Source organism: Prionailurus viverrinus, chromosome B2, assembly GCF_022837055.1.
Source record: "Prionailurus viverrinus isolate Anna chromosome B2, UM_Priviv_1.0, whole genome shotgun sequence".
NCBI lineage: Eukaryota > Metazoa > Chordata > Mammalia > Carnivora > Felidae > Prionailurus > Prionailurus viverrinus.
In genome coordinates, this window is record NC_062565.1 from 47,983,635 (window position 1) to 48,271,992 (window position 288,358).

Sequence of the window (288,358 nt, forward strand, 5' to 3'; positions counted from 1 at the left end):
AGGACTATTAAAGTTTAAAGAACTATTGGCCCCAACACTAAATGGTCCCAAACGAGTTGTTTTAAGTTCTTGGATCTGTCTTTATTTTATCTTTTGTTCTGAGCCATGATATTAGCCTCCCATGCATTCTTATTTGTTCATTTGCACATTTAAACCATATACTCCTCTCTTGAGGTGCCTGGGTGGCTCATTGGTTAAGTGTCCAACTCTTGGTTTCGGCTAAGGTCATGATCTCATGGTTTGTGGGTTCAAGCCCCACATTGGGCTCTATGCTGGCAGCACAGAGCCTGCTTGGGATTCTCTCTCTCTCTCTCTCTCTCTCTCTCTCTCCCCCCCCCCATCTCTGTCCCTCTCCCCACTTGCACTGTCTCTCTTAAAAAAAGAAAAAAAAACTAAACTAAACTAAACTATAAAAACCAAAAACAATATACTCCTTTCATCCAATCACACACTGGCTGTGGTAAAGACACTACTGCAAAAGATTACTTTTATTTATTTGTTTGTTGTTTGTTTAAATTCAATTTAGTTGACATAAGGTGCAGTATTGGTTTCAGGAGTAGAACCCAGTAATTTATCACATACATATAACACCCAGTGCTCACCCCAACAAATGTCCTCCTTAATGCCCATCACCCATTTAGCCCATACCCCACCCACTTCCCCTCCAGCAACCCTAAGTTTGTTCTTTGCATTTAAGAGTCTCTTATGGTTTGCCTCCCTCTCTGTTTTTATCTTATTTTTCCTTCCCTTCCCCTATGGTCATCTGTTTTGTTTCTTAAATTCCACATATGAGCAAAACCAAGATTACTTCTTTGGACTATGAAATCATAGTAAAACTTTGATCCTAGGTAAATGAAAAGGTAAGGATAGAGATCCTAGAAAATCTACACCCATCTCAAAATTTTCTTCCTAGCAGCAGAAAATTGGCCTATTATGATTGATTTAGTGTTGAAGAATTGTTTTATTATGGCATAGTACAGTTGGTATTTGAGTTGAACATAGTTGTATTTTACTGTGAGAGTCACCTAATTCTTCCCTGTATCAATTTCTTTTTCTTTTTTTTTTTAATGTTTATTTATTTTTGAGACAGAGAGAGACAGAGCATGAAAGGGGGAGGGTCAGAGAGAGGGAGACACAGAATCTGAAACAGGCTCCAGGCTCTGAGCTGGCAGCACAGAGCCCGACGCGGGACTCAAACTCATGGACCGTGAGATCATGACCTGAGCCGAAGTCGGCCGCTTAACCAACTGAGCCACCCAGGCACCCCACAATTTCTTTTTCTTTCTAATCCTCTAATGTGTATTTCCCCCTTACATATAATGCTATTCAGAGGATTCCAATCACACAGTGTGAATATGATACATGGTATAGGTATAAGGGTATCCATTCTGACTTGTCCATTCCTTTTTTAAGGTAACAAATCATGTTACCACTTACTCATATAGAGAATGATAGCACCAATATGCCTCTATAATGACCTGGAGGTGAAATATTAATATATCTAAGAAATGAAATATTATTTATCTTCTTTGAAATATGTATGTTAATAAAATATTTAATCTACACAAAAAGATTCATGGAAAAAACATGATGTATCAGTCAGGTTTCAGTCAGGAGAGCAGATTAACTACAACTTCATGAATTAAATAATTGGTAATAGGAGTTAGACCTTACATAATTATGGGAGAAGCTGGGACCTGAGGTCTAGAATGGGGTTTTCAGAAGGAGTAACTGTGAAGTCACAGTTCATGGAGAAGTCCTCTGGTTTTCTCCGTGTATCAACTTCCTCTGAAGTAGCAATTGGTGGTAGGCTGGGGTCCCCAGTTGGGAAGAAGAACCCAAAGTCAGACAGAAAAGATGGGTGTAGAATGAATGAGGGCAATAGCAAACTGAAACCCACAGGGCTCCTCCACATGTGTCTATCATCACATCTGAACATACAAAGAATTTCAGAGAGTAAAGGACACTATTTCAATTTAGAAGGTATGTTCCTCTTTTGTCCGACCCTAACTCAGGACCATACAGGAAAGGGGATTCTGAAAACAATTCCCAGATTAACCAAGTGGACACAGCACTAACCAACACTCATGACCCATCTAGAGGGATGATAGATGGTCTCGTTGCATGAGAGAATGTTCTATCAGTTCCATAAGCCAAGATGATAATATACAAATACTCTGGTGTTAGAGCAAACAAATCTCAATACTTCATTTCATAGAGAGTTTGGATTTTCACTAGACCACCAAACACAACAACAAACAAACAAAAACAAAAGCTAGCATGGAAATACCCTTCTTCAATGTCTCAGAGACTTAAATTGTCTATGATTTGCAAGACTAGAACAATCCCAAATCACTCTTTTATTTTTGGAGAACTCTTGTTCAAAATATTGTGTAAATTGACAGACAGTCTCAGCTTCTAATTTCTGTAATTAATATGACATAAGCTCCCAGAAATGGAGACAACGGAGGCCTCCCTTTATCCTCTTCTTCTACTTGATGGAAGACCTAGTCATGCCCAAAGCTATCCATCATGAAATATACCAATCACCATATATCAAGTGTCTCCTTTAAGCAGTTTGCTTTTCTAATAAAAAAAACACTTGAATTCCTTTGAATATGTTATTATACTGCTTATGATAAAGATGAGGTGATTGGGATTTACTTTTCCAAAGGTAGCCTTTATAAACAATAATGAAAACACTTGAGACATCTGCAGATCAGGAGACTGGACTCTACCGAGACAATGTGAGGAAAAGAGAATTGTGCATGTAATGATTTATTATTGATTCTGGTTCCTGTTGAGTTCACACTTGTAATTAAATCCAATGTTAGATGACTCAGAAAAATTATATTCATAACAGGGAATCTTGGTGAGGTTGAACCTGAGATTCAGATGTGTATTATTAGGCAATCCCTCTCTTCCACCTCTACTTCCCATCCTTCAAAAGAGTTCCTATCTATGCTCTTGCTTCTAAATCTCTTTACCTGGCATTTTTGAGACACCACATTCTTAATCCACATGATATATATGATCCCTTGGGAAAGAATTATACGACTTACTGTATTTGTCATTGAGACAGATGCCGACATGCCTAACACAGTGAGTGGGGAGTGAGGGAACTGGAGACTTAGAAGTCAAATATTAAGGAGATACAACACCTATTTCTAAATGAGTAAGGAATCTTCTTGGCAATAGTTGGATGATGCAGTAAAAAAGCCTAAATGTCAGAAAGAGCCACATTCCAGGCACACAGTAAAGTTATATTGGACAACCTGTTGATCTAACATCACCCTTCCTGGCCTCTATGCATCCAAGAAAGGAGAGGTCTGTTGCGGGGGGGGGGGGGGGGGGAGGGGAGTGTCAAAACTTTAATAAAGGTCTAAGCAACGGTGTTATAGAAAATCCTATAAAAGATCTTAGCAAAGAAAAAGAAAGACTTGTAAATACTAACCAGAGGAGAACTGAATGAGAGCAAGGAGATCCAGACAATGGAAAGAGCGCCAGAGTGCTTAAAGTTCAAGCACAGGTGAGCATCATTCATAGGAAATATGAATAAAGCTTTAGCATCCCCATAGCTATAAGACATGATCAGTAGAGGTATAAACCTGTGTCAATGGGCCTACAAACATCAGCTTTCAAAGGAGACAAGCAAGTGATATGGGTACCCAGGATCAGCAGAGAACCTGGTAGTAACAGGATTGAGCAGGAGTAAAAGCAGCAGGATGTATCAGGGAAACGTTAAAATTAACAGACAAGGAAATGGACAGAACAAAGTCTCACTCACTGGCTATAATTACATATGACACACCGAACCCATCTCTGGCCACGAATATTTAGAGAAATGACAAAGGAATGGAAAGGACTGTGTTGCCTCTTGGCAAAGGAAGGTATCATTAATCCAGAAAACTTTGAGACAAACTGCAAAATGGTCTTATCCTTGGTATCAGACAGATAAATAGGAAGAAGTGATCATTTAGCAACCCATTTTAATATGACTGCAAGAAAGTCTCATAAGGTGATGAGGCCCCAAATGTAATAGTTACATTTGTGAGGGTACATAGGTATCTAGATTTATGACTTGAGTCCTGAAAAACTACACATTTAGTTTAGTTGCTAAGCCTTTAGTAACTCTAGACCTTTAGCAAATTGATTTTGGAACAATAACTGAGACACAGGAAAAAACTTTTGTAGCCGACAAATACATGCTCAACATAACATCACCAATTGTTGGGGAAGGCGAATCAAAACCATAATGAGCTACCACCTCACACCTCCTCGAATGGTTGGTATCAAAAGGCCAAGAGAGAACAAATGCTGGTGAGAATATGAAGAAAAGGGAATCCTTATGGACTGATAGTGGGAATGTACATTGGTGCAGTCACTACAGAAAACAATTTGGAGGTTGCTCACAAAATTAAAAAGAGTACTACCATATGACCTAGCAACCCTACTTGTGAGTATATTTCTGAATAATATGAAATCACTATCCTGAAGAGATATCTGCACTCTCATGCTCGTTGAAGTATTATTCACAATAGCTAAGACATGGGAACAACCTAAGTGTCCACTGACAGATAAATGGGTAAAGAAAATGGGACGCGTGCACACACACACACACACACACACACACACACACACACACACTAGAATACTATTCTTCCATAAACAGAAAGAAATATGGTCCTACAGGGTATTATGCTAAGTGAGTTAAGTCAGACAGAGAAAGGCAAATATTGCATGATCTTATTTACCTGTAGAATTTTTAAAAGCTAAGCTCATAGAAAAACGGAAGGTAAAACAGTTTTTGCCAGGGACTGAGAAGTGGGGGAAATGAGATGTTGGTCAAAGGGTAAAAACTCAGTTATAAGGTGAGTAAGTTTCAGTGATCTGAAGTACAGCATAGTTAATAATACTACATTGTACTTATACTTTTCAAAATTAGTGAGGTATACTTACACTAAAAAGATTCATTATTTATCTTAAATTCAGATTCAACTGGGTATCCTGTATTTTACCTGACAACTCCAGCCATGTAAAGATTTTAAATCTAGAAGATGTAGTAAAAAAGACGATGGATTTTGGAATCAAATAGAGCTGTGTGTGAATCCCAACTCAACCACAAACTAAATGTATAATCCCTTCAAGTTACCTGAATGACCTCTGACTTTCCATTTCTGCAAATGGTGATAACATCTCAGAGCACTGTTGTACAGAATAATTACATAAAGATAATGATAATAACTAAAAAATAGTAATAGTACTGTTTTAACATTCTCAGCACAACTACAACAAAATGTCAATTATGTGAGGGAAGGATGTGTTAACTAACTTTATTGTGGTAAACATTTTATAATATATACCTGTATCAAATCATCACGTTGTACACTTTAAATTTATGCAATGTTACATGTCAATTATATCTCAATAAAGTTAGACAAAAAAACAGCCTTTTCCCCATCAACAGATCTGTATTCAGAAAAGGGATAATTGATTGTAGACTTAAGCAGTGAACTCAAATGATACTGAAATTGATGTCTTCTTATGGTTTCTTCAAGACCCACTGGGTTTAAGTACTTAATCCACGTTGAGTTTATTTGTGTGTGTGGTGTAGGAAAGTGGTCCAGTTTCATTCTTTTGTATGTAGCTGTCCAGTTTTACCAGCACTATTTGTTAAAAAGACTGTCTTTCTGGGGCGCCTGGGTGGCGCAGTCGGTTGAGCGTCCGACTTCAGCCAGGTCACGATCTCACGGTCCGTGGGTTCGGGCCCCGCGTCGGGCTCTGGGCTGATGGCTCAGAGCCTGGAGCCTGTTTCGGATTCTGTGTCTCCCTCTCTCTCTGCCCCTCCCCTGTTCATGCTCTGTCTCTCTCTGTCCCAAAAATAAATAAAAAATGTTGAAAAAAAATTAAAAAAAAAAAAAGACTGTCTTTCTCCCATCGCATATTCTTCCTTCCTTTGTCAAAGATTAATTGGCCACATAACCGTGGGTTTGTTTCTGGACTCTATCCAGCTCCATTGATCTCTGAGTCTATTTTTGTGCCAGTACCATACTGTTTTAATCACTACAGCTTTATAGTATAACTTGAAATCTAGAATTGTAATACCTCCAGCTTAGAAAGTGGTATTTAATTCTATGCCAAACACAGAATTTTCAAAGCATCCTCAAAAAAATAGAGGTAAACTATGTCAGATGTAACAAAATATTTAGTATGAAAGTATCTCTTCTTCCCTAGTCAAGCATGCTGCTGGGCTCTCTAGGAGCCTGTATGCTTGGCCAGTAGTTCACATATGGATTTCTATACTGGGAAGACTGATGGCAACCACTGATGTGGCCCTAAAAATGGAGAAATAATTCATAGGATGATGTGTCAGTCCCATAAGAGACCTTGCATTAAGGAATGCCAAAGAGATGCTGGAAAGTCATATATATATATATATATATATATATATATATATATATATATATATCCAGCTAATGGAAGGCCTGTGTGACTATTTTATAAGTCATCCATAAGCCCTGGGGAGACAAAGCCTCCTTACATATGGAAGATTTATGAGAATATTTAAACAGAAATTTTAAAAAGTGGATTAATTCAGAACCACAAGAGGTTAAATTTCCCAAGACTTACCAGAGAAAATAAATAAAAACCAAGCCCCAGAAAGCTTTAGAGAAAAGTGTCACAGCTAAAAGGATGTCAGGCTAGGCTCAACCCTTAATTAATGACTCCCATTTATTTTTAGACAGAAAAAAAAGCAAGGATGGTTGATAGTGTACTAGTGAGAGAACCAAATGTAACAGGAGCCACTTTTGGGGTGCCTGGGTGGCTCAGTCGGTTAAGTGTCCGACTTCATCTCAGGTCATGATCTCACAGTTTGTGAGTTCGAGCACCCTGTCGGGCTCTGTGCTGACAGCTCAGAGCCTGGAGCCTGCTTCGGATTCTGTGTCTCCTTCTCTCTCTGCCCCTCCCCAACTTGTGCTCTGTCTCTCTATGTCTCTCAAAAAATAAACAAATGTAAAAAAAAAATAAAAAAAAAGAGGATCCACTTTTGAGAACGAGAAGGAAGACAAAACAGTTGTGAAAGTTTGGTACAACCAATGTCTTTAAAGGTAAGCAACTTTGGAAGCTGAACTGGTGACACAAAAGTAAAGTTATGTAAGTCACACTAAATCTAGGCTGTTCATACTGTTTCTGGCATACTTGATTAATACTATTTGACTTATGAAAATCAAGTCCTCAACTCTGGAAAAGTAATAGCAGTCGAACTAAAGGACTCTCCCATCGCATATTCTCCTTCCATATGACTGCTCAGAATGGTATAGAACTTTGAAAGGGACTATAAAGTTTCCACATGAGGTGAGTAGAAGAGAGCATATTGTCTGGGCTGGAGCTAACACTTAGAGATGCTGACATATGGAACAGATGACACCCCCACCCACAGAATCATATGTGTGTGTATGTATATGTAAGTTCACACATAAATGAGCCAAGCACACTTAAATGTTACAGAAAGCTCATAGAAAAGTTGAAACACACAAAGACACTTAAATGTTAGAGAAAGTTCAAAGATCTCCTAAGTGTCCCAGAATACTTGCATATATTATTTAGGTATCCAAAAATTCTCTGATTTACATATGAACCAAGAAGTCCATTTTCAGAAATTACTGCATTCATTCATTCCATACTTTAGTAAATTCCCTTCTATGAATCATCCTTCACCCTAATACATAGGTTGAAGCACTAACCCCCAATATAACTATATTTGGAAAGAGGGCTTTTAGGAAGTAATTAAAATTGAATGAGATGAAAAGAGTAGGCTCCTAATCTTGACAGTATTGGTGGTCTTATAAGAACAGAAGGAGAAAAAAATCTCTCTCTTTCTCTTTCTCTCTCTCTCTCTCTCACTCTCACTGTGTGTGTGTGTGTGTGTGTGTGTGTGTGTGTGTGAATCCATGTCTGTCCCTTCCCTTCCCTTCCCCTCTCTTCTCTTCTCTTCTCTTCTCTTCTCTTCTCTTCTCTTCTCTTCTCCTCTCCCTCTCTCTACCCTCCCTCAATGTACATGCACTGAGAAAAGGCCACGTGCACATACAGCAAGAGGCAGCTGTCTGCAAGTCAGGAGAAGAGACCTCACCAAAAGTCAACTGTGCTGACACTTTGATCTTGGACTTCCAGCCTTCAGAAGTGTGTAACAATCAATTTATGTTGTTTAAGCCACCTAGTCTATGGCATTTTGTTTGGCAGCCTAAACAGACTAAAACAATCACTGTGTTTAACAAGCTTATATTCCAGAAATAAAAAGGCAAGAAATACTTCAGCAAATCACGAAATACATGCATAATATGTCATATGACCATAAGCTCTGCAAAGAAAAATGAAGCAGAGAAAAAGGATGAAAAATAACAAGGAATGGTATTTTTATAAAATATCCACAAATGCCATTTTTAATAAGGTGAGAACTAAGTGGAGAGTGAAAGAAATTAAGTGGAAAAAAGCATGGAACAAGTCATGTCAACATCTGCGGAAGAACACTCCAGAAGGAAACCACAAGTGCAAAGAGTCTGAAGAGGAAGTATGATGCAGTTTTAAGGATGGTAAGGTGATTATTGTGGCTTAGTATGACAAAAGGAATAGAAGGAGATCTATTCAATAAAGCGGCTGAGGTCAACATCATTGAGGGCCTGGCAACTCATAGGTAGTACTTTGAATTTTATTTGGATGAGATTTGAAATTTTTGGAGGAATCATGTGATATGACAAAATTTAAATCACTCTGTAGCTGCTGCATGGAACACTGAAAGTAGAGAGGCAAGGAGGCAGGCAGAGAGAGCAGTTAGAAAGCTATTTTATTTTTCCAGGTAAAAAAAAGTTGCTGGCTTCAATCAGTTTGATGGCATTCAATGGAGGTCCTAAGAAGCACTTGGATTCTGAGAATATTTCAAAGGAACATTCAAGAGGATGTGCTGAACGATTAAGTATGAAGATGTTAACTGAGGCTCAGAAATAAATACATTTATCTGGTTAACTGAGATAGGGGAGGAGTTCATGGAATAAAATGAGGTCAGAGTGTTTCCAGGGAACCATTTAATGTGAGAAAGGAGGCTATTATAGTGGACCATTTTCTGAAATAATTTCTGGCATTTGAACTTAATCATTCTGCCTATACAGTGAGAAGCTTTGTTTCACCACTTAGCTCCATTACCTACAGAAGTAATAGGGGAGAATTGGATATTGGGACAAATGAAAAAAAAGAAGATTGAGATAGAAGTACCAGAGAGAGCAGATACCCCAGGATCCAAGAATTACTTGGCAACACCTCTATGTGAGTATCAGAGTGGAATGTCGGCAATACTAATAATTCCAAAAAGTTAGAAGGTATTTAAGAAAAGTATATGGGATATGGGCTGTAGATAATATTAAAATTGGGAGTCAAGATGAGGCAGTGAGTGACATAAACAGAACATGAGACAGGGACAATATACTATCTAACAGTATCTAATAGCACGAATACCCCAGGAGTGATGGTAAACAGAAGAGAAGAGGTGAAGTGGGGTTGGTGAGATACAACATAGCCTAAGTAGAAGTACTACTGAGCTTAAAGTAGTGAAAATTTGTATCAAGTCAGAGAGTGCTCACATTCCTACCCCCATTCTTGAGGACACATGGGGCAAACAAGTAGATGGTGAGAGCTAAGTAACTGACAATTGGATAATGAGTATCTCAAAACCATCATCAGAGAGCACACTGGAAAGAATTTAACATAAAACCCATATATTGATGAAACTAAAATGTTTTGATAAAAATCTGTGCATGACTTCAAGGTTTTGAAATATTTGGGAAGCGGTTCTAGAAGATATTAATCTTCCTTCTCATCAAGCTGATGGACGATCATAGCTTCTTGTGAACATTTGAATCTCATTTTGAGAGAAGAAGAAGAAGATAGCCATTAAGCAGATGGCTGGATAAACAGAAAAGATAGATAAATACTTAGTAGACTGTCAGGTCAACATATTGATAATGATATGCTTGACAGTAATATATATAGATATCTCTATATAAATAATATAAAGGTTTAACCTAATAGGTATAAACGTTCATTGTTAAGAACAGTATGTGTACATAAGTGTGTTCATGTGGATGCATGCTTTGCTGCTTTCTGAGTTGTGTTATTCAATTTATGAAAACACACTACAGAAGACCCCACACTACCAAAAACCCTGGTGGCTCAAGTAATCTTGAGAAAGAAGAATAAAGTGAAGGCATCACACATCCTGATTTCAAACTATATTATAATGCCTTAGCAATCAAAACAGTAAGATGTTGGTATAAAAACAGACATAGAGATCAATGGAATGAAATAGAACCCAGAAATAAACCCACACATATATGGCCAATTTATAAGACAAAGGACCCAAGAATATATTATGGGGAAAAGATAGTCTCTTCAATAATGGTATTGGAAAAACTACAGCAACATGCAAAAGAATGAACCTGAACCCCTATTTTATACTATTTACAGCAATCAACTCAAAATGGATTAAAGACTTGAACATAGACCTAAAACCATAAACTTCCTTGAAGAAAATATAAGGGATAATATCTTTGACATCAGTGTAGGCGATGATTTTTTAGATTTGACACCAACGCAAAGGCAACAAAAGCAGAAGTAAATAACTAGGACAACATCAAACTAAAAAACTTCTACATAGTAAAGTGAAACATCAACAAAATGAAAACTCAGTCTACTAAATGGAATAAAATATTTGTAAATCATATATTTGATAGAGTTAATATCCAATATATATAAAGAACTCATAAAGCTCAATAGCAAAAAACAAACAAATCAATATGATTAAATGCTCAGAGAAATGAAATAGATATTTTTCTGAAAAAGACATATAAATGGCCAATAGGTACATGAAAAGATGATTGAGGGAGGAGCCAAGATGGTGGAACAGCACGGAAGTGTTTTTTTGTGTCTCACTTCCATGAAATACAGCCAGACCAACACTAAACCATCCTGAACACCTAGAAAACTGATCTGAGGATTAACACAACAATTTGCAAAACCTGAACCACAGAATTCAGCAAGTACGCAGTGTGAAGAGGTGAACTAGGGGAGAGAGAAGAAGTGGAAAAAAGGGAGTCGCTTTTGCATGTGGAGTGAGGACGGAGACACAGGGCAGGGGGGGAAGAATATAGGAAAAGCACCCCCAGCCTCCATAAGGCAGCTGGAGAGAAAGTGGAAAAGTGGAAACAGCCACAGGGACTGAACTAAAAACGGAGAAAGGAGAAAGGAGAAAGGAGAGGGTTTAAATCCCATTAAGACTATAAACAGGGGGAATGCAGACTCTGAAACTCCACAGCTTGGTACCTGGTGGTGCTCTGGTGGGAAGGGCGAATCCCCAGGAGCAGAGTGGAGTCCAGGGTTTTTCAGGCCACACGGGGAGAGCTGGTTCCCTTGCTGGGAGGATACCTGGTAGAGAATTGTGGGTCCCCCAAAGGCAAGGCCCCAGTGGACCCAGGAGAGCAACCACATTCACTGGTGCTGGAACAAGGTTGTTAAGGGTGAAGCCTGGTGCCAGCTGTGTGTTATGATTTTCCATAATCCCTGAAACGCTGCTGTTACACTATCTCGCAAACTTTTTCTAGGGAGGGCTGGCACCCCGGCTGCAGTCTTTGGGCATTGGCAGCAGCACAGTCCTGCAAATATTCCTGGGTGTGGCCGCCACCCAGCCATTGTTTGGTGAGACCCTCCTGTAGAGGGGCAGAACAGGTCAAAGCCGCAGTCCCTCAGAAGTAAGGGGTCAGGAAAAACAGCCACATATGAGACAAAACTCAGGAGGGAGGTTCTGCCTGGGGCTTGGTCATGGAGTGTGTAAAGGTGGGGAGTGGACAGAAGCCAAAGACAAAGAACTGGTGTGCATTTGCTGACCGGGGAAACAGAGTTCCAATACTAGAGACTGGGTAGCTGGGTGACGCCTCTGGCACATGCACAAATGCACCTACAAGAACCACAACAATCCACCCCAGTGAGCTAAGCATCAACATCTACTGGAGAATAGAACCATTACACTAAGCCCCACCCAACTGGGCCAAACTTGCTCTTCAGGAACACAAGTCTCTCCGCCTGCTTAGTTTATGGACTATAAAGAGCTTTATAGTTTGATTTCTTGGGGAAAATGAAGTAATTTCAGTCATATTTCAGTCTCTTTGCTGGTCCACAGATTCAATTTTCTTTTTTTTCTTTTTACTTCTTTTCTTTGTCTTGAATACAGAAAGAAAAAATTCATTTTTATTTTCAATTTTTATTAAACATATTTTTTCTTTAATTTTTTTCTACTATGTTTTTTACTGTTGTGTAAATTATTTCAAATTCTATTTTACTTCCATCATTTCATTTTAGTCTATTTCAGTGTATTCATTTTTCAAATTTTCAAACAATTTCCTTTTCTCTTCTTTCCATTTTTCTCTAATCTATCAAGCCACTTTCAACACCCAGACCAAAACGCACCTAGGATCTAGCATCATTTATTCGATTGTGTGTGTGTGTGTGTGTGTGTGTGTGTGTTTAATTTTTTAATTTTAATATTTATTTAATTTAAACTTTTTTAATTTTAATATTTTACCTCATTAGTTTCTATTCTCTATTTAAAAATGATGAAACAAAGGAATTCACCCCAAAAGAAAGACCAGGGAGAAATGACAGCTGAGGACTTAACCAACACAGATACAAGCAAGATGTAAGAACCAGAATTGAGAATCACTATAATAATAACACTAGCTGGAGTTGAAAATAGATTAGACTCTCTTTCTGTGGAGATAAAAGATGTAAAGCTAGTTAGGATGAAATAAAAAATGCTATAACTGACCAGCAATCTGAAATGGAGGCCAGGGCGGCAAGGATGGATGAGGCAGAACAGAGAATCAATAATATAGAGGACAGACTTATGGAGAATAATGAAGCAGAAAAAAAGAGGTAGATTAAGGTAAACGAGAACGATTTAAGAATTAGAGAAATCACTGACTCATTAAAAAGGAACAACATCAGAATCATAGGGGTCCCAGAGGAGAAAGAGGGAGAAATAGGGGTAGAAGGGTTATATGAGCAAATCATACCAGAAAACTTTCCTAACATGGGAAAAGACACAGACATCAAAATTCAGGAAGCACAGAGGACTCACATTAGATTCAACAAAAACCAACCATCAACAAGGCACATCACAGTAAAATTCACAAAATACTCATGCAAGGAGAGAATCATGAGAGCAGCAAGAGAAAAAAAGTCCTTAACCTACAAGGGAAGACACATCAGGTTTGCAGCAGACCTATCCACAGAAACTTGGCAGGCCAAAAAGTAGTAGCAGGATTTATTCAATGTGCTGAATCAGAAAAATATGCAGCCAAGAATTCTTTATCCAGCAAGGCTGTCATTCAAAATAGAAGAAGAAATAAAAAGCTTCCCAGACAAACAAAAATTAAAGGACTTTGTGACCACTAAACCAGCCTTGCAAGTTTAGCCTTGCAAGGCTAAACTTTCAAGTTTCAGCCTTGAAAATTTAAGGGGGACTCTCTGAAAATAAAGAAAGAAAGAAAGAAAGAAAGAAAGAAAGAAAGAAAGAAAGAAAGAAAGAAAGAAAGAAATACCCAATGCAACAAAGACTAGAAAGAACCAAAGAACACCACCAAAAATTTCAACTCTATAAGCAACTTAATGGCAATAAATTCATATCTTTCAGTACTCACTCTAAACTTCAATGGACTAAATGCTCCAATCAAAAGACATAGGGTAACAGAATGGATAAGAAAACAAGATCCATCTATATGCTGTTTACAAGAGACCCACTTTAGACCTAAAGACACCTTCAGATTGAAAGTAAGGGGATGGAGAACCATCTATTACGCTACTGGTCAACAAAAGAAAGCCAGAGTAGCCATACTTATATCAGACAATCTAGACTTTAAATAAAGACTGTATGAAGAGATGAAGAAGGGCATTATATCATAATTAAGGGGTCTATCCACCAATAGATCTAAAATTGTGCACATTTATGTGCCAAATGTGGAAGTACCCAAGTATATAAATCAACTGATCACAAACATAAAGAAACTCATTGATACTAATACCATAATAGTAGGAGACTTCAACACCCCACTCACAGCAATGGACAGATCATCTACTCAAAATATCAATAATGAAACAATGGCTTTGAATGACACATTGGAACAGTTGGACTTAACAGATATATTCAGAACATTTCATCCTAAAGCAGCAGAGTATACATTCTCCAGTGCACATGGAACATTCTCCAGAATACAGCACATACTGGGACACCAATCATCCCTCAACAAGTACAAAAAGATTGATATAATACCATGCATAACTCAGAACACAATGCTATGAAACTTGAAATCCATCATAAGAAAAAATTTGGAAAGGTAACAAATACTTGGAGACTAAAGACCATCCTACTAAAGAATGAATAGGCTAACCAAGAAGTTAAACAGAAAATTAAAAAGTATATGGAAGCCACTGAAAATGATAATACCACAACCCCAAACCTCTGGAATACAGGAAAGGTGGTCATAAGAGGAAAGTATATAGCAATCCAGGCCTTTCAAAAGAAGGGAGAAAAATCTCAGATACACAATGTAACCTTACACCTTAGAGAACTGGAAAAAGAACAGAATAAAACCCAAAACCAGCAGAAGACAGGAAATAATAAAGATTAGAGCAAAAATTAATGCTATCAAAACCAAAAAAACCAAAAAACAAGCAAAACAAAAAAACAAAAAAAAGTAGGACAGATCAATGAAATCAGAAGCTGGTTCTTTGAAAGAATTAACAAAATTGATAAACCACTAGCCAGTTTGATCAAAAAGAAAAAGGAAAGGACCCAAATAAATAAAATCAAGAATGAAAGAGGAGGGATCACAACCACCACAGCAAAAATAAAAACAATAATAAGAGAATATTACATGCAATTATATGCCAATAAAATGGGCAATCTGGAAGAAATAGACAAATTCCTAGAAACATATACACTACCAAAACTGAAGCAGGAAGAAATAGAACATTTGAACAGACCCATAACCAGTAAGGAAATCAAATTAGTAATCAAAAATCTCCCCACCTTAAAAAAAAAAAAACAAAAAAAAAAAAAAAAAAAAAACAAGAGTCCAGTGCCAGATGACTTTCCAGGGGAATTCTACCAAACATTGAAGAAAGAGTTAACTTCTATTGTCTTGAAGGTGTTCCAAAAAGTAGAAATGGAAGGAAAACTTCCACACTCTTTCTATGAAGCCAGCATTAACTTGATTCCAAAACCAGAGACCTCACTAGAAAGGAGAACAATATACCAATTTCCCTGATGAAAACGGATGCAAAAATCCTCAACATGATATTAGCCAACCGGATCCAACAATGCATTAAAAAATTATTCACCACAACCAAGCAGGATTTATACCTGGGATGCAGGGCTGGTTCAATATCCGCAAAACAATTAACGTGATTCATCACACCAATAAAAGAAAGGACAAGAACCATATGATCCTCTCAATAGATGCAGAGGAAGCATTTGACAAAATACAGCATCACTTCTTAATAAAAACCCTTAGGAAAGTAGGGATAGAAGGATCATACCTCAAGATTGTAAAAGCCATATATGAAAGACCCAACTCTAATATCATCTCAATGGGGAAACTGAGAGCTTTCCCCCTAAGGTCAGGAACAAGACAGGGATTTCCACTCTTGCCACTGTTATTCAACATAGTATTGGAAGTCTTAGCCTCTGCACAAAGAAATAAAACGTATCCAAAATCAGCCAGGGGAGGTAAAACTTTCACTTTTCACAGATGACATGATACTCTATACGGAAAACCCAAAAGATTCCACCGAAAAACTGCTAGAACTGATATGTGAATTCACCAAGTTGAAGGACATAAAATCAATGCACAGAAATCGGTTGCATTCCTATACAGCAACAATGAAGCAACAGAAAGAGAAATCAAGAAATCAATCCCATTTACAATTGCACCAAAAACCATATAATACCTAGGAATAAATCTAACCAAAGAGGTGAAAAATCTATACACTGAAAACTATAGAAAGTTTATGAAAGAAATCCAAGAAGAGACAAAAAAATGGAAAAAGATTTCATGCTCCTGGATAGGAAGAACAAATATTTTTAAAATATCAATACTATCCAAAGCAATCTACATATTCAATGCAATCCCTATCAAAGTAACACCAGCATTCTTCACAGAGCTAGAACAAACAATCCTAAAATTTGTATGGAACCACAAGAGACCTCGAGGAGCCAAAGCAATCTTGAAAAAGAAAACCTAAACAGGAGGCATCACAATCCCAGACTTCAAGCTATACTACAAAGCTGTAATCATCAAGATAGTATGGTACTGGCACAAAAACAGGCACTCAGATCAACGGAACACAGTAGAGAACCCAGAAATGGACCCACAAATGTATGACCAACTAATCTTTGACAAAGCAGGAAAGAATATCCAATGGAATAAAGACAGTCTCTTTAGCAAGTGGTGCTGGAAAACTGGACAGCAACATGAAGAAGAATGAACCTGGACCACTTTCTTACACAAAAATAAACTCAAAATGGATGAAAGACCTAAATGTAAGACAGGAAGCATCAAAATCCTTGAGAAGAAAGCAGGAAAAAACCTCTTTGATCTTGGCCGCAGCAACTTCTTACTCAACATGTGTCTGGTGGCAAGGGAAACAAAAGCAAAAATGAACTACTGGGACCTCATCAAAATAAAAAGCTTCTGCACAGTGAAGGAAACAATAAGCAAAACTAAAAGGCAATCAACAGAATAGGAGAAGATATTTGCAAATGACATATCAGATACAGGGTTAATATCCAAAATCTATAAAGAACTTCTCAAACTCATCACCCAAAAAATAAACAATCCAGTGAAGAAATGGGCAAAAGACAAGAATAGACACTTCTCCAAAGTAGACATCCAGATGGCCAACCAACACATGAAAAAATGCTCAGCATCACTCATCATTAGGGAAATACAAATCAAAACCACAATGAGATACCACCTCACACCTGTCAGAATGGCTAACATTAACAACTCAGGCAATAACAGATGTTGGTGAGGATGCGGAGAAAGAAGATCTCTTTTGCATTGCTGGTGGGAATGCAAACTGGTGCAGCCACTCTGGAAAACAGTATGGAGGTTCCACAAAAAATTAAAAATAGAACTACCCTATGACCCAGCAATTGCACTACTAGGTTTTTATCCAAGGGACACAGGTATGCTGTTCGAAGGGACACATGCACCCCAATGTTTACAGCAGCACTATCAACAATAGCTAGAGTATGGAAAGAGCCCAAATATACATTGATGGATGGATGGATAAAGAAAATGTGGTATATATATATACAATGGAGTATTACTCAGCAATCAAAAAGAATGAAATCTTGACATTTGCACCTATGTAGATGGAACTGGAGGGTATTATGCTAAACTAAATTAGTCAGTCAGAGAAAGACAAATATCATATGACTTAACTCACATGAGGACTTTAAGACATAGAACAGATGAATGTAAGGGAAGGGAAGCAAAAATAATATAAAAACAGGGAGCAGGACACAACATAAGAGACTCTTAAATATGGAAAACAAACAGAGGGTTACTGGAGGGATTGTAAGAGGCGGATGGGCTAAATGGGTAAGGGGCATTAAGGAATCCACTCATGAAACCACTGTTGCACTATTTGCTAACTAATATGGATGTAAATTTAAAAAATGAAATTAAACGGGGCGCCTGGGTGGCGCAGTCGGTTGGGTGTCCGACTTCAGCCAGGTCGCGATCTCGCGGTCCGTGAGTTCGAGCCCCGCGTCGGGCTCTGGGCTAATGGCTCGGAGCCTGGAGCCTGTTTCCGATTCTGGGTCTCCCTCTCTCTCTGCCCCTCCCCCGTTCATGCTCTGTCTCTCTCTGTCCCAAAAATAAATAAACGTTGAAAAAAAAAAATTTTTTTAAAAAAAATAAAAAAAAAATGAAATTAAAAAAATTAAAATAATAATAAATAAATAAATAGAAAAGATGCTCAACATCACTAGTCATCAGAGAAATGCAAATAAAATCCACAATGAAATATTACCTCACATCTCTTGAAATTGCTATTATCAAAAGAGAAGAGATAACAAGTGTTATGAAGGATTGAAGAAAAGGCCATCCTTGTACACTGCTGATGGCAATGTAAACCGATGAAGCAGCTATGGGAAGCACTATGGAAGTTCCTCAAAAAAGTTAAAAATAGAACTACTATGTGATCCAGCAATTCCACCTCTGGGAATATACCCAAAGGAAACAAAATCACTACCTTGGAAATAATATACACCACCCCCCATGTCCACTGCATCATTATTTATAATAGCCAAGACATTATGAAATAACCTAAGTGTCCAAGAACAGATGAACAGATAAGGAAAGTGTTGTGTGTGTGTGTGCATGTGTGTGCGCACGTGGGCACCTGGCTGGCTCAGTAGAAAAGCCTGTGACTCCTGATCTGAGGGTTGTGAGTTTAAGCCCCACATTGAGTGTAGAGCTTACTTTTAAAAAATTATTTGTATGTATTTATATCTGAAGGAAAAAAAGCCATAAAAAAGAAGGAAGTCTGCCATTTGCAATAACATGGATGGACTTTGAAGGTATTATGCTAAGTAAAATGTGAGAGAGAAAGATAAATATTGTATTATATCACTTATCTGAACAAAAAGAACTAATAGCCATTGAAATTAGTTGGTGCGTACCAAATGTGGGGGTTGGAGTGGGTGAAATACGTGTAAGTGGTCAAAAGGTACACACTTCCAGTTACAAGATTAATAAATACTGGGGTGTAATGTACAGCATGGTGTCTACCATTAATAATACTCTATTGTGTATCTGAAAGTTGTTAAAAGAGTATATCTTAAAAGTTTGCATCACAAAAATAAAGCATTGTGACAGTCTGAGATAACAGAGGTTGAATAACCTTATGGTAATCATTTCATACTTTTTGTCATATTTGATGTATATTTGCTAATTATATCTCAATAAAAATGGAAAAATTTTAAATATACTATATTTGTCCTTGTTATTTGAGGTCTCAATCTTAAAGACCTATTCTTGTATCTGAATTGCCAGATCCTGTGTTTGACAGTATAAGAAAGGACTTTTCTCACTAAGTTATTAAAATAAGGTGGGGAGGACCATGTCTGCTTTCATTGGCACATTTGTAAATCTTTTTCCCTGCCACCATCCATAGAGAACACCAGGTATAAAACATAAGTCCTGAGTAAATTAACTATTCTCATTTTTGTTACACCTAGTGTTACTAGCTTTTATTTAGAAATTCTTTCACTTTGGGGGCACCTGGGTGGCTCAGTCGGTTAAGAGGTCAGCTTCGGCTCAGTCCATGAGTTCACGGTTTGTGAGTGGGTTTGAGTCCCACGTCGGGTTCTGTGCTGACAGCTCAGAGCCTGGAGCCTGCTTCAGATTATATGTCTCCCTCTCTTTCTGCCTCCCCCCCACTTGCACTCTGTCTCTATCTCTCTGAAAAATAAATAATAATAAAATATCTTTAAAAAAAGAAAGAAATTCTTTCACTATAGAATTCTTAGAAGTGAAAGAACTCCTAAAAATATTCTTTCTTAAAAATGTGGGAAAGAATGGAATTTGGAGAAAAGAAATAAGAGTGAAAATGAACTTGCAAACATATTTTTTTTCTCAAAAAGGCCATAAAAAGTGGAATCCATGGTAGGTCATTAAAACAATTAGTGTTAGGCTTCAGGGGTGGGGGGTCTGCCAGGGCTCTGACTGCAGGAGAGTAAGAAGTAGACATTCCAGCCTGCTCTCATTAAGGATTGTGACCTCATTAGCCCACATTCACTCAACAGGACCTTGAAAACCCTACCCCAAAGAATGAGATACTGTCTTCAAGTTCTGGCTTATGAAGGACAATATACCTTTACAGAATCTTGAGTTTTAACACAGTTCCTGTTGATGGAGAAGAATTAAAGCAGAAGATATTCTGTTCCTGAGATCTTAAGAAACAGAAGTGAAGATTTAGAAATACTGAATTATAATACATCCCAGTGCTGACGTCATGTTGCAAAGCAGAAGGCAAGAGAGGAGGATGTTCACTAAAAAGAAAAAAGGCAATAAATCATGTTTGCATTTGCCAAGACTTTATTTTCAGTAGTTTCTTGTTGAGTTCTATGTGCTTTTTTTTTTTTTTTTGAAAAAGAAAGAACACATGCAAGAGGCGGAGGGGCAGGGGGACAGAAGGAGGAGGGGGAAATCTTAAGCCGGCTTCAAGCCCTGCAAGAGCCCAATGCAGAGTTGGATGGTGAGATGTTGACCTCAGCCAAAATCAAGAGCCTGATGCTGAACCAACTGAGCCACCCAGTTATACACACTTTTACATGACAGTAGGCAGCAAGCATTCAAAAACTTACAGTAATTTTCATACATTGCGAAGCTATATTACAAGTTCATTTGGGGTTTATTTCATGAGGTATTTAGCATTTTGAATTTCTGTAACATTAACTCATCTAAGGACTTAGTGAACTGAAGAATTTAGCACTAAAGAAATAGTAGTTTTTATTTTCTACATAATGCTAGATTTTCAGTTGGCAAATGAAAGTTTTTTCCCCATGATATCAAATGTTGTTTTCTTTTTAATTTTCACATTTTTTCTTCAAAATTATGGACCAAATAAACTCAATCTTAACATTAGCTAGGTTGGCTTCAATTAATTAAATAACTGAAGATTCTGAGAGCAATTTTAAACTCTTGTAGAAAAATATAGTTGCTGCATTTCTCTAGTTGCTCTTACTTCGTTTTTTGGCCATTTAAGTAAATATCATGGATAATTCAGAAAATAATATGTTGTCTTGAATTGTTGAAGTTATTGTGTTTAATACTTAATTTTATGTGTCAACTTGACAGGGCTAAGGGATGCCCAGATAGCTGGTAAGATTTTATTTCTGGGTATGTTTATCAGGGTGTCTCAGGAAGAGATTAGCATTTGTATCAATGTGAGTGAGCATCATATAATCTACTTAAGACCTGACTAGAAAAAAAGGCAGAGGAAGGCCAAATTCACTCTCTGTTTGAGCTGAGGGAAACATATTCTCCTGTCCTTGGACATGGCACTTCTGGTTCTCAGGGTCTTGAATTCAGACCAAGAATTACACTATTGTTCTCCTTCTCTCATTCACCGACCCCCCAAATTCTCAGTCCTTGAATTATATCACTAGCTTTCCTGATTTTCCAACTTGCAGAGGGCAGACTGTGGGACTTCCTGGCTTCCCTAAGCATGTGATCAAATTCCTATAATAAATCTCCTCATACATTATCTATCTATCTATCATCTATCTATCTATCTATCTATCTATCTATATCTTATTAATCTTGCTTCTCTGCCTAATATATTGTGCATTGGAGAATTAAAATAGGATCAGAGCTGAATGGAAGCTTGCACACATTCAGGAGGTCCATTCCCCTGTCTTTAAAGATGTGAACATCCACATTCTCCACTATAGAGTGGAAGGGAAGGATAAGCTAATAAAATAAACATACTTGGATCACATCAATGATCCATTGATCAATGATCAATGTCCAATTAAGAATATAACTGCCATAATGCAATCATAATAATGACTCTGGCTCTTCTGATACTGAGCAAAGAGGAGGGAAGATGAGAGAGGGATGTTTAATAACATAACAGGAATTTTCAAGATGCAATATCAAGAGAAATATTTTCAAGCCAAATGCCAAACAGGATGTGACTTTTCCTTTAAAATGTCTCTTTTATCAAAGCTGATATTTTGAATGTTACTTGTGAAGAAGAATATAGACCTAATAATAAGAATATGGAAACAAGTCTGGATGCTCAAATTAAAGACACACAAATATCTACAATGTTAAATACCAAATATGATTATTTAGTAAAACATGCAACTAGAATTCAACAGAACACATACTTAAAAAATTAAAAAGTTGGGTGTGCCTGGGTGGCCCAGTCAGTTGAGTGTGACTCTGATTTCAGCTCAGATCATGAACCCAGGGTCGTGGGATTGAATCCGATGTTGGGCTCTATGCTGAGTGTGGAGCCTGCTTAAGATTTTCTCTCTCTCTCTCTCTCTCTCTCTCTCTCTCTCTTTCTGTATCTCTCTCCCTCCCTCTCTCCCTTCCTCCCTCCCTCCCTCAAATAAATTTTTTCAAAAGCTAAATAATCAATTGACTTTTCAGTAAGTTCCTGTGCAAAGATTGATAACCACAAATACTACAAAATCATTAAGTGACGACCCAATACAAAACCATGTGGGTGAAATTACATAAGAAGATGGGCAGAACCTACGATAAGAATCCAGAACGAAGGAAAGCATATTCTTAGCCACTGTGACCAATGGTTATCACCAGCTTCTCACTGAGGAACTGAGAGTTAAGGCATGAAAGAACAGTGGATAAGAACTGGACCCCCACCTCCACCGCCATAGTGCTCAGGTTGCCTTCATCATCCTTTCTTAGAAGGAGGTGCTGGCACTGGCCTGTCATGGAAAGACTGCACAGTCTGGATATAGGCCTTGATGGCATGATTGCAATCCCTGTTGTACACCAAGATATCTTCATTTCCCTGAGACTGGGCAGGTTTTTCCTCAAAACTTGCTGACTCCATGTCAAGATATATGACATGTATGTTTTGCAGACATGTGGAATAGTTAAAAATTGTCAGGTTACCATTTTAAAATAGTATTCTCAAGCAGCTTAACACATTAAGGAGTCCTTGCTCAAGATCACATAAGATCCCTCTGAATATAATTTTGTTATCTAAACTCACCATTTATATCTCCATAGCAGTTGCTATAACTCAATTGCTAATGCAAAGAATAATCTGATGAACAGACAAATACAATAATATCCATCCATAAATATGACTTTGAAAACCAAGGAACCATTTTGGAAGTTGGGGCCTGGTGAACTGGTAATAATTACATTGTTCAAAGCACAACAATCTACACACATTCTAATTTTACTTTTTTATGTTTCCCTTCTTTTATGCTTTACAAATGTGCAGGATTTCAAGACTCAGATAAACTGCATCTGAATTTAACATGGCCCCCATTGTGCTTGACCTCTAACACAACTGTTTATATAGAACACATCATAAAAGCTATCAGATTTATGATCCTTCTTGTGATCAATCCAGAGGATTTGATACTTCTTCCTCTTTTCAGAGCTCTTGTCCCATTCATTGAGGGAAAACAAATTACACTTACTTTGAAACTTTTATTTTAAGCTCTCCTTTTGCTTCTTAGGTCCTAGAGAAAAGCTGAAGTTAATGCAAAATTAATATTAGCCTCCAGGATCTGCCAGTAAAGGTGAGTCCTGATATGGTTGCTAATGGCAAGCTGTTACATACTCTTCTGCAGCTTGCAGGAATCAACAGAAGCTTAATACCTGTCAGGTTGGAGTAAGTCAGGAAGAACACACCTACTCTACACAGAACTGTCCTCTGCCTTTTGTGATGATTCATGATCAATACGATACTGTGTCCACACTCAAGCTGCAGAGACCTAACCTTTGTTGGAATGCTCAGAGAATGATTGAAAATGAGAATGTCAAGAATTCCCTGTCTACTCTGACCTGATTTAGCTCTTGGTATCAGTGCTTACCTCTCTGTCTGCAGGCCACCCCTGTGGAAAAACATGTCGGGAGCAAGAGATAACAGGACAGCTGGTCAACCCAGGTTTTTCTTTCTCTTTTGCCTGACTTCTAACACAAGAAACAAATGAAGGAGCAAAAGGAAGAAAGGGAGAACTTTCTTATCTTGGGAAACATTAAGTGGCTCTTCTTGCCTAAAATAATGAAGTGGTTTCCTCCGACGACCTGACCCCACCTGTCTCTCTAGTAACTTCTTCATACCTCACCTTCACCATCCCATCAGTGTGACTCCCATTGCCCACTGAATGTGCTCTGCTCTCCCCTACTCCAAGCCTTGTCTACTAAAAGTGTTTACCTTTTACCTTGTATTGGTCCCTCTCTCTTTCTCTTTCTGTTCCCATCCTGCAATTCCCTCAGTCTTTCTACTGTCTTTTTTCTCTAGGTTTTTCTTTCTCTTTTGCTCGACTTCTAACACAAAACATCACTTATCCTCTGTTCATTAGTTATTCTGTAGAGTCCCCTGGTCTCTGGGGCAGCACGAGGAGGAAAAAAGGGATCCCTTTGATGTAATCTTACAGTGTAGTATATAATACCCAATCAAAATGTTCATACTGTAATCACATTTATTTTGTTATTTTTAGGTAGGTGTCATGCCCAGCATGGAGCCCAATGCTGGACTTGAACTCAAGACCCTAAGATCAAGGCCTGATCTGAGATCAAGAGTCAGACACTTAACCAACTGAGCCACTTAGGTACCTTTTAAAATGTTCATACTGTAAAAAGATAGCCCCTCTCCAGGCTCCCTTTAGTATGATATTATTTTTTTAAGTGCCTATTACTCTCTCATAGTAAGTACATTATAAAATGCCCCCTATCTTTGGTAATTACCAGACACAAATGAGGGTAGAAAATAAAAAAAAATCACAATTTGTCTTATGCAGAGGTTCTGGTTCAAACTTTATAATCAGTCATTATTTAAGTACTTCATTCATCTATATAAACTTCCTATTATTGTGGCTACTAAGGTTTTTACTAGCTATGTTATATAATACTACTACCATCCTATCAGTCTATTTCAAAATTTTTTTTAAATAGCTTGTCAAAACAGAACCCCACTAAATATACCCCTTCGATATTTTTGAAATAAAAGTGGAATGCCTGGGTGGCTCAGTCGGTTGAGTGTCCAACTTTGGCTCAGTTCATGAGCAAACAGTTCATGAGTCCAAACCCTGCATCAGGCTCACTACTGTCAGTGCAGAGTCTGCTTCAGATCCTCTGTCCCTCTCTCTCTCCACCTCTCCCCCACTTGTGCTCCCTCTCTCAAAAATAAATAAAACATTAAAAACCATAAAATGTTAAAAAAAAGAAATAAAAGTCATAATGATGGCTAACATTTTTGTTACTCTCCATTGACCAATGTTATACAGGAGGGATGGTTTGATTCTGGTATTGTGTCCATTGTTAGTTATTCTTACCAATTGTCTGATTCAATTGATAAATTATTCGTGTTATTCTGTTTCTGAACAAATGAGCTGTCAAATATCTTCTTGGTGACTCTAATAAGGTATATATCTATATACACTAAAACCTTAGATTGCGAGTAACTTGTTTTGTGAGTGTTCCACAAGATAAGCAAACATTTCCAATAAGTTTTATTTTGATAAACAAGTGATGTCTTGCAATATGAGTAGTACATGACACTGAACATCACAAGATCACAACTGAGCCAATGGTTCTTGAAATTTGCTTTGATATACAAGTGCTTAGGATTACAAGCATATTTCTGGGAGAAATTATGCTTACAAATCAAGGTTTTACTGTATATGAGTATATGCATAGATATGTATATATCTGTCAAAATTGTGCTATATGAAGGTCTGGAGAGAGTAAAATATCTAGTGTCTCTAGTGTGCAAGATGATTTCAAAACTCTCTATGCAGACTAATCATTGGGAATCCAAAGAAAATGAGAAGACAATATCACCAGGTTGAAGATGTACATATATTTTCTATCATGCTTTTGTACCACTTGTAAAAAAACAAAAGGATCTTCTTCAATGAGACAACGAATTCATTTACACAAAAGACAAATAAAAAGACTGGAAAGAAGGAAAAAGGCAAGTTGATGAGTGAAAGAAAGGAAGGGAAAAAACAGAGCTAGAAGGGAATGAAGGAAAAGAGCAAGAGGGAAGGAAGCAAGGAAGGGAGAGAAGAAACAAATGAAGGAGCAAAAGGAAGAAAGGGAGAACTTTCTTATCTTGGGAAACATTAAGTGGCTCTTCTTGCCTAAAATAATGAAGTGGTTTCCTCCGTCGACCCGAACCCACCTGTCTCTCTAGCCGCCTCTTCATACCTCATCTTCACCATCCCATCATGTGACTCCCATTGCCCACTGAATGTGCTCTGCTCTCCCCTACTCCAAGCCTTGTACATGCTAGTTTTTAGAATTGCTTTTCCCTCAACTACCACAGATTATCTTTGCCTATTTGTCCCAGGCATTGATGCTAAGTTTCATTTTCATAGTTACACTAAATAATTTTTAATAGATATGTTTTGGTGGAAATAGCAGCATCTTCACACATTACCAAGACCATGACCAAGAGTCTACCATATTATCTATCTAAAGACAAAATTAAAAAAGAGAGGAAGCATACCATCTTCTTTAACAATTTGAAAAGAGCAACAAAAAGTGCATATGGACATTAACTCAGTATAAATTTTATAATACTATCTTGATTAAATAAACAAGGTTCAGGTTTGACTGCTTATCTTTCTGCAGGGGAAATAAAAATATTAAAAGACTATGAATTAAGTGTCAATAATACCTAAAGAGATAATAATCAATTCGATATGTTGTCCTCAGAAACAAAGATAAGAGATTAATTCTGTACTCAAGTATTAGTGGAAAGCTCTGAAGACAGACAGCAGAAGGAGAGCACAACATGTAATAGAAGGTGTCAGTCTAATGGGCAGAAGAAGTAAATGCCTACAAGGTCTCAGGAAGGTAAAATTTGGGAGAGCTGACCCAGTGGGGATGAGGTGGGGTGGGAATCACCATCGAGCAGGGGTAACCACTCTCATAGCTCTGATGCTCAGAGATGCTTTCCCCTCTACAGACAGATTTTGTCAGTGTTTATTCATATAATTTTTGGACAGGCTAGCACTTAGAAATCGAAGACAAATGCTATATAAGGAAAATAACTCAGTGAGCTCTTATAACCTGATGTCATTTAACATTCAGTTAAGCTAAAAATCCTCTTCTAGTCTGATTCCTTAGCTTCCAAACAATCTTTTGTGATTCAGATTTCAATGTAGGTCTAAGTGCAAGACAGAAAATATGCTGGCCATGCCAGCACAAGCAGACACACTTGCATTACAGTTATATGTTGTTGATATTTTGAACATATGTCTCAATCTAGTGATCTTAATTATGGGAATGCATATCCAAAATATATACCCACTTGCTGCAAAGCTGGCTTTAGACTGTGGCGAGTTCACAAAGTCTCTTAGGAGAGAGCCAAGGGAATTTTCCTGGTGACATCACTCTATTTAAATTATGGTGACATCACTTTTATAATTTCTATTCTTAATTCATAAAGAAATTACAGAAAACATTAATGCACATCTTAGATGGGTTACTGAACAGGACTGCCATACTATCAACTAATTGAGAGAAGTTAGGTCATGATATGTTTGGTTGCATTAGAAGAAACAAAATGCCTGGAGCCAGGAAGTTCTGATAAAATAGGAGAGTGAGAAGGAATGTGTATGCGGACACTTATTGTAGCATGAAAAAACTAGCTGTCCTGGATGAGAAGTACCAAACACAAAATTAAAATATTGAAAACAAAGTGGTACAGTTATGAATAAAAGCTCAGCTAATTCAAAATAGTGCCTAGAGGTAACCATTATCCTAAGTAATAAATACAAGTTACTTTCATGTATTTTCCATTCTTGCTTCCTCTTCTTTTATTTCCTCCCCCTTTACCACATGGCTTTATCCTCAAAAAGTACATATTTGCTCTTTGTTGTTAATACTTCACTTTTTACGGCACATGTGAGAGTTGCCCCACTATATTACAAAATAAAATATCTCTTTGGGATTCCAGCAACACCTCAACTCAATCATATATGTCTAAAATAGAACAAATTCTCATATGTGGCCACCCATCTCTATGAGTAAACTTTTAGCTGTCCTTCATGCTTTTTGTCAGTGGATTCTTTTCTTTTTTTTTTTTTAATTTTTTAACGTTTATTTTTGAGAGAGCAGGAGACAGAGTGCGAGCAGGGGAGGGGGAGAGAACAAGGGAGGGAGACACAGAATCTGAAGCAGGCTTCAGGCTCTGAGCTGTCAGCACAGAGACTGACACAGGGCTCAAACTCACAAACCATCAGATCATGACCTGAGCTGAAGCTGGGCGCTAAATGGATTGAGCCACCCAGGAGCCCCTCAGTGGATTATTTTCTAAGCAGTAGTCCAAGGTAGAAAAGAGAGGTTCATCCTATTCTCTCTCCTCTCCCTCAAGTTGCCAGTTTCTCAAAATTTGTTAATGCTCCTTCCTAATTATCTCTTGCATACCCCTCTCTTTTGCACTTCCTACCTTGCAGCAAGCTTTCATCATGCCTGGTCTGGAATATTTAAATTAGATGTCAATTGTATCCACCATCTCAAGGAAATTCTTATTTTACTGAAATATAGTTGACACACATTTGTTTCAGGTGTACAACATAGTAATTTGACAACTCTACACTTGATGCTACACTCACAAGTGTAGCTACCATCTGTCACCATACAATGCTACCAAAATACCATTGACAAAAAAATATATATATGTATGTGTATATATATATATATATATATATATATATATATATATATATATCATTGCCTACATTCACTATGTGTACTTTCATCCTTATGTCTTATTCATTTCATAACTGAAAACCAGTACCTGCTCCCCTCTGGCACCTCTCAGTTTGTTATCTCTATCTATAGGTCCATTTCTGCTTTTGTTTGTCTTTTAGATTCCATATATAAGTGAAATCATATGGTATTTGTCTTTCTATCTGAATTATTTCACTAACCATAATACCCTCTTGATTCATCCATGTTATCACAAATAGCAAGATCTCATTATTTTTTAGTGGCTGGGTTATATTCCATTGCATATGCAATGGGCACTTAGGTTATTTCCATAGCTTGGCTAGTGTAAGTAATGCTGAAATAAACATAAGGGTACATGTATCTTTTAGAATTAGTGTTTTTATTCTCTTTGGGTAAATACTCAGTAATGGAATTACTGGATCATATCCTATTTCTATTTTCACTCTTTTGAGGAAACTCCATACTGTTTTCCATAGTGGCTGCGTTAGTTTACATTCCCACCAACAGTACAAAAAGGTTCCCCTTTCTCCACATTCTTCCCAACACTTGTTATTTCTGATAATTTCTACTCCAGCTTTTCTGACATGTATAAGTTGATGATATCCTATTGTGGTTTTGATTTGTATTTCCCTGATGATTAGTGACGTTGAACATCTTTTCATGTGTCTGTTGCCATGTGTATGTCTTCTTTGGAAAAATGTCTATTCGGGTCCTGTGCCCATTTTTTAATCCAGTGTGTGTGTGTGTGTGTGTGTGTGTGTGTGTGTGTGTTGAACTGTATAAGTTCTTCATATTTTTTGGATATTAACCTCTTATCAGATATATCATTTACAAATATCTTCTCTGATTCAGTAGGCTGCTTTTTCACTTTGTTGGTGGTTTCTTTTGTTGTGCAAAAGCTTTTTACTTTAGTATAGTTCCAATGTTTAGTTTTGCTTTTATTTCCTTTACTAATGGAGACTTATCTAGAAAAATGTTGCTGAAGTGATGTCAAAGAGATACTGCCTAGTTTTCTTCTAGGAATTTTATGGTTTTATGGTCATATTTAGGTGTTTAATCCATTTGGAGATTATTTTTGTGTATGGTGTAAGAAAGTAGTCTAGTTTCATTCTTTTCCATGGGTTTATTTCTAGGCATTCTATTCTGTTTCATTGATCTATGTGTCTATTTCTGTACCAGTACTATAAAGTTTTGATTACTACATCTTTGTAGTATATCTTGAAATCTGGGATTGTGGTACCTCCAGCTTTGTTCTTTCTGAAGATTACTTTTGGCTATTCAGGGTCTTTTGTTGTTGCATACAAATTTTATGATCATTTGTTCCAGTTCTGCAGAAAATATTATTGGTATTTTGATAGAGATTGCACTGAACCTGTAGATTGTCTTATGGACATTTTAACAGTTGGAATTCTTCCAATCTATGAGTATTGTCTGTCTTTCCATTTGTTTGTGTCATCTCCAATTTCTTTCATCAATGTTTTATAGTTTTCAGAGTACAGGTATTTCATTTCCATGGTTGTTTATTCCTAGGTATTTAATCTTTTTGGTGCAATTGTAAATAGAATTGTTTTCTTAATTTTTCTTTCTGCTACTTCATTATTAGTGTATAGGCATGAAACAGATTTCTATGCATTAATTTTGTATCTTGCAACTTGCTGAATTCATTTCTTTAACAGTTTTTTCAGTGAAGTCTTCAAGGTTTTCTATATATACTATTATGATATCCGCAGACTGAGAATTACCTTCTTCCTTACCAAGTTGGGTGTCTTTTATTTCTTTTTCTTGTCTGATTGCTGTGGTGAGGACTTTCAGTACTATGTTGAATAAAAGTGGTGAGAGTGGACATCCTTGTCTTATCCCTGATGTTTAAAAAAAAGCTCTCTTTCACTATTGAGTATGTTAGCTGTGGGTTTATCATATATGGCCTTTATTATGTTGAGGTATATTCCCTCTAAACTCACTTTGTTGAAAGTTCGTTTTATCATGAATGGATATTAAATTTTCCAAAATGCTCTTTATGCATCTATGGAGATTATCTTATGATTTTTACACTTCATCTTGTTAATATGGTGTATTCAAAGTGTTTGGTTTTGAAATACTGAACCATCCTTGTATCCCAGGAATAAATTCCACTTGATCATGGTGAATGGACTTTTTATTTTTTGTTTATTTACTTTACTTTTTTGTGAATAGTCCTTTTAATGCATTCTTGATTGCAGTTTGATAATATTTTGTTGAGGCTATTTGCATCTGTGTTCATCAGAGATACTGGCCTATAGTTTTCTTTTTTTTAGTGACTTTGTCTGGTTTTGTTATCAAGTTAATGTTGGTCTTGCAGAATGTATTTGGAAGCTTTCCTTTCTCTTCTATTATTTGGAATAGTTTGAGGTGAATAGATATTAACTGTTCGTTAAATGTTTGGTAGAACTCACCTGTGAATCCATCTGGTCCTGAACTTTTGTTTGTTGGGAGTTTTTTGATTACTGATTCAATTTCATTACAAAATTTTGGTCTATTCAAATTTTCTAATTATTCTTGTTTCAGTTTAAGGATAGTGTATGTTTCTGAGAATTTATCCATTTCTTCTAAGTTGTTCAATTTGTTGGCCTATAATTTTTCATGGTAGTCTCTTATAATTCTATTTCTGTAGCACCAGTTGTTACTTCTCCCTTTGATTTCTGATTTTATTCATTTGGGTGCTCCCTTATTTTTTCCTGATGAGTTTGGCTGAAGATTTATCAATTTTGTTTATCTTTTCAAAGAACTAGGTCTTAGTTTCGTTCAATAAAATTCATTTTAATGAAAGAGGCAAAGATACTCAAGATTCAAAGAATGAATGATGAATAATTGATCCATGGTTTTATTTATTAATTCATTTAACAAACGCATCTGAGTGCCTACTTTGAATAGACATGATGCTGAGCAATAGGGATTTATCAGTGACCAAGGGACAATTTCTCTGCCCACAGGGAGTGGAAATCCTACATAAGATAGGTACATGATAAATAAATAAAATAATTAGAGGCTAATATTTATAAAATAAATAGAGGCTGATGTAATAATTGAAAGTGGGGATGAGGCAAAAGGTAAAGGCAAGAGTAGTCTTCACAAACAATTTTGGGAAGTAATTTTAATTGAGCATTCTCCTCTTCACTGTAAGTATCTCTGGACCCCTCAGTTCTTAATACATCATTTTCCCATCACATTTTGAGGGACACTAAAAAATTCATGCTTTCTTCTGTATATCCAATCACATGTACATCCTGGCACCACAACACCAATGACATAAATACCTTTCCTCCATCAGAGTCTACATGCTGTGTGCCTTAGTTTAGTTTTGTCTTTCTGGGTTTTTTGTTTGTTTGTTTGTTTTGTTTTTGCTGGAAAATAAACCTAGATTAATTTAGCACTAAGAGAATTTCATGCAAGCATCCCAAGGACTGAAACTTAACTTCATAGTTTTCAATGTCATGGTCAAAGGAGCCTTTAGGTACATGTGAGAATAAAATCTAATTGCTTCAAGGTACAGTGTTCACATCTATTCTCAAATAATTATCTACTGGAAACCTTTAATTCAATTTCACAGAATTGCATGTGTGGGCACTAGTTTTTCTGCTTAATAAGCAATATCTTAAATGTTAAAGTCAATATCTCAAATGTAAAAGTCATGTAAATATGTATTATTTTTAAAAAGCAAAGTAAGTTTTAATCATCCGTTGTCTACAGAGAAAGGAAAAAAAAATAAGAAGTTATCAACTAAAAAGGTCACTAGTCTGTTGTAACTTTTTAACTATCATCTACTGTGCAAGTTCAGTGTAGACTTGAATTAAAGTGAAGGGTTTTGGGGATTCAATAGCTTTAAAGATCAAAACATTTTTCCAAAATATAATATACAGGAGGTAAAAAAAAAATACTCTCAGTACTTTCACTATAACCTCTCCTTAATGTTAAAGGAAAAGGTAATATTTGACCAAGGAAGTTCAAGGGGCAAACTCATGTTAGAATGACTAGCTGATAGAAGTTAACATCATTCCCTTTAATGCCTAAGTGGCTCTTTAACTCTCAGAAATTTAAGTGCTATATTTAGAAAAAGAAAGGAAAGAACTTTAAAAGGTGTTAACTTCATCTTGTGCCATAAAAGAGGAGATGTTTAATTAAGGCACTGGTAGTTCTTGGGTGGTTTTCAGTTTAGTTTTATACTTTTGAGATGAAAGGGTACATGCGAAATTATGTACAAAGCACCTTTTAGAAACTTTGGAAAGGTCAAGGAGAAAATAGCTGGATTTCAAAAGCTGAACTTTTCAAGGTTTTTCTCTGATTTTTCTAAAACAAGATAGCCTCCTCCTCCTCTTAATAGTTCTTCAAGGCCCTTTTGGTAGCCAAAATCTTTGTTCTTTTTTTTTTAAGCAGCTTTGTAACAGAAGAACTAAAAATTAATTATGGCTATGGAACTTTTACACAGAAGAGTTTAAAAAGCACAGACGTAAAGAAGGGAAAAAGATGAGGGCCCATTTATCTTATATTGACAGGACTAGCTTCAAACGATGACCTTGAATCATAATCATCCTAATGAGCTCAAAATATTTCACTTTAACAAGTGAAACTATAATCAAATCAGTTTCTGAAAGCTCTACTAATGAGCATTTCCTTTGATGAAAACATGGTTCACTGTCTTAGTCTGCAGGAGGTGCACTACAGTAAGGGGCCAGCTCCTGACAACTCATTAGCTGACCTGGGGAGAGAGTAATTTGAATGCTTTTGATAAAAATTTCAAGGCTTTTTTTTAACTTAAATTACAATTTATGCACTTTTATAAATAGTATAATTTTTCTAAGTTGGGGGAAACTAGCAGGAAGACTTCAAAGCTGTGGAACAAAGTTTGTTTACTGCATTTGGTCTGTTTGTAGCCCCAGAACCAGAAAGGGGAAATATGTTTCATTAGCGACTGTTAACTTGCGTCCGATCTTTCTATTGTACTTTTACAGGCCGTGTTGGTATGGGTTGGCATGATATGAAGTGAATTTTCCAAAACTACATTTTATAAGATTTAGGATTAAAAATTGGAAGTCACTTTCATTTACTATGAGCCCTAAGAATGTCTTCTGGAACAACTTTGTCCATCAAAACAAATGATTCACTTTACCCAAAAGCAGCAAAATAAGCTGAAATGAAAACAGAATTGGGAAATGTGGTTTACCTTTATTTTTTTACTACTTGTCAAGGATTCCCCCCTCCATTAAAATTATTCATCATTTTAACTACTCCTCTGCTCTATTCGGCATCAATAAATGATCTCTCTCCCTTTCTCTCTCTCTGCAGAGCAGACTTGCTGTCAAAGCAGAATATAAAACAGGAGAATAGTTCAGCTATTTTAAGTATCACTGGAAGACAGATCTTAGTTGCTTCAGAGGGCCAATTCCTGTCTCCTCCCTCCCCCCAAGCTTCCCTTTGCTATTGAGGGGTGTTTTACTTTCTTTCTATTTGTCATATTTTCTTCCTGTGTTCTGCTAGGCAAACCACTGAGATGGTTTGTGTCATAGGCACATGAGACACTGTTCTCAACTGTCAAGTGTCTAATTCTCTGTCTCTTTTTTTTCTTTCACTTCCTATCCCTCTTGACTTGGGTTGAAAAACAAATATTTTCAATATTTTGGAAGACAAGTTATTGAACAAAGTAGTACATCAAAAGAAAGAAGGGACTTTTATTTTACTTCTCAAAATTATCCCTTGCTTTTGCTAAATAGTTTTTATAAGATGTACAGCCATAAAAAAGCAAAAGTATTCATTTTGATCTGTGTGTGTGTGTGTGTGTGTGTGTGTGTGTGTGTGAAATATACACAGTCGATTTCAAGTCTCATTCACAGTACTTCTATAAAGTCACTGTAAACACTGAGTTACCAAATACTGGGTCATTGCTTCTAGGAAAAATACAGGGTTATGTTCCTGTGAGTCTCTGGGCACAACATTTTCATCAACTGATGTTATATGTGTGTTTCTGCTTAATGACACCTTATTAACATGTATTATTGATTCTTTAACATTGAACACATGGCCATATTAAAGAAAAATTATTCTGATATTTATTAAAATGGTAAGGAAGACTTCATTCAAGATTATTGCAATAGGGCAATAGGGGTATTATAATTGAAGCAAGATAAGGGTCAACTCTGAATACAACATGGACAAGTGGAGATTTATAGCCAACAAGGACAGAGAGAGGGTCAGTGAATAAAGAATTACTCAGAGGAGATATCAATGGTAGGGAGATACTTACTAAACTGAACAATATGATTATTACTAAAGGGAGACCAAGGACATATACCATAAAAGGTAGGAGATAAGGAACTTAGATATCAAAAATGATCAGATATCATGGTGGAGGGATTCTCTCCAACCTGACTTAACAGGATTCTTTGCTAAGGAATAAAGATTCCTTATTAAGGAATAAGGAACAGGATTCTTTGCTAAGGGTAGGCAAAAGAAAGGGCAAGGGTCAAAGCCAACGCCTACTCAGAGACAGGGCTCAAAGGAGCTTGACTAAAGTTTAGTCAAAAAATGAGTCTTTGTCAGCCAATAGCTCTGTAACTTATGCCTTAAAAAAGCTTATCTAACTCACATATTTCCTCAGTAAGACACATCACAGCCTTCTTGTACTTAAAAACATTAGAAAACTCTTCAGCACTAGACTTGGGCACCATTTTAACAGCAAAATCAATAACAAAAAGCACAAAAGTGTGAAAAATATGTCATTAAATAGACCTTGAAAGAATACTTGTTTGCAGTATGAGAGGTGGACCAAGAAGACAGAGTGTCACCCTGTTCTACCTCAGCTGGGAGTGAGTGCTTTGGAAAACCAAATATTTCACTGCTCTGCCCAAAATACATACCAATGACCATTAAAGCACATGAGTATGGATTTGGAGGTAACAAATAAATTTTAGCTAATCAAATAATTCACAAAGACAGAATCTACAAGTAATGACTGACTATATGCACATGCATACATGCATATATACATATACACACACACACACACACACATATATATATATACATACACACACACACACACACACACACACACACATATATAGAGAGAGAGAGAGAGACAAAGACAGAGACAGAGAGAGAGAAAAATGGAGAGATCTAAAGAATGTTAGAATGTTAGTTCATTTTTAAAAAGATTTTATTTATTTATTTTGAGAGAGAGAGAGAGTATAAGCAGGGGAGGGGCAGAGAGAGAGGGAGGCAGAGAGAATCCTAAGCAGACTCTGCATTGTCAGTGCAGAGCCCAACACGGGGATAGATCCCACGAACTTTGGGATCATGAACTGAGCTTAAATCAAGAGTCAGTTGCTTAACTGACTGAGCCACCCAGGCACTCCTGTTAGTCTGTTTAATTAAATAGTATCAAAGTTTGAAAAAACAGTAAGGTTTGGATTCTGTATAACCTTTTTATTGGGGAAAGGAGGGGAGTACCACTTCTGGAAATGCTAGAAAATTCAACCCAACATAAATTAAATAGGTAATTAAGTTGCAATTATAAATTGATGATAGACTATGTTCACCTCACAATTCCATAATTGATTTAAGATTATACTAATTTAACAAAAATCTAACTTTTGAAATCGAACTAATCTTGTTGTCTTTGCTAATAAGTTCCTGTGGTTTTAGTCAATATTACAGATTCAGTAAAGTAAAAATTAGCATATGCCTCAAAGTTGACACTGGATGTTTAAAGATTCTAAAGAATGTAGACTCTTAATTGTGATGATCTGAGAGCCTGAAATTAGATACTGCTCCAGAACTTAGGAGGGCATCTCCACCCACCTGCTTTCTGGGTCATCTCTGAACAAGACTATCTCATTCTTTCTTCAGTCTCAGGATTTAGCCTCCTTTGCTTAGTCTCTCCCTATTAGTATGAAGCTGGGGATGGGTTCCTCTCTTAGCCTGTTCTTCTGATGAGAGGTAGTAGAAGTAGCCCCTCTTTTGGAAAATAAGATACCCAGGTCACACAGAAGTTAACTCTTTCTAACAGACCCACCATGGCACATCTAGAGCAGTAGGGCCAGCTACCCAGATGCCCACACCCTAGACATGTCCCTTTTTCCTATGTAAACAAGATCTTCCCATAAGGCTCTAGACTATATAGGAGCTGCTCCCAACTGGTCCAATAAAACTTATACCCTAAGTTTCTGATTTCACAATACCAGTGAAGTTCTGCCATCCCATGCATTTTCCAAGTTCCTCAATTCTCAGATTCCTCCATGGAAGCATCTTAGACAGCTTTTCTCCTCTGCTAGCTTTGCTCTGAATAACTTCATGAAACGTGAGGAAAACTACAGAATTCCACACCTCCTTTCCTGACAGGATGTGCTCTGGTATTAGCAACTTACATTTTCCCTCCCAAGGGAAAGATGGCCTAAACTCACTCACTAGAGGTAAGTGGAAATAATTCATGTCTCCAAGGAAGAGGAAGATGGAACAGAATTCCTGTTGGAGCCTGTGGTCACTTCCTTTGCATCTTTGTCCAGATTTGTCTATCGCTTAACTCAGAGCAGAAAATTCACCTATGTGGGTGTGGAGCAAGAGGGGTACAGGGAGGCTGAGTACACAGTCTCCTTTTTGCTAAAAGCCCTGAGGAAATCTTGGGTCTGAAGATTATAAACTATGGTACCTTTTTTGGAATACGTGGTGATTCTGTTAGTATTTTGTGGAAATTAAACAGAAAGAATTTATGCTTATCTTAGACATTTTAATGATATTTTTATCATTTTTTAATTTATAAAAGGAGACCCTCCTGTTAATAATATAATGATTTTTTAAAGAAACATATCAATAAATAGCTCATATACTTACTACTCTTACTATAAATAAATATGCCTTCTCCTCTATGATAAAAAGTTCATGTGTCATGAGTAGATATTTAAATTGTTACACTAAATTCAATTTTATAGCCATTTTAAAGTTTATCATAAAAGTCACTCTGTAGGAAAAATAATGCACTTTAGAAAAAATCATTTTTATGGCAAGCTTTCTAAGAGTATGCAAACAGTTGTTTCATTGAAATATGTTTTATTTAGATATCTTTCAGCATAAATTACTCATTTATCACTATTCACTTATCTTTCAGGTCTGTATTTCACACAGTCTTCAATAATCCCAATGGCATCACATATATTCCTTCTCTTCATTTTATTGTATGCTTCATTACTGAGTGTCCAAATTAATTTGGGGCATTTCTTGGTTGTATAAATCATGCGACAACATACAGAGATGTTACTTATATCACTTTCCCTACTAAGTGGCATACTGTTTTCACACAAAGTAGCATCAGTCCAAGAATCTCACTTATTCCACAACCATAAGTCAATTTCACAAAGTAATTTGCCAATCAGATGCCAAGGTTCTAGATCTTTAGCGTGAAGAGACTCAATTCCGAGATACAAAAACCACTTAAATTCCTAATTTATTGTTTCTGCATTATTGTTTTGGTTTTTAGTTTTTAAATTGAATAACATGATTCCTATATCACAGGCTTTTTTTTATTTTTAAATGAAATATCATGATAATGATTCCAGGTTAAAGTTACATCTGCTCCTATTACAAAATCTTCAGAAAATACAGCAACTACAAAGAAACTATAATAGGCACTGTTATTAACACTCTTAGTAATCATTATAAGTGATAACTTACCACTATTGCCAGCAATTATGCACTCAGTATTCTCAAGCATCTGTCTTCAAATGGTTACAGTGTTTCTGTTAAATAAACTGTTATTATTAATGCTGGTCCAATAATATGCACATTTTAGATCTTGATAATTTTGCCAACTGCCTTTCCAAAGTGGTGGTATCGATTTATAGTTCCGCTAAAATTGTTCAAAGCTGTAGATTCTGTATTTCCTTGTCAGCATTGGGTGTCATCAGGTATTTTAATAATTGCTGAGCTAATTAACTGAAGAATGTTGGGTTTTTTGCTCTTTTAATTTTCACTCAATTATTGTAAGTGAAGGCAGAAAATAGTTTTCACTATCTGAAAATTTAAGCAAGATAGCTTTGGGAATGGGACCCAAAATAGTGTCCATTAAAAGTTTTTTTGAGAAAATGAGTATTTGATTATGTATTAATTTTAGTTTCCATATAAATACTTTAAGAGAAAAGATGTTTGGTTTTATTCTTCAGATTCCTTCACGGAAAGAGGTTGAACATCTGCTGTCCAAACTCCCAGTTTCGAATCCAAGGATCCAGTCTAGACGTTTGTCAGCCTTGTCTATGTATATCTACAGTTTGATAAGTTTACAGGCATTGCCTTTTGTTCTAAACTTATATAAACAGAGAAATTAAATTGTCACTGTCCTCTGTATTTTTACATTCCACGTACCTTTTAATGATATGTACATTATTTTCATACTAATAATCCAATTACTAAAATATAAGCTGACAGTAAGATAGCCCAGTAGTGAAAATTCAACACCAGTGAAATCTTGCTTATAAAATGTGTTACAAAGGAATATTATTCCTTGAGATGCTTGATTTCTTTCTGTATTACAGCATTAGTATGGAGAACGGAGAACAAAGTGCTCCCATTGGCACTGTCCTAGTCCTTCGCAGTTTAATGCAATCCTTTCAGTTTATACATCATTCTTTGGCCACAATCCACCAGAAACTTCAGGTACATACGTTAGCGATCACACATAAATTAGGCAGCACACAAAGGCTCACATTTACGGCGTGCCTTGATGTTCTAACACCCAACAGGTATTAACCCAGAGGCACATGACAAAGGAAGTCAAAATAAATAAAAATTCATACATTTAAGCCAACACACACACACACACACACACACACACACGCGCGCACGCACGCACAAACACATACACACACACTCATGCACACATATCAATGTAAAATGACTGGCATAAACTTTAAATTGAAAAAATATCAACTCACACACTTTTTGTGTATATGGTTAAAGCTATGATTTTAAAATAAATCTCAAGTTGACTTTTAATGAATGAAGGGATGATCATTGTTTTTAATTCTTAAAAATTACAGAATTTTATCTTGTAAAGTTTTCCTTAATATCTAGAATAATTTTAAAGATTTTCATTGAGTTTCCCTTCATCAAATACATTTTAAAATTGGATCACTATTTTTATCAGTTCAGTTTTTTCAGATATCTTGATACCCAGGAAAGAGTAGGTATTACTGAGAAACCAAGGGAGACTATGGCTTCCTTAATCAGTTGGTTTCCTTCATGGAATATTTTTAGCTTTTCTTCCATTTTGCTGGTAATCAAAACCAAAATATAATAGAGAATGGAGACCACTCATATGACAACTAACATATAAATTAAAAGTCAAATATTAGGACAGAAAAACTATGTGCATTATGTATAAAAAAGTGAAAGAATTCTTAATATTTAAATAAATTGTATTCAATGTTTTTGAAAATAAGACAATCCATTAGGAAAACAGGCAAAGGACATGAATGGGAATTCACAAAAGAACAAACACAAAAAAAAGCAAAGGTGAATAATAAACACACTAAATGATGCTTAACTTCACTATTAATGGAAATCAAAACAAAATGCCCTGTTTCATCCATCAGATTGGAAACTATAAAAATAATGATAGGGGTGCCTGGGTGGCTCAGTCGGTTTAGCATCTGACTTGAGCTCAGGTCATGATCTTAGAGTTAGTGAGTTCAAGTCTCACATCAGGCACCCTGCTGACAGCTTGGAGCCTGGAGCCTGCTTCGGATTCTGTGTCTCCCTCTTTCTCTGCCCCTCTCCCACTTTCATTCTCTTTGTCTCTCAAACATAAAAAAAAAAATAAAATAAAATAAATAATGATAAAACTCTGGTCATATTTTCTCTTATTGATCACGTGGAGATACATGGAATTGCTTATACACTGCTGGTGGAAGTCTAACTTTACAATCTTTGTTAAGATTAATTTCATAAAATATCTCAAAAGCTTATGGGGTGCCTGGGTGGTGCAGTCGGTTAAGCGTCCGACTTCAGCCAGGTCACGATCTCGCGGTCCGGGAGTTCAAGCCCCGCGTCGGGCTCTGGGCTGATGGCTCAGAGCCTGGATCCTGTTTCCGATTCTGTGTCTCCCTCTCTCTCTGCCCCTCCCCCATTCATGCTCTGTCTCTCTCTGTCCCAAAAATAAATAAACGTTGAAAAAAAATTAAAAAAAAAAAGCGTAAATCATTCATACCTCATTGCTCTAGCAATTAAATTGGCAATTCTAGCAATTAGGACTAAAAAAATAAATACTATTTGCAAAAGGCTAGGTACTATACTCAAGCTCATAATCACTATGATGAAAAAGAAAAACACCTAAATATTTATCAATATGATTTTGAGTAATAAAGAAACCCTAAGCAATATAAAAGAGTAAACCATGTCTCATTTCACTGATAGGAAAAGATATATTCAAAACATAAGCTTCAGAAAACTATATACAATAAGATCCCTTTAGTGTAAAAAAAAAACAAACTTGTACACGTATATATTTCTATTCCTTTTTGTCTGTCTGTGTGATCTTGTATGTGCACAGACATTTTTTTAAGGAATATGTAGAAGAAAGTGTTAACAATAGTTATATCAGCCATGTGGTAATTAATAGGACAAGGATCCTGAGGGGGAAGAGAATTTTTAATTTTTATTTAATACCCTCCAAATTGTTTTTCAGTTTTTTTATTGAGCATATCACATTTACAATAAAAATTCCTATTTTCTTATTTTATTTCATTTACTTTTAGAGAGAGAGTGTGTGAGTGTGGGAGAGGGGCAGAGGGAGGAAAAGAGAGAGAGAGAGAGGAGAGAGAGAGAGAGAGAGAGAGAGAGAGAGAGAGAGAGAGAGAATCTCAAGCAGGCTCCATGCTCAGTGCAGAGCCCCACGCAGGGTCAATCCCACAACCCTCAGATCATGACCTGAGTTGAAGTCAAGAGTTGGGCACTCAACCAATTGAGCTATCCAGGTGCCCCCCAAAACTCCTATTAAAAAAAACAATTTTTATGCAGTGATCACCTATTGTTCCCCACTCCACATCATTTTCAAGGTGTCTTATTCTATCTTTTCTCTGCCACAGCTGTAAGAAGATACCTAATTCCTTAACTTCTAACCTATTGGATCTACTTCTCTATAGAACTGTATTGTATTAACATCTCTCTTCAAGAAAGGAAAGCATTTAAAATTTGAACTTTCACTAGGCCTTATCATTTTCTTCCTCAAGTTAGATGAGCCCAATTTCTTAAACACTGTGGTTTCCAATCTCTTCAACATTCTAGTCAGCCTCTAGGTATAATCCACCTTTTCAGCAACTCTTAACACGCAGCCTACAGAACTGAATATAATATTCAAGACACGGTCTGAGCAGTTCAGATTATAGTGAAACTATTACCACCCTTGAACTTGACTCTCTACCTCTATTAATGCAGCTTAAGAATGCATTAACTTTTTAAAACATCTGTTAACACCATATTGGCTCATATTGAGCAGGTAGTCAAATAAAACCACAGGAATTTCTGCCATAAATTTCTCTATCCTGTAAATGTGCAATAAACAAGAGTTTACAATAACCCAATAAATTTTCATTTTATTCGTTTCAGCCTATAGTTCTTACCTGGTAATGATGTTTCTTGGGCACACAACTATCATATAAACTAACAGACACCCTTTCTAGCTTTGCGTTCCCTGCAAGAGTGCTAAGCCTTTCTTCTTCCATTGTTCTAACCATTGATCAGATTGCTGAACAAGAGATAGGCAAGTAGGGAATCCCAGTTCCAGAGATCTCCACAGAGTTTGGCATGAGCCCATTACCAGTTACTCTTTGGATAATTGCTCAATTACTTATGAATTAGTGGATTGCTCCCATTTTTTTCCTTCAGAATATTAAGAGAATCATCATGGAATGTGTTGCACAGATATAGATAAGATTTTTGTGACATTTTTCAGCAACCATTCTACGATTTGCATACATGATACACTGTTAGGCACCAAGGAATAGAAATTTGTTTCAATTCAATTTCACAAAGCACAATTTCAATGAGAACTGTATTATCTTTTCAATTATATTTAAATAAATAAATTTTAAGTGTATGTTTTTCACATGTAAACTTTATGAGAAACAATCATTTTTGTGATTGACAGTGGCATATAGTAGTTCAAAGAGCAGATCCTAGAATCAAAGCTACTCAGGTTCAAAACCTCAGTTCTACTACTCAGTATTTTGTAACGTTGGGCAAACTATCCAAATATGCTGTGCCTTTATTGCCTTATCCATAAAATGGTGATAACGGTATCTCTGTCAAAGGAATTAAGTGAATTAACAGATACAAAGAATTAGGAAAAAACCCTGGCACATAGTAAGCTGTAAGTGTAACTACTACTATTATTATTATTATGACATCTTCAAAGGAGAAAGATGGGATTGTATTAACTGTAAAGCAACAATTCTGACACGTTGCTATTTTTCTTAAATTATTTAGCTCTATGCCTTACACAGAAAGCATGTATTACTGATTCCTAAGACTTCTTATACTTCCAAAGTCCCTATTTCAATGAAGCAGTATATAGATGTCTACCATTATTATTATCCTTGAAGTTGAAATGATTGCTGGACTACTCTCATAAATTCTCATAAGAAATTTATAAGGTCACTGTCTGATTGGTACAAGAATCTGTCTAGGGCTCTGAATATTCAAGGTCAAGTGGAAACCTAAACACATCCACCGACGTATTTTCCACAGCTCCCTCTATGCTGGTCCCCATACCAGTGCTAACACTACAATTTAGGACCGGAAAAGAAGGCACGGGTCGCACCCTTCTAGCAAAGCTAATGGCCTCTCTTCATTGTACAATTTTTCTAGGAGAATATGTCTGGATACTATCCTCTAACACACCTTATTACTTGGCACAACTTCCATTGGCTCTGGTCTTTACTTTCATCCATCCCACTCCAGACACTTGGGAATTCTTTATTTTTTTAGTTTATTTATTTATTTAGATCGCGAGCAAGTGGGAGAATGGCATACACAGGGAGAGAGAGAATTCTAAGCTGTCTCCGCACTGGTGCTCAGTCGCACAAACCATGAAATCTTAACCTGAGCCAAAGTCAAGAGTCAGACACTTAACCAACTGAACCATCCAGCCACCCCTACACTTGGCAATTCTATTATTTGTCTCATTTCCTAGTTTATCTTATCTGAGACATAAGACTTTCTTTTTGTCCCTTTCTTAAATTCCTGACAATCTCTTCATGTCACATCAAACCCAATACCAGTTAACTTAATTCTGAACACTCCACTCCTTGGGATGGCTAGCTGAATTTAGGCAGAGTGGAAAAATGAACCTAATAACAATGTGTCAGGAAAAAGGCTCTTTCTTACCCTTAGGCAATAAGGAAAAGAAGTCAAAAGTAAGAATAGATGTTACTCTGACAGTGTTACCTATTACTACATTTATTCATCAAATAATCATTGAGCAGTAAACACCATGACAGATGGTAGAAGTGCAAACCTAACTATAATTTAATGCCAACTCACAAGGAAATTAAATATAGTAAATGAGGTGCCAGCAATCAATGATATTACAGTGTGATAGGTGCCATAAAAATGGAGAGGGCAAGTCCATAATTGCAAAACTAATGTGTCCTGGTTTTAGGTTCTGTCAAAATACCTTTATTTATAGAAGCAAATGTCTTGATTCTGCAGTGGACAGACAAATCAGTTCAAAGGAACCAAATCTATTCTCTAATCTAAAGCTGTGGCCCCCAAAGTATGTTCCCCAGGCCAAGGGCTTCTGCATCATCTGGGAGTTTATTAAAAATGCAAAATCCCAGGCCCACCCCAGAATTACTGAATCAGAATCTGAAAGTTAATTATATAACCTAGTGGTTGGTGAACACATCGTGATTTAAGAAGCACTGTTCTTTTTTTTTTTTCTTTTTAAGTTTATGTATTTATTTTGAGGGAGGGTGGCAGAGAGAGAGGGGGAGAGAGAGAATCCCAAGCAGGCTCCAAGTTGTCAGTGCGAAGCCTGATGCAGGGCTCAAACCCACAAACTGTGAGATCATGACCTTAGCTGAAATCAAGAGTTGGACATTTAAATGACTGAACCACCAGGTGCCCCGAGAGGCACTGTTCTAAAGCAAATCTTGGCTCACAGAAGCAGTGGCTAAGGTCTGACCCCTATCCATGCATGCTATAGGAGAGTGAGTGGGTAGCTCTTTGGGGATAGGGAAGATGCTAGTTCATCTAATGCCGAACATGCAGTACCTACTAAATAAGTGTTTGCTGTTTGAATATATGAATGGATAACTAAAGGAATGAATACAAGCATTAATGAGTGATATTCTTAATACCTTTGTGAGAACAAAAGAAGAGAAGAAAAAGAAAGTAAAGTAATAACAAAAGGAAAGTAACCAAGCATGTTAAGTCAGACATTTTAAGTAACATTTTGACTATTGCCAATTAAATTAAGGGCAAAAAACATTCAAGCAGAAGGTATTCCAGGGATAAGTCCATTTGAATCTGAATTTTAGTTTAATTATACTTTTTAGCACAGGAAAAGTGAAATTTTCACTAACATATTTGGGCTCTATCATCTTTATATTTAACTAATTTAAAAATATAAATTTTAGCTAGAATAAGACCGGGTTATTGTTAATTTCCTGGTTACATTAATCAGAAGGTAAATCAGGCTTTAAGGTAATAAATGATAATAAATACTCAATTTGTGTTAATATTGCATATCAACAAATACACACATATTAGAAAACCATAAAATCGTAAAGAGCCCCATTGAATTGATACACGCTAATGGAAGTGGCAATTCATGCTAGGATGAAGCAAAGAATAAATTTTAAAGTGTTTATTTTATACACTAAAAAATAGAATGAGAAGAAGTATGAGGCTTTTGATAATAAAGAGAAATGATACCAGAAAACATAGGGGAAAAATTAGAATTAATTGTGTGATCCTAATGAAAAGATATATAACCTTTTAGAGGCACAGTGGCCATTGAAACTCTGATTTTATATATACACACATTAGTATGAACATGGCAACTGAATCTTTAGACAAAGGTTATTCCATGTCCCTAGAACACAAAATTTAAACTTTCCCTGAAAGATAATTGCTTAATTACCTGTACCAAAAATTAGTTAAACTATGTCCCTAGTTTTAGAGCAACATGAAAATGGCCAAGAGACTTAATATCATCAACCTCAAAAATATCTCAAAATAAACATGTAAAATAGCCTATATATTAACAGCAGATATAAATGTATTTCTAGTTTGTCAGCTGTCTAATATATTTCAAGTAATCCCCAACAGCACCTGTACTCTTGAACCTTTGGTATAACCTAAGAGGAATGTCATCTATCTTCAGAAACCATTGGACTGAAAGATATAGAGGGACTAGATTTGTTCTATATGTCTTTAGTCAACAGGCAATGTACAAGAAGCAAGATTTTACCCAGAAATCATCATGATACACTGAAGTGCATTCATCCACTGACTTTGGACAAAATAAACACTAAGTTTTCTTCATGTTCTTGGATTATTTATCACATTTAGAACATCACACTGAAAATTTTGCACACCAATTCCAGGTTAAAAAAAAAACAAACAAACATAGTTTGCCTCCACTTTGTGTGCCACATCAAAGCACAGTTTTTATTTATTAAAATTGCATTATTTCTCTAACCTTGGTCTCCATAATTTCTTTTGATTACAGTGCTTGACAGCATGATAAACTATGGGCCACTACCTCATTGTGCTCTCCTTCTCTCCCCTTGTTCCTGTTGTGAATTAAGGTGGGTACTTCATAGTAAATACAAATGGATCATTCCATATCTAACAGATGCTTTAGGAAAGCTCATGGAAGGCATGTATCCTTTTTTGGTGGGTTGGGAGGAGATTGGGAGGTGGGTCAGATTCTGAAATACTCTCGAGAAGAAGGGAAAAAAAAAACTTTTAGTCATTAGATTTAAAAAAACTAAGCAAAGAACTTCTATAAAAAGACTTTCAAAATGCTTAATTTTTGGCTTTATGAAATTCTGCAATTTCTGGATCAGTTGCATATCTTTATACATGACGGAAACTAAACATGTTCCCTGTTGTTGCTGCTGCTGCTCCTCCTCCTCCTCCTCCTCCTTCTCCTTCTCCTTCTCCCCTCCTCCTTCTTTTTGAAAGATGATTGATAAAAAAATCAAAGAAAGGAAGAAGAGGAAAAACAGAGGTCTCTTTCTCTATCTCATTCTGTCTCTTTAAAACAAAAACAAAACAAAAAAACTATTACCAGGTAATAAATGTCACTGTTCATCATGAAGTTGGTGAGGCAGTGGAAGAGGGAGATTTGTAAATTATGTAGAGCCTAATTTGGCCTATTGAGAGTCTCCATTCACATAAAACTCATGTCAAGATTACAATAGGGGTGCCTGGGTGGCTAGGTCGGTTAAGCGTCTGACTTCGGATCAGGTCATGATCCCCCGGCCTGTGGGTTTGAGCCCCGTGTCAGCCTCTGTGCTGATAGCTCAGAGCCTGGAGCCTGCTTCCAATTCTGTGTCTCCCTCTCTCTCTGCTCCTCCCCCTCTCATGCTCTGTCTCTCTCTCTGTCAAAAATAAATGAACATTTAAAAAAAATTTTTTAAAGGATTCCAATAGATAATATATTTAGCATGTGAGTAGTATTGACAGGAAACTTCCAATGTACCATAATTACCGGTATTAAAAGTTTTGTAGGTACCTGTATACCATATGTATACTCGCTTTAGTGCAACACTTCATACTTTCTCACTCTAATAGTGATTATTCAAAATCTTGAATCACAAAGGATGGTTACCTAGTTGCCCTTTCAACAAGAGAAATCAGACAGTGAAGCATTCTGACTTATAGACAACGATGCTTCATTTGAATGCTCATAAGCACAAGTAGGTCAGGAACCAATTATCTAAGGTATTTTTGTGAGTGTGACAGCCAAGTCAAGCTGGAACTTGAGGAACCCTTATGCAACCATTGTTGATTTCATATGTCAGTACCAAAAAAAGCCATTTTGAGAAAAATTCCATTTCAATTTTAATGTGCCTTCAGGACGAAGACAATCCACCATTAGACTTGCAAAAACTTTGAAAATTATAAACATAAGTACATAGGATAATTTTTAGATATTGTTTTCAATTCCCAGCCCCCTTTCCCTAGCATTAAATAACACTATTCTACATTCCTAATTTTTAAGTGTCCTTTAATGGTTGTTAACAAGAGCCAAAAAGTAGGTAAACAAAAGACAGAAAGTAGAAGAAAAGAAAAAGGTTAGTGAAGCTAAAGCAATGTAGTCAAATGACAGACACTGGACTCTAGGACAAATGAAGGAAATGGGTATTGTGATGAGGTTCTCAGTACCAAAAGTATTCACACTGATCTGAAAAAGCAAATTATCTTATTTGTTGTAATGTTTATTACATTTATTAAGAAACACGTATATCTTCATAAGTTTCATGATGGCATGGTATAATGGAAAAAATTCATGGACACTATCCTTATGAAGAGAGTCAGATGAGTTTGGCTACTCACTGTATTGACTTAAGAAAATTATTTCACCTTTCTGGGCTTCATTTTATTCATTTGCACAATGAACTAGTAAAACTTAATTCATATGATTCCGCTGAAAACCAAATCAAGCAGTATACATAAATCTTCTAACAGTATTGGCCTCATTGTAGATTCTTGACAAATATCAGTAGCCTCTTAGTCCCTTTACTTCTCCTTATATTTATTAATCCTTTCTTGTCTGCTGAGATTGCTCAGACTTTGTGAAAAAAAAATTATTTTTGTCTGCATCAGGCTTCCAAGCTTGGCAGAACTAAGGATTCCTCACTGTGGTGTTATCCGTCTGCTTAAGGAATCTCTCAGAATATAGATAAATAAACTGCTTATGCTTTGCATCAATCAAGCTGCCAATAGGGAAGAATGAAGTTGGGGGAAAATTCATTGTGAGGAGTATCCCTTAGGGAGACACGAATCCACATCCTAGCTGTTGCAGTTGGTCAAGTAAAAAGCCAGAGTTGATCTGTAACCTAATAGATATAGGAAATCAAGTCAAATACCTTTTTGAAAATATCCTATTCTCGAACATCCCTGCTCTCAACAGCTACGTGTTTATGCAAGAACAAAACTTATGTAAATATTAATCCCAGTTCCATGTTTCCCTTACTGATGGTTGAAGAGTTTAAAAGGGAGAAAAGTGCAATTCCAACATTTTTTTCTAATTAAAATACATTTTAAATATCCACCAACAGTCACATAGCTCCACTGACACTAGTCATTAGTTGGACAATCTTCTTAATGTTGTTGGTTGTTGATTTTCAGTTCAATGACTGTACCATACAGGGGTCTTTGATCACACAGAAACATACATGTGTCCACTGACCCTAATCCATAATGTGCACCTTCCTAGAAGTCACTCGTGAACTGAAGAGGAAAATATAAAAATTTTAATATAAACAGAAAGTAACTCACCTTTGAGTAAGTCCAAAAGAATATGCCTCATTTTGGATTCTTTTATTTTTGCAAGATTTAAATTATGCATTTATTAACTAGTATATATAGAATATGCAAGAGATAATGCAAGTTTAATTTTTCCAAAGCCTAGGACAAAATAATTATAAACTTTACTATCTCTCTAATAGGACTTTCGAAAAAACAGATGACATGTAATTTTTTTAGCAGTAGACTTAAACTAAAAATCATTCTTGACTCAGTTCTCAAATTTTTGAAGAGTAGACTGTAATTTCTGTAGAGACACTTACCTTATTCATAACAATCTTGACGTGACATAATCAATGGGTTCTAGAAACTATCCAAATGTGTAAAATTTAGGCAGCTGACTTTATATCAAGCTGCTCTGTTTTAGAGATATAACATTTATAATCCAGCTTACTCAGCCATCATCCACTATAAACAGAAATAAAACTAACATCTTTCCTATAAGATCTTTGGTTACAAATAATGAGGCTTTGGGGCTTTGACAAACACAGTTCCTTTACTATATTTTTAAAAAATCAGGGTCTGTGATTAGGTGTTCTCCTATTCAAAAATACTACATTTGCAAACTGCAGTATACTACTGAGAAAATGACACAATTTAATAATAAAAAAAAAAGATAGAGGTGCCAGACTATCTCACTATTATCATCATATTTGGTTTTATGTAATATTTTGTGCAATCATTAAAAACAAGATAACAGTAATATTTTAGCCATCTCAATACCTAGAAGATTTCTATTCCTTTGGCTAGGAACGTTTTCCTTGGATGATTGGCTGACAATATCCAAAGGATAATTTTAGGTCCTGAAGAATTAAACACAGGTCTATTTTTATGAGGTGGGACGGATTGGAAACCGTTCTTTCTGCTTGTTTCAGTGAAATTGGAAATGAAAAGAATGTGTGTCATATGAGGGACAAGTGTCATGAAGCCCATCTGAATTATATTTCATGCCCCTCTTTATAGCCTAATGTTCAACTATATCCATTTTCCTGGCAGTATTGCAACCATCAAAAACATGTTATTGACACTTATATCTCATATATAAATCAAATCAGGCAGACAAAGCAAAGAAGGTGGTTTCAGAGAGATTGGATGATGGAGTCGAATAATGTATTTGTTTTTCACCTCTAGGATATCACTTTAATACTATCCTGAAACAATGGCACAAAATCATTCCAATTAAATGATCTTAAAATAAGACATAAAGCAAATTCAGGTGATCTCATTCTGTCTTGTGTGTCAAGAGTTGACAGCACAAAATTGAGCAGAAATAGTTTAAATTTAGCAGTCTTCACATATGTGTACAAGGACTGAGAGCAGAAATTGGATTTGCTTCAGTGGAGTCAATTAAGAAAGACTCAACAAGGAAGGGTTGAAGTGCATTGACAGGGCGCTGGGAATTCTGTGAATATTGACTGGCACTGGCTTGGGTACAAATTAAGGAAGGCATTCTGGTTTGTGACACTAATTTTCTTCAACTGAAAAATTACACTAATAGATAAATGATTATATAAATAATAATAATGATAATGATAAAAGACAAATGTAACGAAGAGACACATTCACTACTGATCAGCTACCAAACGGCCATGTCAGTTTTGCTCTTATATTTAAGGACTCTTGCCATATAGTTTATTTCTGACAATTCTTCTGTTGGGACTCCAGTCATCACACCTCATTCCATTTCATGGTTTTTCTCACATAATATTTACTCAGCTCTGAAGAACTGAGAGGTATCTGAGAATAAAGCAGTTTTTTTCTTTATCATATCTATGGCAAATTATTGAGACTACTCTGGCTTACTCAATGTGTCATTCACTTCCCTTGCCTTTCTTATCAGCTCTGAGGTTTGAAATGTTAGATAGGAGTCATTTGTGAAGTGTTTACCATGAAATGAAAGGCAGTGAGAAGTTGTAGTGGGAGAATATGCTAATCAAAACAAATCAACACCCAAGTCTGCTGTTTGGTGCTTAGTTCATTAAAAACTGATAGATTAGGAAAGACTTCCCAAAAAGAAAAATGTCAAACAAATTTTCATTTTAAGGAATTATGGGAGTTTAGAGTAACTTCGTATTCTACAGTCTTTGGTGGGAGACAAATAATAAAACTAAAAGTGAAGCAAATTGTATACTCTTTCCCTGTGCCCTATTTTTATTGCCCCCCCCCATAAAGAACATATTTAAAACAACACATTGGTAAGAATCTTGTCTTGCAGTAATTGGTATCTCATCTCTGAAGCAAAATAACATTTTTGAGATTTTCTTTTGCCTTTCTTTCTTTGTTTTATACAACTGGAATCCATGCCTTAAATTTATAAAGAAGGTCAATATTCCTGTCACTTGTGTATCAAATAAAAAAAAAAAGCAAGTACAGGTTAATGAAAAATACTAACAGGAAGCTACAAAGCTTGGGAACTAGGTGGACACAGTGTATTTAAGAATCTATTAAGTGTTGCACTTTATTGTTGTAAATACCCAATCTAACAGATTTCCAGTACCCAGGGGGGAAAAATATTTATTTATCCTGAAGAAATATTTTTAAATGTTTAAATTTTAGGCTCTGTTTATACAATTCAGAAAACCATGATCTGTATTCAGGACTTTGTCCTAAATTTGTACTCTTTATACCCAACACTTTACTTCAATAATCAGAAGCAAACTCTCCTCGAAACAAAGCTAAATTCCTTAAGGTTGTAAAACCTCATGTCTCCCATTGGATGACTCAGGGGTGTGATTTTGTAACTGAACAAACTGGAAGTGGGAACTAGAAACACAGGAAAGAAAGCTTTTTTTCTCCATTGGTGGAGAACTTCATGGTCTCTAGCCCATATTCCTCTCTGCCAACTTCAACATTCTCTCCTTCTGCTTCCAAACATCAGACCAGAACAATGGCTGCTCCGGCTGTACACTTCAAGCGGCCAATCCAACTGACAAGAGCAGGGTGGCAATATCAAATGACTCTAGCTATTAGGCCCTGACAAAGTAAGTAGAGTAGAGAGAGAGAGAGAACATGGCTTCAAATCAGCCCAGCTGCTTTTTACCTTAAGGTAATTTCAGACTCTGTGTTGCCAGAACTTCATTTTTCAAGAAAAGCAAGAACACTATTCTTTTGTATGTGTGTCAAATTACCCAGTCATAAAATGCTGGCAATTTTTAAATAACACAGTTCAGACTAAACTACACAAGTCCGAGCACCAACAGATACTAGCTGAAAATTGGAAATGTAGCTAAGGAAAACACTAGACAAAAGCATTAGTTGTGGGAGACTACAGCTGTTCCCAGAGGCAGGGCATCAAAGTAGGGTAAGTGGGGAAGAAATACTTGGGACTTCCTGTCTTCCATAGTCTCATCTGCTAGAACTTTCCATCAGCTAAATCTAAGAGGACTACTGAGCAAGGGAACCTAGGTGATATAAAATGGCCTCCTGTGGCCAGGAGTAGAGCAGAGAAAGATAAACAAAGAACCTGGAAGATCAAACAAAAAATATTCTGCACATTTTAGTAGACTCTTTATCATGACTTTCAGGACAGCACATCTTTTTATGGATAGATGGATAGATGACAAAATGGACTAATGGTGGCATGAGCTGATTAAGAACTTGGACACTGAATGCAGTATTTCCAGATTCATATTGCAGTTACTCTACTTTAATATGTCTTGGATAGGCTCCTCAATGTGTAAAAAGGGAATAATGAGAGCATCTACATAATAGGATTGTTTTAAATTTTAAATTACAAAATGTGTGTAAATTTCTTGGACCTATGATTGACAGATCATAGTATTTGTTAATTATTAGTAATTATAGTCATTTGCTCTACTTCACTTTACCAAATTATTCTGATGGGCTGGCTTATTGGCCCAGCATAGAGTCACATTTAAAATAGAATCAAAGGTACTGACCAGATGAACCTGCTAGGTATGAGTCCCAAAAGAGGTAAACATAAGAGATACTTTTCTCGTAATAACCATCTGCATTGTTGCCAGCAAAGTTGTGACACATTGGGTAGGTAATGTATTTGGTCATCTTCTCGTAATTCAAGCTCTACATTTTTAGAACTTTAAGAGTTTAAGAATAATTAGGTAAACCACTAGTTTGTGTGTCTAGCTAAATAGAAATATACTTGAATGGACTGGAAAGTTTTCCATACATAAACATCATCAATTTGAATCCCATAAACTTTTGCATACTTTGTTTTTGCCCCACCACTATGAGAGAAGACAGAATTCTTAAAACAAAACTAAGGAGAGTGGCTGGGTAGCCCAGTTGGTTACGCTTCTGACTCTTGCTTTCAGCTCAGATCATTATCTCACCATTGTGAGATCTTGCCCCACGTCAGGCTCTGCTCTGAGCATGGAGCCTGCTTGAGATTTTCTCTCTCTCTATCTTTCTGCCCCCTTCCCATGTGCATGCATACACTCATAAATAAATAAATAAATAAATAAATAAATAAATAAATAAATAAATAAAGCCAAGGAAAAGAAAAAGAAAAAGAATAAAATCAGCTCATTATTTCTCAAAGAACATCTTTGGCATATGGATACCAAGAAATTATTTCTTCTTCCTCAAGCTTATGTTCACAAGATTAATATCCTCATATTTCAGACACTCAACACTAGAAGATTTATTAGAACCTGAGCTAAGACTAAACTAGTTATTGATGGTATGGTCACTTGAACCAAGGAGACCAATGGGGCCAGGAACAAGATATTGTCCTAAAGGTCAAGATCCCTGTGACTTCAACTGATTAAGATAAAATAAGGTATTATGAGTCAAGAGCTTTGTCTTTATTGACACAAGAAGCTAAAGAGGAAGGACAGAAAATGGTGCTCAGCTTATTATAGCATCTCAAATACTGAACCATCTGCAGACTATTGATGGGTATTTAGGGCACAGTACAAAAAAACTAAAAACTTTCCATTCAGTAGTGTTCTCCAAGGCATGAATGTGCAAATATAATGGCACAAAAATAAACTGAAGACAAAAGAGAAACAGTAGCAGGACTAACAAGAGACAGGGGTAAGAATCCTATAATTGTTTTTTTAGTGATTAAAAAATTAATACATGATTTACTCATAGTGTTGACTGGATCTTCTCAATTCCATTTTGTATTAAATCTATTGGTAAATAATTCTACTCAAGTATACTACAGTGTGGAAAGCACAAAGCAGACCTACTGACTATTCTCTCCTACAAATCTCAGATCTCCAGTTCCACAGAAGTGAATCATATAGCTTGATTTTGAAAATGGATGTTTTTATAAATAGCTATTGCCAGATAAAATAAGTCTTATATTTTTATTTCTATCAGAGTAGCTAATTTAGTGTTTCTTAATGCTGACTGGACATCAGAATTGCCTGGATAGCAAAATGACACCAGAGTTTTACTCCCAACCAATTAAAGAAAAATCTCTGGTGACAAAATTCAGGAATTGGTATTTTTAAAAATGTCCTCATATGACTACAATGTACAGCCTAGGTGAATATACTTCTAGACTTCTGAGTCACACACAATTCTTTGAGACATCTAGTTCTGGCCTCACAGTATGTTTAAGACACAATACAAGAGAACAGCCTTCAATGTAGTTTTGCTTCTAGATTTATAACTAAGGGCAGATGATTTTTTATAGTGATTTAGAGAGCAAATTTTAATGGAAGATATGTACTTTAAAAATAAGAGAACTCTACTATATATGAATTGATTTTTGAACCATAGAACTTAAAAGCTAGAAGTGAAAAAGTATATCTAGTTAGAAACAATAGAACATCATGAATAGAAGCCATTTCAAAATTCCTTGCTTCACTGCTTCCCTACCCTACCATTACATATTTAAAAAAATGAGAACACTGAGGCCCAGTAAAGGAAGGTAAGGAGACTAAACTCACGAAATTCGTTACAAAAGAGATAGAGTCCAAGTCTCTTGACACTAAAGCCAGTGTTCTTACTCCTACTTTACATCTTATATCACAAATTTCAAAATAAACATGATGGTTTCATATTTTGATAGGAAGGTGATGATACTGGGTTTTTTCTATTGTCATTTTGATTACATTGGGAACGGTGTTTCCCAGAATCTCTTTCCCTATGTGGGTCTAGATTAAAGTTGGCCAAAAGGGAGGTTGTATGAGGCTATGTAGGCTTGAGTGAAGCAGCTGATATTAGTCTAAAGATTTAGGGGTCAGATGCAATGACAAACTGATGCATAAGTACTAGAATATTCTGCCTTACCTTGCTCTCCTCACTTCATATCCAGCTTTCTTCTTAACTTCTGGCCTTGTTGACCAATAGCAATCATATGCATATCACCGGACACTTAGTTGTGAACTCACAGAGGCAGTAGGTACAAGGAGCCACCAACTCTTTGTTGAATTTTCCGTGGGTTCCCCTTCCTAGTCTCACTCTGGCAGCAAGCTGACTTGTCGACCTATCCCAGTGCTCCAGGAGTGCTGGTTAACATTTTTTAAATCTTTTAACTTTTGTTTGTGGACCCTTGCATCTCTAGTGCCTTCCACAAAAGTGTAGTATCCTATAATAAGTCTCTTATTCTATTATTCTCCTATTGGTTCCGCTTTCATGAGTGAATCCTGACTGGGTCGAGGGGAAGGGGGTAATAAAATAGGACTTTCAACTTCTACAGTGTGGTTATAAACCCAAGGTGATGGTGATAATATTCATTCTCAAAATGCTCAAAATTTACAAAGTGACTCTTTATAGTTTCTAATTAATTCCTGTTTTATAAAGGAAAAAAGGCATGTTCAATTCAGAAATAAAGCAGCCTCAATTCAGAGGAATGAAGGCAACTCTCCTGAATCACTACTGCCTATGGCTGCCACCCCAGGCTCCTCCGACTCCCCTACAGACAGTCCTCCGGTGAACACTGACACTGTTGGCAAATTCTGCTAATTATACAAGTCACTTTTGAAATATTCATTTGGATTACTTTACAGACATGGATATTAATGGCTTGTTAGCTTTGAAAAAAAAAAGAAAAGAGGTTCTTTGATCTTAGAGAGTTGGGTCCTGTGCTCTGGTAAAGAAAAGTGGACTGGAGAGAAGGGAATCTGAACATTTCCTAGTCATCGAAGTAATGATGGTAAAGGGGGTTTTCTTTGATATTGGTGGTTATACTTAAAGGTACAGAGCAAGTAGTCACAATCATGCTTTCAGGAGCCATTCAAAAAACCGCATGAAGCTACAAATGTCTAAATCTGATCAACTCAATATAGTTTCTTTCTCAATACCTAGATTGAGAAATGCAGAACAGTTACAACACAAACAATTTTGGAAGTCCTTGGGCACTGTACAGAAAGCATTGAGTAGAAACTGGAACTATTCATATGTTATCAGATCAGGGGTATTTAGTAGTGAATAAGTACAGAATGGGAGTCTATAGTTAATTAGAAAAACACTAATAACACTATAGTTCTTCAATATCAATATGCAAAGTTACCATCACCTTGCCGTGTTTGCTAAGAGTGAAGTTTCCTGGGCTTTACTGTCTGGATGTTCTGATTCAGTAGATATATGATTAGACCTGTATTAGTTACCATGCTACATTAGAATCTACTCCCAAACTTAGCAGTATAAAACAGCAAATATTCATTATCTCACAGTTTCTGAGGTCAGAAATCTAGAGGTGACTTGGCAGGGTGGCTCAGGCATAGGGTCTTTCATAAGGCTACAGTGACATTGTCAGCTGGGACTTTATCACTGAAGAATTGCATGGACCCAGAGGAGCTCTTTCCAAGATATCCTACTCATGTGGCTGTCGTCAGGTAGCCTCAGTCCTCATTAGTTATTCCCAGAAGGCTTTAGTTCCTTATCACATGTGGTTTTACAGGGCTTTTCTACATGGCAGCTGGCTTTTGCCAAAGTGAGATATCCAAGAGAGAGAGGCTAAGTGACAAAGATGGGACCCATAGTGCCTTTTATATCCAATTCTCAGAAGTGACCTATCATCACTTCTACTGTATCCTATTAAATATGACCAGTTCATATGAATACTAGGAAATAAGGATCACTGGGGGCCATCTTTGAAGCTGCCTTCCACAGGCACTATAGTATACAGTAGTAAGCATCTAAGAAGATTCATTTGCATGTGGTTTGTAGAGCACCGTTTAATAAAAGGATGTTCTATAAAGCATGGTAGTTTTTAAAAAGTGCACAATTAACTCATCATCAATCAATTCATTAATTCAATAAATATACATTATTTTCCTCAGAAAATTTATCCTAGAGAATGTTTATAACTGGGATAAGAAGTCTTTAAAATTTGGCTGAACCCATCCCTAAAATTTGGTTAAAGGCATGAATGGAATGGAAGAAAGACACTGAGGTTGATATAAACTCCCACCTGGTAATGCTGAAGCATCCTTATTAAGGCAAGCAATGATTTGGTAAGTGACTGAAATACTAAAGACTTTCAAGAAAGTATTTCTGAGTACTGTGGATGACAGGGTTGCCAGTCACCTGAAAGTACAGTCCCTGATACAAAAGGGCTTCTAGAAAAGTAATGGGGGTTTTGCAGGAGTTATGATTGCCAACACAAGCATAGTTCCCCAACCTATTCCAATTAACAAAACCTGTATCAGTGAGGAGAAAGAAGCTTCCAAACTTGGCAAGAAAGAGAGACCCAGAACAATTGGAAAAATACCCACTAGGTCTCTGGAAACTGGTAGAGTTGGAAGCTTACCATACGAGATAAAAGTTGGCTTGCCAGATAAAGGACTCCTACGAGGTTTTAAGGGATAGAATTTAAGTTCAAGATTTTGGTACTTCACTTGGTTCAGGTCTGTGTGCTCATATTTGGTGATGCCTCAAATCCTTCACATTAAACACTGATAACAGGGATTAGAAACTCTAGTCTAACAGAAAGATACAAGGAAGGAGTCTTCAGCTTTTGCCCAAAGCTGTTTTCTCAGAAGCTTACCACTTGTCAATGTAAACAGGCCAATCAGAAAGACATTCCAGCAATAAATTTGGACTGACAAAACCCTCTCAACTACATGCTCATCAGCATCAAATTCGTGGCAACAAGCAACAAATGGTTAATGGCTGTATACTGTTTATTGTAATTTTCGGGCTTCCTACATATCCAGATCAGCAAACATCAAGGATGCTCATGATCTTTTCCAATACCCTCAAACACAGAGCCTGAAAGAGGTCCCAATTAAGCACTCATATGTGGAATTTAAGAAACAAAACAAATAAGCAAAGGGAAAAAATAAGAGAGGGAGAGAGAGACACACACACATAAATCAAGAAACAGACTCTTAATTGTAGAGAACAAACTAATGGTTACCAGAGGGAAGGGTGGGAGGTGAGGGATGAGTTAAATAGGTGATGGGGATTAGGGAGGACACTTGTGATGAGCACACAGTGTTGTATGGGAGTGTTGAATTACTATATTGTACACCTGAAAATAATACAACACTGCATTATTATAAGGAATTAAAATAAAAACTGTTTAAAAAGCATTCACTTAGACATTTAGAACTTCCAGGACGTGGGACACAGGTCCTTCATAACTTAATAAAAAAAATTCATGGCAGTCTCCCAAAGACCATATCTACAGTGGTTTTAGATAAACCTGCATGTCACGTCAGGGTAGTTGTTGAGGACTTGGGCAAAGCACAATATGCAGACACCAAGGTTAAGGGATTAGCAAATAAAAAATCTGAACACTAATTGTAGGTTACCAAAGCCTCTTCCTCAGGAAACCAGTAATTGAATTAAAGATTGACTTAAGCCAAAGCTAATGAATATGGTATTGATAGATAATGGGGGAAAAAGTGTCTTTGCTCTATTAGTACCAAGGCTTCATTCTGGGAATCCTAGCTGCTGTCAATGTCCATTTAGGGAAGGAAAGAAGCCAAGAACTGTATGAATCTGAAGCAGAGTAATAACATAAAATGTCAGTTCATTTGAAATATATAATGGATGACTAACCATCAGAGGCTCACAAATATTTACCCAGATTAGGTACTGCTCAAACTATAAGCATACATTGGGCAAATTTAAAATAATCTTCATAAGGAGGGACCAGGAAATGGTCAACAAACACGCATCATTCTTCAGAGATCTGTATGTGTATGTTGAAACGACTCTAAATCTTGACTACACAGTTGCGTGTAGATAAAACCAGGCTCTTTATACTAACATGCAGTGTCATAACTGCAGCTGGCTGAATGAAGATAATAGTTAACACATCACATTGTAAAATTATACTCACGGCAGTGCTTCCCTTGCTGTTGCCTTCCCTGCCAGCCAAGATCTCCCATGTGATATTCTAAGGTAGGTGCTTTGGCTCACATTCTTAGCCACCTGATTTTTCATACTGATTTCTGAACATTTTGGAAATTATGGTGACAAATGAACATTGAAAGTTTTCTAGGTTGCCGCCCACCCCTAGACTTCAGGCAGTATTCTTTTTTCCCCTATTGATCTTTGAAACCAGAAACTCAAAAATGTAACAATTTAAAATTGAAAGAAAGCTTGATGTTATAAAGTACAACCATGCTTCTAAGCCTTGAATCCCATTCTTCTCCTCTAATTATCCATTTGCTATATTATTAGCCATCATTTGGAGAGCCCAGTTTCCCAAAAAAGATAATGTCATCTTTAGAAAGTTCTTATACTGAGGCAAAATCATTTTCCTGAAACTTTTTAGCACTGTTTTTTATCTCTGAAATCATACATAATATGAACTTTCACATGTTTTATGGTAGCAATCACATTTTCATTGCATCTTTGTTTTCCTGAGCTAGACATTTGCAATTTCTTCAAGATATAGATATATATAGATAGATATAGATATAGATATAGATATAGATATAGATATAGATATAGATATAGATATATATTAAGTCTTGTCTGGATCTGTTCAATCTACCTCTCCTGTGTTGCATGTTTCTGTCATATTCTTAATGTTCAACACTTAGACCCAAAGATATATTTTCCAGGTGTGAGTTGCCACTCTTAATTGGAGAGAAATTTTACTTCCTTAATTGAATTAAGTGCCTTCTCAATTTAGTCTGAGTATGCAATCTTTGCTGACACCATGTCAATTGCATACACAAAATAACTGTCTTATAAAACCCCTAAGCCTGTCTTTAAAATGAGTTCCTCCTTTTGCTTATGTGTTTTAATTTTTAGATGCACATGTACATATAAGTGTTATCAGTAAACTTTCTATTGTTATATAGCCATTACTCAGATCTTTCAAAAAAATTTTTATTCACAATCTGTCTTCTATTCCGCCAACTATTCTTCCTAGTTTTGTGTACTCATAAATGTAATTGACATCTCTTCTCTATCTGGACATTACTGAAATGTGGACTAGGAATCTAATGGACTTTCAGCTTGACCTTTAATCTTTTATAAAACAAAAATGTTTATTTATTTATTTATTTTGAGATGGGGAGGGGCAGAGAGAGATGGAGAGAGAGAATCCCAAGCAGGCTCCATGCTGTCAGTGAAGAGCCCAGCACAGGGCTTTATCTCACAAACCGTGGGATCGTGCCCTGAGCAGAAATCAAAATTGGAGGCTTACATACAGAGAAAGACAGATACCATATATTTTCACTCTTATGTGGATCCTGAGAAACTTAACAGAAACCCATGGGGGAGGGGAAGGAAAAAAAAAGAGGTTAGAGTGGGAGAGAGCCAAAGCATAAGAGACTCTTAAAAACTGAGAACAAGCTGAGGGTTGATGGGGGGTGGGTGATGGGTATTGAGGAGGGCACCTTTTGGGATGAGCACTGGGTGTTGTATGGAAACCAATTTGACAATAAATTTCATATAGTGAAAAAATAAATAAATAAATAAATAAATAAATAAACAAACAAACAAAAAACAAAAAACAAAATTGGAGGCTTAACAGACTGAGCCATCCAGGTGCCCCAACCTTTAACCTTAATACATTTCTCTAATGATCTAGAGGTACTAGTATTTTGTTCATTTAATCCTCTGAACTTTCTTTGAGATACACATTATTATATCAGTTTTACAGAATAAAAAACAGTTAGAACAGTGATATATCTGTCCAAGGCAAGAACGTGATGAAGCCAGCTCCTACCTAGTTATAAAAGCCAATTGTCCACATTTCTCCTCAACTCTACATTAAGTGACATCATGTTGCTAGCTTGAAATTGGCCATGTTAGGATTATGTAATCAAGGAAAGCATACATTTCAAACTTTTTATTTCCCCTAAAGAGTCACTAGTTAGATATTTATCACACCACTGGTCAAAACACACATTCAGTAAGAAGCAGAATCAGGTCTTGAACTAATGTCTTACTTCTTATCCTACTTTCCAAGGTCTTTATAATATATGACACTATATTTTTATAATAAGATCTTAATAGTGAGTAACAGATGGGGACAATGAATTATATGAGAAGCTGGCTTTGCTCAGGTGCTATTAAAAGAGAAAACTTTTAGAGATACGGAGATATTGAGAGTTATTGGATAAAAACCTCCCCTATTTTATATTTTGCTCTTTTTTTTCTATTAACACATTGCCATACTGACAGTCATTTTTCATTCATTATCAAGTATTAATCTTGAAATACTTTTCTGTTTATTTCTTTGGGCCAGACCTTTTACCCAGGCACTTGTGTCCATTGAATTTCAATTTATCTCGTAGATTCAATCCCAAATCCCTTTAGTTCTCTGTTTCTCTTCGGTTATTTCAGAATGAAATTACATTTGTCATACTCCAAAAAGTAGCAAAGATTTGCCCAGTGGAAAACAAAGTAGAAAGTTCTTAGAATCAATTGGCATGGCATGAAAAGCATTGATGCTGACTCTTTTGGACAAGGTGTTCTCCACGGTATGTCTTATAGAAGTGAAAATGTGGCGGGAGACACTACAAAGAGGTGTTTTACATGCTGGGAAGAAATTCTGACAAGCACAACTTTTTTAAGGTAATCATAGCTCTAATTTTCCAACTTGACAACAGAGCATCTACGTTTTGTAAAGCCTGGGGAGAATGGGACCAAAAAATAAAATACTTTCTTCTTGTTGTCTTAAAAAAAATGTCTTCCAGAGGAAAACAAAAAGTAGTTCTCACCTTTGAATGCCTATTTTCTCCTCCTCCTCCTCCTCCTGATCCTCTCTCCCGTGCTACAGAGCTATTCTCCATTTGACAGCTATCAGCCATATGACAACACTGTTTTTCATAGCAATGTGCAGACTTTGTTTCCACTGGAGAGGCCCAGTAGGCACAATTTTGGACCTGTTATTAAAGGCAAACTAATGTTCCCCAAAGATTTTCAAAACACTTCATGCCAGAATGTGGTATTTTAAAGCATTCCCATTTCCCATAATTGAATGCATGCGGCACAGCAAGAGGAAGAACATTTAGCAAATACAAGAATTAATACAATTTAGTCTAGAGGGTCTCATAGGATATGTATGGATTTCATGCATAATTTTATAAAAGGTAAGGCTGTACCAATGATTCAGAACTCAGCTTAAAGACCACTGACCCAAGAAAGAAAATAAAACAGGGAAGGTATTTGAAAGGGAACAAAGCATCCTATTAATATTCATCTTGTATTTAAATTGACTACAATTTTCATCACTGGGAATATGTGCCCTGTTATAATTTCTTGGGATGCCTGATCAAGTCATTAGTAGAACTCTGTCATATTTCTGCATAAAATAGAAATAACCCTGCCTTCAAAATAAGTTCTCAAATACTGAATGCGCATTAAAAATATACTACTAATAGTGCATGAGGTCTTCAAATGATTATGATTATGTCATAAAAATATCAGAATATAGAGACCCTATTAGATTATCATGTTAATCATATAGAAAGTCACTCCCTCTAATCATTTAAATTTAGATTTAATTTGTTACACAGCAACATTTGAAAGAGTTTTTAAAACAGCAAGTCAGTAAACATCCAATCTTGGTATCAGTAATGTTAACATACAGATTCAGAGGATGCACCTGTTTAAAATAGGATTTAGATTAAAAGGAGCTTTCATTATAATGGTCCTTTTTAATCCACTCCCCAAATCAAAACTGCTAGTTTCTGTTCATGTGTCCTCAAAAATAGCCATCAGTACTAGTCTTTATAGTAAAGTTGTATTAATGTTTCTTTGCATGCCAACCACGTGTCACACAGCTAAGAATAAAGAAAACAATCATAGTATTTTAAAGTTGACAAGAATTTGGTACAATATTTTATAGCAAAATAGTGTTCCATATGTTTTTTATCTCATTAATCTTTTCATATGAACATACAACCCACTGGTTATGAAAGCTTCTTTAGGATTGAGGCTGAGGAGGCTATGACTCAAATTTTCCAACTTAGAACTCCGTTAAAAAGAAATAATATGGAAGCACCTGGGTGGCTCGGTCAGTTGAGCATCCAACTCGATTTAGGCTCAGGTCATGATCCCAGGATTGTGGGATCAAGCCCCACATCAGGCTCTGTGCTGAATATTGAGCCTGCTTGAGATTCTCTCTCTCTCTCTCTCTCTCTCTCTCTCTCTCTCTAATTAAAAGAGAGAGAGAGATAATAGGAACTACATGTTTTTAGGAATGTATATATGAGTAGAGACATAGGTAAAAAGATCCTGTTGCTAACCATTCCTTTTCACCTCCTTACACCAACTAGCTTTATTTCCTTTTGATGGCAAAAGGAACAGGAAAATCTGTTTACATCATCAGGGTGCTAAAGTCACTCCCAGTGCAATTGAACTGCCCTCTGTGAGCAGTACTTAAAAGTGGAAAAAACAAAGAAACTTGAATCTGTTTGCAATGTTTTTTTTTAAACAAAATCAGACAAAATAAAAACACCAACCAGCCACCTGTAGGCAGGAAAAATAAGAGCTCTATAGAATCTCACAAGCTGTCAAATACACAAGTTTAAATTCACCTATTTATAAAAAGCAAAACTCCCTTATTTTTATTCTAGCTGTACTACCCCCCAGTATCATCCCATCTTCCTAGTTCTACAGAGATGCCTACTTCAAGGAACAAATTCTGCTTGGCAAATGGCTTCCTTACACAGCAGAATTTATGACATGTTGAGTGGTTTGGAGTTCTGGACCACCCTTATTGCCTGAGCTGCTTTATAGTTACCTTTATTACACATGTTTGAAAACCTTCTTTTGCTTCAAAAGTGATACAAATCATCCACATATTGTTTTTCTATCTTACCTGATAGACCACTTGACATTAAAATGCCCAAGTGGGTATTCAGGCTTTGAAAATATATTGTTTGTTATTTATAGGGGGTTTTTTGTTTGTTTTTTCTTTATTTTATTGGTTAATTCCATGATCTTTTCATTGACTAATCTTCTTTTGATGTAAGTTTATTTCTTAAGATAGTTGTCCGTTCATTTGAATGTGGTCATAGTAATGTATTTTTGAATGTGGTCATAGTAATATATTTTTGGCATCAAATGTACTACTCATCTTTTGACTACCTAAATATAGAGAGAGGCAGAAGAGAAAGAACTGGAAAGAAGAAAATCGAGAACCATTCTCATGGGAATCCCAAGCCACTTAATTATTTTTATCTAGGGATATTCACTAGCTACACATATTTCAGATGCAGATGATAGTAGAGGCTTCTAGTCTCTGAATGAGCAAGATTTTCTTCTACTTTCATATAGAAAGAGTGTAACACACTAAGACAGTTGAAAAAACAAGAGTATTTAGGATCCCTAACTTTTAATTCTAGTCAACAAATTTAATTTTTGTTGCAATTTTTTTTCACTTATTTATCTTTCTCTAATACTGAATTTTGAGTGTAAAGTATTAAGTTAATATAGGCTGGGAAATTCCTGAAACTAAGTATGGTGCATTTACAGTTCTCAGATTAACTGGATGTGAGTTAATACTAATTAAGATATGCAATACTCGACACTGGGGTCTCTGCCTTCATGCAAAATTCCATAGCCATCATAGACAAAATAGTGTAGTTTAAGTGTGTAAATTAGTACATATATTTCTACTAATACTAATTCTGTCATTTACCAAATATGTGATCTCACACAAGCTATTAACTTTTTCTCAGTCCCAATTTCCTCATTTGTTGTTCAAATGATGACATGAGATAATGCATATACATATATAACCAGGGTGCCTGGCACACAGTAAGTCCCCAGTTGTTGGGGTAGCCATGAAAATGTACACCCAGATTTTCTCTCACAGGATGTGTCATTGACGGACAGCCCCAGCTGCTCCTTCCAGATCCACTAAGTATGCACCAGTGTGACACTTCCAGACAGCTGCTCCAATGACTGAACACTGCAATGATGCTAATGAAGCCCATTCTCACAAAACATGGAGTTCCTTTAATGGTTGAATTTGGCTTGAGTACTCTCCAACAGCCTAGCTAAAAATCTGGAACTGTCCTGCAATTTGAGATGCCCCCCACCTAAACCTTCTTCCTGTCACATCTCCTTCAGAGATGTGACCTACACTGTGATCTGAAGACCCTCCTTTCCTTCACCACTCCCTCATCTTTATTTTTCACCGCTATTTCTTTCAGTAAATATCTTGCACCCTTTCATCCTATCTTGACAGAAGGTTACCCAAAAACCTAACTTAGCACCAGTAGCTATTGTATTCTTCTCCATGTTTACCACCTTTGATTCTATGTGCTTTCATTTCATAAAAAAAATGTAATCTTTTCTAAACCAAAAAATCCAACTTCTTTCTTCTTCCCTATACAGATGAACATCAGAAAATATTGGTTTTTGTGTCAGTTGTTCCATTAACTTGTTTGATCTTGAAAGAACCATTTATTTGCTAGGACTTTCTGTCTCCTCAGCTACAGAAGGGGATCATCTGATTTCTAATATCTTTGCAGATTTAAAATTCAGTTTTTCTATGATCTGTTATGGACTACTTGCTGAAATGATACAAAGAGTCAAGTGCTGTTCCTAGGTCCCAGAAGCTCACCATCTACCAGCGAGATGTGTCAGATACACATAAATAACTAGACCACTTTTTTCTTGTGTATCTTTAAATATGAGTAAATAGTCCCCTGGAGACATGGCTGGCTCTGTGTTTATTCCACTGCCCTTTGGGGAAGCAATGAGAAGGTTTCCAGAAAATAACAAATGTATGACTTCTCTAAGGAACAAATATATGAACATTTGCATCATCATAGTAATTCATTGGTTGTTTGGTTGTAAAATGACAAGAAGGGCTGTCTGGGAGTGGATGAAAAACAAGAGATAAGTTTATTGTAATATTTTAGAGAAAAGAACTCTAGAGGAACACAGAAGAACTCTGCACGTGCAGTCCTTTTCCTAAGGGATGAACTCTGCTGCAGAAGTTAATGATTCTCAGCTCCTGTTTGCATAAATACAAGCATCTCAGGACAATCTGTCTCATGGGAAATTTTATAAACATTTCTTTCATCTGATTTTAAATTTTTGTATTTAAAATCAATCATTCTTTACTTCTATTTTATAAAATATCATTATTATAAAAGTAAAATAGACTAAGATGAAATTTGGAAAACAAATATATAAAGCAGAAAATAGAGATCACTATATCTTACCATTTGGTAATCGCTAAACAGTCTAGTGTATTTTACTCCCAATGTTTTATTCTATGCTCACATAATCTAAAATAGACACTACTCAGTATAGTTTTGAATATTTTTTCACTTTAAATTGATACCTGTACACATTCCCTTAATCACAATGTCGTCAAAATATGCCCATAGTTGCATGTTATCATTTGTGTGTGTAGTATATGTGCCAATTCCCCTATTTTTGAATAGCTAAATTGTTCCCCCTTTGGGCCTTTACCAATGATACTGTGTCTTGGATGAAAATTTGCTTTCCTCCAAGTACAGGCACACTCAACAATCCATTCGTCAGAAACCAACCACTGTGGCCCTTTCCGGAAACACCTGTTTGCAGCAGTACTGGGAACCAGACAAAAGAGCAACCACTCTATAGACTGAACAGCAGTCAGTGAGGTGTCTGGAAGAAGCTCATTCATTTGATTGATTGATTGATTGATTGATTGATTGATGAAGGTATAATAAAGGCATGCAAAGAGGTCAGAGTCTCCTTGTAAAGGCAGAAACCAAAATATAAAGAGAAAGTAAACTGAATCTAGGAACAGCAGTCATGAGGTAGTGAGAGAATAAAGATTCAGACAAGAGTCAGAAGCATCAATAAACAGCAACTTAACTGAGGTGACAATTTCTTAAAGGACAGTGCAATAGGCACATGCTACTAAGGATGGGGCAAGATGAAACTCCTGGGGATATTTCAACATGTCCTAAATGACTCCCTCCCCCTGCCCTTTATTCCAAATTTCATGCCACTCTCACTTAGACCTGGCTGAACAAGTTTTTCTGTTTCCCTTATTTACCCTTGTAGCTTTACAACAAACCCATAACACCTGGAGCTCAACTTGCATCTGTTCGTTATGAAGTAAAAGAGCCTAAGTTATATACACCACTACAATAAAACCTGAGTATATACTCTTGTCACATGTGTGATTATATCCTTAGGATGATTCTGGAAATAGAATATATTGGTCAAAGTACAATAATATTTTTAAGGATTTTGCATAATATCAAACTGCTCTCCCGAAATAATTTACTAATGTGCACTGCATGAAGAGAGGATCCCAGCCTCCCCCATCATCACTGTATATAATTTTTACAACATTTGTCAATTTAAAAATCTAAAATAGTGTCTCAGAATATTACTGTAAATTCCTTTGATCATCAGAGAGGCTAAACCTTTTAAATGTTTATTGGCTATTTGCATTTCTTTTGTTGTGAAATATTATTTGCTATGGGTCCAGACTCAATTATTACTTATTCTTAACTAGTGATAAGATTCTTTCCCCGTGACAGAATCAACCAGATCATATTTGAAACTTCAAGTGTTTGTTCTTGAAGATTGTCATATATATGATAGATTTATTTCCCCCTCCCTTTGCTTTTATCTGAATAGTTTTGGGGATAGAGAAAAGCATGAATAAGTCTGTTATCATGGATTTGATCCCCAAGTGAACTAATTAGTGTCTTTATGTTCTATGGCCACTTAATGCACTTATTTTCAGGTCAGTTCATTATAATGGTACCAGGGGAGGGAGTGAGGATGGTTTAATGCAAATCCTCCTTCACAGATAAAAGAGAAGAAGCAAAGCACTCCGAGTTGGTGTAAAGGTAAGAGTCTTAGAGCCCTGCTTGGTCTCCCCTACCTTTCCTTCCATATTTTACTCTATGGTGCCTCTGTAAAATCCTAGGTTTCCATGAAGCACAATATGAAAATCAATGGAGTTATAATATTAATGAAAGATATAATAATTTTATATATGAGTATTTGAGGTTCAGAAATATAAAGTAATCATTTCTTGGCCTTTTGGCTAAGATCAAGTGTAGAAGTATAAAGCAAGGTAGTAATGACTGCTGAATTCCCACTATGTTATTGCTGCTTTGATCACATAGAATAGCATAGAAGAAAGTTTTTCTAAATTAAAAGGGGGAACCACATATATAAAGGATACTTAGATCACAAAAGGTAAAATTAATTTTCATAATGATCCCCTCATTCTGGTGTAGTCTGCGTAAGAAGAGAAAAGGCAGTGATAATCCACAGCCATTATTTAAACAGCCTAGTATAAAATATGAAATACAGCCACTTTCACATTTGACTATGTTCACTTATTCTGTGCTCCTTTACATCGTCGGAAAGAAGATCAAGCATTCTCAAAAGAATAGCAATTTTCCTCTGTCATTAAAATGCACCTTTATTGACTAAGTAATTTATTTAGACTGATAGAATAGCTATTTCCCTATGCCCAACAAACAAAATGACTCCCAAACTTAAGAGATCACGGGTTTAGAATAGGATGTGATCAAGGACTCTTTTTCAGTAAGCAGGCCAGCCCTAGGCAAAATAACAGTGTTGTCTATTCAACAACTCCCTATTCCCTTCTGTTTCTCTCTCTTCTCTCCTCAAGCCCCTTTCCTCTTGAGTTTTTGAGCCCCTGCTGTGGTATACAGACAGGCTCACCATCAAGGGGCCAGGCCTAAAGACACAGTCCTTTCCTAACTTCCCCACTCATGTCTAAAACATATTTTTTTCTGTGACTCCTTCTCTTGGGAATATAGGAAACAGTATTTAGTTAGCTAAACTCAACAACTGAATCCATTTCTAATAAAGACCTTGATAAAAATTATTGTATCTTCTCATCAAGATATTATTCCTTCCTTCATTCATTCATTCAATCAGCATTTGTTGATTGCCTTTCATGTTCTAGATGACACTAATGTGATGATTGCCAAAACAATAGTCTCTGCCCTCCCAGATTATACAGTCAAACAGAGGATGCAGGCAAGTAAACAGGTGGTTTTAACATGGAATGATAAGATTAAATTTGGAAAAGTTTAGGTGTTATAGAAACATATCTACAAAACTAACATAGCACAAAACTTAAGGATTAGCAAAATCATTCTAGAATAAGTATACCTAGGAAGGATGCCTGGGTAGCTTAGTCAGTTAAGCATCTGACTCTCAGTTTCAGCTCAGGTCATGATCTCATGGTTTCATGGGTTCGAGCCCCATGTCGGGCTCCGCGCTGACAGTGCGGAGCCTGCTTGAGATTCTCTCTCTCCCTCTCTCTACCCCTCCCCTGCTCACACTGTTTTTGTTTCTCTCAAAATAAAGAAATAAAACTTAAAAAAATATTTTAGAATAAGTATACCTAGAAAAGAAAGTTCAGAGTTGTGGTTAGGAATTCAATGTTGTTGTTGTTGTTGTTGTTGTTGTTGTTAAATGTTTATTTATTTATGAGAGAGAGAGAGCATGAATGAGGCAGTTGCAGAGAGAGAGAGGGACACAGAGGATCCGAATCAGATAGATGCAGGGCTTGAACTCACAAACTGTGAGATCATGACCTGAGCCAAAGTCAGACACTTAACCTACTAAGCCACCCAGGCACCCTGATGAGTTCAAACAAAGTCTTAAAGCCGGGCCTCCAGAGTTCAAATCCAAGCCTGTCACCTATGAGTCATGTGATCTCCAACAAGGGAGTCCATGTCTTTGAGCCTCATTACCTCTCTATAAAATGAATATAATTGTAGCCGCACTAAATTCACTGTCGCAAAGATAAAAACAAGAATACACACCACTGCTTAGAAGAAAGTGAAATGAAACAGTACACACAACTGGCATATGACATATGCAGCAGTGTAAATTACTGTTATTACATTAAGGCCATAAAGAGGAGGGGCACCTGGCTCGGTTGGTTAAGCGTCCAACTCTTAATCTCAGCTCAGGTCTTGATTTGGGGTTGTTAGCTCAAGCCCTGCACTGGGCTCCACACTGGGAGTGGAGCCTACTTAAAAAAAGAAAAAAAAAAACCATAAAAATGAGTAGGATTTAGGTGAGCTAAGGAAAATGAGATAAGAGAGATAGACAAAGGGAAGAGCACGTGTCAACAGAAAGCAGGATTTGCTGACAAATTAAAGTAGGTTAGGGTGGTAATTTCTGCTTCTAGCCGAGATGGAATGAAGAGGATTTACCTTCCCATTTTAAACAATTAAATACTGGAAAATAGATGAAACATTTTCTAGTCATTAGACAGTAGGCAGCACTGGACACTGACCCAGAGAAAGGAAAACAAGTAAGATGCAAGTACCCCACCTCACTGCTTTGAGAGACTTTCCAGATCACAATATCTGATAAGGCAAGCCAAATGGATCACGGCAGACTCCCTGAGTTGCAGAGGCAAAATATGGAATTCTGGGAGGCCAAGGTGGCTACAATTTCAGAGCAGAGTGCTGTAGAACAGAAAACTACACAGACAAAACTCTGTAGACCTTCATTGTGTCCCCTGATTACTTAACTGCACATAAAAACGAGGAAACTACTGAGACTGGAGAAAGAATCATAAGATGGAAACAGATGAAACCATCACTGGAGTTCATACAGGGTAAGGAAGAGTTTGTGTCCCCAGCAGCCAGAGTGGTTAGCCCTCCTCACACACACTGTGCAGAATCCAGGAGGGTGTTGCCTCATTAGTGGGGCTAAAGGAGCCCTGGACTCCAAGCTGTCTTATCCTTCCTAGCAAAGCTCACAAACAAGTCTCAATAGGATCAACCTTAGCTGCATCCCAGAACAAAACCCAAACTATTAAAAGAATTGAAGAAATAATCCAGCAAGCAACAATGTAAGACTCCGGATGTCTGGCAACCAATCAGAAATTAACAGGCAGATGAAAAGGAGCAGGAAAATATTACTCGTAAACAGGAGACAACCACTTAATAGAAACACACAAGAATTAATACATTATAAAATAAAACAGAGTTTAAAAGAGCTATCATAAACGTATGCCATACATTCCAGAACGTAGAGAACAGTGTAAGCATGACAAGGCAAGAAATGAAAGATATTTTTTTAAAAAATGAATGCCTAGAGATGAAAAATACAATACTTACAAAAAATATCAATGGATGAATATAACAGCAGATTAGACACTACAGGAAAAAGAACACAATGATCTTTAAAACAGCAATAGAAATTATCCAGAATGAAACACACAGAGGAAAAGAGATGGAAGTTGCTAAGTGTAGCTTTGGCAGAGATCAAGGGAAAGAGCGACGAAGGAGAGCTGGACAAGGAATAGAAGCCAACTCATAGAGGAAAGAATATGCCCCATTAATGAGCTTACAGTTAAGGTGTGAGCCAAAGGGAATGTTTCACTAAGGAATTTCAGCATGGAGGGTTCTGAGCAAAGGTGTATTTGGGCAGAGGGGTTCCTCTGTGGCCCTTTACAAGTTACCATTTCAAAAAACATTCCCTAAACGTTCATCAAGAGTTGCAAGAATAAGTACATTGTGGATGTACTTATTGTACATCACATAATGGAATTATGTGATGGAATTATGTATTCACATAATGGAATACAGTAGGAAAAATGAAAATTCTGTAACTAAATACGGCAAAATGAGTGAATATATCAACATAATGTTCAGCAAAAGAAGCCAGTTTCAAAAGAGCACAAATTGTGTATATACCGACCCCAAACAGGCAGATTAGTCTACAGTGTTTCACTTCAGAATGGGCGTACCCTTGGAGGCAGTGATAGGAAGGGGGCCAAGGGGGAGTTTCTGGGGTCCTGGTAATGTTACATTGCTCAACCTAACTCACCGTTATGTGGAGGAAATTGTTCATGAAAACTCATTGGCCCACACTTCTCTGATACAGGACTCTTCTGTGTGCATATTTCTCCGCATGAACCTGTTTTTGAAGGGTATCACTAAGGTTGGCTGTGAGTTGAGTCTGACGAGGAGCAGCTAGGAGTGGCAGAGGTGCAAATGGATAATTCAAAGATCAGAAAGTATTTAGACTAACATGGCAGTACTGATGGCAGTGGTAGTGGTGCTTTGTTTTGCTTTATTTTGTTTTTCCCAGTCAGAATCTACAGCCTCCAGAAACCTGAGCTGTAGGATTTGCACTTAGGGCTCCCTCAGTCAAGTCCCTAATGCCACAGGTCAGGCAGTTCCCCGAGGCATTCTCACAGGGGCTCTGGTGGGTTCTGTTTTTATTCACTCTGTTGATAAAATTCTCAAAGCCCAGGACACAAAGAAGCTTCAAGTGCATGATAACTTCGGCAAATGCTTCATCTTATTCCTTCTCTTCCCGTTTTGCTTACAGTCGGGCATATCCTAAAGGTATGTGAACTTTCTTTTACAGAGCGTTTATTGTGTGTCATAGAGCACAGTCCCTTGATATGAGAAGAGAATAACTAACTTATTTATTAGCATTTGAAGGAAAGTTTTGACAGTTATTTGAAACTTGATTGTAAATGCTATTGAATTATGACTATTTTTCTTTCTCTTTTGAATATCAGGCTTCATCCTACATATATATATATATATATATATATATATATATATATATGTTAAATAGTAGCAATGTAACCACTGAAATATCTCTTCTATTAGCAAGGATACACTTCTTTCCCTACATTCTGTCTCCTCACTGTACTATCCTCCTAGGATGCACTTATAATTTTTAAAATCACCAAATATGACTAATAGCCAAAAACATAAACGTGGGGGCACCTTGGTGGCTCAGTCAGCAACCAACTTTGGCTCAGGTCATGATCTCATAGTTCATGAGTTCAAGCCCCGCATCAGGCTCTATGCTGACAGCTCAGAGCCTGGAGCCCACATCAAGTTCTGTATCTCCCTCTCTCTCTGCCCCTCCCCTGCTCGTGCTCTGTCTTCATCTCTCTCTCAAAAATAAATAAACATTAAAAAACCCCAAAACATAAACATGTATATAGATATTAGACATAGATACGAAGATGATTAAGATGGTTAAGTAGTTAGATGACATAGATAGGTATCTATATATATATGATAGATATATATCTATGATGATATAGATATACCTAGATAATATAGATAGGTATCTCTCTCTCTCTATATATATATATATATATATATGATAGCATAGTCTATATATATATATATATATATATATATATATATATGCATGTGTGTGTGTATATATATATATATATATGATAGCCTAGCAAAGAATGGTATACCTTTTTTTCTTCAGAAGAGTTACTCCAGAAGTCTTTTAACATAAATCTTGTGGGGCACCTGGGTGGCTCACTCGGTTAAGCATCCAACTTTGGCTCAGGTCATGATATCATGGTTCATGAGTTTGAGCCCCCGGTAGGGCTCTGTGCTGACAGTTCAGAGCCTGGAGGCTGCTTTGGATTCTGTGTCTCCCTCTCTCTCTGCCCCTCCCCTGCTCATGCTCTGTCTCTCTCTCTGTCTCTCAAACCTAATAAACATTAACAAATATTAAAATAAAGTAAAATCTTATAACCAAATGCTCATTTTCTTTAAAATGTTTAGACTTGGGGCGCCTGGGTGGCTTAGTCGGTTAAGCGTCTGACTTCAGCTCAGGTCATGATCTCGTAGTTTGTGGGTTCGAGCCCCGCATCAGGCTCTGTGCTGACAGCTCAGAGCCTGGAGCCTGCTTCGGATTCTGTGTCCGCCCCCCCCACCCTCTGCCCCATCCCTGCTCATGCTCTGTATCTCTCTGTCTCCCAATAGTAAATAAATGTTTAAAAAAAAATGTTTAGACTTTACCCAAGTTTGCACAAACATCTCCAGTAAAAGCCTGATGCTGTGTATACATGCCAATACCAAAGTCCACAAATGAAACAAAGTTTCCAGAACTTGATCACTGGCATCCCTATATAGTTTGGAAGGTTCAAGCTCTCAAATACCTTGTTGCTAATAAATATATGTATATATGAATATACACATTATATATAAAATATGTTATATATATGGCATACATTTATATACTATATATTATATTATAATTATGTATATAATATATATAATGTTTGGATTTATACCTCTTAAAAGTAATAGTGAAGGTCACAGTGTTACTTTGTTGTATGGCTGACTTGCAAAGGACAAGCACACAGGGGTCACACAAGAACACACCCCTTTGCAGATGCCTATTGGCACAGGCTGTGTGAGCCATCAAAGCTTTGTCAAAAATCTGTTCTCCAGTCCTCCTTAAGAAGAGTTTTTCCTAGACTGTGCATGGGAGGTAGCTTCTAGACTCACAGCTCATGTCCTATTGTATGCCACACCCATCATTCAAGGCCCAGCTGGTTTCCCTTTTCCTCTGGCTCTCAGAAGCATTCCTCAGTTTATAGATCTAAGCCCACAAATATTACTCTTTCCTTTGAATCCATAGTCCCTTCAACTTTAAGAGCCAGAAGAAATTAAGATGATTTGAACCCAATAAAATGCCTAATGTAGGATAGATATTCAATTTATGGTTAGCGAATGATTATTAAGGAAATTATCTCATTCAGTCTTTTCATGCTATAACTGAGAACCAACTGTATTTTAATTGACTTGCTGAAGCTCACTGTGGTAAAAAAAAAAAAAAAAAAAAAAAAAAAAAAAGTCTTAAAAATCAGATCCCTGGATTCTTAAGCCAGGGTTGTTTTAGCCTGATCATGAGTCATTTCTGCCCCTAATGAGGTTTTGCCTTCCCCATTGCTTTGGTTACTTAGCATAGGTCCTAAAAGAATGTCATCAGATTTCATAATCTCATTTACTATCCCTAATAGGCTACAATCTTCCAGAGGGTGAAAGTATATCTACATATTTGTGTTATAATCAGAAAATTCATGGTTACCTTCGGGGTGTGTGTGTGTGTGTGTGTGTGTGTGTGTGTGTGCGTGTGCACATGTATAGTCACCATGGACAAAACTGAATTTATAGTAGGGAACACATGAACCTTCTCCCAAACAAAGACCCTTGTTTAGTTGGAGCCCAGAAAAATCTTCCTCAGGAGCCAGGAAGTTTAATGATTTTTACTCCCTCTCAAGAGGACTAGCAATAAGCAGAAGATTACCAAAGCTGATATAAAATATAAAAATGATGAATGTGCATTTACAAAGTTTGCATGATCCAAAAGTGCAAAGTTACTTTATGTGAGCCATGTTATAGGACTGGTAAGGAAAACTTGAACAAGGTACATTTAGCTTGGTCACAAAAATATATAACATCTTATAATATGTTTATGCTACATTATTAGGTATGGTAATACCTGATTGGACATCTGGGTCTTTCCTCAATGTCTGCTATATTTTATCATATATGTTCCCTTTTTAATAGCATAGGTGTTGTGAGAAGCTTCCCTGCTACTATACCTAAATATTTATTTGCTTGGCCCAAAACGCTGCCCTGCAAAGAAATATAGCCAACAGCTCCAGAATCATCAATTTTCTGGACTACTAGTATTCCATTTGCATAAGAAAAGACCATAATAAGGATGCTGTGAGGCCTAATCTCCTCACCTGCAGGTTTAGACTTCTCAGACTCTGGTAATATGGGAGACAAGAAAACAGTCTGCAACAGCACTCCGCTTGCTTCTTCTTTCTTTCTCAGAAATCAAAACAATAACAAGCCAAAATGTTATTAAAAATCCAAATCTTGGAAGGTAGTGTGAAGTTAAAAAGAGCATTTTTGCTTTGCCCCTGGGCAAGTAGAATGTGTTCCTGCTGTTACAAGGCTACCTTCGAGACTTTCCACCTGGGAATATTTGACAATCTGAGCACAATTAGAGGCCGAGAATCCATTCTTGTCCCCAGGAAGAGGGATGTTCAGCTTCTAGCTGTATTTTTAAGCATTGCACAGATCTGGAATGACAAAATTGTACACTTGAAGAGCCTTGATCATCAAGGTGGCCCACCCTGTAAGATATCCGCCAAACTGTAAACCTGTGCATGGTATAATACTAAAAAACTGAAATAAAAGTCTCTTAACAGCAGGAAGAAATTCCCAGAAAATCTCTTTTGAGAGCCCTTGACAACTACATCCTAGGAACAAGAATGAACAATTAGCCACACCTCACTAACGTACAATTCTCAAGCCTTAACCCAGGCAGCCCATAGTTGGATAAAAGTGATCAGATTCCCATTCTAACTGCCTGGTAAAAGAAAGGGAAAATCCTCTCTGATGGACGATAACGTTATCTGGAACTTTTTTAACACAATAAAGGTGCAATAAAACCTCGAGGCATACAGGACTATCTGGCAGATAACCAAGATAATAATACATAATAAAACAGATATAGTTATTGGAATTAGCAAAGAACTTTTAAAATATGATTAATTTGTTCATGAAAATAGGAAAAATGATGAGCAAAATCAGACTAAAGTTATAAAATTTCAGTTAGAATTATAACCTATAAAAAATCAAATGGAACTGTTAGAATAAAAAAAAAATAGAATATCTGACCTGAATGAAAATCCAGAACGGAAGATTGTTTGCAACAGAATTAGCAAACTAAAAGAATGATCCATAGAAAACACTTGTACTAAAACAGAACAGAATATATTAGACTTGTAGGACACATACAAATAGTATGACATGTGCTTAAAGAGTGTAATGGGAAGAAAAGAGAAAAAAACAATATTTAAAAAGTAATGGTTAAGTATTTTACAATACTGATAAAAAATCAATTTCCAGGTCCAGGAAGTTCTACAAATTCCAAAACTCAAAGAAAACCAAACCTAAACATATCACAAACCATTGAAAACTAAGTAACATCTTAAAAGCATCCAGAGTAAAGATATATTATCTTCAAAGGAACAGCAAGACTAACAGGTGTCTTCTCAACAAAAACAAGGAAATCTAGAGGGTCATTAAGTAACTTCTTTAAAAATGCTGAAAGAAAATAATATGATGTTCTTTTGGGGTGAAGAGTTATTAAGAACATGTTTTACTCATAAATAATATTCTAAAATGAGATGTACACCAAATATTTTGGAAAAGACATAGAAAACCTATTAGTCGGGTTCTTAGCTCCTAGCAGAGGTATGTGGAATAGACATGGGTGTAATAAATACTTGTCTAAATGCAGAGTCCAAAACCTTAGGGAAGCTTGAGAGCAAAAATTAGAAAACTTAAAAAGAGGTATAGTAATGAGATGCCAAACTCATCTCAGCCCTAGAAAGGGAGCTGCAAGTATAGATGTTTCTTTTCCAAGATGAGGCAGATGTGGTCTCTCTATAAACGATTCAGGTGTTCATAAATGGTACAGTTCTCTGACTCATGTGCCAGGTCAAGTGAGCCTCTGCAGGGCATAAGTATATATGTGGTGTGTGTGTGCGTGTGCGTGTGTGTGTGTGTGTGTGTGTGTGTGTGTGTGTATACATATACATAAATTCCTTTATCCTTCGGCTCCAAACTTTTCTTTTTTGCACTCTCCTGCATGATGCTAGGGCTGGGATTTTGTAAACTACACTTGGGTTTTGCCAGCTGGCTTTCTGTTAAGGTATTCTCATGGAGATTGCAAGGCTGGCGGAGGAAGAGGAGACTCTCCATTTCTGTTTTGGTTGCTATTACTGCCAGCATTGCCTCAGCAACAGGGCTCTACTCCAGCAGTGACAGTGCTTTCCAGCTTCCAGCTCCTTCCAGCTCTCCAGAAAAAGGCTTCCTGTGCCCTCAGCAGGGGGTAGCACACCCTCCTTAAAGGTCTGAGTATCAGCTCTTCAGAGCCACTTCTTCAAGCTCCTAGGTGCCAGTATGCCCAACCTCTTCACATACACACACTACAAATACACAGATGCACACAACGGAAAGCGCCCCTTACTTAATTCACAAAAACATTTTGGTGACAATAATTTTTCAAAGTGCCTATCTGGTCACAGTAAGGCAGAATGATACTTCAGTTTCATGTGTTTTTAAATCTTTTTTTTTTCAAAGTTTTTTAATGTTTATTTATTTTTTGCAGAGAGAGGGACAGAGCACAAGCAGGGGAAGAACGGAGAGACTGAGAGACACAATCCGAAGCAGGCTCCAGGCTCTGAGCTGTCAGCACAGAGCCTGACACAGAGCTAGAACCCACAAACCACGAGATCACGACCAGAGCCAAAGTCGGACGCCCAACCAACTGAGCCACCCAGGCATACCCAGCTTCATGTGTTTTTAAAACAAACAACAGTGATCTACCTACATGGTTTTGTTTTATTTTTTAATGTTTAATCATAAACAATAATTCCTCAAATAGAAAAGTAAAGGAAGTATACAAAATACCTGTTAAGGAAAAAAAATGCAAGATACAAATGTTAAGAGTTGGTCATCATCTTTGGAAAACGGAACTATAGATAACCTTTTCTTCGTGTATTTTAAATTTTTAAAAGGCCACAATTATGAAAACAATGCCCATTTTAAACTACTTTAATTGTGTTGCTAATGTGATAGCAATCAATATTTGGGCAGCTTTAACGTCTCATGAATTCCCTACCTAGATGCACTCACTATTTTTACTGCCTTTTTCCTGATTTGTTTTTTTAGGAAACAAATGTACCTTGAGTTACCAGACAGAAGCCTGATAAAAAGAGCTGCATTTGCTACTGTGCACCTGTATGACCATACTGCTGGTTTACAGCTTGTGTCCATCTGGTTGGTTCAATATTTTTAAGGTCATTACTTCTCAGCAGTTTGAGCCTTTGTTCCTGTCATTTCCCTGATTGGTAAAAAGCACAGATGTGATTGTCAGAAGCTTTTCGCCTAATCCCTATTAAGATGGGATGTTAGGCTTTGCTAGTAAAATATCTCCTTTATCAACTGTGATTATAAATTACTATCAGTAATAATTATCAATATTTCTATCACCTTACTAATAGAGCATTAATCATAATAAAAACTTGGAGTACTGATAAAGCATCCTCAAGGGGGTAAAAGAGAACAGTAAAGTCTTGATTAATTTGGTCAGTGGCCTTTTGTTCTTTCCCCCATACCAATTTTTACCCCTCAACCCATTCAATGTACTTTTAGAAAAAGATCCAATAGGGGGCGCCAGAGTGGCTCAATTGGTTAAGCTTCAGACTCTTGCTTTGGGTTCAGGTCATGATCTCACACTTTGTGAGATCGAGCCCTGCGTCGGGCTCTGTGCTGACAGCATGGAACCTGCTTGGGATTCTCTCTCTCTCCCTCTCCCTCTCTCTCCCATGCTCGTGCTCTCTCTCTCTCAAAACGAATATATCAACTTAAAAAAAAAAAAAGAAAAAGAAAAAGATCTGATAGAATCACTCACATTAAGATATGTATCACTGCTATGACCTAAATCTTTCTCTTTTTTTCCAACAGGGTTACAAATTTCCCAACAATTAGATTTGCTAGAAATTTTGGAATTTGTGTGTATGTTGCTTTTACTGATATTTTATCATACCCTAGTTTTCAAAAGTCTCATACAATTTATGATTATTAACTAATTTATGATTAAATAAAGATATTTAGACATCATTCAGACTTCTGAGATTTTTTTGCATCTTCAGTGTCCTATTTCCACCATGATGTTCCCTGGTCCTTCTCCACCATGAGGTCTCTGTATAGGAAGAATAAATTGTATGACCTCATGGCATTGGGGGAAAGGAGGTGGTTACCTCATGTATAAAACCTGGTGACCTTTGAGGGATAACTGGTCTGATCTCTGGGCATCTTCCAGAGTGGGCTGCCATTATTGATAGATAATAGTATGTACAGTCTTGTCTCTCACTGGGCTCTCCATTTTCCACTGCTGAAGATTCCCGCCTTGTAGGCCATCTTGTCTTCTGTCCTAAAATAGCCTACCTCAGCCTCTGCTTTGGCATTATCTCCCTTTCACCACAGCTTTCCCCATGGCAAACACTCCTTACCCACATGAGAATTAGCAGAAATCTTGGAATTTTAAGCTTGAACTCTCCATAGCAAGGCAATTCCAACTTCTTAACTAAGGTGGACTGTCCATTGTTGATGCTGTACAACTCCGAACAGTTACCTTCCTTCAGAGCTCCAAAGTGGGGGAAGGCTACAGCTTCTCATGTCCATAGCACATGTCACTCCTGGTCTGAATTTGCTACACGTTTGACCATCTAACGTCTTCCTCTGCCTCTTCTCTTAATCCCTCTACCCTCTGTGTGCAAGGGTTGAACTTCTTTCAATTATTTTCTCTTTCTCTTTTTTCCTAAATTCTACCTCAGGTAATATGTGAAAAAATTCGCTGTCTAGAATTCAAGTTGGCTTTTAATGTGTTGAAGAAGATAGTATAGCAAATTGTACATTGAATGTCAGAAAATGAAAATTAAATCTTTCTCTTTTCAGGGGCACCTGGGTGGCTCAGTTGATTAAGTGATTGACTTTTGATTTCATCTCAGGTCATAATCCCAAGGTTGTGGGATCTAGCCCCAGGATGAGCCCCACATTGGGCTCCATGCTAAGTGTGGTGCCTACTTAAGATTCTCTCTTTCTCTCCCTCTACCCCTCTCCCCTGCTAGTGTTCCCTGTCTCTAAAAAATAAAAAAAATAAAAACTTAAAACCTTTCTCTTTCCATTTCTGTTATAATACCCCAAATCTTATTTCTGAAATAGAGGGCTGTCTTGACCTGACTATAAATACACTATGTGCAACAATGCAAAAGAGAAAAGCACATCAATATTTTATCAAAGTATTTCACATACACACCTAACACTTACATCTCCTTTTCTGATGACTGTAAAGATAAGGTTGGAAGGAGCGCCTGGGTGGCTCAGTCGGTTAAGCATCCTACTTCAGCTCAGGTCATGATTTCGTGGTTTGTGGGTTTGAGCCCTGTGTCAGGCTCTGGAGCCTGGAGGCTGCTTTGGAATTTGTGTCTGCCTCTCTCTCTGCCCCTCCTCTACTCATGCTCTGTCTCTGTCTCTCCCTCTCAAAGATAAATAAACATTAAAAAAAATTTTTTTTAAAAAGGTTGGATAAAGTTCCCATTTGGAAGGGAAGGTGTGAACCATTTCCTATATTTCCTAAAGTTATCTTCCAAAAGATGAATAGCACTTTCAAGGTATAGAAATATGACATTCATGTTATATTAGGTAATCTTAAATCATGTTCCTGTTTTACATTGTTCAATGGACTTTCATGAAAACTTAAATATACCTAGATTAGGAATAAATCCAATAAATAAATTCCCTTCTTTTATCCAGCTATAGGTATAAAACTTACAAGTGGGCATTTCCTAAAACTTTCTTCTGGCATCCAATAAACTGAAGTTAAATTAAGCGAGAGATAATAATTATTTTGTATTATCTGATTATCTGCTCCTAGAGGGTAAGAATAAGAATTATGCTATTGATTCATTAGTGAATAATCAAGCAGTTTACTTGGCTCTTTGATGAAAAATATTGATACAAATTATGTTTATAAAGAGACAGATTAGTGCAGCTAGAATTCTTTTTGCAGTTTTGACTATCTACTCTTATGGCTCCTCTTTCCTTATTCTGCCTGGTTCTTCTATTCTTTGTTCCCTCACTAGCTATCTTTCACGTTCTTTCTCCTGAGAGTTTTTCTCTCAGCTTTTTAGCGACCCAATAAACTTGTGAAAATAAGAGAAAAGTATAGCAAGCTTTAGCAATGCTAAAGGACTATACTGAGCAGTTCCAGGAAAGACTCTAAACTTGCATGATATGCCACTAAGTATAATGAAATCCCAGAAGCAAACAGAATGGTTATATATAAACACAGCCATAACCTCTCTTCTTACATGTAAGTTACATTTGCGGTGTTGAAGAACTCCAGGGTGAGCTGAATGTGCAACACGTGGGGTTAGCCCTGAAGACATTAGTGAATTCTCAGGTGGTATAGAACACCTTCAGTTTGTGTGCACTGAACTGCAGGGCAAAGATGATAGCATCTGTCTGTCTGTGTTTTTCTAAGGTGGCCCCTCAAAGTGTTATTGAGGTATCCACTGCCCTTGAGCCTTCAAGGCAAACAACTGACAAGTTTCTGAAAGTCCCAGTCCTAACAAGCTCTGGGAAGGTACTTAAAACAAAATTCACACACAAAAAAGTTGCCTTAGAAGTGACTTCTGACTGTTTTTTTGGGAAAACACACAGGGCATTGGTAGGAGAGGTCTGAGAATTGAAATGTGATGGATGTAGAGTTTTGTAATATGACTTATCTCTATAGTACATGGGTCTGATATCTACAAGTGTACGTCCCTTGAAACAGAGACAAATACACAGCCAAGTTAATCAAAATCTGATATTGAATTGGTAGCAAGTATCTAAGTTCTGCCTCTTCCCCTCATTCATCTCGTCCACGTGTGTGTTTCAAAAATGAAGCATTGAAATGCACCCTCGGTCTAACAAGGAAAGAATAAAAAGCCAATCAGTTTAGCTATTCAGACAGCCCTTGCTTTATGTCCCTGGTCTAGAGCTGTACTCTAATAAACTGTGCTACCGTAAGTGGTAGGAGATCAGGCAGACCTGAGTTTCTGCCCCTACTCATCCATTTACTAGATGAGAACCTCCAGCTTCAACTTTCTCTTCTTGAAACTGATGAATCTATTACCTATTTCTAAAGGCCACTGAGAGTATACACACAAATACACACACAGTGCCTAGCATATTATTGGCCCTCAGTAACAGAGATGTTATCATAGTTTATTTTCTCCTCTATGATTAAAAGAAATAAGCCATTAAATTTATCCTGTAGATTTTTAAATAAGTATTATTCTCTCACTCTTAATCCTGAGGGCACTCAATAGAAAAACAAAGATAAACTGTTAAAAATATATCCAATAAGTTTGCATAATAAAATTCATCTTATTGCACATAGGACTGATTTCTGCTCTACATTTCAAGAGCTCTTCCCCCAACAAAATTCAAATCAAAATTGGGTCATATCTATTCAGTGATGCTCCATGGATATTTAGACTACATGGTTTTCCAGCCAAAGGGCTTTGGAACTGAATTCCTAGTCATATTCCACACAGTTAATCCCAGTGGGAAATGCAACTGCAAACTTTGCTCAGTTCAACTTAGAGTTAAAATGAGATCTGCGTGGGAGGCAGTGCAGCTTGGAACATTCACGTACAATACAGGATGCATCTTTAATGCAAGGAAAGGGCTCTTTGGGAGCAGAAGGCATGAAAGCTTGAAATACCAGAACTGATGTTGGGAGCAAAGCTTCCCAGTGAAAGGAGAGCTGATTTACTTTTGCAGAAAGATACCAAGGGAAGAGTACATCCCAATTTGCCCTTGAATTGGAAGGCACGTTGATTGCTTGTACACCACTGCTAACTCTTAAATTCATTACCAGTTAGATTTTGGATTACCTTCGGAAGCATATCTGACAGATTGTAACAATTGGATCAATCATTGTTTTATTAAACCGATATTAATTAAACATTTTCACCTTTTAGTGGGGTTTTTTAGATCCTGATTAGCCATGACAGATCATTATTTTCAGCAGAACATGGTCAAGATCCAGCAATGAGCACTGAGATGTAATCAGGCACCAATGTATGCTGGAATTAATAATTATACTAAATTGGCTGTAATGAATAATTTATGGTGTAAATTCTTAGCAATTTGCTATGGTAACACACAAGAAGATATCTGCTGTATTTTAACAAAGCATAAGTTTCCAGGAATAAAATAATGAATAAAATAATAGGGAGCCCACTTCAGGAGGAAAAGGCTTAGAGATGGATAAAGTGCAAAAAAGTAAAACATGGAATGATGCCATTGTCATTGTCATCGTTAATTAACATTCATTATTCATCCAGAGGTACAGAGCCTGCAAATGAAGCCTTTCCAGGTTGTAGAGAATTAACTCCTTGCCCTTCAAATGTTGAGACAAAATAGGCAAAGTCTGTACCTATTGTATAAGGCACTGCAGAGGATGCTGCTTGCTTTGGTTTGTTGGTTGTTTCCTGGGTGAGTAAAAACACACTCAGACTTTCATTGACTCTATTCTATCTTAACAGTAAACAAAATTAAAGAGGTGCTTTACAGGAGGAAAGTGTTGCTAAAACGGGTTGTTGCCAACTATGGGTTCTTTGAAGAAACGAGGCCTTGAACCTAGTAAGTACCCAGTAATAATCACAATACCACCAAGTACTGATCATGTTCCTGTATCTAGCACTTTATGAATATGCTGTTTCAATACTAAAATCAATCTTATGCACGTGGTAGATGAGGAAACTTAGGCTGTAAGCAGTCGGGCTTGTTCAGTCAGTTAAAAAATTAGTAAAGCCATAGTTCCAGAGTATTATAAAGTCTACAGAGTTTGTAAAATGTTTCAGTGGCTCAATATTGTGAAAAAATTGGTTGAGTTGAATCAAAACTGCTATCTCTGGTATATGACTATTTGGTTTATAGTCTTGGATTTTAAAAATCAGATTATTAAAATCCACCTATATTCACTTTTTCTGTTTGTTTCTTGAATTTTGACAAGATTGATGTGATCCCTCATTTAATAAAAAGGGATGCAATTACTGTACATTTGTGGTCATTGCTACTTTAAGTACACACTCAACTAACTTATTGGGTAGATAATCTCTCATATTAGTTTTTGTATGCATTTATTTTTAAGGTTTCCTTTTGTGTTCATTGTTCCATATCTAAGCCTAACCAGAAGAAAAAGAAAGAAATATTTCATCTTAGTGAGAAGAATTCAAATCAACGGAGTCTGCAGTTTCAGATAATGGAATCATTCATTACTATCTTTACACAAAGGCATGCTATCGTCTATTTCATATAAATAACAACAAATACTAGCTTGTGGCCAGACAGTGACTTGCATTTTACATGCATTATGTCATCTAATATGTACTATACTCCTGAGAATCTATTAACTATTATTGTCTCTACTTTAATGGAAACTGGCTCTTAGAAAGACTGACAAAGTTGCCCAGTGTTAGCACTGAAAGTAAGTGATGAGGCTGAATATAACTTCAGGTCAATCTGTCTTCAGAATTCACAATGTTACTAATTATAGTCCCTTTCCAAACTAGTGTCAGAAGGCCCTGCCTTATCTTTGGTGACTTTTTTCACACAAACCAAACCATCTTCCCACTGGATGAGTAATGTCCTCAATTCAGAACTGCATTTATTTGACAGTTTATATCTAACTAAGAGCAATTACCTTTGGGAGCTGTTATTACTCACTTTTACCTTAGTGTGAATAGGGAGGTGAAGGCAGCATTAGGACAGGAGGGCAAATGAAAATAAAAGTAAAATGCTCTTGGTTGTGTGTGTGTGGGTGGGTGGGGGAGGTGTTTATGTCTTTCCCGGGATGAAGGATACAATGTATGTCTCAAACAAAAGTCAAGTTTCCTGCTTGCTGTTGCCCACACTCCAATTTTCACCTTGAGATCAATCTAGGTTACAGCTGAGTGTGCAAACCCCAAGTACCCTAAGCTGAGTAGCTGTCTCCAAGACCCTAACCCTCTCCCCCCAACTAACTATTGCAATATCTGAGTTTCAATGCAATGACCTACCCAATCCACTGGTCATTGAAGTCCAATCAGTACTGAGCTCTCCCAGTTTTACTAATACTCTACCAGAGGACAGAAAAAAGAAGGTAAAACGAGGGTGGGAATTCTCTTCTTAGAACTTCCCTCTTTGAAGGGAAGAGTCAGGTTGTGTTTTCATATGGGTCTCTGTTTTCAAACTTATTTCTTTTTTCTTAAAGACTGCACGTAATGACTGTGCAGTAAGGCTCATCCGCAATGATGATGACGACAATGGTGATAATAACCGTGCGATTCCCTGGAATACGGTGTCCTAAGAAGATGAAAGCACCGGGGCAAATTTCATACGAATAGAATCCTAAAGAAGATGCCACTCCTCATTCCTTACTCAGCTACACAAGTACATGTCCTCTTTCAAAATGAAATGTTTTCTCAAGCAGCCATAAGAAATTCCACAGAAACAAACAACAGAAAATGAAACTGTTTTTCCCCTCTTCAAATATGTTTGACTTAGCAGCACTAGGACTTTCAAAGAAGATTAGTATTACCAATAAATCACTGTGCTCACAGATGCGGAGCAAGACAGAACACAGGGCTGCCGAGGCATATATTACGACAATAGATGCCTTAGCAACAGTTTTAACTGTTCTGCAACAGATTGTGCCCTAAAGCAGTAAATACCCCGCACACAGGAGGTTATTTAGCATTTGCTTTTTCTAAGTAAATAAGTAGGGAGACAGACAGACAGATACACAGAACTTCATCACCCTCATTTTTTGTTGTTCTCAGGTTTGTGAAAAATGGAATTGGTAAAGATTAGGTAACACAAAGCTCTTAAGATTGATACAAGTCCCAAAGCCATCATGTTCCCCTGCCATTTAGAGTATACTGAACAAAAGGCATTCTCACTGAAGCTCAAGCTGGGACTATGAGCACCAGTGTCAGCGCTTGCTCAATCTGCAGAGACCTGAGAACCTGGATGTTTCTTTTCTCCTCTTGAATGTAAGCTTCCATCTATCTCATATTCTGACATTTGATGAAGTCCACCTACCAGACATGCTTCTAGTATTTCTACCCAGAAACTAAGAGAAATGTAGATAAATTGAAACACTATGCAGCCCCAGGTGGAGCCATTGCAAACTGAAATAAAAAGCCCAAGAAACCAAGTTGCATTAGTGGTGGTGGGATCACTCACTGATGTCCTAATATGTTCTTGCTACATGGTTTCTCTACATCCTGAATGCAGAGGGTGAGTACCCACTTCACTTCCTCCTGCTTAGTCCACCAGGGGTGACCTGTCTGACCTAGGAGTACAACTTCAAAAGCATTTCTTTGGCCCTCTGTACTTCTCACTAACTCCCCAAATACAGCATGCAGATTAGACCCACCAAACCAGACTGGATAAACTTACAAGGTTTGGGAGTTTGACATTAATGGTGTTGCTGTCTCTATTATGTCTACACCCCACCCCCCAACAATGTAAGAAGAATATCTCTCTTTCTGTCTCTCTCTCTCTCTTTCATTGTAAGACAAGCTAAAATACATGTGCCTCAACTTTTCAATGAAAATAATAATGGCAGCCATGTTACGGTTTTGTTGTGAAAATTAACTGATAACAACTTGAAAGAGAGATAGTTACCACTTATTCTCTCAGGATATTTTTCCTGAGAAAAGAGAGTTTATTGTACCTTCTGAAGTGCCTAGAAATCTCAGCACAGGCCAGAGTCATCCTCCTTTCTATTGATTCTCCTGCTCTTGCCTTTGCTTCTTCCATGCACTTAGCCCTCTACACACCATAGCTGAGGTAATTTATGAAATTTGAATGTGAGCTAAAAGCCAAAGAAGAAAACTCAGCTCTTGTCTACTATGCTCCAGATCTTAGACCTGTTTCTGACTCAGGTAGAGGAAATATTCCCCATAACCACCATGGCTCACCAGAGGACTGCTTCAAGTCCTAGCCCAAGTGCTAGGTTTTCTAGCCTTTTCTTCTCTGTATAGTTCCTTCAAGAACCTCAGCACATGACATGTGATTACAATAAGGGAAAATCCCATGTTTCGGTGACTCTGCATCTTAGCTATTGATCTAGATGTCAATCTTTTCCATCCTTAAAATCTGTCATTATTCTGGCGGGCTGAAGACGCATGCAGGGAGATTGGCTGTGGGATAAGGCATCGAGGGATAAAGCTCCAAATGAAGAAATAAAGGGTTTGAGATTGAGAGAGTTTGAGAAAGGGCCTCAGTGTTCAGAATTCAGACTCATGGTTTTACTAGAAATAGGATTCACTGAGGCTTGTGGGGGGGGGGGGTCTCCTGGAGACAATGGTAACCTGTCTTTGCCTTCAGGAGAGAAGACATGTTTGTCTCAAATCAGAGTGACAGAGAGCTGTCAGAGTTGTTAGAAACAAGAACAAACCAAGAAGGTGAAGGTAAAAAAGAAATGTGGCTGGACATGGATAAAGAGAAGGTAGAGTCTATGTCACATATTTGGGAATTCCAGCAGATTTCATAGATGGGACCATTCACTCTGGGGTACTCAAAGGATGCCGATGTATTTGGGACACATCATGAATAGGTATCATTTTAGTTCAACATAAATTAAGTTCAAGTGGTCCCAAGGGTCCATGGTGTTTCCTCCACAGGGAAGAGACCCCTGACCACACTCCTTGAATCTCAGGACTTGTTGCTTCTAATTCATTTTGATACACAAATGAGTAGATATCAACCCACAGCTTATTTGCTATTGATGTAGGACATGTGAAATGTTTTAAGAAAGCAAAAAGGTAAAATCCAAGTTTAGCCAATTGCTGAATACTATCCCAAGTTTGTCTCACTAAAACTGAAAAAACAACAAGTTTGAGAAAGAACTTGCAAAGTATTCACAGTAAAAATCATTGCCTTCAGATGCTGCGAATTTTAATAATTGAAACTGTCATTATGTTTGACCCATAAAGAGTAACCTTGATGGTTATTTGTTATGTATTCAGTTTTGTCTGCCTTAGCTTAAGCTTAAATATTAATGGAAAAAAGAAAACCTACAAAATCCCTCAAGCTGCACTGTAGGACTCCAACGCTTTTAGCTGGTGGCAATGAATATAAACATCATTTCTGTGCTAATTTTTAAAGACAGCAACAAACACTGAAGCAAATAATTTAAAGAATGCTGGATAGAATATCTGACAATTTGCATATGCAAAACATATTGCTTAGATTCTGGGAGTCTCCTTTCTAGGATAAACATTTTTAAGAATGTGGGAGATAATGTATAAAACACAAGGAGGGGCTTTCTTGGTTCTGTTGGAGAAGAAAAGGTGTGGTATTAATGGTGACTGTTAAGAGTTCTCATTCAGGTTACTAGAGCCTGGCTTGCCTTAAGTGGCAATATAATATAGTGATTAAGAGTACAGTCTTCATCGACAGATTTTCCAAGCTTAAATCTCAGCTCTATGAATTACTAATGGTGTGATATTGAGCAAGTTAAAATCTCTATACCTTTACTATTCAATGAGAATGAAAATGGTAGCTACATTGCAGGTTTGTTGTAACAAATAATATAAACCTTGACAAAGTACTTGGAACATGATAAATGTTCAATCTCTTAGCTATTATTATTTGGTCTTAAGAAGGATGGCTGAAGGGCACTCCATTAGACATCCTTGACTCCACAAATAAAGACCTATGCTTCTGGAGTCTATCGGATTTTCCATGTATAATATCATGTCATCTGCAAAAAGCGAAAGCTTGACTTCATCTTTGCCAATTTTGATGCCTTTGATTTCCTTTTGTTGTCTGATTGCTGATGCTAGAACTTCCAGCACTATGTTAAACAGCAGCGGTGAGAGTGGGCATCCTTGTCGTGTTCCTGATCTCAGGGAAAAAGCTTTCAGTTTTTCCCCGTTGAGGATGATGTTAGCTGTGGGCTTTTCATAAATGGCTTTTATGATCTTTAAGTATGTTCCTTCTATCCCGACTTTCTCAAGGGTTTTTATTAAGAAAGGGTGCTGGATTTTGTCGATAGACTCCACCAAAAGTCTGCTAGAACTGATACAGGAATTCAGCAAAGTTGCAGGATACAAAATCAATGTACAGAAATCAGTTGCATTCTTATACACTAACAATGAAGCAACAGAAAGACAAATAAAGAAACTGATCCCATTCACAATTGCACCAAGAAGCATAAAATACCTAGGAATAAATCTAACCAAAGATGTAAAGGATCTGTATGCTGAAAACTATAGAAAGCTTCTGAAGGAAATTGAAGAAGATTTAAAGAAATGGAAAGACATTCCCTGCTCATGGATTGGAAAAATAAATATTGTCAAAATGTCAATACTACCCAAAGCTATCTACACATTCAATGCAATCCCAATCAAAATTGCACCAGCATTCTTCTCGAAACTAGAACAAGCCATCCTAAAATTCATATGGAACCACAAAAGGCCCCGAATAGCCAAAGGAATTTTGAAGAAGAAGACCAAAGCAGGAGGCATCACAATCCCAGACTTTAGCCTCTACTACAAAGCTGTCATCATCAAGACAGCATGGTATTGGCACCAAAACAGACACATAGACCAATGGAATAGAATAGAAACCCCAGAACTAGACCCACAAACGTATGGCCAACTCATCTTTGACAAAGCAGGAAAGAACATCCAATGGAAAAAAGACAGCCTCTTTAACAAATGGTGCTGGGAGAACTGGACAGCAACATGCAGAAGGTTGAAACTAGACCACTTTCTCACACCATTCACAAAAATAAACTCAAAATGGATAAAGGACCTAAATGTGAGACAGGAAACCATCAAAACCTTAGAGGAGAAAGCAGGAAAAGACCTCTCTGACCTCAGCCGTAGCAATCTCTTACTCGACACATCCCCAAAGGCAAGGGAATTAAAAGCAAAAGTGAATTACTGGGACCTTATGAAGATAAAAAGCTTCTGCACAGCAAAGGAAACAACCAACAAAACTAAAAGGCAACCAACGGAATGGGAAAAGATATTTGCAAATGACATATCGGACAAAGGGCTAGTATCCAAAATCTATAAAGAGCTCACCAAACTCCACACCCGAAAAACAAATAACCCAGTGAAGAAATGGGCAGAAAACATGAATAGACACTTCTCTAAAGAAGACATCCGGATGGCCAACAGACACATGAAAAGATGTTCAGCGTCGCTCCTTATCAGGGAAATACAAATCAAAACCACACTCAGGTATCACCTCACGCCAGTCAGAGTGGCCAAAATGAACAAATCAGGAGACTATAGATGCTGGAGAGGATGTGGAGAAACGGGAACCCTCTTGCACTGTTGGTGGGAATGCAAATTGGTGCAGCCGCTCTGGAAAGCAGTGTGGAGGTTCCTCAGAAAATTAAAAATAGACCTACCCTATGACCCAGCAATAGCACTGCTAGGAATTTATCCAAGGGATACAGGAGCACTGATGCATAGGGCCACTTGTACCCCAATGTTCATAGCAGCACTCTCAACAATAGCCAAATTATGGAAAGAGCCTAAATGTCCATCAACTGATGAATGGATAAAGAAATTGTGGTTTATATACACAATGGAATATTACATGGCAATGAGAAAAAATGAAATATGGCCTTTTGTAGCAACGTGGATGGAACTGGAGAGTGTGATGCTAAGTGAAATAAGCCATACAGAGAAAGACAGATACCATATGGTCTCACTCTTATGTGGATCCTGAGAAACTTAACAGGAACCCATGGGGGAGGGGAAGGAAAAAAAAAAAAAAGAGGTTAGAATGGGAGAGAGCCAAAGCATAAGAGACTGTTAAAAACTGAGAACAAACTGAGGGTTGATGGGGGGTGGGAGGGAGGAGAGGGTGGGTGATGGGTATTGAGGAGGGCACCTTTTGGGATGAGCACTGGGTGTTGTATGGAAACCAATTTGTCAATAAATTTCAGAAAAAAAAATAAATAAATAAAAAAAAAAAAAAAAAAAAAAAAAAGACCTATGCTTCTGGAAAAATTAAGTTTAAAATAGAAAATCCTTTAAAAAAAATTCAAGTCACTCCAAACGTTTAATAGATAGTTATTAAGCAACTAATCTGAGATTATACTATGGAATCTGTGATGTTGGTAATACTAAGGCGCTTTCAAAGCATTTGAGGATATACAGTTGATCCTTCAACAATGCAGGTATTAGGGGCACTGACTCTCTTTCTGGTCGAAATCTGCATATAGCTCTTGACTCTCCGAAAACCTAACTACTAATAGCTTACTGTTGGCTGGAAGCCTTACTGATAAGACATTAACACAGATTTTATATGCTATATGTATTATATACTGTATTCTTACAATAAAGGAAGCCAGAGAAAAGAAAATGTTACTAAGAATATCATAAGGGAGGCGCCTGGCTGGCTCAGTTGGTAGAGCATGCAACTCTTGATCTTGGGGTTGTGGGTTCAAGCCCCACGTTGGGTGTAGAGATAACTTTAAAAAAATAAAATCTTAAGAAAAGTCATAAGAAAGAAAATTCATTTACAGTACTGTACTGTATTTATGAAAACAATCTGCATATAAGGAGACTCTTGCAGTTCAAACACATCTTGTTCAAGGGTAAACTGTGTAATTAAGTCATCAAACGTTTATTGAGTGGCAATTAATGGCAAATGAATATCAATTGATTTGTGGGCATTTTTCATTTAACAATTCTTCTTAATCCTTACAGCTCAGGCTCTTTAGGTAGGTCAGATCTTGGTAAATAAGTAAATTAACAGATAATTGCAATATGATATGATCAAGGCAATAATGGGGTTCTATTAAAGGCACAATGGTGATAAGAAGCAAGGAGTAACAACTTATTTCATTTTGTTATATTAGGTAAGGCTTTAGAAGAAAAGCAGAATCCTTGAAATAGTTAAGGAACTACCAGATTAATCAAAAAGCAGTATGTGTGAAGACGTAACATAAAACCATCATGGTGTAATGGTGTGCCTGGATGCTAGAATATGTGGGAGCTGGGAAGGGAGAGGAGGCTGGAGGATCTTTTGAATTCAGTGTATACCATGGTCTGCTCAGGTTATGGAGCAGTAGATAATCTTCTCATAACTGCATTTTATAAAGGTTACAAAGAGGAGAACATATTCAAATTAAACTCCCAGAGCTGGACACAATACTGGATTCATTTACATAATTTGAAAAATTAAAAATTTCCCTAAACTGACTTATTGAAGGTCAAAGGCCAAAAAGCGGCAGGCAATTCAGCTATTGACAGAACTGGGACTTGATCAGGAAAGGAGAAACAGAATGAAGAAACCAAGAAATAATTTTATGCAGAACTCTGACTTATTACTAAAAGAATCATTGTATTTCTCATCATTTGTACCTCTTTTTACTGGTATTCTTCTGCACCAATTTCCCAATCTGCCTTTATATTTGGCCTGCACAAGTAAAGATTAGTGTAACAATAATAATATCCTATTTATTGTCTACTTATTATGTTCAACTACAGATAGTTTCTACTATTTCATTTAATACTCATAACAAACCTCACAATACCTTTGTTATCTTGATGTTGTAGAGGAGGAGACTGAAATTTACAAAGGGCTAAGTGATTTGTCTAAACCACATTGTTAAGGAGTGGCATGATTTGTATGGGAACTCAAGTCTTTCTGATAGCATGGCACAGCTCATGAATTCCATGCTATAAACTCTCATTTAAAGATACTCCTAGGTTAAGACTTTCATCTTGGAAAATCCATTAAGCCTTGGCAGAGAGAGTCCTATGGAGAGATTAATGCCTCTGTAATCAAGTTGGACAAATTAAAAATCCATATGAACAAAGGACAAATAGAATTTGGGGTCAACGTCTCACTGTATATCCATCTGTCTCATAACCTCTAAGTTGTACCAACTGACCCATGATTCCTGAGGTCCAGAGACTCCTGGATAAGGACCAGGAAAAACAGAAACAGAATATTCATGTTGGGAAATTAATCAGAGCCAATGGAAGATGTTGAGATTATGATGGCACCATGGTCTAAACATTTTTCAGGGTTTTTTGGTTTGGTTATTCTAATGCTTTGTAGCTCTCTTAGCAAGCCAAATAACAAAGATTTAATCATTCTTTTATGAACACAGGACTTGCAATACCTCAAAATAAGACCTTGCATAGATTTCAGCAACTTTAGAAATACTACAAAATAAATATAATGTCAGAGAAAACAGATATTTCTCTAATTCTTCTCTGCTTTAATGTATCTTGGAAGAAAAGTATTCCAGACTTGAGAACAGAGCAGAATGTCAGATAATCAAGTACATAGTAGAGAAGCACTTTCAATTATGCCTCTAAAAGGAAAAATTCCTCTTTCTTTCCTCCAGATGTATTGAGCATTTTGACTTCAAGTTTTTATTGACTGTAGTTGGTTATATGGACAAAATAAAATAGACAAATATTAAATTAACATATTTTGGCTGACGATGACTAAAGTTGGGTACTCAGGACTAGTATTTCCTTCAAACTCTGATCCTATTCTATACAAGGACAGGTGTAAGCTCTGTCTGAATGTTCTATGACAGTCTCATATTCACATCATAGTTAAAACTGAAATTGTTAAGTGTCCCTTCACAAATTATTTATTCTCCTGACTTGAGAGTTGGTATTTCCATTAATGGTTCCACCATTCCTCCAGTCACCCAAACTTATAAACTTCAAAATCTTTTTGGACAAGTTTTGTTTTGTTTTTGCTTGTTTGTTTTTCCTTCTGTGTGGCTTTTTTATTATAGACCTTTATATACCTTGTTTGTTACCCATCTTTATTTCAAACAAAAGACATGGAGCATCCATAAATCTACTTTGCAGGAAGGGAGGTTAAAAGGAATAAAAATTAATACATAAAGCTTAGTTAACTGCTTAATATACTACAAGCACTTGAAAATATTTTTTAAAAAACTAAGTGATAAATCAAAATTTTATTTTTATGCAAATATATTTTGTAAAATAATATTTGCATGAAAATATGTTCTTTGACTTGCCATTCTACCCTAGAGTCTCAAGTGCCTAGTGGAGTATTCTATATGGGCGGGTATATTTGCTGGCAATATTCTGGAAATACCTGAAATATCTTAATGATAGAGACAAAGACATTTTTTTTTTATCTAAGTTACATAAACAATTGCCTCTCTTATCCCTTTTGATTTATGGAGTGTAAATGTGAATCCTAGACTCTTCCTTTTATGTCACTGTAGGATCCAGTTATATATTCACTCCATACCCTCAAAACCCAACTTTCTCTTATTAACTTTGATGGGTCATATGGTCAACTGTGGCTTTGTTTTTATATTTATTTTTTAAAAAACTAGATCTGAGAATAGATAATTTAATTGATTCTTTTACTTATAGTCATCTTGCCATAGAAAGAAGTTAGGGTGATTAAATAATTTATTGAAATTTTTAAATTATTTTGTTATTATTATTTTTTTTTAATTTGAGAGAGAGAGAGCACATGCCATAGGGGGAGAAGACCAGAGGGGAGGAGTGGAAGAGGGAGAGAGAGAGAGATTATCCCAAGCAGGCTCCACACTCAGTGCAGAAACCAACAGAGGGCTCTATCCCACAACCCTGGGATCATGATCAGAGCCAAAACCAAGAGTCAGATGCTCAACTGACTGAGCCACCCAGGCACCCCAAGAATTCACTGCAATCAATTTTTAAATAATTTCATGATCATATCATCTAATTTGGGTGACTTTTTACACACTGACCAAGAAAAGAAGTATAAAAATATCTAAGAAAAGGAAACTAATAGTAGATTGTAGTTACAGTGGAGCTTTACAAACATGGGGGAAAAACCTTATCTCACAGGTAGACGAAGCCACTAGTTCAAGGAAGGAAAAATGGAATTTGAAGATTATTGTATTTTGTTACAACTGAAAAAAGCTTCAATGACCCCCAGGTTTTTGCTTGTTTCTATCTTTCTGTGAAGTGCTCTGTTTTCAAGGGGAATTCTACTCAGGATTTCATTACTGTTTCTCTGGGCAATCTTGCTTAAGTCACACAATTTCTTCTTCACATGTTAATTTTGTCATACGAAGAGAAAAACTGATAATAACTCTTTCTTAGTCACCTCAGAGAACACATTAGAGTATTAATTATATGGTTTCCTCAAGTAGTTTTTTGCTCATAGAGAAAAATCCCCCACAAAGAAGAGGACTTGAAATATTGAGTATAAATACCATATAAATGCTGCAGCATTTGAAACCACTCTACCAATAATTTAAAAAAGCAATGCCATCTACATAATGGGTCAATAGTATTTAAGAAACAAACAAACAAAAAGGTGGGGAGGGAGGAATGCTTCTTAATTCAATTCTGTTGAAAAGTTGACTCATTTCTTCCTGTCTGTCACAGGACAAAAATGTGAAAGGCTGAGAATTACATGCAAAACTGAGAAGAATTGAATCTGAGATGTCTGATTTTGATTTGGCTAGCCCATGCTGCTGTACAAAAATAGCCCTGGGCATTAATCTGTCAGGTCCATTATTATGCCTATTTCTGAGATTTATACATTGGTTTATGGTAGCAATAGACATTTATTGAGTGCTGATCACCTGCCAGGCTTGGTGCTGTACCCCTTAGTAGCAATGGTCCCAACCCAGTGGGTTTTCAATCTAATAAGACAGGCAAGGCAATTAAGACACAGACTCAGAGGAAGAAAATGACTAATGCATGCAGAGGAGTCGGAACAGCTTTCCTTTCCTTTGCTACACCTTGTGTAGCCCACCGTGGTGTCTTTGTTCAAGGAAGCTAAAGAAGTATTTTATAGACCAAGAGGGTGCGAAGATGGATGTCAGCAGCATGCTCAGATCACCTGTTCTCTTTGGATTTTTTGACATTGATGCGAGTAGTAGATTTTCAGATGTTTTACTGGTCTAATTCAATTCCTTGTGTGAGTTATTTTCCTATCCTCTTTGTTTTCTCATATCTCATTTTATTCTCCTGCATATATAGCCATCATTACCATCTTTCTCCACCACAATTATTTAATGTCTCCCTTTGAAATGCCTTAATGGTTGATCCCCTTCCCTCATTCTGGGTGGTGGAGCATCTTCATCAAAAAACATTGTCAAGACTCTCCATACACTTGATAATGAACTCAGTAAATTAAACAGGTATGATCCCTGGTTCCCAACTCACATAAAATGTAATACAAAAATATACTGAACCATTCACAGAATGGCCATATAGTCTTAACAGTTATCATTGAACAAATTAATTCATTAAATATTATGCTTATAAAGGTTTAAGTAAGTTCAAAGGAGCTGTAAGTGAAAACAGAAATATGGATATTACATATTCTTTACAGGGTGAAAATGATAGTAATTAGATCCTGTTCTTAATTATTAGGACATATTATATTATTCTACATGATTGGTACATGAGCATATAAATTCAAGCTGCTTTATATTAAAGTATAAACTTCAGTATGAAAACTTTCTTCACTGGCTGAAGATTGTTACTAATATTTCAACCAAGGTAAACCTGTCTTTTGGTTCAAAAACAAAGATAGCTTTTATAAATGCATTTCAGTAGTGTTATTTTTTTTCATAAGGCCAAATTTATGCATTGTCATTCTTTTTTAACATTAAAGTAACCTTTTTCCAAAAGACAGCCTCTTTAACAAATGGTTCTGGGAGAACTGGACAGCAACATTCAGAAGAAAGAAACCAGACCACTTTCTTACACCATACACAAAAATAAGCTCAAAATGGATGAAAGACCTAAATGTGAGACAAAAAAACATCAAAACCCTAGAAGAGAAAACAGGCAACAACCTCTTTGACCTCAGCTGCAGCAACTTATTACTTGACACATCTCCGAAGGCAAGGAAAATAAAAGCAAAAACGAACTATTGGGACTTCATCAAGATAAAAAGCTTCTGCACTGTGAAGGAAACAATCAACAAAACTAAAAGGCAACTGATGGAATGGGAGAAGATATCTGCAAATGACATATCAGATAAAGGGTTAGTATACAAAATCTATAAAGAATTTACCAAAGTCAACACCCAAAAAACAAATAATCCAGTGAAAAATGGGCAGAAGACATGAAGAGATACTTTTCCAAAGAAGACATCCAGACGGCCAACCAACCCATGAAAAGATGCTCGATATCGCTTATCATCAGGGAAATACAAATCAAAACCACATTGAGATACCACCTCACACCAGTCAGAATGGCTAAGATTAACAACTCAGGAAACAGCAGATGTTGGCAAGGATGTGGAGAAACAGGAACCCTCTTGCACTGTTGGTGGGAATGCAAACTCGTGCAGCCACTGTGGATAAAAGTATGGAGGTTCCCCCAAAAATTCAAAATAGAATTACCCTACAACCCAGCAATAGCCCTAGTAGGAATGTATCTAAAAGATACAGGAGTGCTGATTCATAGGGGCAAATGTACCCCAATGTTTACAGCAGTGCTATCAACAATAGCCAAATTATGGAAAGAGCCCAAATGTCCATCAACAGATGAATGGATAAAGGAGATGTGACTTATATATACAATGGAATACTGCTCGGTAATGAGAAAGAATGAAATCCTGCCATTTGCAGCAACATGGATGGAACTGAAGGGTATTATGCTAAGTGAAACAAGTCAGTCAGAGAAAGATAGATATGATATGTTTTCACTCATATGTGGAATTTGAGCCTTAACAGACCATGGGGGAAGGGAAGGGGAAAGTAGTTTCAAGCAGAGAGGAAGGCAAACCATAAGAGACTCTTAAATACAGAGAACAAACTAAGGGTTGATGATGGGGGTGGGGGAGAGAGAGAAGTAGGTGAAAGGCACTGAGGAGGGCACTTGTTGGGATGAGCACTGGGTGTTGTATGTAAGTGATGAATCATGGAATCTACTCCTGATATCAAGAGCACCCTGTATACACTGTATGTTAGCTAACTTGGCAATAAATTATATTTAAAAATAAATAAATGAATAAAGTAACCTTTTCCAAAATAGATAGTGATTTCTAAAAAAGTTCTCACTTGGCAACATAAAGTGTTTGCCAGCCCATATTGTTCCTTCCCTTTTCTTTTTTATTTTCATTTCAGTGTAGTTAACATACAGTGTATATTAGTTTCAGGTGTACAATATAATGATTAAACAGTTCCATATATTATCCAGTGCTTGTTAAGATAAGTGTACTCTTAATACCCTACATGTATTTCACTCGTCTCCCCACTCACCTCCCTCTGGTAACCATCTTATTGTTCTCTAACAGTAATTTTATTTTTAAAGAGATTATAACCATCAGCCCATACAAAGAAAACACTAATATCTCAAAACATTTCAAACCAGCAGCCAGTGTAGGAAAACATAGACTCTTGGGAGAGCAACTGAATAATCCATTACGTTCCAGACTACTAAATGAGTTCCCAGGGATTACAGGACACTTACATTCTCTGCTATATCCCAAATATAAGATACTACACTCTGCACTACTATAGAACTGTGAAGAAAAAGTTCTTTCCCTCAAAGGACTTATAGTCAAACTGGGAGGGGGGGGGAATAAAACTAAACATATCAAAAATAACCTGAAGTCTACATTAATGATAAATCACTGAGAACAATGTGTAAGTACCACAACAGTAAGTACCACAACAGTGAATGAGAGGTTGTGCTTTTGGTAGTCTCCAAAGCAATCCAAAACCTTGATGGGGCTTTTCCGTTTTAAATTTAATTTAATTTTAAACCTCAGGTGCATAAACAAGAATTGGTCTTGAAATACAGTCATCATTGGTCCATGCACAGGCTGCTTCTATTCAATGGATTGAGAATTAATATATGATAGAAAAAATCAAGGGTCTTTTGCAAGCAAGTCAAAGAGGGATTTAGGGACAAGAGTGATTTATGGCCTATTAAAGCATTTTTTAATTGCATCTCTCCTTAAACTATCTTTGTTCTTGAAGGCTACTATTAGACCATATTGCTCGTAAGTACCCATGGCAAGTTTCCACAGACAACCAAGATGAAGAAGCATATTTGCAAGGGACTGACAGAGACAGACATATGGACAGACATACACACACACACACACACACACAACACTAAATTTTCGGTTATTGACAAAGTAGCTAATTACAGCTCTTCATTTATATGTGATGCTAAATCTCTCTCATGGTGCCCTTGTCCTTAACTATGTAATGCAGGGTTCTAATTTTATTCTTCTTCAGCTAGAAGTTGTTGTTCTTCAACTCAATACTCAGAAAGTGATGTGGTTTTAACTTGTAAGCATTCACTCAAGGAGAAAGCATTCTATTGTGAGAGGTAAGCAACTCAGGGACTAATGTGAGATGCGCGTTTTGCTGATATTAGTTCAAGGCTGCCATGGCCTCTGGAGGCCTGTCCCACGTGGTGATAATTAACTTTTAATGTAAGCCTGGAGGGCAAAACACTTAAGAGTTATCCAGTTTTCTCCAACAGAATGAATAGGTAAATGCTAACATATGTTTATCAATAGCTGATGTACTTAGCTATTATTATAAGAAAAAAAAAAGCCTCACTTGCCAACATGTTTGTTCTCCTATTTCTCTCAATCCAGTATTATAGAGAATTGGGTAGCTAATCTTTAGAAATGAGTAGTGAGGTCATTGAATCTTAGAGATTAGATGGATAACAGCAAGTATGAGTCATGCCTGCTGCCACTCCCATTTCTATGTTATTTTTGGCTGGAATTACTAATTCATTACAGAAATTTTTTATTGTCTCTGCTTTAGAAGCTGCTGCCTTCTTCTTCTTCTTCTTCTTCTTCTTCTTCTTCTTCTTCTCTTCTTCTTCTTCTTCCTCCTTCTCCTCTTATGATGCTTATTTACTTTGAGAGAGATAAAGTGAATGAATAGGGGGAGGGGCAGAAAGAGAGGATCCAAGGCAGCATCCGTGCTATCAGAGCAGAGCCCAATGCAGGGCTTGATCTGTGAACCAGGAGATCATGACCTGAACCAAAATCAAGAGCCTAACACTTAATTGACTGAGCCACCAGGTGCCCCTAGAAGCCTTCTTAATAAAGCATTTAGAGTAGAAACTTATGTTGAGCGCGACATATTTGTTATGCCAGTATTAGACTATAAATTCCCTAAGTACTGGAACAATGGCTTTTTTTGCATTATTTGTTGGTTTTTCCAGAAATTAACTCATCTCATTGAAGATGCTCAGTAATACTTCTTGAACAAATAAAATACAGACAATTTAAATAAGCATTTTGCCTAACCCATATAGATACATAGATGAAATCTAATAGATTGAGAGGAGAGAGAGAGAGAAAGGGAGAAAGAGATACATACATACATACATACATACATACATACATACATATACATATTATAATTCAGGAAACTAACCTTCATATACTAAATAATGTTTTTAACAAGTTGGATGGAATTTAGGAATTCAGTCTCCTATGCAATTGCCCAGATTTTTCCTTTCTAAAGTACCTTTATATCAAAGAAAATGTAAGAGTAAACTTTGTAAAATTAAATGAGGGGAGCATTTCTATTTCATTTCCTGGTGAAACTCAGAACTGTTTGAAAATTGACTATCATCTGTGTTTTTATTTTCTACATCACACATCATTAATATGACTTAACACTGCATACATGAGTGGGGATAAATATACATTATATAGTGATGAAAATCCTTAATGTTCATGATCAAACAACCTGTAGAAAGTTCTGGACATCTAATATATGACCCACCGGAGATATTTAGCCAAATAGTATTTCACACAAATTGCTAGCATGCATGAAGTAATAAATTAACATTGAACCTACTTATAAACAATTTCCATAAGATAGCACCTATGGGACATTTAAAAATGAAAAACTGCAGGGCACCTGGATGGCTCAGTCAGTTAAGTATCCAACTCTTCGTTTCTGCTCAGGTCATGATCTCACAGTTTGTGGGTTCCAGTCCCACATCGGGCTCTGTGCTGATAGTGTGGAGCCTGCTTGGGATTTTCTCTCACCCTTTCTCTCTGCCCCTCCCCTCCTCTCTCTCAAAAATAAATTAAAAAAAAATTTAATGAAAACCTGGGTGCTGAACTCCATGTCCAGTTCGACTCTCAAAATGTGCCAAGTCAGGACTACATGACTGGAAAGTCTAGAAATGTAAATGACTATACAAGAATCTTCCAGCTCTACTAAGACATTCCAGAGTGGTCAACTGTCACATTCATTGCCACTCTCACAAGTTCCTGAAGGGTCTATGTTTATTCCAAAAGGGTTATAAATATGCCCTCTTCCAGAAGTCAACTACCTTTCCTCTTGGGCAAGAACTCTAAGCTCTGCTTCCTTTGGTTGAAAGGGCACAGACATGTCATTACTTCTCTGACCTTAGAAGACAGAAGAAACCCAGAAGAATAATCAACTTTCCAGCTGAAACCTTGAAATCTGTATACAGAAAACTATTATTCATGTGTTCTTGCAATAATTTGATAGATGGTTTCTAAGAAATATTGACTTTTTTATTTCGATACGGTTACATCAAGAAATACTAGCCATGTAACATAATTTACAATCATATGTCTGAACCCCAAATGTTGATCTTTCTATAGAGAGATAAAGTTCCAGTAAATATGTTGGGGAGAAAAATGATTGGTTAGAAGTAAAACTGACAATGAAATATAATAGTCCAAGTTATATTTCAAGTTATATTTTGCAAATAAGGACACATAAAAATCATAGAAATAATACATTTGTACCAAAAACAAAACAAAAAGTGAAAAACAGACCAGTTGACATCCTACTGGCATTTATAAGATATAATGAAAAGTAACCTCAAGTTTATACAATAATTGTGATTTTAGAAGCTAATATGATTTGCACACCCTTGGGAAAAGAAAAACTAGCATTGATGTTATCACCAAGAAAGCATTATTTGGAATTAAATGAGATAGTCAAAGCCCCTAAAACACTCCCTATATTACCTTGAATGTGGCAGTAAAAGGTAAGAGACACAATGGCTGAATTTTTACATGGAATAGCCTGCTGTAGACCACTCAGAAGGAGAGGAAACAAAACAAGAGTACATTTGAGTTTCATATAGCTAAATTCACACACATTTGTCTAGGTAGGACTTTCTGTGCAACCAGATCTGCTTAGCTTACGGAGCCTCCCTGTAAACTGAGGAACATTAGTTAACATTGCTACCTGAAGAAACTGGTAGAGACTGGAAGAAACTACTGAAGACTGGGAAGGCAGGGTCTTGCTCTCTTGGTTGTCTATTTGAGTCTGCTTTCGATTGGTCCAATCTGGGAATTCTTCTCTTAGATTGTTTTCTTAATCCTTAAGAATGCCCAAGAGACTGTGACCCACCTATAAAAGGTACAGAACAGGGACTTTTTCATGCAACATTTATGAGTTTCTCCAGATCTTCATACCCCAAATTGGACCTCTTAAAATATCAATTTACCCAAAACTGGCATCTTCTGAATAATATGTTCCATCATTTATTCTTGCAACACGAATGTTTTCAGCATGTACGGGAAAGTAGGCACTCCATTAGATGAGGGTAAAGGATGGAGTAGTTCATAATCATTGGTATGATGAAACAAAATAATAATCCTAGCTATGACTTACTAAGTACTTACTATATGCAGGCTAAATGCTTTATAAGCATTAGATAAGCAAGAGATTTGCAGTAACACTTTAGAGGAAGGTACTACTGTCCCAATTTCACAGGTAAGGAAACTGAGACAGGAAGAGCATAATTTATGACTGAGTTTGAATTTGAGGCACTGTCCTAAATCCCACAAAGCTATTAAACATCACATGGTGTACGTACCATACTGTCTTTCTAAAAGACACACTAATCTGAATGCCAAAAGACATCTAGCTGCAAGTTTTTCAAATAATGAACTTGGGACCTGTGGCACTTCTGAGAAAATCACATCTATCAGTCAGTGTTTAGACAGGGAAGCAGAGTAACTTTCAATGCAAAGGAATAGAGGAATTATTAAAATAATTAGACCTTACATAATGGTGGGTGTTGCTGGCAGAACAAAGGTCTGGACAGTGGAGTTACTGTTTCAGGGAAAGAGGCACTACCCAGTCCTCCTAAAACTCTCTGTTCATTTTGAGAAAGGGAAGCTCACTGAGGTCTATAGGACGTGCCTCTAGGTAGATATGTTTCTGTGGGTCTAAAGGCAACCGTCAGGTTGCAGAAAGAAAATGCTGCTGGCATCATAGAAAAAAATAGACAAGCTACAAGCCACCATGTACTTCTTCATCCATCCATCTGAGAGCAAAGACCTTCTGGAAATAATGACTCATGCTCCACTTCTGACTCCTAAATCTTGAGCAAATCCTTCCTTGGTCAATTCCTACCTGAAATCCTACCGGAAGCATAATTCCCAGCTTGACCAAGCTGCCGATAGAACAACTCAGAACAACTCAGCATGAGAACTAACAGTGTGTTGTCAGTGAGGTGAGTTCTTCAAGGTCAGGGTCAGATCCTACCTTTATTTAGAATGTTAATATATATTTTTTTCATCATGGACTTCTTGCAGTAATTTTGATTTTTTTTAATATTGGGTTAAAATATTATTTATTTACATTCCTGAATTTTGTGGTGCTCCCTTAAGTTGCATGCCTGACATGGGTGCCTTATTTGTCTCACACTGGCTCTGCCCGTGCCAGTTAGTCATGGTTCCCTGACAGGTGGGATGACTCCAACCTTTGTTCTTGTGCCTTTAGCATTCCAGCCTGTATTGTGATATTATATTTATGCATTACCTTTTATCACAGAACATGAAAGCATTAAGAAGTGCCCTAGGGGAACATATGCAATCTATATTACTCCTATCTGCCCTTATGTGTACTAGCAACCTGATTTTTCCTTTATATGGCAATCAATCATTCCATTCAGTAGAATATTGGATCACTAGTATGAGGTCAGGTAGTAGTCTTAGCTTCCAATGTAATGGGACCATTACTATATTCTCTCTTGGAATTCAAGACAACTAAACACGAACCCAAGATTATAAGGACAGGAAGCAAAAATTTTACTAGTGGACAATTAAATGTAACAGTGAGAGAGGCCATTTCCATTTCTATCCCTGAATCTCAAAGCCATGATTCCTACCTGTGAAAGAAACAGTATCATATCTGTTACTGATTCATTTTGAAGGACATTTTCCCAGTCCTAAAAGATGTTGCCATCTAGCTGGTGCCATAACTGAGCCTTAACAAAAGCTATTCCACTATTTCATAAAGACATCTGTTTTCAGGTATTGGGAAACATGTTACCATGACCAGTGAATGCCATGAACAGATTTAATTGATTATAAAATCAGTTCTTGGTCAAAAGCAATGCTGTACAGAAATCTATGATAATAAATAAGTCATTCTGTCTCTCCATGAATGGAGCAGAAGCCTTGTTTTGGGGAATGGCAAATCCAAAATAAGATGAAAGCACTGCCCCTATCTGATGGAAGTAGGCCAAAGTACCCTAACCACCATTAAGGAGGTGCCTATCCCTTCCTTCCAGAAAATTCTGTATCTATTATATTTTCTGACTGCAAAGACCTTCAAAGGGTAATGGCTGCTGCCTCATTTACATCTCTCAAAACTCACTAATTCCTTTGGCGAATTCTAACTGGAACTTCACAGGAAAGAGATGCCCAGAAAACACAGACCCAGTTTGACCAATTCTGCAACAGAACAATCTAGCACATCAGGAAAGATTATTTGAACAATCTTAAGGATGGTTGGGATTTAGCAAGAGAGGACATGATGATAGAACCTTCATATTGGCAAAGGTATAGAAACGGAAAAACACAGGTTGTTTGGGAAATGACAAGTGTTAAGTTTAGTTAAAACTTAAGGTATTTAGAGGTGGTAGGAGCAATAGCTGAAAGTGCGAGTGTTGTTTGGTAACAACCAGAGAATTCTGAATCTCAGGCTAAGGTAACTGGATTTTATTTAGCAGCTAAAGGGTGGCAGAAGAACTTTTGAGCAGAGTAATACAACAGTGAAAGTAATATTTTACAGATGAATCCTGATATGCTAGTTTTGAATGTACGGCTTGAATTGAAGAAAACCAAGTATGGAGGGGTAAACGTGCTAGGTTTATGTTATAATTGTTCGGGTTAAAGTATTAAGGGTCCAAGACAGACAGAGCAGTCTATTTTTTTTTCCCCTCTTCCATTCATGGGCAAAATCATCCAACTGATGCCTCCATCTTTTTCTTCCTAGCACATATTTTCCCTGTCATTTTCATCATTAAGTAAAATTCTAATACTTTCTTCTCATCAAAAGTTATTGTCCATAAATTATCTTAAAGTAATTCCTAACATATAGATGAATAACATCCTGGTGCCTTAAGCAGAAGTGCTTCTGTTTCTTAAAAGTTTTTTGAATCACAAACACCTTTAGGAATTTAATGAAAACTTAGAGTTTTCTCTTAAAAGGAATGAATGGTTACACTGAAATATAAAATATCACCAATCATTTTAGTGAATTTGTACCTATACGGACTCCTATACATAAATCTTTAGAGAGACCATGATCTTGAGGTCAATACCCATATGTCCCCAAAAAGGTCATTCTTTTGGCATTTAAGCATCACTGTGCAAATGAGGTGGGTTTTTTTTTGACAGAAGAGCTTTCAAGTGCACCTGAAATCATAGTGCATAGACACCCACTTACATTTTGCCTATGAGAAATTCCACAGAACACAGAAGTAGCTGGGCATGAAGAAAATAAGAGCTTTCTGCTTTCTTCCTTCTTTGCAGATTGAAAACACACTAGCAATTTTTCAAGAGCTCTGTTGTAGTTACCATAAAAAAAAACTGTACACATAGGAATAAAAATGAAGATGAATTTACTCTTCACTTCTATGTAAGTCTCAATTCTAGCCAAGCCACATGGCTGTGGAAGGAGGGAGGCATGCAGAAGAGCAGGGAAATGCTTCTTCTTTGGGAGGGAGTCCGATAAGACCACCTATTGTGCTTTTCCATGTGATCCTAATACCAGACCCAACATGAGCAAAGAGCATGCTGTGAGCTACTGTCAGGGGTGGCATGAGAGAAGCAGTGATGGTCCACCATTCCCTCTTTGGACCTCAAGTACACATTTGAGCTCTGGCTGGGCAAAGTTTGAGTACAATGCTATCATGAAGCTATATTACAGTTATAAAATAAGTTACGGAATATGTATTACTATGTAGACCAAGTTGTATTTACTAGCACAGAACACTAACTGTTTATAGGCAGTCAGGACCCAGCAACACAACTTTTCCTGCTTTCTGGCAACCTCTCTTTACACTATGAGGACCATTTGGTGACATTCAATTGACATGTAAAAGAGCCACTTACTTCATAAGGGCTCAGAAAGGAGAGTGTTATGAACTGAATGCCCCCTCCCTCAAAAATTCATAGTTGAAATCAAATCCCCAACATGCTAGTATTTGGAGGTAAGGTCTTTAGGAGGTAATAAATCATGAGAGTGGAAACCCTCATGAATGAGATGAGTGCCCTTACGAGAAGAGGCCAGACAATCAGGTTTCATTTTCTTTCCGTCATGTGAGGATACAATGAGAAGTCAGAAGTCATCGACCAGGAGAAAGACCCTCCCAGAGCCAAACCTTGCTGGAAACTTGATTTGGAACTTCCAGCCACCACAACTGTGAGATACAAATTTCTGTTGCTTATAAGCCACTCGGTCTACGGTACTTTATTATAGTAGACTGAAGCCAGACAAAGAGCAAAGAAAAATTGAATAATCTTTAATAAATGCCAAATTCAAGGTCATACTATTCCAAGTACAGTCCATGAACCAGCAGAATCAGCATCACTTAGTAATTAATTAGAAATGCATAATCTTGGGCCCCACCCCAGGCATACTGAACTGCAACCCACATATTAACAAGATTCCCAGGCCATGCTGAATTAGGGTACACCCTAAATTAGCTGCAACAAGACTAAAAACACAATGGCTTAAACAACACAGGGATTCATGCTTCTCTCACTGAACAGTCCAAGGGAGGGAGCAGGCTAGGGCAGATAAGGAGGTGCTGCAGCACACAAAACCCAGCTTCCAGCTCTGGATCTAAGGTATTTGCAGCTGTTTTTGCCATTTTCTGTCCAGGGGGGAGGAGAAAAGCCAACAGAAATGCAGACTCATGTCTTTCTTTTAATAGTATGAATAGAAGTGCCACAATTTATGTCCAGACCTCACTAACATGGTTACACCCACCACAATGTAAACATAAGGCAGTTTTAGGCCAATTGAGGTGTGCCCCTCTAACCTCAAGAGTCCCATTGTTTTAAAAAAGTAAAATCAATATCAGTAGGTAGTCAGCATTGTCCACCACACCTTTACAAGCGAGGCCCTTCGCTATCTGACCTTGACAAGCCTATGAAGAAGACAGTGTGAATCTCACTTTTCGTGGATATTATCACTATCAGAACTAAGACAAAATACAATAGGTCTGGCCTTGTATTATCCCAGAGCAGCATAAGAGGAAATAGACTAGTCTGGTTTATACAGCTGAAGACACTATGATACTATTATTGATACTATGATACGTCTTATCTCTGAGTTCTAGAATTGAGGATATCTCCTTCACAGCTTAAAATTCTACTTTTTAAAATACGACATACAGTTAAGAAAGTCTACCTTCCCTACAGTTTCATCATCTCTCATCCCAGTAGCCACCAGTGTTTCCAGGAAGCTGTACGATTGCCAGCATGGGAGTTCTTCCCTTAATGTTTGCCTGGAACTATTTCTTGATGTCTCCTGGTAAGCCATTGGTTCTTAAAACACTGAGTTCAAATTCATCATACCTAGGCACTTGTTTAAATCTTCCTTTTTGCCAGACCAATCAATTGAGCAAATGAACACCAAAATCACTCTCTCCAAACTACTATGTGCCTGGCACCCACTAGGTGCTTTAAACACTTGATGAAGGAATGAAAGCCTGGAACCTCAGTTTCTCTCTGTGACAGTGGTTCTCTGCCATTAGCTTGCATCAAGATCACTTGCAAGGCATATTAAAAGGCAGTTTCTGGGGTGCCTGGTGGCTCATTCAGTTAAGCCTTGGACTCTTGATTTCAGCTTAAGTCATGATCTTGTGATCCTGGGATTGAGTCCCATGTTGGGCTCTGCCCTGACAGGGTAGAGCCTGCTTGGGATTGTCTTTCGTTCCCTCTGCCCCTGGTTTTGAGAACCATTATTATAGTATTAAATGAAATTCATCTTATCATCAGAAGAATATGTTAATAGATGAAACACAGAGATTGACAAAGGATGATAGCACTGCCTTATCTTAGAAAAACCAAAGTATATCCTTATACAGGACACCCATACTTATCTGAATATTTTGCCATATGTCTTGGATATCTATAATTAACATGGGGATCAAATATACGTAAGGTGCATGTAGCTGGATCACACAGAGTTCCCACTAAATTACACCTATCATTATTTTCATAGTTGTTTATACAAAGCAATTAGCAGTATAGATCATCTGAATTATAGTCAGCAGAAACCTTATTTCAAGGTATAACTTACACATCAACCACTCTCACTAAAAGATTCATAAGTAAATATACTTTCTTTCCGAATTATGTTCTATAAGCCATAATAATTTATTTAACCCCACTATATACATATCAGTCACTATGAAGTATGGCTTCATTATTTTATTTTATTTTTTATTTTTTTAAAGTTTATTTACTTATTTTGACAGAGAGAAAGGAAAGAGAGTGCACTCACACACCTAAGCAGGGGAGGGGCAGGAGAGATGGAGAGAGAGAAAATCCCAGGCAGGCTCCACACTGTCAGCACAGAGCCCCACATGGGCCTCGAACTCATGGACCGAACTGAGAGATCATGACCTGAGCCAAAATCAAGAGTTGGCCGCAAGCTCTCCCCCATTATTTTATTTTGAATGCAATAAAATATCTGGTCATATGTTAATTGTAAGACCTTTATCACTGAATTCCTTTTAGAGCCACATGTCAGACAATAGAAGCCTCTCTTAATTGCAATAATCGATTTTCAGACTTAGAGTTTAAACTTTAGAATTTAAAAAGTCCTAGCTATTGAAATAAATATTTAAGTAAAATTCATGAACTATGCTTAAACAGTTTTACATATAATTCTACTTTATAGGTGCTTTATAGGTGCTTTATAATCACTTTTTATCAGAGCCTCTTAAAATTTCTATAAAATTTCTATAAAATAGGTCAGTAATATGTTCATAATTCTGCAAATGCAGATGTTAAGAGACCTGCCTAAGGTTATACTGCACACTGGTGTAGTTTGCAGATCAGAGTTTTCAGACCCTGACATTCTGTTCTCTAACACCAACCCACACCATCTCACTACACTGTAAATTACTGATTTGAAACCACACTGCTACCTTAATGAGCAAAGAGGGTGTTATAAAACTTTATGGATTTACTGATTCTGACCTAGTTTAGATTAATAATGCTTTATATTTTTATAACACTTTATCGTGTTCAAAGACATTTTATATAATTTGCTTCTTTCAGCTGAGCACCCACACAAGGGAGTAACCATATTCCCTGAAGAGAAACTCTGCTCAAGATAAGAGACAAGACAAAAGTCCAGTTCTCATGATTCATTCTTTCCACTTCTCTACTGATGCTTCTAGTTTATTCCAAGAACACTATGTTCAGTAATACATAGAAAAATTATCCAGTGTCAAGTTAAAGAAAAACAAGTGCTAACATTTCAAGTGTATTATATTACTTACCAATTGAGTGAGTTCCTTAAATTCTTTGAGCCTTAGTTTGCTCATTGCTAAAACAGTGTATAATAATGCCTCATTCATAAGGTCATTGGGAGTACCGGCAAGGTGACATATGTGAATGAATAGTGCCCAGTACATAGTAAATGTTCAGTAAATTGAAGCAATTATCACAAAAGATGAGGAAGTCGATTTCATGGGTGAAAAAGTATCAAATTGTGCTACATTTAGTAAAGCTGTATAACATGGTGCATGCATATTTGAGTGAATTTGATTACTGATTCTGACCCTATTATCCCATAACCTTGGGTAAGTTATTTAACACATCTTTGTATTCAATTTCCTCACCTGTAAGAATAAAATGAAGTCAGAATAACTACTTCATATGGTTTTAGGAGAATAAACATTGAATAATATGTGTAAAGCAATTGAACCATGCATGATACAGCATTTGCTTATTAAATATATTGCTTTTCTTGTTCTTCTGAATTACAGGGTGGGGCACTCCATCAATGGTTACCAGCAAATTTATGGCCATTGCCTCACTTTTTTTTTTTTAACAGCTTTGAGATACAATTAAAATACCATACAACTTATCCATTTAGGTGTACAATTTGATGGGTTTTGTTTATTCACAGAGTTGTGCAACAATCAACACAATCTAAATTTAGAATATTTTAATCTCACCTAAAGAAAATTCATTAGCATTCCCCATTCTCTTCCTCACTCCCTCCTTTCCAAGTTCAACTAATGATTAATCTACTTCCTGCTTCTATATATTTGCTTGTTATAGAAATGTATATAACTATATGAAAGTAGGCACATAAAATATATGGTATTTTGTTCCTGGCTCCTTTCACTTCAGTGTTTCCAAGGCTCATCCATGTGAGTACTTCTTTTTTTTCTTGCTCCCCACACAAAATTCATTGTATGGAGATTCTATATTTTCTTACCCATCCATCAGTGGATACTCAAGTGATTTATAACTTTTACATATTATAAATCATTCTGCTATAATAAGTACTTATATGTTTATAATTACAATGTTTTCTGGATGAAACAACCCTTTTATCCTTATAGAATATCGCTTTTTATCTCTGGTAACAGTTTTTTTTATTATTAGTTTTATCTCACACTGCCACAGGCACTCCAACTCTTATGGTTACTATTTGCATGGTGTATCTTTTCCCATTCTTTTACTCTCAGCTTAGTTGTATGTTTAAATCTAAGGTGTGTCTCTTGTAAACAGCATAAGATTGTATCCTGATTTTTTTAATTAACATTTATTTTGAGGGGGAGAGAGAGAGAGAACACAAGCACAGGAGGGGCAGAGAGAGAAACAGACAGAGAATCCCAAGCAGGTTCTATACCGTCAGGACGGAGCCTGACATGCGCTCTATCTCACCAGCCATGAGATCATGACCTGAGCTGCAATCAAGAGACAGACGCTTAACCGATTAAGCCACCCAGATGACTCTGGATCCTGATTTCTTGGTTTTTTTTATTTTTTAATGTTTTTATTATTTTGAGAGAGAGAGAGAGACAGAATGCAAGTGGGGGAGGGGCAGAGAGAGAGGGAAACACAGAATCTAAAGCAGGCTCCAGGCTCTGAGCTGTCAGCACAGAGCGCACGGCAGGCCTTGAACCCACGAACCATGAGGTCCTGACCTGAGCTGAAGTCGGGCGCTTAACCGACTGAGGACCCAGGTGCCCCTGGATTCTGAATTTTTTAAATCAGTCTTATAATCTCTTCTAATTGAATTGTTTAATCCATTTATAGTTAGTGTTATTATTTATATAGTTGGATTTACCACTGCCATTTTGCTTTTATTCCTATGTGTCTGATGTCTAAAAAGACATCAAAATGTTTCTGTTTTTCTTTTACTGCTTTCTTTTACATTAAGTGAATATTTGGTAGTGTAAAATTTTAGTTACTTTAATGACCATTAATGATATTTATTTTCTGAGTTATTTTCTTGGTGGTTGCTCTAGTGTTTAAAATGTTCATCTACTTACACTATCTTTACACTAACTTCATTTCAGAAAGATTTAGAAATTTTAGTTTCTCTAGTTTCCTAGTTTCTCTTCCCTCTTTTGTGCTATCATTGTTACACACACTGCATCAACATCTATGAAAAATTCAAAAGTAAATTTTTATTATTATGTACTATAGTAATGCCTTTTTAAATGCTTTAAGTTTATTTATTTATTTTGAGAGAAAGAGAGAGCATGTGAGCAGGAGAGGGGCAGAGAGAGAGAGAGAGAGAGAGAGAGAGAGAGAGAGAAAGAGAGACAAAGAGAATCCCAAGCATGTTCTGTGCTGCTGACGCAGAGCCAGATCTGGGGTTTGAACTCACAAAACCATGAGATCATGACTTGAGCCAAAATCAAGAGTTGGATGCTTAACCAACTAAGACAACAGGTGCCCCAATAAGGTATTTTTAAAAAGCTAAAAACAGGGGCGCCTGGGTGGCTCAGTCGGTTAAGCGTCCGACGTCAGCTCAGGTCATGATCTCGCGGTCCGTGGGTTTGAGCCCCGCGTCGGGCTCTGGGCTGATGGCTCAGAGCCTGGAGCCTGCTTTGGATTCTGTGTCTCCCTCTCTCTCTGCCCCTCCCCCGTTCATGCTCTGTCTCTCTCTGTCTCAAAAATAAATAAACATTAATAAATAAATAAATAAATAAATAAATAAACAAACAAACAAACAAACAGCTAAAAACAGAAAGTAGAGCAATAACATTTATTAAATTACCAGAAATTACCATTTCTAGTTCTCTTAATTTCAATTTATGGATACTTTTAGTGTCATTTTCTTACTACAGAAAGCTTTATTTGTTGCTACCTGCCTCTTTTGTCATGTTATTCCAAAAATAATACATTCATATATATCATAAGCCCCACATTTTATTACATTGTTTTTTAAATAAATGAAAAGAAGTAATCGAATTAATGTACCTTTTATAATTACTACAGGGGCACCTGGGTGGCTCAGTCAGTTAAGCACCTGACTTCGGCTCAGGTCATGATCTCACCGTTCGTGAGTTCGAGTCCCGCATCAGGCTCTTTGCTGACAGCTCAGAGCCTGGAGCCTGCTTTGCATTCTGTGTGTGTGTCTCTCTCTCTCTGCCCCTCCCCCACTCATGCTCCATCTCTCTCTGTCTCTCAAAAATAAATAAATGTTTTAAAAAAATGTATAATTACTACATAATAACTTTTTCAGAGCTCTTCATTTTTTTTTTTTAATGTGGATTTATTTGAAGTACTGTTTGGTCATTTGCTTTCAGCCTGAAGAGCTTTAATATTTCTTGCAAGATAGGTCTGCTAGAAACAAATTCTCCAGAGGGAAAAGAAGAGTATATACAAATGGCAGCTACAATGTATTATCTAAAATGTCCATTTTCAACAACAACAAAAACGAGATACACAGACAAATGGGAAAATGTGACCCATTCAGAGGAAAAATAAAAATCAGGCAATAAAAATTGCCTCTGAAAGAACCAGATGTTGGACTTACCAGCCAAAGACTTCAAAGCAGCTATTATAAATATGCTCAAAGAACTAATGGAAAAAAATTATGAAGAATTATAGAAACTTTGATGACAAAATCTTATCTAAGAAAATATTAGAAAAAAATTTTTAAAAATGGAAATTCTGGAGTTTAAGTCCAATAACTGAAATGAAAAACTCACTTAGGAGTACAAAAGTAGATTTGAGCAGGCAGAAGAATATGAATAGAGATCAATGGAGATCATACAATATAAAGAACATAGAGAAGAAATAACTAAGAAATATGTACAGGACCTCCAAGAAGTGTGATTCACCATAATACACCAACAAGTATGCACTGAGAATACCAGGAGAGAAGAAAGAGAAAGGAGAAAACAATTCAAAAAAAATTATAGATAAAGACTTCCCAAATTTGATTAAAAGATACATTAGTCTACATATCCAAAACCTCAGTAAACTCCAATTCAATAATTCAGTCCAATTCTGGATAAACACAGAGATCCACACCCAAACCCAGCATGGAATGCTGGAACACAATGGAAAAAAGAAAATCTTGAAAAGAGAAAAAGTGACTCATCATATATGAAGAAGACTCCCACTAACAGAACAGCCGGCTTTTATTTAGAAACAATGGTGGACAAAGGAAGTGGTAAGACATATATGAGATCCTAGGGTAGGGGTGGGAAACTAGTAACCATCTTTCAACAATCTGTCAAAAATAAAGGAGAAATAATAGAGTAAAAAGATTGATTTGTACCTAGTATGCCAGGCACTGTATTTCTTTAGTCATAACTTTTATTAATTCCATTAGAAACATATTTAGAAATAGACTGTCTCTGTTGTTGCCTATTTTGTACTTTGCTGATTTCCTATTTCAATTATATTATTTAAAAACTTACTCCTTTGTCTATTTTTTTCAATTTTATCTGCCAATATCTGAACCAAATTAAGTAATAAGGCATATGTATTTAAATCATACTACAGGGGCGCCTGGGTGGCTCAGTCGGTTGAGCGACCAACTTCAGCTCAGGTCATGATCTCACAGTTTGTGAGTTTGAGCTTCGTGTCGGGCTCTGTGCTGACAGCTCAGAGCCTGGAGCCTGCTTCTAATTCTGTGTCTCCCTCTCTCTCTGCCCCTCCCCCACTCATGCTCTGTCTTTCTCTCTTTCTGTGAAAAATAAACATTAAAAAAAAATAAAAAATAAAAAAAAATAAATCATACTACATATGAAGACAGGATTGGGCACCATGGTTAATCAGGATCTGTAAATACATGGGGTTTACAAATGGGAACTATGTATATGTATATGTATATGTATATGTATATGTATATGTATATGATTCAATTGAAGCTTCTTCATATAGCTTTATATACAATTAGGGAAGACATTATAACAAACTGAACCATTTACATAGTTCATGATAGTTAATTTTGGACAGATATTTTTCTTCCTTGGCCTTTACCAAACAAAATACAGGACAAATGGTTAAAGATGAACATGTGAGAGAAGTTGAATTCTAGACTACCTAGAGAAAAGAGCAAGTCCATTGAGTTTTAGAAGCCACAGAAATTCCGATGGTTCATATACAGTCCTGTCTACAAGGAGGGTGATAGAGTACGGTCCTCTCCAATTTATAAGGATAAGACTTTTCCCTTTCAATTCTTTTATGGTTATGTTATTTAAAAATGATAATAAGAAGCAGTATAGCCTATACATAACCTGGAGGATATTTGTTTTATTGAAGAAGTCCTCAACATGTCATCAGATCATGAGCTCCACATGGCAGAATATATGCCATGTTATATTCTTTGAACCTGTGCCACAATTTTTGACATAATTCCAAACATGTAGTTGATATCTAATTTACTTTTCCTGAAATGAACATACTAACTTAAAATAAGGGTGAGAGGTATGTTTTAATTTGGAAACACTCAAATCTTAGATCATGGAATTTCAAAGCCGCTTCTCCTCACAGTCCAGAATTCCTTAAGAATGTTCCATAGAACACTTTATACCCACTCCTTTAAAAAATGGGGGGGACTCTGCATTCAAATAAGCCATAAAATTTAAGTATCTCTCTTAGCTATTCATAGTTTTGGCCCAAAATGTCACTGACATGGCCTCAAATGAAGAAATCAATTGAACTGTTTTCTCCAAGCCGTTCCAAAAAAATTATTTTGATGCTGGAAACTCTTTTGCAAGGAATTCCTATTAACATTTCACATAAATTCTGTAGCATCTACTTTAAGAAAGGCTGTCAAGCATCTATTTCTGAAATGCATGGCTGTACTATTTAATCTAGCCCTATGCAGTCCAGAAGAATCTAGAAGGGCATGAAGAATTTCTGGCTAATGATTTGCATAAGCTTATGTTGTCAAAGCTTTCTCCTTCAAGGACACCAAATGATCACATAGTCCTGGTTTGGCTGCCCAATGGTGGAACTCACACCACAGATTTCTGTGCTGCATTAAGCCAATTCGGTCTCTCTTCTCCTACTATAGTTAAGAAGACTTGTTGGCTTTTTTCCACATTCTGCTCCCATTCACAGATGAGCATTAGAGAGAATTTGGAAATGGAAGGCCTTTATGTCTGCTGTGAACAGGGTCAATTCAGTGTGGCAGCTGTGAGCTGGTGACATAGACTTATATTGACACAACCCACTTTTTTGCTGCAGAATCACAAAGTGAAAGCACCCGGGGCTCTTCTGCCGTTTTCAATAAGATACGAATTTTTCTCTTCCTTGTATTAAGCAGAGATCTGTCATCTTGACTTGTACACTAAATGGTCCATTCTGACTGCCTTGTTTGTGTCCAATCCCAGCCAGAATCCAGAAACATGTGTTAACATTCGGCATGTTTGGGGGCTAGTTGGAAGGGCCTGAGGCAAGACTCCCTGATGCCTGCTGGAGGCTAGTCAATAATCATTAGCCCTTCAAGTGGTGGATGCCCAACATAAACTGTATTTATTTATTTAAAAAAATCTTTACTTTAAGCCACAGGGAAAGGCATTTTAGAGAAGGCAGTTTCCCAGCAGTTACTAGATTGTAATAAAGACACAGTTATGGGGGGGGGGGGGGGGGAGAGGGGGCACTGTTCTCACCAGAAAGCATGGGAAGTCATCAAAATAAATTAATTATGCTGGATACAGCAATACTACTTAGAATCTTCGCAGTTATTTTTTCATAGCCAACCTTCTGAAGTTCATCACTCGCACCAAAGTAAGATCTCTTTGCAAAGGGGAATCGCCAGTATGCAAAATAGTACATCAAGCTCTTCTATGTAAAAAGCACTCCATTGGTTAAATTAAAAATTAAATAATAGCACTGACTTAGTGCTTTCATTCTGAAAGAGTCAAACTGAGGATATTGCAATTAATAAAAGACTATATAGAAACACAGCCAACTTTTTAAATAATGGCCATATCTAAGTTAAATAAGGTATCTTTTATACAGCACAACTTTTTTCTTTATTTAAGTAGTAGAAAATGAGAATGTTTATTACACACAGAGCTTATTGGATAAGAAATGATGTATTTATTGGTGTTTTTTACCCCTTTTAAAATCACTCTCCAAATTCTTGCTGGAACCCTGTACTACACCCTCTATAAGACAGGGAAGCCCATCAAATGAGCTCTGGAGAACATTCACATTCATGAATGCTTTAATTAAACAAAAACTTAGTGATTCTCTATTTGAACCCAGCTCTGTACCAGGAAAATTCTTCCTAATATAGAGACTGCCACTTTCAACCAATAAAGATAACTAGCAATGTAGTTATTGGAATAATTTTTCCAAAGCATAAATAAATATTAAGAATCTCAAATCTAGGGGGACGTGGGTGGCTCAGTTAGCTACGTGTCTGACTCTTGATTCTGACACAAGTCATGATCTCATGTTCCGTGAGATGGAGCCACATGTCGGGCTCTGTGCAGAGCCTGCTTGAGATTCTCTGTTTCTTTCTCTTTTCTCCTTTGCTCTCTCTATCTCTCTCTCTGTTCCATCCCTCTCTATCTCTCTCTCAAAATAAATAAATAAACTTTAAAAAAAGGAATCATTTCTGTGACCATTCTTTAAAAAAAATCTAAGCCCATTAATTTGTTGACTTTTATTTATATAATTTATGCACAATATTGCATCAACTTTAAAGCCGAAATATAAATTATTATTCATTTTTTCTGGCCTATTTTTTAGGCCTTCACTCAAATAACATTTCCACCTGAAGCTTTGCCTAAAAGGCATCCCCTATAGAACTGAGTTTCTCCTTGGACTTATATTGAGAAGAGGCCAACGAAGGAAATAAGGCAAATACAAAGTAAAAAGATCCAGAGGGGAGACCACAAGTACTCAGGATGGGGGCAGAGAGTCAGAACTGTCACTGGGCTGAAGCCAGGGTAGAGCCAAGCACCATGCAAAAAAAAAGAGCCTTGGAGGAGAGCCGTAATACATCCAATCAGAATCTACGTGAAGCATCAATACGGAAGGCAGAAAGACGGAAGAGAGCCACAAAACAAGGCAGAAACAAGGATTATCTGAACAAGGGAATTGGGACCTAAAGGAATGGAGTGGGAATACCACAAATGGACTCAATGGGACTTTGGTGGGAAGCTCTCAGTTCCTTCTGGTGGTATCACTAGGTTATTAAGAATGCTGAACTGATAATCAGAAATAGAGGTAAATCACAGGCATGGAAGGCATAAAACTTGGGTGTGAATATTACTTTCAATTTCCACTAATTACTATTTATACTACTTTAGACAAATTGCCTAACGTCATTCCGAATCCTAGTGTTCTTTATCTAGAAAATGATAATCCCCCTTACCTCACTGTCTGTGATAGGATTAAAAAGCAATGTATGTAACCTGCAAAACACAGTGATTAGGATATGTAACCATGCAGTAAATGCTTAGCTGGTTTTGTTAGCATTTTTAATTTGATACTAATAATATCATAGAAGAGCTTTTATTTCCTGTAGACATCTCTGGCAATGTGAGAAGAAAATAATTATACTAAAGCCCATCGTCAAGTCAGAGCTGAGCATAGCTTTTCATTTCATTCACTCGCATTTTCTTTTCTCTCCCAAGTTGTGAAAATACATAATGATGCTCAGGGTCAATGTAGTATGGAGACACACATATGTAGGAAAACATAGTAGGAATCATCAGAGAATACAATGTGTGGTGTATCAGGAAGAGCTGGACCTGTATCCTAAGGTCATGATAATAAAATGAGAAACTATCCAGAATCTACAAGCCCACAATATTTGGGGGTAATTTCAATGCAATCTCCACTGTATTTAAATCACTGGTGCTGGATTCATAGTTAAACCTGACATATGAAGGCAAAATGAGAAATTAAAACCCTCTGTGTTCTATTTAATTCACTTCAACTGTAGCTCATCTCTGGGCAGAAACTCTACTTTTCTTGATTGGTATTACAGATCTGACATTCTAGGTCTTCTTATATCTTTTTTTTTTTTTTTTTTTTTTACCAGTGTGTTTCTTTGAAAGGTATTATAATCAGTCATGAATTAGAGTTATTTGTCTTCCTTCCCTTAGCAGAGTGGTTTGCATAGAATAAACCACAATTTTGATTGGATGAGTTAATAGTTTGTAGATAGCAGGATCCATCTCTTATTCTTTTTTATATCACCCTTTATACGGAGTCTGACATATAAAAAAGTGTGAAAACTATGAATTTGAATTACATGATGATTGAATTGCTGCTGGTTTTACTTTCTGGCACTTTAACTTTTATTTGATATCAAGATTCCTATAATGAAGTCCCATATTTTCATCACTACACTGAGTTCCTCCTCCAAACATATCCGGATCTAGTATGGCCTTTCTTATTTTGGTGACAAATTCCAAGTATATCAGGAAAGTATAATTAAAAACTCTTCCTTTCATAAACTGTGACATAATTTGCAAACCAATCAGTCTTTCTAAGTTGGAGTGAACAGCTCTTCTGCGATCCTAAAAAGTAACTTTTTTTTTTCTTTAGCTCTTTATAAACACACCACACACTGAGACACACACACAGCATACTACCTGAACTATGGAGCAAGAAGTCATAACCCTAAATCGACCTGGGCCAATTAGAGTGCTGATAATACAGATATGTTCTGTTGATCCACTCTCTCAAGGAGTTTTTTAGGAAAAACTAAATTGCAGCACATTTATAATTCAGCGTTATTTTCTCAGATTAGAATTGTTTCCCCTTATATGTCAGAATGGGATTGCTAACAGAAGAGAGTAAAGCAATCAAACCTTTCTCATGGACACCACACAGAAACCCTGCTGGGGACAAACCCAGTTGAAAACTACAGCATCAGTCTGGGGGAAAACCCCTTCACAAAACTATTTCCAGAAGCCAGGATGTGGAAAGAGAGAAATATTTTTCTGTTAAAGAAAAATATTTTGCAACCACGTCAAAACATAAAGCAATGGTTCCACTTAGAGGGGTCCTCTTAGTTTGTAATAGCAATTCCAGTTCCATTATGCCAAATAAATTGGAATTAAATAGGGAGTAATAAAAGTAGAGGCACAAAGTCAAGGTTAATGTTGAAGTCGTGCCCGGAGGCCCTAAAGAGTGTGAGCATGAGGAGAGATGTTGAAGGAAAGAGGCAACAAGTGCTTCCAATGTAACAGCATGGGTGTCTCATGGACAAGGATTGGAGGAAGGTGTGTAGGAGTAGAATCTTTGTTCAAACCATTCAGGTCTATGAAGCTTCTGCAGGGCTTTCAATATCCACAGGTGGACCAGGACAGGTCTCCAACTCAAGCTAGGTTCACATTTTCTGACTTTTCCCCAGGGAACTATCCTTCTACTGTCTTTGTTTGCTCCTGACTTTGGTTCTTTTTCTTTCCCTGCCACTTCTCGTCTCTTCAGGTCTACATCCAATCAGTTTTTCTCAATATGACCCAGACATTCTGTCCCAGATAGGCCACCTGCTGAAATGGCCCTCTCGCTCAACCCTCTCCTCCTCTCTGTCTTATGGACCAGATTGCTAAAAAGAGGGAGGGAGGGAGGGAGGGAGGGAGGAAGGAAGGAAAAGAGAAAGAAAGAAAGAAAGAAAGAAAGAAAGAAAGAAAGAAAGAAAGAAGCAGAAAAGAACTGCTCACTGGAATATTTACCATCCAGCTGCTGAGGCTCAATCTTTACTTTTTGGTTTTCTCATCTTAAAGTCATTTGTGGAAACCCACTTTGTGTGGATAGTTTTCTACTTTCCTTTGATATGGGTCAGAACCCCATACTAAATAGCCAAAGATTCCAAATATTCCCTCTTCCAACCATGTCCACAAAACCAAAATCAAGTAATAGTACAAATTGGAATGAACAAAGGTAATGATGGTGATGCCTTTATTCTTACCTGAAGTTATCCAATCAATACATAGTCATTTCTCTCATCTTACTTAGTTGTGCTGCCCTGGTTCCTTCATCACAACATTAAAAAGGACTCTTCCTCCTGACTCTCCACAGGAAGCCAGAGGATCAACATTACAACTCACATTTTAAACTGACTTAGTATTTCCGAGAAGCTTTATATAAACAACATTTTTAGATGTTTTTCTCTTTTCTCTACTTTTTTGTAAGATTGGGCAACTTTTAGAGGTTTTGTTTCAACAATTCTAAATATCAAAATGTTTATCAAAATACTTGTTTACCATATAATTTTAAAATTCTCTGATTATAACATTTATCTCCATTCAGTGTGATCATAATACACAATGCATAACTGTTGGGAAAATAAGGAAGAACCACAGACTTGATAGTGTGTTATAATAGTGAGAGCCTACATTTTAGAACTGAATACTTCTTATTTATTATTTCAGCTGATAAAGCACAAAGTCCTGATTATAAAAAGTTAGGCCAGAACACAGTCAGTGAAAGAATCTGGAAACAAGGGAAATAGTAAGAGCCTGAAAATCTACACAAAGTGCATGAAAGATGGAAGTCTTATAGACCACTGATTCCTTGTCTGGAAAGCTGAAGAGAGAGACTTATCTGAAACTATCACATGAAATAAGTGCACAAAATTTATCCTATGGATAGGGTGAGATTTTGTGTTACCTATCAATTTATCAAAGATTAAAAAAACATAAAAAAATATTAATATATACAAGCTACTGGTTGAGAGATCATGGGCCCAATAGGAAAAACATAAAACAATGCTGTTTCTGTTAAAATTCTGGAAATGTCCAGGTAGGCTATAATTGATCCCCAGAGTAAGGGCAGGCAAAGGTGATAGTTATGCCAATGGACTCCAACAGATACTGCCAGGAAGTTGATACTAGTTTAGGTAACTTCACACTTTTCACACACTGTTGATAAACTTTACCTTATGAGTCACTGTCAGTTTGTCATATTAGCTTTTCAGAATCCTTCTATTCTGAAAGTTTTATATGTGAAGAAGCAGTGCATAAGCTTTTATCCAACCACCTATGAGCCATCACTGTGACTATCCGGCTTGAAACTATAATCTTGAAGGTCAATGGTTTGTTTTCCCATCTCTTGAGATGTTAAACAGAAGACACCAAAAATGTGAACTTTAACTAACATGGAAAACTTCCTTTTTATATATTATGTTTTTAATGCTGTAATATGGGGATAATATTTCTCAGCATAAGAGCAGTTACATGGGAAAATACTTTCTAGCTTTATTTCATAATGGGCTGGGATAGGAGCTGATGACATACACTAAGTATGATTTAGTATTGACAGATTTTATTCACAAGCTAAAATGACTAATGGTGGTAGTAGTGATTTAAGCAGAAAGAACCCATTAATCACCTAAGCAGAAGGAAACAGTGGTCTAAGCAGAAGGAAACACTGAAGCAAAGAATTCCCTCTGAAATTCTGTGAAGGCAAACTGTATTCTTAATTTGATAGGGAAAAGTAAATAAAATGTATTGAATTACAATTCTAAGCTATTGGTAGAAACGTGGTTTTTACTGTAATGTTCCAATACTAAGAAATATGCTTACCACATGATGAATAGTTACTGTCTCAAGAAACAAAGTTTCCAAAGGCAATTCAAGAATGTGCCTAAATAAATAAAATTACAAATATATTCAAGAGAAAAATAATAAATGTAAAAAAAAAGAAAAAACCTCTTTTCACAACTTTTAATTAGAGCAGAATGAAACTTGGCGGCTTCATCTGGGACACTTCAGAAAAGGAGGTCAGTGCCCTAGGATGAACCCAGTCCCTGACTGACAGGTCAGAGTGTTTTTGCTTAATTAAACCCATGGAGGGAAGTCCTCTTTGGGTTTATGGGAGGGATATAGTAGAAGTATAAGAATGCCTTTCCTCACTGTGCTTGTGTGAAAGGCTGCATTACATCCACTGCATGTAAGACATCCCCATTTCCACACCCCCAGGCACATGCTCCTACTAGGGGCCAAATATGGAGAGAATCTGGCAGAAGGCATTGCTTGAGTCTGTTCCTGTTACCCTGATAATTTTCTTTTTTGCAATACTTGTAAAGCATCAGTTTTAGCTTTGAGAGCACACAGCCCACCCACTGAGGCAAAGTGTTCTTTTCTTGATGAAGCATATGCTTGAATCTTGGAAAGAATCTAAGAAGAGGTGAAAAAGCTCCACAGTTAACAAAATAAAGAATTATTTAACATTGTAAGACAAAATTTAGCCTTTTGAATACTGAAAGTTAAAATCTACATCTACATGACACCCAAAGAAGGATGCTCCACAGCTTTTCACTTTTTCGTTGATTCTGTCCATTCATTCATTGAGACATGCATGCAATTAATTTTACTGTCGACCTACTAAACTCTAGGCTTGTGTTGGTCTTTAGAGAGTAAGTGGAAAAGAAAGACAAAGTCCTCATTCATATGTATCTTATTTTCATGGAAGGCCTGCCATTGAAAAATCATGTCTCATGTAAGCTTCAGGTTAGGTTATGTTAGGTCCCATGCACAGACATTCAATCTTTAGAATCTATAGTCACTTGGGTCCATTCAATGTGAGACTTAGGGTGTAAGTTTTAGACAATGTTGATGATGAGGCCATGTGGGCTGTAGAGAATAAGAGCCAGAATGAGGAGGCCCAGCCCTCCTCTGACCTGGTGAAACTCTCACCCCACTGGCTGCAGAATGCATAAAATGGTCACTGCCTGATTTACTGCCTGATTTATCCTTTGCCTTGTACCATGTGATTAAATCCATTACCCATGATTACTAAACACACATGACTGTTACGACTGTCCTTACAAATATCACATTCTTGCTGAGTCACTTGTACTGGGGCTCCTAGATACTGACATTTTACAATCAAGAAAATGTATGGGAAACAGACAAATAAAATGAGAAGATAATTATAGATCCATCAAAGTGTTAAGAACACAAATAGGTTAATGGCAGAGAAAGCAAAGGGAAATAGTTACTTTATAGTTTTATTTCAATGTTTTATTTATTTATTTTGAGAGAGCGTCAGAGACAGCATGTACAGGGGAGGGGCAGAGACAATCCCAAGCAGGCTCCATGCTGCCAGCTTGGAGCCTGACGCAGGGCTCAAACTCACGAATCACGAGACCACTGCCAGAGCTAAAATCAAGAGTTGGACACTTAACCTACTAAGCTCCAACAGCTACTTTAATTAGAGTAAACAGAATGGTGTCTCAGAAAAGGTGACATTGAAACTATGAAGGATGATAATAAGCCTGACAAGAGAAAAGCCAGTGAGAAGATCATTCCTTTTAGAGGAAACAGTTGGTTAGAACATACCTAAAGCAATAAAGAGTGCAATGGTCCTAAGAATAGAAAGCAGGCTAGAGTAGCACAGATAAATTAAGAGAAAGTGGTGTAAGAAGATGTTGAAACATTAGGCAAGGACCAAATTATTCCAAGCTTTACAGGCTGTGCTGACATCAGTCAGATGATGCTTTGGGTTTATCTGCCAGGTTCTTGTTTATAACTAATTCAGATAGAGAACAATGGGATGAAGTTCTAAAGGATCAAATAGAGCTAAGTAATGACTTAGCAAAAATTAAGATGTGTATTAAATATTTAAATGGAAGCCAAGCCACTGATAATTATTCTCCTGAGAACTGTCCTCATTATGTGAGAATCCTATGAGGTTTTTTATTGAGCAAAAAATACAGGTTTGTGTTAAGGATTTAACAATTCAATTACAAATGAGTATAATTAAATAATGTTGGTTTTCTATCAAACTTATTAGCTAATAATAAATTCTTTCTATAATACAATAGGAACTTAGATAAAATTAAATTGTATTTCCAATCTTAGTAATAGTATAAAACAATATACTACATTTGGCTTCTGGGCATTTTTCATTCTTCATGAAATTATCTTAAAATGGAGTCCATAGGCAGAAGATGGTTTCTTCTCTGAAAACCAGCTATCAAACTTGAACATTGTTCTGTTAGACTATTAAAACAAAGAGAAGATTGGAGCAAAATACAACAGTCAACATTTGTTGGAACAAAAAAACAATTAAAAGTTACCTATTAGCTAAAGGCTGTCAAACAAATTTTGCTAGACAACTGGAAGATAGCTTCTTATACAAATTGTGATGTCAACACTTGGGACCCAAAGTAAGGCAAAGACGAAGATTGTCATCTAGTTAAAAATGAGGAAATGTTTTGGTTTGGGTTCTTCAGTGGAAACCAGGCAGATAAACATGCATTGAATTATATTTGTGAGTCATTATTATTCTGTGAGAAGAGTTCTGGTTTTATAGGATCTCAAATAGCACTCACATCATAAACATTAGATTCATGCTTGAAGATTGACCACCTTCTTGATTATCTGTAACCCACCCTTCAGCAGAGATACTTTTCTAGCTCACTCTCCTCGTAATCAGTTAGCTGATGGTCAGGCAATGGAGATTAATATTAATATTTGCCTTAGGCAAATAATCAGAAGACATTTCTCCTTTTAAAATACTAAATATCACTCAACCATTATGAAATATAAAGGATTTCTGGATTATCTCAAACCAAAAACTCGTTACAGAGCTTGACCTACCATAGGATCTTCTCATCTAAAAATAGCTTCTCAAGAAGAAGTTATTTCTTTTTTCTTTCATTTTATTGGACCACTGTATCTCTGAGATACAGTTGAAGCATTCGTAATTAGAATATGCATGGTTTAAATCTAAATCCCCTCAAAGGTACTCAACAAACACATTCTTACTGACTTTTTTCTAGCTGTTTAATTCCAGATGGTTGTTGTTGTTGTTTTCTGGGTATACATGCACTAAGACACACTGGACTGACTAAAAATGTGTTGAGTACAATTGCCTACAGACTGAGATATCAGAGACCCAGGGATGCCTGAGCGACTCAGTCGGTGAAGCATCCGACTTTGGCTCAGGTCATGATTTTGCAGTGAGTTCAAGCTTCATGTTGAGCTCTATGCTGACAACTCAGAACCTGGAGCCTGCTTCAGATTCTGTGTCTCCCACTTTCTCTGCCCCTCCCCTGCTCATGCTCTGTCTCTCTCTGCCTCAAAAATAAATAAAAACATTTAAAAAATAAAAAAAAAAAGAATTCTGGGCTCTAAAACTGAAGAAAATATATAACTCCTTTCTGACTTAAATACTTTAATTTTATAAAACTGGGTGTAGAACTACCCTACGACCCAGCAACTTCACTACTAAGCATTTATCCATGGGATACAGGTGAGCTATTTCAAAGGGACATATGCACCCCCATGTTTATAGCAGCACTATCAACAATAGCCAAAGTATGGAAAGAGCCCAAATGCCCATCGATGGATGAATGAATAAAGAAGATGTGGTATATACACAATGGAGTATTACTTGGCAATCAAAAAGAATGAAATCTTGCCATTTGCACACGGATGGAACTGGAGAGTATTATGCTAAGTGAAATTAGTCAGTGAAAGACAAAAATCATATGACTTCACTCATATGAGGACTTTAAGAGACAAACAGATGAACATGAGGTAAGGGAAACAAAAATAATATAAATACAGGGAGGGGGACAAAACAGAAGAGACTCATAAATATAGAGAACATACTGAGGGTTACTGGAGGGGTTGTGGGAGGGGGGATGGGCTAAATGGGGAAGGGGCACTAAGGAATCTACTCCTGAAATCACTGTTGCACTATATGCTAACTAATTTGAATGTAAATATTTAAAAATTAAAAAAAAAATTTTAAAAACTGGGTGAGATCCTTGGTCTTGCAAAACTAGTTTTCTCTTTAGAAAATGTATAAAATTAGAAACAAGCTTCCACAAGTATTATGAGGCTCCAACAAGGTAATGTCCAACAAAGGACATTACTTTAGTAACATACTTCACTCATGTTAAGTGCTCAATGAATGGTCATATATTAAAACAAACAAATGAATAAGTAAGCATTATTCAACAGGAAAACCATGTCTACCCTGTGCTTTCTAGGTCATTCCTTTGAATCTGCAATTTTCCCATCCAAACAGATATTTTTTTCAAAAGTCTTAACACATAAAAAGTTTATTTCCATACACAATAGGCAATCAGCAAATGATACACAATCAACATATAAAGGTAGTTGGATATCTAATAGAAGACAAAATGCTTTGTTTATTCATAATTGAGGGGAAATAATCATTACCCACAATTAAGATATAAAGTCAATCCATTTGATTAACCGTGGCTTTAATTTCTTGATAGCTTATGATCTGGTCTATTGCACAGGCAGACTACAAGACTTTCTAAATTATTTTATAGGACTTTTGAGTCTTGTCTTTATTCTGTCACAAGGGAGTGTGAATTCCTCACTTCTCTTTAGGTTATGCCTACAAAAATAATGCTAAGCGACTTTCCAAAAATTATTTCTTTTCATGTGACAAGTCAGTAGATGTGAGCCCACAGCTATAGTTCTGCCCCACGATGACAACTGAGTTTGGGTCTGCTTCAGGGTCATCTTCAGGCTAAAGCAACAACCCTTAAGTGTGATGTGTCCATTCTTGTGTCCAAGGGAAAGAACCAAAAGATCTGGGAGAAAACTGCAGATGCCTGTTAAATCTTCATCTCAGATATGACCACTGAGTGAAATATATCATCTTTATACCACATGGTCAAGTACAAAGTCAGTGAGGCACAGACCTATATTCTTCCCACACATGTTACATGACAATGGGTAGAGATCTATAATAACTTTTTATCAGAGGAGAAAGTGATGGAACAGTGCTAAATGTGCTTCATAGAAAGTTTGATTCAAACAAAGTTTCCCTACTTATAAACATACTTTGAATAAAATACAAACCAAGTGCAAATCTTCAAGAAGGCAGGTAAAATATCTGAAGACATTTTTTGAATGACTGTACATAATAAGGACTTAATGTCTCTGTCCATGTTACTTGAAAGTGTATTTGATAGAAGAATAAATCTGTAAATCTCAGTGATTTCTTAATGGAAACACATGAAGAGAGCATTAAGCACACATGAGGATGAAGCTTTAGTGCATCACCGATTCATTTTGTCTTTCTGATAAGATCTTCCCTTTATAAATAAAGGGAAATACTTTTAGAAAAGAAGATGAAAACCAATCAAACATAAAACCATATTCAAACCCAATCAAAGAGGATAATCTCCCAGGAAGGACAGTGGATTGATATGCTGGCAAGATGAATCAAACAACATCCAAAGCGGAGAACCAACCCTGAGATTTGACAATCAATGAATCACTGGACACCTAATCAGCCAGTCTCCTTAGAACATCATGAACTAAAGGCAAATCGATAGCAGTCGATCATATTATGATCTCGTTTAAATGGTGAATGATGAGTGAAGACCAGGCAGTCGAAAACTTTCTACAATATTGCTTTGGGCAATAAAATGTAAGGAATCCAAGGAGGCAATCGTGAGGTTAGAAACGCAAGAAATAAGGCCAGTCTCTGACAGTTAACATGTCTAATATAAATGGGATATCTGACCTGAAGGAAAGTGCTATGAACTATAAGCCACTTGGGTGCCTGGAAGACCTGGAAGTAATACCTACCAGAGATGCCCCCAAAGAGGCATTCCAGAGTTTCTTGTGTTGGAGAAATGTCTTGTAATATTTCCTTGGCAAGTCTCAACAGGCTAACAAGAAAGTCAATCTAGAGATGGTTGAGTACCTCAAGCCCCGAGTTTCCAGCAACTAATGATATGAGAGAAGGCAGTCACCATTCCACCTCATGGATGCTGGTTAGAAACAGGGCAACATGGAATCTTCTTTACTAGGCAGAACTTTTTCTTTTTTTTTTTTTTTAATTTTTTTTAACGTTTATTTATTTTTGAGACAGAGAGACAGAGCATGAATGGGGGAGGGTCAGAGAGAGAGGGAGACACAGAATCTGAAACAGGCTCCAGGCTCTGAGCGGTCAGCACAGAGCCCGACGTGGGGCTCGAACTCACGGACCGCGAGATCATGACCTGAGCCGAAGTTGGCCACTTAACCGACTGAGCCACCCAGGCACCCCGAACTTTTTCTTTTTTAAGTTAGGTGGTAGGGCAAGAGGTGATGAATGGATAGGTAGATAAATAGATAGATAGTTAGAGTTTTGTGCACCCTTTACCTTTTCATTCTAACTCAGTAAACAGGAGCGGTTTTGCTCCCCCAGGAAATGTTTGTCAATGTCTGGAGATATTTTTTATTCTCACAGCTGCATAGATGCTACTAGCACCTGGTGGGTAAAGGCCAAGAATATTGCTAAACATCTTACAGTGAACAGTATCATTTCCCACAACAAATAATTATTTGACTCAAAATGTAAATTGGTCTGAGACTAAGAGCCCTGGTCTACCTGAAGCTTGAACTCCTCTGAGGACACTACTTACTCTGTGATAGTTCTGCTTCTACCAGAAGGTCTATTTGCTGTTCCCTTTGTATACGAAATTCTTCCCTTTTTCTTCCTCATAATCTGCTTCTTCACATCCATCAGGTTGAGGGCAGATACCACCTTCTCAAGTGAAGCCTTCTCTCATATTACATGCCCCTCCAGTGCCTGCTTTGTTTATCAATATTTGCCACATCACATGATTTATTTTGTTTCTTACCTATCTTCCCATATTAGAATATGAACTATGTCTTTCTTTTTCTACCACTAATATAAGAGTAGCATTTACAATAATGCCAGGCACATATAATAAATTCATAGATGTTTATCAGTCCATCATGTATGGATATCTTTATCTTTGCAAAGGTCTTAGATGGGTACCCGGAATTCTAATACAAGTGTCTAGGAAGGGGCTCTTGGGTGGCTGAGTCGGTTAAGTGTCCAACTTCGGCTCAGGCCATGATCTCACAGCTCGTAAGTTCGAACCCCGTGTCAGGATCTGTGCTGACATCTCAGAGCTTGGAGCCCACTTCAGATTCTGTGTCTCCCTCTCTCTCTGCCCTTTTACCGCTCATGCTGTAGCTCTCTCTCTCTTTCAAAAATAAACATTAAAAAAAAGTGTCCAGGAAGACAGAACTAGAATGTAATGGTAAATTAATAAGCCTAAATCTAATCAACTTCTTGGATTATCTTTATCACTAGCATGGGATATAAAAGATACTCAAAGAGGGAAAAATGTGATTATAAGGCTATAGTAATTCAATATTGAGAGAGGAGGGAAGGAAGAAAGAAGGGGAGGGAGAGAGAAACAGAGCATTGCTGTGTACGGCAGCTATGGATATAGTCATTTGAGAGATGTGTATACCCTGCTGAGGGATATGAATGACTCACCAGACCTCATCACAGTGGGGTTGGGAATTTATGAGTTTTAACCTCATTTTGCTTGGATTCTATTTTTACTAAAGAAGTAAACTTCTGTTCAGTAACTCAGCTTTCAGTTACTCAAATATTGGAAAAGGATTGCTTTAAAGGATAGGCAAAAATGATATGGTCCCAAAAAAAGTGACCCAGGCAGTTAGAAAGACCTAGGAAAGTTGCATATTCTAACTAAGCCACAGTTCCCCCTCCCCTCCTGTATATACTAGTATCTACTGTATGGAGAAACCATAAGATTTGGTAGCAAGTATTTTAGTGTATATTTAGTGTATATTAGTGTATTTTTGTTTGGGTTTTGTGTTTTTGTTTTTGTTTTTGGCTATCATGATGATAAAGATAATTTACCCTTCAGTCTCTTTTTAACTTAGTCAATGTGGGTGACTTTCTCTGAATTTGACAAGCTGCGGAAGTCCTGACATGAGTGAAGTTTTAAAACTTCCAGGATGATGGAGGGCACCTGGGTAGCTCACTAGGTTGAGCGTCCAACTTCAGGTCAGGTCATGATCTCACAGTTCATGAGTTCAAGCCCCACATAAGGCAGTGCACAGCCCACTTCAGATCCTCTGTCCATCTTCTCTGTCCTTCCCCCACTGTGCTCTCTCAAAAGTAAAAAGAATAATAATGATAAAATTAAAACACCATTTAAAAACAATTTAAATAAAACTTCAAGGATAATGGAGATGTCACCAAGGTAGTTTTGTCTTTCAAAGCTCAACCAAAGACGGCCAGTCATTTTGCTGGTCTTGTGTGGTAGACATCACCAGCACACACGAACATCTGGTTTCCCTCTCCTTCTTGTTACCCAGTAAATCACTCTTCCCATCCCTCTTGAAGTTAGGTGGGGTCACGTGACTAGTTCTAGCCAATGGTAGTGAGTGGGAACTCTGATATGTGTCACCTAGAAGGTGAAACATAGAAGAGAAACTCCACCCACTCTTTCTCTTCCCACTTCAGGCGACTGCTGAAGCTGCAGGTTGAACTGGCATTACTTTTATCAGTGTGTCTCTTGAACGTATGAATGGAGTAGAATCCCCCAGTAGCATATAATGGGCATGAGTAAAACATAACTCTTGGTTAAGCCTCTAAGATTTGGGGATTGTTTTCACAGTATAGACATATGTTGTCTGTATAACTTGCCTTGCCCAACTATACTAAAATAAATAGAAAAATTTAGAACCAATGCCTAGTGGAAGCTGGAGCAATTGTGACCCCTCCCTGTTGGGAAAAGGAGAGCAGAGAATGTCTGTAGGGGAGGAGGGACATGCCCACATGCACACATGCATGTTTACAATATGATTAGATGGGTTGCATATGAATGGATAACCAGAGATCTAAAGTGTGGCAGGGCAGGACTTACCATGTATGCACGTGTGTGCATGCTCTAGAAAATAAAAACTCTGAATTAAATGCATCCAGCTTTTCTAGTACTTCAATAACTCTTTATTCTATAGAGTGCTATATTCCTTGAACTATGAACTTGCAGGGGATTTACTATAGCAGGCTCTTTGAGGAGTACACTGTTGGCTTCACATAGTAGGGGTGACCCATACTTCAGCACAGTATGTGCTTAACTAAATCGTCTCTAGAAAGTCAGAGAAGGCATGAAAGCAGAGAGGTGGTGACTAAAAATGCAACACGTCATATGCAATTCACTGGCTCTGAATGAGTACATGGGGTTGTTCCCTAGGACCAGACACTTGCTTAGAGGCACCCTCACCATCATACATACCGCTAAAGATAGCAGTACTCGCATATCTGTGCAATGGAGTGCAGTGAATGGGATATGATTTCATCAGGGTCCATGGATAAGAACTTTTGTCTACAGATAATCAGCCTAACCAGAAATCAAATTTAATTTCTCCTTTCTCTGGGCTAATCTAAAAATAAGGAATGAATGTGAAGAGATCCAAAAGAAAATGCTACTTAATTTTGCAAGTTAGAGAAGGCAGAAAGCAGAGTAAGAGAGTATTATGGCAGAGTTAAAATCTTATATTCTGTATCTCTCTCTTTCTCTTTCTCTCTCTCTCTCTCTCTCTCTCTCTCTCTCTCTCTCTCTCCTTTTTCACCCCCATGTTAATCTAGTTTAAGAATAAGAACTAGAGGGGCGCCTGGGTGGCGCAGTCGGTTAAGCCACCGACTTCAGCCAAGTCACGATCTCGCGGTCTGTGAGTTCGAGCCCCGCGTCAGGCTCTGGGCTGATGGCTCAGAGCCTGGAGCCTGTTTCCGATTCTGTGTCTCCCTCTCTCTCTGCCCCTCCCCTGTTCATGCTCTGTCTCTCGCTGTCCCAAAAATAAATAAACGTTGAAAAAAAAATTTAAAAGAATAAGAACTAGAAACATAGGAACCCAGCATATGATTTACCATGAATCATGTACAATGCATACAATCTTCCAACTATTGTTCAGTAATTTATATTATTGTTTCTAAAATTGAACTGTGTCACTCAAAGAATAAATCCTCCCTTGGATTCCATAACATAGAGAAAATTTTGTCTACTAGGAATGATAGTTGATATGATAACACTTGTTTCTGTAACTCCTAGTATTGTGTAGGATTTTTCAAATAGAAATAAAGAAGGTAATAATTTTTGCTAAAAATTTCAGATGCAAATATAACTTGCTCCCAGTCAATAAGCATAGTCACTTAAATGATAAACATTTGTCTAAATAGAATCTACTCTTTAAAAAGTCTACTCTTAAAAAGTCTTAAAACTGACTATTAACTATCTATAAATTAACATTCCCCTTTTTTCTATCTTTTCCTCATTTTACTCCATCTTCTAAACTTAACTCCAATATAATCTACTCCTATCTATATTTTAATCATGTTCAACTGCAATTACAGAATATCAACAACAATAATGGATTAAAAGGTATACATTATTTCCTTATGCAAAAGACACAGATTTTTACAAGCTTCGGACTCAAGAAATTACTCAAACCAAAAGCAGATGTTTGCCAGAATATAAATAATAATTTACCATTTTTTAATTATTCATTTACTTCAAGCCAAGGACTTAAATTCATTAAACTCTAATCATTACAAAAACCCTACAAAGTGGCTGCTGTGACGTCTACTTTGTAAATTAGGAAAATGAGGCTAATTTGCCCATTTATTAGCCACTGAAACATTCAATTTTTACAATTAAAAATTACACTTTTAATTCTTCAATTTTCATTTGTCTACTTGCCATTTATTTATTTATTTATTTATTTATTTATTTTACTTGCTACATATTTAAACTCAACTTTCCTGGTCCACAGAAAAGGTTATATCTTTATAAAGAGTTATGTTTTTTAAAACAATTTTTTAAAAGACAGCTACAGGAAAAAGTGAAATAGTTGGCTAAATGAATTATCAGTAGAATCTACTTACAAATGGGTATTTTATCTTTTGCTTTCATTTCCTCCCCCTGCTTGTATCCCACACTCCTGTATAATTCAGAATTGTTGACAGAGATCAACATCTGTGTGTCTTAATGTATCTTCTTTTTTCTGATGTCTCTAGTCTTCCCTATAAATCTACCCCATTAAACTCTGGAATCTTTTAACAAAAGGGGAAATGCCTAATTCATCTTTATTTTTTCAGTGACTAACAACATGCCTAAGCACTTAGTAGATGGTCCCTAAGGTAAGATAGGTTCCTATCTTAGGTCCCTAAGGTTCACTTAGGTAAGATAATCAATCCATCATTTTAATACTTTTTTGTGTTGGAGATAGTTTCTCCAAGAGGGTTCCAACAACTAACTCCCCTCTTTGCTACCCAAGGTCTGAATAATATGAAAGACAAAGACACTATTATTACAGACAAGGGCAAGAATGGAGAGTGACCTTTAGTGTGAAATCCCAATGGCCTCATAAGTGAATCCCAGAATTAAGGAAGAATTGTTCATCCTAGGGCACAGGCAAGATTGGGCCCAAGCTGACTACGTATTCCCACTCCCAACTCCAGGGGAACAAAGGGAAAGAGAGAAAAGAAAGATGGAGCAGAGCCACACAAGCCCAGCTCTTGCTCCCAATACTACCAGCCCAACAATCCTCCTCATCTCTCAAGTATAAAATGAACAGTGAGTTGGAGAGAGACTTGCAGTTACAAAGCTCTCCTTTCACAGAAAATAAACACATCAGGAATGGAGAGATGTTCCCAAATAATATTACATGGCTTTCATCAGCACCTCAAAATTGTGTGTTACCTTGAAAGTTAAATGATAAATTGCAGGATCTACTTTATTAACTGATGTTGACAGGATGGCTCCCCAGAGAAAGAGAAAGTTACGCACAGCAAAGTAGCAGCACTTAATAGAAATGGCAGCTATAAGACAGAAGTAAGGCCATTTCCCAATCTGCATTCAAGGATACACACACACACACACCTGGAACCAAAATTGGCTGTGTGTAGGAGATGGAGAAAAATAAAAATGATGAGGTCCTCCTCACCACCTCCCTTGGGGGGTAACTATAGGAGTTTCCTGGAGAAGGTGCCAAAACAACTGAGCGAGTCTCAGCTGGCTGTGTCAGAAGTAGTTTGCCAGACTTCTGAAAGCTTATCCAGTAGCTTTACAGCAAGCCCTAAAATCAGAGCACCTCATCTGTGTGAACAGAAAAACCTGGGAGCTGACATTACCTTTACATGGTTATTTGGAGTGCATCATTAGGGAAAGACATATTTTAAAGATCACATGGAGGTATTCTTGGATTTTAAATAAGCACTGCAGTACCGTGATTTGAAATGTCTACAGATTGTTTCAGTAGCTGCTTCATAGCCTTAAAGTCTAAATAAAGAATCCATCAGAAGCTACTCTATAATAACTAGCATTTATTTATGATGACCACTAACCTGACATTGAATCTTTAAGGTACTCTTTCAAGAATTTGAAGGAACTTAGAAAACAAAAACAGACCACAAAGAGGAAGGAAGGATGGAAGGATGGAAGGAAGGGAGGGAGAGATGGAGGCAGGGAGGGAGGGAGGGAGGGAGGGATAGAGGAAGGAAGGAAGGAAGGAAGGAAGGAAGGAAGGAAGGAAGGAAGGGAGGGAGGGAGGAAACACTGGAGAGTCAGAAAATCCAATAATCTGGTACTGGTTGCCTCATTAATTACCTGTGTAACCCTGGCATGTTTCCCTTTCTGTAGATACCATGGTAAGGAATTAAAGCAGAAAGGACTCTCAGCGATAAACTATTCACATATTCTCATCTTATAGAAGATGTCCCCAGGACCTCAGGGGAAAGTATCTGCCCGGTGACATGCAGTGAGTCAATGGCAGAGCTAGGATTGAATCCAGATATGTTTCACTCCTAGTTTGGTTCTTTTCCTCTAAATATCTCCATGGTTCCTTTTAGCTCTAAAATTCTGTGATTATAATAACTTCCTTTATGGTACTTTGCATCCCTAAAATATGGTTAGACCATATCTTCTTACTCCTCCTTACCACTCCACTTTACAGATGTGAAGGCAGAAGCTCTGAGCGTAGGAATCACTACTACATACTAAGAAGTGCAGTTTGGTCATTCTGAGAACAAAGACACACAGCTCATAATGTTCCACTTTGCACATGCCCCAAGAGACTTAGAATTCCTCTCAGAATAATTTACAGAGTGAGCTAACCTTGAACTGAAATCTGTATGCATTTACCAAGCCTCCTATCTGTATGCTTCTTGTCAACATAGACCAAAAAGAGAATCAGGAGACTGTCTCTCAAAGATGAATGCATGACTCTCTTTTAAATAGAAAAGCAAAGGCTCCAAGAAAGTTTTACAAGTGTTCATATTCTCAATGTCTGACCTAGTTCCTGACAAATAAATATTAGCAAGTGCTTAAAATATTCTTCAGAATTCCAGGGGACTTATTATCCCTATTTTATAGCACCTGTATTTTAGAATTCCTTTTCAAAGCCAGGGCAATTCCAATGTGGGTTTATTCTTATTGTAACGAACTTCTGAACTGAACTGCTAATTTCCCATACAGATGGGAATTAAGCCCCATTCTAGCACCTCAAGGAGTGTTTATAACATCTGGCCATCCTCTACACTGGAAGAAAGGAGAGTTCTCCCTGAATTAATTAAGCCCTACATATCCCTGTTAGTTCATTGGTTCTAATGAACATACATCAGTACTTAAAAGCATCTTTTTCAATAATGATGGCTAAGTACTGCAAAGATGATTTTCTTCTGAAGCCTGAGACTGGGGCTAGGAAGTGCCTGGGCACCAACACATCGCTATTTGACAATTCCATTATCCTTCTTTTGGTTTCTGTTGACCAGGACAAAGCAGCAGATGCTAGAAATGGCCCCTCCACTCTTCACCTGTGCAAGATTGCCCTGCCTCTTCTAATCTCAGATACAGACTCCAAGGCTCTCCCTCAGCATACAGCTTCTTCACACAGGATGCTGAATTATCTAGTGTGCCTTCTTGCATCCCCTGTGGGGTCAGGGTTCCCCTCTCCACCTCCAGTTCAGCAATCCTTGTCATCTTTGTAACACTTAGCAAAAGATAACAGATTAAGCCAAGTGCAGAGATAATGAAATATAAATTAGTAGGTTTTCTAGCCTTTATCCACAGCCCTGTCAGAGTGTATTATCTGATAGATGGAGTTCAGAGCAAGTCAGTTAAATTTTCCCTTATCAGAAACTGAGTGTGAAGTGTGGTAATGTTGCTAAGTGCAGAACAAAAATCTCTCTCTTTTGCATCCCATGACTGCTCCAGGCAACATTCTTGGAAACCTCTGACTAGGAAGCAAGAGAAGACCCTGAGATATATACAGTGTGACAAGCCAGGAGGCTATGCTTCTCCGGTAACCGTCCTATGAACGGCAGTCGCCTGTGGCTGTGACATTACCACACTTTGCTCAGCTTCAGAAAGGGAAATTTAACTGACGACTGCTATGAACTGAAGCCACAGCCTAAACCAGATAATACACCCTGACAATACTGTCAGGCAAAAAAGGCTGTGTTCCCATTGATTTCAGCGCATTAGAGACATATTACCCTGAGCAGTGTGTGTTCGAGGGTATATTGTGCACACTGTGGGAATATCAAAGGGAATGCACACTGATTTAGGCAGAAGCAGGCCTCCAAGAGGAGAATCTCCGAGTGGCCTGCCAGAAACATGCAGCATTTGGCAAAGTGGAGAAGGCGATGCTATTGACAGTAATTAAAACTTGGTTCTCCATCTGTATCAACTGTTACCTGCTGGGTTTATTTGAGGGAGGAAACCAGTTCAAGTACACCAAGAACAGCACTGAACTCTCCTTTCTCTTTTTCTACAGAAAGGTAGCAGATACACCATAAAACATGCAGAAGACGGGCATGTGAAAATTATTCAAATCATGCCAAAGTTGACTAAGTTTTGCACTTCCTTCAGCTTGGAGATATAAAACCCTGGAGAACGTTCTCTTTCTTTTGCGACTATCATGTATCAGCACCTTTTACAAAACAATATTGCCACATTCCATTCGAATAAATCAACATTCCTCTTTCAGCTAATGTGGCAAAATATGAACACTTCACAGTATAATGCGAAGGCAAAAGGAATTGGAAGGAAGAATTTTCTAATTTATATTTTTAAATTTATAGAAATATCTCAAAAATTTTTTAAATTTAAAATAGCTCTTAATAGTTTGTTTGTGCCCTGTATGGATCAGAAGGTCAAATAAGGAAAAAAGGCTGCAGAAAGAATATATCGTTACTTCTCATAAACTCAAAAATTAAATTCTAAAGTAATCGTGAAACTCAGACTCAAAAGATTATTTTATTAACACTTTAAGTGTTAAATGATCTCAAATTCAAACTTCCGCACCTTTCATTAATTATATATTTTTATTTTAAAATCTTCCAAAGTACTGCTCTTAGGATCATTTATCTCTATCATAACTCTGATCCTAACACTTTTCACTACTGAAATCTTTTATTAATTTATATACAGTCAGGGTTTTGGACTTCTGTGGCTCACTGCTTTGTTTTGTTTGTTTGTTTGTTTGTTTGTTTTTTACTGTAGCCTACTGACATAGGTGATAATCAACATGAATATCATCCTCAATCTTAATTATACTTAGTACTACACAATAATGAATTCTTTTACACTAAATGATCTATATGGTAAATTAATGATTCACTGTTATCATTGGCTACATGTGAATATCTAGAAACACACACACACACACACACACACACACACACACACCGAAAAAAGCTGCTAACTCAGGATCAAAGAGGGTGATTTGTAATTCAAAAGCCTCAGTTTTGATGCCATCATTTTTTTTTTAATTACAATAATGGGTTAGTAGTTTGGCAAAGGAGAAAAAGTGGTGAAAAAAGAGATTAAAATGTGCTCAAGTCCATTCAAAACTGGTTCTCCCACCATTAGAAAATGCCAGGGGTGCCTGGGAGGCTCAGTTAGTTGAGCATCTGAATGTTGATTTCGGCTCACCCGCGTTGGGTTCCCCAGTGAGCACGGAGCCTGCTTGAGATTTTTTCTCTCCCTCTCCCTCTGTCCCTCCCCCAATTATGTGCCTATGTATGCTCTCTCTCTCTCTCTCTCTCTCTCTCTCTCTCTCTTTCGCTCTCTCTCTAAAAAAAGAATGGCATCAATAACAAGATGATCACCCTCTCCTTTGTGTATTCTTTTCAATATTTTAAGTACCAATATATTTGAACTCATCTTGACACCTTTTATTCTGTTTTTCTATTGCTTTCCCCCCACTCTTTCTCTCTATGGTTAGACTGACAAAATGTTCTTTCTTCTTAATTGGTATAGAAATTTGCTCCTCCTTTACAAGTTATGATGGTTACCACTACCTTTTGAACAAATTCATTAAAATGTTATTAACATCAAGGTAATACTTATAAACTTCCTTTCCCCCTCCAAGTATGTCCATAGCTGCTCAATTCTGGCTCAAACACCTTCCAGATACAGATATTGGATTTTATTTTCCAGTTTTACTTTTGATTTGGGGATAAATATGTTGGCATAGGAGAAAGGCTTACTCTTGTGTGTGTGTGTGTGTGCATGTGTGTGTATAGGTATTGCGGATTAGTAAAGTATATCCTCCAGTAATCCTGATAGAAAATATCTGAAAATGATAAAATTCTTAAATTCATCAATATCCAAAAATGTCCTTTTGTTTTGTTTTGTTTTTTGGGTTTTTTTTTGCATTTTTTTTATTTTTATTTATTTTTTTTTATGAAATTTATTGACAAATTGGTTTCCATACAACACCCAGTGCTCATCCTAAAAGGTGCCCTCCTCAATACCCATCACCCACCCTCTCCTCCCTCCCACCCCCCATCAACCCTCAGTTTGTTCTCAGTTTTTAACAGTCTCTTATGCTTTGGCTCTCTCCCATTCTAACCTCTTTTTTTTTTTTTCCTTCCCCTCCCCCATGGGTTCCTGTTAAGTTTCTCAGGATCCACATAAGAGTGAAACCATATGGTATCTGTCTTTCTCTGTATGGCTTATTTCACTTAGCATCACACTCTCCAGTTCCATCCACGTTGCTACAAAAGGCCATATTTCATTTTTTCTCATTGCCACGTAATATTCCATTGTGTATATAAACCACAATTTCTTTATCCATTCATCAGTTGATGGACAAAATGTCCTTTTTTTAACCCTCAAAATTGATGCAGCTTTGACTGGGTAGAGGATTCTAGGCGTAAAATATTTTTCCTGCAGAACTTTCAAAATATTTTAGCATTTACTTTTAGTACCTCAGCTGTTCATTAATGAATCTGTTGTTAATCTCACTCTCTTTTCTTGATCCTCTATACATGACCTTTTTCTTCCAGAAGGGAGTCTTTATAATTTTCCCTCCAAATTTTTACAGTTGAGTTAATAGTTTTTTGGTTACAAATTATGCTTAAAGCATTGGGTCCAATGTTAAGTATATCTTTGGAAATCATTTATAAATTCAGTAAATGTTTATATGTACATACCATTTGCCCACCACTATAGGATATAATATCAAACACAACAAACATAGCTCCATTCTGGTTATGCTCACAGTTTACCTGGGAATGACACACATTAAATTACTGACAGACAGTAAATCTGTAAGTTTGCATATAATTACACTTTTGATAAGGGCTACAAAGGAAAGAAAAATATGTGATGAGTGTAAAACGGTATAGGCAGGACTGGGTGGGGATCGAGGTTAAGTCAGAGAAAGCTTCCCCAAAGAAATAGTAAGTAATGCTGTGCCTGAAATGTGAGAAATTGGGAAGGTAGTTAGGTATGAGGAAGAAAAAGTGAGACCTATAACATTTAACCTTGTCCAATAGTAGTGAAATGATGTAATTATATAAGAACCTAGACAAAATCATAATTCTTAAGTAAAAATCACCATTTATTCAAGCTATTATTTAAAATATGCTTCATATGCTAAAATTCCACAAATGGTTTTATACTAAGGCCTTATCTGTAGGACACCACCAAAAAGTTGAAAAATAGATGATCTGGTGCTTTAAACCAATATAATTACTAAATCATAACACAGCACAGTGGACTTGGTGATTTGTACTGTACAAAACAACTTCTCAAGCCATAAAGGGTCTTTTGTTGATCACCTTATATGACAGCCTAGGGGACATAATAGTATTAATGTTCCTTTCCTACTTGTAAGGCTGGCAAATTTAAGGCTATGACTCACTTCTCAATAGAAAAAATACTTTGAAAAAAAAGGCTAATGAATAAAGAGCAAGAGAAAGACTCTTAGCTGCTCTGCAGCCTAAATTTGGGGGATCAGACTAGATAATTTTGCTAGAATCTCTTTGATTCTGTAATTCAAACTCTTGGAGCTGGGAAGTTAGGATCCATTCTGTCATGAAGTTTACTAGTGTTCTTTCTTCCCTGTGCTGTGAAGTCACATTCCTAGAGGTAGAACTGTACAGCATTGGAAAACTAGGACAGTGGGGAATATAATGAGGAATATAATGAGGTGACTCTATGGGGCTGCAAATTCCAGAATTTCCCAAGCATATCCATACACTAATCAAATGTCACAGTTTAAACAAGATTCAGTGGCAACCCAGCACAGAGCATTAGGTCAGAGAGTCAGTTATTTCCTTTACACCATCCTTGTGACTTTCTCTGTGTAGTACAATCAAGTAGGTCACAAAGCAGGGAATTGGTGAATTTGGCTTTCTCTGCTCCTTCACTAAACATAACCAGAGGAGTCTTGAGGCAAAAACCAATGGCAAAGTGATGACAAAAACCTGTAATTGTGATAGAATTAATCTGTTATTACTGTTATTCAGCCTATATCAGCAACTCTTAGAGTTTTTAGAAAGTCATATAATTTTAAAATATTAAAGAATCATAATAATTGGTGCCCCGTTGAAAAACAGTTTTCCCTTCTCCTTTTAATAAGGAGAAAAGTGGTAGGAGCAAACCCTTCAATTTGTTCCATCTGTTATATTCATGTGACTGTGTTTCTTTATTCCTTTTTTTCCACAGATCAACAAGATAAATCTAACTGCCTCACTGTAAAAAAGGATGAAAGAGGCTCCACTGTGAACTGAAGTTTGAGTTGAGATGCCTTATACTGGCTGGTGTTCTGAAATTAGCATGAAACAGCACCAGAGGAAACAGAGGGATTCTTCAGTGTTGTACAAAGGACCCTGTGAACTTTCCAAATGCCTGAGATCTCATTACTGACAACATTTTTTTGCCCTCCAAGTTTTCACGTGGTGACCTTATGGCTTCCATAGGAGCGCAGATGCAGATTTCCTCTCCAGTGAAATGGCACGAACAGAGTGAAAAACGCAGTCTTTAAGAAGACAAGCTGTGCGCCACCGACATAATTAGGAAAGCTGCTTCCGAGGCGAGCAGTGGACATCTAATGAGCTAGTGAGGATAAGGTAGAAAATGAGAGTGTGGCTATGTAGTGGAGGCACTGTTTGAATTTTCCTTTAGGTGGGCTGAAAAACAAAATATTAAGCCTGCTAAAGCCCTTCCAGAGTTTGGGGATTCAAAGCTCTAAGGAAGCTTACGCCACTGTAGAAAGGGAAGAGAGACAAGAGAGTGTTCTGCCTGTAGTTACTGTGTCTGATTACTACTCTTTTGACCCAAATTCACTTTAAGGCAGCATCAGCGTTAGCAGGGAAGAGTCATAGAAAATGTTTTTAATGATTTCAATCTAGAACACAGGATTTTAAGCAGGCCGTGTGACATACTCTGACAAAAGTCCAAGGAAGAGTTTAAATACAACTACCTGGCTTTAAGAGTAACCATTATAAAACGGACTCTTAGCTATTATATTTTAGAGCCCCTATAAAAAGGAATGAACCCTGAGTAGCTATATGACTTTAGACAAGTTGCCAAACTTCTCTGACCCTCCAGTTTCTCATCTACATAAAGGCAAAAATAGTTGTCTCTATTTCAAAGAAATTTTCCATGAGAATTAACTAAAATAATGTATGCAAAACACTGAAGAGTACCATCCCATAAAAATGAGTATTAGCTATTTTTTGTCATTGATATCAGAAATGATGAGGATCTAAACTAACACAGTGGGAGCAGCAATAGAGGGAAACATGATGACATTTGAGAAATATTTAGGTAGTAAAATCAGGAAAATCTGGAGGCTCATTGACAATGCATGTTAACAGAGAAGACGGAATCAAGGATAATTCTCAGAATTTAACATGGACAGCTGACTGGATGAAAGATCATTAATTGAAATGGAGACTACCAAAGACACTGAAAGTTGAACGGGGACCATGATGAAGACAACTGGTTGGGAAATCCTGAGTTTCCCCCCATGGATTATTCCAGGACAGGACAACAAAGTGCTTGGTCTTAGAAGACAAAGAACTCTTAAAGGAGACAAAATTGAATTGGTACCAGAATCATGTGGAAAATCTCAAGCATTTAGTGAAATGGAAACAATGGATTAAAGAGGGTCAAAGAGAGAATGATTTAACTAAAGACAGGAAAAAAAAATAATTGAGAGAAAGAGAGAGAGAGAGAGAGAGAGAGAGAGAGAGAACAACACGTAAGAAACCCAGAGGGCAGAAAGGGGTTTAGTGGCTAAAACCAGGGCAAGATAGAGGAAGTAATATAAAATGGGACTAAAGATGAAACCAGGAAGGCTGTAATATTTTGAATTTTGCTCAAAGGCAATAAGGAGACCATTGAATAATCTCAGGCAGGGGTATGGTCTAATCAAATTTGGTCATTAGGAAGACAATTAAAAAAAAAAAGCTGTGGATAAAAAGCTGTGGATAATAGGTTAGAAAGGAATATGCCTGGGGGCGCCTGGGTGGCGCAGTCGGTTAAGCGTCCGACTTCAGCCAGGTCACGATCTCGCAGTCCGTGAGTTTGAGCCCCGCGTCGGGCTCTGGGCTGATGGCTCGGAGCCTAGAGCCTGTTTCCGATTCTGTGTCTCCCTCTCTCTCTGCCCCTCCCCCATTCATGCTCTGTCTCTCTCTGTCCCAAAAATAAATAAAAACGTTGAAAAAAAAAATTAAAAAATAAAAAAAAGAAAGGAATATGCCTGGAGTTAGATTTACCATTTTGGAGGCAATGATAGCAATGGAGTAGGAGGTAAGGGGGATAAAGATAGGACAAGATTATGGCTCTGTAGTAGTTAAGTGAATAGACCCAAGACATTTAGAAGGCTAGTAATACAGAGGAGCTAAGGATGAAGTGAAAACCTGATGTAAGATTAGACATCTAGGCAGACCGTAATGAGCAAAAGAGGAGAGAATAGGCTTGTTGGGAAGATAAATAGTTCCATTTTAGGTGTGCTGTGGTTTTTAATTCCTTTTAAACATCAGATAGAAGATGTTGGCAGACGTCGTCACAGATTTCTGTCTCAGGAGAGAAAACTGTATTGGAAATATAGATCTGAGAGCCAATAGCCCATTAATTGTATTTGGAGTCACAGTAGAAAACAAGGAACTATGTAGAGTGGCAAAAGAAAGTGGCCCAGGAAAGAATTTGAAGAGTGGTAATGTGAAGAGCACAAGAGGAGGCTCCTGAAAGTAGGCTATGAAGGAATGACCATCAATGTAGGAAGAATGCCTCAATAGGTCACATCACGATGACACCAAGAAAGGAACACTTCTGGAAGAAAGTGACTGGGTGATTAGCAGGATAAAATAACTCAAAGAAGTCAAGCAATTTGAGGAATATCCATGGGATCTAAAAATGAAGTCACCAGGACCCTTGGAAAGAGAAAATCAATGAAGTAGTGGAAGAATTATAGCTTGGCCTGTGTTGATTTCACATCTTCAGTTGTAAATCTGGGTGACTAGGCTAGCAACAATTTCAGATAGTGACTTCTTTTCAATAATACATCCCTGCCTAGGAGAGGTAAATTACAGTATGGGTCTTCAAAGACGAGGAAGAGAGTGATCTAAAGAAACAGGAGTATAAAGTGAAAAGACACCAAGGAAAGGGGGCAAGGAAAGGGGGCAAGGTGAGAAAGTCGCTTCACAAAGATTCTGAGAGGTGTATTCTTATGTTTATGTATTGTGATCTCTGTGGATACTTGTTACTTGAACATGAATGAGCCTTTCCTCATACTTTTAGCCACCCATCTGTTTCTACTTGGAATGATCTTCCCATTTCTCTCAGCTAAACTGTCTTAGTCTTCTCAAGCTGAAATAGATGTCCTTTCAAATAATAAAAATAGTAGCTAACTCTTCTCTTTGTTTATTATGTCAGCAAGGTTCTATGTGCTTTACAGGCATTAACTCAAGGCCATATAAGGTAGATACTGTTACTAGAATAAATGTGAACACTGTGGTATAGAGAATTTAAGAATTTAAGCTTATCAAGTGGTAGATTTGGAATTAAACCCAGAGTCTCTGGCTCTAGACTGTGTTTATAACCATAACAGATATTGTCTCTCTACAGAAATCATCATAAAGATGAATTTATTTATCAGTTAGCAATTACACTTGACATTTCTTATTAGTTATTAAAACCAACACATTGGGGCGCCTGGGTGGCACAGTCGGTTAAGCGTCCAACTTCAGCCAGGTCACGATCTCGCGGTCCGGGAGTTCGAGCCCCGCGTCAGGCTCTGGGCTGATGGCTCGGAGCCTGGAGCCTGTTTCCGATTCTGTGTCTCCCTCTCTCTCTGCCCCTCCCCCGTTCATGCTGTCTCTCTCTGCCCCAAAAATAAATAAACATTGAAAAAAAAATTTAAAAAAAAAAAAAAAAAAACAACACATTAAGTTAAGTGCTTGACCATTCTGCATTAAGAAAACTCTGGCTAACCGGATTGATTCATAAGCCTGTTTTGCAGACTCGCTAGGACTGGAGCAAACTGGGAAGAATTCTTGCAACTGTGCAGAAGGGACCAAGAGTGAATGAAATTAAACCCTGTGATAACACAACCCAAGATCTCTCTCATCTGTCATGCTTGCATCGCAAATTTTTGAACGTGTGCCCATGAAGACACATGATTTTTGAATGTGCATGATCAGAAATGAGGAACTTCCTTTTTTTCTGTATCCAATGAGCATATGTACACTATGACATCCTTATCCTTAAATCCCTTATTCTTAAATATGCCCAACCTCAACCCTTTGGGAAGGTGGATTTGTTGCCTGCCCTCCAGTCTCTTATTTAGTTACTTCTCAGAGTAAACTCTTCCCTGCTACTTACTGATGTCTCAGTGATTGCCTTTCCTGTGTGCTGGGCATAAACCTGGGTTCAGTTACATTATTTTCACCACATATATACATTAGATATTTTGTCACTGCAACTAAATTGTGAACTTCCTTAAAGGGAAAAAAAATGTAGTGAATGTTTGTTAGGTTTTGATGATCCAGCATCCAATCATTTTCTTCTGGTAAAAGGACCCAAAGTTTCCCTTAGGGAAAATATTCTATCTCATTTTCCACACATTCTCTCCACACATTTCCACTCCTGCACGACCTCATCCAAATTCTTGAAACACTGGTTGGTTTAAGAGCAGATGCCACGTTAGTACACAGTGAATTACAGAATGTGTGGGAAGAACTTCCACAGAGTCTTACCTACTGGACTTAAACCTGGAAGGATTTGAGCTTGAAGCTTTCAAAGGAGTTACATGGAGCTTAAGAACAAGACAGACAAGAAGGATAATCTGAGAGAAATATGGGGAAAGAAAAATAATTTTCCCTCTACACTTCTAGGTTCTTAGCAATAGCCCCTGTAATAAAAGACAGGAGAAAAACAGAGGTTTCACAACACATATTCCTCCCTTATACATAAGAATGCCCCAGGGAAACTGAGTGACTCCCCAAAATGGCCCAATCCACCACTTTAAATACCATCTCCAGCTAAAGACAGAAGAAGATATTTGGGGGTAGGTAACCATTTATGGGAGGTTTATAAGTAAAGCACAGTAAAAGAGGGTAAGGTTATTAATGCAGATTTAAGTCTCTGATTTCTCCATTGATAATAGTTTCTAGAGATTTTGAGTCAAACTTCTCTTCTTGGTATAGAGAGGGACACACAAATGGGGATTTTCCTTATAAATGTAAATGTCTCTTATAAAAAGGTAACTTCTACTCCATTTTCAGAGCGTTTTTTGTGTGTACTCTTTCTTAAGGTGCTTGAGTGACTCAGTTGGTTAAGCATCTGACTCAGATTTAAGCTCATATCATGATCTCACAGTTCATGAGTTTGAAGCCCTGAGTCAGGCTCCGCACCGTCAGTGCTTGGGATTCTTTCTCTTCCTCTCTTTCTGACCCTACCTGTATCTCTCTCCCTCTACCCACGCTCTCTCTCTCCCTCTCTCAAAATAAATAAATAAATAAACTTTAAAAACTATATATAACCAACTCAATGCCAACTATACTTCAATTATTAAATAATGAAAAAAAAATAATAATGACCAACTCAAGATTATCCTTATTACAAAGAGATATATTTTGGGTGGCAAATTATGCTCCCCTTCAGAAGCAAAAAATTATAAGGAAGGATGAAAAAATGGAAAAACAAGGAGGGGTGGAAAAGATGAAAAGAGAGAAGGACAAGAAAAAGGAAAGGAAAATAAGAATTGCAAAGGGGAAGAAAATTACTTTGCACATCTACAAAAGCTCCTGTCCGTGAGCTAGTCATTTTCATATAGGTTATCCCATTTAATATTTATAAAAACCTTGCAAGGCTATAAACAAATGGAATGACTAGGGTTCAACCTTAGCCCTAACTACTTTTTTTTTGCTTTATTTACTGCTTTATGCAGTTCTTATAAGGTAGGAAATTAATATAATATTTTGAGCACATTTTAAATATTCAGTGTGCAAAATGAATGTGGTGGATACTGAAAATGATGATGATGTTCTGATATGATATACTTGTGGACATAGTGTTGTAAAATTTTATTCTGAAGATAAAATATCTAGTTTAGTATATTAGAAATATAGTAACTAAAGTGAGCTCTAAGGAGAAACTAAATTTTTTTAAATAGTATCTTTAATTCCTAATGATTGTTACCATATTCCATTGTCATTTAGATTATCCCTAAAAACCTAGGGAATAGATTTTTTTTATTTTTTTTATTTTTTTAATGTTTATTTATTTTTGAGAAAGAGTGAGACAGAGCATGAATGGGGGAGGGTCAGAGAGAGAGGGAGAAAAAGAATCCGAAGCAGGCTCCAGACTCCAAGCTGTCAGCACAGAGCCTGACGCGGGGCTCGAACTCATGGACTGTGAGATCATGACCTGAGCCGAAGTTGGACGCCCAACCGACTGAGCCACCCAGGCGCCCTGGGAATAGATTTTTTTATACTAGACAAAGATTAATAAATACTAATTAGATTTATTTTACCAATTGTTTAGCTTTACGAAAGTGAAAATTGGAGACTATGAATAAAGTAGTATACAATAAAGGGATCAACAGAAAACAGATTGATACATTGATATTATAAAAGTTTTTTTATAGAGCTCAAGCCTAACAAATTCACGTTCCCATTTATTAGCACATTTACGTTTCCAGGAGGCTGGTCAGGGTACACATTATACTTTCCATTCTAATAAAATTTATAGAAATTTATATCTAATAAAATTTATGTTTCACAAAGTTTTTTCTGTCATTCAGAAAAGGTTTTACAGATGACCCAATAGAAGAGACCATGTTCCAGTTGCCTGGGTGGCTCAGTCGGTTAAGCATCTGACTTCAGCTCAGGTCATGATCTCGAGGTTTGGGAGTTCGGGCCCCATATGGGGTTCTGTGCTTACAACTCCGAGCCTGGAGCCTGCTTCAGATTCTGTGTCTCTCTCTCTCTCTCTCTCTCTCTCTGCCCCTTCCCCACTTACATTCCCTCTCTCTCTCTCAAAAATAAACATTTAAAAAAGAGAGAGAGAAAACTTTTTCACATTCTGAAAACCCTGTATTTCAAAGGCATGTTTAATGTAGATTCTCTGGGAATATGTGTCAAGATCAGGTCTTGGAATCTCCCTGGGTGTGTAATTTGGCAAATATATTGGTAATATATTGTAATGTAGAAAATATAGTAGCAAATCCAGGAGTTCAGGCTTAACTGTGGTCCCATAAGCTCCACATTCCTAGGTACTAAAAACTAAGGCCAAATAGTTGATGTGTAATGTTATAAATGACCAGTATTTCACTTGCCAGGAAAAAAATGGTATTCATTTTATACTTCAACTTCCTATAGTGGCAGAAATGACTATAGCTGTCATCTCTTGATTTTGTCTCTCCAGGACCCCTCCCCCCTACTTTGTCTAGTACTAGAGAACTTTTTGTCTGTAGAAAGCCTACTCTGCATGGTGCAGGCAAGACTGGTCCTTCTCTCACTCCAGGGGCAACGATGACACACTGACCCATCAGAAAAATCCAGTTGACCAAACACAGTGAGCCAAACTAAGCCCAACAAAATCTTCTTGATATTTTTGCCAAAGATAGTGGTCATTGGCTCACTTGCAAAGAGGATTTATGCTGAAGAAAGACACAGTGTGAGTTTTGCAGACACCCTCTGAATAGCTTGATCTAGACTAAGCTGACTCCAGCTGCACCCCTGAATTTTCCAGTTATGTGAGCCAAAACTTTGCTCACTGTAACTTGCAGTCAAAAAGTGTCCTGGCTGAAACAGGCAGAACTAGTTGAATGACAGTTAATTTTCTAAGGACTGAAGAACTTTACAAATCGGGTGTTTAATGTACCATCTCAAATATCCATGTCTTATTAATTAGAAATTATGCAATAAAAATATCTCTATGACCTACAGACTTCTCTTAAAAGGCACTGGCTAGGACATTAGTGGAAGAGACATTTTAACTTGTATAGAGATTTCCGGGTTGGAGATTGCTACAGAAAAATTATACACGTTTTAAAAAGAAACTAAGGGTTTAATTTGCATTAAAAAATTTAAGAATTTTTTTATTGCTTCCAAAATAATTAAGAAATATATCTACAAATTGGCAAAATTTTGCAAATTCAACTTACATTGTGGGTGCATGCAACAATGTTCTTTAATTATTTATATAACCGATCTCTGGCTTCTGTCTCTCACTCCTCCCTACTTGGCTGTCAAAATGGAGAAAAATGTGTTTCCCACTTCTGCTGTGATTTGCTTGCTCCTCCTTGAGATAACCAGCAAGGACTCACTGAAGGTTTATGTGGGGGGTTTTGATTGTTGTTGTTGTTTTTTTAACTTTTCCTTCAAATTAAACATGAAGAGCATCAAGAGATCTTTTAAAACTCTCTTAGGTTACATCTCATCTTACTTTACATTATAATGAAGTCTATAGAATCCATATCAAAGTCTATAGAAGTCCATATCAAAACAATTCAGGCAATGTGGATAAGGCAAATGTTTTTAGAGGTTCACTATTGCTTTCAGGAGGATTTCTAAATTCCTCAGTCTTTAAATTAGGTTTGGCCATCTAAGGTATTGGACCATTGGAAATGTTTCAATGTCAACTGAATTAAATAATCACGAACTGAGTCTTATTTATGTGCTAAAACAGAATCTAGGATTAGAAACTAATTGAAACACAGTCCCTAAATACAAAAAGTCCCAAATACAAAAAGGATCTAGTGTGGAAGGAATGTAGACACGCAAACCACAATTTACAATACAGGGTGGTAGGAATTTTAACAGGAATGTGCACAGCAGAAATCAGAAGATGGTCAACTCTCTTTACAAGAATTAGGGAAAGATAACCTTGGGTTGATCTTTAGACTGAGGAGAAATTCAGTAGGGTGAGGGCATTCCTAGCAGGGAAAGAATATGTCAGAGGCTTAAAGTCATGACCTAGCATAATTTGTTTTGAGTTGCAAACAGTTGGTATTGCCACAAAGTGATGCTCCTTGAGAACTAACTAGAGACAAGACTGGAGAGAAAGTCAGAGTCCAGGTAAGAAAGAATCCTTACATTATGTAGTATTTGGGGACTTTATTCTTAGGAAATGGAGAAATGAGACTAACAGTCAAGGTTAAATATATGTGGAAGGCTATTTTTTTCTTTCCAGCATGGATTGTTCTATTAAAATTTAGAAACATACTACTTATTCCCAATGATAACATTGATTCAAGCTTATAGTTCATCTGTACAATAACATGCTATAGGCAAAATTACAACTCATTATATAAATCAAACTCACAAATGTCTACATGATAATATGATGAGTTAAAAGAGAAAGTTTTAACACATTTTGCATTGAATCCTAGTTCTGTTCCAGTGTTCCTTTAGGTGGTAATATTTTTGAGGTGATACTGAAAGGATTTTTTTTACTTTTTTCTCCAATTTCTTAACTTAAAAACATGAGCAGGCACTATTCTTCATAGAGCAAAGAATTTTCATTTTTGCAAAACATTTAGAAGCTAGATTCTGCCCTCAAATACTTTGATCAGTGGTGTAGAAAGATAGCTATCACAGCCATTAAAAGGTACACTACAAAGTATTAAGTGATTCATGAGTGGTATACAAAATAGGCTAATTTGGTGTCACCACTAGTATGTTGAGAAAAGCCAGAAATCTGGGAGTTATTTTCAACTCTTTCTCTCCATCTCTCTCCCTTCCACATTCAAACATCTACTAAGTCCAGCCAATTACATCTACAAAATGTTTATCATTTAGTCATCTGTTCTCTTTATCACCATGACTGCCATCTAGCTTAAGTATTCACTACCTCATCACAGAAATAACACCTTCTGCTCCCCTTCCAACAGTCTTGTCCTGATCAAAGTCGTCCTTCACATACTTGACAAAATGAATGGCATACAACACAAGACTGACCATTGTACTCCCCTGTTTAAAGTCCTGTGTGGTCACACTATCCACAGCATAGAGTCTGAACTGTTAGCACCAGAAACAAGACAGTTCATGCCTTGGTCTCTGAATTCTTCTCTAGATTCATGTTCACCAATCTCTGCTGATACCACGTGTCAGTAGACCCTTTCTGCTGGTAACTTCCAATCACACCAGGCTATTTCTTACCTCTGTGCCTTTGCTCCCATTATCACCTATGCCCAGCCTAACTCAAGCTGGGCTTTGTGCCTCTCCTTGTTTTTTATTAAAATATCCTGTATCCAGTTCTACTGCTATAGCAATAGGTGCATTTCAGCACCTAGCACAAAACCTGGCTCCCAGTAAGTTCTCAAAGTATTCAAAAAATAAATGAATAGATGGAATTAACACACTGGATTAGCTTATATAAGTATGGGCAGATAGCAAACCCTTCACTCATACAGTGAGACTTCAGTTGTTGCTAAAGATTGGTGAAAAGACAGACAGGCAAAGAAAGATAATTCCAAATAAGATGGGTGAGATGTAGTTTTTACTAAAGCCTCCAGGTTGAAAGGCACAGACATGTTCAGAGGAGTCTCCCTATAACTGGAGTTGAAGCATTTATTCAGATGGAAAAGTTGGGTTGGAGCCCTATAGAGTTAACACTAAAGAGTAACACACTAAATTAATTTTGAGTCCCTAATGGGATGTGGCCAAAATAAAACAAAATAATAAAAGCTACTATATCTTGATAGTTCCAAAATAGAGAGCAGTGGAAATACAATGAGCAAAATGTTTATATACCTTTTCAGAAAAAGCTTAGACTGGAGTTGAAGTAATGAAAATAGGAAGAAAATGTTATAGATGACATTAAGAAATAATTTGTAGAATTTGCTGGCTAATTAAATACAAGGATCTCAGGAGAAGAAGCATAGAGGATGATTTGAAAAGTTTAAAACTGGGAAAGAAAATGCTACTATTTTTAAAGAAGAGGGACCTCTAAACGTAAACCAATATTAGGGAGTCAATAGAGAGGTTTAGTTTTTTCCCATGTTAAAATTAAGGTGACTGTGAAATATCCAAGTGGAAATAGTAGTAAGCTTCTAGAAATATGTACCTAGACCTTTAAGAGCAGGCCAGGATTGATGGTACTAATTTAAAAAAAAAATTACATACATAAAAGCAAAATAAGATACTTCACACCCATGGGGATGACTACAGTAAAAGAGAGAAAAACTATATATTGGTGAAGATGTGTTCAAACTGGATATCTACTGAACTGCTGTGGGAATGTAAAATGGAGCAGCCACTTGGAAAACAGTTGGGAATTTTCTTCAAAAGCAAAACAAAAACTTACCATTCCACATGTAGAAAGCTATCCAAGAAAAATGAAAACATATTCCCACACAAAGATTTGAAAGCTTATAGCTGAATTATTCACAATAAGCCAAAACTGGAAAACCCAAAATGTCCGTCGACTGGCTAGTAGATAAACAAATGGGACACCTGTATAATGAAATACTACTCAATAAGAGAAAGAAACAAACAATCCGTACATGGATGAACCTCAAAAACATTATTCAAAGTGAATGAAGCAAACACAAAGGGCTCCCTGATTGCCTGATTCCATTTATACAAAATGCCCAAAACAGGTAAGTTTATACAAATACAAAGCAGGTCAGTTTTTGCCTTGAACTGTGGGTGGGAGCAGGAATTAACCACAGATGGGCAAAAGAGCACTTTTTGGGGTGATGGAAATGTACTAAAACTGGATTGTGGCAATGATTGCACAATTCTATAAATTTACTAAAAATCACTGAATTGTACATTTACAATGAATGAATGTTAGGGTGTATAAATTATATTTCAATAAGGTTGTTAAAGGTCATATTCTTGAAAATGGTGGCTGAAGTCCAAGAGGTTGTTGTCATCTCAAGAGTAGAGGGAAGAGTTCAGAACCAAGAGCTACATTTGGGGGGATTTTCATTTGAAAATAGGAAGAAGATGAGCTAATGATGAAAATGAAAAGTAGACTGAGAAGTAAGGAGAGAAAAAGAACTATGGAGTTAAAAAATCTATGGGAGAAAGTTATTTTAAGAAGAAAGTTCTGTCCAAAAACATTAAATACTACAGAGAGATCAAGTAGCATGGGAACTAAGGAAAACACATTGGATTTGGCAGTTAAAATCTAATTGGTGAAGTTTGATTCAAGAAGCTAGAAAAATAAAGATAAAAGCAAAAAAACTTAATTAGGAAAAGAAAAATGTACAGTGATAAATAAATTCAAGAACTTGTTCTTAGAAAAGACCAACAACATAAATTGATTTTAAAGTAAAAGATCCAAGTTCATAAACAAAAGAAGAAAAAGAATATTCAACAAACACAGAGAAACAACTGAAAATTCTCTGGTTGTTCCAATAAAATATAAAAGTAACATGCTAAATGAAATTTAAAATATCAAAACCACAGTTAAATTTCCAGAAAAAATACAAATTTTCAAAGCTGACTCAACATATAATTTCAAAATCATGAATACACAATTATTATGTAAGACAAGAAAGCCATTTTTCAACTGCCTCCAGAAACATAATGGGCCAAGACCATTTCTCCAGAATATTCCACCAATTCCAGCATTCAGATATTGTGTGACCTTGAGACATTTACTTAACTTCTCCAAGCATCAGTTGATATAACTTAGTAATGAATTACTGACAGAAATTAAAGTTCATCTCAAGCCATCTTCAAGAGACTTGTGTTGAAATTTGCAATTGGCTGGCTTCATTTGTGGGGAGATGAAGACTAACAATAAACTAGGCTTTGTTTTTTTATAAAATATACTCTATCAAAAAGATGCTTTCTGAAAATTACAGTTCCAGTATTTACTAGTTGTATAACTATATGCAAGTTACTTAATTTCTTTGAGGTACAGTTTCTTTAAATGCAAAATGAGGATAATAAGACCTTCCTTAAGACATTGTTGTTAGACACATTGTTGATATACACACACAAACACACACACACACACCTTGTAGAGTGCCTAGCTTATAGCAGGAATTCAAGAAATGGTATTAAATCACATTTTGTACCTTCTAAATTTATCCACATAGTTATTATGCAAATATTGTTAGCTGTGTTTGCTTATTTAAAATAAAATAGACATAAAATACACTTGTATTTCACAATAGAAATGTCCCTGACAGCCTATTTACAAAATAATTGTTTACAAACTTTGTTTATCAATTTGTCATGTATGCTAAATAACCTTGCCATTCATATGAATAAATCTGAGCAAAAGTTACATCCTAATGAGTAAAGAGACACTCTGTCTGCAAATTATTCTTACACATTTCAGGGATAAAAGTGTGTGTGTGTATGTTTGCATTTGGGGAACCTCAGTATATTTAGGAATTCTTTGCAATTTTTCTGCGACTCTAAAAATATCTTTTAAAAACTTAGTCCCTATATACCTATTACATAAAAACTAAATGTTTCATATCTTGGCTTTCCTTAAAGAAAAATGGTGCATGTCTTTTAAGTATCAAAGGAGTCAGGTACAGAAATATTTGAATTTAGGGTAAGAAGATCCAACATTGACTAAATTATTGGTTTTATGGCCAGTGACCAGAGGTTCCTTAAGGTACTGGGGAAATTAACCTTCCGCCTCTCTATGAGAGTCCTTGCAGAAATTCTACAGCTCACCTGTCGTGTGGGTCAGATGTACTTTGGGTCAAATTCCCTCTGGTGGAATAGAGGTTTCTGAGAATACACCAAAGGAAACCTTTGTGTGTGTGTGTGTGTGTGTTTCTTCATATATCCTAAAATGCCCACTTATACATTTACTCTTAGATCTTGAATGGGAAATGCAAAACACTGCTGGAAATTAAATCTGGTGAGAAAGCCCTCTACCTTGATTCTTTTTCTTTCCTCTCCCTTCATCTCTTGCTCTCTTTAGGTTATTTGCGTGCAGTCTAGATCCTACCATCCCATTGTATTACTCTTTATGCCATTTTCACGGTTTTTAGTGAGCCAGTTGGTTTCTGTTTCTCTTTCCACAAAAGCAAACTAAGTTTGAAAATCAAATCAGAATTAATAAGGATTAGAAGTCAACATTATCAAATACAAAATGAAAGAGAGGGAAAAGTAGATGAAATTTAACAGTATTTATAAATAGGAAGGAGTGGGAAAATAGCAGAGAAATGAGAAAGACAGATAAATTATGTCTGTCTCACCACATCCATCCCTCTTCCATATGTTGTATATCACCTCCAGCAATTCACCACACTCCAGTTCCAAGACAGCGGGAGGCAAAGGATTTCCTTAGAGACCACGGCTCAACACTGCTTCTCACCTCTTTTTCGCAGGCCCACATTCAGAAAAACAAAAACACTCAACAATAACCAAAAGTTCACATTGGACTTCTTGTTTCTCCTCCAAGCCTGGTTTCTAGGCAGATTTTTTTGTAGCCTATGGAAATGTTTTAGTGTTAATTTGGCCATGGTTTCTTTCACACTTCCTTACTAAAGTACTAAAAAAGGGAATTCACAGAAATTCATGGGAGTGCCATCAGCGATATTTTCACACGTGTTAAAGAAATGAATATGATAATAGATTTCAGACTAAGTTCTTCAACTTATTTAGTTCATGAGGTGTGATAAATTAGTCATAGTCCAAGTGTGTATAGCAAACAAAAAAAATTGAATTTTTACCATGTAGGTCTCAAATCTGAATCATATATTTGACCCTGTAGCCATGTAAACCTCCCTATTTTTTCCATATGCAATTCTATCTTCAACTTCCAGCTCCAATACCTATTTTATTGTCGCTACTTAAGATATGCATATGTTCAATTTCATGGCATTAGAATCTGAAGCAGACCCAGGCTCTGAGCTGTCAGCACAGAGCCCGGAGCTGGGCTTGAACCCACAAGCCGTAAGGTCATAACCTGAGCTGAAGTCAGATGCTTAACAGACTGAGCCACCCAGGCGCCCTGAGAACATATACTTTCAAAGGACACAGGTCAAACCAAATAATTTGATCTAAATGTGCAGGTCTAATATGTACTGGAAAACACATTTATGCTATTTATAGCTAATAAAACTTATATTCTGTGTCTCCCTCTCTCTCTGCCCCTCCCCCACTCACACTGTCTCTCTCTCTTTTTTTTTTTTTTAATTTTTTTCAACGTTTATTTATTTTTTGGGGGACAGAGAGAGACAGAGCATGAACGGGGGAGGGGCAGAGAGAGAGGGAGACACAGAATCGGAAACAGGCTCCAGGCTCTGAGACATCAGCCCAGAGCCTGACGCGGGGCTCGAACTCACGGACTGCGAGATCGTGACCTGGCTGAAGTCGGACGCTTAACCGACTGCACCACCCAGGCGCCCCTCTCTCTCTCAAACATTAAAAAAATTATATATAGATGACATAGATATAGATACATATACAGACACATACATGTATATGTATATGTGTGTATATGCATATATATATGTGTGTGTGTGTATGCATATATATATGTGTGTGTGTGTGTGTGTGTGTGTGTGTGTGTGTGTGTGTATATATATATATATATATATATATGTATGTATATATTCTCCTCTCTGGAGTATAAGTCTGAGGGCAAACCTGCCATAGAACTAGTCTTCTGAGGGGCTCAATCTCAAAAGGACATTATGTGCCAAGAACAACTGAAATTATATTTAAATAAAAAGAACAGGGGTGCCTGGGTGGCTCAGTAAGTTAAGCATCCAACTCTTGAATTCGGCTCTTGTCATGATCTCACGGTTCATAAGTTTGAGTCCTGCATCAGGCTCCCACTGTCAGTCTGCTTAGGGTTCCCTCTCTCCCTCTCTTTCTGTCCCTCCCCTGCTTACTCTCTCTTTCTCGCAAAATAAATAAACTTTAAAAAAATCATAATAAAATAAAAACTATTTTAATAAAATAATAAATATAAATAAAATAAATAAATAATAAAATAAAATAAACTGAACTTACTGAATGTAATCAGAGGCTTTCAAAAAATAAATACATTTCTTTAAAGATCAAGGAATCCTACTCATGCAAGATGGACATATTTATCACCTCAAAGTGCCATGAAAGATAAATACCACAGATTGGGTGGCTAGAGCAACAGAAATTCATTTTCTCAGAGTTCTGGAAGCGGGAAGTCCAAGATCAGGGTGCCAACACAGACGGGTTCTGGTGAGCATTGTCTTTCTAGCTTTCAGATAGCACTTCTCACTGTGTCCTCACATATGAGCAGAAAGAAAGAGCAAGCATTCTGGTATCTCTTCTTATAAGGGCACTAGTCCTACCACAAGAGCCCCACTCTCATGACCTCATCTAAACCTAACTTCCCAAAGGTCACATCTCCAAATATCATTACAATGGAGGTTAGGGTCTCAACATATAAATTTGCAGGGACACAACTCAGCCTGTAACAATAAGCAGAATTAACCATGCTTTGGCAGCCCCTTATAATCCTGACACATCCTGTACTCAGTGGAATGTGGAAACCCCATGCCTTTTTTACACTTTGCTGCTGCTGAGCCCCTTACTCTCATCCACTATTTTGGCAGTGAACTAGAGTCAATAGTATAGACCATTATAATAATCGATATTCATTGTTTTGTATCTGATCCATTACTCCAGGATTTTCATACCATTGGGGTTAGGGGGCCTTCCTAGATTTGTGTTATCTTCCCAGCTAATAAACTTGCTTTACACGTGGCCATCTGATTAAATAACTAAAATGATAAATACAAAAGGGAAGAGAGGAGAATGTTAGGGTATGGCCATGAAATTCGCCTTATGTGTTATATAAACCCATCATCCATATCATTTGGTTCTGTCATTTAATAAGTCCGCCTAGTTGTAATCATAAACATTTTATGTTTTATCTAATCTATAAGAAAATTGTTAGGTATTTTGTAAAATACTTTCAAAATACCAAGTACACTATGTTGACATCATTTTTTGGACTCCTCATTCCAGTAACCCTGATAAAATTGTGACATGAGATAGACGGGCACATTTTGCTCTTAGTAAATTAATGCTGATTCCATTGTTCAGTATTCCTTCTAACTGTGTGAATTTTTCCTTAGTTAACTCTAGTCTGGCATGTAGTTCACCTTGACTTTCTACAACATTTAGGCTTCAGTGAAGGATTCTATACTGGAAATGTAGTTCATATTTTCTTTTTCTGTATTTAGATTTAACTCATTGTGTTTATTTCCATGATATGTTTTTACAGGTAACTTCTGAATTGCTTGAAACTAGGTTTAGCACATAAGAAGCTCTTCCAAAAGTGCTTATTATATGAATGACTGAGGGGCGCCTGGGTGGCTCAGTCAGTTAAGCATCTGACTCTTGATCTCAGCTCAGGTCATGATCCCAAGGTCATAGGACCGAGCCCTGCAGTGGGCTCTATGCCAAATGTGGAGTCTGCTTAAGATTCTCCCTCGTTCTCTCCCTCTGCCCCCTCCCCCACTCATTCTCTCTCTCTCTCTCAAAAAACAAAATAAAGTTAGAGTCATTTCATTTAAAAAAATGAATGACTAAATGGCCTTCCCTCATGGGGCAGCTATGGGAAGTTAGTCGTTATGGGAAAAGCAAATGGCAAAGGAATTTTGAGTAAGTTATAGGAATTCAGAAAGCAGAGTAAAATGAGAAATGGGGACACAGCACAGACAAACTGAAAAACATATAGGAAGAAACAAGGGGAATATTCAGAAGAGCATAGAGGAAGACAGATGACACTGGTTCAGTTATAATTTGGGAATCATTAAAGGGTTGGTGGAAAGTGGCCAAGGGCAGCCTGACCCAACATGGGCCACTATGGCATGAACATTATTTTTAGTTAAAAGTAATCAAAACTCATCAGATGCAAGAAAAGCTCTCTTCCTGGTCCTCAACTGCCTCAACTTGGAAAGGAGAGCCTATACCAGGAAGAGAACCATTAACAGACTCCCCTTTACCTAAGAAACTTAACTTCACAATAGGGTGAAACCTTTGTTTTTCAAAACATTTCCTTTCACCCTCTACTAATGGCCTTCCTCTTCTTTGTATCCTTAGACCCTACTCCTCTTCTCACCTCTCATAAGCTTCATGTTAGCTCATTGTCTTTAAAATTTCATCATGTCTGTGTGGATTCTCCATATGTACACTATTAAATTTGATTTTCTCCTGTTAATCTGTCTCATGTCAATCTGATTCTAAGTCTAGCTAGAAGAACCTTGAAGGGCAGAGGAAGGTCTTCCACCCCTACAGAAGCAAAAAGACCAAGGGTACAAATTAAATAGGGTATAGAAAATCTGTCAAGGGAAAGACAAACAAGTGGCAAAATAATTTTTTAACATTCCAGAAAGCAAATACAAAAGAGATACAATATCATGGTGAATTATGTCAGTAGTTGTCTGACAATGGGGCACTTGGGTGGCTCAGTCAATTAAGCATCTGAGTCTTGGTTTCAGCTCGGGTCATGATCTCATGGTTTGTGGGATAAAGCCCCACATGGGGTTCTGTGGCAACAGTCCAGAGTCTGCTTGAGATTCTCTCTCTCCCTCTCTCTCTGCCCCTCCCCCACACGTGTGCACGTGCTCCCTTTCTCTCTCGTTGTCTCTCAAATAAATAAACTTAAGAAAAAAAAGCACTGTCTGATGAGGTTATTATTCTGAGCAAATTTAAAACCATAGGATGACAAGGGTCAAGGGTGACAAGGGTGATGTAATTTCACCCATAAATTGACACCTACCCTTTACTTCAGCTACAGTATTTCTATTTGCTTGTCTTTTTAAGCCTTTTTTTTCCCATTTAAGGTTTTGTGAGAAAACAAATTCTGCAAACAGAAATGTCTGTAAGCCATTGATTTATATAAGTGCATAACCCAATTAAATTCTATTCAAAAGTGATACCATAAACAAAAATTCAGGATTTTAAATTTTTTTTTTCAATGTTTATTTACTTTTTGGGGACAGAGAGAGACAGAGCATGAAAGGGGGAGGGGCAGAGAGAGAGGGAGACACAGAATCGGAAACAGGCTCCAGGCTCTGAGCCATCAGCCCAGAGCCCGACGCGGGGCTCGAACTCACGGACCGCGAGATCGTGACCTGGCTGAAGTCGGACGCTTAACCAACTGCGCCACCCAGGCGCCCCCAGGATTTTAAATTTTAAAAGTAAAGAAATTATGCTTAAAGCACATATGCTATATAGAACAAACTACAAATCCAAGTGGATAATATCTTTCCTCTGTCTAGGCTTCACTGGATGTTACTATTATGAATGCCATGGAATTCACTCATTACATGAAACATTTTTAAGGATGTGTTTATGTGAGACAACAGGCTTCCATAGAGTTACCCCAAACTGAAAGTTATCCCACTGTCTGGGCTTAACTTGTCATTTAACCTTTCAGTAAAAAGACTTTAACCCAACTAGCTAATGTCTAAGGACTTTCTCAATTTCCTGGTTTTTTCTAGTTACCACTGGTTTCTTTTTCCTGTGTCATTCAAAAGTTTAGTTTCACTTTATCTTGTTCCTCTTCTGCATTACTTCAAATCACAGACAACATTCTCCTGGTTTCTCTCATTTCTCCAAAATATGCCTAATACAAGACTGTACCTGTACAGCCTAATTTACTGAAGGTTTTTGGCAACAAGGTGCGATAATTACATAAGCAATATTTTTAAAAATCTTAAAATTGGTTATCAGACACCATTCTACATTCTACTGGGCATTTCCTCCCATGAGTAATTTCTCATTAATCATGGCCAACTTTGAATATAACTTTCTACATCCTGCTCCTATCTCTACCAGACAGCCTCCAACTTACTGTTCTGGTTCATTTCTTGTGCAGAGCAATTCAGCTCTCCATTCCACCACCCCAAATAATGTTTCACTCACATTTGCATACTCAGAAATTCATGAAGATGATTTGCTAAACAAAAGGTTGTTGACTTTACATTTCTACCATTTAACAGTAAAGCACCTGAGGGCTCTTTGAAATTGTTTTTCAAATTCTTGGGAATTTTCCCACCAGCAAGATTTTACATGTCCTGAGTTTTATATTATTTTTCCAGAAAATCAACTATGACAACCACAGACACATGTGAAACACAAAAACAAACAACAACAAAAACAAACCCCCGATATCACAGTTGTTCACTAACCATCAAAAACCCATTTTACTAACAAGCTTTATTAATGGTTCAGCCATATCATCAATCTGATGAGAATACATAAAGCACAGTTTCAACAACAACTCTTCTATTACCTGATAGAATTCACTTTTGATCACTTTCCTGAAGGTAGGGGTTTGGGGAACCCACCTTTGGAAGTGGGGGAAATCCACCAGCTTAATTTCTAGTCACCAAAGAAACATGATTCACTCTTCCCTCTGTGGGCTTTGTTGCCACTTGGATTTATGGTGACAATATTTCCTGGGTCTCTAGATTTCTGCCTGAGACTGAAGTTGCACAGACGGCCATTTACATTTCTTTAGAAGACTTTTAAATCTGTAGCTCTAACAACTGCTTTTGAGCAAAGGGAAATTAGATAACTTTGAAGATCAAAGTCTTGCATTTTGTGTTTCTTCCTTACCATTGCTATACTATGTGTGGCTGACACAGCCTGAAGATACAGCATGATATGCCATATGTGTTTAGGGGTGGGGAACAAATCAACCTGAAGGAACTGAGAGTCACCTTCAATATACCAATTTGTGTACAACTATTGATTTTCTTTCTCCTTTTCTTCAAGAGCCAGAAGACTCTGACTCTGACTGGCATCTGACTACTTATTTTAATATTTGAGTTTATTTCATTAAAATATATTATGCTTAAATAAAGGACTTAAACTTAGTTTTATTATTAACTATAAGATTAACTACAGCAAATTAACTCTCTGGAGGAAAAAATAAATAAACCAAAGCAAAAAATATGGAAAGGCAATAAGGCCATCTATAATCACATCCAAAGAGTAGATCAGAATTGTCTTCAAATGATTGTGGCCTAAATATTTTATACAGATTTTAACAGTGATTTTTGAACTGTTTAAACAGTGGTAAAACTATTAAGATGAGAGGTTTAAACAGATATACATTATCTTCCAAATTACTCTAACTTAGGTTTAAATTTCAGAGATCTAGTTAGACTTAGATCTAGAAATGGAGAGAAATGCAAGAAAATGACTCTTCAACCTGGAAGACCCAGTATCTTTTCTTTCCCTCTTCACCTATGATTTTGTTCACTGAGACTTATTGGTTACAATATTAGTAAAACTGAGGAATGAAGAACAAAATATAAAGCATAGACAAATGTTATTAAAGATAGCGTTCCTCTCTTTATAACTTCATTGCACGTCTATATATTTTTTCATTCACTGAAAAAATAATTTTTGTTACTATTCTGTACAAACTCTGTGTTAAGCATGTTGGATATAAAGAAGAACAAGCCTTGGTTCCTGTCCTCAAGTCACCCACAACATAGCCTGGAAGCTGGCACAAAGAGATAATCAAAATGCAGTATGGTGAGGGCGATGACAGACAAATGCAAAACTGTGACAAAAGCTCAGAGTGAGGCATTTTCTGAGGATCACTGTAAGAGCAAGTAGGAGAGTCCAGGAAGACTTCCTAAAGAAGGGTGGCTGAATGGACTCTCCTAACATTAGCAGGAATTCTGCAAAGGCAGGTTGGTTAAGAGAGTGTAATGGCATTGTAGACAAGGGACAATAGGGGAAAGAGTGGGGGGTGAAGATGGCAGGTGCCAAATTACAGGGTTGCTTATATGCTACATTAAAGAGTTTGATATTCACCCTGTCAGAGTTAGTTCTCCATTGAAGGATTATACACCAATAGGTGGCATGGCCAAATGTGAGTTTTTAAGAGATCACTCTGGTGGCAGGATGAAGAATGAATCACAGCAGGATACGCCTGGAGAGGGGCAGATGAGGTAAAAATCAACTGCGTGAGAGGATGAGGGTTAACCCAAAGAGCATTATAAGGACAAAGAGAACAGAACCTATCCCAGAGCTGTTTAGGTGGGGAAATTCGCAAGATTCCATGTAAGAAGGGTGGTATGGTATCCAAGAAGGGTGGGGTCAGTAGCAACTTCCTGATTTCGTGTGTGGCTGCTGGATAGAAAGTAATACTATCAAATAAGATAGAGAGTATAGGGGGAAGGAAAAGGTATAAGAGGAAACAATTTAGAAATACTGAGATTGAAGTGCCCATAAGGCATCCAGGTAGAGGTATCTAGTTTGTAAATGAATAGGAGATGAAACCGTAGAAGTTCAGATTAACACCATCAATTTGGCAGTCTTTAGTAAAGTTTATGGATGTGAGAATGGCCAATATCTCTCAGACAGATCGTGACCAGGAAATCTAGGGCTGTAGGAAAACCCATGGCAAATTCCAAACTTTAGGACGAGGGCAGAAGGAGTTCCCAGGACAGAAACCAAGAAGCCAATGTCCATTTTTCAAAATGATCCATATGACTGAAATAGCGTGTTTACTGATAATCCTAATAGCCTGCATTTTCCTTTAAAAATGGCAATGCGGATGGCAGATATTTAAGTGCTGAGGGTGTAGACACCACAGATTGGAACTTTTAGTTCTCTTTGAATATTTATCTGCCTGAATTTTTATTTCTAAATGTAAATTCTAACGAAGGGTTGCTGATAGTCTTCTTTCAGATAAAGGTTTCCTCTTCAAACATTTACATATTGTTCTCGTTTGAAACACTTAGTAAAAAGAATTTCTTGAAGAGTGGCAGTGAAGAATTGGAAGGAGAACTTTGAGAGCTTGACTGCAATAGAGCAAAATAAGACAACAGGTTTATTACCAGATGAAGAAAAATAATAAACAAGTTGCTCCCTGCTTTATTAGTCAGGGGTTAGCTATGTATAAAAGACCATATTGCAAAATTCTACACACAAAGACAAGCTGAACAGTTTTCCTTTGGAAAATCAATTATATGTTTCTAGTACTTTTTCCCCCACAGTTAAATCTCTGTTCCTGTCCTTGTCATTTCACATCTGATATTCCAAAACCCATTCCTCACCACCTGTCTTAGCTCTCTTTTCAATCTGTCCAAAATCTTCTAGTTCAATCATGTTCAAAATCTCTTCTTTAACCAGAGTACTTTCTTCCATAAGATTACTTTTCAATGTAATCATTATGTCTACATCAACATTTTCTGTGAGCCCTTGGGGGACATTCCAGTAATATCTTCTTAGCCTCAAAATAAATACCTGTACCTAAGAACATATATTTTTAATTGTAACAAATGGCAATATATTGTGCTATGCACAATTAAAAGAAACAAAGAGAGTAACACCTTTTATGTCCATGGTTGCTAAAATTTTAAGGCCTTTTTCTTGTTTATTTTATTACCTTCTATCCTTTGATAGATGTTATTTTCCTTTTAAGATGGAAGAAACAAAGACCCAGAGAGTTTAGAGATCTTATACAAACTTACTCAAGGTCAAAATGAACACCTAAACTCCGTTTTCCCAACCACTTTCCCCATGCTTTCACTACTAAAGTAAAATAATATGCTTAATACTCCCTAGTATTAATGCCAGTAAAAAAAGGAGGAGGGGGGCAATATTACTGGTGCCTACCATACATCTGTCAGGGAACTAAGTTACACAATTATTCCTCTTACTCTTCTCAACAACTCATCTTTTCTTTGTAACTGAGGACACAGACAGTATAAGAGCCAGTAATATTACTTATTATGTAAATAATATAGTAGTATAACTTATTACACAAGGAATAGAGAAATCATTTGAAACGATGTTTCTGACCCCAAAGTCTGTGCTTTTTCCACTTAAGTGCACTATCTCACACGTAAAAAGCTTCCAGTCCATCTCTATCTCTTACATCTCCACAGTAGACTTTCATTGAGTGGCTATTATGCTACCTATATATTCCAGGCAAGGTGACAGTGTTACTGAAAGAAGAAAAGTGCCAGCAGCCCTGACCTTGAGAAGCTCCCAGTCTGGGAGGGAACACAGACAAGTGAACACAGCAAAAAAGTAGAGATTTTTCCTTTGTGACAATGAGGGAGGGGAGGGGATGAAAGCAGTTTTGTCAAAAAGAATGTAAGATAAAACAAAAATGTAAAAAGCTGGTGATTGTTCAGGAACAAAACTCTGAAGCCAGTGATTCCCAAATTTCATTTTGTGATATTTGAGGATATTTTACTATAAACATGGGTAACCTATACTTCTCAAAGAAAATAAGGACAAATTTTAATCTACGTAACAAACCATCAGTGGCAGAGGGATATTAAGCATTAAAGTAAATAAATAGTAATAATATCTCTTCCTTAATATGGTTAGGAAGCATTGTACTTCAAGGGATGAAATACAGCAGGGTGAAAATTCTGAATGCACACCTGATAAGATCCATCTGCCTGTTTAGAAAATGTTCATTGATGATAGCAGCAAAAAGAAAGTTTTGTGTGCTTGGAAATGAACACTGACATGTTAAATAAACTGCAAACAGAAAGCAGAATTGTGTTGTCTTTAAAATATCTACTAGCCCTCATTTTAACCAGCATAAAAAACTACACAGCTTATATATCATTTTCCACTACTATTGACCCTCCTGCTGCGAAATTATTTCCGTCTAAGGGGCAAGAGTTTTACATAAACAGAATTCCATGAAAGTTATCCTATTATTCTTACCGAATTCAATTACCAATAACTGTTTATTAAGGACCTACTATGAGCCAGGCACTTAATAGAAGTTTCCTTGAAAAATGGGCAAGATCTTGGAAACAACGACATCCCTGAACACAGAAACTATGTCCCATTCATTGTGCATTACTTTATTACACATTAAATAAAGTCACATTTGTAATAGGTTTCAGTGAGTATTTATCAAGTGTGGATTTAGGGAGTCTTTTTCTTGGTAAATTCAAAATCCATTTGAAACATATGGATTCATTATTTCAATCCAAATTCATCTTTTTCAAGTTTAAATGAATTGGTTTTGAAACATGAATTTAGAAAGGCAAAAAGACTAATCAAAGAGGCTCCTAAGACTTCTCGCCCCTGGAGAAACATATGGATGTTATTTAAAATCAATTCGGAAAAAAGACAGGTTGAAATTTCTTATTTAAATCAAAGCTTGTCTTTGCAGCATTACATCCTGCATGATTATTAGAAGATGAGTATCAGACAGAGTTCACTTTAGCAATCAACACAAACTGACTCTGGCTAATGTAAGCAAGTAAAAGGATTTTTAAAAAGGTGTTGGGGAGCTCCCAGATTTGAATTACAGTAATCTCCCCTTATGCATGGGGGATATGTTCTGAGATCCCCCCATCAATGGATGCCTGAAACCAAAGAAAGAACCGAACTCTGCACGTACTACTTTTTTCCTATACATACAAACCTACGATAAAGTTTAACTTAAACATTAGACACAGTAAGAGATAATGACAATAATGAAAAATAAAAATAGAACAGTTGTAACATATACTCAATAAAAGTTATGTGAATATAGTCTCTCTCTCTCTGAAAATGTCTTATTGTACTGTACTCACCCTGCTTCTTGTAATGATGTGAGGTAATAAAATACTTACGCAATGAGATGAAGTAAAGGATGCAGGCATTGCGACACAGCGTTAGGCTACTATTGACCTTCTGACAATGCTTCAGAAGGAAGACCAACTGCCCAGACTGCCGTGGACCATAGGTAACTGAAGCCATGCAAACACAAACTGCAGATAAGGAAGACTGGAGAAGACCAAGAACCAAGCAGCAGAACACAGCCAGAAGTGTTAACCTTAACAATAAATCTGCCAGGCATGTTACCAGCAAAAATGGATTTATTTGGGAAGACCAAAGAACTGAAATACAGGAAATGCAAGTAAAGGCAAAACAATAGGCAAGTTCGGGAACAAATCAAAGGGAGGCTTCCTTAAAAATGAAGGGGGCAGTGGAATACGAGTGGCTGCTTTAAACAGGAGTAAACAGGGAGTCCAAAGTATAGTGGTTTTTCGTTGGCTGAGTTGTGATAGGCTCTTATTGGTTGGGCTGTTGTCATGGGAAGAGAAAAACTTTCTTCTTCCTGCTGGGATGGTAAAGTAGTAGCTAAAGTATCTAAAGTAAAGTAAGTAAAGTAAGGTAGCTAAAGTAAACTTTCTGTGGTCTTTAATTGACAAGTGGTGGGGTGAGAGAGCTCCCCCTGCTGGCCTCCTGGCTGCATTTTAAATGAGGTTTCCTTTGGTTAATTTTCACAAAACTACAGCCAAAATCCAACCAGAGAACATCTGCAAAGAGTAACCCTGTTGCTATCACCACTAATTTCTCAACCCTACATCTCACTGTCCCACATTGTTGACACTGGATGCTGTGTGTCAACACTTTCCCCTGGCACATCCAAGGACTTTCTACTGCTCTCCCTCCCTGGCATCATTTGCTTTTGCTTTAAGTTCCAGAGTGAGTGGTCTGATTACTGAGTGGTCTGATTGATCTAGTAGCCAAGATCACAATATATTACACTCAAAAAATGGAAGAAGACTCAGATGCTGTACAGAAAGTTTTAAAGATAAATATTAGCAACAAGATGATTTTAACATTTGACGCTGAGAAAATTGCCCTACATTCTTCACTGCTTATTCTGATTTTGTCCAATTTTTCCATTTCTATTTTCTTTCATAAGTCTATAAGGTGCCTTCTCTTACAGAATTTAAAGTCACATCCCCATCCCTTAAGACTTGAATATATCTGTATTAGATATGATCAGATTCATATGCATTAGATAGAAAGCCTTTAAAACAGCACTGGATTAAACAAAATAGATTTTCTATCCCTCAAAAAATGATTTTGGAAATCAACTACCCAGAATTGCCATGATGGCTTATTAATTATAATGAGATCAAGACCTTCTTCTTCCATTACACCATCAAGGTCACCTCCTAGTCCAAAATAGCTGCCAGAATTCCAACCATCACATCTGTGTTATAAGCCAGCAAAGTGAAAAAGTAAAAGGGTGAAAATGATATTTGCCTCTTCCCCAGTAAGGAACTCTCTTAGAAGTCACACACAAAACTTTTGCTTACATCTCATTGCCCATAACTTAGTCACTGGTTTATACCTAGCTGCTAGAGAACTTGAGGAGCAATGTCCTCAGACTAAAACTTGAGATTCTGATACTACTGGAGATGGGATGAGTAACTGATGCGGAGAGAGGGTGTATATACAATTGTCTCAAACAATTCATTTTTACTGTGCTCCCAATATCACATATGTGGTGCTTTTGGGATGCACACAATTCTTTAAAATTAGGCCATTCTGGGGAGCCTGGGTGGCTCAGGTGGTTAAGTGTTCGACTTCGGCTCAGGTCATGATCTCGCAGTTCGTCAGTTTGAGCCCCGCATCAGGGTCTGTGCTGACAGCTCAGAGCCTGGAGCCTCCTTTGGTTTCTGTCTGTCTCTGCCCCTCTCTCCACTTGTTCTCTCTCTCTCTCTCTCTCTCTCTCTCTCTCTCTCTCTCTCTCAAAAATAAATAAAATGTTTAAAAAATATTTTAAGGTAGGCCTTTCTACTACATATTCATTGTTTGCCTCCCCAGGTGCTATTTCCTACTCTTTGAAAACAACTAGATTGTTTTAGGGAATTTTTGTTCCTTCAGTCTCAGCCATATGGTTAACTATACTCAACCCTCCATTCCAGTGCTCAGTGTAGCCCATCACCTGGTCTTAATATTTCAGCCCATAACTGGTATCTTATCGGTACTAATTTCACTCAATAAAAAACAAGAAGTTTGGTGGTAGAGGTTTCTGGAAGAAAAATCAGCCAGGTGATAAGTAATTTGTGTTTACATACACTATGCCAACTATAGCAGGGCATGGATTCAGGTGCAGACAGCAAAAACTATCCTAGACAGTTTAAGCAGAAAGGCATTACGCAGAGGGTGCTTACAAAATCATTGGAGGAGCTGAAGAAGCCAAACCAAGTCTCAGTCTTTAGAAATTATTCTCAGAAAATTCACTATAAAAGAACCGTCCTAACATAGTTACTTACCTTGTTATCAGAAAGCTGGGTAAGCAGAAAGCTACTCGTTCAATTGCTAACTCCAGTATCATTTCCAGGCTGTTGGCCCCAAGATCACATCACCTCAACTAAAATTCAAACCCCATTTCCTGTTTCTTGATACTCCTGAGACAAAAACTGAATTCTGGAAACTCTAACAACATTGATGAAGAAAGAGCAAACAAACAAAATCTCCACAATTGTGCTTACCTACAGAACTAGATGAAGCAAAAAGTGGAGACTGGCTTCTTCCTACCTTGCAAATCCCACATCAGTGGCTCTGTTGGCAGAAATGTATCATCTGAAATGGGGTCTAGAAACTGTCTTAAATTTCCCAGTCTCAAAAACAAAGGAAAGTATATTACACGTGAATGGGAATGGAGTTTTTGCATCCAGTATGCTAGAGCTGTCACACACAGTCAACAAGATAGATGGAATCTCTATCTTGCACAATAGTTGAGTAAGTGAAGAGCTTATGGCTTCATAAGGAGCCTCCCCTCTTCTTTGAGTGTTAAATAAATAAACAAGATGGCCATTAGACTGAGGTGACTGTAATGCCCTAGGAGCCTATGTAAAAAACTAAAATCTAAAGCCATAAATTTCAAGGCTATGAAATTGAAACTCTAAGGACAACCAATCATAAATAACCAACTAGGCATTAAGCTATAGCCAATCAATAACTTCCTTATTTCACTCCCACCTTTTCTTTATAAAAGTGTCTCCCTGGGCTCTCACCTGTTCAGCACTCCTGACCACTTCTGGTTTGGTGCTGCCTAATGCAAATTAATTTTTCCTCAAATAAACTCTTAAAATTTTTAATACGCATCAGTTCATGCTTTTAACAGGCAGTCGCAACCAGCATGGGTCTAAATTCTGGATAGCATCATGAGTATAGGGGAGGATCTAACTTCTCTTAACCATTTAACTATCTTAACAACTGGATGGAAGACAACCTAAAAATTTCACTGATCAATGAAGAAGAGTAGAGCCAAGGAACTCATTGAGAAATATATAACTGAAGCTCTGATGATATCAGGAACCTCTAGATTAAGCAACAGCTTTTGTTTCCCTTGAACTTCTCTGTGAGCTAACAGAATCCTCAGCTCTTTGTTTTTGGATAAGCCATTTTGATTTGTATTTTCCACCTTTTGGAAATGATTCTTAATCATATAGAGTTGAGAACCAGGAATGGGGTATCAAAAGAGAATTTTAACAGACAGCATTGGCTAAATTGAAGTAGGGAAAAAAAGTAATGAAGATCCTGTTACCTAGAGCTAAGAAACTGGCACCCTTTGCTATATGAAAACTGGCAGCTGTTGGAGCTTTATGCTCAGACCATGTATCTACTGAGGCTGAAGCACTGAAGGATTCAGTAGGAAATATTCAAGATACAAGTGTGTTGGCTGCTTATGACCTTTTTTTTTTTTTTGGCCATCATATATTAACAATTTACTATGCACCAGGCATTTTTCTAACAGTTTACTTCTATTAGCTCATTTAACACTCATAATAACTGAAGACACTATAACCAGATTCAAGGAGTTTTCCTCTTGGGGTGCATTAAATCGAACACAACCTAAGAAACTACTGAAAGCAACAAACTTTCATTACTTGTTACAAGTAAGGAGACAGGGAGATCGCTCTCAAAACACTGTCTCCCCTTGGAGTTGGTAAAGAAGGCTTTTATTCAGTGTATTGGTGTTGGGGACCAGGAACTTGCAAACACATTAAGGAACTTATACGTATTCTATTACTTTGGTAATAGATACTTTGGTTCAATTGTGCATGCCTAGCATGTCAACATGCTAGGGCATATATCGTATATTCAAAAAAAATCGTGGAAAACCCTGACTTTAGTATTATAACGAGCTAAAGGTAACTTCAGATGAACTTGGGGGGCTTGTATGCAGATCCTCAGCTCTGAACCAGCTCAAACTGGCTCAAAAAAGGGGCTACCAAGTGAAATACCTAGCCAGGGGTATCAGGTGAAACACCTAGAAGGCTTTAGGGTGGGACTTTCTGGTTGTGCAAAACAAAACACAGACTTTCCCTGTCCCTTCCCCTTCCTACCTTCTGCTGATAGCTTTTAGCCCTCTGATAATGAGCAACTTCCCATTACATCCTAACAACACAGCTACAATTATTATCTCCATTTTATTGATGAAAAGACCAAAGCACTCTTCTGTAAGTATCTATAGAAAAGACAATAATGTGGTCCAGAAAAAAAAAAAAAAAAGATTCACAGATCTCTGAGTGATTGTTTTGGTCTACTCCAAGCAATCAAAATTGACTGGAAGTTTACTTTGCAACTGGTAGAAAAAACTGAATTATCAGCCCAAGCTAAAATCAGTTGCAATAAAAATCATAGGGAAGAGATATTAGCATGTGATAAGATTGGGGCCTTAAACAAATCCTAATGCCTAGGCACCTCCCAAGAAAACTCTTGTTCATTTCTAAATACAAAAGGGACCATCCCCTTTCATTGCAAAGATGCAGATAAATGACCCCCCCCTACCCCCCAACTATCAACCTATTGCTCTGAATTGCTCCCAAAAAAAGAACAGGGAAAGGGCATTAAACAAACACCTATTTCTGATAAATAAACTGATGCCAGGTTATATGCTCAAAGGCCATTATCTAATTACATTTCTGGTTTTGTTCACTATCCTTTGATGTTTAATAAAAGGAGTTTAAAGCCTGCTTAAAATTCAATTAAAGTATTAAGGAAATAGTTTGAAGACAAACCTGCAACCAATTAGTGAGAAATTAAGGATGTTGATGGCTGTACCCCCAAGGGGTGCTGTGTGAAGCTCTAAAGGTAAACACCACTCAAATGCCCACACAAAAGGTGATCACAGTGACAATGGTTTAAGAGAGATACTTCCGGGGAGGAGCCAAGATGGCAGAACAGCATGCAAGTTTTCTGTGTGTCTCGAGTCCATGAAATACAGCCAGACCAACACTAAACCATCCTGCACACCTAGAAAACTGATATGAGGATTAACACAACAATCTGCACAACCTGAACCACAGAATTCAGCAGGTACACGGCATGGAGAGGTAAACTTGGGGAGACAGAAGCCGCGGAGGGCAGGGAGCCACTTTTGTGTGCAGAGAGAGGACAGAGACAGGGGAGAATATGGGAAAAGCGCCCCTCCCCAAAAGCAGCTGGAGAGAAAGTGGAAAATTGGAAACAGCCACAGGAACTGAACTAAGGAGAAAGGAGAAAGGAGAGGGTTTAAATTCCATTAAGACTGTAAACAAGGGGAGCACATAGTCTGAAAGTCTGCAGCTCGATACCTGGCGGTGCTCTGGTGGGAAGGGTGAATCTCCAGGAGCAGAGTGGGGTCTGGGAGGTTCTTGGGGCACATGGGAGAAGCCGTTCCACTGCTGGAAGGGCATTTTGTAGAGGCTGTGAGGCCACCTGGGCCTAGCAGACCCCAGAGAACAGCCACATTCACTGGTGCTGGAACAAGGTCATTAGGGGTGAAGCCTGGTGCCAGATGTGTGTTGTGATTTTCCATAATCCCTGAAACACTGCTGCTACAATGTCTCGCAAACTTTTTCTGGGGCGGGCTGGCACCCGGCTGCAGTCTAGGGGCACCGGCAGCAGCAGGGCCCAGCAAGCGTCCCTGGGTGCAGCCGACATTTGGCTCATTGCTCAGTGAGACCCTCCACAGAGGGGCAGAACAGATCAAAACCGCAGTCCCTCAGAAGTAAGGAGCCAGGGAACGCAGCTGCATCTGAAACAAAACCCGGAAGGGAGGTGCTGCCGGGGGCTTGGTCACAGACAGTGTGGAAGCGGGGAGCGGACAAAGCCGAAGACGAAGGATGGGGGTATGATTGCTGATTGGGAAGAACAGAGTTCCAATACTAGAGACTGGGTACCTGGGTAACGCCATTTTCACCACTCCCACGCATGCACATACCCACAACAAGCACCAAAACAATCCACCCCAGTAGGCTAGCAGCACCATCTAGTGGAGAACAGAGCCATTACACTAAGCCCCACCCAACTGGGCCAACCTTGCTCTTCAAGAACACAAGACTCACTGCCAGCTTAGTTTATGCACTATAAAGTGCTTCATAGTTTGACTTCTAGGGGAAAAGGAAGTAATTTCAGTCATATTTCAGTGTGTTAGCCAGTATATCTATTCAATTTTCTTTCTTTCTTCCTTTTTTTTCTTTATCGTTTCTTTTAATTTTTTTTAATACAGAAAGGGAAAAAATTCACTTTTATTTTCTATATGAAATAAAATATTTTTTAATTTTTTCTACTATATTTTTTACTTTTGTGTAATTTTTTTCAAACTCTATTTTACTTCCATCATTTCATTTTGGTCTACTTTAGTATATTCATTTTTTCAAAATTTCAAACAATTTCCTTCTTTTTTCCCCCTTTTTTCTATAATCTATCAAGACACTTTTAACATCCAGACCAAAACACACCTAGGAACTAGCATCATTTATTCGATTTTGTGTGTGTGTGTGTGTTTATTTTTTTTTTAATTTTAATATTTTTAATTTTTAATTTTTTTATTTTAATTTTTTCTACCTCAATAATTCCTTTTCTCCCTTCAAAATGATGAAACAAAGGAATTCACCCCAAAAGAAAGAGCAGGAAGAAATGACAGCCAGGGACTTAACCAACACAGATACAAGCAAGATGTCTGAACCAGAGTTGAGAATAATGATAATAAGAAGACTAGCTGGAGTCTAAAATAAATTACAGTCCCTTTCTGCGGAGATAAAAGAAGTAAAAGCTAGTCAGGATGAAATAAAAAATGCTATAACTGAGCTGAAATCTCAAATGGATGCCATGGTGGCAACGATGGATGAGGCAGAACAGAGAATCAGCAATATAGAGGACAAACTTATGGAGAATACTGAAGCAGAAAAAAAGAGGGAGATTAAGGCAAAAGAGCACAATTTAAGAATTAGAGAAATCAGTGACTCATTAAAAAGGAACAATATCAGAATCATAGGGGTCCCAGAGAGGAAGAGAGAGAAATAGAGGTAGAAGGATTATGTGAGCAATTATAGCAGAAAACTTTCCTAACCTGGGGAAAGACACAGACATCAAAATGCAGGAAGCACAGAGGACTCACATTAGATTCAACAAAAACCACAATCAGCAAGGCATACCATAGTCAAATTCACAAATACTCATGCAAGGAGAAAATCATGAAAGCAGCAAGAGAAAAAAGGCCTTAACCTACAAGGGAAGACACATCAGGTTTGCAGCAGACCTATCCACAGAAACGTGGCAGGCCAAAAAGTAGTAGCAGGATTTATTCAATGTGCTGAATCAGAAAAATATGCAGCCAAGAATTCTTTATCCAGCAAGGCTGTCATTCAAAATAGAAGGACAAATAAATGTTTCCCAGGCAAACAAAAATTAAAGGAATTTGTGACGACTAAATGAGCCCTTCAAGAAATATTAAGGGGGACTCTCTGAGGGGAGAAAAGATGAAAAAATACATACATACATACATACATACATACATACCAAAAGCAACAAAGATTAGAAAGGACCAGAGAACACCACCAGAAACCCCAACTCTACAAGCAACATAATGGCAATAAATTCATATCTTTCAGAACTCACTCTAAACGTCAATGGACTCAATGCTCCTATCAAAACACATAAGGTAACAGAATGGATAAGAAAACAAGATCCATCTATATGCTGTTTACAAGAGATCCACTTTAGACCTAAAGACACCTTCAGATTGGAAGTAAGGGGATGGAGAACCAGGTATCATGCTAATAGTCAACAAAAGAAAGCCAGAGTAGTCATACTTATATCAGACAATTTAGACTTTAAAATAAGGACTGTATCAAGAGATGAACAAGGGCATTATATCATAATTAAGGGGTCTATCCACCAAGAAGACATAACAATTTTAAACATTTATGTGCCAAATGTGGCAGCACCCACCCAAATATATAAATCACTGGATCACAAATATAAAGAAACTCATTGATAGTAATACCATAATAGTAGGTGACTTCAACCCCCCACTCACAGCAATGGACAGATCATCTAATCAAAAAATCAACAAGGAAACAATGGCTTTGAATGATACACAGGACCAGATGGATTTAACAGATATATTCAGAACATTTTATCCTAAAGCAGCAGAATATACATTTTTCTCCAGTGCACATGGAACGTTCTCCAGAATAGACCATATACTGGGACACAAATCTACCCTCAGCAAGTACAAAAACATCGAAATCATACCGTGCATATTTTCAGACCACAACGCTATGAAACTCAAAATCAACCACAAGAAAAAATTTGGAAAGGTAACAAATACTTGGAGACTAAAGAACATCCTACTAAAGAATGAATGGGCCAAACAAGAAGTGAAAGAGGAAATTAAAAAGTATATGGAAGCCAATGAAAATGATAATACCACAACCCAAAACCTCTGGGATGCAGCAAAGGCGGTCATAAGAGGAAAGTATATAGCAATTCAGGCCTTCCTAAAGAAGGAAGAAAGATCTCAGATACACAACCTAACCTTACACCTTAAAGAGCTGGAAAAAGAACAGCAAATAAAACCCAAAACCAGCAGAAGACCAGAAGTAATAAAGATTAGAGCAGAAATCAATGCTATCAAAACCAAAAAAACAGTAGAACAGATCAATGAAACCAGAAGCTGGTTCTTTGAAAGCATTAACAAAATTGATAAACCACTAACCAGTTTGATCAAAAAGAAAAAGGAAAGGACCCAAATAAATAAAATCAAGAATGAAAGAGGAGAGATCAAAACCAACACAGCAGAAATAAAAACAATAATAAGAGACTATTATGAGCAATTATGTGCCAATAAAATGGGCAATCTGGAAGAAATGGGCAAATTCCTAGAAACATATACACTACCAAAACTGAAACAGGAAGAAATAGAAAATTTGAACAGATCCATTACCAGTAAGGAAATTGAATCAGTAGTCAGAAATCTCCCAAAAAACAAGAGTCTAGGGCCAGATGGCTTTCCAGGGGAATTCTACCAAACATTTAAGGTAGAGTTGACAACTATCCTCTTGAAGCTGTTCCAAAAACTAGAAATAGAATGAAAACTTCCATACTCTTTCTGTGAAGCCAGCATTACCTTGATTCCAAAACCAGACATAGACCCCACTAAAAAGGAGAACTATAGACCAATTTCCCTGATGAACACAGACGCAAAAATCCTCAACAAGATATTACCCAGCCGTATCCAATAATACATTAAAAAGAATTATTCACCATGACCAAGTGGGATTTATACCTGGGATGCAGGGCTGGTTCAATATCTGTAAAACATTCAACGTGATTAATCACATCATTAAAAGAAAGGACAAGAACCACATGGTCTTCTCAATAGATGCAGAAAAAGCATTTGACAAAATACAGCATCCTTTCTTGATAAAAACCCTCAAGAAAGTAGGGATGGAAGGACCAGACCTCAATATCATAAAAGCCATCATAAATATCATAAAAGCCACAAATATCATCCTCAACGGGGAAAAACTGAGAGCTTTCCTCCTAAGGTCAGGAACAAGACAGGGATGTCCACTCTCATCACTGTTATTCAATATAGTATTGTAAGTCTTAACCTCAGCAATAAGACAAAACAAAAAAATAAAAGGCATCCAAATTGGCCAGGAGGAAGTCAAACTTTCACTCATTGCAGGTGACATGACACTCTATAGGGAAAACCCAAAAGATTCCACCAAAAAACTGCTAGAACTGATCCATGAATTCAGCAAAGTCACTGGATATAAAATCAATGCACAGAAATCGGTTGCATTTCTATACACCAACAATGAAGCAACAGAAAGAAAAATCAAGGAATCAATCCCATTTATAATTGCACAAAAACCATAAAATACTTAGGAATAAATCTAACCAAAGAGGTGAAAAACCGATACACTGAAAACTATAGAAAGCTTATGAATGAAATTGAAGAAGACACACAAAAAATGGAAAGATCCCATGCTCCTGGATAGTAAGAACAAATATTGTTAAAATGTCAATACTCCCCAAATCAATCTACATATTCAGTACAATCCCTATCAAAATAACACCAGCATCTTCACAGAGTTAAAACAAACAATCCTAAAATTTGTATGGAACCAGAAAGACCCCAAATAGCCAAAGCAATGTTGAAAAAGAAAATCAAGGGCCGCCTGGGTGGCTCAGTTGGTTGAGCGGCGGACTTCAGTTCAGGTCATGGTCTCACGTGTTGTGAGTTCAAGCCCTGTGTCTGGCTCTGTGCTGACAGCTCAAAGCCTGGAGCCTGCTTCTGATTCTGTGTCTCCTTCTCTGTCTGCCCCTCCCACACTCATGCTCTGTCTCTTTCTGTCTCAGAAATAAATAAGCATTAAAAAAAATTAAGAAATCAAAGCAGTAGGCAGTACAATCCCAGACTTCAAGCTGTATTACAAAGCTGTAATCATCAAGACAGTATGGTACAGGCACAAAAAAAGACACTCAGATCAATAGAACAGAATAGAGAACCCAGAAATGAACCCACAAACTCATAGCCAACTAATCTTTGACAAAGCAGGAAAGAGTATCCAAAGGAATAAAGACAGTCCCTTTAGCAAATGGTGTTAGGAAAACTGGACAGCAACATGCAGGAAAATGAAACTAGACCACTTCCTTACACCATACACAAAAATAAACTCAAAATGGATGAAAGGCCTAAACATAAAACAGGAAGCCATCAAAATCCTCGAGGAGAAAGCAGGCGAAAACCTCTTTGACCTCAGTTGCAACAACTTCTTACTCAACACGTCTCCAGAGGCAAGGGAAACAAAAGCAAAAATGAACTATCGGGACCTCATCAAAATAAAAACTTCTAGTCTGCACAGCAAAGGAAACAATCAGCAAAACTAAAAGGCAATCAACGGAATGGGAGAAGATATTTGCAAATGACATATCAGGTAAAGTGTTAGTATCCAAAATCTATAAAGAACTTCTCAAACTCAACACCCAAAAAACAAATAATCTAGTGAAGAAATGGTCAAAAGACATGAATAGACACCTCTCCAAAGAAGACATCCAGATGGCCAACAGACACATGGAAAAAATGCTCAACATCACTCATCATCAGGCAAATACAAATAAAAGCCACAATGAGATACCACCTCACACCTGCCAGAAGGGCTAACATTAACAATCAGGCAACAACAGATGTTGGCGAGGATGCGGAGAAAGAGTATCTCTTTAGCACTGCTGGTGGGAATGCAAACTGGTGCAGCCACTCTGGGAACCAGTATGGAGGTTCCTCAAAAACTAAAAATAGAACTACCCTATGACCCAGCAATTGCACTACTAGGTACTTATCCAAGGATACAGGTGTGCTGTTTCCAAGGGACATATGCATGCCCATGTTTATAGCAGCACTATCAACAATAGCCAAAGAATGGAAAGAGCCCAAATGTCCATCGATGGACGAATGGGTAAAGAAGATGTGGTATATATATACAACGCAGTATTACTTGGCAATCAAAAAGAAGGAAATCTTGCCATTTGCAACTACATGGATGGAACTGGACGGTATTATGCTAAGCAAAATTAGTCAGAGAAAGACAAATATCCTATGACTTCACTCATATGAGGACTTTAAGGGACAAAACAGATTAACATAAGGGAAGGAAAGCAAAAATAATATAAAAACAGGGAGGGAGACAAAACATAAGAGACTCTTAAATATGGAGAACAAACAGAGGGTTGCTGGTTGCACTATATGCTAACTAATTTGGATGTAAATTTAAAAATATATAAAATTAGGGGCGCCTGGGTGGCACAGTCGGTTAAGCGTCCGACTTCAGCCAGGTCATGATCTCGCAGTCCGTGAGTTAGAGCCCTGCGTCAGGCTCTGGGCTGATGGCTCAGAGCCTGGAGCCTGTTTCTGATTCTGTGTGTCTCCCTCTCTCTCTGCCCCTCCCCCGTTCATGCTCTGTCTCTCTCTGTCCCAAAAGTAAATAAACGTTGAAAAAAAAATTAAAAAAAAAAAAATATATATATATAAAATTAAAGAGAGAGAGAGAGATACTTCTTGGCGGGTTTAGAAGCACCAGAGAGCTCATTGAGAATTTACTCCCAGGTCAAGGAGTCTATGCTGTGCAGGCCTAGCAAGAAACATGCATGTTACAGACCATGATTAATATAGATATTTTTATGCATTATCCTCCATTTTATATTGATTGCATTGTAAGAAGTTAAGCTTCCAAGCTAAATTTGGTCAGATCATCACACTACAGAAAGTTAGATTTGAACAAAGTCGAGAATATGGCCCACTACTAGAGTAGCAGTCAAGAAACTACAGTGTGTGTACCAGATCTGCCCACACCTTCTCCCACTGCTTGCATTATAAATAAAATTGTACTGAAACAGCCACACTCATTTGTTTATGAATTATCTACAGCTGCACTACAACAGCTCACACAGCTAGGTAATTGTCACAGTGTTATTACCTGCAAATGTATTTAAGATCTGGCATAAATTTATATATACATGTTTGCCTACCACTAACCTAGAGAACCCTAGTTTGGGATCTGGATGGTAAAACGTGACTTTTTTGGAAGTAGTACAACCACACACACCTTTAATGATTCCCTAGAAGGACTCACAAAACCCAGAACTAATGGTTATTACAGTAAAAGGAAACAAAGCAAGATCAGCAAGGGAGACAAGACCTTTGAATGGAGCCTGTCAGGAGCTAGGTACAGGTTTCTTTTTTCTTTTTTTCTTCTTTTTTTAAGTTTATTTATTTATTTATTTATTTTTGAGAAAGAGAAAGAGAGAGAGTGTGTGGGCACAAGTGGGGGAGGGGCAGAGAAAGAAATTATCCCAAGCAGGCTGCACGCTGTCAGCTCAGAGCTCCATATGGGGCTTGATCTCATGAACTGTGAGGTCATGACCTGAGCTGAAATCAAGAGTCGGACGCTTAACCAGATGGAGCCACCCATGCACCCCTACACACAGGTTTCCAAAGCCCTCCTTCAAGGAATCACACAGGGTGCACTGTTCCTCCAAGAAAGAATTGTGGCACAAGCCAAGTATTTCTGACCAAGGAGGCCCTCTTGACTCGGAGGACAGGACTTTTATCGGGGACTGGGTATGTCAGCTCACTTCCCTGCCACGATTTCTGAAACGAAGAGCCCTAGAAGGAAATAGACAGTACCACCAGATGTCTGCACACGCTGTCTTAACAAGTTGCTAAAGCATGGCTGGGTGCCCCAGGTGTACAAAACGGCCTCACTCATTAGTAACAGAGGGAGAACCCCCGAGGGTGGTTCCCAGGAGTTGGCCGAGAGCCAGGCACACAGCAGGCCCTCCAGAAGACAGGCTAGTGCTGAACCACCAAGCCCACTCAGGGATGCGGGTCTGGATGGTCTCCCTGGAGGGCAGATGGATAAAGCACATCTGACATAGGCCTCGGCATCCCTTCATGGGAAGAGGAATGTATATGGATGTGGGGTAGTCAAGTGACAACCAGCAGATGCCAGCCTCCCCAGCATTTTTCCTCTAAACCAAACCTGAATTTCTTTCAGAAGAACCACTTCTTAGCCAGAATTTACCTGTGGGATAGACTGACCTTCAGTTTCTGGGTCAGACCCTAAGAGTGTATCCCACTCATGTGGCCATTCAAAGGCTGTCATGTGATCACATTTATTGCAGGAAGAGTCTTTTATAGGAAAGTTCTAGTTGGGTTTCTACTCTTCTGTGGGAATTATTTTTTCAAATACCCTCTTTTCTATGTTGTTTAGTCTGGGATTGTATAACTTGGATGCTTTTCAGTCACTTTTGCTGCTGTTAATACAATTTGTATGATATCCAAATTCAAAAGAAGGTAACAGCAAAACTGAGTAATGCAGAGAAAGAGAGCTGGAAACTACCCCTACCCCTAACTGTGAAAAGACTTATGACCCTAAATCAAGCAGCTCCTCTGATGCTGGTATGTCTCTGGGTTTTCTATTAGCTGAGCCAAAAAACAAAAACAAAACTTGTATTTCTGTTTAAGCTGATCTGAGCTCTGTCGCTGACAATAAACACTTCTGACTGATACAGTATTATCATTCTGGTTGTACAAGTAGGAAAGTTATTCATAGAAAAGCCAAATAATTGGTCTATAGTAGTAGCTAGAAGAAATGGCAGAGCCAAGATTCAAGAACAGTTCTCCTTATGACCAATATCGATACATTTTCCTCCCAGTTCATGTAGCCGTCTGACTAGAAGTTTCTTGGTGAACTCATCCTGCATCCTCCCACCAGCATGCACATGAGCTGTACCACACATTCACGTACTACATGGGATTTGTTGTGGCATCTCTGGGTTTGTGGCTGTCGATCCCTACAAACTGGGAATATATGAGCCTTTATGTGAAAACAGAGTAGGGACCAAACTGACCAGTCCTCTGGTTTTGTGTTCTCCTCCTCCTTAACCACTTCATACACTATATTCCATTTTTCGTAAATCATATATGGAGGGAAACAGATATCTTTATTATTCTGGGATTCCTGAGGAACTCCAGATCTTAGGTTCAAAAGTTACATCCAAATAGAAACAGTTGCCTTTAGCTTCTAGTAGAAACCATCTCAAATGATTTTACTAGGCTTGTCTATAATTGTATTTATCAAATATTCATGCTTATGTATAATCTCAATTACATTCATACAGCAAAAAAACCACTACGTATGTCCCCAGAAAGAAAAAGGTGAAGTATAACTGTGGGGGAAAAATCTTTTCAAATATTCTCTCACTGTGAGCCTATTACAAGTGCAAAAAGATTAAAGATACAGTATAAAGGTGTATATCTAAATGACTACAAATAACTGTTTAACTGGAGCTGCCTAGGGTACATCAGTAGCCCCTAAATGATCAAAGGCTATTGCTGCAGGCAAGGTCCGAAACCACCTGCTTATATAAAGAACTTTAGATGACAGGACTGATACTATGCATGTATATTGATACTTCTTGAAACAACGATTAAAAAAAATTATCTGTCTAAAACTGACAGAAGGCAAACAGATTGAGAGTTAAGTTTGTAATTCTGCCACCAACTCATCCTTAGCCTTGTGTAGAGATGTGACAATTTCTTAGGATATTTCAAAAATGTCCTATCCTGGTACTGTTATTTACAGGAAAAAGAAAATGCAGGTGATACTGGAACTTAAATGGGCATCCTTTCACTTACATTGTACAACCCTAAGCAAAATTGCGAAATCGGATAGCTTTATCTTATCTCCCATGTCCACCTTAAGTAATATCTTGTATGAAAAGGGCCATAAACTGGTTATACTATTACTGCACAATTTTTTATGCAAGGAAATTTGCATCTGTATAGGAAGAAATTTGTGTTACAGCAGACTTAATAACCCACATATATTTGTATAGATAGAAATATATAACTTTTGTTTTAATGATATATTAGTATATATAATATACAATTATGTATTACATATATAAAAATACAAATATTATATATTTTGTATAATATATAATTGTAACAAAAGTTATATAAAACAATTCTTTTTAAAAAAAAAAATTTAACGTTTATTTATTTTTGAGACAGAGAGAGACAGAGCACGAATAGGGGAGGGTCAGAGAGAGAGGGAGACACAGAATCTGAAACAGGCTCCAGGCTCTGAGCTGTCAGCACAGAGCCCGATGCGGGGCTCGAACTCACAGACTGTGAGATCATGACCTGAGCCGAAGTCGGACGCTTAACCGACTGAGCCACCCAGGCGCCCCAAAACAATTCTTACTTGCACATTATGTAATGTACTGTGAACTTTTTTATTCCATTCTATCGTTTTTCATCTTTTTAAAAACTATTTATTTTTGAGAGAGAGAGAGACGGAGAGAGAGAGAGAGAACAAGTGGGGGAGGGGCAGAGAGAGGGAGAGAGAGTGAATCCCAAGCAGGGTCTGGGCTGTCAATTTAAAGTCCATCACAGGGCTCGATCTCACAAACCATGAGATCGTGACACGAGCTGAAATACGGAGTTGGCCGCTTAACTGACTGAGCCACCCAGGCGCCCCTCCTTTTGCATCTTTTTCAAGTGCAGGTCGCAACTTGACATTACATTGTTTTCAAATCTGCTAATAAGTTATGACTCACGAATTAAAAAGCAATAATTTATAGTAAAGGATACATATCCATCAGTGTCCCAAATTCCTAATTCTCTTATTTATATGGCAACAAACATAAGAACCCATTTAAAGGGTTGCTTAATAAAATATCAGACATCAATGAGGACATAGGAATGCTTACTTGAAAATTTGGGAGATTCTTCCAAGATAGTTTTGTCTTCTTGTCAAGCTCACAGTAAGACCACCTATTGCAGCCTCCTTTACAGGTGCTATGGCCAGGATAGAAATAATATACGCCACTTCCAAACCTGCTCATAAGTCTTCTCATGCACAGTCCCCATCCTCCACCCTCTGACATGAGGAAGAGAAGCAGAGTGGTCTTGAAAGACAGAAGTTGAAATGGCAAAACCACAAGATGGAAGGAGCCTGGAGACTTTAATCACTGCCCAGGAAAGTCCTGTCCGTCAACCATAGACATCAGTGTTGGACTTCGTATGAGACCAAGAAACTTTATTGTATTAAACCCCAAAGATCTGGGTTTGTCTAGGGTTTGTAGAGTTCACTATACTGTTCCTGACACATACGCTATAATTTTAGAAAGTATGAAGAATAACCTTCTAATGGGACACAACAGAAGGTCTTCACCTTCAAAGGTAAATACATGGTATGAAGCATCCACAACACAAGAAGGAAGAGGCACCTGTGTCTTCATCAGAAATAATGCTGTCTATACCCAGATTTCCTCTTATATCAACTCTTCTAAGTCTACTTTTCAGTTTTTCTTTTCTTAAAGTTTGTTTATTTTGAGAGAGACCAAGAGAGACCACACATGAGCAGGGGAGGGGCAGAGAGAGAGGGAGAGAGAATCCCAAGTAGGCTCTGCATTGACACAACTCACAAACTGTGAAATCATGACCTGAGCTGAGGTCAAGTCGGATGCTTAACTGACTGAGCCACGCAGGCAGGCACCCCAGTTTTTCTTTTTTTTTTTTGGGGGGGGGGATGTTAGTTTATTTATTTTGAGAGAAAGAGAGACAGCATGAGCAGGGGAGGGGAAGAAAGAGAGGGAGAGAGAGAATCCCAAGCAGGCTTCACGCTGTCAGTGCAGAGCCTGATGAGGGGCTCCATCTCAAAAATCATGAGATCATGACCTGAGCCAAAATCAAGAGTTGGACGCTTAACCAACTGAGCCACCCAGACACCCCTAAAATAATGCAGACTATACCCAGATTCCTTCCTATATCAACCCTTCTAAGTCTACTTTTCAGGTTTTCTTTCATGGTCTTCTCATTTCCACAACTTTACTATACACTCTTATATAAACTCCTCGGATACCTTTATCCTAATTCTAGACTTTCTTCCATATTCCAAACCCAAACTCCTTAAAATACATCAGCAATGATAAACACATTTAGACACAAATGAGGTAACAAAAGCAAGTAAAAGGAGGATAGTCCATTTGCAGCATAGGTCGCATATGTGCCAAAATCAGATGTATACTCATCTAATACATGATGGCGCTCTCTCGCTCTCGCTCTCTCTCCTTCTCTCTCCCCCACTCTCTCCCTCTCATCTTCCCTTCCTCCCTCCCTCCTTTCCAGATCTAATCTCACATACTCATTAAGCAGCCTCCTCTTTCATTTGAATTTCTTTCTTTTCTTTGTGGGAAGAGAGTATGTTTCCAAACCCATTAGTGGGTTTGGCTGTCATGAGTCAGTTTGCCCAGTGCCTGACTTTCTTGGACAAATATATCCCTGAAAACCCAAGTCTGTAGTACAGAGAGACCAGATGTGTAGGGCAAGGTAACATTTTAACACCTTATACCACTCTTACACAACCGGCTGTGCAGTACATGGGAGGTTATCAAAGCCTCAATTGACAAAATGATTATCCAAATACCTCTCAAAGTCCAAGGACACATCTCACAGCTGTATTGGCCATGGGGATAATTTGTCTAATAAAGAAGTGCAGTGGAACTTTCTTTTCAAGGGTCTCTGTGCAAAGTCATAGTATTATTAAAAATAGGAAATCGCTGTCATACAGAAAATCCCAAAGACTTAAAAGAAATTTTAAAAATAGCAAATGTGAGTTGGGCATTTAGACTTACAGAAAAAAATATGTTCTCTCATGTATATTTTATCTTCATCTCGTATTTCATAGGAATTTTTATTGGCAGAAATAAATACGTTGGATGAGGGCGAGACCCATATGTATCTAATCCACTCATATTTATACCAAATTCCAACAAAAGTCTGAATCTTTAAGAAATGCAAAGCTATGGTTAATTTAACTTCTACTTAATTCCACATTAATGAGAAATTTTGTTTTGTTTGAGCACTTGTCAAAAATGTTCCTAACACAGTTCAATTTTCAATGGAAGGAAGTAAGAACAGAATAGACAGAACAGATTACTTCTCAAATGACTGAAGATTTTGCATACTCTGGACGTAAAATGCTAATATTTCGCCCTATTTGACTTGGACTTGTTATTTTTTTAGGAAATAAAACATCACAGGGTTAGTTGAAGCAGCTTTTGTCTCCTCAGATATAATTCATAGTTGGAAGAGCATGTGTCTCCTGGCACAACATGTCTTTATATCCTATGATGTTCTTGGTAACCATAAATCATGTAACTTTTTGTGTCTTCTAAAGTTACAAAAATGATACTTGGGGTTTTTTATTTATCTGACAATCTGTTTTTAAATATGTGTTTCATCTGTTTATTTCTTGTGATTTTTGATGGATTTGGATTTATATTTAACCATTTTATGCTTTCTCTTTTCTATAATTTCTTTGCCTATTTTTCTTTCCTGCCTTGTATGAGATGAAACAAATTTTTGCTATTGCCCTTTTTTCCTTCTGTTGATTTAGAACATATATTTAATATTTCTATTCTTAATTGGTATAAATGACTTAAAGTTAACCAACATCACTACCAAGGTCCAGTGTTCTCTATTTGTTTTCCTTCTTATAGGAATACATTTTTTTTTAGTACTTCTTTTGCTGAGATTCAATACACAGTAAATTGTCTTTGTTCGTCTTTGATAAATCTTTATTTTACTTCTGTCCTAAATAATAGCTTTGCAGGGTAAAAATTTCCACACTATATGTTACTTTCTCTTTGTATTTTAAATATACTATTCTTTCATGTTCTGGTTATTAGCTTTGTAAGAGAGAAATGTACATTTAGCTGAAGATTTTTTTGTAGGTGAGTCATCTTTTCTATTGGCCCTTATAATTTCTGCTGTACTTGGTATTTCAGTGTTTTTCAAATTTCCAGTGATGCATGCAATGGTCTTTGAATACACTGCTTTAGACTGGATGTATTCTTTGTCCTGGGATCTGGATTCACAGTAATTCATGGAAACTCTCAAATATTATCTCTTAGCATTGCACCCCCCCCCCCATTTTCTATGTTCATCTTCTGGAAAATCTATTGGACATTTGTAGGAATTTGTTACCCTACCCACTGTTACATAATGTCTTTCTCATATATCCCATTTATTAATCTTTTTTCCCTACAATCCCAAGGACTTTCTTAAATCTGGTTTTCAGTACACTAATAGACTTCAGATTAATCTATCTATCTTGCATATTGCCTTTCTAGATTTTTTTTAATCTGCCAGTTCTTTGTTTATAGTGTTCTCTTATTTCATTGTGGCTTATATGTTCTTTATATGCCTTATCATTTTAAACACACAACATACATTTTTCTAGGGTTTCACCTTCTTAATCTTGAGAAAAATATAACTCTTGTTTAGTAAGGACACTTACTTTTTCTCCTGTGGAATATTTCCTAATGTATTTGATAATCTTTTGGTATGAGATAATCTGCAATCAAGTTTTGTTGTTGTTGTTGTTTGTTTGTTTTCTTTCATTTTTGCTGTTGTTGTCTTTGTTGGGGGTGGGAAGTACTGCTTGGTCTGATTAGGAAAAGTGTTCCCTACAGAGACATTCTGCATTTACTTTCACCAAATGTCCAGGAACACCACCAGAAGATGGCTAGTTTTTATGTTAATTTCTCAGCTTGGATTTCAATACGCCTTTGTATTATTAAGCTATAGGTTCTTTCGCTGTTTTGGTTTTCCCCTTGTGGGAGATTTTTTTCCCAATCATACTCCCAAACAGGAACAAGCTTGAGAAAGGTAGAATTTTCTAGTCTCCATTTCACAGAGCATTTTCCAGTTTGTACAGTTTGGTGTCGTCTCACGACTTGGCACAGGCCCTGAGCCATAGCATCTACAATAGCTTCCGTGGCCCTACCTGTAGCTATTAAAGCCAATTTCCTGCCATTACACGCATCCCTAAACTTTTACTCAGCTGTTAAGCATCAACTTGCATTTTTACTGCTATGTCTTTGAGATTTTGGTTGTTATCTTTTCTCTTTGGTAGGTAGGAATTTTCCTTCTGTTCTTTTAAATTTGCAGGGAAATTAATGTTTTGGTCATATATATATATATATATATACACACACACACATACATATATATATTAATGTTTATTTATTTTTGAGAGAGACAAAGAGAGAATGAGAGAGAGAGAGAGAGAGAGACATCATGAGTGGGGGAGGGGCAGAGAGAGAGGGAGACACATAAACTGAGGCAGGCTCTAGGCTCTGAGCTGTCAGCATGGAACCCAACACAGGGCTAGAACCCACAAACTGCAAGACCATGACCTGAGTCAAAGTTGGACGCTTAACCAACTTAGCCACTGAGGCACCCCTGTTTTGGTTATATTTTTACACAGCATTTCTATGTGCTTGTAGTTGAATGTAGCTCTATATGAATAGAGGCTACGATGATGCTAAAAAAAGTTTGTCTTCTTTTTCCAATTAGTGAAGTATTATAGAAAGTTTTCGCTAATAAAGGTTTCTGGTTCAGTGAATTACACATAATTTGGAATTTTATTCTGATAAATACATAGAGGTAAAAATAGATCTAGTAGATTGACATACTGAATTTTATGGGCTAACTAACCATAACAGAAAAAAAATGATAATTTGGACTTAATCAAAATTTTAACCTTCTGTTCATCCAAAGACAGTATTAAGAAAATGAAAATTAAACAACAAGCTGGGAGAAAATATACTCACTGCATATCTCTAAGAGCTTATATTCAGAACATATAAAAATCTCCTGCAAAATACTAACTTTTAAAAATTACAATATAAATGAGCAAAAGTCAAGACTACATACTTCACAAAAGAAAACATGTGAATGGCTATTAAGCACAAAAAGGACTCAACATCATTATTCCTTAGAGAAATGAAAATATTAAATCCACAACCAAATACCACTTCATAGCTACTGGGTTGGCTAAAACTCAAAAATCGATACCACCACCAAATGTTGGTGAGAATGGAAGGTAACAGAAACTCTCCAAAACTCTGGGTGGGAGTGTGAATGTTATCACCACTTTGGAAATGGCTTGGTATTTTCTTATATTAACTGTATACCTCATGACTGAGTAATCCCACTCTTAAGTATTTGACCAACAGAAATGAAAACATACCCACCAAAAGATGAATACAAGAGTGTTCCTTACAGCTTTATTTCTAATAGTAAATATATGTAAACAACTTAATGTTCAGCAACAGGAGAATGGATAAACAAATTGGGTTAAATTTATGCAGTGCAATACCATTCAGCTCATAAAAATGAGTAAACTACTGATACACACAATAATGTGCATGACTGAAAATATCATGTTGAAAGAAAATGAACGCAAAAGAGTAGAGATGAATCATATGAAGTTAGAAAACAGGCAAAACTAATTTATAATTATTAAAAAAACACAACAAAGGTTACCTCTACATGTGGGATGGGTAGAAACTGTGAGAGAGCACTAGAGGATTTACTGGATAAGGAAAATGTTCTACACCTGACAGGAAAGTTGGGTTATGTTAGAATACATATCTGATAAACCATATTAAGTTGTTCACTTAAAATACTATTTGTGAATTCTAGCTAAGGTAAAAAACAAACAAACAAATAAACAAAAACATTAAACCAATGGGTAATAAAATATTAAGTGCAGATATTTTAAAATATTATCAACAAGAATAAACAAAAATGTTTTACTCTGAAATCGTTTTTCTGGTTCTACCCTGGCCGGTCTGAATGCTTTTTGGAAGCTTTATCTAGGTTGGAATTTCTGTATTGTTTATTATGTCTTCTAAAAGACAGCATAAAACTTTCTCACTATTCTCATGAATAGTTAATTAAAGAAGTAACCCTAAAAGAATTACATAACCACACAGCTATTTCACTCTTCTCTGTACATGCCATTAAATAAAACGTTTACGTTGCTAATGCTTCGGGCTTCAACTTAGTGGCTGAAACCAAGACGTTTTCACCATCAACTATAAAGATTATGAAGGTGAACTAAGAGGCAATTCTGTTGCCGATGTGTAAGGCAGAACCAAACACAGCTTCTCCATCTGTAGCTCCCAAGTCTCTGTACTGCCGTCAGGAAGAACAGTGTGGGGTTTGTCAATAAATTCAGCACACTTGACATGGATAGTTAGGACACACAGGGAGTGGAGATTTACAGCATGCTGCCATTTTTACACAAAGAGTTTCTCGTATCCCTCCAAAGTCAATGGGAGAGTAATAGGAGCATGCTCCCTGAGGAATTGGTTCTTTTGCACACTGTCATAGCAGATGGAGCAGGAGTTTCAACTACTTCACCTCTAAAAACTGAGTGAGGAATCTTTGAGAGGCCTTACTGCATGCAAGAGAGAATGATGGGTAAGGAAAAGAACCAAGAAAAGAGAAGAGAGCAGACAGGTCATAAGACTTGGTGATGTCTTGATCTCCAGTTAAGTCAAAGATTTTGAAAACGTTCCTTAAAAACTTGAGAATTATTGGAGTGTCTGGGTGACTCAGTTGGTTAAGCATCTGACTCAGGTCATGATCTCACAGTTCGGTTCATGAAATCGAGCCCCATGCCAGCTCAGTGCTGACAGCACAGAACCTGCTAGAGATTTCCTCTCTCTCTCTCTCCCTCCTTCCCTCTCTCTCTCTCTCCCTCCCTCTCTCTCATTCTCTCTTTCCCTCTCCCTCTCTCTCTCTCTCTCTCAAAAATAAATAACTTTTAAAAAACCTTGGTTATTCTCTCTAATGCAAAGGAAAAGTGACCATCTTGTTTTGATTTGGTTTCATTTGTTTTTACAGCATCCCATTACATAAAACACAAGGAAAATAAGGTAGTAATAATAGTCTACCCTTCTCTGTCCTAATAATAGTTTGGCAGTGAGTTCATTTCTAATTCAAAAGACAGAGATGCAAAATAAACATAGTTATGTGCTCGCTTTGTCTTCCTGGGGTTACATTACCTCTTTTCCTCATTTTTCCTATTGCCACCTCAGGGTAAGTGACCTTGGATTCTCACCTGAATTTCTGAAAATGCCTCCTAATTTGTCTTTCTGCTTCTACTTTTGTGCCTTTTGATACATTCACCATCCAGTTTTCAGCAGTATCTCATTAAAACACACATTAGAGGGGCACCTGGGTAGCTCAGTCAGTTATGCATCTGATTTGTGGTTTTGGTTCAGATCATGATCTCGTAGTTCATGAGTTTGAGCCCCACATCAGGCTCCATGCTGACAGTCTGGAACCTGCTTGGGATTATCTCTCTCTCCCTCTCTCCCTGCTGCTCACTCCCCTGCTCCTGTGCTCGCTCTCTCTCTCTCTCTCTCTCTCAAAATAAATAAGTAAAACACACACACACACACACACACACACACACACACACACATTGTATGGTGTAACTTGCTGTAGGAACACCTCTTAGAGCTTTCTGATTGCTCCAGAACCCTTTCTTTTTTTTTTTTTAATTTTTTTTTCAACGTTTTTATTTTATTTTTGGGACAGAGAGAGACAGAGCATGAACGGGCGAGGGGCAGAGAGAGAGGGAGACACAGAATCAGAAACAGGCTCCAGGCTCTGAGCCATCAGCCCAGAGCCCGACGCGGGGCTCAAACTCATGGACCGCGAGATCGTGACCTGGCTGAAGTCGGACGCTTAACCGACTGCGCCACCCAGGCGCCCCGCTCCAGACCCCTTTCTAAGCCCAAAACAATTTAGTAGGCACTATTCTGCATATCTCCCTTGTAAATAGAATGCTAAGTCTTGGAAGTATTAGGTTTAGATGGGTATCCCTTGATATCAGAGAGGCGATCCCTATCTGAGGTATATAGGAGTGACCAATTCTAGCCAATCAGCATAAGATGAAGTCTGCTGTTGGGCTTCCGGGAAATCTTATCCCCCCCCGAATTGAAGAAGGAAGAGAAGCTGGAGGAGAAGAATGAAATGGGGTGGGGGGAGCAAAAAGGAGTCAAACAGAAAATTATTCTCCGTGACTGTTTGCTATTTCTTGCTTCTGAAATAAACTGTTCAAATATATTGCACAGAAAGACACTGAAGCCATCCTGCAACCATGAAAGTAAAGTGAAAAGAATTGCAGAAATACACTTAATGCTCTGATATTGAGTTGCTTGGAAAAACAAAATAAATAAACAACAACAACAAAAACCCTTCATAATCATGATTCTTGTCTCTCTCTCCATCATATTAAATTGAATCCCGAATCACGAGGCATCTTTTATTCACCATGAATACGTGAATTTCTTTCCCATCTTTTGTCAGGGCTATTATCAGGCTGCAACATAAAATTGTACAAGGTGTATATTGAAATTATAAGAGGCTTAACTTGTTTCACCTATTTGTCTATTTATTATAGTAATTATCTAGCAATGTCTTGAGGAAGGGACACCATTTTCTACATCACACAAAAAACCATTTGGGGTACAGCTGCCTTTGGACTCTCTATTCCCTCTGATGGAAAGAAACACTTCCCTTGAAGTATATTTGACCAGTTCTTTTTTATCCTTCAGCTTTCCATGGAGACATCAGTTCGTTAGAGAGGTTGTCCCTGGGAAGTCTATGTAAAATCATACTCCATCACTCTCTAACATAGCTTAGTGATGTTTCCTCAGAACCCTTATCAATATCTGAAATTACTTTGTTTAGGAGATATTTTTCTACTACTCGCAAAAGCTCTAAGAAAATAACTAAATCTTTTTACTGTTAGATCACAAGCACCTAGCCCAATACCTGGCATAAAAAGGGAACTCAACATTTGTTGAATGCCTGGATGGAATACAGAAGGAAAGCAGCAAGGCAGGAGGACAAGGACAGGAAGGCAGGCAGAGAGGGAGGAAAGAAGAAAGGGTTTTCCTGAACTGAGGCATGCCAGTAATTTGTAATTACCAACTGTGAATTAAAGTCAAGTCAGAGAACGTCTGGGTGGCTCAGTCAGTTAAGCGTCCAACTCTTGATTTTGTCTCAGATCACGATCTCACAGTGGTGAGATCAAACACGGTGTCAGGCTCTGCATTGGGCATGGGGCCTACTTGGGATTCTCTCTCCTTCTTCCTCTGCCTCTCCCGTGCTCACACTCTCTCCCTCTCTCTCTCCGTCTCTCTCTCCCTCTCTCGAAATTAAATAAGTAAGTAAGTAAGTAAGTAAATAAATAAATAAATAAATAATCAAGTCAGAATGAGCAGCTCTGGGGGCGCCTGGGTGACTCAGTCGGTTGAGCGGCCGACTTCGGCTCAGGTCATGACCTCACGGTCTGTGAGTTCAAGCCCTGCGTCGAGCTCTGTGCTGACAGCTCAGAGCCTGGAGCCTGCTTCCGATTCTGTGTCTCCCTCTCTCTCTGACCCTCCCCTGCTCACACTCTGTCTCTCTCTGTCTCAAAAATAAATAAAAACATTTAAAAAAACTGAAAAAAAAAAAGAATGAGCAACTCTCTGGTGGTTATGATAAATTAATCATGTCAATTATATGACTCATATATATAATTGTAATTACAGTATATACATTTTATATAATTATATGTTACTATCTATAATATGTAACATTATTAAGTAATTATAATATAAATTAATATATACATTATGTGAAGGTGAAAATGAGAGAATATATCCTGCTAAATATACCATGAGAGAACATATGAGTAGAAAGTCTGCTTATGTCTACATAAAGGGATCCTCCAACTAGTGCTCCCTAGAAAAATGCACTCTGGCAGTGTCTCATGGGGAAGAAATAATAATTTCAGGAAGGGCTCAGAGCACTGAATTAGTTACTACCAAAAGCAAATCAGCGCAAGTTAAGTGTTGTTAAAATTTAACAAGAAAGTAAAAAGGGGAAAGATGGGTGGGGCCAAATTAGCAGCAGAACAAATTAAGGGTTATATTCAAAGAGCAAACGAGCTGGATCCCATTGGTCAACTGCAGCAGCCAAAATTTATTGTCCAATGATACAAATAGGCAGTGCTTACCTTATCCCAGCCTACGAACCTGAACGTTTTGTTTCTCTTTCTCATAATTTTGACCCACAGCATTCTTGATCTTGGCTTCTCACCACTGCAGGCCTCTTGACGTTGACATCTGACAAGCTTTGTCAGTGTCATCTTGTGCTCTGATGATGATAGAAAAAGATCTGATGGGGTCTGGATCTGTGAGCTTTGTGACAACCAACGAACTATGTATGTGTCATTGGTCTTGTCTCAGTTTTTCTTACTTCTGAAAGATACACATGAAGATATTCTCTCTAAATTCCATTTCTTTTTTTTTTTTTTAATTTTTTTTCAACGTTTATTTATTTTTGGGACAGAGAGAGACAGAGCATGAACGGGGGAAGGGCAGAGAGAGAGGGAGACACAGAATCGGAAACAGGCTCCAGGCTCCGAGCCATCAGCCCAGAGCCCGACGCGGGGCTCGAACTCCCGGACCGCGAGATCGTGACCTGGCTGAAGTCGGACGCTTAACCGACTGCGCCACCCAGGCGCCCCCTCTAAATTCCATTTCTAATCTTTCCAAAGATAAGGATGTCATGTTTGGTGGGCAATTCCAACAATCAACAAATTTATTTCCGTAAAGAAAATTATGTGCCACTAATGGCAAATAGCAAGGACTGACTTGTATATGTAGTTTTTGGAATCACAAGGCAAATACTTTCCTTTAAAATTCCTTTTTGGGGCGCCTGGGTGGCTCAGTCAGTTAAGTGTCTGACTTCGGCTCAGGTCATGATCTCCCGGTCTGTGAGTTTGAGCCCCGCGTCGGGCTCTGTGCTGACAGCTCGGAGCCTGGAGCCTGCTTCGGATTCTGTGTCTCCCTCTCTCTCTGACCCTCCCCGTTCATGCTCTGTCTCTCTCTGTCTAAAAAATAAATAAACATTAAAAAAAATTTTTTTAATTAAAAAAATAAAAAATAAAAAAATAAAATTCCTTTTTTAATTACATAGAAAGTGGGCATGAAATATCTTTATTAAAGTTGATTTCAGTGTATGATTGAACCTAAAAATGAGGTTGCTTCAGAGAACCCAAAAGATTCAGAGATTGTCTACCCTTCTAAATTAAATTTGCTCCATAAAAATGTGCTTTTTATTCTCGCCTCTGCATCTACCCCATTAATTTATTCTGTTGATTCTATTCACAAAATATGCACAGAATCTATCACTACAGCTGCCCCCTTCCTGGTCCAGGCCGTCAGCTCTCAGCAGGTCCACGCCCACCACAGCCAACTGACCTCCTCGCTTTCACTCTTTGCTGCAGAAAATAACAGTAGCAAAAGTGAATCTGTAAGTGTGCCATCCTGTTGAGTAAAATCCTTCACAGCTTCCCTCTATCCTTCAAAGACAAATAGAATGTCTGCATGACCTTGCCCTTCACCATCTCTCCAGCCTCCTCTTCATCTCACTCATCAATTCTTTTCCCGTTCCAGAGAGGAAACACCTCCAACTCTGACCCTTTGAGGAAGACATAAGACTCAGACCTCTGAGGTCTTCAAAACTCCTCCCCCATGCCTTCTCCAATGACCCAATGCTTTTTAGACCCTCCACCTTTAGGACAGATTTAAGATTCAGAGGGGATTTAAGACCACCTGCATGGAGGATGTCTCAAAACTCCCTTTGATCCAGCACATATCACTTTAGTGTCTAAAGTAAAACTGCCACTTCAGCATCTCATCACTAAACCTCCAGATACATCAGCTCTTTCTTTTATCAGCTGGGAATAATAGTGTCTGCCCTTTAGTATCATCATAGGTATTGAGAGAGAGAGAGAGAGACAGACAGACAGACAGAGTGCATGTGTGTGTGTGTGTGTGTGTGTGTGCACGCGCAGTGTATGTGCGGGTGTGTACGTGTGTTTACATCAAACATAATGCCTAGCACAAAGTAAACACTCATTGATTGTGTATGTGGTCCTGGGAATATAATGATATATCATTGCCCTTGTTACATTTTTTAACTACTGTCAGAGTCAAGTTCAGCCCTTCTCTCCTCATCTGTGTCTGAGTGAGGCCAATTATTCAGTGTATCCAAAGGAAAGGAAAGAAAATAGGCTAAGGAAGAGATCATGAGTAAAGAAATTTTCAAAGCAGACTGCTTAAATGACTTTTCTTTTTTCTTTTTTTTTTTCTATTTTTTTGAAAAACAAGTTTCAAAAATATTCCTAAAATTGGTATATGCTTTATCTTTTCTTCCTGGTCTATTACTCAGCTTTAGGTTGTGGGTTTTGTTTTGTTTTGTTTTGTTTTCATCAGAGTATTGAAAAAAAAAAAACCTGAAACATTGTTGCCATTTGAGAAACATTAGTTCTCTCAAAAGAGATCTGTACATGTAAGTATACACAATTATCCTTTCCAAAAAGAAAAAAAAAAAGACACCAACTATCTTGCCCAATTCTCAAAGCAATTATGAATTCACTTGAATTTATCCCTTGATCAGTCCCTTGCATGATATTGAAAATACATTCCATGCTGAATTAATTCCTTCACCAATATTTTTGTTTATTTGTCAGTAGACTATTTGGTCCTCAAGGGACCAACACTTTCTACCCTGTTTTCTCAGCCTCACCTTCCTGATATCATGAAGCACAATAGGGAGGTCTGCTTAATGGACATTCAAAAACATTTTGATTTAACACTGCAAACAGAGATGTGAAAAAAAAAGTCCAATAAAATCTACCTCTTTTTTTTTTTACCTGCTTTTGGTATATTTCATGACATAATACCTTCCATTTTTAGAATATTTTAATTTTTTAAATTCATATATATCAAGAAATTAAATTTACTTTTAAAAAATTGAGATACTTTCTTTTTGTTAAGTGTCTAAATAATTTTTGAAATAATTCAGAGGCAAAAAGGAATAAATATAATCTTATAAGAGCATTTTTATATATAAAAAAATAGATGCTAGTACACATAATTATAAAAGTATCGCTCCATTTCCTTTTTGTATCCCACTTAAAGACTTTTTTTTTCAAGTTTTTTTTTTTTTAATTCTGGTTAGTTAACATACAGTGTAACATTAGTTTCAGGTCTAGAATCTAGTGATACATCACTTACATAAAACACCCAGGGCTCATCATAACAAGTGCCATTCTTAAATACCCATAAACCATTTAATCCTTCTCTCCACCCACCTCCCTTACAGTAACCCTCAGGTTTTCAATTTAAAGTCTTCTACCTAAATACATATCATGTAATAATTTAATCACTTCTCTAGAGAAAAAGAAAAATATTTCAGGCCAATGTCATCACTAATAAAACATTGCCCATCCTACAGGTGAATCTTGAGTTAATAAAGGTAAGCTTCTCAGGTATTAATTTTCCCAAAGTTGGGGCACCTGGGTGGCTCAGTCGGTTAAGCGTCTGGCTTCAGCTCAGGTCACGATCTCACGGTCCGTGAGTTCGAGCCCCGCGTCGGACTCTGGGCTGATGGCTCAGAGCCTGGAGCCTGCTTCCAATTCTGTGTCTCCCTCTGTCTCTGTCCCTCCCCCGTTCATGCTCTGTCTCTCTCTGTCTCAAAAATAAATGAACGTTAAAAAAAAAAAAATTCCCAAAGTTAATAAGGATAATTTTTTTTCTAGTTTATTAAAGACCGGACCTGACACACAGGTACTACAGTCTTTTTTTTTTTTTAACATGTATTCATGTTTCAGAGTGAGAGAGACAAAGGGTGAGCAGGGGAGGGGCAGAGAGAGAGGGAGACACAGAATCTGAAGCAGGCTCCAGGCTCTAAGCTGTCAGCACAGAGCCCGAAGTGGGGCTGGAACTCACAGACCGCAAGATCATGACCTGAGCTGAAGTTGGACGCTTAACCAACTGAGCCACCCAGGTGCCCCCACAGGTGTTACTATCTTAACATAGTCCATCCAAAATAAAATATTAAATATCATCACATTGAAGACTCCCTGACCCTATGACCAGATGTTAGTTCAAAATTCATACTATGTTATACCTCTACTCTATTGCTTAATCCATTTCCTTGAAGTACAATTATGGAATTATCTTGCCTTCCTCTTCCCCACCTTCCACCCCTATTGTAACTCACAAGGCAGAAATTTATGTCTTCTAATTTTTATATTACCCTTCCCAAAGTCTTAAATTATGCACTTAAACTAGTAGATTCTTAGTAACTTTCATTGAATTGAAATGTATGCAAGCCATGCATTTTTCAACAAACCTGCAAAACTACATATTTTTATAAAATTGGTCATGAAAATTATCTTGTGCTCAAGTAAAGGGGAACATTTTTTTAAATCTAGTATCCATTCTAAAAGTCAGGAGTTAATAGGTAGTACTGGCTACCATTGACAGTTTTTCATCCATCATTTGTGTCCCCTTTTCTTTCAAGAGGCATCTGTACCTACCACATCCCTTTGAGATGGGATGATGTGAGACAAAAGCAAATGCCTATTGTCAATACCTCAAACTCCAAACACCACCTATGGTGTTTGACTGACATGACATATGCCTTTAACAAGAGCTGTCTTACAGAGACTACAGGAAGGAGACAGGCAGGCAGACTTCAGACAGCTGCTTAAAGTGACTGGCATTCTTCTTTTGACAGTTTCATTTGACTCTAGCTCAAGTCAACTTATCTTCCTACTCCAAGTAGGTTTCTAATTTACAAGTGCCTAGCATCTTAGGAAAAGAAGGGAGAGGAAAAGAAACATTAGCAGGGCTTAGGAAAGCAGAGTAGTTGAGTGCTTCAGTTTTGTCTAGAAGCAACACTGAGTGCTTGCATTTTCACTTCGGATCCATATAGGAGAGGTGGAGTTTTTGATGCCCATGTGAAGTTGACTGCTGTTGTTTTTGTCTAAGATCCATTTCCCATTTTCTTTTAATAATAGCACCTTTGTTTTCCTTTGAATAAATGACCCTCCCCCAACCTCACCCTGTCTCTGGGAGTGAACACATAACCCTCTTGTAGCCTATCAGTTTATTCCATTCTCCACCAGTAAGGAAGCATCCATCTGAAAGTAAGGGGAAACCAAGTGAAAGTGATAAATTAGAGTTAAAAAACCAATTCCAGGTTATTACAGTAGCTTCACAATTCCAACCTCGGGCTGGATGTCCTTAAGATTGTTAGCTTTTGCCTCATAGTCCTATGACTGCACCTATAAGCAATAAATGGGGGAAGAGTATATGCCAGGGTGAAATGAGAAACACAGCCTTGACTCATCTCTCCTTTTATCATGGAGAGAACCCTTTCCCAGAAATCCCCCAGAATGCCACTTCCATCTCAATAGCTACAACTGGGTCATGTGGCCATCTTTAGTTGCAATAAAGAATAGAAATTCAAATATATAGCTTATTCAACTTTAATAGTAGGGGGGATGTGAAGAGCTCAAGAGAAACACTTTGGGGGTACCATCTGATGTTATCTGCAATCTTCCTTCGGCCAGGATGATTATGTCAAGGATGAATGTAGAAGCCAAGACAGGCCAATGGAACTATGATATGAGTTCTCTTAACTGATCTGTATTTAATCAACTTTCTGTTTTAACTAATACTCTTCATGCCTTCAATAAAACATAGTGAACTCACAACCATACACACCAAATGTGGTCTGTCTAGTTTAACAATTTATCAAGAGCCATCAGTGTTTCTTCTCAAATTTATTGTAATCATTAAATATTGAATACACTAATGAAACGTAAAGGGGGAAAAAGTTATGTGTTATTTTTATGAGAAGTTGAATGCTTTTGAAAGGAAAACTAGATCAAAGAAACTCCTATAGAATTGCAAACAGGTGAGACACCATCATCAAGTGATGGGGGAAATTATAAAAATCCATAAAGTTTCTGTGATCCAGCTGTGTCACATGTTTATGCTTCACTTTAAATATATTTACATTAAAATCATAGATGTTTCATTAAAAGATTTATGAAAAATGAAAACAAGGAGCTCTCATCAGGAACTGAAAACAAAACATACTGCATTCAATAATTATAAGCAAACAGATACCATATATTAGTTTCTTATTGTTGAAAATAATTATCACAACTCAGCAACTTAAAACAACACAAATTTATTCTCTCTTGGTTCTAGAGGTTAAAAGTCTAAATCAGGGTATGGTCCTCAGTTGGCAGGATTTTATTTCTTTTACCACCTTCAGAGGAGGAATCTGTTTCCTTGCCTTTTCAGTTTCTAGAAGTCATCTACATTCCTTGGCTTATGGCCCCTTCCTCACATCACTCAACTACTTCCTGGTTCTGATCTTTCTTCCCTCTTATAAGGACTGTTGCAATTACACTTGTCGCAATTACACTTGACCCACCTTAATAATCTAGGGTAACCCCCCATCTTAAGGCCTTTAACTTCATCACATATGCAAACTCCCTTTTACCACATATGATAACATAATTCACAAGTTCTGGGAATTGAGATATGGAAATCTTTTGGAGGGCCATTATTTAGTGTGTAACATTATCTTCTTTATTTATGCCAGTTTGGATTAATTTTCCATATATCTCAACCAAAATATTGCTGGATAATACATATAAGCTTAAGTGGATGAATCAGGAGGCATCAACAATAAGGACTTATGAAAATATAGTAAGGAAAAGGAAAAGAAGAACAAAAGAACATATAAGACATGAATAATGGAAAGGTGTAATCTATTTAAAAAGGGTATGATCATGGAAGAAAACATAGATAAATATCACTGAGTAAAAAAGGATTCCCATCAGGAATTGGAGATAATGGGTAAAAGGAGAGAGAGAAGAGAACAGAGTTTCAGCATACTATAAAGAAAAAAAAATGAAACAATAAATTAACTGTATTTAAGTCAATAAAGGTCTTATTTTAAGAAGTAAAGATGCATTTTTAGTGTAACTTTTAAGTGTTTATTTATTTTGAGAGAGAGAGAAAGCGTGAGTGAGGGAGAAGCAGAGAGGGGAGGAGACAGAGAGAATTCCAAGCAGGCTCCACACTGTCAGCACAGAGTCTAACTCAGGGCTTGATCTCGAATAAACTGTGAGATCATGACCTGAGCCAAAATCAAGTCAGATGCTTAACTGACTGAGCCACCCAGGTGCCCCTGGAGGGACATTCTAAAGCTACAGTCATAACCAAGTGCAATATTGCAGTAAAAATGGGCCTTATTGAAGTCAAATTTTCTCTTTCCACAAACTACATCTTTCTCTCCTTTGTTCTGCAAGGATAATAATGATCCTGGTTAAGTCAAAGAAGTTTCAAACTTAGGGAGAGGTCCTTAGTTGGCAGAAAGTTCCTCACCAAATAATTGAAGACCACACAAGGAGATAAGTTCCAACTTAACTGATGGATACAAATTTCATTTATTAATTAGTAGCTATTTATCATCTAACATATGAAGACCATCAGGGGGAAGAGTTACCTTCTCCCTTCCTTCTAGGAGTTAGAGGCAATCTGAGAGCTAAAACAGCAGATCTGGAGAATTTTACTCCTCCTCCTCAGAGCAGGTAATACATTAACACATATTAGTTGAATTCACAGACAGGAGTTCTTCCATATCTCCCACCTCTGTTGTACTATGTGTTCACAAATCACATTGAGACAAAAAAATGATGAGAGGAAGAATCACTTCAATAAAAAAAAAAATTCATGTACTAGGACTTGAGTAAGACACAGGGCACCAACCTCACTCGCATGCTGACCATTTAACTTACTAGTGCTCTTAATACAGTAAGGATGTATCTCTTGCTCATGTCACAGCTCCAGGCAGTTTCTTGGGAATGGAACTCTTTTCCATGCAATCATCCCTCCATGTCTCTGCTATCTTGCAGGATTCCAGCTTCCTCACAGGTCCTCTGCATCTGGCCAGCAGCCAGGAAAGTGTGAAGGATGGTGTCAGAAGATTTAGCAGTCTAGCCTGGCCTGGTCATGGCACACAGCAGTTCCTCCCACATGCCAATCACCAGAACATGGTGAACCCATGGTCACCCAGACCTCAGTGCAATAGGTAAAAGAGCAGTCCACCTTCACAGTCCCTTCCTGGTCGAGAGAGACTCGTGCTGAGTCTGGATTAATCCTACACAGAAGCACCAAAGCACCACACCCTTTCCTTCTAAGTACATCCTACCTATACAACTGCCTGTGGAGCACAGAGCCTTGGTACAAAATGAGAATGGAGTTTTCATGACAGTCAAGCTCCATCTGTCCTGAAACAGAGAGACATAATTTCTTATTCCTGACCCAATGCCACTCATAAATCCTTAAATAAAGAATATAAAAGTCTATATGATGGGAGAGACAAAATGACCTTTAAATCCTTTGGTTGATGAGATCACTCCAGGTAAAATCACTAACAGCAATGAGAAAACCCAAGTTGCTTTCTGTATGAACTTATGAATAACCTCTGCTTTTGTTCATTCTTTCAGGGATGCCACCCCCCAGGCATGATGCTAGGCTCTAGAATACAATGGTAAACAAGACTATTGCAGGCCCCGCAACAGAGCTTAAGGTCTAGTGTGAAAGACAGACAATAAATGCAAAAAGTAATAATAATAAATGATAATAGGGACAAGTTTGACAATTTCATATGCTTACTTTTTGACCTTGGTCATCTCACTCACTCTTAAAAGTTGCAATTAGCATAAGCAGCCAAGTCCACATCAGTTTTCCCATATATTTCATTCCTGGTCATGGCATTGTCAATTCCATCTGCTTGCTAAATGATTAGATATTTATGTGCATATTCTGTCAATAACAGAATAACTATCAAAAATGGATCCAGTCATTTCCCCAGACAAATTGAGGATTCTCATGCCATTTCTCGCATCTCAGTTAATTACATTAACTCCCTTCTAGATCTGTATACCTATAAGTTTATGGCTGTTAACTCTCTTAAAGCTATTCCTTGGTCATTTCTCAAATGTGTGCTACTCCCCATGAAGACCAAACAAAACTAAACAAAAGAAGTTAATCCCAAATTTATTCCCTGTCCTTGGAAACTAATTTGAAAATGTTTTTCTTGCTAATCAGAGAACTTGCTGCATTTTCTTGCACATGGTGGAAAGCAAAGTAATATTAGTTTACATAGGTTTGTCGTGTTGGGACCATAATACCCCTATGTCCTTTTGCAGGGATTATTCAATACACAAACACACACACACACACACACACACACACACACACACACACACGTACACATGCACACATGAATATATCCCACATTTTACTCAAGTATTTATTATCCTCTTCTGTTTGGGCACCATATCTAAATCTGACCTTATATCTTAACTTTGAAGAACTGAAAAGTAAGAATACATGAAAGTCAAAGCAAGTAGTTGGCTGATATATGTTTTAAAATCCATTTCATTATTGCTTTCTTAAAGTTGTCAATGTACAATCTTGAACTTAGCAGGCATAGTAGTTATCAGGCAAAGGAGTTGGCATATCTTCCATTCTTGTTCAGATGCTAGCTTGCTATAATTTTCTGAAATCCACAGGGGATGTTTTGGAGAGAAGCTGTGAGACAGCTAATCAGAAAAAGATATTCTAATGTTTAGTTATATTACAGTGTAGCAGAGGCTCCTGGGGGATATGGCAGAAGCCCCATTGGTTGATTCATTTTAACAGGGTTGAATAAAGCAGGGAAAACAACTATCAGAGGAAATCTCACACTGGTAATTCTCGAAATGAGCTCAAACATGTGTTTCCTAATTTCTGTGATGCTATATATTTTTAAGAATTCACCTTTATTTTACTTTCTCTCCCTTTCTTATTTGCTTTAGTTTTATATTCCATATCTACCAGCATCTGAGACTTATTTCATTTCTACTATGAGCACTGAAACATGACAAAGGGAACAGAGACATTCAGAAGACACCAGTTAAATAATTCAAGTTAAATTCCCTAATTATCCCTATTTGCTTTCTAGGTGTAAATAGATGCCATGTATATATTGGGCATTGCTTTTGGAACATTACAAACCAGAAAGGTTGCCGTAGCAACCTCAGCTACCAATAACCTTCATGAGAAATGAATTCCCAATGGGCATGGAGTCCTTGGCAGTTTACACAGCACTTTTAAGCTATAAATGCACTTGTTATTTATTACAATGATGTAATTAAGTGGGACTGCTAATATTACCCTTATTTCCAAATGACAAAACTTTAACTAAAAGAGGTTAAAGACTTGTCCACATTCATGTTAACAGGAAAGTGGCAGGCTCAGAACTCAAAGCCATGTCTCATGATCATAAGAATCATATATTTTTCAGAGTCAGTATAATTATTGGAAATAATAACATACTATATTTACAGTAAATCTTTTTTTAAATTTTGGACTCTAGAATGAGCTAGCTGGACATTCTCCTATTGTTAAGGTAAATGTCAGGTGTGGAGCCCATGAGTTTGGGAGTACAAGCTCTGATTTGGAGTACAAGTGATGGCTCTGATTTGAGCAATTAGCCATGGTGATCACACTGACAGATAATCCTTTCAGATTCAGTGATCCAAGCCTTGGATCACCTTGTCAATTTACTCTAGTTCAGTCTCTGAGAAAAGGAAAAAGCAACTTCCCCTTCAATATGGAGGCATGAAATGACGAAATATTACTGGAAAAATGAATATGTAAGGGAAGATAATTGTTCCACATACAAATTAAGAATCATGGTTCATAGTATAATCAATCAATCAATACCTGTAAATCAGTGGTTCTCAACTGGGTGTTGTTTTGCCCCTCCTCCCACCCAGGGGACATTTGGCAATGTCTGGAGACATTTTTGGCTGTCCCAACTGGAGGATGCTACCTGCATCAGGTAAGTAGATGCCAAGGATGCTGTTAAGTATCTCATGATACACAGTACAGCTCCCACAACAAAGAATTATTTGAACTAAAATGCCTACAGTGGGGCTGTTAAGATATCTTGCCATATATAATGCAAATAGATTCTGATGCATTTATTTATCCTATAAAAATGATTCTTGGGGCACCTGGGTGGTTCAGTTAAGTGTCCAGCTCTTGATTTCAGCTCAGGTCATGATCTCACATTCATGAGATCAAGCCCCACGATGGTCTCCACACTGGGTGTAGAGCCCTGCTTAAGATTCTTTCTCTCTCTCCCTCTGCCTCTCTCCTTTGTTTGCTCTCTCAAAAAAAAAAAAAAAAAGTGAACCTTGCAATTGGTTTTTCTAAAATTTCTAAAATTTATGATTAAACACTTTTTTTATTTTTTAAGATTTTACTAAGTATTAAGTGGCCATGAGAGAAAAATTAGAAAATAAGAGTAAAGAAAAAAAAATCAACCTTAAATCCCACATCCTAGTGGTCAATACTATTAACTTTCTGGTTTTGTCTTATAGACTTTATCTCACACAAATATTCACATATTTACTGACGCTCTGGGACAAATATACAATCATGTTATACTTTCCTATAATTTACCAATATATTACGAATAATTCCCTATGTCAGGAAATCATGATTTATCTCATTGTTTTTAATGACAGACTAGTATCTGATTTAGGAATGTAACAAATTATATTAACTAACTTTTATCAGATATTTAGATTAGGTCCATTTTTCTTGTTATAAACAATATTGTCATTAATATCCTTATACACAAATTTTGGTGTAAATGTCTGTTTATTTTTAGCATATGGTAGAAAATTATTTTTAGGTCAAGGTCAATCACAGATTTCTGTGATTTTATTTGAGATACTTCTCTAAAATTTATAATACAAAGGTTACACAGATTCACAAATTCATAATTAAGTCCAATGTAAACCCACTTAATGACATGTGAAAAAATCATTCCTTCAATTTCTGTGCCAAAAAAAAACAGATTTCATGATGGTCATATATATATTGATGAATGTTCTAAATTCACATTCTTCAGCAATACATAATCATCAATTTGTGGAGGTAAATAAAGAGGTTGCTAAATTGCCATAATCCTCAATTTGTGGTCAATAAAGTAAAGAAGGCTGACTTCTGTATAGGTGTCCATTTAGATACTTTTATAAAAGGAGAGACATGCATGAAATTAGGAATTCAGTAGAACTCGTAGCAGAAATTAAATAGACAGAATATAATCATCTCAAAGCCCTAGAAAATATTGAGAATTGTGCTGCATTCCCTATTGTTTATAGGATGGGGTTATGTGATTTTTTTAATTATAAAAGGGAAATATATCCCTTCCTATGTTGGAAGATAGGGGAACACCCAGACCACTGGCATCTGGATTATACATAAAAACATTTTCAAAGAGAGAAAAAGAATACAAGGAAATTATCCAGGCTCATGTGTTACTTTGTGTATTCCAAAACCAGAGGGAAAATGCCACTGTGGCAGGAAGCAGAAATGTTCTGCTATCCACCCCCCACCACCACCACATACAATTTGATGCCTTTTTTGTTGAGTATTAGAAAAATATTTATGAAATGCAATTTAATACATTTGCTAAAAATTAACACAAAGATGGATTTTCAGCTAATTAACCTACTCTCAAAAAAAGGCAGTGGGGAAATGCTTGTTAATGTTTAAGCCATAAGATACACAAAAATGCAGGCAATATTTCATCGTGACACCCAGGAGACCCATGTGTGACACAATATAGAGTCTATGTGTATCTCACTCTCCACAGGAACTAATTTTGAAGCACCAGAATGCTGTGAATTGGCTGTAAAACAATGTTGAAGAAACTCAACATAGAACAGAAGGCACACTTTCCTTAGGAAGAATGCTGATAAAATTTTAATGAACTAACATGTTGTCATGGGGATTTGTTGCTATTCATTAATTCATTGTGCTGTTCCTCTATAGTTTTGCTGAAGTTGAGTGACAAATTGTCAAGTCGCTGTTCTGGTGGTTTACACTGCCTCATTGATACCCTAAATTCAGGGGGTAAATTCTCTCAGAGACTTACCCCATTGCACGTGGGGTAACACGTTTTTTAGCATCATGTACACTCAACTGTATTTCAAATGAAACTCCATCTCTAGGGTAGGCCTTTGACTCTGCAGAACAGTGAAAATAATCACAGAATGACTGACAGTGCTGGTCACAGATGGAGACTACCATAGGAGCCAGGGCTAGGGAAGGCTCTACCACGCAAAATAGTCAACTGGCCGTCTATGAATTAGGGTAAAAGTCTCAGAAGAAAAGAATAATTCAATCATACAATCATAGAAAGCCAGCGTTTGGAGGCTGTTCAGTCTGTTTCATTTTGCAAATGAGAAACTGAGGAGGCCCACAGAGATAAAGCCTGGCCAAGGATGTGAATGGCAAAGCAAGGATTAGAAACTAAGTATTTTGACTTATATCAATTTTCCTATCATGGTGCCTCCCTGGGTTTCTTCTCTTGTTCTTTTCACTCCCAATAGCTTTCATATTTTCTCCTTGAAATTACTTTTAAAGGCACAATAATGTGAAATAATATCCCTGGGGTATAGGAACACAGACAGAGGTGGTCTACCATAAGTTTTCATACTGTTTTTTAATGCACACAAATTCTATGCTATAAATGATCCATATTTGTGTTAATAGAATTTTCTAAGTCTTTGAGTAAAGGATGTTCACAGAAGATTTGGAAAAGTTGTGCAATATTTTATACACCTCCGGGCTGCATACCTACTCTGTAATAATCAGGTGAGGATAGTGGGCCAAAAGCAGTCAGAGCAAAGATCCTGATGTGAGGAATGTGTGTGTTCTCATCATGGTCATTATTAAACAATATTGATACGATGTGATTACTGCTTCTGTGTCTTGGTTGAGGCCAGCTGAAAGAAACCACACCATTCTGTGAGGGCAGTGACATTGAGAAGCAGCCAGAGAGGAAGAAAAAACAAAACCCAGCCTGGCGCCAAATATTCATTTGGTATTTGCAGAAAGCCAAAGATCAGTGGATGGAGAGTTTGGTTTTCTTTTTTTTTTTTTTTTTAATGCTGTTCTTCTCCCCCACTGCCAATTGTTTGGGGATATTAGTTTTATATAACTGTGTTAACTTCCCACTTTTGCAAGACACTGAGAGGACTCAAATTTATAATATGCAAGGTTTTTCTTTTGAATTTAAAAACTCACTATCAAACTTCACTAACATCATTTTTTATTCTAAATCCTTGTTACTCAATGTACCTATTGGACCATCAGCATCACCTGAGATCTGCCAGAAATACAGAATCTCAGGACCTAGCCTAGACTTACGGAATCTGCCTTTTAGTAAGATCCCCAAATGACTCATTAAAGTTGAAGCAGCTCTGGACTACATTACATAATACCAATGTAGCATCCTTACACGTGGAGCTAATAAGACATAGAACACATAACACAAAGACACTTACTAGGATCTCTCTTCTCTGCTGTTCCCAGCAGGCAAGAATAATTGCTACTATATTACATTGTACTTTACTAAAAAAAAAAAAAAAAAAAAAAGTTTGTATTGCTACAAAGAAAAGCTTTTTTAACCAGGCATTATGTACCTAATGAAAATATTTGCTATTCTTGACTTCCTCACAAGAAATGCAATGCTTGTTAAATCTGAATACATTTTTATTTGCTAATGGCTGTATTCCAGTAATAGCAGCAGCTGACATTCACTGGAGGCTCTCTATGTGCCAGGCACTGCATGAAGGAGATGATGCACATTTCCTAATTGAATCCTCTCCACAACTCAAAGAGGTGGGCAATCATTTGGGCAATGCTTCATTTTACAGGAGGAGAAATTAAAGCACAGAGGTTAAGTAGTCTGTCTGAGAATATAGTATATTTTACATGAAGTAACAGCGGAATCTGAACCCACAAACGTGGAATCTGCCATCCACCATAATAGTTTTTGATTAAGCCACTAGCACAGAGAAATAATACCTAGATTAAAACATATATATTTCTGAGGCGCCTGCGTGGCTCAGTGGGTTAAGCATCGCATGACTCCTGGACTTCAGCTGGGGTCATGATATGGTTTATGAGTTGGAGCTCAGCATCAGGTTCTGTGCTGACAGAGCTTACTTTGGATTCTGTCTCCCTCTCTCTCTGCCCCTCCCTCACTTGCTCTCTATCTCTCTCAAAATAAATAAAAATAAACTTTTAAAAAACATTTTTTTAATGTTTATTTATTTTTGAGAGAGAGCAAGAGAGCATGAGAAGGGGAGGGACAGACAGAAAGGAAGACACAGAATCTGAAGCAGGTTTCCAGGCTCCGAGTGGTCAGCATAGAGCCCCATATGGAGCTTGAACTGATGAACCCTTAGATCATGACCTGGGCCAAAGTTGCCTGTTAACTCACTGAGCCACCCACGTGCCCCTAAATAAAAATAAACTTTAAAAAAATATAAATATTTCTTCTAATGTCCCCAATGCTATTCTTCAGCCATGATATGTTTCTATTTTATCAGAAAACCTAACAAATAACTAATAATTACTAATCAACTACCCCTGCAGTAGCCTAAAAAGAAGAAATTAACAGTATATTAAGGAGCTATGGAAATTTCTAATGCTAATTATTAACTTTATTTTTTTAATTTTTTTTAAAGATTTTATTTTTTTGCTTGCTTATTGATTGATTGATTGATTGATAATATGAAATTCATTGTCAAATTGGTTTCCATACAACGACCAGCGCTCATCCCAACAGGTGCCCTCCTTGTTTTATTTTTAAGTAGTCTCTCCACCCAGAAGGTGGCTCAAACTCACAATGGGAAATCAAAAGCCACATGCTCCACCCACTGAGCCAGCCAGGAGCCTCTTTTTTTTTTTTTTTTAAGAGCTAATCATTAACTTTAAATAAGATTTGAAGTCCTCCCAGATGATCAAACTTATTGATACTCCTTGACTTACAATTTTACCTGAAACAAACCCATCCTAAAATGAAAATCAGAAATAAGTCTAAACTAAATCAGAAATAAGAGTTATCCCTTGCAATCACTTTATATCATTTCCAATTTAACTAATATGAAACTCAACATTAGAGACTTACTTAAGGGAATTATGCTATATTCATATATTAAAATATAACAGTGTCAAAATTTTATTTTCAAATAATTTTTTTTATAATATGGGAACATATGCATTAAATAAAAAAAAGTTGGGTACAACTTTATTGATATAATGTGATCTTTTTTCTGATATATATATTCTAAATGAATATACATATGGATGTCTACATTATGTTTGTGTTTTTCTTTCTTCTTTATTTTTGGGAACTGTCCAAAATAAGCATGATTTTATAAGTAACTTTATAATTTTCAAACCAGGAAAAATAAGTTCTGTAGTCATTAAATCCCAAGAGCCAGTATGAATATTTATTGGAATTTCACAAAATGTATTTAAATTTCAAACTTTTTGCACTTTATGAAGCAGGAATTTTGACTCATTCAATATTTTCCTAAGTAAAGACATACAGGTAAAAAGTCTCATTTGGATACAGCAATAAAACATGTATTTGAAAATTGATCCCAGGCTCGCGTTGGTTAATCATGGTCTGCCACTTAGTTTATGTACGCATAATATTTGAATTGATATATACACAGATATTTGAACTGATACATGCATAACACAGACTGCAAACTAGAGCAGAATCAAAAGCCATGTAGACTTTGGCTGATGTCACTCAAGAGTTCCACCAGGCCCTATTCAAGAGCAGTTACAGATTTACAGCCTCATTATCATTTTCTCATTTTAAGATAGATACCATTGCCACTTAAAAGTCCCTTTTATTTCTTTTTTTAAACTATTAATGATCAAGAATTGTTCAAAAATACGTTTCCCTTTGAAATTCTTGGATTTGTATGCATTTTTGTGATACATAAGGCACAATTTCACACCCCATATTTATGTTCATTTCCATATTAATGGGACTCCTAGTAACTTTCAAAATTATTTCCTTGAGCACACACATAATCCCCAGGCGCATTATATTTTTTTTCCTAAAGACCTTACAGTAAACATGAAGCAGGTGAGAAAACAAAACTCACTAACAATCAAATTAAGTTCAGGTGATCTAGCCATTTTCTATATAGAATTATGTTCCAGAACCCTATGCTAGGAAAACTTATACAAGCAGCCAAATCCTTGCTTTTTAAATTTAGACACAAAAGAATGTCCAAAGCAATGGATGACATTTCATCATGTGATTCCCATAATTAATTTGTTACGAGCTCCCACAAATAAAATAAATGTTGAATGATACAGACTTCTGTTGTCAAAAGCATCCCTCTCTCATTCCTGCCTCTCTGGCTCCTGACATTATTTCTTGGTTATTGGTTGACAGTTCAGTGCCTTGAGTGTTGCTCTCGCTGTAGGGTTAGCAGGATAATTGACAAACCATAGGGATCGGATCCCTGGATTAGGATGACCGGACTGTCAAAACAACCATGACATACTCTCACATCAGCTTCGACTGCAAGTCAAGGCTGTGAGGGAAACATTCACCCTGGCAGGGCCAGATGGGAAGTGTTTAGTTTATAATATTTCCCACTGCAAAGTATACTTCAGCAAGGAACAGGAACAATGTAATATCATTTTTAAAACAAAATTTACAAAAAGATATAATTCAACAAAAAAAATCCACCAAAGTCACAGTTAATTCAAGCATTAATGTGAAATAAACATTCCAGAGGCTTATTTCACTTATATGATGTACCCTTTGGATTATATAAAATGTCTTTAGCTTTTATTAGAAGAATGACATGTATTTGGGAAAACTCTATCTGTACTGATAGAATGTATTTATGAAACATTATGTATGTATGTATTATGTATGCACAAAATCAAAGGGGAGTGTGGTGACAATCCGGTTTTATGCTGTATGTATAATTTTGTTTAAAAACTATCTTGTAAACTTTAAATCAAACTGATGCATGCATGTAATTCATATTAATAAGTAGTACACCACAAGTTATGATATCAATTAGGGGTTATATAATGTTTCATCTTAAGGGGCACAGTTAAAAAAAATGTTTCAAAAACTCTAACTAAATTTGCCACTTTAAACATTGTCTGTAGACTTTCAGAATCCTATCATAGATCTTTGAAATGACAGCTCAAGTGACATCTATTTATAATGCAGACATATTCTCTGTATGAAAACATAGATTGCAAAACCGTTAAGGGGAAATTAAAATGCAAATACAAAAAAGGGTTATTTACTTAGTTCTGTGCCAGCTAACACATGGGACATGGACACCTAGGATTAGAAAGATCCAATTATTTTTAAAATATAAAACTTAAAGAACTTATTCATGCACCACTTGGGTCTTGGAATATGATCAAAATAGTTTTGGAATAGTTAATCAGTATTTTTCCATCAGAGTCAAATTTTTCAAAACATTAAAAAGAAAAAGCAAGAAGTATGAGTGAATATTATTTACCGACAGACACTTCAGTTTAACAAATACTGAAATGTTCAAAAACAAGGATTGGAATAAGATGACATTAAACTATCCATTTTTATCTTGTAAAACTGAGATTTTTTTTGAAAGGATCATTAACATTTGTGAATAAGGGAAAAAACATGAAATTTTATTAGTCCCAACCAAGTCGGTTTTATGTTTCCAGTACTATGCATCAAAATATCATTCTGGAACAAACTGTAAGCATCCTCACATTTTTATGCACATTTCACTTGTTTAAGAAAAAGAAATGGAGCCTAGAGTTGGAAGTAATATGGCAAATAGGATGTTCTGAAGGATACAGCAAATTTTCAAAAATGTGTAACTGATAAATGCAATCTTAAAATCTACAAGCAACACAAAGCACTGTTTCACATGGGAGAGTAACCCGTAGGTTCCTGCACCTCCAAGTGATCTTGTGCAGTGTGAGTTAAAAGAGGAAATGAATGTAAATTAATCTTCATGCTGTTACCATGAATTAGGCAGGGCAGGCATTAACACCATTGTTTTGAGGCAAGGAAATGTGAGGTTAAATGACACCGGTATGTGGCAGAGCTAGGACATGAACCCAGTTTGTGTAATATACTTAGCTTCTTTTCCTAATACATAATAAAGAGGTGTCCCCCCCCCCATACAGAAACAGAGAAACACAATTCTTTTCTTATTGCCATTTTTCTTATGTAGGCATGGCTTTTGTTCCATATATGAACTGTATTAAGACACTTCCAATAAATTATCGAAGAGCCAAATTCTCTCTCTTCTACTTCAAAGAGAGGCATAAACCAATTTATTTGGTGACAGTAATAGTAAATTTAAAGAATATCCCAACAGTTACTTTGAGTTGTGATCTTTGTCATGTAGGTAAGAAAGCAACCAATGTACAACTTCACTGTGCCATCTACTGCTTCCCCATTTTAGAGATGAGCACTAGACGTTCACAACTTGTTCAAGACGATCCCAAGGTCACATAATTATAACAGAAAAAAGCTATGAGGAGTCTTTCTGTTAAATCAGCCTGCTTGTCCATGAAATTCACAACATTTTTACCATTATCACATTATCATTATAATACTGTCTATGACGGGGTTCCAAATGTTTAAAGTGTTGGATCAATAAAAGTCCTAAACCTTGATTAAGGTATTCTTCATCCCTAGGCAACACTAATTTATATATATATGTGTGTGTGTGTGTGTGTGTGTGTGTGTGTGTGTGTGTGTGTATGGTAAGATTTATTTATTTAGAGAGAGAGAGAGAGAAAGAGAGGGAGGGAGGGAGAGACAGTGCAACCACGGGGAAGGGCAGAGAGAGAAGAAAAGAGAGAGTCCCATGCAGGCTCGGTGCTGTCAGCACAAAGCCCCATGCAGGGCTCAAACTCATGAACACTGAGATCATGACTTGAGCCAAAATCAAGAGTTGGAAGTTTAATCAAATGAGCCACACAGGTGCCCCACAACACTGTATTTTAATCACTTAAGAACAATTAAGCAGTTATTCAGCTTTTTACATTCTTCAGTACCTACCTATGGTTAAGAGTTCGCACCTGTGTTACTTCTAGTGCGTGCCCAACACACACATATTCAGTAGGGTTACTTTACATTCTTTTCTTTAGTTAATCATATGGCTGAGAATTTTTTTTATTACACTATGAAAATTGTCTTAATTAGTAGGATATTCCAAAATCAAAATTCAGTAGCCACCAACAAATATAAAAATGAAGTTATTACAACAAGGTATAAAATTCATGATCATATAGTGTTTTTTTGTTTTTGTTTTTTTTTGCTCGGGCAAGTAACTGATTTCATTGGAAGAGGAAGTTTTGATATGTGTGGATATAGTAAATGAAATTGTTGTTCCCACTGACTAAAATTCTTTCCAGTTAAGTAAAAAGAAAATGTACAAAACTAATTCAAATGAACATACCATGAATATGGCGCTAATACAGAAAACAAAGTAAGAATTTTGAATAGCTTGAACAACAAAAAGGAAATTATTTTCCTTTGCTATTGAAAAACTCTTTTCAGGAGCACCTGGGTGGCTCAGTCAGTTAAGTATCCAACTCCTGATCTCTGCTCAGGTCATGATCTCAAAGTTCATGGGATCAAGCCCCACATTGGGCTATGCACTAACAGCATGGAGCCTGCTTGGAATTCTCTCTCTCTACCCCTCCCCCACTCATGCTGATGCTCTCTCTCAAAATAAATAATAAACATAAAAAAAGAAAACTCTTTTCAGCTATTTATATAGTTCTGAACTTGATCTCTGCCACAATAGTTTCAGAGGGCAAAAAGATTGGGAAGAGGAAGAAACCCAAGGAAGGAAATTATAAAGCAGTTAAGGTACCAAGATGTTGATAAAAAGAGGAAAAAACAAAAGATAAATTACATATTTAAATCTAGAAAAGTACCCTAAAGACGAAAATCAATCTCTTAATTTAAAGCAACTGTTAAATCCCTTAACAAAAAGTCCACAGAGGGGCGCCTGGGTGGCTGAGTCAGTTAAGCATCTGACTCTTGATCTCAGCTCAGTTCTTGATCTCAGAGTTGTGAGTTCAAGCCCCACATTGGGCTCTGTGCTTAGCATGAAGCCTACTTTAAAAAAAAAAAGTCCACAGAGATTTAAGGACTTCTATACAATGAGAATTTGTAACAATATAATTTTAAGCTGGCAAGAACCAGGTATCTAGATTCATTTCTCACCACCACCACCACTACCCCCAACCCAGAGAAGAGTAGAAAAGAGCAGTGGAAAAATACAACTCCAGCATGGTGGAAAATGTGGACTGTTCAGAAAAGATTATGAGAATGGCCCACATCCTCTCTCTCCAGCTCTTCATCCCTATTTCCTGTTCCTTCCTGTTCCTCCAGTGAAGTACTGCAAAGGGGGAAGAGTGAATGGAAGGGGCAGAGGAATGGCGGGGGGAGAAAATGGTGTCTAAGGATGGAGTTTGAACACCACAGGGACCCACTGGCTTCATGTAGTCCTAGGCAGAATCTACACACTGTAAATTTATACACTGCATACACATAAATACATACAGTTGACCTTTGAACAATGCAAGGGTTAGGGGCATCAATCCCCCCACCACCAGTAGAAAAAGCTGCATATAATTTTGGACTCACCCAAAACTTTACTACTAAAAGCCTAACTACCAAGTCTTACCAATAACATAAACAGTTGATTACCACATACATATTTTGTTATATACTGTATTCTTACAATAAAAATAAGCTAGAGAAAAAATACAAGAAAATCATGGGGCACCAGGATGGCTCAGTCAGTTGAGTGTCCAACTCTTGATTTTGGTTCAGGTCATGATCTCATGGGTTAGTGAGTTCAAGCCCTGCATCAGGCTCTACACTGACAGTGCAGAGCCTGCTTGGAATTCTCTTTCTCTACTTCTCTCTCTTCCCCTCCCTACTCTCTCTCTCTCTCAGAATAAATAAACTTTTTTTAAAAAAAAGAAAATCATAAGGAAGAGAAAATATATTTACAGTGCTGTATTTATAGAAAAATCTGTGTAACAGTGGACCCATGCAGTTCAAACCCATATTAATAGTTCCAGAGTCAACTATATAGATAGATAGATATCTATATCTACACATTCATGTGTATAAACATAAATGTATATACACATATATCCTTTTTAGGAACACACACCCACACACATACACACATCCATCCCTTTTAGAGAAAATTATTTACTCAGATGCTACTATTATCATTTAAGGATATTATCCCTTGGGTGTAAAACAAATATTATGTTACCAAAGCAGGTATACATACAAAACATTTAGAATATCTCAAGTTGTTTTTTTATGTGTATTTTTAAAAGAGTCCTAGGCAAAAAATTCAAATAAGCTTCAACTTTTACAGCCTGGGAACCAATATAGAGTCAGAAAGTTAGCACTAAAATGCCTGAGGGGGCAAACAGTTGTTTAATGAGGACAAATGGAATAAAATTAAAATGCAGCCTAATAAAATAACTTCTAAATGTAATGTTAGCTCAGTCATGTGGCTCAAATATTTTTGCTCAAAGGTACATAAATGTAATCTTGGTAAAATAAAAATATAAAATGAAATAAAAGAAGAAAAACAGTAAAGAATCCCTAGCCATCAATTATAGAAATAAGGGAATAGAAAAATATAAATAAGATTATAATAAAAAGATTATTATTGTAATATCTCCCCAACCTAATGAAAGTTTGTCGTGAAAAATCATAATGCTTAAGATCCCAAAGATGTCTGGGAATAAGCCTCACACGGAAAAAATACAACTCTCATTTGTGAAGTGGGCTTCAATGTAGAAATCTTTTTAATGGCTCATTGGCTTCAAGGCTGATTAGAATTCTCTAGACCAAAGCCCTGCAATTATTGTTTGGTATTAATTAGTTGAGATATGCACAAAGCTAAGCCCCAGTAGTCTTTAAATGTCACTGAGTGTCCGAGAAAGCGAAGAATATCTTAGCATCTTCCAGTTCAGTCCAAACTCGCCTCTGGAATACCAAAGAAAAGCCCAGAAAAGTCAAAGAATTCAAAAGACCCTGGTCACACACACCAATCAGCATTTAGGCATATTAGGTATTTCTTTTTATTTTATTTTAATGTTTATTCATTTTTGAGAGACAGAGTATGAGCAGGGGAGGGGCAGAGAGAGAGGGAGACACAGAATGTGAAGAGGGCTCCAGGCTCCAAGCTGTCAGAACAGAGCCTGATGCAGGGCTGGAACCCACAAACGGCAAGATGATGACCTGAGCCGAAGTCGCCCAATCGACTGAACCACCCAGGTGCCCCTATTTGTATATTTTTAAATCATATTATATAACCACTCCTAAGGAAATACTTGCTAATAGTTTTGTAAAAGAGCCATTGCAACTTGGGACATTTAATTGAAGGGCTAAGCCCAGCCTCTCTGTCATAGTCAGTTGGTGAGACCGTCTAGAGGAAAGCCTATGCCTTCCCCTACTCAGTACACACATTTGCCAGGGTCTTGCAGCCTGCATTTAGAACACTTCATGAGGTCAAGAAAGATGTGCGATTGTTCTACACACCCATGTCATAGTCCAGTGGTGGTACCATGGGTCTGACAGCACAGTCCTGGAAAGTCTCCAGATATCTCCTACACCTACCAGGCACGGCCTCTCCTTCTGCCAGCAGCTACTGCTCATTAATGTCACAGCTATTTCCTGACCGCAAATGGCACACTCATAAGCCCATTTCTCTGAGATGTATGTGTCAACCCAGCTTTGAACAGTTTCTTATCACCCTAAACTCCAAGTGGCCACCAATCTTAATGAACTTAGAGTCTGTATATTTACATACGTGGTTTTCAAAAAATATTTTTGAGCAAATAAACAAATCAAGTTGTAAAAATCCCTATAGGATAGCTGCTGTACAAAAACACATAAATAAAGAAAAATTAAAAACCAAAGAACGAGAGAGAGGAATGGAACCAGGGAAGATTCACAGGAAAATTTCAAATTACAATGTTTCTTTTCTTAAAAAAAAAAAAAAAAAAAATCAAACATCTCCTTCCAGGAAGATAGAGTAGACATACACATTCCTCCTACTAAGTACAACTAAAACCTCTCTACATTACATATATTAAAATAAAAAAGAAGGGGTGCCTAGGTGGCTCCCAGTTGAGCATCTGACTTCAGCTCAGGTCATGATCTCATGGTCTGTGAGTTCAAGCCCCATGTCAGGCTCGGTGCTGACAGCTCAGAGCCTGGAGCCTGCTTCAAATTCTGTGTCTCCCTCTCTCTCTCTGCCCCTCCCCTAGGCACGCTCTGTCTCTCTCTCTCAAAAATAAATAAACATTAAATTTTTTAAAAAAATAAAATAAAATAAAAATGAAATGAAAAAGAAGACTCTGAAAGATGGGAAGATTAAGACTACCTAGGGACTTCAGAACCCCCAAAAAGACAAGGTGATGAGACCTGTTTTCTTTTTATCTCTTATATCCCACACTTAGAGCCAAAGATGCTGATACTTGAAAAATGCCAAAGGATGCAGATCAAAAAACAAAACAAAACAAAACAAAATAAAACAAAAGCAGTCTCTCTCTAGCCAAAGGAACAGGAAGAGGGAAGCCTATCAGAACAGAAAACTTTTAGACATCAACCACATTACTGCACCTAAATACCACAGGGGGGGGAAAAAAAAAAAACCTGTGGCCCCACTTACACCAAGGCGAGCAAAGGACAAGTGGAGAATGTAGACTTTTACCCTCACCAGGCTATCTGAGGTATACCAAAGCTCCCCTCAGCACACACACATACTACCCCAATAAGGTGATGTCACAGAAGACTGAGCAGGGAGCTGGGACTTCCATTCACACTGAGCCAGTAAGGAGACACCCCCCTCAGTTTTAGTGGAGACCAAGTGGGCATCCCAGACTTCCACTCTCATCCAATATTAATCAGACACTCCATTCTCCATGGCTGAGTGGCGTCAGGGGCCTAGCAAAGAGTCAAGATTTTCACCACCACCCAGCAGTAATGAGCCAACCCTCTGTGATATCAGCAGGGCTATGTGATGAGTAATATGTGATAAGAGGCATTCCTATCTTTCTCAGTCAGGATGGTTAGCAGTAGAGGGCCAGTAAGGCAAACAGAAACTCAGCCTACCCAGGAACACTGAGGAGCCCTCCCCTGGTCCCTCTCCATCTGTGTCAAAGGAAGCCTAGTGGAGAAACTGGAGGTCCATTCTTAAATATCAATACCATGGCAGCACCCTCTGTCATTCCCCTGCCAGAGCAGTGTGACTGGGAGGTAGCTAAAACAAAAGGTTGAATTAAGACCAGAGTCTTATAATATTCTAACTGTCCACGTGTCAAATAAAAGTTATTCATCATACCAAGAACCAAAAAGATCTCAACTTAAATGTAAAAAGATAATCAATAGATGCCAAAATCAAGATGAAGGAGGTATAAGATATATTTGATAAAGATTTAAAACAACCATCAAGAAAAGGCTTGGACAAGCCATTATGAACATGCGTGGAACAAAAAATACAAAGTCTCAAGTTAAAAAGAGAGAGAAGGGAAAGATAGAAGAACCAAACGGAAATATTAGAACTGAAAAATACAACAGCTGGAATTTTAGAAAACAACTAAATGGATGGACTTAATAGCACCATTGAAGGGACAGAGAAAAGAATCAGCGATCTTGAAGATAAGACATAAAAATAAAAAATAAACCAATCTGAACAACAAAGAAAATATACTTTTAAAAAAAGCAGAGCTTCATGCACTCGTGGGAGTATAATAAAAGATCTAACATCTGTGTCATTGGAGTCCAAAGAGGGCAGGTAAAGAAGTACTCAGAGAAATAATGGCTGTAAATTTCCAAAATTTGGCAAAAGACATAAAGTTACAGATTCAACTAAGCAAACCCCAAATGGGAGCAGCCCAAAGAAATCCACACCAAAACACATCACAATCAAACTTCTCAAAACTAAGGGCAAAGAAAATATCTTAAATGCAGTGAGAGAGAAATAACACCTTCATTTTAGGGGGGGAAACAATTTGAATAACAGTAGATTTTTCATCTGACATCACAGAGGCCAGAAACAAGTGTATATTTTTCAAGTACTCAAAGAAAAACCAACAACTGTGAACTCAGAATTTTATATTTAGAGAAAATATCTGTCAGGAATGAAGGTGAAACCAACACTTGAGCCCTAACATATCAACAACTATATTAAATGTAAATTGCCTGAGTATCCCCACTAAAAGACAGAGACTGGCAGAATGGACTAAAAGCATCAGCCAATTCTATGTGTACACAAAAAGGTAAGTTGAAAGTAAAAGACAGGGAAAAGATAAATTATGCAAACACTAATCAAAGCAAAACAGGAGTGGCATATTACTAATGAAAGAAGTCAAGCTGAGAAAGTTATATGCTATGATTCCAACTAAATAACATTCTGGAAAAGGCAAAACAAGGGAGACAGTGAGAACATCAGGGGTTGCCAGGGGTTTGGGAGAGGGGAGGGATAAATAGGTGGAACACAAAGGAATTGGAGGACCATGAAAGTACTCTCATACCATAATGATAGATACATGTCCAAACCTGTTACACAGTTGACCAAACCAACAGCGAACCGTAAGGTAAACTACAGACTGGGTGATTATGATGCGTCAATGCAGCCTCATCCGTGGTAACAAGCATACCGTTCTGGTGGGGGATGTGGATGATACGGGAGGCTCTGTGCGTGCAGAGCACAGCATATATGAGAAATCTCTGTACTTTCAGTTTTGCTGTCTGTGAATTCTAAACTGATCTAAAAATAATTAAGTTTCAAAAAGAAGGATATGGAAAGGCAAAGGAAACTTAATGGTAAAAGAATTTTGAAAAAAAGAAGAATAGGGGCGCCTGGGTGGCATGGTCGGTTAAGCGGCCGACTTCGGCTCAGGTCATGATCTCGCGGTCCATGAGTTTGAGCCCCGCATCGGGCTCTGTGCTGACAGCTCAGAGTCTGGAGCCTGTTTCAGATTCTGTGTCTCCCTCTCTCTCTGTCCCTCCCCTGTTCATGCTCTGCCTCTCTCTGCCTCAAAAATAAATAAACGTTAAAAAAAAGAAAGAAAGAAAAGAAAAAAGAAGAATAAAGAGGAATCAAACTACCTGACTTCAAGACTTCCTGTATAGCTGCTCTAATCAAAACTGTAATACTGGTGAAGGGACAGGCACACTGTTCAATGGAACAGAATGGAGAATGCAGAGACAGGGCCACACAAATGTGCCCAGCTGAGGTTTGACAAAGGTGCAAAACCAATGCAATAGGAAAAATATCTCTCTCAACAAACAGTGCTGGAGCAACTAAACATTCATTGGGGGGGGGGGGGGGAGAAAAAGAAAAGGAGACTGTCTACCTAAATATCACATCTTACATAAAAAATAGTTCAAAATGGATCACAGACTTAAAGGTAAGATTAAAATTATTAACTTTTAGGGGCGCCTGGGTGGCTCAGTCGGTTAAGCCTCCGACCAGCTCAGGTCATGATCTCGTGGTTCGTGAGTCCAAGCCCTATGTCAGGCTCTGTGCTGACAGCTCAGAGACTGGAGCCTGCTTTGGATTCTGTGTCTCTGTCTCTCTCTGCTCCTCCCCCACTTGTGCTCTGTCTCTGTCTATCAAAAATAAGTAAAATGCAAAAAAATTATTAACTTTTAGGGGAAACTATAGAAGAAAGTCATTGACATCCACAGATAGGCAAAGATTTCTTAGACTTGATACCAAAAGCACAATCCATAAAAGAAAACTACCGATAAATAAACTGGATTTCATCAAAACTTTAAACTTTGTTCTGTGAAAGACCATTTTAAGAAGATGAAAGGACCGACAGAAAAGATTTGCAAATCACATAGCCAACAAAGGACTCTATATATATAAAAATAAAAATACAATTAGAAAATGGGCAAAAGATATGAACAGACATTTCACAGAAGATCTGAAGACATTTGTTTTCATTAGCCATTAGGGAAATGCAAATTTAAAACATATGGAATATTACTACACACCCATCAGAATGTCTAAAATAAAAAATAGTGACAATACCAAATGCTGGTGAGGATAGAAATAAACCAGTTCCATAACAAATTGCTGGTGTAAGTTAAAATGATACAGCTACTCTGGAAAACACTGTGGCAGTTTCTTTCAAATATACACGTGCATGTATGTGCGACTCCCATAGAACCCAGGAATTATACTCCTGGGCATTTACTCCAAAGACGTGAAAAGTTACCTTCACACAAAAAGCTGTTCACAAATGTTCAACGTAGGTTTATGACTAATAGCCAAAAAACCAGAACCAACTCAGATGTCCTTCAGTGGAGGAAATTTAAACAAACTGTGATACCTCCATTCCACGGAATACTTTTCAAGAATAAAAAAGAATGAGTTATTGAAACACACAATAACTTGGATGAATAGCTAGAGAAAAAGCTAATCCCAAAGGCTGCATACTGTAGGAGTCCATCTATAGAATATTCTTGAAATGACAAAATTGTAGCCAAAGAGATACATTAGTGGTCGCCAGGGGTTAAAGATGAGGAGGGGAATTGGTGAGGGTAAAGCAGGTGTGACCATAAAAAAACCAACATGATAGATCCTCATGATAATAGAAATGTTTTGCTTCTTGACTGTAGAAATGTCAATACACTATTTGTGATTTTGTACTATATAGTTTTGCAGGATATTACCATAGGGGAAAAATGGGCAAAAGGTACATGGATGTCTGTCTATTATTTCTCACAAGTGCATGTGAATCTATAATTATCTCAGGGCACCTGGGTGGCTCAGGTGGTTAGATGTCCAACTTCAGCTTAGGTCATGATCTCACAGTTTATGGATTTGAGCCTCTCATCGGGCTCACTGCTGTTTAGCACAGAGCCCACTTCAGATCCTCTGTCCCTCCCCAGCTCACACTCTCTTTCTTTGTCTCTCAAAAACTCATAAACATTTTTTTTAATTTAATAAAAATATATAATCATCTCAAAATGAGTCTACTTTAAATATATGAAGCAAATTATGAGATAGTTTGACATAATTTTATTTTTTAATGTTAGATTATACCATTTCTCAATGATTTTCACTTTGTGTAACTCATAAAGATACATATATATTTTTCAATTGTGTATCACTCTTGTACTTTAATTGAGATAATAAACTCTCAAAATCTTTTTGAAGCATAAAATCCCACTTAAACATGAGTCTTTCCCAAATGGCATATACTTTAGATATATCATCTCACTGTATAATCAAAAGCCAAATGATACAGTACTTCTCTTCACGTCCACTGTGTAAATGAGGAAAACAGGAGTTGGAAAAATTGGTGTCATTGATAAATTCTTTATAATTAGTTAATAAACAAACTTGGAGCAGAACCCCACTTTTATAGAATCTGTATTTAGAGTTGCCATCAGCAGAGTAGAATGAGAATAGGATACTTTGCTGATGGGGATGTAAAATGGTATAGCCCCTTTGGAAACCAGTTTGGCAATTTCTTAAAAAAAAAAAAAAAAAAAAAAAAAAACGAAGCAGAAAACTACCAAAGAACTGGAGAGTAAATGTGAAAGAGTTGACAAAGCAGATAAGAGCCATTCTGTGTCTGGTGGAGATATGAAAAAAATAGAAGAAAGCTAAGGCAAGAAGTCAGTCATGAGCATCTGTAAGGGAAATGGATGTTGGGGATGTGAAAGCATCCAAGTAGATCTAAGGAAAATCTGAAGCCATGAATAATGTACCCTTCCTGAACATGGCATACAGAAGGCAGCAAACATCTTTGAGAAGGCAGGAAGGAGGCATGATGCTACAGTCAACATGGCAGCAGGTGGTAACTTACAAATAAGTGAGGTAGGGGCACCTGGGTGGCGCAGTCGGTTAAGCGTCCGACTTCAGCCAGGTCACGATCTCGCGGTCCGGGAGTTCGAGCCCCGCGTCGGGCTCTGGGCTGATGATGGCTCAGAGCCTGGAGCCTGTTTCCGATTCTGTGTCTCCCTCTCTCTCTGCCCCTCCCCCGTTCATGTTCTGTCTCTCTCTGTCCCAAAAATAAATAAACGTTGAAAAAAAAATCTTTAAAAAAACAAATAAGTGAGGTAGTTCCTTAGGTGGTTGCTCAGAGCCTTGCAGAATCTTGAGACTCCAGAGTGATGTAGAAGTAGTAGCGTAAAGAGGGGCATGGAGGCTTTCGGAGAATCAGAGTCCTAAAACACGTCCTGGATCAAGATGGATCACAAGCTAGCTCTCAGAAACCTTACAACCAGAGATTAAGACAGTGGCCACGTGCTTTAGTAACAAAGGTTGGAGCAATGTCCAAGAGAAGTGAGTGACATCAGCCACCTACCACTGAATACCAGTTCCAGAAGTCCAGAGATAAGACCAAACCAACCATTCCAAACTGGCAGCACCATACCTGAGGCCAAAGAAGAGAGCGAAGGTGTACATAGGTGCATGCCGATAGAATCATGGTGAATTAACATTTCCCTGCACCAGACACCATTCTGGGGAGGAGGACAGGAAAGGAAGTTTCCTTTAGAGAAGAAAAACCCTCAGTATGTGTTAGCTTTGAACTGACTGAGAGGTTACTCAAATGAATCTAAATATTTACCCGAAAGATACTGTTTTAAGTAAAAAAAAAAAAAAAGTAAAGTCATTTTTGTTTGTAAAAAGTACCTTTTCATCCCCCATGAGGTGCATGGGTCTCCAAAGCAAAACAACAAACCCAAAAAAACAAACCAACATTATTTCCAAAACATTTTGTGAGATACTTTGCTGAGCCAAGGATCAGCTACAAATATTTGTGATACACGGTTTCTCCCCTTGTGATATGTTTCAAGTGACAACCCTGCATGATATTAAAGTTTTAGGAGGAGAATCAAAACAAGGCAAAAGCTGTTTGATGTTCTCTGAAGACGGCAAGTCCTAACTGCAACTAGCACCATGCTACAAGTGGGAAGGGACGTAGACTTAATCTCTTCCTCACACTTGTCCGGATAAGCCATCTTGGATTTTTGAAAAGTAAAGAAAATAACATAACCTAACAAAATAATTTTTACTATCACCTAATTTATAGATATCACTCTTTAAAAGAACCCCTTCCTAGTCCTTGGAATGCTAAGGAGTTTCTCCACCTTTATGTTTACATTTTGGATACACACAAAAGCCTCAGGGGGCATATAGGAAAACCGGCCAGAGTGTTCTATCTTCCCTGACTCAGATCTGACTCAGGCAAATGACTTTTTTTTTTTTTAAGATTATTTATTTATTTTGAGAGATAGAGAGAGCAAGCAGGGGAGGGGCAGAGAGAGAGTGTGTGTGTGTGAGAGAGAATCCCCAATGTAGATCTCAAACTCACAAACTGTGACATCATGACCTGAGCCAAAATCAAGAGCCGGCCACTTAACTCACTAAGCCACCCAGGTACCCCAAGCAAATGACATTTGACAGCAGTAATTATTGTAACCCTTTCCCTTTAAGTAACACAGTTTAACAAAGCCTATTTGCCATGAACATTTGGATGCAGATACTTAGATGTAAGGTATCTAAAGATGGAAATACAACTTTTTAAACCACAAATTCTGTGTCCAACAGATAATTCTGCCCCACCCCCTCATCTTCGTATACCCCTCACCCACCAATAACTCCAGAATGTATTTGCAATTCTCAAAACTTCCTTCTAAGATCTAGACTGATCTCCTTATTTGATACTTCGACTCAGATGACTCTCAAGCATCTTAAGTTTAAAATGTTCAGAATTGGGGGCGCCTGGGTGGCGCATTCGGTTAAGCGGCCGACTTCAGCCAGGTCACGATCTCGCGGTCCGTGAGTTCGAGTCCCGCGTCGGGCTCTGGGCTGATGGCTCAGAGCCTGGAGCCTGTTTCTGATTCTGTGTCTCCCTCTCTCTCTGCCCCTCCCCCGTTCATGCTCTGTCTCTCTCTGTCCCAAAAATAAATAAACGTTGAAAAAAATATATTAAAAAAATAAAATGTTCAGAATTGAATTCTTCCCTCTTTCTCCACAAAATGACCTTCTCCAGTGTTCTCTATCTCTGACTATCCAGGTGCTCATACCAGAAACCCAGGAGCCATACTTGCCACTTTCCTCCCCTTCGCATACTCCTATGCATTATCAAGTTACAGCCATTTCATTCTCAGATTAGATCGTAAATCTGCCCAGTTCTCTCCACTTCCACTATCACCATCCTGGTGTAGGTCACCATCAAACTGGACTCATACTACCCTCATATCAGGTCTGCCTCATACCATTCCTGTCTACCTCCAATCCATTCTCCATATTATGAAAGTAATCTCTTAAATATACTATCACTCTCCTACTCAAACTCCTAAATGGATTCTCACTGATCTAACCTCCTTTCCTTTACCTTTGAGACCTTTCATCATCTGGCCCTATTACTTCTTTACCATCTTGTTCCTCATTCACCCTCACCTACTTCACCAGACATGCTGGCCTTCTTTAAGTCCCCCAAAGGTCCAAGAGTGTTCCCTCTCAGGACCTGTGCAGAGACTTTTTTTACCTAATTCTTTATCAACTTCCATGTTACAGTCTAAACTCTCCTTTATAAAGAGGGTCTCCCCTGACCCTCCTTTCTAAATTAAGTAGTCCATTATACTCTCTTAATGCTAATCTTTTTTTTTTCCTTTATAGCAAGCATTACTCAGTGTGTAATTACTTGCTTCTGTGCTTATTAAAGTCTCTCCTGCTAGCTGTAAGTTCCGTAAGAGTAGGGACACTATTTTGTATACTATTGCAATTCTAGAAATCTAGCACAAAGAAGTTTCTCAGTAAATATCTAATGAATAAATGAATGAATTAATAATAAATTAAGGAGTTGTTTGTCACCTGAGAGAAGAATAGCAACATGAGTTTAAAAGGATAAATTAAATAATCAAGTAAATAGACAAAAGTTTTCTACCTGTTGGAGATCACCAAGAGGATGTAACTGTCAGTTGGCTCAGGAACTGGATCCAGGCAATTGGAGCTTCCTCACACACCTCCCTTATCCTTAAAACGTGTGTTCCGCTTGCCTCCCCACAACCCACCTGGAGAAGCTGCCACAAGGGTAGAGCCTTGAGGTAGTAATGTTTTGTTGAGATTTTCGGGACAGTACACATGACTGAACCCAGTTAAGTTTCCTTGTTGTTGGTTCAAAACCTCCTCCAGAAGCTTCCCGAGAATAATCTCAAACTGGCCCGTGTTGCACAGAAGGCAGGGAGACACAGAAGAAAGAGAAAAGATAATTTATAAACAAAGGAACAGGGAGACACAGAAGAAAGAGAAAACAGGGTGCCTGGGTGGCTCAGTCAGTTAAGTGTCCAACTGCAGCTCAGGTCATGATCTCACGGTTTGTGAGTTTGAGCCCTGCCCCCATCTCTCTCTCAAAAATAAATTTTAAAAAAAGAAATAAACAAGAGAACTTACAAATGAGGCTTGTCTTGAGCCGCCACAAGAGGAGTAGATCTCCACACCTTTCCACCAGAATCATAAATGTTTAAACAGAGGCTTTAATTTTTTTTAGTGTATATTTGTTTTTGAGAGAGAGAGAGAGAGAGAGAAGCAGACAGAAGGTCTGAAGCAGGCTCCGTGCTGACAGCAGAGTCCGATGTGGGGCTCAAACTCACAAATCGTGAGACCATGACCTGAGCCAAAGTCGGTTGCTTACCTACTGAGCCACCCAGGTGTCCATAAACAGAGGCTTTAACTGGGCTCAGCCACATATACCACCCAGATGTCTCAACATCACATCACGATCTCAAGACTATGTCCTTGGGGCAGTTTCTGGGAGTGGGAAAGGCAAATGAAATGCACATTCTAAGGATGGGGGGAGGGAGTAAAAGAGCCTCTGATCACTCAGGTCCAGCTCTGGGGTCATCTGGTGGTCACGTTCTCTCAATGACCTCCTCCAACACTTAACCTCTTAAAACTACCAATCTGAAGTGGCCTGCCTTTTTCTTCAGTTTCCCCCGTCCTTGTGTACAGGGGACAGTTTGTGAACAAACTGCACTGAAATTAAGGAAACCAATACATATATCCAGCTCCTATAAAACCTAACTGAAACCGGGGGCACGTGGGTGGCTTAGTCGGTTAAGTACTCGACTTCGGCTTAGGTCATGATCTCACAGCTTGTGGGTTCAAGCCCCGTGTCAGACTCTGTGCTGACAGCTTGGAGCCTGGAGCCTGCTTCAGATTCTGTGTGTGTGTCTCTCTCTCTCTCTTTCTCTCTCTGTCTCTCTCTCTCTCTCACTCTGCCCTCCCCTGCTAGCACTCTGGCTCTCTCTCAAGAATAAATATTTTTAAAAACCTAGCTGAAACTCAATCAGTGATGTTTATAAGTGAATAAAAGACCAATGACCCATTTACAAGATGTCCAAATATATGCATGTTTCAGGAAACTGATTTCCATGATCAGTGCAAATTTGGTTAATCTGGTAGTCAAGTATGTTATATGTCAATGTTGAGTATATATATTGCTTTTGTTACAGCTTATAAAACATATGTAAAAAATAAATTTCAAATCAATCTTCCACAGAGTCCCTTATAGGGATCCCATAGAATAAAAGGTGAAATTCATGCTCAGATACCAACATGTTTTTCTAGAGGTAAAAATAGTTGTGATAAAACTTCCTCACATAAATTACTGGCAGTACGCTATTGGAGAGAAGAGTTAAAACATTGGTGAGTATAATAAATCTTACGTCAACATTTATATTTCACTATGGTGGATACTGATAGTAAAGCTGTGCGAAAAAGTAAAATCATTTTTAAAACTGAACCAATTAGAAAGCAATAGATCATTTCCTTAAAAAAGAAGACTGTATTCTTATTCATAGAAATGTTTTCATTAGTAGAAAAAGAATCAACATTTTAGTGCACAAAATGATGATAATTTTGCCCTAATCCCACTATTTAGCCAATTTAAATCTCCTCTGATTAAAGATAATTCCAGCATTTTAAAGATCAAAGCTTCTCTGCTGGTTGATTAGTTTCTAGGTCCTAATTTTACACTCTTAGTCAAACCATACAGTCTTAAAAAAAAAAAAACAATCTAAATTTGAAAAAGCAGGAATATTACCTCTCCCAACAAAAAGAAAATAATTGTCCTTACATGAGATCACTCTTCCAGAAAGTGATAAATGCCAGTCAAAGTACACATCAATTATCCCCCTCCATGCTCTGTAGCTGAAACTCCCCACTTTTCTTGGCCAGGAACCCTTATATTGAACACAAAGCTATAAAAGTGATGCTATTTCCATGAAAGCCTCTCCAAACCCCAGAATATGTAATAAATATCCTTACTTCTATCACCCCACATTTCAAAATATATAATTATAATTCATGAGCTATTATTTCAAAATAGTCCTTCAAAATCCTTAATTCTTTAAATGAGAAAACAGATTACTTCCTTTAAATAACAATTATTTTTTCTTATCCTTAACTAACAGAAACTGAAGTTCAAAGAGTTTAGCAAATTGTGCAGAACTCTTTAACCTAGATTGTTATTTGGCTCTAAAAAGCCATGCTTTATTTTACTCTATTACTAGATGCTTCCTAAAATGTTACCTGACCCTTCTTTTCCCAAGTACGAGGACACAGCCTCCTCTCATTGTCCATATAAAACCTATATACCTTCTTTAACTGAGTCAGCTTCTTTATTACAGTCTTTACAAGTCCTTTACAGAATTAGTCAAGCATACAGTTAACACCTAGATATGCATAGTCTACTGAGATCGGTGGCATCTGTTCACAAAGGGCAAAATCCATGTTACTAACCTTGCACAGCATCCACGACAAAGAGATTGGTGCTTATCAAGCTCTTTTTGATCTGATTGACAATTCTAGGACCTCCTAGAAGATTTAAGAAAGACAGCATTTGGTGCTTCCACAAATTCTGACATGTGAGGGGATTCACGGACTCCAAACCAATTCTGAAACTCCATGATACCAATTCAATTTCTTACGATGTGAATATTCTCAAGTTTCCTTCTTTTTTCTTTACAGTGAAAGTTTTAGGAAGTTTATATGAATTAATAAAAATCCTGAGCTCTATGAAGCCAATCTAGCTTTGAACATGCTTTTATTGATCTTTCAGGTAAATCTACTGTGAATGTTATGAGCCAAACCCAGATCACCAACTTCAAACAGAATTGGAGTTACCTGTAGAGAGTTATGCTGGCAGACAGGCTTTTACTAAAGCCAGCAGAGCAGAGGTGAGGATAAAAAAAAAAAAAAAAAAGTTGCTTAATTAACATTTTAGATATGTTGTAGGTTGAGTGATTTAAGGCAGCTTATTAAATTCTCCCTGATGCATCCTAGAGGATATCAGTTTTCTTTCTTTTCTATATTAGAGATGTAATCAATTTGTTTCTAATATCTAAACACATTAGCATATGGAAGCTTTTTAATAAGCTGGGATTCTTTTTAGATTCATTCTGATCAGTCAGTTATCTTGCTTGAAGATACCAATTTTACTAGGGCCAATGCAATGGGAAAATATTTTCTCAACTCTCACTTCTTGGAAATAGCATTTCTCTAACACTAAAGGAAATATTTTCATTCCCAATTTTGCATATGGATAAAAGAAACAATAACATGATTACTCATCCCTACCATCTCCAAAATTCATACTCATATCTATTTGGTACATGTTTCCATATATCAAAATGGATTCAACTCATAAGTCTTGGGACTCAAGAGGCATAACCCTGTCATATGGCCTTTTTCCTTGGCCTACACCTAATTTTGAATCTGCACCCATCAAATAAGCCATGAAGTTCCTTGTAAGATCCATATGAAGAAAACTTTGACAACCATGCTAGGTCACAACACCCCAGTGAAAATCTCAGCCCAGCGATATACATCAGCATGGTTAAGCACAGAGCCTTAAATACAGAGTACCTGGATATGGAACCTGTCTCCACTGCAAATTGGAGTATAACTTGGGCAATTGCCTTTATCCCCCTCTGTCTGAGTTTCCTCATTCTGTAAAATGCAGATTACGATAGTAACAATTTCATAGTTGTTTTGTTTTTTCTTGAAGAAAAAGAACAGCCACAGCCAGGTCCTAAAGAGAAAAACTCCTTATTAACTCTGCAGCTAACATTTGTGCCTGTCAACTCAACCAAATGAATGGCCGGGAAGATTTTTGCTATCTCATTACAAGCTAAATTCTAGCCGCTCAATGTAAAAATAGACAGAGTATCAATAAAATTCTTATTTTCAAAAGATTTAAACATTATCATAGCAAGCCTTGCTGCTTCTACTTTTACTCCCTCTCCATATTTTTATAGAACATATCCTACACCTTGTGCCACTTCTTCTGTAGTTACTTTCATGTTTCTCTAAAAGAGAAAAACTCTGCTCAAAATGGAAACCATATATCCACAAAAGCATGACAATACCTAAAAAAAAAAAATGGTTTAATAACTTCAAATATCCCATGAATGCTCAAAAGTTGCATCATATTATAAATATTTTTTAATTACTTGTTGGTTTGAATTAAATATTAATCTATTAAGCCTCCTTTAATCTATGATTTTCTTTCTCCATCTTATTTATATTCTATTTGTTGACAAAATTAGGTACTCATTTTGTAGATTTTTCTACAATCTGGATTTTTATGAGTGCATCCTGTGAAGCTTTTCTTGTGTTTGTTTTTAAATATGTTCCCCTGGTTTCTGTATTTCTTGTGAATTTGTAGTTGGACCTAAACACTTAGATTTAGGAGTGATGTCTTTAGGTATTTCCTAGTAGCTGGTATGTTGCTCCATTGGAGGCTTGTACCCACTAGTTGTCTCTCTTCTTATGATGGATGTTAACGATCATTAATGTGCAGTACACAGATCCATTAATTCATTAGGAGTTATAAAACACTGATATTTTAGTTCTATTTCTTCATTTATTAGATAATAAACTTCTATAAAAGCAATGTCCCCTTATCTACCATTTACTTGTGCAGTAGTACAGTTGTATGTATATAAAAGGCTAAATAAATGCTCTATTCTATCCTTTGTTTTATTACCTTTCAAATTAGTCCATCCTTTAATGATGACTGTTTCTTCATTAATATATACTAAAAACTCATAGATTGAAACATATTTGATGTACTTAATTCTATCGAAGTTATTACCCTTATTTATACTCAAATTGTCCCATGTTTGGCCAGAGGAAACTTTTCAAGTTGTCTCTTGAGTCTTTTTACACAAAGCTAGTAGTCTTTGACAGTTCCCTTTGGTATCCACTGCAATAAAATATCGAGGTTCATCTTGTACATTTCTACTTCAGACCTAGAATCACCCGTATCTCTAAAGAGTTGTTTCTTTCAATAGGAAAAAGTATAGCTGACAGAATACTCTACCATATTTTCTCTCCCTTTCCCTATTTGTGCTGCTATGTCTGTATGTATATACATGTTTGTATGTGTATACATATGTATATATCTGTATGTGTGTGTATACATAAATCTATACCATTTAAAAGCTGAAAAATTATGGATGGCACTTTATCCTTAAATATTTTAACACACATCTCCTAAAGAACCAAAAGTCTCTTTGACCTAAAAAATTAAGTTATTCTATAATAACATTTAATATTTAGTCCATATTTTAATTTCTCCAATTCTCCAAATTTTAATTTTGTAACTGTTTTCTTTTGAGCAGAACCAGGATCCAGTCTAGATTTTCACACTGCATTTTATTATATCTGTTTAGTCTCTTATAATCTACAACAGCCTCACTCTTTTTGGTTTGTTTGTTTTCATGCTTTCAAGACATAAGATAGTTCTCCTGTAGAATGTTCCACCTTTTGGATTTTGGGATTGCTTAATCATGGCATTCCATTTCTTTCAAATATTGACTCTTCAAAAAAATTCTCACCTTGAGAAATTTCAGTTAGCCATATATCTAAAACCTTTCCTAGAACAATATTGATTTTCTCTGTGTAGAAAGTACATTCGAATTACAGGAATGTTGTACTTTATTGATATAGTATTATTTTCTCTTTTTATCAGGTGCAAGGTGTTCTAAAATCCATGATTCCTGAATATATAATAGATTATCATAAGAAACTTCATGGGAAAAAGAATATTCTACTTGACCATTTAGATAGGAGTTTACCCTTGTGAATGTCTACCCCTTATCTGACTATGATCAGTGACAAAATTCTTGGTAGATATTACAAAGAAGGAGGTACAGTAGAAGTCCAGCAACCAGACTGTCCTCTATTATCAAACTGTCTCTAATATTTTAACGTATATAATGATTATTTTTAGTTAAATATGCCTTCCTTCCCAGGAAACTCTCCCTAGTGGGTCTCTGAGCTTCCTTCCCTCTTTATATTATGAAAAAGAGAAAGAACCTGATTTTATTTGATTTTAAATTGCTCACATATTTGCATTTTTTTATGATCCCTTGAGCATGTTTTCCCAATCATTCCTGATAAGAATTACTCAAGAAGCTACTTAAATTTACAGATTACTGGCATCCACCTCAAGGGAGGGACCCAGAAAGGAATATTTTGAACAACTTTCCTGGGTGATGCCTATAGGCAAGTCTGAGAAATATGTCCCTTGTGTGTATCTACTAAAGAAAAAAAACCCTCTGGTATAACACAGGGGTTCTAATCCCAAGTTCTAAAATCATATCACCTGAGTTCATAGTTCAACTACACTCCTTACCAGCAGACACAATGAATGAGTTAGCTTCTGGGCCTCTGTTTCTGACTCCATATAATGATGAAAAGAATAGTGCCTACCTGATAGGTGAAAATCAAGCATTATAGTCATATTAAGTACATAGTGTGACAATCTCAATAAATGTTCATCATTAATTATTATTAATAACATTGCATTATAGGTATATGAGATCTGAAAGTTAAAACTTTTATGCATGAATTTTTCATGCTTTAATAGTATATACCCTAAAGAAACTTGGATTTCAGGAAAACTCTTTTTCTCCTATTTAAGATTTTAAAACAGTTTAGCCTCCTTTTTCTCTCTTAAAGGAAAACATTGAGAGGGCCGCTCTGGTTCAGTTGCCAAACTTTCTTCCTAGGAGAAGACCCAACTATAGTTTTGCTTGGGCTTAGCATTTATAACATTAGTCATAATTTGTCTCAAGAGCTCATTCCTTTCTAAAATGGCACACCGTTTGCCCAGGTGACTGGTCACATTTTGATGGTATTTTACCCCGTTAAAAATATATATCTATCCCATGATAGAGAAAATCATCTCTAAAGATATGAAGAACAAGATCTGCCACAGAAACAGTGAGGATCTACAAAAAACCCTAAGGAAAAAAGGATTGGCTCCCACGAGCCACTTCTCCAAAAGTAGGGAAACTTCAAGAACACCACAAAAGTACACAGTGAATAGGGTATTATCAACCAGAACATGGAAATATCAAAAGGTCATTTTATTCTTCTATTAGAACTGTTATAGTTCATCCTCGCCATTTAATTTGTGTATTTTAGATCAGAAAGAAAGGATACTGTTATCTCTTGCCTTCATGATAATGTGACTATTACAGACTATTTCACTTATAATCAGATGAATAGAGAAATTTTTCTAAAACTTAAATTTTATTTTTCATGGATCTCTTGGAATTTAGCCTCAGAGGCCTCAAAGTACATATGAATTACCAGGGGATCTTGTTAAAATGTAAATTCTTATCTTGTTGGTCTGGAGTGGAGCCCTCTTAGGCTGCTCTGGGGATAGCACATGAAAACTGACCTTTAAAGAGTGGTTATCTTTCCATGATGGACAGACTATAGATAAGCAAAACCAAGTTTGACCCTTGACAATTACTTCACTTCTACCAAGAATAGGAGTCCATCTGGGGGGAGGGAACTCAGAATGTAGCTAAGTTTATTTTGCTTTGTTTTTTAGGGGTAATCTACTGAGAATGCACAGGAAATCTCTACTCTTTGTCATAGGACTAGAGCATCTTACTGCTTATCTCAAATCATGAGTGGAAAGAGACATGAGAGATGAGCATTCAGACTTTGCCCACAAGTCTATATGGGATCTGTCTGCAATCTCATACAGTGTAGAACTTGAAACCTTGAGCTGAGACACAGAAATAAAACTCATTCAGAATTGGGCAATTGTCTTGGCAGGCAAAAGGAACTTGCATAATTACATAAATGATTCTGTACAACCAGAGCAATCTAAAAGGAACTTTAAACTGTTCAAAAAGCTAAAGGAAGGAATAAAATCCAGAAAACAGGTTAATTAAGAAAAAATACTTGGGCACCTGGGTGGCTCAGTCGGTTAAGCGTCCGGCTTCGGTTCAGGTCATGATCTCATGATCTGTGAGTTCAAGCTATGTGTCAGGCTCTGTGCTGACAGCTCAGAGCCTGGAGCCTGCTTCAGATTCTGTGTCTCCCTCTCTCTCTGCCCCTCCCCCATTCATGCTCTGTCTCTCTCTCTCTCTCTCTCTCTCTCTCTCTCTCTGTCTCTCAAAAATGAATAAAGATTAAAAAATATTAAAAGAAAAGAAAAAAGACTGATATTTAAGAATCAAATAACAACTCAAGAAATGAAAAAATGCAGTAGAAATGAAAACATAGCATTTTTGTTTTTGTAAAATGGAAGTTGCTAGAGTAGCTTTACATTTGATAGGAATGATCCAGAGACAGGAAGAGACTAGTTATGCAGCAGACAGGAAAAGCTGAGCATGCAGAACCCTGAAGTATATAAAAGCAGATGGACTGCAGAACAAAGAGGAAAGACCTATCTTTGAAAGGAAAAGCTTCCCTAATGTAAGGAACAAGAGAGAGGAATGAGGAAATGTGTGAGGACACATGAGGTTTGTGGATTCTGTGGTAGAAAATAAAGGGGTTCCCACTGAATGGCTTCCTTTTTCCCAGAAAGTATGGCACACAGTTTGTGATAAGAATGAACAGAAGAGATGTGTGATGACCAAGGAGACTAAAGAAGGAATAAAATAGTATATGCAGCAAGTAAGAAATACAACATTCTGGATAAACAGTAGGATTACAGGAAATTATTGAATGATCCTGTGAGGTTTCTGAAAATAAGCTAATATAAAATGAATATTATCAGCTCAAATGTATGAGTCTCTCTAGGAATTTTCTGTTTTCTTGAGGCACGGAGAAGGTAAATGTTTGGTTCAATTCAGGTTGGAATTCACTGGTGAGCACCAACGAAGGGAAAATTAAAATTAGAGGTGAAAAAATGTTCAAGTTAGTGAATATCATGAGGGAGCAACTTTTCAGCTGGACAAAGAGACAAGTGAAGAGAGGAAGGTGTGAAAAGAAGAGTGGTGGAATCAGTGGGACTGGTGGATCCATGAGATTATAGGATATTGGCAGTAGTGGACAGTAAATCAAAATGGCTGGAAGGATAAGAGGCAGAAGAAAGTAGGGGTATTGAAATCAATATTCAGAGATGGGGTGCTGCTGGTGCCAACAAAGTCCAATCTCAGTGGCCCAGGCCAGTGGGTTGGATTGTTCATCTCTTGGATATTGAAGCCAATGAGAATGATCAGGAACTAGAAGAGGAGATGACTGAGCCAAGAACACAAATGAAATGAATGACCAGGGAGCTAGTAGATGACACCACTGAAGCAGGCAAGGCCATTAGCAAACTATTACCAATTAAACCTCAAATTAAAAAAAAAAAAGTATCAAAGGAGTAGAAATGGACAAAGAAGGAAAAAGAAACAAGTAGTGAGGATGATGTTTTTCCAAACTCTTAGCCTTCTGATGTACTTAGGATGTGAAAGAAAAACCAATCTCCATGTGAGAGGTGGCAAGGAAACAGAATCTTCAGAAGAAAGGCAAGATGAAGGGAATGTTCCAAGGAATTCATGATGAAGTGGATTTTTTTTTGTTTTTAAATCATATCTCAGGAAATCCAGAAGGCAAAGTGGAAAGGATTAGTAGGAATGAGTGAAATTTCATTCCATTTGGAAGATATAAAGAGCATTTTGTGAAAGAGTTAAGACATTAAGAATTACTTAAGGGGCGCCTGGGTGGCGCAGTCGGTTAAGCGTCCGACTTCAGCCAGGTCACGATCTCGCGGTCCGTGAGTTCGAGCCCCGCGTCGGGCTCCGGGCTGATGGCTCAGAGCCTGGAGCCTGTTTCCGATTCTGTGTCTCCCTCTCTCTCTGCCCCTCCCCCGTTCATGCTCTGTCTCTCTCTGTCCCAAAAATAAATAAACGTTGAAAAAAAAAATTAAAAAAAAAAAAAAAAGAATTACTTAAGAATAATGCTACTCCATGTGTGAAGCATCAGTCCATGAACTGCAGAATAGTGAGGCATAGATAGAAAGAAACGAAGGGCCAGGGTTTCTAGGGCAGTGTGGGACATTCAAGAATCTCTAAAAAACAGATATCTAGGTGAAAGGTAAGGAAGTATTTCAATATTTTAAAAACAAACACTGTTACTGGGCACATATATTTTTACTGATTGATTTATTTTTATTTTATCTGAGTTGTTCCTTTTTTAAAAATTTCTGAATGAATGGAACAAAATCCAAACTATTTGCAGAATTTCCTAAAATTGACACAACATTAAGGACCAATAGCATCAATGCCAGAGTTACTGTTATTAGCCAGAAAAACCAATTCTAAGAGCAAATAACAGCCCAACTCCTCATACCTCAGTAGTTAGAAGCAGATTCTTCTTGAACTAAAATGGTGGGAGGGTAAAAAATGGTAGGAGGGGATCGTTGTACAATCCAAGTCACCAAGTTGAACAAACATTGATTCCTTTTATGAAGGCTGCTTCACTTCTCATTGAATGTCCCAGAGAAGCTATCTCATGTAGGTCAACGATTCTGATACTTTACAGACAGAAAAGTTCCAGAAATTTTTAAGGATAAATTCTGAAACACCTATGAGTAAATAGAGCTGAATACATTTTTTAATCTACAGTTTCACGGTCTTAGTCAAAACAGGGTTTTTAAGTGATCATTTTAAATTATTTTTTTATTAGGAACTTTAACAACTTTGAAAGTGGAATAAATTCTTATTTTCTACTAATAAAAGTGAATTTTGACAAAAGAAAAAAAGTAAGCATGCCATATATTAACTATATCATTGGGTGACATATTGTTTTGTCTTATCTTTTGTATTCTCAAATTGTCTATAATATACATGACTTACCATAAAAAAAAATCAAAAAGTTCATTATTAAAAGGAATAGAAGATGATTCTCATTTCCCTCTTTACAGACTTGTTTACTCCTATCTTTAAGCTCACATGCAGGGATTAAATCTATGTTCTCTTCGGTGCCTAGTAATGTTGGATCTAATTAAATTTTAGCTCATTTAAAAAACAAAAACAAAAACTGTGGTCTTTAATGATCTCTTTTCTTTGCTAGGAATGAAGTAACCAGTCTTCTATAGCTATGCATAGGTAAACACAAAAAAAATGTCTCTTCAAATGTCCTATGACATTAAATTATTACAACAAAAAAGTTTAAGTATAATTTTAAGCCCACTCTCATGTACCAAAGATACAAAATATTTATCTTCCCTTTATCTGTACTGCTCAGTAAAATCCTGTTTGCTGGTGGTATGTGTGTGCGTGTGCATGTATGTGTGTGTGTGTGTGTGTGTGTGATTTGCTCACATATTTCATGCTCATAAATGTACCAATGGATCAAAATTTTTAAAACCTCTTCAGTAGATAGAGAGCATGATTTTTGTTTTATGATACAAGGGGAAAGTCCTTAGGGGAAAATGTTAAAAGAATACTTTTGGCAAAAGATTAACATAGAACACTTCATTTTAAGCCAAGTTATGATTTGAACATCTTTCAAACTTTTAACATAGTATTTTAAATAAAACAAAGCCATTTTTACCTTTAGCAGGTTATTTAATGTTTTTTTACTTCAGTTTCTTCATCAATAAAATGGGAATAACAAAAATGGTCTTACCTACTATTCCAGTATTCATGAAGGAGTGTTAGGACAATAAAAGATAGATAACAAAACTCTTTGGGAAAAAAAATAGTATTTATCATTATCATCATTTATAAAACTGGGAAGGAAACTTTTCCAGTCCCCAATTTTAGATGAAAAATCTGAGATGTTAGAGGTGAAATGACTTGCTTAACTTCAGATGACTCCAGGCAATTCTAGGCCAACTTTTAAAAGAGCTAATGGGGGTGCCTGGGTGGCTAGTCAGTTAAGTGCCAGACTCTTGGTTTCTGTTCAGGTCATGATTTCACAGTTGTGGGTTCAAGCCCCATGTGAGACTCTGTGCTGATGGTGTGGAACCTGGTGGGGATTCTCTCTTCCTCTCTCTGCCCCTCCCCTGCTCGTGCATTCTCTCTCTCTCAAAATAAATAAATAAATAAACTTAAAAAGAATTTTTTTAAAGAGTTAATGAAAACCAAAGCTCTTTTCAAAATAAAATCATTTGGAGCACCTGGGGTGGCTCAGTCAGTTGAGTGTCTGACTCTTGAATTTGGCTCAGGTCATGATCCCAGTGTCATGGGATCAAGGCTCGTGTGGGGCTCTGTGCTGAGCCTGGAGCCTGATTAAGATTCTCTCTCTACCCCCCTCTCTCTCTTTCCTTCTGTCCCTCTCTCTCCCCTGCTTGTATGCTCTCTCTCTCTCTCTCTAAAAATAAAAATAAAATAAACTTAAAATTAAGTAAAAAAATAAATAATAAAATTAAAATCATTTGTGAAATATACTAAGGGGATGTGCTAACATACATTCATGTGCTCACACTTGTAAACATCAAATTCAAAAGCTGTGTGATGATAACTTCACAATAATGAGGGAAAGTTATCTTTTATTAGAATTCTATACCAGCCAATGGATCAATCAAATGTGAAAAATCAATACAGATACCTTTAATATGTAAGGACTCAGAAAATGCTTTCCATTCAACATTTCTTAATAAGGCATCTCTTAATAAGAGAAGTGAGGGTATGATAAAAATGTAATGATACTCTGAAATATAATAATATATACTATTATACTCAAACACATATATTCAAATATAATAATAGAATAAAAAACTAGGCATATAGAAACTCTAAGGGAAAAAAGGCTGAATGAAAAAGAAAATATATTCATGGCACAATTTTTGCTTTTGTAGTCATCATTAAGAAACAGATAAGAATAAACATTGTTGGATTGTCAAATCAGACTCTCAAGGAACAGGGAGATCTTATCTAGTATTAAATGTAGTGTTAATTGAAAGAATATAGATAAACTGTAAGACACAGAGGTGCATGGAGAAGTCTGCAACCACCAAAAAGTTTTCCCAGTTCCTTCCCAACAATTTTAGGACATGTCCTGGCCCAGATTTAACATATAAGATCTCAGAGTAATGCATCACTTACTCAAAGGGGGCCCTTTCCATCATAAAATGACTCCTTCTTATACTCTGATCATGACACATCCAACATTAACATTTTCCAATAAGCCATGGGTCATAAATCTATAAATTCTAAGTTTCCCTTCAGAATGGGTTACTTCTCCCTTTCTCCCCTCTGACCCCCTCCACTTTTCCCTTCTCCATCATTGTGTCCCCAGAGTAGGAAGGATAGCATACAAACCCAATGCTAACCTATTTCTTCTGCACTAGTCATAATAATATAAACAATATTCATTGATTTTTCAACTTTTAGAAACAACCTATAACAAATCATAAGATACTTAATTTTGGTTTATGAATACAATTTAACATAATCAACCTTGACATATAAGAATAAAGTGGACAAAAGTTTGGGTTAGAATGGTAGATGAAAGAGGAAGGAAATGTTTACAAGTGCTACTATCTTCACCTTCAAAGTAGAGAACCAAGGAATACTGTCTATAATTTACCAAATAAGAAATAAAGATGTAAGCATATTACTTAAAATTACAAAGACAATGAGTAAAGGAACTAAAATTTTAACATAATTATATTGAGTGAGAGGTATGCCATTACTGTTAAGTGAGTTAAGACTCAACATATGTCTAAAATTAATAATCTAAAGCTCATAGACACAATAGTGTTTTGCAATATGCATATATACCTGTGGGAAGACAAAGGAATTGAAAAGGCGTCCACTTTTCCAAAGGCCACTATGGAGCAAGAACCTTATGCTTTTCCTTATAAGTTACACCCTGTATGATCTTTTGTAACCATGTGTGGGAATTATTTTTGTATTACTTCGGTAACTTTTTTTTTAATTACTAAAATAAAGACACAAATGTTTCAGTCTGGTAACATTGGGATCTACATTGGTGTTAGAGCATTAAAAAGGAGGTGTACTTGATTAAGGCTAGTTCCAAAATCACAGATTTTGCATCACAGATTCAGTCAGGAAAATTTCCCCAAAGACAAGGTGAACATCGGGGTTAAAAGCTAAGACTCTACAGCCCCACTATGACTTCCTACACTGTGACTCTTCCTGGATCAGAAATGACTATTGTCTATTGTCTTGCAATGTTCATTCTCCATTCCATTAAGAAGAGTGCTATTGAGTTTTATAAAGGAGCATGCCCCTTAGCTACAGAGAATTCCCAACACCCCTTGCAACTAAGTGCAGCCATGTGATTTTGTTCTGTCAGGGAGATATGAACAGAATTAATGTTTGTCCCTTCCAGGTTGTACCCTTTAAAGAAATGAACTTCCTTTGTCTTCTCTATGTTCCCTTCGCAAGACCTGGACCCAGGGATGGAAGCCATGTTTTCAGAAGGACAATGACTCTACCAGGCTTAGACCACCTAGCTCTGTTATGTGAGAGAGAAATACACTTCTAAATTGTTTAATGTAAGCTACTGTATTGTTGTATCTCCCTTATAGCAGCTTAGATTGTATGCTAACTAATGCCTTTCCCCTTCACTGAAGGCCTTATATTCCATTCAGTTTGTGTAGGTTTTTCTCTCCTGAGTTACTCTGTCTAGTGTCAAGTTCTACTTGCCTATTGACAGACCCACATATAATTCTATCAGTATCCACAGATATACTTGTTTTAAATACATGTATTGTTATGTAGGTTTCCAATTCAATTTTGGTCAAATACTTCCCCTGATTTCCATACTTATGTTAAAAGCATCATGCCTTTGATAAATCACTTTTATTTGAAAACTTTCAAAAACTTTAAAAGCTTAACACTTTTTCAAACTGAATTGCATGGCCCACCCATGTAATGTATAAAGTATCCCTTGTTTTTAGTTGATTTTCTTTCTTTTTCCAGTTCAATAAGCTAGACAAAAAATTATAAGAGGCTTAGTTTCCTAAAAGAGTACATGGACCTCAATTTGGATTTTCCGTTAAGTGTCTAACTTGTCGCTTCCCCTTGATCTTTAATATTGGGATTCTGGCTTTTCTGAGTACCACTTGATGTGCATTCATTCTCACCTCAGTTTCATTGGCACAGGCTTCTAATCCATTTTTGTACTGCAATTGTTGTCCTTGGTTGCAGAAATGCCGTCTATCAACTGACTTTTCCTTCATAGCTTATCTAATTTTCTTATCGATTAAATAAAACTAGACAATTACTGAATCTTGAGACTTCTCTTAAATATGCAGATCTAATGTCCTTTGTAAGTCTTGTAGCATTTGCCAAGTTATCTATTAAAATACTTTTCATTGAGGGGTGCCTGGGTGGCTCAGTCGGTTAAGAGCACCCAACTTCAGCTTGGTCATGATATCACCGTTTGTGAGTTCAAGCCCTGTATTGGGCTCTGTGCTGACCCCTGGAGCCTGCTTCAGATTCTGTGTCTCCCTCTCTCTCTCTCCTGCTTGTGCAGGATTCTGTCCCTCTCCTGCTTGTGATGCTCTCACTCTCTCTCTCCCTAACAGAAATAATAAATGAATAAACTTTAAAAATATATATATTAAAAAACTAAAACAAAATACTTTTTATTGAAAGGTGTGGAATACCAAAGTAAAAAATACTCATACCAATATAAGAGTGGGTATTTATTACCAACTCATATAACAAAAATATTGACAGTTTCAGGATTGATTCAGTGACTCCATATGTTATCAAATACCCAGGATCGTCTATCCATCTGCTCTGCTACACTCAAGAAGTCAATGATCTCTCCTCTTGGTTGCAGAAAGCATGCAGCTGTTCTAAGTATTACATCCTTACACAAGGTATGTACAAAACCAACCAGGGAAGACAAAGGCTCCCATTCATATACCTTACCTTTTTCCCTTTATCAAGGAGGAATATTCTTCCAGAAAACTCCAGCATAATTTCCTTCATGCATCACAGACAAGTTCTAGCTCACGTGGTCTTTTTTAGCTGGAAGGAAATTCAGAAAGTCAGTATCTGGTATTTTCCAGCTCTCTCCCTAGTTGTTGTGTTTGGCCAGTGGGAGAAGACAGAGGAGATGGCTCTGGAGTAGGTAACCATCAGTGTAAGCTACTATATAGTAAAAAAATAAATGTTGCAAAAAGGAAATTCAGGATGGTTCCAAAAAACAAGAGCTTTCTTAGGAACTTCTTTCCAACTTGTCTCAGGACCCTTACTATATGAATTGAAGAAATGGATTTTTTTTCTCACTAATAAAGTTGTAAAACAGAACATATAGTTTCATTGTATTATTTTCTGTAACCAATTAGAGAAAATTAATAGATTAATCTGAATGCATGGCTTCAGTTTTTGATAACATTTTATTATAAATTCCATATAGATCAAGAACATGATTATTTAGGGGATGTTAAAGATAGAACTATATTATTTTGTTTTTGCTTTTGTTTTTTGCTATGCGCCATAACTCCTCTCATATTGGAAACTCTATTAAAATGCAATTTGCGAGCATCGGGCAAGATGGCGGCTTAGGAGGACGCTGGGCTCACCGCACGTCCTGCTGATCACTTAGATTCCATCTACATCTGCCTAAATAACCCAGAAAACCGCCAGAGGATTAGCAGAACGGAGTCGCCGGAGCCAAACGCAGACGAGAGGCCCACGGAAGAGGGTAGGAAGGGCGGCGAGGCGGTGCGCGCTCCACGGACTGGCGGGAGGGAGCCGGGGCGGAGGGGCGGCTCGCCGGCCAAGCACAGCCACCGAGTCTGGCTTGCAAAAGCGGAGGGGCCTGACGGACTGTGTTCCCACAACAAGCGCGACTTAGCGTCTGGGAGGTCATAAGTTAACAGCTCTGCTCGGAAAGCGGGAAGGCTGGAGGACAAAGGGAGGGAGAGCTGCTGAGCCCCCTGACAACAGAGCTCAGTTTGGTGGGGAACAAAGGCGCTCGCCAGCGCCATCTCCCCCGCCCATCCCCCAGCCGAAATCCCAAAGAGAACCTGTTCCTGCCGGGGAACTTGCTCGCTCCGCGCAAACACCCAACTCTGCGCTTCGGCGGAGCCAAACCTCCGGCAGCGGATCTGACTCCCTCCCGCTGCCACAGGGCCCCTCCTGAAGTGGATCACCTAAGGAGAAGCGATCTAAGCCTGCCCCTCCTGCCCCCGAGCACCTTGCCTACCCACCCCAGCTAATACGCCAGATCCCCAGCATCACAAGCCTGGCACGGTGCAAGTAGCCCAGACGAGCCACACCACCCCACAGTGAATCCCGCCCCTAGGAGAGGGGAAGAGAAGGCACACACCAGTCTGACCGTGGCCCCAGCGGTGGGCTGGGGACAGACATCAGGTCTGACTGCGGCCCCGCCCACCAACTCCAGTTACACACTACAGCACAGGGGAAGTGCCCTGCAGGTCCGCACCACTCCAGGGACTATCCAAAATGACCAAGCGGAAGAACTCCCCTCAGAAGAATCTCCAGGAAATAACAACAGCTAATGAGCTGATCAAAAAGGATTTAAATAATATAACAGAGGGGAATTTAGAATAATAGTCATAAAATTAATCGCTGGGCTTGAAAACAGTATACAGGACAGCAGAGAATCTCTTGCTACAGAGATCAAGGGACTAAGGAACAGTCACGAGGAGCTGAAAAACGCTTTAAACGAAATGCATAACAAAATGGAAACCACCACAGCTCGGCTTGAAGAGGCAGAGGAGAGAATAGGTGAACTAGAAGATAAAGTTATGGAAAAAGAGGAAGCTGAGAAAAAGAGAGATAAAAAAATCCAGGAGTATGAGGGGAAAATTAGAGAATTAAGTGATACACTAAAAAGAAATAATATACGCATAATTGGTATCCCAGAGGAGGAAGAGAGAGGGAAAGGTGCTGAAGGGGTACTTGAAGAAATAATAGCTGAGAACTTCCCTGAACTGGGGAAGGAAAAAGGCATTGAAATCCAAGAGGCACAGAGAACTCCCTTCAGACGTAACTTGAATCGATCTTCTGCACGACATATCATAGTGAAACTGGCAAAATACAAGGATAAAGAGAAAATTCTGAAAGCAGCAAGGGGTAAACGTGCCCTCACATATAAAGGGAGACCTATAAGACTCGTGACTGATCTCTCTTTTGAAACTTGGCAGGCCAGAAAGAATTGGCACGAGATTTTCAGGGTGCTAGACAGAAAAAATATGCAGCCGAGAATCCTTTATCCAGCAAGTCTGTCATTTAGAATAGAAGGAGAGATAAAGGTCTTCCCAAACAAACAAAAACTGAAGGAATTTGTCACCACTAAACCAGCCCTACAAGAGATCCTAAGGGGGACCCTGTGAGACAAAGTCCCAGAGACATCACTACAAGCATAAAACATACAGACATCACAATGACTCTAAACCCGTATCTTTCTATAATCACACTGAATGTAAATGGATTAAATGCGCCAACCAAAAGACATAGGGTATCAGAATGGATAAAAAAACAAGACCCATCTATTTGCTGTCTACAAGAGACTCATTTTAGACCTGAGGACACCTTTAGATTGAGAGTGAGGGGATGGAGAACTATTTATCATGCGACTGGAAGCCAAAAGAAAGCTGGAGTAGCCATACTTATATCAGACAAACTAGACTTTAAATTAAAGGCTGTAACAAGAGATGAAGAAGGACATTATATAATAGTTACAGGGTCTATCCATCAGGAAGAGCTAACAATTATAAATGTCTATGCACCGAATACCGGAGCCCCCAAATATATAAAACAATTACTCATAAACATAAGCAACCTTATTGATAAGAATGTGGTAATTGCAGGGGACTTTAATACACCACTTACAGAAATGGATAGATCATCTAGACACACGGTCAATAAAGAAACAAGGGCCCTGAATGAGACATTGGATCAGATGGACTTGACAGATATATTTAGAACTCTGCATCCCAAAGCAACAGAATATACTTTCTTCTCGAGTGCACATGGAACATTCTCCAAGATAGATCATATACTGGGTCACAAAACAGCCCTTCATAAGTTTACAAGAATTGAAATTATACCATGCTTACTTTCAGACCACAATGCTATGAAGCTTGAAATCAACCACAGAAAAAAGTCTGGAAAACCTCCAAAAGCATGGAGGTTAAAGAACACCCTACTAACGAATGAGTGGGTCAACCAGGCAATTAGAGAAGAAATTAAAAAATATATGGAAACAAATGAAAATGAAAATACAACAATCCAAACGCTTTGGGACGCAGCAAAGGCAGTCCTGAGAGGAAAATACATTGCAATCCAGGCCTATCTCAAGAAACAAGAAAAATCCCAAATACAAAATCTAACAGCACACCTAAAGGAACTAGAAGCAGAACAGCAAAGGCAGCCTAAGCCCAGCAGAAGAAGAGAAATAATAAAGATCAGGGCAGAAATAAACAATATAGAAACTAAAAAAACTGTAGAGCAGATCAACGAAACCAAGAGTTGGTTTTTTGAAAAAATAAACAAAATTGACAAACCTCTAGCCAGGCTTCTCAAAAAGAAAAGGGAGATGACCCAAATAGATAAAATCATGAATGAAAATGGAATTATTACAACCAATCCCTCAGAGATACAAACAATTATCAGGGAATACTATGAAAAATTATATGCCAACAAACTGGACAACCTGGAAGAAATGGACAAATTCCTGAACAACCACACTCTTCCAAAACTCAATCAGGAGGAAATAGAAAGCTTGAACAGACCCATAACCAGCGAATAAATTGAATCGGTTATCAAAAATCTCCCAACAAATAAGAGTCCAGGACCAGATGGCTTCCCAGGGGAGTTCTACCAGACGTTTAAAGCAGAGATAATACCTATCCTTCTCAAGCTATTCCAAGAAATAGAAAGGGAAGGAAAACTTCCAGACTCATTCTATGAAGCCAGTATTACTTTGATTCCTAAACCAGACAGAGACCCAGTAAAAAAAGAGAACTACAGGCCAATATCCCTGATGAATATGGATGCAAAAATTCTCAATAAGGTACTAGCAAATCGAATTCAACGGCATATAAAAAGAATTATTCACCATGATCAAGTGGGATTCATTCCTGGGATGCAGGGCTGGTTCAACATTCGCAAATCAATCAACGTGATACATCACATTAACAAAAAAAAAGAGAAGAACCATATGATCCTGTCAATCGATGCAGAAAAGGCCTTCGACAAAATCCAGCACCCTTTCTTAATAAAAACCCTTGAGAAAGTCGGGATAGAAGGAACATACTTAAAGATCATAAAAGCCATTTATGAAAAGCCCACAGCTAACATCATCCTCAACGGGGAAAAACTGAGAGCTTTTTCCCTGAGATCAGGAACACGACAAGGATGCCCACTCTCACCGCTGCTGTTTAACATAGTGCTGGAACTTCTAGCATCAGCAATCAGACAACAAAAGGAAATCAAAGGCATCAAAATTGGCAAAGATGAAGTCAAGCTTTCGCTTTTTGCAGATGACATGATATTATACATGGAAAATCCGATAGACTCCACCAAAAGTCTGCTAGAACTGATACAGGAATTCAGCAAAGTTGCAGGATACAAAATCAATGTACAGAAATCAGTTGCATTCTTATACACTAACAATGAAGCAACAGAAAGACAAATAAAGAAACTGATCCCATTCACAATTGCACCAAGAAGCATAAAATACCTAGGAATAAATCTAACCAAAGATGTAAAGGATCTGTATGCTGAAAATTATAGAAAGCTTATGAAGGAAATTGAAGAAGATTTAAAGAAATGGAAAGACATTCCCTGCTCATGGATTGGAAAAATAAATATTGTCAAAATGTCAATACTACCCAAAGCTATCTACACATTCAATGCAATCCCAATCAAAATTGCACCAGCATTCTTCTCGAAACTAGAACAAGCAATCCTAAAATTCATATGGAACCACAAAAGGCCCCGAATAGCCAAAGGAATTTTGAAGAAGAAGACCAAAGCAGGAGGCATCACAATCCCAGACTTTAGCCTCTACTACAAAGCTGTCATCATCAAGACAGCATGGTATTGGCACCAAAACAGACACATAGACCAATGGAATAGAATAGAAACCCCAGAACTAGACCCACAAACGTATGGCCAACTCATCTTTGACAAAGCAGGAAAGAACATCCAATGGAAAAAAGACAGCCTCTTTAACAAATGGTGCTGGGAGAACTGGACAGCAACATGCAGAAGGTTGAAACTAGACCACTTTCTCACACCATTCACAAAAATAAACTCAAAATGGATAAAGGACCTAAATGTGAGACAGGAAACCATCAAAACCTTAGAGGAGAAAGCAGGAAAAGACCTCTCTGACCTCAGCCGTAGCAATCTCTTACTGGACACATCCCCAAAGGCAAGGGAATTAAAAGCAAAAGTGAATTACTGGGACCTTATGAAGATAAAAAGCTTCTGCACAGCCAAGGAAACAACCAACAAAACTAAAAGGCAACCAACGGAATGGGAAAAGATATTCGCAAATGACATATCGGACAAAGGGCTAGTATCCAAAATCTATAAAGAGCTCACCAAACTCCACACCCGAAAAACAAATAACCCAGTGAAGAAATGGGCAGAAAACATGAATAGACACTTCTCTAAAGAAGACATCCGGATGGCCAACAGGCACATGAAAAGATGTTCAGCGTCGCTCCTTATCAGGGAAATACAAATCAAAACCACACTCAGGTATCACCTCACGCCAGTCAGAGTGGCCAAAATGAACAAATCCGGAGACTATAGATGCTGGAGAGGATGTGGAGAAACGGGAACCCTCTTGCACTGTTGGTGGGAATGCAAATTGGTGCAGCCGCTCTGGAAAGCAGTGTGGAGGTTCCTCAGAAAATTAAAAATAGACCTACCCTATGACCCAGCAATAGCACTGCTAGGAATTTATCCAAGGGATACAGGAGCACTGATGCATAGGGCCACGTGTACCCCAATGTTCATAGCAGCACTCTCAACAATAGCCAAATTATGGAAAGAGCCTAAATGTCCATCAACTGATGAATGGATAAAGAAATTGTGGTTTATATACACAATGGAATATTACGTGGCAATGAGAAAAAATGAAATATGGCCTTTCGTAGCAACGTGGATGGAACTGGAGAGTGTGATGCTAAGTGAAATAAGCCATACAGAGAAAGACAGATACCATATGGTTTCACTCTTATGTGGATCCTGAGAAACTTCACAGGAACCCATGGGGGAGGGGAAGGAAAAAAAAAAAAAAGAGGTTAGAATGGGAGAGAGCCAAAGCATAAGAGACTTAAAAACTGAGAACAAACTGAGGGTTGATGGGGGGTGGGAGGGAGGAGAGGGTGGGTGATGGGTATTGAGGAGGGCACCTTTTGGGATGAGCACTGGGTGTTGTATGGAAACCAATTTGTCAATAAATTTCATAAAAAAAAAATAAAAATAAATAAAAATAAAAATAAAAAAAAAATGCAATTTGCTATATGTAGCTTTTAGAATCCCATGAGTCTCTATTAAAGAAATTAATCACCAATTCTATGCAAATCCAAAGGCAATAAATCACAATGTTACATAAGCATAGCACTTTTTTCCTCCCTTCCTATCACACTCTAAGTTGAAACAACAGCACAAAGTTTTTTCAGCCACTAGCATACTGAAAACAAAAAGAAAACAGCTAGTTGAAGGAGAAAACATTTGTTGATCCATCTATCTGCAAATGCCAACCCAGGATAGTGCCTAATTACAAAAGTTCTGTTACATTTCCTTGCATTGGTACTTACTTTGTAGTTAGAAAGAGATATAAAATAAAGGGGAAAGTGACACACAAAAAAAGAATTATGAAAAGAAATTCTAGTTTATAAAGTATTATGTCCATCATCTGGAACTTAACGCTCTGAGGAAAAGCTGCTGTCAGACTCCAGCATGACCAGATTACAGGGAGGGTAAAGTTTAAGAGCGCAGACTGAAGAAAATGCAGCCTTCTCCCTTACTGCAGTCACGGGAGCTGGAATTGCCGCTCTTGAGAACGTCATGTCCACATGAAAACGACACCAGCAAACCTTCATCCCCACAGCAGCTGGTAGGCAGCAGGGCTTGAATTCCTGATAGACCACAAAAAGCTACTGATCCTTGCGGAAAACTCTGAGACGCATTCTAATGCAACTCATCGAGCTTAAATTTTAAGCATTTTTTTTTTCCCTCTGAGCAGCAGGAACAGATGAACTCTCAAGAAATAAAGATCTCATTTTCATGGAAATCATCTCCCAAGAACGAGAGAAAAAAATAAAGAAAATGTATGAGGTAGGCTTGGGATTGCTGTAAAAGACAACAGGTGTCAGGGTTTTCCATAAGGACTTAACTATTCCTCGAGGTATATTTTAATGACTTTCGAACAGTTGACATAGTTTATCTTCCCTTTGGAGTAAACAGGATTCTGGTAACCAAGTGCAATATAATCAGCTTAGAAAAACAAAGTTTAGCAACATAACTACCAAACGTGCAAGACTACTCCATGCCTAAGGTTAAAATGTCAACAGGACTTATGGGCACTGGGCAAGGATAAAGCCTAACTGGTATGTGGTTCCTAGTAATGGGCCTGACTTTCTTTCTAAGTACTCTTGTGATACAGCCATACTTCCGATCAGATAATAAAAATGTAATAAAACTTCAGAGGGCCTCAATCTATGACTCATCAGAAGCACTGGAGAGCTCTTCAAAATGTACACACTAGGACCCCAACCCCAGGATTATTGATTCAGAAGGTCTGAGTGCAGCCCCAGGCAACTGTATTTAAAATGCTGCAAGGGGATCTGCTGGGCACCAAAGGTTGCAAATCACTGAAATACCCACTAACTTAACACAGAGCTGCCAGAAGTATTTATATTCCGATCTCAAATATGGGATTGATAGGAAAGTTTGATATAAAACAGGAGACATTCATGAGCTTATTAAAAGCTTATTGTTCTGTCTCTTCCAGCCCCCAGCTCCATTAATCTGCAAGCTTCACAGAGACAGAGATTATGTTCACCTTTGCACTCCCAACAACAAATCTGGTTGCTGGTACATGCTAAGCATTCTGCAAATGCTTGTGGAACAAATAATGAATCTTGCATGCAATGAATTCCCATATATTCTTCTTAGCATTTTCAAGGAAATGACGGATATGTGAATTTGCGGTACCAAATATTCAACCCCTCATTTTTACTGAAAAAGAAAAGCAACAAAAATAGAAGCTTTAACACTAGAACAATGACAATGTTTCAACATTTTATGATCACAAATTTGGGGGCAGCTTAATGAAGGGATCCCATAAAGAATGTTTCCAGGGGCACGGGGGTGGCTCAGTCAGTTAAGCATCTGACTTTGGCTCAGGTCATGATCTCATAGTTTGTAAGTTTGAGCCCTGAGTCGGGCTCTGTGCTGATAGCACGGAGCCTGGAGCCTGCTTCAGATTCTGTGTCTCCCTCTCTCTCTGCCCCTCTCCAGCTCACATTCTCTCTCTCTCTTTCTCTCTCTCTCAAAATAATAAACACTAAAAAACAAAATTTAAAAAAAAAGAATGTTTCCAGACCAGAAAGGCCTCAGTGAACTATTCATTTCCAGACCAATTTCCAGACCAGAAAGGCCTCAGTGAACTGTTCACAAGGATAAATATGTTGCATTTCTTTCTTTCTTTCTTTCTTTCTTTCTTTTAGTTTTTTAGTTTAGATCCAAGTTAGTTAGCATATAGTGCAACAATGATTTCAGTAGATTCTTTAATGCCCCTGACCCATTTAGCCCATTCCCCCCCAACAACCCATCCAAGTAACCCTCTGTTTGTTCTCCATATTTAAGAGTGTCTTATGTTTTTCCCCTCCCCTGTGTTTATATTATCTTTGCTTCCCTTCCCTTATGTTCATCTGTTTTGTATCTTAAAGTCCTCATATGAGTGAAGTCATATGATATTTATCTTTCTCCGACTAATTTCGCTTAGCATAATACCCTTTATTCCATCCATGTAGTTGCAAATGGCAATATTTCTTTTTTTTTTATTGCCGATACATATATTTAGACATACTCTGTTAGAGTGCAGCATCTGTAGCTTAGAAAGGTGGATGTATTCACTTGTATCTTGTTAACAGTGATGAGCATCACTTTTGCCTTCTATAACCAGGAAGTTATGTAAGTACAGCTCTGGAGGCTTCCTAAAATCTTCTGGGCCTGTTTCTTTTCACACTCCCCTTAGCTATGTACCTCTACAGATTTGTTAGACTTCTCTGAAGAGTTTGCTAGGATATATAGTAGCTTGAATATTTTTGTGCATGTCAACAAACTAGATCTATGTATATCATCAGCTACATTCACCTCCTTGAGAATCTGAGGAATTGTATAGGCTCTGTGATGGGGGAAAAATGAACTTAGAAGAAAAAGCTCCTGTTCAATTCTAGAAGTTCACTGTCATCCTGAAGTCCATCCACAAATCTTCTAAGGATGCTTGAAACCATGGTGAGAAACCATGCAAATGAGTGAGTAAAACTTGGCAACCTATCTTTGACAAATGCTACATTAAACACAGACACATGTTTTAAATACATATACACAGGTCATTGCCACACTTATTTCTAAATCATCTCTCTCTAATCATTCCAAACAAAATGCCAATTTCCACAATTAAAACTTCAGACTCTCTCCTCATCCATACTTTTTGACTTCCTTCCTTCCCACATGACCTAAAACAAGGAGAAGCTTGGCACCTCATTCACCAGGTTACCAACCCATGTACATTAATTTACTAATGCATCCTACACAACTGCCGGAAGACTCAGTCATACAGCATTAACTAATCACAGTGACCACTCTTAGGATTACACTCCACAACAAGAACACTTCCCTGCATCTGTATACAGCACTAGGTTATTCACTGCATAGACAAATTAAGAAGAAAAAGGGGGCTTCCAGGATTGCATTTCTTCCATCTCCAATTTCATTTTCAATATTTGTGTTTGTGTGATTGACAATAATTTACTTTTTTAACATCAGCACGCAATTGTTCAGGTACTGAGTGGCACCTCAGCTTTACAAGTATCCTTTCTCCTTCAGAGGGTAATTGTATCAGCCAAGCAGTTAGTGGAGCTCAGCATTGTGGAGAATCTCGTGGGGGCTGCACCTCCAATGTGCAGATAAAAGGCATTGAAAAAGCGGATACCACCATTTAAGCTCAGTGTGAGCCCATTAAACTCATCCAGTTTATGAGGTTCATTCCTGCAGTGACTAAAAAATAAAATATGCATTTTTTTAGGAGGATAATAAACTTTTTCAAGTTCCCAGGGCAACATTTATTGCACCGGAACAGTCATTTTACAAAATGGCACTTTAATGGCCCCAAAAGTTTCGCACACAGGAAAAAACTTTAACGTATTCTCCCTATGGTCTGGAAGATAAAACACCATATCAATGAAAATCCCTGGACAAATTCTAATGTGTGTAAATGTGACTAAAAGTTAGGGCTATGTTACAGATTGCTTTATGAGACAGTTAAGTGAAGTTTAATTAGTCATTACTAACTTTACCATGATACACATAACATCATACATACACACACACACACACACACACACACACACACACACACAGAGATTCTCCAATATTTCTGAATACTACAAATATATTAAAAAGGTATTTTTATGTTTTTTTGAAATTTTATAATTTGTTTATTTATTTTTTAACTTACATCCAAGTTAGTCAGCATATAGTACAACAATGATTTCAGCAGTAGATTCCTTAATGCCCCTTAACCATTTAGCCCACCGCCCCCCCACACAACCCCTCCAGCAACCCTCTGTTTGTTCTCTATATTTAAGAGTCTTTTCTGTTTTGTCCCCCTCCCTGTTTTTATATTATTTTTGCTTTCCTTCCCTTATGTTCATCTGTTTTGTATCTTAAAGTCCTCATATGAGTAAAGTCATATATGTGTCTTGACTAATTTTGCTTAGCATAATACAGTCTAGTTCCATCCACATAGTTGCAAATGGCAACATTTCATTCGTAAAAAGTATATTTTTAAATACACAGAGCTAATGAAGAATAGAAACCAGCATTTTATTTTAAATGCTATTGATTCATTTTTAAACAAACCTGGTTCATTTTAGAACATATGGAAAAGTTACATTTTTTAATGGCTCAAACCATCCTATAATATGGGTGTGGCATAGCACATTTAACTAGTTTACTCCCACTAATATATCAGTAGATTATTTTTAGTATTTGGCTACTACAAAAAATAATTAATGAAGTTTTCTTGATTATCCTTGAACATGCACTTTTAGACATAAGTACAGGTATACCCATAAGATAAATTCTCTGATGTGGAGCTGTTAGGTCAAGTGACTTTAATCTTGACTTTAAGGTCTATTTTGAAATTTCTCTTGAGATAGGATATAGCAATTTATACCTCCAACAATAATGCATGAGAGTACCTATTTCTTCACTCCTTATATTCAGTATATTATCAAACATTTTGGTGTCTATCAGTAGATCAAGTGAAAACATGATATTTTGACAGAGATTTAATTAATCTTACTCTCATTAAATATGAGCTTGAGTGCCTTTTGCTTTATATATATTTTTTCATTGACTTAGAAAGATTTTATATATTAAAGCAGAGCTTTCAAATATGTTACAATATTCCTCTACTTTGAATTTATATTTTAACTTTTTTCATTTATTTTTTTAACAGGAAGAAGTTATGGTTTCTGTATTTTAATTAACTTCTTTTTTTTTATAAGACCTCTGGGTTTTTGGTCTTGACTAGAAAGGTATTTTCATTTGAGATGAATATTAAAACCAAAACCAAAACTAAAACACCTCTCCTGTATTTCTGAAGGTGAGGATGTCTTTATATCTATATAAACAGTGTCTCTATAGCAAAATGTTAAATTTACTTTAATCATTAGTATTCTGTGAGTACTCTTCACAGAGATGGTAGAGGTTGATAAAAACAAATGATAACTTTTTAATATAATTCTTCATAAGACTGAGTCCAAATTAAAATTTTACAATGGAACCACAGATTCATTGTCCCAAGACCCAATGACAAATATCATGTTCATTTCCCATTATTGATGGGAAATCTTCGGAGATGTTTTAATCAAGAAATATTGATAAGAGCAGAAGTTTTACATCTAAATCCACAGAAATGAATATTCTTTCTGGAGTTTTGGTAACAAACTCTCTAATCACCAACTGAACAATAAAAGTACATTCAAGTATCTGAATTAATTCATTCAACAAAATTTTATCAAGCAGATACTGTGTACCAGGCTTCTTGCCAGGCACTTAGGATACAGAAATTAATAAAAACAGCAAGATTCCTACCACCATGAGATTGGGAATACTAATGTAAATGTCTGTTCACTAACTGGAGCTCTGAAAATCACTTCCATGAAGAAACATGAAGGTAAGATCATGATACTTTCAAGTAATTCAAAACACAATTTCTCTTCTCCAAGGAGAATCTTTTATATCTCTAAACTTCTAAATTCCTCATAGATTTCTTTACAGACCACATCTGTGATGGAACTTAGAGCGCCCATAGATTCAAAGTACATGATATATGTTGAGAAGAGTGAGTCTTTTTAGCTCTTTCCTAACTGAAGATTTTGAGAACTGTTCAGAACATTTGGAAGCTGGTAATCAGCATTTTACTCCTGTTTTTACAATACTAAAGCAACTTGAATGTGAAACAGCAATAAGAGACAAATGTGTGGTAATGCTCTCAGCACAGTGCTGGACACACAGAACTACTCTGTCCATACTTAGAGATTATTCAGTTGAGCACAGGAAATAAAGCCATATTTCCCATTCAATCTCCAGACAGAATTCTTTGATCAAATGACCCACCTCTCTAGAGAACAGCTTCTTACAGCCCTATTTGGGACCTGGTATGGATTTGCAAATTAACTGGAAAGACCATTAGAAAACATTTCTGTTTAAAGTGCTAAATGGACTGCAACTTTCAAAACTACCCGGCCTGCCAAATTGTGATTTAAAGTGAAATTGGCATGAGCAGACATTTCCACATCAGCCTGTAGCACATCTGGTCCAGACCAAACAAACAGAAGATTTATTCTGTCAGGGAGATCATTTAGCATTCCTTTTCATGCTTCAGAAGGAGCCTGTACCTGTCACTCACCAAAGCGCTCGGCTTTTGGTGGCTAGGCTCTGTTGCTCTCCCGGACTAGCCTTGATCTAACACTTCTAAGGAGGCTCATGTGCACCGCTCCACCTGGGAGCCCAGTACCCATGCCAAGTTCATTTCCATAGTCTTATAGAAACCTCCTGGAGGATTTCAAACATCTGCTCATAAGTAAAGAAACATTGTCTTGAGCTCTAACAATAATATAAAGGGCAACTGAACCTTCTTTTGCAAATAAAGCAGAGCTGATAAATGATCTTATTTCACAGGACTGGGGGCAAGTTTCTTTGTGTCTTTCTGAATTCAAATCCTTAAAATGAATGTCGTCAATCATGGGAAAAATTTAATGTGTCCAGAGCTTTTTAACATTAACTCAAGAGGTATAGAGTCAGGACTCTATAAAACAGAACCAAAAAGCAAACAAACAAACAAACAAAAAAAAACTACATTATTTGGCTGACCTTAAATGAACATATTTATAAAAGCTGTGTCATTATTCCTAAAATGTATTGTTATTCTCTCTCTGTCTCTCTGGCTGTAGCCTGGGAGCCAAGTCTAACACTCTTGCTGTGTGAGCCACATAGCCACTTTCTTCTCTGGAATGTTAATCTGCCTCTCTTGGGAAGCAGCAACCCCAGGAGGATCACTTCCTGGCTTGTCTCATCAGAAATACTATTCTTTTTTTTCCCCAACCCTGGAGTACTGTGAATACTCAGAAGGGATAGATGTACCACCATTGAGATTCCCCTGATTTCCTTATGATGCTAGCTTATGTGAATATGAAAGATTTGGTTTCAACCTAAACAAAAACTGGAAAAGGAAGAGGCAAATATTTTGCTGGTGTGCACATTCTTTCTGATTTCTAGTTAAAATGTACCTCTGTTTCCTCTTTTGAGAGATGCATAGGTTAGGCAAAATGTCTCCCAATGTTCTTCCAGTCGTGACATAATTATTATGAATTCCTTGTGGTTCTTTTGTCCCTGAGGAACTCATTTAATCCATAAACACCACTACATTGCTTTCCAACTGACAAGTGATCTAGGTCTAGGCAAACATAGGGCAAGTTTATCACATAAGCACAGAAAAGGTGTTTGCCTTACCTAAAAATGTAACAAAAGGAAATATTTTGAAAAATCTGGGGGCTTCCAAGGCAATTTTAAAAGTATACATCAGACAAAGCACATCATTTATACAATGATATATCATTTTCATCCTGTTGGTTTGTTACAGTACGAAGGTAGTATGAAGAATGAATTACATCTATACTTGCTTCATGTCTGTCCCTCCTATCGAGGTGTTAATAAACATGACACCATAAGTACTGCATTGTTAATACTCAGCTTGGTCTATGGAGCTTAGAAAATGCTCTTCTCAAATTCACACAGAACATTCTTAAATAGGTTACATTCTAGATACTGCATTTGTCAATGAAAAATGTATCATCTATACCAAAATCCAGCTTCTTTGGAAGAAAACAACAAAATTAGTGTTTCATAACAACAAAACTAGTTTCGACCAATCTTGAGATATATTCTGTTATAGAATGCTAATAATTTCTCAGTATATCTGAACATTTTATCCACTTGGAAATTGTCAAGTGGGGGGAAAATGTATATGATATTCAGCACTTACATACTTCACTTTGGTTAGATTTATTTATATTCTTATTCTTATATTCTTACTTGAAGATATAAAATTAACATTGAGGTGTTTGTACATTTTCACCACAGTAAGTTATAGGGAACAAAGGTTTTATCCTTCCATGGAAAACCTGGAGAACTTCAAAATAAGAGATAATATTTTTTATTAAAAATAGCTATTATCATGAATAATAAGCATCTAAAGGGACCTGGCTTATGCATAAAATGAATTAGAAAGTTACTTCCTTTTTCCAGTTTTTATTCTTTTACAGGTTGCATTTGGAGACAAAGAAAGGAAGCTCAAAGTAGACAAGTAACTTCAGGTCAATAGGACAATGGGACTGGTTAATAGGTTGAAGAGAAAAAAATAAATCTACTTATGAAATATAAAAATTCAATTCATATAAAAAAAATCACAGGTGACTAATAAACTGTGGTTCAATGAGATCATCCAATGTCTTTTGAATGTTGGCACTGTCTAACCAGATACAACTAATCAATCAAAGAACAAAGGAAAAGTAACCAATCTTGGTCATCAAACTAATGAGCTATGTATGTAGCAGAAAAAAGTAGCAAAGACAACATTGGTCAGAATATGTGATAAATTCAATTTCATTGAATAGAGGAACTCTCAGAATGGAGCACTTAGAAACTTGTAGGAACATACTTGAGACTTATTGTTATTATTTTGAGTTTACAGTTCTAAATTTTTAACATATTCCATTTGCATCTAATTATCAAATAATTGATCATTTTTCATAGATCTCATATTTACAAATGTGCCTACTTGCTAAAATGTATTTGTAACCCCAAAATCAATCAGTTCTCACAACTGCATTCATGGTCATTTGCAAACATGGCGCAGTGACAGCAATTTTGAATCTTCTGACTCACCCAGCCTGCTTTCTTATTTTAGCACTCAGACTGCAAACAAGTGTCCTGTTCATAGTATATTTACTGCCACATTTTTTTTTGCATTTTTGTGCTTGTTGGGGGGATTTCACTGTTTAAAATGGCCCTCAACCATAGCACTGAAGAGTTATCTGGTGTTCCTAAGCACAAGGAGCCTGTGATATTCCCCATGGATAAAACATATGTATTAGAGGAGCTTCATTCAGACATGAGTTATAGTACCATTGGCCACATTCCATGTCAATAAATCAACAATAGATATTACATAAAATGTCTTTAAACAGAATCACATAAAATAAAGTTAGGTATTGATTAGTTCACCAAATGTGAGCAGAGGCTCACAGGAACCTAACCCTGTTATTTCCCCTAGGAGCAATGGTTCAGTATTTGCTAATTCAGTGTTTGTAGTGACTTATAGAACATAATTACTGCTAATAATGAGAATATGTATACACACACATATATATATGTATATTATATTTGTGTGTGGGCGGGGTGTAGGTTTTGCCTTTAAAATAAAACAAAATCCAGAAGTTATCACAATTGAAAACCTCTTAAAATGTCTACTAGCTGAGAAAATATTGTAGGGGAAAAGCAAAAATAACATTGGGTTTTAATTGTGTATAATATTTTTAGCCATTGAAATTTCCATAAGGAATTTTAGCACATGCAGTTAATTTGCATGAGAGGCAGCTGGAGCATATTGGCTCTTTCAAAGCCACTATGATTTATCAGCTCAATAATGCATGAGCTTAGACAAAGTTATACAACCGTCTGTATTTTTAACAAGGTGATGGAGTAAGAAATTTGCTAAAACAGCCATTCCAGACCCAGGTGACTAAAAGGAGGTTAGATCATTTACACAAACTGGAACACAATTTTATCAGTCCTGTTCTATTTTGGGTCTCAGACTTTTTTTTTTTCCAAACAAAATATTTTTTTTGGAACAAGTGCCAGACTGACAGACAGACAGTCTGAGACACTGAAGTCAAGGATTCGTATAGGCTATTAGTATAATTTGGAAAGAGTCAATTAAAATCTCCACTAAAGTGAGCTCTGGAATTAGATTCATCCTGTATAGGCAGCATCTGAGGAAGAATAAACAATTTATTTCTGTTTATTCAGTAAAATGTATGACATTTATTAATTAAAACTTAAATCTCACTAGGCAAAAATAGCTTATTGGAAATGTCTCCTTTTTAGAGTCGAGTTTATGTCTCATGTTAAGGTTTGAGGCCCATGTTGCCAAATGCCACTAAGAAGCTATTGTTGTAGTAGAGGTGTTCATTAGCAAACCTCCCATAGGGACTCTGAGGTCAATGGCAGCAGTGTGGAAAATCTAGACAAAATTACGAATTCAAACTGTAAATGAAAAATTATTCGATAGGACAACATATAATGACCATTGGTATAAAAAAGAGAGATGAACTATTTCAAGATTCCAAGTTTTTAACCTAGGTGACTAGCTGTATTTGTTTTACAGCTGCTGTAAAACTTTGAATTTATCCGTTAGAACTCATTTTAGGCACTCACATCTAGACTATAAATTTTGGGGGCACCTGGGTGGCTCAGCCGGTTAATCATCTGACTTCGGCTCAGGTTATGATCTCACCATCTGTGAGTGTGAGCCCCACGTCAGGCTCTGTGCTGACAGCTCAGAGCCTGGAGCCTCTTTCAGATTCTGTGTCTCCAACTCTCTCTGCCCCTCACCCACTCATACTCTGTCTATCTCTCTCTCAAATATAAAATAAAGACATTAAGAAAATGATAGACTATAAACTTTAATATGTAATATGCTGATTTTATAAGACAGCAATTCTCTACTCTAGATACTCCCACCCTTTTTTCTCTGTTAATATATATATATAGGAAAAAGGAAAATAAGAGATGAATTTTATGAGAAATACTAGCACCCAGTCATCTTATCTGCTAGAACATCTTGGGTTAGCAGGTTGAAACAAGAAATCGGTCCTACCGCCTCACCAAGTATGTTGACACAGGGCTAAGAATTACAGCAGGTCTCTCACCATAAAAGGTCACTGAAGTTTAAGAATAAATCAAGCTTCCAGTTACAAAGTTACCATGTTTCATTTAGGTTAATCTTACTTCAAATACCAAGTCAGGAGACTGAAAGGGAAACCAGATATTTATTACATTGCAGCCCTAAGACTAACTGGAGAAAACTTCCTCCGTAGGAAGGCAGCCACACTGTCAGAGCTGAGAGTTAGTAAGACATATTAACTATGACCTTGCAACGATAACCCCTCGTATTATAGATGGGAAACCTCAGACCCAAAGTTGTAAACTGAATCAGGGCAGGAATGAAAATAGGAACAAGTCCTCTAAGTCACACATTCTCAAAATTGAATGACCTCTTTCAGTGACCAACCATTCTCTAGACCAGCAGCTCTCAAACTTTTCTGTGCATCAGAATTACCTGGAAGGCTTATTAAAACACAGACTGCTGGGGGCGCCTGGGTGGCGCAGTCGGTTAAGCGTCCGACTTCAGCCAGGTCACGATCTCGCGGTCCGTGAGTTCGAGCCCCGCGTCGGGCTCTGGGCTGATGGCTCGGAGCCTGGAGCCTGTTTCCGATTCTGTGTCTCCCTCTCTCTCTGCCCCTCCCCCGTTCATGCTCTGTCTCTCTCTGTCCCAAAAATAAATAAAAACGTTAAAAAAAAAAAAAAAAAAACAAAAACACAGACTGCTGGCTCCACCCCCAGAACTTCTCATCCCATAGGCCTGGGATGGGACCAGAGAACTGTTATTTTGACAAGCTCCCTGGTGATGAAGACACTGCTGGACTGGGGAACACACTCTGCTCTATAGACCTTCTGGTCTAATAAATCTTCCCACTCCAACAAATCCCCTTTCAGGGGGAAAAAATGGACCCTCCCCTGAAATACCAGTACAATGATCCAAAAAGAGCATTTGATCTGAGATACTGGGATAGTAGGGGCCTATAATCACACAACTAGAACAATTCTATCTATTCAGAAACTAAAATGTTCTTCACTAGACAGGTATGATATGGCTATGCTGAAATGATTGCTGAGAGCTGGAGATCATTTGCTTCCCATCCCAGTGTGAAAATTTCCTGGCCTTTGAGCAAAGTGGATCATTAGGATTTGTCTTAATGCAACTAAAGGTGACATTATGCAGCTGTCTTTTTCCCTCCCCAAATTGAAATAATAATATAACAATTATATTGTGACAATATCGAGTATCTAAAGTCTAGGTACAGAATTTAGCAAACAGATATATACACAGAAAACATCAACTAGATAATAGAGAAGAGGGAGTAAAATAGGGGGAACTGAATTCCACTGGAATAGAATACAAATACAAAAAACAACTGTACAACCACTATGTACAAAGCACTGTACAAAGAGGAAAGATGCTGAGAAAGGCCTAGCCCTACTCTCAAAAACCTTGAAGTAATTGACATTTGAAGGATATTAAATAGATGCTGAACATAATATTATGCATATTATATATATTTATGTGTATGTATACACATATGACACTGGACAAATTTAAACAAGTCTCTCTGAATATTGAAAGACTTTTTAACAAATACAACATTTCCAGAAAGAAACAACAGTGACAAATCTAGTGCACTGTAATCATGACAAATTTGAATCATAGATATCACAGAGCACCAAAGGAGGATCAGTATCTCTGCATAAAACGCAACAAAAATAGATTAGAAACTGTTGCAGACTTTATTGACTATTTTGAATATTCTAGTTTTTATCTACTTATATACCTACACCATCAGAAACTTGATATTTGGTCATTAATACTTAGAACCATACAATTGTCTGTTTATAGATCCCAAACTTCACAGTTAATAATCAAGTACAATCATCAACCTTTACATTTTACTTTATTTTTTTTTTTTATTAGAGAAAGTGGGAGAGAGAGAGAGCAGGGAAGAGGAGCAGAGGGAGAGAAAAAGAGAGGGAGAATCCCAAGCAAGCTCCATGCTCAGTGTGGAGCCTGATATGGGGCTTGATCCCACAACCCTGGGATCAGGACCTGAGCTGAAATCAAAAGTCCAAAGCTCAACTGACTGAGCCACCCAGGCGCCCCCTACATTTTACTTTAAAACATATTTATGGAATCATATAAGAAGCATATAGAATCCAATTTTTAATCCACTCTTTAACAATTAAGTTAAAACACAATGATCCAGTTGGTTAAAATGACATCAAAGAATCTGACATCGTATGCCTTTCATTTACTGGAAGTGCACTGTCAGTGCAATGGTGTCTCCTGACATACATACGTGGATCTGTTGATAATACTATAGAAACAGACATAATTTCTTCCTGAGGTTGGAATCTGCCAGGGCCTTCTCTGCCTGTCATGTGGAAGAACTGTGATGTTGAATATATTTGTAAGAGCAAGAAAGCAATTCAGCATATACAGAAAAAAAAAATTGCAAGCCAACTGTCAAAAGGAAAAACATGCCTTATGCACCAGTCACTAAAGGACCTATCAGTGTAACAAAAACGGTATCATCTATGAATGACAACAGTTTTAAATGTAGGATAAAATGGAACTTTGTACAAATGTACTGCAAGGAATTCTCTGAGTGCCAAAAAAACAAAAACAAAAAAAAGCAAATTGAAAGGAAGGAAGGGTCTATCTAATAAGAGTTGCTTGTGTCAACCGAGATCTTGATGAATACTTCAGCACTCACTTCTCCAGAAATAACTCCCTAATCAGCATGTCTGACCTGTCCTTTTTCCAGGGCTAGTCCTGTATCTTCAGCTGGATTTCACTGAAATTTTTACCCAGCCTCAAACTCAAAGCAAAAGTATTCCTTATGTTTCCCTTACCTAAACTGCCCATGACTTATAAGCATTAGTAAGCCTGAGTCACCTGGGTTGAAACACAGTGGCAGATAAATGACAACGGATATCTCTTAACCATGTATTGTTTTCTTTTACAATAGTTTGAAAAGAGAATCCTTGATCACTGTGGAATACTAGCTGAGTTCCTTGGCATGATATTCAGGGGCTCTTCCAATGATCTAATACCAACATACCTTCCTCCCCTCTCCTTGTATTCTACAGAAAATTTGTGCTCTGGCCAAAATATCTTTTCACTGTCTCCCTTAATTCCATGAACCTTTCCTTGTTTATGGCATGACCCCTTGCCCGTAATGTCTATCTTCACTCTTTTCTGAGAATTTCCTTGTTCAATAACATAAAACCCTGCAGGTAAAACAAAAGAAATCCAGATGAAAAACTCCTAGTGACTGAAGTCATGAAAAGCTCATTGGTGACTTTTGCCAGACCCGTTTTAGTAGCATTTCAGAAGGAAGAGCTAGAAGGCAGGTTGAGAAGTGAGTGGAAGACTGGCATGTAAAGATGGCAAGTACAGCTCAAAAACATAATGAGGGACAGAAGAGAGGAAAAGGGAGTAGCAAGTAGACAAGAGCATAGGTTGCAGAAGGATACCTTTTCTTTTTCAAAATTGAAAACAATTGAGCATAGGTTGCAGAAGGATATCTTACAACTGAGCATATTTAAAGACTGACTCAAAAGGAGCAATATAGGAGAAACTGGAGACACAGGAATAAGGTCATAGATGGACCAAACACCTGAAAAGGTATGAACGGATTAGAGTTAGAACATTCATGAGGGGGTCAGTCTCAGGAATATACACATTTTCCATTATTTCACATGATGAAGACAAGATAAATATAGGTAAATATAACTGTCAGGGGCAGTGGGGGGGGGGGGCAGGTGGAAGAACGGGAGAGTCTGTTTAGGGGAATATCTAACTAGTAGATAAATGTTCTGGAGACCTAATACACAGTATAGTGATTATAGAAAACAAAACTGTATTATAAACATCAAACTTGCTAAGAGACTAGATCTTAACTGTTCCCAACACTAGAAGGAATGTTAATTATGTGATGGTATAGAGATACTACTAACACAACAATGGCAATCAGACTACAATATAAATGTATCAAGTCAATATGTTGTACACCTTAAACTTACATAGTGTTGTATGTCAAATATAACTCTAAAAAATAATTAATTACTGTAAGTTTAAGATGTTAAGAAACTCCCCTACATGGTTATTTTTACTGTTGTTGATGCATTTTTTGTTAGTGGTGGTGGTGGTGTGGTTTTGTTTCTTTAGCAGTGTTGAAAGCAAAAAGAAGGCAGAAGGATCCGTGCCCTTTGGAGAACAGGGAAGATTTCAAAATTTAGCTGTGGGAAATTAGTGAGGCAGTGCTTCAAGAACCTATAGAGAACTTCTTAGGCAGTGACAAGGGCCCAACAGATATTGGAGACCATGTATTTATATTTGAAGGTTATTCTCCAGCAATACTCAGAAAACTTAGCACTCCATCCAAACAGAGAAGTTGGAGAGGTGGTCAGTAGGATCCATCTAGGAATGGATTTTTGGAATGATAAAAGAGAATGGAGTTGAGAAATTTGGTAAGCATTAGAAGCAATGATCCTAAGTCAAAAATAAAATAATGCAAGACTGCAGAGAGTTGATCAAACAAACAAAAACTTAAGATATTAACCACATAAAATATAAGGTGTAATGAGATGAAAGAATTGAGACAGCTGGAAATATATGGCATGTCATCAGAGAATTGGAAGTCTATAATACGTTTTCAGAAATAAAAGAGTTCCAAGTCCTAAAAAGGTCCAGTCTCTGAGTTACTATTGCCAAATCTTATTCTATCCTCACTTTTTAAGAAGGACTCACTATTTGGTTGTTGTTTCTCTGAAAACTTCCTCCTAATACATCTGGGTCCCTCATAGAATATGGAATAAGATAGGTATTTACCACATTCTTTCCACTGTTGGATCCTACACAAAACCTGGATGCCTCCTTCAAAATCTGAGGGAGAATCTCATTCTTTCACAAAGCATGGGCATTACACATAGTCAAGAGAAAAAACAGGTTACTGGTTTCCAGTTCTCACATACCATTAATTTTCTTTTAATGTCTTAAAACCTGCTCTCCTGAGGCTCTTCTTAAAGGACAGCACCTCCTTTGTCTCTTCACTGAGTCACTCCCCAATTTCACTGACAACTCTGATGCCAAATTTACTCTACACTAAAATTGAATATCTGGATGATATTCTGAGTGTTTAGTGTCCATATGGATGATTCTACCTACATATTAGGTAGATCCTCAGTTATTTCTAAGACCAACAAGTCCTGTGGATCAAACAAAGATGAGTATATATATATTTTTTTTAATTTTTTTTTCAACGTTTATTTATTTTTGCGACAGAGAGAGACAGAGCATGAACGGGGGAGGGGCAGAGAGAGAGGGAGACACAGAATCAGAAACAGGCTCCAGGCTCCGAGCCATCAGCCCAAGAGCCCGACGCGGGGCTCGAACTCACGGACCGCGAGATCGTGACCTGGCTGAATTCGGACGCTTAACCGACTGCGCCACCCAGGCGCCCCAAAGATGAGTATATTAAACTTACTGTAGTATGGGAAAACACTACTTTGGTGGAGTCCTAAATGCTTCTGAAAAGAAGGAAGAAATTAAAGGGTGTTTGTAAAATTTGGGGATCTAGGGTCAAATGACTGAAGATGGATCTTTCAAGAGGTCTTAGCTTAGACTCGACAAAGTTCGTGACATAATAGGAAGGGTCTTGAAGCAAGTCTTGATGAGCTGATTGTTGTCCTTATAAATGTGCTCTCAGTCCAGGTAAGAAATCTAGTGTCCTGTTTAGATAGCTATTTTCCCAGGTAAGCACAATGTCTACCGAGATAAATTGGTATACAGAGAATATTCTGAAGCAGAGTGAAGTTATTTATCGGTATGCAGTCTGATCTTTCTGGCTAAAAATTTTTAAGTGCAAACAGTTATGTTGACACAGAGGATCTCAGTTTACAGAGATGACCAAAAGGGGAAAAGATCCTGCTTGAATGATTTCCTCAGGACAAAATCATTCCTTGTGAGGAGTATGAAATTATAGCATCAGATCTAACACATTATTTAGATCTTGAACATGAGCTTGTAATTGGATCTCAAACTAAAGTCAGTTCTCTAGAAATTAAAGGACAACAGACTTGATATAATTCTTCTAAATGACCCAAGACCATCAGCTCTTAGTTATTCTTGCAGACAAACATCTCCCCTATGGAAGGAAACCATTTCCAAGGTGAAGTTCTCATAAAAGCTCTTCTTCCTGTCCATCACAACTCCCTGGCAACTTGGACTCTGTAGCTCTAATACAGGAAGATTTCTCAGCAAATCTGCCTTCCTTCTTTTGATTCTTTTCTTTTTTTTTTTTTTTTTTTTTTTTTTTTTTTTTTTTTTTTTTTAAAGTTGGCATGAATCTGTTCTCTAACCAGCCCTTCCCTGGAGCCATTTCTCTTACTCTTTCTGTTCTCCTTCCTCAGTTGGTATGAGATGTTTGCCTCCTCCTTTACACTCAACGGCCACATTCTAAAAGTATTTCATCCTCTTGGCTTTCATAATGGAAATGTTAAATTTTCCATGGAGGACGTGCCCTGGAGGGGAGTTTTGCTCACACCCTAGAATGGATGTCAGTTAATATTTAGACACAATTAATTAATGGTAAACCCTAAGGCAAACTTTGCTGTTAGGAAAATCAGACCATATCCCCAATTGAATGAAAGGCTGCTTTCCTGACCAAGTCAGCAGATGTTCTATTATCAACAAAGACTGACATCACAAGGTGGTGGATGGGGACATAGATTAATTAAGAATACTTAAAATGTATGGCTGAAATAGCATCAGAGTTTCTTAAGCTAAGTTGCTGAAGTTTCCCTATCTCCTGAATTTCTCTTCTGCTACATTTCTCCTCCTTTCTACCACATCCCAGGTTTCAATTCAAGAAGCTATCAGGTTTCAAGATTTCTAAGAAGCTCTTTGAGTCACAGTGAGGTCTTCTCAGACCTTTTTCATATAATTCAGCCTACATTGATTTGAAGTTCTTATTGCCACCATATACACTGAGAACTTTTTAAGATACTCATGTTCATATTTTCACCTCAGTATGTACACAAGGCTGGATATGGTTGAATATAATGATTGAAGGGCTTATCTTGATATTGTAAATATCATGAAAATATACATGATGTAGAATATACTATTCACAAGGTAGTAAATACTAGAATTTACTCAATCCAAGAATTTGTAATTCTTCTTCATTTTAGATCAAGTCCATGAAATGTGTTTATCTTCTGATAACTTATTCAATATTTTGTGAATGCCTCTTGTGTACTAGCAACTTTGCAAGAAGAAAAAATAAATTCAGAAAGGACCCACTGGTAGGAAAATATGCAGAGTGTGTTGGGAAGGGAACACACTTCTTCCCCCTCCAGATATGGAAGGAGCCCACATCTAGCCTAATCCACACTCTTCTTTCATTCATGTCCAGCTTGAGAAGACAAACTGGACATGGATAGCTACCCCTCTTCCTAGTCCCTTTACCTTATAAGTTTTGGGATCTGCTGGAAGTTCTCTCACATTGTGCCACACCTAGAAGAGTTGGCACATGGCAGGGTTTGTTTTTTCTAGGGTGTTTTTTACTAAGAAGTTAATTGTCTAGTTTTTGAGTTCAGTATCAGGGGCCCCATAAGCTACTGCCCATTTTGAGCTTTATCAAAATAAATACATTTTATATCCCACTCACTTTATTGTTTGATCTTAATTGGTTCATAACTCAAGGGAGAAGAGGGGTACAATTTAATTGATCAACACTTAGACCTCAATAAAGTAGGGAAATAACTATGATAAAGATTTAAGTTTCAAAGAACTAAGAGAAATACAGAAAGGAAAGCAAATAACTCTAACTGGAACACCAGCAGTTGCAGAAAGAGAAAATCAAGGAAGATTTCTTTAGATTATAAACTCAAGGATGACAGGGGTCTTGTCTGTTTGGGCTCATACTCTCTTCCCAGAATATAGCCATAGAAAATGAATTAATGAGAAAGGTCAAGACTTCCATGATCAGGATTAGGAATATGGGATGGACAAGAAGAGAGACATGGGAATCTCTCAGCAGAGGAGGAAAAACTGATAAGTGGGCAGGGATAAGAAATATACATTTCTCTAAGACTGAATATACCAAAATGTTCACTTAATCAAATTTGCCATCAAAATGAAAGCATAGAGTGTCTTTAATATAGAAAATGTACTTACCTTGTTATAGTATTTTTTTTCCTCACAGCAGCCTAGGACATCTTTGTTATTTACACATTTAAGTAAGATAACTGATAAAGAATAAGACTATCTGTATACTGTAGAATAAGAAGTAAGTTAAAGATTTATTTATTCTGATTTTTTATAATACATTCTGAATGTGGCTGAAATCCTTAAGCAGCCTTCCTACCACTCAACCAATTGCTTTAATGAACTATGAACTTTCAGTCTACAATATTTGTATTGATATAACCACTAAGAGGTATGATTAGAAGCAGGTTTGATGCCAAACTTTGTAGCTGTGTTTATAAAGATACAGGAATACTCCATTTTATTGCACTTTACTGCACTTCACAGATACTGGGTTTGGGGGGGGGGGTTGTTTTTTTGTTTCTTTGTTTCGTTTTGTTTTGTTTTGTTTACAAATTGAAGGTTTATGGAGGCAATCCTGCCTCCAGCAAGTCTATCAACACCATTTTTCCAACAGCATTTGGTAAGTTTGTGTCTCTGTGTCACATTTCAGTAATTCTTGTAGCATTTCAAACTTCGTCATTATTATTATATGTTATAGTGATCTTTGATCAGTGATAACTCACTGAAAGCTAATATGATGACTGGCGTCTTTTAACAATATTTTTAAATTAAGGTATGTACTTTGTTTTTAAAACATAACACTATTGCACACTATTTTTTTTTTAATTTTTTTTTCAACGTTTATTTATTTTTGGGACAGAGAGAGACAGAGCATGAACGGGGGAGGGGCAGAGAGAGAGGGAGACACAGAATTGGAAGCAGGCTCCAGGCTCTGAGCCATCAGCCCAGAGCCTGACGCGGGGCTCGAACTCACAGACCGCGAGATCGTGACCTGGCTGAAGTCGGACGCTTAACCGACTGCGCCACCCAGGCGCCTCTGCACACTATTTTTTTAAGGAAGTAAAGGAATATAGGGACCATGGGGTATTGGACTGTATTTAAATTATTTTATGTTTATTTGTTTTTGAGAGAGAGAGAGACAGAGATAGAGACAGCATGAGCGGAAGAGGGGCAGAGACAGAGGGAAACAAGAATCCGACACAGAACTTGAACACATGAACCTTGAGATCATGACCTGAGCTGAAGTCAGACACTAAGCCACCCAGTTTCCCCAAGACATAACATTATTGCATACTTTAACAGATGACAGTAAGGTATAAACATAACTTTTGCATGCACTCAGAAACCCAAACAATGCATGGGACTCACTTCATTGTGATACTTCCTCTCCTGCGGTGGTCTGTAACCAAACCCACAGTATCTCCAGGATATGCTTGCATTGGGTGTACTAAATTACAGTTCTTTCCAGAGGCACTTCCTCATCTGTCTTCATTTCAAAATGTGGTGTCTATCTCTCCTGCCCCAATTCCTCCTAATTTTACAGTCAGCAAACCACTCAGCTGAGGAACTGCCCACTGAGAATCCTACCAAGTTAGGGTACAGCATGGCACCCCTTGAGATAACAGCAAGCCCTGTTTTGTTCTATAGAGTTACAGGCAACAAGGCTTTGAAATTAGATCAACAAAAACTTTGTTTGTTACCCTTTTTTAAAAAAAAATTGTTTTCTTGTTTTGTGTGTGTGTGTATGTTTTTAAAGAATAAGAAATGAACTCTCTGAAGAACAAAGGAAGCAGCAACTCCAGATGTATTTTAAGCCTAAGGAAAGTTAGAAGCCAGAAGAGAATATGAGTGGCAGGACATATACAGTCGACCTTTAAAGGTTTGATTTCTGTTTTAAGTTCTGCAAACGCCCCCGGCTTTCCCCCACATAAAATAAAAAAACCTGACTTATGTTCAAATGTGGCCTTCGCCCTTCACCCTAACACCAAACACCACGAGGAAAAAAAATTAGGGGTGGGAAGGCAACATGTCTATAAAGATATGAATATCCATCCCCTGTACCAGCTGAATCAAAGATGAAGCTCTGAGATTTGAGCCTGGTGGAGAATCACGATGTAGTACGATGATTCTTAAGCATGGGGGTCACACTCAGAAAGTGCTTTGCGGCAGTGCTGGCGAAGAACCTGAAACCCATCTCCTCTTCTGACCATCCTTCCCGAATCACCTACCAAGAGCCTACATTTGACCCTGGATGCAAGTCCCCGCAAGGCAAAATCACTTTGATCTGTGATCTTTGTTTCATCTGAAGTTTACATCCTGGGATCATTAACACTCTGGCTATGTCCACACCAGCATTATTAAGCAATGCAGAATTGAAGAAGTTATCTGGCGAATCAGCCCCACTCCCCCTCCCAAAAAAAAAAAAAAAAAAAACAACTCCACGAGACAAATCTACTTTAGCCTAAAATATTTAGAAAATGAAGAAAAAATGACCTTGCTATTAGCTGAAAAGTATACATAATTCATTCAATTTTCTATTTTACTTTGGAATGGACTGAGTTTTATTCTCTGCTCAGTTACAATTTAGTTCATTACTATTAAAGACCACTAAGAGGATGGTTCAGAACAATTTCTGCCAAGTTCAGTATTATTTTTTTGCTAATGGTCATTGTGGTGAGAATGGTTTAAGAAAGTAGGAATGAGTGTGGATTCTCGCTTACAATTCAAAATCCTGATATAGGATATTTTGAAGCCTATTAAAATTATGAAATTCAAACAGTCCCATGGGTTTGTATGCTTAATAGTTACCTTTTTTTTAATCAAGGAGAAAGACAACACATCACGAAAAAAATTGTAAAAGCCTGTATAGGCAATGTACAAATCAAGTAACACAAATGGCTGATAAGTGTTCAACTCACCACTGAGATTTAAAATATTAAATTAAAATGAGATACAGTAGAAAAACTTACCAGATTGGCAGAGATAAAAAATAAAGAAAAAAGAACACACCAAGGCTTCTCCAACTTTCACATGCAACTCGCAATTCAAGGTGAAAACACCTACAACCTTTCTGAAAGCCAATCAGTAAGCTACAGTGGAAGTTTCAACAATGTGCACATCCTTGTTCCCTACAATAGCACTTCCAAGGTTTATTCCCAATGAAGTATGAAGGATGGATACCAGCTTCCATCCTTAGCTTGAGGGAATAAACATTATATCCAAAAATAAGAATCGGTTAAGTAATTTGTGTTAAACTCACATAATAAAACACCATGCAACCCGGAAAAATAATGCATCTATGTTTTAGGTAAAAGTAAATTTAATGATATGGAAAAAAGGTATTTATCACATAACATACTGAATACAAAGCCATTTTACAAATTAATGCATAAAAATAATCTCTGCTGTGTTTTTTGAAAAGGTATATATCACCAAAATGTTACCAGGGGTTGCTTTGGTTGTAGAATTTTACATATTTTTAGTTTTTGACAACTAAAAGGCACATAATATAATTTCTTCTTAATTTACATTGAACAGTTCACAAGGAAGTAAAGATGCACAGGTCATCTACAGCAGCGAGCAGAGAACTAAAATCATGAGCCCCATATCACTAAGTAAACCAAGATTATTTGGTTAAAAGCTATATGAGCATAACCCCAAATAACGTAAGAAAAATACAAAATGAAGGCATTCTCTGTTAGCTGCCTATTTTGGTCTTCAAGATACAATTTACAAAATTTTACACTTCTTATTGGAATGCTTTAGTCAAAATATGACTGACAGGGAGTTCAGCTTAATTGTTCAGGAGCAAGAGCTCAAGTCTCCTCACATGAGTATTGGATTTCAATGCCATCCTACACTGGATAGTTCTTTAGTAATCATTTCTAAACATTAATGGAATTCCATTAACTTTCCTAAGTAAAAGATGTCATATAAATTCATAAAGATGATAATGACATGCTGTTATAAAAGAAAAACATGTTTTTATTTATAATTCTCTTTCCCAGTGGTATTTTCTGTACTCTAAACAGAAGTGGAGGTTTTGCCTGAATTATCAGGATATTGCCACACTTCCGATCTTTGTTTTGCTAGGAAATATCTGACATATGGGGCTTGCCCAAGGTTGTTTAAAAATGAAAAAAATGCCATGAGGGGAATACAGACATTCTGACTAATTCAAATGTACCTCTCATTATTTATTCATTCATTCATTCCTTCATCCACCCATGCCAACCCAGTTGAGTTTGTACAATCCATTTCTCCCCTACTGGGATCTTCTCTTCTTCTTCTGACCGTATTTCACAGACCTGCTTCAATACAGATAGCTGTCTTCCACTCTCTTCCTTCCTCAAAATTGACATGTCTTTAATTTCATAAGATCAGATCTTTAGTCTTTTAATAAACAGATTTTAAATCATACACTAACTCCCTATAGTTGACAATGCCCACCTGAAATGATTGTTAAGGATTCTGAAGAAAAGAGCAAAAGGATTCTGACTGTATCCCAATTCACTTGGAAACACCCTCATGACTGATTAGTAATGTCTGCCATTCATAAAATTGAGGGGAGGGACAGTGAGAAATAGTTTTCATTTTCAAGGAGTACATTTCTAGTTTGATCCTTCACTCCCCTCTGTCTCTTCCTTACTGTTGGGGACACAGCTACCCTGCAATAGACTTGCCCCATCAGCATCCTGGACCTGAAACATTCACCTATGTGGAAGCTTGGTGAGAGCTGTCACGGAGCCCCATATTCTTCTTCCTAATTAGGAGAAACTTTTCCTCTGTTCTGGGTACTCAACCCAGTACAACTCAGTACAATCCATTACAACCCAATACAACTCAATACACATGAATGTCCTTGTACTACATAAGCTTGTGGGTCATAAAGAACCCGGCCAGTCCAACCAGTCCATCTGCCTCCAGAGGAAGAGAACCGGGTCTTTGCCAGCAACATCAGAGTGTTATGTACAGTCCACTACCTTGAGCGGCCATCAGAGAGACCTGTTAGCCATATTACAGACACTGATCTTGCTGCATTTCTTCTTTCTCTGAGTAGCCTACTCTTCTGACCAGTGCCTTGTGTGTTGAGTTCTCTGCAGGGATCTGAAGCCTACATGAGGCAGTGGGTAGAGAGGTCTGTGGGCTCCTACTGCTAACGGTTGGCTGTGTTCTGATCTTTGCTGTCTTCCAGTGGTGGGGGAGTCCTCACTTGGGGTTGGTACTTGGGTATTCTGGCTCAGCACCTACCATAACTAATTATCAATATTTCTTTTTTTTTTTTTCTTATCTACAGTAAAGCCTGTCCTGGCATCTTTCAATATGACAAAACCACCCCTTCCTAATATTCTACCATATTTCAGTTGTCTCCTTAAGTCTTAATCCCTCCATTCCATTATATATGGAGCATTAACTAAGTGCCCAACTCAGTGGCTGGAACTCCAAGAAAAATCACTGCAACCTGAACTGGACAGTGAAGACCCTATAGCCAACCACACGTCACTCCAACACTCATAGCAAGCCTTTACTTGGATTTATATAGAAAGTGATGCCTTTTAAGACTGCCTGGGTGGTTCAGTCAGTTAAGCATTCAACTTTGGTTCAGATCAAGATCTCACAGTTCATGAGTTTGAGCCCCACATCTGGCTCTTTGCCCACATCTTGGAGCCTGGAGCCTGCTTCAGATTCTGTGTCTCCCTCTCTCTCTGCCCCTCCCCTGCTTGTGCTCTCTCTCTTTCTCTCTCTCTGCCTCTCTCTCTCTCTCTCTCAAAAATAAATAAACATTAAAAAATAAAAATAAAAAAGTGATACCCTTCAGGCTAATTTATCTCTAGTTCATACTGAGGAAAACAATACTTCCTAAACATTTAATGGGTAATGAATGACAATGTGTCCCATGTTTTCTCCCTTCCTTTTTCTTTTTACCTTCCCCTCCCTGCCTCCCTCACTATATCTGAAATGTAGCTTAAATAATAATATCAGGCAGAAAGTCCAGCCCAGGAAGCTAACTAAACTCCTGTCCTAAAGTACTTGAATACAACTAAACAAAAAAACAGGAGTTAAATGCCACTGAAGACCATCAACCATATGAACGGAGTAAGATTTTAAGCAATTGCGTAATATTGCCTCGAGCAACAAACCTTACCTAATCATATGAGTCCACACTACTTCAGCACAAATATAAACATTGCGAGACAAAGCCACATTCAGCCTTGAACCGAAAGCAGCAAGATGTGTGCTGAAAAATATTCATCTAATGTAAAAGCAAAAGGCTAATAGCACTAAGTTACATGAGGAAACTATCTACCCAAAGCTTTCTTTGCAAATAAAACAAAACAGAGCTAATGTGCTGCAAACAATTAATTTTATTCCCCATGAAGGAAAAAAGTCTAAATTTTGCACTTACCATTAGGGAAAAAATTTAAATATTGATTAATATGTTAGGTATAAGTGCTAATAGGCATTAGACTCTTAGAACAATGCCTGTACATGGTGAGCACCATATGCTTTGGCTATTATTATTATTATTATTATTATTATTATTACTATTATTACTATAGTACCCCTATTATTAATTCAGAAGTCCCTGTGACTCCTCCATCAACTGGACCCAAATCTATGTACGTCAGAAATAATTTTTTTGCTGTGACACTGAGCATCTCACTTTGCCTCTCCAGATCTCATTTGTACTCCTCTTTAGAATGGGAAGCCTGTGCTCCGTGACTAAGCCACCCTACATAGACTACCTGCTCCTCCTGTGGGGAGGGACAATTGAGTAAAGGCACATGAAAAGGCTACAGATGTCCATGCTTCACAAGTACACAGGATTGTAAAGTGAAGGGGAGAAGACTTCTGCCTTCATGGTAAAACAAACAAACAAAACCCCTCCCCCTAAAACAAAAATAGTCACTTTCCAATTATTTTAGTGCCAGATTTCCCATGTTGTTTATGACCGTGAGTTCTGTTCTAAAAGGCCACCGCACTAAGTCCACCAGAAATAAACACCTTATTGTGAAGGAGTCTCTAAGATAAATTTTCAGTACTCTGAAATGAGTCAAGAGAATGGGGGGGTGGGTACCAACTACATACATTCTTCTAGAAAAGCCAGTTAAAGTCTGAATCGTGGGGAGATGTCTGCAATGGAGTACCCTAAACAGCCTGGAAAAGATGGGCACTGGACAGAGAGCGATGGTAGCAGTAAGGGGAATTACTGCCCATCTGCAGTTTTATTTACTTGGCCATTCTATGAAACTTAACCTATCTGGTAATTTTAATTCCTGACGGGAGTCCTCAAGGATAGCATGCCCTGGTTTGGCTCAGTTAGTCTGTTTACTTGTTTCGTCTCAGTAAAATTACTAATAATACCCTCTTTCTCTCAAGTAACCCGGTTTGGATCATCAGTCATATGTTGATCCTGAATATGAGCAGTGTTAAAAAAAAAAATGTGATGTCACTTTGTTCTTTCTCGTCAACTAGGAAGTATCCAATGCTCCCATTTGTAGCCTCCATCCTCCCTACCATTTCTGATGACATATTCCCTTACAAATATAGGAGGAAAGCAAAAATAGCTTTATAACAAGGTAACTTCCTATAAAAGTTAAACAAAAGAAATTCAAGATTGTTCTACATTTACTTGGACTATGATGTCATATGCCTGTAAAAATATAAAGTGAGGGGTGCCTGGGTGGCTCAGTTGGTTAAGCAATCAACTTTGGCTTAGATCATGATCTCACTGTTTGTGGGTTCGAGCCCTGCATCTGGCTCTGTGCTGACAGTTCAGAGCCTGGACCCTGCTTCGGATTCTGGGTTTCCCTGTCCCTGCCCCTCCCCCACCTCTACCCCCACCCCCTCTCTGGCTGTCTCACTCTCTCTCTCTCTCAAAAATAAATAAACATTAAAAAAAAAAAAAAAACTAAAGTGAACACAAATGAATCTGTAAGCCACTGAACCCGAAGCCAGGGCTTCCATGCACACTGTCATTCCACATTCAACAACTGAAAGTGGCAATTTCCTCTATGTAGGACCATGTTCCTTCAGTTCCTGATAATCTCTTTCAATACATGAAAGACTTTGTCACCTACTTTGTCACACATATGCTTGAGTTCCAATTGTAATGAACTGTTTAAATTACAAAAAGGGCATTTCTACATAGAACCAAGATCCAGAGGCTTCCTATTTGTGACTGCCAAATTGATTCTGCAAATATTGTGGTTAAATGCATCATATTCATGTAAAACTTACCAATCATTGATATTTGCCTTTATGATTTTAGGACTGTAAGGATAGTGTGCATATGTCCAACATGTCAGGTTGTTAAAATTATTTAAAATTCCAGGGGCACCTCAGTGGCTCAGGTGGTTGAGTATCCAACCTCAGCTCAGGTCATGATCTCATGGTTTGTGGGTCTGAGCCCCAAGTGGGGCTTTGCACTGACAGCACCAGAGCCTCCTTCGGCTCCTCTATTTCCCTCTCTCTGTGCCCCTCTCCGGCTCATATGCTCTCTCTCACTCTCAAAAATAAATAAACATATAAAAATAAAAATAAATAAAATTATGTGCCTCTTTTTTACCAAATCTTTGTTAGTATTACTAGATACTGAAATTCCTCCCAATGGACTTTGTAACAAGGAAGGAATTAGTAAACCCTTGAAGGTGCCTAGATAAAAAGGAATATGAAAGAAAATCCACATTTATTGTACTGTACTATCTACCAAGTACACTGAGTTAAATGTTTTCCTTTTGTTTATCTTGTTAATTCTTGTGAGAGTCTGGCAAGATAATCCTCCATTTTACAAATGAGGAAACTGAGCTCCAGAGAGCAAATTGTCTAGGATTCCACAAATACTGGACAGTAAATCTGAAGCTCCAACTAAAACCTGTTAGTTCAAAAGCCTGTGCCTTTCTGCTGCTCTCTGATGCTGCTCAAATTTGGGGATTTCATAAGGCATTTCCACAGAATAACTGTCCCAAGGAACAAAACTAGGAATCCAGGGCGGGACTATCTCCTGCTAGTATTTTTAAATCTTTACCTGTGTACTGTTTTCTCTTATAAACAGGAGATAACAAATGTGATAAATTTTTGAGAATTTTTCAAAAATTATATAAATGCAGGGAATTACTTTTTTTGTTAAAGTGAAGAGGAAGTAGGTAGGCATGTCTACACTCCATTTAACCCACAGTCTGCTTCTTGCTTCATATATAAAGTCTCTGGGGGCCCAAGTAGTGGGAAAGGCTCCTGTTACCAAATTCAATAGTGAGTCTGTCTGCTTTTTTTGGCTATCCTTTCAACTACCCATTCATCAAACTTCACAGGTTTGCATATAATCTCAATACCAAATGGACCCAAAGAATCTGGATATTTCATCATGAAAACAAATGTAGAGTGGGAGAAGAGGAGCAAGAGGAGAAACCTTTATGTAGACTGAATGAATTTGAATAGGATCTTAATAACAAGGCTAAAATAACAAAAACAATAGCAAAATGCCAATTTGAAAGGCAAGTACTTGTACAGTTAACACTTCTCTTCCCAAAATAAATGGACAGTCTTCTGGAGCACCTGGGTGGCTCAGTCGATTGAGCATCCGACACTTGATTTCAGCTCCAGTCATGATCCCAGGGTTGTAGGATTGAGCCCCACATCAGGCTCCATGCTGAATGTGGAGCCTGCTTAAGATTCTCTCTCTGTCCCTCTGAACCTCTTCCCTGCTAGCACTCTCTCTAAAATAAAATTTTAACAAACAAAAGAAACCAAATGGACAGTGCTCCTCAAATACTTGCATTGTGTCTTTCTCATGTTGAGAAGGACTCAACATCACTTCTTGGTATTCCTGACAAAAATACATGATCTGAATCTAATCGTTAGGAAATACTAAACAAACCCAAAATGAAAGGTAATCTCTACTCTTCCAAATTATTGAGGAATGGCCTGTAGTCTTCTAAAATATTAATGTCATAAAACACAAGAGAGATTTGTCTTTTCTGATGAAAGACAAACTGCCTCCCCACCCCCACCTCAGCCAACAAACAAGAATATAAAGAAGCAATATGGACAATTTTGGATTCTGGGACTGAAATTTTTCTTTTGCTATAAAGACACTGTGGCATGAAATTTGAACGATCTTTATAGATCAGATCTGTACAGATGTACATTAATGTTAATTTCTTGATCTATTATACTGTGGTATGTCAGAAGATATTCTTGCTTTTAGAAAATACACTAAACCATTTGGAAGTAAAAGGACACTAATTCTTCAACTTACTCGCAAATTTTTCAGGCACGTGCACACACACATACACACACATAGAAAAAGATACACCCAGAAAAGAAGAAAGGAATAGAGATCAAGAACAAGCCAAAGATGGGGCACAGGTGGCTCAGTTGGTGAAGTGTCTGACTCTTGATTTTGATTCAAGTCATGATACCAGGATCATGGGATTGATCCTTGCATTGGGCTCCAAGCATGGAGCCTGGTTAAGAGTCTCTGCCCCTCTCCCACTCGTTCTTCTCTCTCTCTCTCTCTCTCTCTCTCTCTCTCTCAAAAAAAAAAAAAAAGAACAAGACAATGAGAAAGTAAATATGATAAAATATTAGCCATATTTAGAGACTGTAGGTGAATTATACATGGAAAGTCTTTGTACTACTTTTCAAATTTTCTGTGTATCTGAAATTATTTCAAAATCAAAAGTTAGAGGAAAAAGTCAAAAAAATCCCTCATTCATGAGACTCATATCTCCTGACCAAGATGAAGCTTTTCCCCTCTCCCTACAGCACCCAGCCCTCAACCAGGCACCTTAAGCATTCTGTATAACATACTGGCTGGCACAGAGAAGGATCTAAGTGCACATAACTTAACCCAAAATTGAAGCCCACAGATTAGATTCCACTCATAAACACGCTTTATTTGTCTCCCTCCATGTTCTGACATCTGCAATTTTCAGCAGATAACAAATCTGGAAATTTCACTTGAAAGAAAATCACACTTGAGGGCTTTTTCTCTTTAAAGATCAGAAAATCGAGCAACATTGGGCTCACGTGAACTGAGAGCAGCTTCCCTCTTTAGCTCATATGGATGCCATTTCTCCACAGGCCTCACCGCTTGTTAATTTCTCCCAAACTAAGATCTGGTGTGAATGGCTGTTGATCCTGCTCTTGCACAATTATCTGCCTGTCTTTGTCTAAAGTGAGCAATAGAAGAGAGGCTGATAGCACTTTGCTCTCAGGCCCCTGTGGGCATTTGAGTTTGAGACTCTTGACTTACCCCATTGTGAGGGTCCGGACTTAGTTTTAAGGCCAGCAAGATTCTTTGGCTCCAACTAAGCCCCCTCTCATCGCTGAGAATTAGAGTTAATTCCCTGTTTGAACAAGCTTGAGGGAACCTTCAATATGTCAATATCTACTAGTGATTGAGCAGATGCTGACAAGGAAGACACTACAGGAAAGAATCATTAGATAGATTTCTTTCTTATTTTCTCTGACAGAGCTAGGAGTCAAATAATAAGGTAATGGGAAACAAGGCTTGGCAAGAAGTGGAAAGGTGGAAGAGGTTTATCACCTGGAATCCATGCAAAATGCGAGTCCTAACAGTTTCCATAATTAGCTTCTTCCTTCTGTGGGTAAAAAAGGTAAGAGAAAACAAGTTTCAGAACAATCTCTCTTCCCCAATAATAGCAAACGGTGTAGCAGTTAACTGTATGCCAGATTCTATTTCTTTATATGGTACATGCAGTCTTTACAACAATGCTGTGAGGTGGGTTACTATCATCATCCCATTTTATGGACAAGAAAACTGAGAAAAACATGAATTCACCCATAGTCACACAGGTACATTATGAGGTCAGGATTCTATTCCCAGAGATGACTCTCTCAATCACTACACTTCTTTTGTAAAAATGGCTCTGATTAACTATTTGCAGTGAATTCTGAAGCAATTCTGTTAAGGTTCAGATCCTCATGCCCACCACTACTAATGCTTTTAATGAACTTGCATACTACCAGCTGAGGAGAAACAAAACAGTCACTTTCTATTAAGAATTGAAACCATGACCTAAATGTGTGACAGTTGGTTTTAAGTAACTCTGGGCTGAGGAGACATTTGACCGTTGAGGCTCCTAGGAGTACATCTAGGATGGTGTGTCCTAACTTTGGCCTGGGGCCCTCTGTGTGGTTCTCTGAGGCCCAAACTTCCAGAGTAGCCCTCTGGCCATATTTCTGCAGGTTATAGCTAGGTCTTTCCATCTGAATCTGCTTTCAGAAATGATAAACAGTTGACTACGGATGCTTTGCAGAATTAGAAGCAATGACCTAGCTAGCAGCTTAGACATACAGGTGGCCTTGTAGACATTTAACAATCTTCACTCCAACAGGTACCCAGAACAGGCTCACCATGTACCATTTGCTTTGCAGGAAGCAGCTGTTCAGCAGAAAATAAATGTGTTCTTGCTTCCTTAGGAATCTCTCTCCTTTCACAGAACAGTGCTCACAGAGCAAAAGGTCAGGAAATTAAAAGACTGCCCAGGGCCTCAGAAGCTCAACCCATTTTGCTCATCCCTCCTTCCTCTGAAACTCTACCCTCTGGATTCCCAAGGTCTGTTTTATTTCATGCCTTTTTGCCACTTTGCTGATTTCCTTCAGTGTATTGGGCCGACTTCACGGTCACCAGGTGTCCTCTGTCCTCCCATCAACGGACACTTAAATGAGCAGATGGTGCAAATGGGCTGGCAGTAATGTGATGCCTGAGCAGGTGGACTGAGAAAGGGAAAGAAAGCAGCTTCAAGGAAAAGGACAGATTGGTTTGGTGTTTGTACCGCTTAGAATCAGCTAAGTGCAGAGAGAGGTGAGAGGCAACTCTTTTTTTAACGTGGAAGTAAGATCATTTTGTTTAAAAGGAAGAAATGGATATAAGAATTCAGGGTTCTCATGCTTCTATGTGGGGGAACAATTGGCGCAACTTACAAAAGGAGCTTTCTGAGATTTTCAAGGCCTTGTTGGTCAAAATGACTTGTCTTTGAAGTTGGCTGGGTAAGAACACCTTTCTCCTCATTTGTTTATTCATCCCATAATGCACTCTATGCCAAGGGCTCTATTAGGGCTTGTAGGACAGTCCCCACCATCCCTGTGCTCAAAATAATAGTGTTTCAACTAGAAGAAACCATAAGAGCCTTAAGCCCAGGGGTTCTTGAACTGCAACATTTATAGAAATCACCTGGGAACTATTTCGAATGTGCATTCTGATTCCCAAGGTCTACAGTGAGGCCTGAGAGTCTAAGTTCTAACCAGCTTCCAGTGATGCTAATGTTGCCGGTCCATGGACCACACTTTGAGTAGGGAGGTCTAATCTACTCTGTTGTAGTACAGCTCAGCACAGAAAGCTCCAACTATTAGAGATGTGTCAAGGATCACAAAGCCAGTTAGTGACAAAGCTAGGCTTGCGAACCCAGGCTGGACCTTATTCCACAATGATACATGGCTTCAGCAGCAAGGGGGGATCCAGTGCTTTGGCTCTTCAGTGGCCTCCCTCTCATAAAAATGAGTTGATAATAACTATACTCACCATCTGTTGTCAGGGTTAGTGAGGTAAAATCATTTAGGCGATTCAAACAAAAGATTATCTTTACCAATTATCCTTTGTAGTCTGAATCCAAACCACAGAAATCCTGACAATCTTTCTATTGCCAGATGCTCAATCTATCTGCAAATTTTCATTGAAGCACAACTTGTTTGCAAAATGTAAAATTAGAAGTGACAGACAGATCTATTTTTATAAATCTTAGTCTGTCTATTTTGAGGCTCTGCATTTTAAAAGAAGAATTGAGGCCAGCTGTTGAACTTGGCTGAAATATCTAATGATGCTACTCTATTTCCTTGTAATTTATAAGATACAGCCATTTCCCCCCAGTATTAAAAATATGCATTGTGATGTAGGGCACCTAGGTAATCATTTCAGTCCTACAGGGGACATGTTTTAGCCTGGTGTTTGTTAGAGTAAGGCTGAGAAAGTGGCTGTGGTTGGGTAATTCGTGATTTCCTAGAAACAGAGTACCAGCTTAAATTTACTTTCCATGTGACTTTAAATAAAACACTGTACTGTCTAGACTTAAGTTTTTTCATGTGTTAAATAGAGATAAAATGGCTTATTTCCTTGTTCACCCAACTATTAAATGTGAATGTCTTGTAGTTAAAAATAATGCCTTGCACTTAAAAACAAGCATCACAACAGGAAATTTAGACTTCAAAGAGAGCCTTAACCATATATGGAACTTTACTTCAATTTGTGTAGAATCAATGTCTCAATCAACTGATATTCACTAAGCTGTTCCTACATGCGAAGTAATGCAATCAAAATAGGGGTCTTAATGTTTCATGGGCCTTGGTCTCCAACTAAAACAAGTTCCAGCACATTCTTATTTAAGATATAATTAGAATCATAACTAAATAATGAAACACTAAGACATCCAAGTCATTTATAATGCCAGTAGACATAAAATTTCCAGTGGAATTCAACAAGAAAAAGGTGGACACTGAGAGTGAAGTTCTGATAGCCACCATACATGGCCTATTAACAGAACTGGAGGGCACTCAAACAAAAATGTGCCCCATCTTCCTGGCTTTTTGTCACGGTCAGTAATCAGACATTCTTCTGAAGCTGAATGGTCTTAATTTGTATAATGGCTTCTCTTTTGTTTATTTGTTTAAACCCTGCTAATTGATTGCTTCAAACTAAGTCTTCTCTTTCGATCATTGATTCCATTCTTTAGCCAATGTAGGTCTTTTTATATTTATTGGGGGTTTTTTAGGTTTATTTATTTATTTTCAAAGAGAGAACATGCAAGCAGGGGAGGGGCAGAGAGAGAGAGAAAAACCCAAGGAGGTTCCTCACTGTCAGCGCAGAGCCTGATTCAAGGCTTGAACTCAGAAACCATGAGATCATGACCTGAGCCAAAATCAAGAGTTAGATGCTTAACCAAATGAGCCACCCAGGCACCCCCAACGTAGGCCCTTTTTTTTTTTTTAATTTTTTTTTCAACGTTTATTTTATTTTGGGGACAGAGAGAGACAGAGCATGAACGGGGGAGGGGCAGAGAGAGAGGGAGACACAGAATCGGAAACAGGCTCCAGGCTCCGAGCCATCAGCCCAGAGCCTGACGCGGGGCTCGAACTCACGGACCGCGAGATCGTGACCTGGCTGAAGTCGGACGCTTAACCGACTGCGCCACCCAGGCGCCCCAATGTAGGCCCTTTTTAATAGGAACCCACTTCATCTCCTCCTCACCTTTCCCAAAGCTCCTCGACCTGACTTCCAAATAGGTACGTAAAACTTATAGGTAAACTGCAGTTTTCCAGTCAGAAAGCCTAGTTTCCTTCCAGCCTTCCGTGATAATAATAGATAGCAAAATTGGGAGGAGACTAACAAAAAGCACATTACATGTGCATGTCAATTTAAAATGTTCAAATGTGTCTCAAGAGGAAATATGGCATATCTAATTCTTACAGTAACCCATGTGGAAGGCAATAATTCTTCCTCCCATTCTAGAGATGATGTTACATCTAATGCACAACTGGCCTAAGGTCTCATAGTCTGAACCTCAACTTTGTCTAAATTTTCTGATCTTCCTGCTATATCACATTCTAAGTCCCTCATTTTCCTCTCCTTCCTGCATTCTTCCTTATTCTCCTTCTCTTCCTTCTTATCTTCTTCATTATCTTCCTAAGATTAAGAAGAGACTTTTTGATTCACCTTACCATCTTTCCTGGCAGGTCTCAGGCCCAAGGTTTAGAGGAGGCTAAGGTTCTTTCTAGATTTAGCATCATCAATCCCTGAGCCTGTCGAGAGCAAGAGATTTATTTAAAGATATTTTAGGCTTTGGGATGACTCTCAAAAATAGGTGGTCAGAGTTGATCCTGAAGAGAGAGAGGGATAGATAACTGCGTTATTTTCTTTCCTGCATTTTTCCTATCAAATCCTACTCAAAATTCTTTGCTGTATTTGATATATTTTTAAAAACCCTTGGTCTTTTCTTGTCCACGTAAAGAACTTCAATCCAACTTTTCTCTCTTTCTTAGCTTCTTTATAGATGCAGAATTGCAAAGCATATCATCTAGTGAAGGCCTGAGTGGTCTTACTGATTACCATAGCAACTCCTCCCCCATCCAAAGTAGCAAAGTACCTGAATATAGTAAGTGATCACTTAATGTTGTTTAAAGAATGGATAATTATTATATAATACAAGAAGATTAGAGTTCATATAAAATAGAGTTCAGTATCCATATACAGTAATTCTGTACCAAATTTATCATTTGGGTGTAAGTAGTGGTTCCTATAACTAGGGGTGTTTTTGTACACATGCACACACACACACATCAAAGACATTTGGCAATGTCAGGAGACAATTTAGTTTTCACAATTAAGGGAAAGTTGTTATCAGGCCAGAGATTCTTCTAAACAGCTCCGCTACACACACACAGAGCAAAAGACTATTCAGTGCAAAAAAAAAAAAAAAAATCCACAACGCAATATTGAGGAACCCTAATACAAAGATATTTAAGTAAAGGGACCCTAGAAAGACTTCAGTCATCTTGACTTCCATCCTGAAAGTGTATGTTCTGTGCTTAGTACTCAAGCACACTGCACTGAGCCCAGAGTTACTGACTGATGCTCTCCAGACAGCACAGGTTCCCTCTTATGCCCCCAAGAATCTCACAATCACAATGTGACAGATGCAACAGATTGTGTTATGAGCCCATGAGATAAGGTACCTGCCAGACCTGCCACATCTTCTGAGGCAGTGTGGTGCATTCAGAAGAGGGCATTCTATGACAGAGCTGGGTTGGAATCCCCATGCTGCAACTTTGTTAGCTGAACAGATTTGAGTAAATCACTGAAAGTCTCTGAGCCACAGTTTTGATAAAACAGGGATAACTCCAAGATTCCAAGGTTGCTATGAGTGTACAAAAGAAAATGATAAAGTGCCTGGACACTTTATCCATATTTGAAAACAAAAATGGTGCATATTTGAAAACAAAAATAAGGCAGCTACTAGCATTTTCTCTGACTCTGATTTTACAAACTTCACTGCTTTAGACCCATCGGTACTTGTATTCGCGCCACAGTAAGGACTACCTTTCTAAAAATGTATATAGATTTAGTCCAACTCACTGTAGTTGATTTTATTATTACCCAAAGTATTTACTATCCCTCCTCAAGAGAGGATTATATATCCCACCTCACTGACATCATTGGAAATCAAGTGGTACGTAAGTGGGATGAAAACCACTCCCAAGGTTCTGCCATGTTGTATCCTCTCTGTCACAAAGATAGGCCACGTCCCAGAGAAAGTCAGTTCCTTCCACTTAATATTTTAATGAAGTCAATAGGGAGCCATAGTTAATCCACAAGACATGCACTGACAGTAAGAAATAAGCCTTTGCTAAGTATCTAAGGTTTAGGGGTTGTTTTTCCCATGTTAATTTCACTAGGTTGAATGAAATTGCCACCAATTGCTCAACCAGAAATATAAAACTCCCTTCTAGCCTAGGAAATCTGGCACCATGTAGGTGACAGTTTACTGGGAGGCTAAATGCTAAAAAGGACAGGGTGTAAAGTCTTCTCAGCCTAGAGTCCATGAAAAGCTCCATGACTTGGAATAGAACCAATTCCTTGGTACTGAAAGCATTTACTATTAAAGCCAGAATCAGAACACGGCATGTGGACTTGTCCTTCGTTTTTTTGCTCAAAAATTTGGTTTTTAGCCTTCTTCAAATTTACCTGGCCCTTGGTAAGTCCTTGCTTATCTTAAATGGGCTTCACTTTATGGAGTAATTCAGAAAGTTGCCAATGACCAAAATCAATTTATTATACATAACCACGTGTGCATAATGTGTCTTCTTTCAATTACCTGTTACTACATAATTCTCTCAACAACCTAATTATTAGCTTCTCCTCCAAACTTCACTTATTTCTAGAAGAGTTGTAATTGCTTAACAGCTTCTTCTAAGGACTCATGATCGCCTCTCAGGAAATGTCACTACATGGTGAGAAAGTCCACAACATGGTGAGAAAAAAATAAGTTTGTAGATGCCCTTTTTCCCTTCTCTATTGAAAAAAAAAAGAAAGAAAGAAAGAAAGAAAGAAAGAAAGAAAGAAAAAATCATTTTCCTCTCTGCCAACTGATTATGCAGACACGTTGTTTGAAAGCTTGCATAATTTACATTAGCATGCTTAAGATCTCAGGTGACTATGCCTTTGAGGCCAGCATGCTAACCCCAGTGGGCCGATTTGATATTCTTCCCAATATCTGACCCTTTTTTCCTTGTTAATTACAGGCAGACTTCCCTGGTCTGGCCCTGGATCTGCACCTGTTTCCCATCTTTGAGCAGCTGCTAATTAGGTTGAAAATGGTGGGGCTGGGCAGTGCAGGCCACACATGCCTCATCAGGCTATTGATCAGGCTGGCATACCACACGGGCAGTAATGGAGGCTGTACAACCCAATTCCAAAATAAAAGCCATTCTTGGAGTTGCATGTTTGAATCTGAGCATACTCCAGGCTCTACACCAAATATAAAACATGTGAAAAGAAGAGACCTTTTAGTTTCAAAATAAAGTTTTTCTTTGAAATGCCAAGTAGGCCCCTAACTACTATTTGCTTCTCATTCGATTCTTTTAATTTGGAGTAAGAAAAACTAAAAAAATTTCTTTTAGGAACAAGATATGTATATTTATATGGAAATAATTTAAAAGATATATGAATACGAATTATATGTTTGACAAACTCCTTATTCTACATCCCCATTTGGCCTTGTGCATAACACAGTTACGTGGAGCTTCGCACTTCATCGTGATTTAGGGCTTGGGTAACTATGAACTTGTAAAACACTGATTACCAAAGGGACATTACAGCTCTCTATGGGTAGTTTTAGAAATGGGTAGGGGTGTTTTGGGGTTGTCATAATGA